This window comes from Haliotis cracherodii, unplaced genomic scaffold (assembly GCF_022045235.1).
Source record: "Haliotis cracherodii isolate W230 unplaced genomic scaffold, xgHalCrac1.p SCAF_6, whole genome shotgun sequence".
In the NCBI taxonomy this organism is placed as follows: domain Eukaryota; kingdom Metazoa; phylum Mollusca; class Gastropoda; order Lepetellida; family Haliotidae; genus Haliotis; species Haliotis cracherodii.
In genome coordinates this window covers 15,111,495-15,366,601 of record NW_027266319.1, presented here as the reverse complement: position 1 = coordinate 15,366,601, position 255,107 = coordinate 15,111,495, and the positions used below count along the sequence as shown (strand labels likewise).

The following is a 255,107-nucleotide window of genomic DNA, read 5'->3' as shown; positions in this document are numbered from 1 at the left end:
GCAAACTTAGTGTGGGTAGCTTGCTATGACCGATTGCGTTCAGGGAGTGAATGAATGAGTGGGTGTTGGGTGTCATGAGTGAATGAGTGAAAGGAATTGATTTTCCAGCGGATCGTCTTTCCCGGGGTCAAGAAACGGAGGAAATATTTTAAAAAATTCAACTTAAAGATCAAAATGTTTCAGTCTTGGAAAGTAATTAAGTTGAATCTTTTTGGAAGTGTTAACAGCTTATCGATACCCGAGGATGAGCGTGTGCGTGGGTGAGTGGAACTCGCTTACATTATTACTCTGCCAATATAACGTCGGTGGACACCAAGAAGGCCACACAGATTGTATCAAGTTTAGGAATCGAACCCAGGTATTCAGTGTGAAGGGCCAAAGTCATAACCTGTCCACAAGTCTACCACATAGCCCTTATCACCAATGATTGGATGTTAATGACTCAGGTATGTTCAGTGGGCATTTACATTAACATACACATATCCGGGTTAGAATAGGTCTTCAGCAACCCACGCTTGTCGCAAAAGGCGACTGTGCTTTTCGTAAGGTGCGACCTACGGGATCGGGTGGTTAGGCTCGCTGACTTGGTTTTAATGCATGTCATCGTATCCCAATTGCGTGGATCGATGCTCATGATGTCACCCACCACGTTAACATCCGTATTTTCTAAATGTATCACGTTTGCCATTTACAACCACTTGTTATTCAGTATGGTGAAACACTTGTGATATTTTGAAACAATTTGGTGTATTCACAGACACATAAAATACCTTATAAAAAGAACTTTCTACAACCACAGTGCATTCTGATTAGTTTGTCGTGTTGTCGCACATACGGAACAGGTGTTTTTTGTAAATAATTCGACATTCCTCTTGTGTCTGGAGCCCAGCACTAGAGTACCGCTGAGCTCAGTCGTGGATACCGGTCACATCGTGGTTGGAATAGGTCTTCGGCAACCCATGCTTGCCGTAAGAAGCGCCTAACGGGATCTGATCGATGCTCATGATGTCAATCACTGGATTGTCTGGTCGAGACTCGATTATTTACAGACCGCCGTCATATAGCTGGAATATTGCCGAGTGCGGCGTTAATCAACAAACAAACCAACATCCAACTAGGCCCCTCTTGCGACAAACACAGGCTATTTAGGGCCAATCCAGTGTTATATTTCCGTATGGGTCCAGGAATCCTCTATTGTATTTATGAGTTCTGTCTGTAGTTCTTTATCCTATGTGTAACTGTATGCTACAACACACGATTACCATTTGTTTAAGGCAGATACCAACTACAGTGGGCTCCGTTCCACAAAGCGTTCGTAGCCCTACGTCATTCGTAAGCCTATGATAAAGTATATAGTTACGATAGGTCGTAACACTACGAACGCTTTGTGGAACGCGACCTGGTCCTGTAGGCGGTTGGCTCAAGGGCGTCTCGTGTTCAGTGAAACAAGTCGACACAAGTTTTGATACTGGCATCCTTTTTTTGCATCACATCCCCAATACAACATACAAACATTGCTTTCTAATTTCGCTTTTCCGAAGTTTTCCTTGTTTACAAATTACGCCAATTGGTTATCGATGTGCCTTTTCTCCCCAAATCGATATTACAGATTCTTATAGTTTCTAGGCTCTGAGCTTCCAGTCGATCTGTTAAACACACCCAACGACTGCACATTGAGATCATATCCCCAGTCAGTAAGTTTTGATCGGTTGACTACTCACCAATATGGTAATACTGTCACTTATGTCATTACTGGAAATTGCAGTCATTTCATCTGTCTGTCTGTGTCTGTCTATACACATAATTTTTTTTATGACACATTATGACACATTATATATATATATATATATATATATATATATATATATATATATATATATATATATATATATATATATATAGGTCTACCAGCTTCGGTACAGCACTGTCAAATCAAGGAGTATACTCAGGGCCAATCTGGGGTTCAAACAAACCCAATATCAGAGGATGTATCTCTCCACGGCCTGGTGCAACTGATCTGAGCCAAGCTGGACCACGCACTAGTTGACATTTGCAGCAATCAATTTGAGGAACGGCTCTCAGGCGTGATAGAGTCATTAATTTGCCGATTTAGCTGCAGATACATTCGAGAATCACAATTATCTCCAAGGCTACAAGATATTGTTCGGAAATGAAGCAAAGATCAGAGAGCAATCGACAGGCCGGTTTCACGTTGGGTGGTTCTAATATAGCGGTGATCACTATAATCACAGCAACATGCAAGTACTACAAGTGAAATGCTCTAAATTAGTAGCAGGTCTAACAAACGACAAGATGTATTTCGTACTGGGATCTCCGCTGTGAACGGCAGTGTATCAAGACCCCAAAACACCATTCTGTCTTAAAAGCAAATGCAACACTACACACACTATCCGTTATTGGCAATTAATAGTGAATTCCGACCGCCCCTTTTACATAATAAAGAAATAGAAGATTTCAGAAGACTTTTGTAACAGTTAAATATATAATACGTTCGCCTGCTGTTTGGAAATAAGATGATCTATACATACAAGTAGTTCCGAGTAGTTTAAAAAAGTGACGGTAAAATAAATTTATTGTGAATAGCGGCAAATATGAATATATACAATTTAATATATATGTTTCTGTTATGTCATGGTATGGTGATTCTGAATCTAAAATATTGCTTGGCATTGTTTGACAAACAGTTGTATGCACTGTCCATCGTGATTCTTCTACTTAAGTATATTAAAAAGGATGTTTGTTTAGTCAATTGACATGCGTTCATTGTAGACAAGGATTAGTGTGACAGGATAACTAAGTTATATATCATGCACTTCTTCGATTAGCATAATTAGAACAGAGTTTGTAATTAGTTATAGCCGGACTCCAGTTAACCAAGACAGTTAGCATCAGTGGAGAGTGTGAGCAACTGGAGGAGAGGCGAGCAACTCAATGTGATTTATGAATTTGTGGAATTTTAATAAATAAACGAACAGCTGTCACAAAAATGCAGTCGAACAGTGAACAGACAGAATCGCAGAATTTTCTATCGTACATTTGAGGGTAAACGTGAACGAAGCCATGCAGGATGCCTTACAGAGATTTGACTTCAGAACACACAGTGAACTAAGGTAAGTATGAGCGCAGACTCTATATGTGTTCGCAATAGAACATTTGGAAGAAATATAATTTACTTACAAGACTAGTACACAACAAAGTCATTAAGTGAATATTAAATACATTGATTCACGACATGACAACATCTAATCTTACATTTGTTTGATGAAACAGGTTTAAGGCAATCCAAATTATACAATCATTATTATAAAATACAGCATGTTTATATATGTGTGTCGCTACCCCTCGCACGTCAAATACATAAATGTATAAAGATGTTTTAATATAATTCAAAATCACTTATTTTTACATTATAACTAAAACTATGGAGCTTAGCATGTCGAGCCAACAAACTATTGTATATATTTTCACCCTTAGAATTTCTGTTTACTGTGTTTGCGGTGGGGTCCAGACAATTCCCCAAATGGACAATTCCAAATAATACTGCGTAAAATATTAATGCCAATTTGGAGAAAATTACCAATTGGATTAAAGCAAGTAACTTTTAATTCAAAGAAAATATAAACTATTCAATTTCAAGTTAAAGTCGTTAGAAGTTATGTACACGCATATATTGTCCATATGTTTGCTCCTATATTTGGAATAATTGTACCAAGAATCAATCCTAGAAAGTTTACACTTAGATTCATTACGGACTATTTGTGGGGCGACAAGGGGGACAAGTAATGAGGAACTTTATAGAGAAACTAACATAGCCAAAAGAAAACACTATTTCACAAGATTGAAAACATCGAACCAATTTACAGGCTACAAGTTCCTGAACAGAATGCCATGCCAAGTCATTCCTTCCTGATACCATTAATAATTGGAATAGTCACCCTGATATAGAGGATTATTAAACTATTAGTATAATTGGACAATGTTACTAATATTCAGTTTTACCAGATTTTGTCACATAATCATTTATCGCCCCTGACTCCATCGGCTTGAAAGACACATCTCAGATAACGCATCATGCATGCTCTTGTGGCTATCCCATATACTGCATTTTTTTCACATGCCCTTACTACAATATTTTAAGAAAAGATTCATCTTTCTATTCTAAAGGTTAGAGTTTGAATTCAGTGCTTTATGAGAAACAAAATCTGTCAATTTAGCTATTTTGAATTTAGTCCATATGTACATCCTACGTTCTTAAGAATTAATTCATATTTTAAGATATGTATTATGTATTAAAGAGTTAAATAGCTTTTCTTAATAATTAAATACCTTTTCATCAACCGCACCAAACTGTTGGCCACTTGTTTGTGTTTTGTTTTAATTTATATATGTATTATGTTTTATGATATGAATGTATATATATATATATATTAACCAACACATATCAATATTACTTGATAATATAATTTTGTCTCTGGAACAGTTTTTAGCAATCCCGATTCATTTACTGAATAAAAAATATGTTAAAAGCATGAACAAATTCCCATTCACAGTAGGACATCTCCCAAAATACCACTTTTTTGTTTTTGTAAGAGTTAATAAGAGGAAGTTTGGTTGGGGACTTTTGGAATGAATGAATACAGGCTGCCATGTTGTCAGAGTAGATCTGTAGACCTTAACCTTCACCGGGTATGACCATGTACATAGGATTTCATTCGTGTTTCTCCATTATATCGCCATTATGTTGACGGTCTGATTGTTAACAACCATGAGTTGCGATATGTTATATGATTGCTTTGGTACTTTCGTTGGTACTGGATTCTTCTCTGCGCAATAACCAGAGTATTATTTGTTTTCAATTTAAGCAAGTTTTGTGCCTTGTGGAATTGTAGATGAAGAAATACAATTCGCATTTATATAATAAAGCAAAATATCAATTAAATCTGAATACGTCATTTCTTGTTCTAAAAAGTACAGGTATTAGTATTCATATTCCACTTGTTAATAATTTGGATTTGTAACATTTTTTTTAATTTTCTTGCATCGGTTGTACAATACATTTACGGTCGTAGTTTGTTGACTGAGCACCCAGAAATATTTTAAACATTGCATTTTTAGCAATTTCGTGCCGTTTGGACAATATTCATACCAACAAATGTAATAAGTCAGTGGCAAAAGTAAAGTCAAATAAACAAAGATGGCGGATGCAGTAAAATTTCGAAGTTAAATCAGTACGTGCAATGTCTGACCTTTTCCAATGTTAAAGCATATTGAGAAATACTTACCTTGTACTTACTTACCTTTTGTAAAAGATAAGACATTAATACAACATATATCCCCGTGTTATGAGTTTTCGGACACTGAATAAATATTCATAGTTTTTCACATGAGCAACTGTAAAACATCTCATTCATTTATAAAAGACAACGTTATCATAAAAAAAATCTATGATCGGAGTATATACAATTTCTGTGTGATGCCACACACCCCTCGTTATAGAGCAAGTATTTGTGATAGAAAACGTATGATGTCCGGAAACTTAAGATCAGACAATAATAGTATTGTGTTGTGAATAATAATAATAATAAAGGCATGATACTGAAAGGACAATCTGCGACGGTTTTTCGGAGTATTTTCTTTGAAATCTTTGATTATCTTTTTACGCGGAATAGGATTGTTCCGAGGACTACTGTTTTAACTTCTTTCAGTGGCATTTAGAAGTTGGTGTGATGAAGTAAGACGAGTTCTATGGATGAACAACTTCTTTATTACAATTAGTGCGACGTTTGATAAAGGTGTTAGGATCTACACCGAAACGTCGCTCTAATTGTAATAAAGAAGTTGTTCATCCATAGAATTCGTCTTACGACTACTGTTTTTCAAAACGCGATTTTCCGCGGAGAAATCACATTATAACAATGTATACCGTACAATTAAACCGTACAAACCAAATTCAACACTTTAAAGTAAAAATGATATAGCTTTCACCCTCTGTGCAATCCACTCAGTTGGCTAATCTGCTATGCGCACGAGAGCATGTTACAAATCACTTCGCGGCATTCCGTACAAACCAATCTGAACTCAGCACAAATCGATTTCGACACTTTCAAGTGATTATAATAAAGAAGTCACCGCCAATGCAATCACCTCCGACTGCTAATCCGCTCTGTGCATTTGACCATAAAGTCTACACACATACTTATTCTCTTTTTTTTTGCAGTGTATCTAATAAACTACACACAGGAATAAGAGACATGTAATATGGCATGATGTTTGTGGTTTTTTTTATTTGTTCGAAATATATTTTATTGTCCATGGAGACAAAGGGGTGGGGCACAAGTGCCATACTTATTGCCACTTCCACGCTATATGCAATTAAACATATCTCGCATCGGAAATGAACACTTTACACTTGAAGTCATTGTGGAAACATAGTGCACAATATATATATATATATATATATATATATATATATATATATATATATATATATATATATGTGTGTGTGTGTGTGTGTGTGTCTATATATATATATATATATATATATACATATACATGTATATATATATATATATATATATATATAGAGAGAGAGAGAGAGAGAGAGAGAGAGAGACACACACACACACACACATATATACACACACACACACAGATACACACACACACACACACACACACACACACACACACACACACACACACACACACATACAGTCATAACAGAAATCGTTTGTCTCTTTTCCTCATTTGCTTGTAAGTATTGTGTTGGAATAAGGATGAATATTTTCCACTGCCTGAAGATACTTGGATACTGAAATAGCATATATTGAGTACATGAGGGGACTGCTACGTCATGCATTTCAAGAACTAATATCCTGAGAACTAAATCTAACAATCTTTGTACACTGTAGCCATTGAAGCTGGGGTTCCAGGCAGTGTATTGTGTAGTAATTCAAGACTGTGAGTTCAGATTGCTTCATAACCTGAGCCTTATCACCATCTCATTAGTAATCTAATATGATCTCTGTTTTTAAGTAGTAAGTAGTTAGCACCTCCTCTCCCCCAATATCACATACAAACGTCGATTAAATGGATAGCGCGTATTTTTGTGCTTAAGTCACTTGGACATTGTTTAGCTTCATAAACTGTTCATAAGAAAGACAACTTTGACATCATTGATGACTTAGTCTTATGAGATGATTAGGGGAAATGAGCTCAAGGAAATACAGAAACAGAGGGTCTAAAATTGTCACAGTGTTAAGCGAGAAAGTCTATTTAGGATTTAAATAGGGATTAAGGAAGTAGAGGGTAGAGAGAGAACAAGATAACAAATCTTACCTGCCAAACAAGTGCTAGTTCGTTAGTATACGTAAGCCTAACAACGGCATGATTCCCAATTAGATTAGAAAGTCACTGTGATGAACGCAGCGGTAACTTCTCAGTCTGCCAACATTTCAATCTGCACTTGTAATTATTGTAGGCAGACTGAGAGTAGTGAAATGTTATCTTACCCGGTGAAAAATGGAATGGGAAGATGTGAACTGTGAACTAAGATGACGATGTGAATTATTGATAGATCTGGGCCCAATTTCTCAACACAAAGTTTTGCTATTAAATAACATTAAATATTACACATTCTTTTTTGTTTGTCTAACAGTCTGGACACTGTTATTATTGAAATAGGGGTGTTCTCATAGTGCCTTCACTTTAATTTACAGTGTAGGCAGATAGAGATGTAGGCAGAATGAGAGTGAACCAACGCAGCGTGTGTTCGATGAAGGAAATACAGCCTCTCAGACCTTTGTTTACTGAAAACAATGACCAATGCTCAGTGATATAACTTATTAAGATATTGAAGCTACATGGCCGCCTATAGTTTCGAGGTATATGGGCAACACTTCATGGTTTCGTGCTCAACAAATATAAAAAAATGTATATGATGCCTCATTTTGATGTACTTTAATAATGCAATTCGACAAAGAAGATGTACAAATGTCTCGACAACATTTTTCACACATGAATGAGTTCAACCTTGGCAGTCCACAAGTACAGGTAAACGTGGCTATTAATGCCCATGTGTGTCAGGTTGCCCTAACCTCGCCGTCACATCTGTACACAAAACAAGTGCATAGTCTAAACAAGGCTACATATGCATTTCTTCAGCAGTTTCAATAATGTAGTGCGCTGTCACATCATGCTGTGTAGGTCTGTACAGCACAATGTATTTTATTAGTCATTGGTCGATCCTTCATAAATCATATGTTTGCCAGTCATTTCACATATGCCTCGGTAGAATTGGGGTAGGGGAAGGACTTCTGGTCAGTTAACAAGGTATTCAGATATCCAGAAACTCGTTTATCCGGACAACATTTTAGAAAAAGCAATTGTCCGGATAAGCGAGGTTCAACTGTATAGCGCGTGATACATGACAAAACAGATGTCTAAGGACGTGATTCTCACTTGCTGAAGGGATACCAATGGACCCTGATCATAATACATTGGTTGCTTATATATATATGTATCCACGTCACACACACAGTTCAGAAAAAAGCCTTCTTCTGATAATTCTCATATTCTCATTAGTACGTTGTATCTAATTACAGTGTCGGCATTATTTACAGGTGATTCTACAATACCTGCTCTCGGTCAATTACGATCTACCACACCACGCGCGAATAAACAGTTATGCAGGTGTTGCTGTGGGCAAATACCTAGCCTGTACATGTATATTTTTGGTGGATACACGTATTACATATTTTCGTTGATATGTGGATATATTAAGCACAAAGACAAAAAAAAAAACGGTTTATGAAAGATGAATTAGTGCCTTGATATATTCAACGAAATGTGTATCATCGTTTAATGGGTCATTCAATAAAAGTATGTTTGGAGGAGATATCAAAGGAGCCGCCCAATATACACAGTGTCGTCCGGTGAACTACCACCCCACCCTGTCCGTAAGAGTTATGTAATCGGTACACAAATATATTTGATGCGGTGTCAGTGTGGAAGGAGTTTGAATTACGTCCGCCACTGGCCACAGAGGTAATCCTCAAATCCTCAATCAACAAGGTCAATGCCGTACTAATTACCTAGTGACGCACTTAACAACGACTGTCAATCTGTCTGCTACAGCTACCATACCATCATCTGTCACAACTGGCATATCAACGGCTTATTCAAAATATTAATTGTAGAAACGTCTTTGAGAGACTAACGTATGTCGTATACAGTCCTCATATTTGATTAAAAAAAGGAAATACGTCAACTGGGAATTCAACTGGATGTTACCGTCCTTATATCAGGTAACAGCTCTGTTTGTGAAAATATGTACTAGACATAAGATTTATAGACTAATAACATCAATTGTAAGACCACATAGACCATAAAACCGAAGTAAATATGTCTTGGTATCATCTCTTGTGTATTAGATGATGGTAATGAGCTGAAATGTTTTAACGTTAGATTAGGAAGGAGAGACATTAAAGTGTTATATAATACTTGGGAACATGAGCAATAAGATGTAGCAACATAAACATGCATGGAATGGAATATGGAAAATGGTGAAAACAAATCGAAATAGATTTTAATAAATAACTTGCAAAAGCGATGCCCAAAATTGTTTAACCGTGTTGGGGCGTTGTAGAGTGACGACTAGCAAGTAATTGTCATGCTGTGCGCATGGTTCCATACACAAATTCAGATATACAACCGGTATAAAACTGAGACCTGAGATGCCAAGCATTACCTGCATTCACACACGGAAGCAATATACTTGTGTGTATGCCCTCTCCCTTGAAAAATGTATCACTAAAGTATTTGTATTGTAATAAATATAGTAATAATAAAACTTGGTTTGATTTTCAGTTATTTTACACCTTTGATTGATACGGATTACATAAATGTAGTCCAGTCACTATCTCTAATGTATCTGCTTGGTTAGAAATTTCAAATGTCCTGATATAGCACTGTTCCTGTTTCCTGCATATTCCTTTTTAAACAAAAAGCCCACATGTATACTGAAATCGGTGTCCACTGTTAAAAGGGTGTTAGTGCAGTCAGCCATGGTAAATGGAGAGACAACAATAAGGTGATTAATTATTGTCTGTTGCAGAATATGCGGTAAAGGTGTTGTCATTTATACATATAAACATTACACATATACAGATGAAATACACGATATGACAGAGTGCAAGAACAAACTAAGATACGGTTTCTATTAAAAATAATTATACTATTATGGGTTTAATTAGCATGTTTAATTTTTCAGGCCAACACGGTTGAGATACAGCATCGGCATACTCAACTGGAGTTGTTTTCTGCCGGTCGTAAGTTCATCGTTTGACTGAGCACACTTGTGTCGAGGTTGCGATATTTTCTTCTCTTTGTTGGCAGTCTGCCACCGGCCTGAATTTTGAGAAAGGTCTCAGCATGGGACTGTTAATATCTTCTTAAAGATGTCAAAAAGCTTAAAACTTGTAGATGTTGGGGCGGTTAGGACCAAACTTTTTTCAGCTCAGCTCTTCCCAGTGTTAGTGGTCCTGGAACCAATAGTGTCAAACAGGTTCTGCACAATACGTCCATCAGATTCAACTGTTCAGCAACATTGTCACTGAATTTCAGGTGAACGAGGGGAAAGGCAGACGCACGTGGATTTACTCTCAGGTTATTATTGTCTGGAGTTCACATTTTGGGGCATTTCATATACTAATTGAACAGAGTTCGCCTGCGCATGTCCACTTGAGTGAGACAGACTGTAACCAAAAATACAATGAGCTGGAGCTCCCAATCCCTTACGTGTAAAGATAAGAGTGTTGTTGACTACGTACTTGCATCCTCTTCATGTCTATCTTTGTTTAGTAGCTTTGAGATGGGTGAGTACTCGCCATTGTACTCTGATGTTCATTGCCCAATCCTTTTAACACTGGCAACTGCATGAAACGATAATGAAAATGAAGATTTATTTACTCAAGATAATGAAAACTACAATCAACCCAATTTACGTACAAAACCGAAGAAGTATGATCAAGATAAAGCTGAGGTATTCTGTAGACACATAGATGCAGATCAAATAGACGCTATAACTAAACTCGCTGAATCAGCACTCACCGGCCATGACGACCCCGTAACTGTCATAAATAGGTCAGCCGATGGGCTAGCGCACGTGCTCGCCAATGCTGCACGAGAAACTTTTGGTATGCGCACTAATCATTCTCGGAAACTGAATTGTAACAGTAATAAGGTAAACAAACCCCGGTTTAATAAAGAATGCAGGTTAATGCGTAGAAACTACTCTAAAACCAGAAAACTCTTCAGGAAATATCCCGGATGTAGATAGATTTTACGAATTTTTTAAGGTCATTAATTCTACAAGATATGATGATGATGATGAGTTAATAGACGATACTGAACCAGTTAATTATGACATTACTGTACTGAATAAAGTTATTTCAACAGAAGAAATAAAAGAGGGAATTAGAACTTTGAAACGAAATAAAGCCTGTGGGTTTGATTTGATAGATAATAGTTATTTGATTGACGCACTTGAGCTGTTACTGCCCCTACTCACATCACTATTCAATCTTGTTTTCACCACGGGTATACTCCCTAATGCATGGTATTATTAAGCCTGTATACAAGAGAAAGGGTGACCCGTTAGACCCTGCTTCTTATCGACCTATCACAATACTGAGTTGTCTTGGTAAGCTATTTACTGGTATTTTAAACACTAGATTAACTAACTATTTAAATGTGAATAATATGTTATCGCGAGCCCAAGCTGGATTTCGTAAGGGATTTTCTACAATTGATAATATTTTTGTTCTGAATATGCTAATGAATATTCAAAAAAATAATAAAGAAAAATTATATTGTGTATTCATTGACTTTTCAAAAGCTTTTGATAATGTCTGGAGGGTGGGTCTCTGGTCAAAATTGTTAAATTCTGGAATTACGGGTAAATTTTTAACATTAGTTAAAAACATGTATAGTGACATTAAGTCATGTGTTCAAATAGGCAAACACACTTCTAACTTCTTCCCAAGTTACACTGGAGTTCGCCAGGGAGAAAATTTATCTCCCCTTCTATTTTCAATATTCCTTAACGACCTCGAACCGTGGTTGATAGAAAACTGTTGTCAAGGTGTCAATTTAACGCTGTCTGAGGAAACATTTACTGTCTGTGTACAGCTCCTGTTACTGCTGTACGCTGATGACATAGTTCTATTTTGTACCGATCCTGGATCTCTGCAAACTTTTTTAAACTCCCTCTTATTATACTGTCGAAAATGGAAACTAACGGTTAACATATCTAAAACTAAAGTTGTTGTGTTTGGTAGTGGTACTACAAAGAAAAAAAAATCGCCCCCTTCATTTTCGACAATAAAGAATTAGAAACGGTAGACTTCTATGATTATTTAGGAATAAAATTCAATAAAAATAGGAAATTTGGATTTGCCATCAAAACTTTAACCGAGAATGCCACAAAATGTATGTACTGTCTTCTGAAGAAAGCCAGAAATATCAATCTCCCACTCGATTGTATTATTAAAGCATTTGATGTTATGGTGTTACCAATCTTACTGTACGGCGCGGAAGTGTGGGGATTTGAATGTTTGGATATGGTTGAAAAAGTTCATTTAAAATTCCTTAAATTAGCGGCTGGTTTGAAAGTACCAACTCCTTCCTTTATTGTCTATGGAGAATTAGGCAGGACCCCCCTTAATATTAGAGTAGCTAAGAGAATTATAGGTTTTTGGCATAGACATATTATACGATCTCAACAAAATAAATTTTCGACTCTAATATATCAATTCATAAGGATGGATGCTGACGTAAACTCCAATATTCACCCTTGGTTATGTAATCTAGAATGTCTATTAACCTCCTGTGGCCTGACCCAAGTTTGTGATATGCCATGTAATTTCAACACCAAGTAGCTAGTCTCTTCTGTGGAAAGGATATTGACCGATCATTTTCTACAATCCTGGAGAAGTTCAATATTGTCGAGTTCAAAAGGTTTCTATTATAAATATCTTAAAGAAATGCCATTATTTGAAAACTATCTCTACCTACCTAAATCTGTTTATTACCCGCTCTTAAAATTTCGCACTAATAACCAAAATTTACCAGTCGAGACTGGCCGTTGGAATAATGTACCCAGAGAACAACGTCTATGTTCACTCTGTAACTCACCAGCAATAGCAGATGAATTACATTATATATTTCGATGTCCAGCTTTTGATAACAAAAGACTTGCACTTATTCCTAGAAGATATTTAACTTGGTCAAATGTGTTTTCATTAAGAAGCCTATTCTCAACGACCAAACTAAACGAGCTAAAACGTCTATCAAAATATGTACTATTTGTATTTAACACTTTGAATGCTAAATCTAAATGCACACAGCCGTCTTGATGTACATATTATATCTGTCTCTGTACTTTATGTATGCTCTTGTACCACCGTCGGTGGTCTATGGAGAATAAAGAATCTGAATCTATAACAACGACAACAACCAGGGTGAGGGCACAGTAAGGTTAAACCGCGTCCACCACACAATCTCAGGTGGCTAACGCCATGTCTCCCATCAAGTCAGCTCTATTTTTCAGCGCATAATTATTTTTTTACATTTTGAATAAAAGGAATTAAACAAATCATCTTTAACAAACCTACACATTACCAAATACAAAACTTTAAAAACCCTTTCTAGACTCTCCCGGAGGTCGTATACGACTTTAAAGTGAATACATCTACAGTGTACAAGTAACTTTTAACTGTTTCATATATGCTCATGATAAGCAATTCATTCCTAATTCGAATGAGTACATTCTGGGGCTAAATCTGCAAAAGGATAGACAAAATATTTCTTTGCACAATGCAAACGATAGAAACGTAGTGGCTGATAAAAGAGACAATGACTTAATAATCTGCAATATATCATTTGTTCTCGTTTAATCTATTGTACATATTGAAGTGATTGTAAAGTTGCAAGGGTGTCTAGCCGGGAGAGCCACATTTCAGAAATGGCTATTGCCGGTAGAGCCACATTTTCAGCTGAGTGCATTTCACCTATTCTAGCAGGTAATAAATTAATCCGATTACCGATACCTTTATATGAGTGTCCCACATTTAAATTACTAAGCGTGGTGTTCTTTAGAGATACCTTTAAATGAGTGTCCCACATTTAAATTACAAAGCGTGGTGCAGAAAGAAGGTCTGGTGATGGACTATAAGGAAGATGAGGAGGTGAAGAAGCTGGTACCAAACTCTTATCGACCGATCTCACTCACCTCAAACATGTGCAAAGCCATGGAAGCCATGGTTACAAAAAGGCTCATGCATCATCTTGAAACTGGCAATCACATAAAACCTGACCAAAGTGGCTTCAGGAAGGGACACTCGTGTCTAGATCATATTCTAAGACTGGAAAATGAAATAAAAAAAGCCCAATTAAACAGACAATACCTTGCCGCAGTATTTCTGGACTTCAGCAAAGCCTTCGATATGGTATGGCATGACGGACTCCTCTCAAAACTATCACAAAATGGAGTTGAAGGGAACATGGCAAACTTCATAGGCAGCTTCCTGCAAGACAGGTCGCTATCAGTTAAAATAGAGAACAATCGATCGGATCCTATGGCACTGGACAATGGCACGCCACAAGGCATCATCATAAGCCCAACCCTGTTTAATATCATGATCAATGATCTTTTTGACCATGTCAACTCTCCTACCCAAACTTCTAAGTTCGCTGATGATGGAGCAATATGGGTAAAGCACAGAGATATCTCACAAATCAGAAAAAAACTCCAGTCAGCCCTGGACGGAGTAGATCAATGGTGCAATAAATGGGGATTCACCCTTTCAAGTGAAAAAACGGTTGGAGTTCGATTCAAACGCCGGGGGGAAAGATGCTATGATACCCCGTGTCTCCATAAAAGGCAAACCTATCAAATTCGAAAAATCTGCAATATTTCTTGGAGTTATCCTTGATCAACACCTCACTTGGCGCAAGCATATAGAATATGTGGAAAACAGATGTCAAAAAGACCTGAACGTATTACAGGCAATTTCAGGCACATCTTGGGGCACATCGAGGGACACTCAGCTGGACCTCTACAAAGCTCTTATCAGATCAAAAATTGACTATGGTTGTGAGGCTTTTCACTCAGCATCAAATACTGTCTTGAGGCGCCTAGACAGAATACAATACAAAGCCCTAATGCTGGCCACAGGCGCAGCGACAGGCACCTCACTAGAAGCTCTACAAGTAGAAACGGGAGAACTCCCATTGAAACTAAGAAGAGAGCAGGCAATATTATAGTTCTGGGGACGAACATCAAACCCTTCCATTAAAAAGATATGGCAAGACAAAAACGCTCGAGATGAAGCCCTAGCTCGAAAAAATCCCTCACTAAAGCCATCTGGGATATTAGTACGTGAACTCATTCGAAGTCACAATTGCGATGACATTCAGCCTCCAGAAAGTCACTACAAAGGGTTACACCCTCCCTGGACTTTACAAACTCCCAAAGTTGACACTGCTTTAACATCAGAAGTCACTAAAAGAGAAAACCCAACCCTACTACGATCAGTAGCTATCACTAAAATTCAAACTACCTGGGACAGCTGGGCCCATATATACACTGATGGATCCAAGAATCCTATCAACAACAGTGCTGGTTACGGGATCCATATCCACAGCTCCAAACCCCAAGCACATTCAGTTCGCTTGCCTGATGGTCAGTCAGTATTCACGGCTGAATTGGAGGCAATTCATCATGCACTCAAACTCATACCGGAACTCCCGGAAGCAAAGGCAGTCGTCCTATCAGACTCGCTAAGTGCACTTCAGGCCATCAGTGGGAGAAACTCAAACTCCAGGCCAAACACAGTCAACAATATTCTATACGAATATACAAAACTATCGGACCAAGGGCAACAGGTGGAGCTGTGTTGGATCCCCTCTCACATAGATATTCATGGAAATGAAAAAGCAGACTCACTGGCGAAGCTAGCTCTAGACAAAACGGATATACAGCCTATTCCATTTAGTAAACTAGAGATAAAAAGCAAAATCAAAGCCTCCATAGCAAAAAGATGGCAAGCCCAATGGGACGCAAGTAAGATCGGCAGATGGCTATACAAAATTCAACCTAAGGTCCAACAAAAGCCAAACTCATACTCAAATGAAAGGAAAATTGAAACTGCTATCTCACGCCTCAGACTTGGTCACAAAAAGCACTTTGACAAGGTTTGTTCATCTTGCAATCAGGCTGAAACCATTGATCACGTGTTACTAGAATGTCAAGACCATGCCCAAGCCCGGGCTAGGTTAAAACAAGAATTGCAGTTAGATCCGCTATCTGTCATAGATCTCCTAAAGCCAAGAGATGCAATAGCGAAGGCCAAACTAACTCTGAGAGATGGACAGCTGCTCAAACGTATATAAACAGAGCAGCCAAGGATAAAAATGAAATCAATATAAGAAAATAGAAATCATATCAATGCAAAAACAGAAATTTTGTGAACACCGAAATCACAATAGATATGTGAACCCTTCTCACACACAGGAGTCCCAAAGAGGGACAGGTCAGCCGAAATTGCCTAGGCAGAAGGCGACCTCTTAAACACCTAATGCAACAACAACAAGAAGCTGGTGAGAAGAGCTGGTGCCCTCCCTCTAGTACCTCGTGACAAAGTGGATGATGTGTGGCTTGATGCCATTGCTGACTCTCCTGCTGGCCCTAAAGTGACTGCCTTCATGGACTACGTAACAACCAGTTGGGTTTAAGGAGGGGCCTTCATGCCAGAGATTTGGAACCATTTCGAAAACCAAGACCACCGTACCAACAATCACCTGGAAGGGTGGCACACCAGTGGTCCGAACCTTCACGAAGAAAGATGTACAAGGCAATCGATGCACATATTGCGTCCCTCAAGACCCAGCTCCTGAGCCAACGCCTGGGTGAGATGGAATATGCTGACCATGTGGGCGACCTCCTTCATCTGCAGTAATGACATTCAATCCATTATGATATTCATATGCTATTCATATTCATCAATGTAAAGTTTTGATGAATATGTTATCCTTGTTGAATAAAAAATGAGAAAACAAGACTTGTTTTGTTATATACGGTAACCTGTTAGAATCACAAAGCATGTTTTGACAGCATAGCCGCGAGAGCCACATTATACAATCACGCAACCATAACCATTTCCGCGAGAGCCACATTATACAATCACGCAACCATAACCATTTCCGCGAGAGCCACATCAATTTGGGCTATCTATTTTCGAAATGTAGCTTTGCCGGCCTGTAACCGTTTCAAGGCGTTCTTAAATGTTGTGGTATTATGAATGAATTTAGAATATCAATAGCGAAAAACGGTCACCATATGGGATGTACATGTATAACTTGTCTTCCAGCACCTAATCATCGGACAGACCAGTCAAGTGTGACCAATGTACATGCCTGGTCTTACCTCCTAATTACTGAGCTGCCCAATACTGTCATACTGTGGGCAGAATAAGCTGCTCCAACTCGTTGAGTGACAGAGATTAACCAGATTATGATTGTGTTTGTAAGTTGCGTTTGATCTGTGTCGGGTTGCAGTTGTTTTATTAGGCAAGACATTGGGTAGTTTTTTCAATGAAACCTTTCAACCGTTTAGTTTGTTTTGCATTCATTTCATTAAATACATTGTTAGGTAGAATAATAACATGTTATATAGATTAAACATCTCCCTAACCTGAGTATAATCTCACATGTACTCTAAGTACCGTACGATATTACTTTGAGGAGACATTGAGTGGGCACTCATCCTCAGAGGAAATAAACGATCTTACCTTGTCAGCCCCAAAAACCAAAAGCTATAGAAAAAAACTCACCCAAAACGTAGCAAGCAAAAATCTAAACAACTTAGTCCTCCTACTAGCTTACGTGTTAAAGCAGTCTAATCCAGAAGCCAGCTCCAAAGCCTTCTTTGGTGTAGCACATAAACTAAAACTCGTCACCACCTCTTTCGACCGTTTCAGCAGCAACCTTAATAACCTACTAAAGTAGTAACCTAAACCAAGCCTAAACCAAACATAAATCCACCCAGTTTCCCAATGGAAGGCCTAAACATTTTTCAATGGAATGCCAATGGCCTCGCCGGCCATGGTTCTGAACTCAAAGCTAAATTCAAAATAGATAAAGGTCCCCATGTAGCTTGTATTCAAGAAACCAAATTCTCACATAAAACTAAATTCAACCTACCAAATTATAACGCAGTGAGAACCGACAGGTCCAAAACCATGGCAGGCAGAACAGGAGGAGGTCTAATCATCTACGTTAGAGAGGATATTAACTACGAGGAAGTTAAAGTAAACACTCCTAATCTAGAAGCTAATGGAATCCAAGTCACCATCAATAACCAAAAAATAAAAATCATTAACATCTATCACTCAACACTAAAACCAATTAAAGATACAGACCTAGATATCCTTTACCAATTAGGAAATAAATCAACCATCTTCCTAGGAGACTTCAATGCCCATCATCCTACCTGGGGCATTGCAGATAAACTAGACAACCATGGAAACTAATATCAGAGTGGATCGAAAAATATGACCTAATACTATTAAACAATAACCAACCAACTAGATACGACAAAACCCACCACACCATGTCGGCTATCGACTTAACAATATGTACGCCAGACTTAGCACAAAGTCTGATGTGGGACGTCCACCCAGTACCTCTAGGCAGCGACCACTTTCCCATAAATATAACCCTAGGAAATATAAAAATACCAAATCAAACCCCTAAACAGGAACCTAAATTTCAGTACAAAAACGCCAACTGGGACCAATTCCAAGAATTATGCAACGAAGCTAATCTAAACGATTTAGAAACAACAGACCCCGAAACATTCTGTCAAAACCTAACTAACTTCATAATCAACGCAGCCAAATCCGCAATCCCCTTCAAATCATCCAACCCAGGAAAACCCACTGTCCCTTGGTGGAATGAGGAAATAGAGCTAACTAGACTAAAACGCAAATCAGCTTTCAACAGAGCTAAACGAGACCCCTCTCATCTCAAAACAGCTCATGAACTTAACCACCAAGTGCAATACCTAGTTAAAACTGCTAAAACCAAAAACTGGAAAAAATTCTGTGAGGAGCTAAACCACCACACCGACGCTAGGAAGGTGTGGCGCAAAATTCACGCCATCCGAGGCATCAAACGGCACAAAAAAAGCCCCAATATAAACAACTCAACTAACCCCACCCAAAAGGCCAACAACCTAGCCAAACACTTCTCTAAAGTTAGCAGCAACAGTAACTTCAGTAAGAAATTCCAAGATAAACTAAATAAAGAAACCAAATTCTCCAAAGAAAACAGACAAGACAACCTAGAAATAAATCAACCTTACACCATAGAAGAACTAAATCACGTACTAAACAATAGAAAAAAAGGAACAGCCCCTGGCCTAGACCTCACCTCTTACCAAATAATCAAACACTTACCTACCAAACTACTCCAAACTTTACTTAAACTATACAACCTAGTCTACCTAAACGGACAGGTCCCATCCTCATGGAAGGAAGCTCTAGTAATCCCAATACCTAAACCAAATAAACCAGCAGATCAGGCAAACTCCTATAGGCCCATCTCCCTAACCTCAAATCTCTGCAAAATAATGGAACTTATGACTAAAAATAGGCTACAACACTACCTAGACCAAAACAACATCATAAATCCTGACCAAAGCGGCTTCACTCCTGGCCGATCAACTCTCGATAACCTTGCCCGACTAGAACAGGATATAAAAACAGGACAGCTAAACAAGCAATACACCATAGGCATATTCATCGACTTCTCTAAAGCTTTCGATATGGTATGGCACCACGGGATAATACAAAAACTAAAAAAATAGGACTAAAAGGTCAAATAATAAACTTCATCCAAGATTTCCTAAACAATCGCAAAATTACCGTGGGTATAGACCATACACTATCGGACCAGTGTCCCCTAGAAAATGGCACTCCCCAGGGCAGCATCCTCAGCCCAACCCTCTTCAATATAATGATAAATGATCTATTCGAGGGCTTATCCCCTAAACTAAACACTTCAAAATTCGCGGATGACGGAGCCCTATGGATCCGCACTAAAAGCATTAAAATGGCAGAAAACTTAATCCCAAAATCTCTAAATAAAATACAACAATGGGCAGACAAATGGGGCTTCTCCCTTAACTCAGATAAAACAACAGGAGTAGTATTCAAACATAAAAACATGAAACCTGCCTACCCAATCCTCCAGCTAAACAACCAAACAATCAAATTCCAAAAACAAACAAAATTCTTAGGACTTATTTTCGATCAACACCTCACCTGGGAGGCTCACGTCCAAAACCTAAAAACTAGATGCAGCAAAGACCTTAACACATTAAGATGTCTCACCGGCTCTAACTGGGGAGCCTCCAAAGATACCCTCCTCTCACTCTATACAACACTAATTAGATCAAAACTAGACTACGGCTGTGCCATATACAATACCCTAAACAACTCTCTTTCTAAAAAACTTGACTCAATACAATATCAGGCTCTCAAACTAATTACACGCACCCAACATGGCACCTCCTACACCTCACTTCAGGCCCTTACAGGAGAAATGCCACTAAATATACGCAGGGAACATCTAAGCCTTAATTTCTGGGCCGCGTCCCAAACAAACCCTCTCATCCAAATCCTAATTAACTAAAACATTAGCCCAAGAAACCAAGCTCTAGCTCGCAAACACCCCTTACTCACCCCAATATCCCAAAGAATAACTAACTACCTCAATGAACACCAAACTCAAAATCTTAAACAAAACTGCAAAAAATCAAATATCTTCACCCCTAAACTCAAAATACCCCAAATAGACACAACGCTAGCTAACCAAATAAATAAACAAACCGACCCAAACATAGCTAAAACCACCACACTTACGAAAATACACGAAAATTGGCCAAATTGGTGTCACATATACACTGACGGATCTTCAGACCCGATCTCCAACCACACAGGCTTCGGAGTCCATACCACACAACCAGTTATATCCACACAATCTTACCGACTCCCTAACAGCCAATCTATATTCACGGCCGAACTTATGGGCATGGCCTCAGCCCTGCATAACCAACAATCTAAAAACAACAAAAATATCCTAATTCTCACTGACTCCCTTAGTGGACTACAAGCCCTCCAAAACAAAAATACCCCAAAACGACCTAAATTAATAAACCAAATACTTAAAAGCTCCATCGACCTAACAAAAGCAGGCAAACAAATAACCTTCTTGTGGATCCCCGCCCACGTAGGAATTTACGGCAACGAAAGCGCCGATAAAGCAGCTAAATTATCTCTCAAAATACCAGAAATAAGCCTAAACCTACCCATCTCAAAATCAGAAATTAAAAGTGTAAACAAACAAAAAATAACCAAAAAATGGCATAATCAATATCAAAACTCAAATAGCCAAATCAAAAAAGTGCTCAGAAAACCACTAGCCAAACCTAAAATCCTACACCACTCTAAAAAAGTTGACAGATTAATTACAAAACTCCAAACAGGACACACTAACCTAAATAACCACCTAAAACAACTTAAAAGACACACCACAGGCAACTGCCCCCACTGCAAACAACCCGAAACCACAGAACACGCACTCATTCACTGCACCCACTATCAAACACACAGAACCACACTACAAACCACCCTCAATCTAAATAAGGTTCCTCCTCTAGATGAAATACTAAACCCTCAAAATAAACTAGAAAACTTCAAGGCCCTAGGCGTACTCCTAATCAAAACAGACCTAATTAAGCGCATCTAAAAATTAATTAATCTACCAATACAAACACCCACCTCACCCGGCTCCCTTAGTTCCCTCCTCCACCCACCTCGGCATTTATTCCAAATTTAAAAATTTCAAAAAATCAATATAAGCAACCCCTAAAAGCCCCCTCTTGGGTTGCACACACCACTTTCACCCTTCTCGGAATACACTAAATGGTCCGGCCAGGCCCGTGTGCGAAATACGCTGCAGTCGGAAAGCGCACGTTAAATCTTCTATATCAGTCAGTCAGTCAGTTGAGTGGGCATTGTATGCTGTCGGAATGACTTTACGCAAATCCCTGCGTCAATGGACCCGTGAAGATCCGGGGTAGAACAGATCTTCAACAACCCATTCATGGCGTAAAAGGGCGACAGCGCTTGTCGTAAGAGCCGCCTTCCGGGATCGGGTGGTCAGGTTCGCTGACCCGGTTGATGAATGTCATCGTATCCCAAATGCGTGGATCGATGCACATGATGTCAATCACTGGATTGTCTGGTCCAGACTCGATTATTTACAGACGCCGTCATATAGCTGAAATTTTGCTAAGTGTGGCGTTAAACAACTAACAAACAAACAAAACTTTGAGGAATTCACAACAATCACTTTGACGAGGTATGCATATCTTGCAATCAACCTGAATCCAGTTACTGGAATGTCAAACCCGGGCTTGGTTAAAACAAGAATTGCAGTTAGATCCGCTACATGTTGTAGATCTCCTGTAGTCAAGAGATGCAATACCGAGGCAGCAATGTCAATTTATGAGGGACAGACAACTACTCCAACATATATAAGCAGAGCAGTTAAAGATAAAAATGAAATTATAATATGTACCAAAATAGAAATCATATAAACACAAAAAGAGAAAGTGTATGAGGTCTAAAACTTGCAATAGATATGTGTACCCTACGTACACACATGAGTCCCATTCGACAGTCTACAACACCCGAATAGCTGTCAAATACGTTTGGGTACCCCTTGTGTTCAGGCAAGTTATTTAATTCAATAATTTTGTATTTAAATCCTTTTCAATTTGTTTTCACCATTTTCCATATTCCATTCCATGCATGTTTATGGTGCTACATCTTATTGCTCATGTTCCCAAGTATTATATAATACTTTAATGTCTCTCCTTCCTAATCTAACGCTAAAACATTTCAGCTCATTACCATCATCTAATACACAAGAGATGATACCAAGACATATTTAATTCGGTTTTATGGTCTATGCGGTCTTACAATTGATTTTATTAGTCTATAAATCTTATGTCTAGTACATATTTTCACAAACAGGGCTGTTACCTGATATAAGGAAGGTAACATCCAGTAGATCGTAATTGACCGAGTGCAAGTATTGTAGAATCACCTGTAAATAATGCCGACACTGTAATGAGATACAACGTACTAATGAGAATATGAGAATTATCAGAAGAAGGCTGTTTTTTCTGAACTGTTTCCATTTTCATACCAAACGTTACAATGCATTTAAAAGTTGCTTTAGTGTCATAATATTCACTCAATCGCCTGTAAACATCGCACCGCATATAATGAAATAATTATTTCGAGATTTCGTTAGAATGTGAGATATTCAGCTAGACGTTATGCAATGAAAGACGAATCGGTTTTTCCCCCATTGAAATACGCGCACGTGCACCTGTACATTGCATATCTATTGTCACTTAATTTCCCAATGTGATGTACTAACGAGACATAAAATGGGAAGTGAAAAAGAAACAAACTAAACTTTAATTTGTTGAAAAATAATGCCAATAAATTGGTGTACACGCTCATGAATTTGTATGATAAACTGTCAAAATGTTTTGAGATATAAGGCCGGGTTCATTAAAGATCGTTGCAATATGTAAAAAAGGTGAAATTTGTAAAACTTCTGCAAAGGAAACATCCAACCAAAGGCCCTTTTTAAATAGTAATGTAATGATATAATACAAAGTGTGTTTCACATGATACAATATACTTTGTAAACAATTAGTTAATTCTTTAAAGAGACTGACGAAAACATGGGCAAAATATTTTAATAACGCCAAATATTAGTTGAATTAAGTTAAAATGAGTTGAATCATGTACCATGCTTATAATCCCTTAATGTATTCGCGAAACTAAAACTGTTGAGCAAAGGAAAATATGCTCACCCATGGGCCAAACCTTTTTCTCGCCCATGGGCGAAATTTTCAATATCACTATAAAATCGTTGAATTAAATCGTTGCAATGAGTTTGTGTCATGAATTTAATCGTGCACTATTGCACATATTTATTTATCTGAAGATCCACTTGTGAAGCATGTCAAGACTGAAAACAAGTCATTCAATGGATTTTCCTAAACGACCCATTGATGCAGTACTGAATATCAATGTTAATGTTTATTTTGTTGATGTTGCTGGACGGTACAGAAATGAGTGTCAATCAAGCGAAGTGCCATATCAAATCGACCCAGAACCAGTTACTTGCCACTCGAAAATGTCAATTTGTGATTTTGCGTCAAAGTTGATGTCCTTCTTGACACAAACACAGAATCTTTGGCATAGTTCGATCCTCTTGTTACCGTAATGTGTAGTTTTGACTCCGAGACCATCAATGGTACGACCCAGAATATGCAGAGGGCGTCATGGGAAATGATAATTACATATAAAATTCTTTGGAATACGCCCACATAAAGAGTCAGACGTATCCAAGCGAACAATCCTGATATGGTCCTTTTGCATAAATCCAATGAAACCATTGTATGACCGATTTATCTGTTTCTTTTGAAACAAATGAGATTCAGGAGAAACAAGGCAAAGACAGTATGAGGACCGTACTAACGAAATGTCAAGCTAGCTTCCCAAGTTACTCGCCATTCATGACAAGAAAAATCCCGGTTCCTGACGTTTAAAATAGTGTTTATATTAATTAAAATGCACACATTTCCAAATATTCGAAATATTCCAGTGTCCACACCGTCATCTATCCTTGAAGGATAATGATAACGTAGACGACAAAAACGACAACGACAACAACGATGTGCTGGATTGACTTTCAGAAAGCATATGATTCTGTCTGTTTGGGAATGTTTGGACATGTTGTAGAAATTTACGTCAGTGTCCACATCGTCCACTATCCTGGAAGGTGTATCTTGCCACAAATGTTAGCGGGTAGAGACACAAAACCAAATAAAGACATGACACATGTGTATGCATACAATTTGGAATGATATGGACAGTTTACAATCCTAGACACATTCCACATTAAGACATGTTAGATCATGTTTTCACTGCTGTTTTATGTATGAGAACACAAGAATTTAAAGTACGTATTTGTCAGTCATTCAAATCTTCGGGTTCAGCAAAAGTTTTCGTATCTATTTTTAGTAAAATTCGTTAGGAGTTTAACGATCAAGTTTGTTAGTTGTCAATTTTAGGTGCTTAAAATGCACTTTAATGAATCCTTGGAGTCTGTAACCTTGAGAAACGTTGTAATGATATTACTAAAAGGCGATATTAGTAAAAGGTAAAGCATATTTTTGTGACCGGAACTAGCATGTTCGAGGTAAAGCGTACGTTTTGTGTACCATCAAAAGCATGACAGTGATGTCTTTTCTTCAAAACATGACAAAATCCCTATCATCCACAACATGAGAGATATTTACCACGAATGTGTGTACCGAACTCTCGAACCTATTCTCCGATCACGACCGCCTCACCATAAAAATACATATAGATTTGGACCTGTGAAGATCAGGGTTAGAACAGATCATCAGCAACCAATGCTTGTATTAAAAGGTGACTATGGTTGTCGTTAGATTGTCACTGGATTGTCAGGTCCAGACTTGATTATTTGCATGACCTCCGTCATATAGCTGGCATATTGCTGAGTGTGGCGTTAAAAAAACAAAACAAAAAAAACCATATAAATTTAACTGCTTAATTCAAATTCGAGATAAAAATACATAGCGCCATCTCGAACTCCCAATCTGACTTTACAATAGAACCTTGTACCATGATATCGAAGTTTGAATTTGCCACTGTGACAGCTTTAAGAAATCTTAATTAGAATATTTTTTTATTTTACTTAACTGTAAACAATTCTCCTCGATACAGGTTGAGGAATCCGTAATGAAGTCAAAGAAAGTGATCATTTGCAACATTGTCAAATTTAGTTTCATCCACAGAAACCACGGACCTTTTTCGCAAAAATTCAACTCAATCCTTCACTTGCATTTCTGTCACAATGTTGATTGATTATTACCTGCGAAATACATTTCAATTAGTCATCGAGATACATTTCAATTAGCAACACCTTACACCTGTTGTATTCTGAATTGATCGTCTATGCAATCGTATTTCTATGGATCTGTAAGACACAGTCTGTCACTCAGTTTTATTTTGCTTATTGACTTTCTACATAGGTGAACAGGGATATTTATTTTACATGCAAACAACATGTTATTCAGGAAAATATAATTACATGATAGGGGTCTGTGAACACACAAATCATTATTTATTCAAACACCTCTTCCTTTAAAAAAGCATATATATTAACACACACAAATGGTTTTTACAAACAATAGTTGATTTTATGCTTCCAAACAAACCACACGCAAGCTATTTCCCTACAGATCAAATCCACCAGCAATTCATTCGATCTGAAAAGGAGGAATCAAACTCACAAAACAATGAAGAACATACTTACTTCATGAAACATAAAACATGGAAAATGTTATCAGTATTTCGCATAAATGTTTCTCCTATGTCAGTAGAAATATAGTCAATTTAAGCTTTTTCCGAAGTATGTTGTAAAATTATTTGAGGTCCTGCCATTTTTTCTTTAGCTGATGCACAGTCCTTACCTCTGTGTGATTGGCGTTGATCCTGTAAACAATAATTATTTCAAAATTATAGGATATGTTTTGCTAGATGTCACAGTGTATGTTTGACAATTTCCTTAACTGTCTGTTATTCTCCACAATTGATTAAGCAGATACAAAAAGTGAGGATAGTGGTAGTATACGCATCTACGCACTTAATGTTTCTTTTGAACTCACAAATATATAAGATCCATAGAAATACAAATAATTCCCACCTTTTCAAATATCGCACTATCAAAGAAGTATACTGTAGTCAGCCTCTTGCAAATTCAAGTACAGTCAACTTGTATCATTATTTATTTACTTCCGCATAACAACACGCGCGGTAACTCTAAATGGCATAGATCTATCACTTACAAGCAAAACAAATTCTTCATAAGACAAATGCGGGTTTAATGCCTGTGAAATGCACTCACTTTGTCAGAATGTCATCCCATATCTTCTTTTTCGGTCCTGTTAATGGTGCAGGACGAAAACGATGAAAACAACACATCTGAATTGCTGCCAGTTTGTTTTGTGAGATTTTCGACTGTTGTTTCCTTTTCTAGATTTCTTTTCACAAATGTCCTCCATTTTACTGCGCTTCGTCGTCTGCTCAGAGCACCTGCCACGGTAGACAACTCTAGTGAAGAATTTTCTACCTCTCAAAGGGAAAGAGCTCAAATCGTATTCATTTAAATGCGTGTAAGGTGGGCGCCGTAACGCCAGTTTTATTGTAGCTGTATCAAACAGTCTTAAAACATGTCGTAAACAAAGCGAAAATATGGCGTGAACTCTACGAGCGTGTAAATTTACGACTGCTAGAATGGGCATTGCTATCTGCGGTGCTGCCACTCGGACAGCAGAGCTGGCGCTATGCGCCCTATTTTAATTAATCAATTTACGACACATGAAATAATGTCATGACAATATAGAAACAGTATGTCCACATTTGTGTAAGGGCTATAAAGAAAAGTAATTTCATGTCTTGATTGTTTATGTAAGGTATACACCCCTTAAGAAAGTATATTTTTGACATGTAATAAAACAGTATCAGTATCACATATCTTCCAATTTTCCAAAGTGATCAATTAAAGTTGTAATTGTAGCAAATTATGGCACATCAACTCCATTTTTTTTGGTATTCGTAAGTGTATTTTGGATTATCACTAGAGTCACTATTATTTTTCTTTTCTTATGTTCATTTCTAAAAAAATATATTTATTCCATTTTAGCCTAAACATAGAGTTTATTCATTGACCCACTATCTTGCTCTTTGACGTGTGTGAGTGGACTAACTTAATGCAGTTACATGTTCATGGTAAGACTAAAATTACTACCCCAAGTAAGTGCAAGTAAAGTTTTTAAAACAACGATGGTTACTTTATCGAGGGTTCAGTTTTCATGATTTGATACACCATGTGTGTGTGTGTGTCTGTGTGTGTGTGTGTGTGTGTGTGTGTGTGTGTATGTGTGTGTGTGTGTGTGTGTGTGTGTATCCAGTTCTGAGTCAAAGCGAAAATGAGCATTTGGGTTTCTCTATCACGAAGGATACACGAATTCACTTCACAGACTTCCTCACATCCATTTTATTTTGCAAGTGCATGCGAAAACATTGTCATGGTGATTAACATGGTGATACGATATGACGTCATCCTCAATGATTAACCTCAACGTGAATTACGTCACGTTGTTTCATTGCTATGCAAACAATGAAGTCAATAGAACAGTACATTCTATTCAGTGTTAATCCAAAATGACAAAAATATATCACAGAAATGTGTTTCCAGATCCCCTTTGAGTAAAGGTGTGCCAATATTGCCCATTGTTGAATTGGGACGTGAGATGTCTGTCGGACTGATGCCGCGGCTGCCACTTCCTGATTACGGTGCTCTTTGCAGACTTACCGGTAGTTGCACATGGGATGAACACTTGAATGAAGGTTTCACGGAAGGATGCACTGAGGGCAATGTAGAAGAAGAAGTTGGTGAAGTAACTGACGAGTTCACAAAAAATTCCAACTCTGGCCACGAGTAAGAAAAGAAAGTGCTGTCTGACATTTATGCCGTAGTCATCGTTGAAGTTACTGATGAAGGCATTGGTGTTGGCAGGAAGTGCGAGAATAACGACGACAACGGTTGACACCATGATGGTTATTGTCGCCTGCATCTCTCTCTTCTGCGCATCTCCCGTGCTCTGATTGGTCTTCATGGATTGTCTCCCCTTGCTGTGACGTCGGATTGATATTACAATCAGGAGGTTGAAGACTAGGCATCCGAAAAGCATGAAATATACAAATATGAACTGGCTAGCCAGGCTGCAATTCGCAAAATGAACTTTATCCTTGACATACATTAACGAAGAGTCTAACCTGTAAGCTGTAGTGTTGTCGGAAGTGGAATAAGATATGACAATATATTTCATTGGGCTGAAAATATGTCCGACGAAACTTGCAACCATTATTAGTGCGCAGACGACACCTGGGTTTTTCACAAGACGCATACTTTTAGCTTGTAGAGGAAACGTCACAGCAATGAATCTCTCAGCTGACACCAAGCAGTTGTAACAAAATCCAACTCTCCTGAGAGCCACAGTTGCGTAGAGGTTGACGTAGAGGCCGTAGATGAGGTAGAAGCGTATACTGACGACTTCTCCGCGGTATATAAATTTCATGGTACTGGCGAAGATGACGGTGGTGAGGTGGAGGAACTCGGAAATGCAGAGGGCCAGTAGGATAGTACTTGTAGGGCTTTTCATCCGTCTCTGACTGAACACGACGACGTTGCAGAAGTTGATGGCAAGGGCGATGACATTGAGGGGAAACTGAATAATCTGTAGCACAGTATTGAAGGAGTTGTAAGTAGCTTCAGTCACACTGCCAGAATGGATCAAAGCGAAAGGGGAGGCTGACTTGGATTGCATTACTTCATTGTTCACAGTATTGTTAAGATTTCCTTTCATACTTTTGATGTTGGCGATGCTGTCACTAACATCCTTGTCGGTCACATTATATATTGTAGCAGTTGTCATATCCGTCCTAGCACGCGCTGATGTTGGAATCATGGTCGACTCCTTTTGCGTTAACGATGATCCGTCTTCAACCGTGAAGTGAGAGTCATCTGTGAGGTCGCGCAATGTTGATGTCACGGTTGACTTCTTTGGCGTTGGCGACGATGTTTCTACAACTACGGACACAGACGCAACTGTGTCTTCATGCAATGTTGATGCTGAAGCCAATTCCTGTTTCGTTGACGTCAATGTGTTAACAGCAAACATGGCATATAACCATTTTAGCTCCATTTTCATAAGATATTAAATTCCCTTCTTCACTAAAATACAAGTTGTACGTCACACTTCCTTCATCGGTAAGTGTTATCAGTAGGATCACCAAATCCTATTTGTACGAATCAGTCCAAAGATACAGTATATATTTAGCCAATCAATGCTCGCAGTTGAGTTGTGATTTCTCTAAATGGACAATTGCATTCACGTGACTCCATCCGTTTATTACGATTGACTCATTAATGATATTGTAATGTGTGTGACGTCGGGGCCCTGGAGAATATATGTATATCACTATGGACGGTATTCCTGTATACTTACGGTGACTGTCACTTTACCCACTCATTATGATTCACTACTAGCAGTATTATCATGCCAGGGTCCTACATATAGATTATATCAATATAAACTGTATTCATGTGTGTTGAACGAGTAAACATCAACCGCATACTTAAAAAGTTAATATCTGAGCAAATATGTTAATCTTGTTATCGTAACGGTTAGGCAAACATATTCAATGGTGTATCACCTGTTCAGATAAGTGTATGGTCCATGTTTAAAACACATCAATAACATGAAACTATATTTTGAATTATAGTTGTGAAATCAAAATGTATCAAATATAATTATAATGTATGCTACATGCTACAGTACATGTCGTTATAAAAAGTTTAACAACATAGTTGCATATTGTATGTGAGGTGAGGTGAAATTGGGTTTAACGTCGCGTCCAAGATTATTGCACTTATATAGCGACGTGCATGCACGTGTGTGTGTGTGTGTGTGTGTGTGTGTGGCTGCTTGTACTAGTCCGGACTAGTCCGCACGAAATTGCATACAGGAAGTGGACCTACTCGTGGTGGTAGTGTGATGATATGGGGTTTAACGTCACGTCCAAGATTATTACACTTATATAGCGACGTGCATGTATGTGTGTGTGTTTGTGTGGCTGCTTTTACTAGTCCGGACTGATGCCGATTTATAGTGCTAGCACACTGAGATACCATGTCGCTGTTTAACATGAATACCCCACTCAGACACAGTATACTGACTCCGAGCTGACCAGTCCTTGTTTTAGCCCCTTAATGCCGAGCGCCAGACAGGGTAACAACAAGTACCATCTTTTAACATCTTTTGGTATGACGTGGCCGGGGATCGAACCCCGGACCTTCCGCTCTCCTGGCGGACGCTCTACCACTAGACCACGGAGGCGGTCGCATATTGTATGTAATATTGCAATATGTATATCATGCATTATTAGAGATGCCATGCTTTTTGGTTATCAATGATTACTCGGGATACATTTCTCCATAGGTGGCAGTGGTCGAGTGTTATTAGTCAGTGGGGTAGATTAAACAGAGTTATGAGAGACGGACGAATTTAGAAAGTTGTCTAGTCATGCAAAATATTGGCTTGGCCCATTTTGGCATCTTCAAGGAATGGGGGGTGGGGTAGCAGCCTAGTGGTCGAAGCTTTGGCTTGTCACGCCGAAGACCCGGGTTCGATTTCCGATATGAGTAGAATGTGTGAAGTCCGTTTTCCGGAGTAAAACCATACTCATTTGCCCATTCTTCCAAGAATGTAGCACCATCTGCTGGTCAAGACTATTCAGACCAACCTATTGGAAAATGTTCAATCTGTCAGAGGATGCAACCTCTCTTTGCCTATATAAGCTTTTCTCATATAACGATGTGCGATTTTTTTTCATTTTGTACATAAGGAGCAACTGAAGTCAACAAAACAACTTTGAAAATGATTATATATACTTTTAGGGGATACCTAATCACACAGGGTTGACCAAATTAAGTTTGAAATAAGGAAATACAGTAAAACGGACGATCAAAACAGGCAAAATCGTCCACAAAACGAAAAGTTACGTCACTGAGGGGGGGTCTTCCCTTAGGAGGTTAAAACAAGTTCTCGGTGTTTGACGCGCTGCGCAATTTCAACGATAAGGCCGGCGCCCATTCTGAGGACCCCGTTTATGCGACCAAAATACGATGTTAATTTTAAAAAGCTCGTTACAGACATTAATTGTTGTTTTAAATATTCACAGTGTCAAGATCAAATGTCGTTTCACAAACTCAGCAATGCTTGCAATGTTACTTTTGTAGGATTAACAGAAATAGCAACATATCCGTATAGCTGCCAAGCATCACAAGCCTTCCATCAGCCATTGAAAGTATCACAATGACAATGACAATGACAAATTGTTTATTTTTTGACAAATTGTTTATTTTTTGACAAATTGTTTATTTTTGTCTCATCGGAGATACAGGTTATAGGCACATACATTATTATAAAAGTACACTATAAAGTATCTCTGCCACCCGCGATGTGGGTTATAAGAGACCATACATAATACATAGTAAAACAAATTGAGTAAAAACATATAAAAAGCAATATAAATATATATGGTGTTATTGGTAGTGAGATTTTCTTCGGACAGCCATTTTGTATCACATACTACCTAGTGTTGAAATAATATTATAATCATTTAAAATATATACAAGCTCAATATAGTTATTTAAGTTGCCATTTGTGGGGTTAAATACTTGTGGAAGGTGGGTAACACGGATATCATCATAAAATGAGCAGTGGAGGAGAAAGTGAGTTTCATCTTCTACACATCCAGGGCAATATTTACAAAAACGTTGGTTAACTGACACAGGAGGATTAGAATAACGTCCCAATTCAACCTCGAGCTTCATTGAACCGCATCTTAAAGATGATAAAACCGACCTTTTATAACGGGGAAGGAGGACATAAGGTTCTGTATAAATAGCTGTTTTAAATGTTCTGTAAGTTCTCATTTTCAGTTTAGTTTCCAATGATTGAAGCCAGGTGTAATTATCATTGGACTTGAATGAAAGTTCTGTCCTAGAGAAAACCCATCTTGCACTCTTTTCATTACATCATAAAATATCTAAAAGTCCATATTTGTCAAAAATTCTTTGAACTCTTTTATCCCATGAATTACCACACTGTAAGGACCATTTGTGTATCTTATATGTAAGACTCTGTACGGGAAGCCTGCACCACAGACGAGCTGTTTCTAAGTAAAGTTTCAACTGTGGGTCAGTCCATCCCATGTCGCCCCGCACAGCGAGATTACATGTATTACGTTGTACTCCAAGAAAAATATGACATGCTCTATGTTGCACACTATATACCTGTGGATATTTACATATCCCCTATATTCCAGAACAATACATCAAGACTGGTTGAACAATGTTGTCGTACAGCTCAGTAAATACGTCATAGTGCATATCTCCGCACGAGAAGTACTTGTGGCTTAAATATCCAAGGGCACGCGACGCAGACTTCACGAGTTCTCTAACAGCATACCGCATATCACAATGCACGTGCAACCAGAGTCCCAGATAACGGTAGCTGTCGGCGTAATCTAGGACATTGTCACCACAATGAAAAATTCCGTTGTGCTGAGACGTATTCCGAGGCCTGAAGTGTAAAACGTTTGTCTTCTTAATATTTACCCGCAGTTTCCACTTCTGCGTCCATCTATGGAGGATATCTAGGAGATTTTGTATACTCTTAGCGTCAGGACTTAAAAGGACGATATCGTCGGCATAGAGCAGTACAGCTACGTTTAAGTCATCTATCTTTATTCCACAGTTACTTTCTTTAAGTTCATTAGCAAGGTCATTGATGTAAATAGCAAAAAGTGTTGGTGATAATACACATCCCTGTTTCACTCCACTCTTCACAGGAAAGGCATTTGATTCATACTGATTAACTTGAACTGTACATGTGACGTCATTATAAAGGGAACGTATAGCTTGCAATATATTTCCTGATATTCCATAGTCCATAAGCTTAAACCACATCAAATCTCTATTAACGGTATCAAACGCCCTTTGAAAGTCAATAAAATATGTAAATGTTTCTTTTTTCTTATTTTTTTTCTGCTGTTTACAATACTAAAGACACTATACACATGATCCAAACAAGAGCGTCCTTTTCTAAACCCATTTTGTTCATCCACTAACATATCACAGTTTTCGAGGTACTTACACAGTCGTTGGTTTAAGACGTCGGCATATATCTTAGATGGTATAGACAATAGTGTGAGAGGTCTGTAGCTCAAAGGGTCACGAGGGTCGGTATCCTTTGATGGTTTTGGTATAGGTTTTATTTTTCCTTTATTCCAGATGCCAGGCACTTTTCCGTTATCAAAACAGTAGGTAATGATTCTGAATATAAGTTCTATGCATACTTCGTTCTTCAATACAGAAGCAGGTTTATTATCTAATCCCATTGCTTTTCCAACTTTAGCACGGTTAACGGCGATAACTCCTTCTTCACGTGTTATCGGAGAGTTCAGTACTGGTACAGGTGAACTTACTTCGGGTGTTGATAATCTGCTGGGTACACTATTTGTAAAAAGTTCTCCCTGAGTCGGGTTGTATAACTGCTTATATTCGCTCTCCCAAGTGTTTACCACAGTCTGCACATCTCTGGCTACTGAACCGTCCTGTTGTACGACTTCCATCGGTATAAACGTTTTTCTTTCATTACCACTTCCTATTTTACCCAGTTCCCTCCAGAAATCTCTATCACTGTCTTCTAACAACTGATTTGGTTTATCATTTCTCTTCTGTTGATAGTTGCGTTTTGCTTTCTTTAGGTTCTTGTCAAAATGTCTGCGGTGAATGCAGAATTCTTCTTTAAGTTTTACTCTCTCCCACTTACTGCCTTTACATTTAAGCTAAAGTTCTTCCTTCACACACACCTGTTGAAATAAAGTCTGAAGATTGTCATTCCAGAATGGTTTATCTCTTTTTTTCTTTCCGTTTCTGTCCACAAGGCCTAAGCTGTATTACTTTATGTTTGAGCTTACTGTCCATTTCATCGTGAACAAGGGAGGTAAGTATATCATACGCTGCCTCAATGTCGTTGTCGTTCGGAGCCGATTCCATTGCACAAATAAACAATTTGTCATTGTCATTGTAAACCGGGTAGTATTGTTCTGTACATTCAAATCAAATCAAGTGAAAGTTGCGAAAGTGGTCGGTGCGTCACGCTCATGTGGACCTTCGTTCTATTGATTGGTAGTCGTACATTGTAAATGGATATAGCTCGATTATATAATGTCTGTAGATGCTCTATGCATAACTTATATATAATGCAAACCGAATTTGATGCGTGTGACGATCTTGTTTGGTTTAAAAAAGTGTTTGTAAATATCTCTCATTCTCATGAATTTCTTCAGTTCTGCCTTGTATTTACAAAATGAATGACGTCTCGCGATTTCTCATGAATGAAAACAGTAGTCCCGATGTGACAGAGGTCACGGTTATCCAATCAAACCGAATAACTCAAGGTCAACTCATTTCCGAGTCTTTCTCTCATACAGATCTCTCGTCGGATTTCGCTGTTGAACCAGGGTTTATCCTTTGGCTTTTACTGGTTGGAGGGCACGCACTCTTTAACATAATGTTTCAGTGCTAATGTTAGGGCGTCACAAGCTTCGCCGACCAAATTGCAGGAGTCAAACGTTTTTTCCCAATCTTTGGAAATAACAAGCCGGTTCATGGCTGATAATCACCTTTGTTGGTAAAGTAAAACAACCCTTACAAAAAACTTTGTAAAGTTTATACAGCTGGATAGAGTGACAAAAAACTCGCTGGGTCATTGCTGTCGACGTTTAAGTCTAGGACGCCGGCTTCTTCCGTTTCGCTGTCCTGGCATATAACAATAGGGTCTTTCAGAGTAGCCAAGGGTTGTGTAATACGTGTGGGCTGTTTCATCAGATGACGTAGATCTTTTCTCACCATCATACAATTGCTAGAGACCCCTTGTTGTCACTGATATCGACGCTTAAGTCTAAACGCCGGCATCTACGGTTTCGTTGTACTTGCTTACAACAATATGGTCATCGGGAGTAACCGAGGTTTGTGCGATACATGTACGTGTGGGCTATTTAATGAGATTGCATAGAACTTTTCTCACCATGATGAGTATGCTGAAGGCGGCGGCAATTGTTATTTGACAAATCTCCGTTACGGTTTCCAACTAGAACAACATTTGATGATTGATGCTATTGTGTATGATTTGTATTATATCTGAGGTGAGAGTGGAATAAATTGTCTGTCTAATTGTCTTTGATGAATTGTCCCCGGCTGTTTCTATTGAGTGGTATAGATAATCCCAATATGATCCAGGGGTTTTTGGGCGGGTGATGAACAACACACAATAACAAACTCTTTTGAGGCAGACATATACTACTCAAAAGAAGTTAAGGATCACCCGATTCTTTCATATTGGTAATGTTAATCTGTCATGGCATGATAGATTAACTATTGTAATATGAAAGAATCAGGTGATCCTTAACTTCTTTTGAGTAGTATATTTGAAACCACATAATTTCATAATTGTGAAATTCTAAATCTAAATCTATGTTTATCACTCAACGAATCACGAAAATAGACCACAAGGCGACCACCAAAACAATCTTTATCCCATCTAACTGGGGAACAGAAACTTTCTATCTTTACAGATGCATCTAAATGTGTTTCAGTGAAACATGGTACAACAAATTCAGTAATATCTTCAGTGATTTTGGTTAATTTATGTCTGAGACTTCTAATGTTTAAATGAAATATTCTAAGTTAATTATTACCTGTACTTGAATGAACTGGATCGGGATTTAGTTCGATCTCTGCTGACACATTGGAGTAGCAATAGTAAGATTACAACCACCTTTGTTGGTTTACACGCTGCTTGAACTACATATACGTATACATATATTCATTACTGAGCAGGTAATAGATAATAGCATCTGTTCATGGAGACTTTGGAGAATATTATTAAGGAGACCATATAGAGGATATTTTTACGTTTTCCTGTTTTGGGGTTAAGTAGGACTGTATTTTGTATGAAACAAGCTTATCGAAGTTCTGTATAACATTATATCGGTCATGATTTGAGTTTGGAAACATCAAAGACATGTTTTAAGAGCGACGATAGGTTTACTGGGTCAGTGGTTTCGCTACATTGAAGAGTGTGTGAGTGAGTTGGGTTTAACGCCGCTTTTAACAGTATTCCAGTTATATCGCGGCGTGTCAGCTTAATGTGGGAGGAAAGCCCGAAGTGATGCAGGTCTCAGACGTTTACCACTTTGGTGAAAACCACAAGCACGGGTATGGTGCTGACAAACCTAGAAACATAATCGTGGCGAACCGGGATTCGAACCCACAATCATAGGTTTCTGGTGTGTCCAAGGGACGCAACTCTGCACAGCGAATCGCGGCGCCTTAGACGACTGGGCCACCCGTGCATTGTAGAACAGACATTTTGTGGTAAGCAGTAGGTACAGCAAGTGTTTCCTCAAGGAGATGCGTGAGGTAATAGGGCAATTGGTTGAATATGAGACCACGATGTATGAGCGAAAAAGGTGTGTACAAGTTGTGAACAAGTAAGCTAACATGCATTTTGAGACAAAATCCTGAGAGCAGTAGATACTATGTACACTGAGACATATTTTGACAATGTGAGGATATATGCTCTCAAAGCACTTTTGTAGCACACACACTACCATCTGGAGTCCAGAATGAATGTATGTTCTTTGCCTCGACGGCTTCTAGTAGTAGTAGTAGTAGTAGTAGTAGTAGTCCGTGGCGATATTTTGTCAGCTCCTCAGTTATGAAAGTTCTATCCGGATTGGATTTCAGCTTTTTTTTCGCGATAGTCACTTTGGTCTTGGTATTGTGAGAGACAAACTTTGTGCTCGCCAATGGTTTGACTCCTGTCAAGATCATACTTGCTGACATACAGTCCAAGAAGGTTTTTGCACATGTCGATGACTTTGTCATCAGTGGGCGCCTTGTTGTCGGGCAATTTAACGTTCATGAACCTAAAAGGGTTTCGTCTCGTATATTGCTCAAGGGATTGATATTCAGTCATGCATTTATCAAGTTTGTTTTGGAATCGTCAATGTTTTCCCTTTGTTCGCGAATAATGGCCGACTGCTGTTTAATAATTTCATTTTGAGATTGGATTTGCATGGTAAGTTCAGATGTTGCATTCTTGACTGCCCTCCCAACAATTTTCAACTTCACAACCATTTCGTTCATTAGATTTGGGATAATGGCAGGTATGCGTTTCTGCAGGGCAGGTATGCGTTTCTTCAGGGCAGTTCCGTTTGCCAAGTTAGCTGTTAGCAGTTACGTGTACCTCAACGGGGGCTTCCTCTTCGAAAAGAGAATCATCATCACCAGGTAATACCCGAGCCTTATGTTCAGGGGTTTGGTTTTCCGCAGGGCCATGCTTAGGTCTTTTGTCCCCGGGGGTGAATGCGTTTTTCGAGCTTGGGGTTGAGTCCGCCATGTTGCCCGTTGATGAAACAGATAGCGAAGGTCAATCAGGATAGTGTGGGGTGTCTCTTGGCAATGATCTTTAAGCAATGTATGTTTGCCTCCCGTCAGATATTACATACATTTTGAGATGTCTTGGTCTCTTTTAGAGTTGAGGTTTCGTTTTAGATTTCAAGGTTGTGAGACTTTTTCTCAGAGCTCCTATCACAGCGACCTCACTCGTCGGCCATATCTAGTGTTCACAGTTGGGACAATGCCTGAGATAGGGCAAACAGGCGCAATAAAACCTATTTACAAACATAAGGGTAATTATTTAGATCCCAACATTTATAGAGTCTATTTAGTATCTGAAATGAAACTTTTTTACTGAAAAAAAAATATCCAAAATTATCTCAATAAAATATAATAAAAGGGAGTCCAAAAACACTCTGCATTTTCACACCTGAAAACTGCAGTAATCTAGACTTGCCCACTTTTATAGAATGCATTGGACATATTTGTTTTAGGGCCTGTATGACAGACTAAATCTATATGCAAGTCATTATTAGTTCCAGTTCAATGCATCGTTTAAAGTTTCAGTTTTAAGATTGAACGAAGAATGGGGTGTTATTATGAATAAAATTAAAATATGAATAGTGAAACACACCCACACGTATCCCTGACCGTGTTTAAACGTGGAAAGAAATAACTAATATGATCCTACACGGTCATACGCCATTTGTCAGAGACCTTAGTTGTGAGATTGAGTAGATATTGTTTTGCAAAACATATGATTTGTTTATTGTTTAACGCCACACTCATAATTCCAGCTCTATGACGACGGTCTGTAAATAATTGAATCTGGACAAGACAATACAGTGATTGACATCATGAGCATCGATACACGTAATTGGGATACGATGACATGCATCAACCAAGTCAGCGAGCCTGACTACCCAATCCCGTTAGTCGCCTCTTACGACAAGCATAAACGCCTATTACGGCAAGCATGGGTTGCTGAAGACCCCTGATCGTCACGGGTCACGTTGTTTGCATTTATTTATTTATTAAATAGTGACAGTGACGCACAGGAACCTTCTTCGGGCTAGTATACCTCAAGGTTCAAATGATCAAAGTCGCCCTCGAAGCCGAGCATTTTAACTCTGAGTTTAGATAATGAAATGTTCAAAACCTTTAATCTTGGCTTTTCCTTGGAACCGGTGAACCAATGTCTTTAAATCATGTTTGTCCGATAACGAAACCTTTAGACAATTACATGTATCTGTGATGGACAGCAGTGGAAATAAAGAACTACACTGTATATCATTTGAACAAATACGTCTTACCATTACACTGACCCGAAAAAGAGACAACGATCATTTATTCTGATAGAGTACATCCGTTAAGAGAAAGAGAAATGGATGCAGGACATTAAATCCTGACAGTTTTCATTTTATGTACAATAATAATACTCTCTGTAACCTTTGCACACACAAAAATATGAATCTGAAACACATACTGTAATGAAAAAACGGAACCGAATGCGTCCTGACAATAACGAAAAGAAACTAACTACAGTGAATGGTCATGGTCTTGGCCGTTGTCCTCAAAATTCCAACACATACAAGTTGACGAGGAAACCCTTGAACTATGAATGCTAAAAAGCTACATAAGCGTATGTCAATAGTAAATATACATAAACAGGTCCATTCAGGAAAATGGAATCAGTGCCTAACAATCTCAAATTTGGAAGAGTGATCCATAATCCCCTGCTTGGTAGAAGATAATCGGTATTGAATAAAGAAGAGAAACGAAATGCCGGTTGATATTGGTAGGTTATCCGCGTCGTCCACGTCGGAGTAGTTACTGAGTAAGAATTGCATCTTTAAGGCCTAGTCTGGGCTTGTGGTCAATAGTCATGTAAATTCAAGTCCCAAAGTTTAGCAAGGGATAATGTATATATGAACAATTCAACTTATAACTGCTTTACAGATATGCTTTAAAATACATTGATCGACAATATGACTGAGCTATTTAAACATGCATAAGAGACAATAAGAAACAACATATCATGAACATCTTATGCTAAACGACTATGAAGGGTCAAAGGTATTCTAAACTGTATAAAAAAATATATAATGTAATATTAATTTATTTCGCAAGAAAAAAATTGAAGAAATTGTAGAGGTCAGAGGAAGTCTATATTATGTATTTTGATATATAAATATATAATATAAACTACCTGACAATAACTAACATGGTCCAATGCCGTTAGGCTCAGACTAATGCCATTATACCATATGTTCATATGTATATAATACAGAGTACCTGAGCCCTGTGCATTTTCTTGACATGTTTCCATGCAAAGTAATCAGAGTTAATCGGAACAGAGGGCAACAGAGGGCCAATTTTATAACCAGGGTGGCAATTATAACCATGGAGGTGAAAACCAGACCTTACTGACATGATACATAAAAGATAAAATACGAAACAAGACACACACATTCAATCCAAGCTGTTCAAACAATACTTCATCATATACGTTGTCAACCCTGGGGTCAAATGTGGACACTTTTGATTCGGATACGTTGAAAAGGGTCTTTGACATAGTCTGCAAAGACCCAGCTGCTAACTTTGCTATTGTGTCAATCAAGTAAAAGCTTTGCTCCCAAACACTGGCTTGTGAAGTAGGTTGTGCCTCAAGACTCCTAAGAAATACCAATTTATTGAACCATATAGAAATGGACGTATGATCGAGGTTTTGCCTCCGATTCACTGATGGTAGAAAATGTTGTTGGCGACGCTAAGCCCCCATGACAAGTGCCCATTTGAGAGCTATTGTGGGATGCTCTCAAGCGGATAGTGTATGTCAGAGACCCAGCACACATCAATGTGGCCCAGCTTGGGGTAGCTCTTCAGGCGGGCGATACCAACGGCAATAATACACAATAGTATGCCAGTAAGGTGTGCATGTATCTCCCAACATGACAGACGCACCAGATATTGATCTGCACGCGAAATTAATTTTCCAAACAATTATCGTCATTACACAATCACTATCATTACATGATTTCCATTGGTTTTGGTCGGTGATATATATAATGAGACAAATGAAATCAAGCGAAATACTTCGGGTCTGAAAACGACCGCTTTGTTCTGAAAACTGTCCTTGTTGGAAAATGTAGATAAAGCCAAATACAGGTTTGGCACATTCTCGTATTCTGATAGACTCATTCGTATATTCGTGAAGTTCATTTACTCACATTAATGAGAATATGCATGGGAGAAGATTATGGAAATGATAATAGATGCATTTTAATGAATTGGTAAATCAACAGAAATGTTCAAAGTTTCGCCAAAATCACGCACAACGACGACCGTATGTATCTACATTTCCGACTAATGGCCATGGTTAAATAACAATACACGGATTGCCAGATTGATTCTGATTACTTGCTTCACTCATTTATGCATAGAACCATTTTTGTCTGTATATTTGGTAGCTTCTCTAAGGTGAAGGTCGGGTGAATAAAAGTACACTCAAGTCTTCTATCCTGCTATTTACAGTTTTAATCATGGTGTAAAATTTATTTATTTTCACATTTATAAATATTATATGCAGGTTTAGGTTAAAAGTTAAATAAAACTTTGATAATCCCCTGTTTGTTTCAACATTTTAGCGTCTATGGTCCATTGCATATTTTTCAGTTGGGACGTGAGATGTCTGTATTTGTGGCTGCCGGGCTACCACTTCCTGTCACGGTACTCTTTGCAGATTTACCGGGGGATGCACATGAAATGAATACCAGAATGATGGCTTCCCGGAAGTGAGTGAGTGAGTACGGTTTTACGCCGCTTTTAGCAATATTCCAGCAATATCACGGCGGGGGACACCAGAAATGGGCTTCACACATTGTACCCATGTCGGGAATCGAACCCGGGTCTTCGGCGTGACGAGCGAACGTTTTAACCACAAGGCTACCCGACCGCCCCGTTTGCCGGAAGGATGCACTGAGGGGAATGTAGAATGAGAAGTTGGTGAACTAACTGACGAGATTACACAAAATTGTAACTCTGGCCTTGAGTAAGAAAAGGAAGTGTTATCTGACATATATGTTGTAGTCTTCCTTGAAGATACTGATGAAGGCACTGGTGTTGGCAGGCAGTGCGAGTATAACGACGACAACGGTTGACGCCATGATGGCTATTGTCGTCTGCATCTCTCTCTTCTCTGCTTCTTCCGGGTTCTGATTGGTCCTCATGGATTATCTCCCTTTGCTGTGACCTCGGAGTCATATTACAATTGACGAGGTTGAAGACAATGCATCCGAAAACCATGTTTGTTTGTTGTCGAGTCTGGACCAGACAATCCAGTGATTGACATCATGAGCATCGATCAACGCAATTGGGATACGATGACATGCATCAACCAAGTCAGCGAGCCTGACCACCCAATCCCGTTAGTCGTCTCTCAAGACAAGCATAGTCGCCTTTTACAGCAAGCATGGGTTGCTGAAGACCTGTTATTTTACAGACAGCCGTCATATAGCTGGAATATTGCTGAGTGCGGCGTTAAACAACAAACAAACAAACAAACATTACCAAGGATGACTTTAATGAATTATCAACATTATTACACCATGGCCACGTGTCTTTATAATTCGACCAAACTGTATGAAGACAACGTATGCAAACTGTGAACATAGAGATGTATCATTTCCTGCATTGTTACGAGGTCATTTGATTTAAGATGTATATTTATTATATCATATAAATAATCCACAGATGTTAATCGAATGTTCAAAATTGGCACACGTCATTATCATTGATCCAGGTTCCATATGGCACATATGGAACAGTAGATTTTCAAAGTAAAGGTCATCTAGTAGTAAGACAAGTTCTATAGATGAACAACTTCTTTATTACAATTAGTGCGACGTTTCGGTGTAGATCCTAACACCTTTATCAAGTGATGTGTGCTTCATTACTCTGTCGAGAAAGCGGCCGTAATTGATGGCGATAAAGAGATAAACGCTAGACTGTTTTGAAAAACTTTCTCAGTTTCCAGTTAGCATCAATCAATAACTGGCTGCGTTCCTCCTACACACATTTTTTTAAGTATCTTGTTTGTTGTTTAAAGCCACACTCAGCAATATTCCAGCTATATGACAGCGGTCTGTAAATAATCGAGTCTGGAACATACAATCCAGTGTTTAATATCATGAGCATCGATACACGCAATTGGGATACGATGACATGCATCAACCAAGTCAGCGAGCCAGACTATCCAGACCCGATTATTTACAGACCGCTGTCATATAGCTGGAATATTGCTGAGTGTGGCTTTAAACAACAAACAAGATACTTTAAAAAATGTGTGTTGTAGGCGGAACTCAGCCAGTTATTTATTTATGCTAACTGAGGAACTGAGAAAGTTTTTCAAAATAGTCTAGCGTTTATCGCTTTATCGCCATCAATTACGGCCACTTTTCGTTTCGTTTTATCGATTCATATCGCGGTAGCAATTGAAGGCAAAAAACGATGTCCCCTCTCGGCCACCATACATTCGTGAGTGCACTGACTTTGCTATTTGGGCCTGATATAGTTGACAGATGCTAGTAATTTGACCCAATGGTATTGCCTTGTTTGATAATGTATTGTAGTAATGGAAGCATCATGACGTTATTAGGGTTCAGAGCATCATTAATATGCAAATAATTATTGTCCAATTATCATCCCAATATTCATTGCCGCGTCAAGTTACGACCTTCAACTTCATGTTGTTACTGAGAGTAGCGCAAGTCGTAAGACATGTCGTCCTCGTGTGAACTGAATCGGATGCAACCTCGTGTCTTGAATCTTAAACAGATGATGTAGTTTAATGGATATACAACCAATTTCATAACATTTTAAGTTTGTGTTAAGTAATGTTTTTGTTAAGTATTTTTTTATTACTCCTCTCGTCCCCAGTGGCACTCGTGAAGAGCAACCTCCCCGTGGTGAGTGCTGGGTAACGCTAATAGCTCTTCCCCCGTGTGGACCCGGGGTAGAATGTGTCCACAGCACCCCGTTGCTGGTCGTATGAGGCGACTAAATTCGGCAACCCGTTTGCCGTGGGTTGCGCCCTTGTGTCGGCGGAGGAAGGGATTCTGGTGGTTGAGGGCACTGGAGCCAGGAATAGCGTTCCTTTTGCCCAACACGCCACTTTGACCCTAGCTTCACCTTGACGGGCGGTAGGTAGTATGGGCCCGGTTCTATCAATCGGCAGGTCATGTCATGCTCTGGCATGGTTACTACTATATAATTTCATACTTTGAAGTTTACACTGTTTCTTTCATGCTGATTGGCTGAAGGGGTAGTCACGTGATCTGATATTTGGAGTTCACACACCTGTGAACGGACAAAAAATGTTCACACGATGTGAACAATTTTTTGTGAAATTGATCGTGTGAACTTTTGCCGGAACTATTTTCGCGGGGTTTTCCCGAATTCTCGATCGGTGTTTACGATCAACTCGTTTTCTTATTTTCTTTTTAATACCTGCATTTATCAGCAATATAATCAATTAAGTATTTTTGCCTGGTCTTGTAACATTTCATCTGACTTATAAATAAATAAATACAAATTTACTATCGTATCGGGGAAAAAATCTAAGATTTTGAGAAACCATAAAACATAAAAAGGTAAGGAAAGAAATTTAAATTAAAAAAAACAAAAATCTTGCCGACCTGTTTTATCGATTGGTCATCGGAGTCGAGAAAAGTCGTAGACGGAATTAGAAATCTACTGTTCCGGTTTCCGAGTTGGCCGACCTTCTCCGTGCATTCTAGGCCGAGAAGCGGTGGCACATGAGGAGTGACGGGGCACAGTAATGAAGCTGGCCTCAGGTCATACAGTAGGTCCATCTCAGGTGACAAGAAACACCAGCTAAGCAAAGTATTACAGCACACGCGACAAATCCCAAACTCCAAATATAACACACCCTGACGTTGAAAATTAAAACAAAACTCACAAATTTCAGAGCACTCGGTTCAACCCCCACCAGTCTATTCTGCATCGTCCGAATAGGTTTGCGATTATCCAAACACAAGCAACACATTCATACATCGGTGATATTCCCGATTTGCTAGTGCCATGAGAGGGTTCACGCTTCGGGATGTTTTCCATAACTGCTCCTTGAACGTCATTTTCAACAGCGCTGCAGTAAGTATAAATTTCATCCTCATGCTCCCTTTCGACTCGAAATGCACCTCTTTACAAACTTATGTGACGTCATGTATAAATACGCGCTTGAAAATTGACCTCGCCTCGGTGCATCGAGGTCATGTTTATATTTTTGTTCAACTTCCTGTAACCTATTTTTAAGATTTGATTTATCCCAAATATTGTTTGTAAATTTGTTCAGAGAATGAAATTATGTTGACATATTTCTAGATTATGTTTTTTTTATATTCAAAGACCTATTTTCCTTTGCGTAACTGAGTATGAGTGGGGAAACGTATGTGACCGAGAGCCGGCAAATACCGATAAAATAACATTGTTGTAATGTTCTTCGGCGAAACCAGAGGACTTCAAATTTAAGCAAACATTGTTACAATATTATTCGGCGAGACCAGTGAACTACAAAGTATGAAATTATAAGAATTGAACGTCAGTTTGGATGGGTTCATTGAAGTGTGAACGATTTAAAAGCGCTGGTTAAACTTTCGTGTGAACCTACTCGCAAGCTCGGAGCGTCACACAGTTTAACCAGCGCTTTTATATCGTTCACACTTCAACGAACCCATCCAAACTGACGTTCAATTCTTAGATATTGTACTACTTTTATTACTAACTTTCTTATTCCTTACAAATGCATGGCAATAACATTGCCTGGAGTCAAATGCCTGAAAGCGGTGGCTCATGGGCCAATCTGGCACAATTGACCTCCAGGTTCTATTTGTCTTGAGATAATTGTCATGGCCGAACCAGCCTGACTATTATTCTGTTTGACATACATAGCTACCCGTGTCCTTCTTGCTGGAGTATAGCATCCCTGTAGACCTGGTGTTTGTAGTCGGCTTCCTCTACAGCATTGTCCTTGTTGACGCTCCATGGTGGGTGGGTGGGGAGCAGGGATGTTGAATCACCTTTCTTTATCATTGCTACCCAACAATACACTGGTTCTCGTTAAACAATTAAGAGAAGACATTTAGACTCTATCTCATCCTCTGATGATGAAAGTACATCACAAACAAATGTTGACTCCTGGCCCCGCTTCCTGGTGGTCGATGGAGTTGATGGAGTGCCACTTAAAAAATCAACCCTTTTGTTGTGTCAAAAGCTCTCGAAGGCATTTGTGGAGACGTCAAGAATGTAACTCGTCTCCGGAACGGATCCCTGCTTGTCGAATGTTCAAAACGACAACAGGCCATTTTGTTTGTTTGTTTGTTTGTTTGTTTGTTGTTTAACGCCGCACTCAGCAATATTCCAGCTATATGACGGCGGTCTGTAAAATAATCGAGTCTGGACCAGACAATCCAGTGATTGACATCATGAGCATCGATCCACGCAATTGGGATCGATGACATGTATCAACCACGTCAGCGAGCCTGACCACCCGATCCCGTTAGTCGCCTTTTACGACAAGCATAGTCGCTTTTTACGGCAAGTATGGGTTGCTAAAGACCTATTCTAACCCGGAATCTTCACGGGTCACAACAAGTCATTAATCTACTTAAGGCTCATCATTTTGGACCCACTGAAGTTGCTGTCTCTGCTCACAAGTCTATGAACTCATGTAGAGGTATAATTCGTGATCGTGCCAGAAGTCTTAGAAGAGGAAATTGCTGTAGAACTTCAATCTCAAGGAGTCACCTGTGTGAAAAGATTCACCAGGAAAGATCATGACACTGTTGTGCACACCAACACCTATCTTCTTACATTAAATTTTGCCCTTCCGAAAGTACCTTCTTCACTAAATGCCGGTTACCTCAACATTGGAGTGGATGTTAATATACCTAATCCACTCTGCTGTTACAAGTGTCAGAAGTTTGGCCATGGCGCCAGGTCTTGTGACAAATCACCTGTGTGCTTCCGTTGCAGTCAACATCATGTCAGCACCGACTGCACAGAGGCCATCAGTTGTGCGAACTGCCACGGTGAGCATTTCTCATCTTCAAGATCCTGTCCAATCTATCAAAAACAATCACAGATTCACAAAATAAAATATACAAATAACATTTCTTTTTCCGATGCCATTAAATTACAGCCAACTCAAACTCATGCAACTCCTTCCTCATTCTCCTCCTCTGCAGCAGTTTCCACGTCTACCCGCAAAGTAGACAGTGCATGTCAGACAAACATCTGCTGGGTTTCAGACAATCAGACACTCTTGCATTCAATTTCTGGTGACAGCAACGAATCTTCCATGTCTGCCTCGCAGACTAAGATTCAGCCTGAGCAGGAGACTGTGCCTCAGACTGCCTAACTGTGAACCTGAACCTTAACCCGAGGCAGTACAGACAGTACACAAATCTAAACATCTGACAAACAGAGAAAGGAAACAATTAAAGAAAAAAGAACTCAGGGTCCTCAAACACATAGAGGTGCCGTCCCCGTAGAGGTTCATAACAGCTTTGAACCTCTAGATATGGAAGTCCTTCCATCTCCGCCAATTCCACGGAGAGGACCAACCCCTCGATCTCGATCTCCAATTGAACTTCCATGAGTTCTACTAACTTACTACAATGGAACTGTAGAGGCCTTCGGAATAATTGTAATGACCTTCATCTATTAATTCAAGATTTAAAACCATCAGCATTTTGTCTCCAAGAAACTTTCCTCAAATCAACGGATAATTTTAATTTAAGACAGTATGACTCCTACCATTAACTTATCTCCTCCGGGTGATATAGCTACTGGAGGATCTTCTGTTATGGTGAGGCAGGGCGTCATTCATAGTCCTGTTCCTCTAAATACTCCTCTTCAGGCTGTTGCAGTCCGTGTGACATAGAATGTTGTATTTACATTGTGTTCTTTATACATCCCACCATCATATTCTCTGCGACAGTCCGATCTTCAGGCACTTTATGACCAGCTCCCTAAACCCCTTGTTCTCATGGGAGATTTGAATGGCCATAACCCACTTTGGGGTGGTACTGACAGCAATACAAAGGGTAAATTACTTGAAGACTTTTTCTTAAATAATGATTTATGCATTTGTAATGATGGTTCTACCACATATCTACACCCCGCAACTGGTACTTACTCTTGTCTGGAATTATCAGTTGTACATTCTAACTTACCAAGTGAATTTGAATGGTCAGTCCACGATGACCTCTGTGTAAGCGACCATTTTCCCACCATTTTAAAATCTGTAACTCCATCTGATGTTCCTCCATCATCACGACGGAATTTTAATAAAGCCAACTGGCCTTAATATGAAATCCTTTGTACAAACGAACTCAAACCTGGTGTTTTTATTGATGTTCCGGACCCTGTCCAACTTTTCTCTGATGAACTAAATGGAATAGCTGATGAATATATTCCGAAGTCCTCCACAAATCCTCACATACGTAAAGCATGGTTTAAAAATGAATGTAAACAAGCTAGGAAAGCACGGGAAAAGGCTGAAAAGTTTTCCGTCGCCATCCAATGGTACATAATCTAAATAAAGTCAAAATTATATATGTTAAAACACGGCGCACTTTCAAACAAAACAAACGTCAATCTTGGCAAAATTATGTATCTAAGATAAATTCACGGACGCCTATGTCCATGGTATGGAATATGATTCAGAAAATCAAAGGTAAGGGTACTAAATCAAGCATACACCATCTTCAAGATGGGGATCAATTGTTAACTGATAAATCAGATATTGCAAATGAACTTGGTAAAACGCTTGCTACGAGTAAGCATTCTTCCTCGGCTAACTATGTTCCTAAATTTCAAAAATACCAAAAGCAGCAGGAAAAGAAAGCTATCAATTTTATTTCAGATAACGGGGAAGATTATAATGAAGTCTTTTCCATTCCGGAGCTCCATACTGCCCTTGGGCAAGCTCATGATACTGCTACAGGGTCTGATAATGTACATTATCAACTCTTGAAATATTTACCGCAATCCTGTTTAGAAATCCTTTTGATAATATTTGATAAAATCTGGACGTCAGGAGAATTTCCTTCTTCATTGCGTGAGGCTATAATTGTTCCCATACCTAAACCTGGACGTGATCATACTGATCCTTCCAATTGTCGACCCATTTCATTAACTAGCTGCGTTTGAAAAACCATGGAACGCAGAGTCAATAATAGATTAACATGGTACTTGGAATCAAATGATTTAATAACAAATACTCAATGTGGTTTCCGTAAAAACCGCAGTACCATTGACCATTTAGTTCGATTGGAATCATTTGTTAAGAATGACGTCATAAACAAACAACATGCAGTGTCTATCTTTTTCGATATGACACTGCATGAAAGCACGGTATTTTAAAAGACTTACATGACTTTGGGTTGCGAGGCCGTTTGCCTCAATTTATATCCAACTTTTTATCAAACAGACAATTTCAAGACCGTGTGGGCTCAACCCTGTCTGATCATTATAATCAGGATCAGGGTGTCCCACGGGGCAGTATTTTATCTGTTACATTGTTCAGCATAAAACTAGTCAGCATAGTCTTTCCAAAGTTTTAAACGATTCAATTGATGGACCCCTTTTTATGGATGATTTTAACATATCATGTCGTGGTAAAAACATGCGCACTATAGAAAGACAATTACAACTGTGTCTAAATAAGAAAATGGTTTTAAATTTTCAAAATCCAAAACAAATTGACCTTCTGAAAGTCGTTTCAAATTCAAAGTGTGGAGGGGATCAGAAAACCCTTCTCCGACTGTACAGAGCATTTATCCGCTCTAAACTGGATTATGGCTCCATCGTCGTTTCCATACAGTTGTAAAAAATTAGGGTAGGATGTACTTTATTCCAGTCACCGAAGAAAGTTAACTTGTATGAATCTGAAGTGGTTTTGAATTTTAACAACACCTTTTAAAAAGTCAGGTGAGTCTTCATTCGGACCATATATGGATACTACGGTCAAGGTTTTATCTGCTATTAGGATCATTTGAATAAAAAAGGTATCTGAAATAGATATGTAATACTGCCCAGTCATGATAATAGCTCTAGTCTGCGGCATTTGTAGCCCGACTTTCCATGATTTGCGAGTTAAATATAGTAGGTGAGGTGAGGGGAAATGGGGTTTAACGTCGCGTCCAAGATTATTGCACTTATATATAGCGACGTGCATGCACGTGTGTGTGTGGCTGCTTGTACTAGTCCGGACTGATGCCGATTTATAGTGCTAGTCCACTGAGATACCATGCCGCAGTTTAACATGAATACCCCACTCAGACACAGTATACTGACTCCGAGCCGACCAGTCCTCATTTTAGCCCCTTAATGCCGAGCGGCCAGACAGGGTAACAACAAGTACCATCTATTAACGTCTTTTGGTATGACTCGGCCGGGGATCGAACCCCGGACCTTCCGCTCTCCGGGCGGACGCTCTACCACTAGACCACAGAGGCGGTCAGTAAATAAAGTAACCCCGTGATATTGACAATGCCTTCGTCTTCGTCTGAACAGTCTGCATGAGTAATAAATACATCCAAGGCATTTTGTAGTCTTTTGATATTCAATATGAAATAAAGAAAAAATGAAAGTGGCTCCCTATGTGACAGATATATCTTTCAAGGAAAGAGGACGTGTTGCAATTGGGATGAAATACACATTTTTCATGGTATTAAGCTTCGCGGGTTGGCCATCCCTTTAGTTGCGGCAAAAACTGATGATCGTGTGTTCGAATGCCAGAATGATTTCATTTCTTGGTCTGCATATACCGTATTCGACGTATTAAGCGCCCAGGGCGCTCTCAAAATTAGAAATAGGGGGCTCTTATTAGAATATTATATTGGTGGGAAAAAAACAGAGTTGAAAGATAAATTTTGTGGTTTATGCTGACAACCTGAAATGTTTATATACGAGAGATACATTTTTCCAGAATTTTATTGCCCATAATTAAGGGTGCATATAACACACGAATGCGTATTATACGCGAATAAATAAGTGTTGTGTACATTGATCAATCGGAAGGGGTGCTAATAGGTATTGTTCACTAGCCAATATATTAGCAAATATCGCCGTGGGCGCTGATAAGAGCGGGGCGCTTATTACGTCGAATACGGTATGTACTTGTTGGTTTCACCAATCTGGTAAACATCTAAGACTTGCATCACTGTGAGCTTTCCACCGGCATTAAGCTGATACGCTGTGTTGTAACTGATTTTACTGTCAAAAGCGGCGTTAAACCCACCTCGCTAACATACTTATTCGAGTGATGAGGGTTCATCCCGAGCCGACTAGTCATCTCACTGAATCTTGCCTCACATAAACAGAATGACCACATTTATTTTTCATGCAACGAATCTTAAAAGGTCTATGTACACCAAGTAAACCACATGAACCATTGATACTCTGTAAATTTCTCCAATGCTTTTGAAAAGGTGAAAAGTCGTCAAAGCACGTCAATACAGTGCAACAGACACAATGTGCCGACAGAAGGTGAGAAACAAGTATTGTTAAGGACACGCACGAGTTGATTTTACCTTACTTCTCATTAGGGTTAATCCGTCGTCATTCATGTTCAGTAAAGCGTTAACGTCTGACTATCTGACACTTTACCAGTCCATCTGGAACTTAACTCGAAGTGTACATTAGTTAGGGATCCTTCTTGGTGAACTGTTTTGAGCTAATGGCACTGTTTCAAAAGATGTGTACAGGCGGCATTTATCCAGTTATTGATTGATTCACACTAAGAAACTCGGAATTCACTCAGGATCACTGAGTAGATGCATCCATTTAACATAGACACGGCGTGAAGCGAAGATGGTCTTCACAGACAAGACTTCTTCTTTCAAAATGTATCTCGGAAACGTGTTCATTTTTGGTATTTTCACATCTGTTATAACTTCCTGTTTAGGTTTTGAGTGTGCTACCAAACTCTCACTGAAGGCGACAATTGAACCAACCCTTTATCCATCATACAGAATGCATGTTAAGAACATGTTCCAATGTGATACTGCCTGTCGTCGAGATCCAAAATGTGTATCTGGAAATTATGATTATGAAAACAAGTTTTGTGATTTGAACACGTTTCAACAAAGTACTACTAATGCACTTCTCAAGGCGAAACATCATCTTCAGGAACAGTGTCAGGTATGTTGAAACAGTGAAATGGTTTACTGTGATACTTTGGGCAAAAGACTGAAAGACAGATTCAGTGCCTCATGATCAATAGATCAATACTTGTCTATGCTCACAGATATGAAAATAAAGTGAGTTCGAGTTCACGCTGCTCTTAACAGGTCTCAAGCGTTTACCACTTTGGTGAAACCCACGAGGGCGGGTATGGTGCTGACAAACTTAGAAACATAAACGGATTGAGGAAGGATACGAACCCACAATCATACGTTTCTGACATGCCCAAGGAACGCAACTCTGCACAGCGAATTGCGGTGCCTTAGACCACTGGGCCACCCGTGTTCCTATATAAATATGGAAGAAATTATGTTGACTTTAGGCAAAGTAGATGGTTTCAAAAACATAATGGTATCAATGCTTTATAGTCGTAGATCCTTACTCGGTTTGTAGATAGTATGTCCTTTATGAATTATATCGCATCCATGATCTTTTAAGTCAGGAGGTATAATTCGTACAGGCTATCCCTAATTTAATAAACTTTACAAAACCGAGGTAGTCTTAAAAAGAAAACGTGACAATTTCTCATAAAAACAAACCCCAGTTTTTTTAAATATGTTTAATTACAAACTAACCAATTTTGCCTTATATTTAGTATTTTCTATTACGCTCAGTAGAGTTTTTTATTCCGTCAACATCGTTGCTTGTGTAAACTTCTTCTCATAGAATCGGGTTTATTTATACTACTCATCAATGTTTATGAACGGGGCTTGTCGTAAGAGGCGACTAACGGGATCGGGTGGTCAGGCTCGCTGACTTGGTTGATGCATGTCATTGGTTTCAATTGCGTGGATCGATGCTCATGATGTCAATCAATGGATTGTCTGGGTTTAACGAGTAATTATCATCCATTAAATATATTTACTGGCATTTATAATATGTGAGATTTTAGTGAAATCTGTAGCATAGATAAAACATAACGGTGTCCACTAGACGTTAGCTTCGACAAAATATTTTAGATCAGTTATCGAATTACATGTATTACAACTTTGCTTCCATGAAGGATACCAAGGATGATACGTGTGCAGATTGTGGACAAGACAGGCGATGCGTGCGCACGGCAGAATGTTTCAAATGTCTCCATGGTGATGTCACAACACCATTAGCTGGTAGTGTAACTTTACATATATTTTTTCTATTATCGCAATTCGCTTGTCGTCAGTTGTCTGATTTATATCATGACAGTCAATCATATCTCCAATGATTTAAGTCTTTATCAAAATATGTTGAAGTTTCAGTTGTAGTTGCAACAATATATTGTTTATATGTTACAGGAAATATGTATAATCAGGGAATATGTTTATTCCCTGAAATTTTCAGGGAATATATTTAATGTCTGATTCACTCAGGGAATATACATAATCCCTAAATGTTTTAGGTATTATACATATTCCCTGATTTAACATCAAGTTTGTTAGACATATTCCCTGAAATTACTTTTGAGGCTCTTATATGGTCAACTATGGTCTTATATGGTCAACAAATCGAGAAGACAAATTTATTTGACATGAAGTGAAGATGACCTTCTGGCAGTGCTTGCCGCAGCTACAACTGAAGAGTCATGTGAGGCAACTGCCATGCCAAGTGAGCCATCTCAAGATTCAAGTGAGACGGCTCCTGAGCCAGCCGAACCACCCCCTGCAATCAGTGTCTCATCTGTTGAGTCAAGTGAAAGTTTCCAGAATCCAGTTCCATAAAGCTACCTTAGCCATTTTGCAGTAGATCCATATCTGGTCCGCATGCTCGACTAACAATGCAATATAAAATCAAATTATTTTGAATTGAGAACTTTAATATGTTTAATGCCGTTCACAACTATTTAAAACCAAGCTGAGCGATCTTATTTTCAGATGTTACGTCCAAAGTGTCAAGCAGCTTTTGTATTTTGTTTTCTATTTTTCTCTTTTAAGTCTTGGCAAATATGTGACTACAATGTTGTGACATGTTTGAGTGATAGTGTCCTCCTTAATCGCCATCTTTCTCTCATAGCCTAACCTTCAGGAAGACTTGCTTTCACATTAATTAATGTTTGTTAAAAGGTGTAACTTGTATCCAAACACTTGTTCTAAAAGGGCCTGTTGCATCCTTTCAGTCGTGGACTGCGGCAATCCTGGTGTTATAATGGACGGTACCTTTAACTACAGCACCACGACTTACAGCTCCCAAGGTCAAATTGTCTGCAACACCGGATACAACTTCTCTCAAGTCAACAACACTATTTCGTGTAGGGCAAACGGTACATGGAACTTAGTATCCGGATCATGTCAGGGTAATTATGAATTATTTTATCATTGTGTCTAGTCAGCGCAGCACGTTGAATTATAATATATATACTGATAAAATAGGCAAAATGTCACGAGGCAGCTAAACAGGTATACCATATTTGTTTGGAATGGAACCAGTTGCTGCGTCATTATGTGCAAAATGTGGCCAGGAATATGCCCCGGATCAGAGAGGTCACGCACGCACGCACGCACGCACGCACGCACTATTGGGGTACACACTCACTATTGGGGTACACACTCACAAATAACACCAGTGACAGAGTGACGTTCTTCTTAACAGGTAATGTTGCTTTTATGTTGTGTTCATGGGTCCTGTGAACATATCAATCCGCGGATTCCCTTTCATGACCATACTGTAATGGTTGTTGAAACGCTACCAAATAATGTTCTCTCCAGATGATATCTTTTCGTCATTATGTGCAAAATGTGGCCAGGAATATGCCCCGGATCAGAGAGGTCACACACACACGCACGCACGCACGCACGCACGCACGCACGCACGCACGCACAGACAATTATTTTTTTTTATATTTTTTTTTTATTTATTTTACACTATTTGTTTCGATTTCAATGCTAATGAGCAATGTTGTGATATTCAATTTATCATTTTTTCATATCATATAATTAAGTTTTATTATATGATGACACCATGTGTCAATTAGAAGCTGTAGCAACGATGAAGACAGGGTTGACACCTTCTCTGTTACTATGATGCGGTACATGCATTTCGGTATCCGTGTGCGAGATACGCATAATATCGGAAAGCGCACGTTCAATCTCCAATAGTAAGTAAGTATGTAATATTTCGGTACGTGTATCAGTGCACCCGTGAAGATCCGGGGCAAAATAGGTCTTCAGCAACCAATGCTTGCTGTAAAAGTCGACTATGCTTGTCATAAGAGGCGACTACCAGGATCGGGTGGTCAGGCTCGCTGACTTGGTTGATGCATGTCATCGTATCCCAGTTGCGTAGATCGACACTCATGATGTCAATCACTTGATTGTCTGGTCCAGACTCGATTATTTACAGATCGCCGTCACATAGCTGGAATATTGCTGAATTCGGCGTTAAACAACAAACAGACAAACAAACACACGTGTACCAGTGTCTTTATCAAGCAAACAAGATGTTAGTTATAGCATCTGTGATGAAACTTCACATTGAAAGAAACAGAAAAAGTTGAAATCCATAACTCAAACGTGTCTTTATTGAAAAATATAAACTCCGACATTGCAGAAAACAAAATGTGTTTCAGCTTTAAACTGTGGCCCACCAATGGATATCCCTAATGGCTTCAGCCGCTACAACAGCACAACGTACGGTTCGCTGTGCCATCTGAGTTGTAACTCAGGCTTTACGGGCGTTAACAACACCATAACCTGTGGCGCTGACGGTAGCTGGGAAACCGTGACTGGCCATGGTTCATGTGATGGTAACGTTTAAAACTTGTAGGCCAACCGTGAAATATAAGTCTTTGAAAATATCATTTTGCCGATAGCTGAAAAGTATTGATGTTTATGATGACAATTTAATGAACATTAAGGTTTACAAGTTAATTAATCTTAAAATACTGGACGAAAAAGCAGTTTTCAGATTGTATAGATCATAGAATGTGTTCTTGTACCAAAGCACATCTGTAGTGTGACCTCTTATTCATGTCCGTGTATGTATTGTGAAGGGTGCATCGCTTAGGATTACGTTAGATAGAGTTGGACTGTGTAGTCAGATACAGTTTGTATGCTGTCTGTAATAACATATAATTGATTTAAGAAAAGTGGTATAATTAATTTGAAGTAGCAAATGTATGGTCTGGAATGAAAGCATTTGTCCAGAGTAACTGTGTACACAACAAAACACCCGTCAAGACACACTTGGTGCCTTTGAACGCGTACTCAGCTAAAAACGAAAGACACACCATTTTTCTTTCTTTTTCAAACTTCTACATATCATTTCACTCACAAGAGTTGTGACGGATAATTCGAAGTTTTTAATTTGTTTTGATTTCAGAAACGTCTTCTTTGGCACAACAATTTGTATCATTAAACCCTTCTTTCAAAATTCGTCAACAAAATTTATCATTCACGTGACAAAAAACATTTGTGTACCTTTTACAGTAGTGAACTGTGGTTCGCCGACACCTCTACCCTTTGGAACATTCAACTACAGCTCTACAACTTATGGTTCCCTGAGCCATCTGCTTTGCAACACGGGCTATAGATTTGCTGGCACCAACAACACTATAGCCTGTAGAGTTGATGGCACCTGGGACCCAATATCCGGGTCATGTGACGGTAATTGCATACGAATCTTATTGAAAGTTTGGTTGAACGCTGCTTTAAACAGTATATCATTTGACTCATGCCGTATCACTTTAGTTCTTTGAGGGAAGTGACACCAGTCGTGAATGTATTCCTGTTTGGTGAAGCCATCGAGTGAGTGAGTGAGTTTGATTTTACGCCGCTTTTAGCAATATTCCAGCAATATCACGGCGGGGGACACCAGAAATGGGCATCACACATTGTACCCATGTCGGGAAACGAACCCGGGTCTTCGACGTGACGACGCTACCCGACCGCCCCTCGGTGAAGCCATCGAGCACGGGCATCGCGCTGATGAAGCTTTGGTCGTGATCAAGCCGAATCTGAGATTCAAATCCACGATCCGCGGATTCTGGCAAGGATAAATGATGCACCTCTGTAGAAATGTCCAACATAAGAGTACATTTTGATTTCGTTTGGATGTGTATGTATATTTGTGTTCCTTATTGTACATTATCGATGAAAATAATAATACATTCATGCGGTATCGGCCCTTCTTACTACGTACACAAATGTGCATCATTAGTCTACTTTACATTTTATCATTAACTCGAACGGACTAAACAATGACAGAAAAAAATATGCAAACACCTTGAATGTAAATTATACAAATGAAAAAAATGTTTTGAGAGTTAGATGGCAGTTGTGTTATAGAAAAGCATCTGCAGTGGTTATTTATAGGGCTGTGATGTTTTAATGACAGGATTAATATCCTGGTTCAAACGAATGTTTTTCTTTCAGTTGTGAACTGTGGTTCCCCTGCGCTGATCCGCAACGGCGCCAACAACTGCAGCAGCAGCGCTACGACGTATGGTGCACTGTGCTATCTGATTTGTAACACCGGCTACACCTTCACTGGCGCTAACGACACTATAATCTGCACTGATGCTGGTGACTGGGAAACATACTCAGGATCATGTGGTAAGGTATCACCATTATGATTTCCCCAAGACTCTTCCTCAGTTCTATTTGTTGGTTGGTTGGTTTGTTGTTTTACGCCGCACTCAGCAATATTCCAGCTGTATGACGGCGGTCTGTAAATAATCGAGTCTGGACCTGACAATCCAGTGATTAATATCATTAGCATCGATCCACGCAACTGAGATCGATGACATGCTTCAACCAAGTCAGCGAGCCTGACCACCCGATCCCGTTAGTCGCATTTTACGACAAGCATAGTCACCTTTTACGGCAAGCATGAGTTGCTGAAGACCTATTCTACCCCGGAATCTTCACGGGTCTCTATTTGTAATTATATACCTAAGATGGTTACTACCCCTTAAGATGTTCACATACAGCATACGCGTAGTCTAACTTCATTAAGTGCTATCTCCCTTGTTTATGTCGCATTCAATGCGTAAAATGGCTGCAACGTTTACTTAGGCCGTTCACAAAACGCCAACATATTCCAGGCAATATAAAAATATTTTTCGATTCATTATATTATGATAACGAATTCCAAGCATTTGACTAAAAATGATTGCATTAAAGTTTGTTTTGTTTGTTATTTAACGCCGCACCCAGCAATATTCCAGCTATGTGACGGTGGTCTTTGAACTTGATTTTGAATTTAAAACAAATGACAACTTCATGTTAGGTTATGCAAAAATGTAAATAAACGAATTAAGCTTAGTTCACAACGAACACCACATGCATCATATCATATTACATGTCTCTTGTTCCTTTGTATATTAGATACACGGCAAAATCCATAACAAGTAATGAGTTTTGTTTGTTTATTGTTTAACACCGCACTCAGCAACATTCCCGCTATGTGACCGCGGTCTGTAAATAATCGAGTCTGGACTAGACAATCCAGTGATTGACGTGATAGGCATCGATTGACGCAATTGGGATACGATGACATGCATCAGACCAAATAGGCGAGCCTGATCACCCGATCCCGTTAGTCGCCTCTTAAATATAGCCGCCTTTAACGACAAGCATGGGTTGCTGAAGACCTATTATGTCCTTAATCTTTATGGGTGATAGCTGTAACAGAAAACGAAAGTCAATAAGTGTATTGTGATGATTTTAAACCTTTTTGAACTTCTTACACATTTTTAGTCAATGATTGTAAAATGATTGTAAAATTTTGGCAATTTACTAATGCCTTAGTGAAGTTCCTTTTATTCTACATATCGACTGTATCATTTATACGCGTAGTCAATGATTATGTTTTATTTTATGTTGATGTAGATCATATGAAAGTGAACACGTACATACATTCTATAATGCCTTATTACTATAAGGGTAATGCTTTGTCTCAGGGCATTATCATTTGCAAAAGCCCGAGGTCTTCCATTTACGGCCCGACGAAGGAGGGCAGTTGAAAAGACCGAGGGCTTCTGCAAAAGATAATGCCCTGAAAAAGAGCGTTACCGTTATTGTAGCTAAAATGGATGGAATTTGCTATCAAATAAAAAGAAACAACAATATCGGTTTTGAAGCATTTACTGCAATCAACACGAATGTCACTGACCCAATTTTGCAAATATGGAAACGTCATAGAACAAACAAGATGGCGTCACTATCCCTACCCTATGACGTCACCTAACAACGGGAGTGATAATGGCCCGTCGTCAAGCAATATGAGGGCATTATCAAGTTAGAGTGGCCCGTCGATTTCTGATAACATGCGGGCGGTTTAATGATAATTCTTTCCATTTTAGCTATAATAATCAGTATTTCTTACTTGGTGGCCTATCGTCACTAACTGAAACATGTGATGTAGTAGTCTATATTCACATTCCTGTATGAGAGAAATACTATAAGGGATACAGCAACAACACATTGATGAACCCAAATAATTTTAAACCTCGGTGGGATTCGATCCTGCAACCTACCACCTGTGCTACGGATCGAAGACTGTTGTAACAAGCGTCAATTTTCCTAGCTTGGTTTATTTGTACATTTTTATGTTGACATTGTCCCAAGTTCGTTATAAGTCATGGCGATATATTTGTTATGCAAGTGCCCCTGTGAATATGATTTGCACACCTAATGCAATATATATTATACATTTCATCCATATTTGAACTTCATCCTGATGATATGCACTTTCCAAAAAATGTTTCAATTCAAAACATGTTTAAAGTTGTTTAAATTCTAAAGATGTTTGTGTGTTGTGTTCAGGTGGTGTTTCGGGGGCACGGGTGGCCCAGTCGTCTAAGGCGCCGCGATTCGCTGTGCAGAGTTGCGTCCCTTGGGCACGCCAGAAACCTATGATTGTGGGTTCGATTGTGGCCCAAATTATGTTTCTAGGTTCGTCAGCACCATACCCGTGCTCGTGGGTTTCACCGAAGTGGTAAACGTCTGAGACCTGCATCACTTCGGGCTTTCCTCCCACATTAAGCTGACACACCGTGACGTAACTGGAATAATGTTAAAAGCGGCGTTAAACACAACTCACTCACTCAGGTGGTGTTTAGGCAATGAGTCGACAGCTCATGCCATGTGTTTAGACCCTGCTCAGATGGACACACCAAGATGTGCACACCGTTTAGGATTGAAACACATTTCTAAACATGCCTTGTATGTGTTTAAGTGTGTCTTAAGTGTGTCTTAGGTGGTGAATTATACTAATTTGATATGTGATATTTACTAATCTTCATTCCCGTGAAGACAACAAACAAAACAAAACAATACTAATCTTCAGCATCTTCGCGCATTCTTTCAGGTAGGATAATAAATTTGCTGTTTACTAACCTTCTGACCGCTGTTATTAATTAAGTTAGCAGAATTCACTTGGATTTGTTCTCAGTGGTATTATTCAATCACAATAACCAGTAACCTATTTCTTTGTTAGATTATGATAGGTAATGTTATGTGTCGTTATTGCATATACAAGTATAAGGACAATACTAATTTTGTCAATAAATGCTTCAAAATGTTTGCGTCCAATAACACATAAATTGCTGAACATGTATAGATGAATATTGTCTTGAAAAAACAAATTTTAAGAATTTGACACTGTGTGAAAACAAAAAAACACAATATGTAAAAATTGATTAAATGTAATTTTGATATACAATTACACATTAAAGTACATTAATCTTGCCAAGCAAAATTGAAACAAATACGATGAACATGTTTAAATAAGGGTAACGACTTACCATCTTTAAAAGGCGATAGCACTTGTTTATGAATCACTATCAAATAGAGTGAGTGAGTATGGTTTTACGCCGCTTTTAGCAATATTCCAGCAATATCACGGCGGGGGACACCAGAAATGGGCTTCACACATCGTACCCATGTTGGGAATCGAACCCGGGTCTTCGGCGTGAAGAGCGAACGCTTTAACCACTAGGCTACCCGACCGCCCCTCAAATAGAGATGATACCAGGTGTTCGCTGAAAGGGGAGCGAAGCTTGCCCCATCACTGACAGTAACGTCGCCGTCAGCAATAACGTATCGTATGTTTCTTTGTTGTTTAACGCCGCACTCAGCAATATTCCAGCTAAAATGACGGCGGTCTGTAAATAATCCAGTCTGGACCGGACAATCCAGCGACTGACATTATGGGCATTGATCCACGCAATTGGGATCAATGACATGCATTTATCAAGTCAGCGAGCCTGACCACCCGATCCCGTCTCTTACAACCAGCATAGTCGCCCTTTACGGTAAAATACATATTCTACACCGGATCTTCACGGGTCTATAACGTATCGTGATCACAAATGTAATCAATCTTTACAGTGGCCGACTGTGGAACACCGACTGTAGAAAACGCCCTCGTGTCATACAACGGCACGATATACGGTTCAAAGGTCAGGATCACCTGCGTCAACGAAACCTTTCTGTATGATGGTAACGCCTCGGTAGAGTGTAATGAACATGGACAATGGGCAACACTTCCTGTTTGCAGAAAAAGTAAGTATCTGCGTGTTATTTGATACAATGAAGTTAAACAAATTTCACTGTTTTTCTTTCCGGAATGACAAAGGAACCTTTTCTTCAAGCTGTAATCATCAGGTGGATATTCCGGGGTAGAACTACCCACCCATATCAATCAGATAGCCAGACTCTGTCCGATCGGGCATGAATCGTCGTTCATGCATTAAGTCAGAAAATCACGCATTGGCGGTTTCGAGTTGGAAGTGACTGGTCCTGAGCAGCAAACAGAAACCCTTCTTTTAAACGTCTCAGGCCAGCCGACATCATCTGCAGGGTTGCTGATCCTCTCAACACACTGGACATAAACTCGATGCAGTGGTCGTTCAGATAGCCTCTCCTTGAAAAACTTAGTCTTGGCCTATTTGATATGGCACTTCGCTTGGTTGACACTCATTTCTGTACCGTGAAATCAAACCACGTGAAAATCCGGAGTAGATTATGTTTTCAGCAACACATGCTTGCCATAAAAGGCGACTATGCTTGTCGTAAGAGGGGACTAAATCCCAATCCCAATCGATGCTCATAATGTCAATCACTAGATTGTCAGGTCCAGACTCGATTATTTACAGACCGCGGTCATATAGCTGGAATACTGCTGAGTGCGGCGTTAAACAACAAACAAAGCAAACAAACAAACCATGCCCTCTCATTATGAGCGATTGAGGGAAGAGGAGGGTGGTTGGATCTATTGTCGGACATGATTCTTAGTGTGAAGGAGTTCATACCCTGAATTTCTTGTTTCGTCCAATTTAACAACACCAGAGGAATATGAAAGGACGGCGAAGCGTGGCCAAGACGGTAATAAAATGATCGAGCCACTGCATTTTGTCGCGTAAGATACTGTGTTTCAGCCAAAGCTGGGCATCCACTTAAAATATGTTGGACAGCCTCATTCAATTCATTGCATAATCTACATTTCATATTTACATTTTGATGCAAAATCACACATTGACGGTGGTGTCGAGTGGGAAGTGTCTTGGAAGAGTCTGGGTCGGGTTTATTTGGCACTTTGCTTGGTTGACACACATATTTGTACCGTCCAGCAGTACAGAACCATCAACATCATTATCTTGATTGTATTATTTGTAGTAAACTATGATAGCCATGGTTTTCTGTGAACACTCTACCTTCGCACTGACAAAAGTGAATCCAGAATATGTCGACAGTAAGATATTTCAAACAAACGCTTTAGTGCTTTTATTTGCTTTATATCGTTCTCATTTGCATATAAAAAAAACATGACCGTATCGGTGGTAGACGTTCAAAGTAGATATGATAAAAAAGTTGACAAGAAGTACAACCTCAGAAAATAACTCATTTCTCTATTGCTCTGATGACCTCATCTTAGACATTGATTTGAAAATGGTTGTTCTTCAAAGCTTATGCATGGTGTTACTTACTGACATATATTTTTCATTTAGATGTTGTGTCCTTTGATGACTGGGTTCTTCTGCTTCGTGCAACAGCCGGCAATGGCGTGTCTGTGTATGACATGTGGAATGACAATACGATCTACAACGATCACCCTGTTGTACCCGAAGACCTCCAACCAGGTTGCGTCTCCCTGGACACGTCGCTGCCATGTGACACACACTTCAAAAGCAAACTCGTTACAGCTTGGGAAACTTTCAACATTCAACAGGTATAATATATCTTCCTGGTGGATCATAACACGATAACCATCACGATCACCGAAAGTGGGGAACTATCACATAGCTTGCAGACCATAAGCCGATACTCATGACAAACAACTAAAATGAGAAACTAGTACATACCTCCCTTTGTATCAAAGGTTGTGTGTGTGTGTGTGAGAGAGAGAGAGAGAGAGAGAGAGAGAGAGAAAGAAAGAGAGTGACAGAGAGGTGAGGTGGTGAAATGGGGTTTAACGTCGCGTCCAAGATTATTGCACTTATATAGCGACGTGCATGTACGTGTGGGTGTTTGTGTGGCTGCTTGTACTAGTACGGACTGATGCCGATTTATAAAGCTAGCTCACTGAAATACCATGCCGCAGTTTAACATCAATACCCCACTCAGACACAGTATACTGACTCCGAGACGACCAGTCCTGGTATTAGCCCCTTAATGCCGAGCGCCAGACAGGGTAACAACAAGTACCATCCTTTAACGTCTTTTGGTGTGACGCGGTCGGGGATCGAACCCCGGACCTTCCGCTCTCCGGGCGGACGCTCTACCACTAGACCACGGATGCGGTCGGTATCAGTAGTAGTAGTAGTAGTAACAGTAGCAGTGGCAGCAGCAGCAGCAGCAGCAGCAGTAGTGTTAGCAGTAGTAGTAGTAGTAGTAACAGTAGCAGTGGCAGCAGCAGCAGTGTTATTAGTAGTAGTTTCAGTAGTAGTAGTAGTAACAGTAGCAGTGGAAACAGCAGCAGCAGTAGTAGTAGTAGTAGTAGTAGTAGTAGTAGCTATGTTAGTACACTATTTCTGTAGTAATTTTAAAAGTAATTTTATATATTTTATGATTTTTTAGATCAAAGTCGTTATTCTTAAAGCGAACGAAGTGAAAGCAGAGATTCTGTTTAACGGCGAGGACACAACACGGACCAGCTGGTTCTCAATAACTCAAATGATCAACTCCACGTGGACAGATCTCAACCATGCAGCGACGTTTAATTACTTCAGTATTCCAGGGTGAGACTTGTATTAACGATTAACTTGTATTCCTGTTCAACATGTCACCTTTTACATATATTTATCATAAAACTGTACACCTATATTAACTAGTAAACATTGTCTGCTTTGCTTTTTTCTTTACCCATTAACGGTACATCCATATTTTCATTGCCACAAATTATATCAGTTTTAGTCTGGTATGGTTTATTTGTCATAACTGTGCTTACTATCTTGTCAGTTAACGGAATGGAGAAATAGGATAATCAGAGATAGTTAGAGACTTTTTTCTTAACATGTGTTTATTGCTTGATTTTGTGTTTTTGTTTCTACCCTGTCAATATTGGTAAGACAAAGGTCTCTTAACAGTTAGCGAACATACTGAAATCGTTTCAGAAAGGTCAATATCGTCCAGTACAATTTATAATAACCATAGTTCTGGTGGTTGACAAACATAAACAGTGAGTGAGTGCGTGAGTGAGTATGGTTTTACGCCGCTTTTAGCAATATTCCAGCAATATCACGGCGGGGGACACCAGAAATGGGCTTCACACATTGTACCCATGTCGGGAATCGAACCCGGGTGTTCGGCGTGACGAGCGAACGCTTTAACCACTAGGCTACCTGACCGCCCCCAAACATAATCAGAAATGTAGGTACATTATTTCCCAAATATGGAAACATTATGTGGTATTATTTCATGATTTATGACATTGAGATAAAAAAAATTGTTTACCTTGTTTAAATTTTGTTGTTGAATTCTGGGGTTAAAATATTTGGTTTTGAAAAAGTAAATGCTTCCGAATGTATAATGTGACTTAGCCTTAAATCAAGGACACATTATGTACAAATCCATGATGACTGCGTGAGATACATAATGTGCTGCTACTGTACAGTTACATAAGGGCAATAACATACTGGATATTGTTGTTTGGACGTTCATTTTATTTCTTTTCATGGCGATGCGTGTCATTTGCTTTTAAACGTATATTCTGTATTCACAGTATTGGAGAGATTCATCGGCGATTTTATATAAACAATCTCTTCAACGGATGTCCAGCAGATATAGGTTGGATGCTGATTAAAGATAAAGCTATCAAAACCCCCTGTGATTGGGAGAAGACGACTACCCCGACTATCTTGTTCAGTAAAGCCTTGACCGCTACATTGTCTACAGGTAAATCTGATTAGAGATCAGGTAGCCGGGTCGTTAAAGTGTTCGCTCGTCACGCCGAAGACCCGGGTTCGATTCCCAACATGGGTACAATCTGGTGTCCCCCGCCGTGATATTGCTGGAATATTGCTAAAAGCGGCGTAAAACCATACTCACTCACTTGAGATCTCATCTATCTACAGGTTGAGTTAATTAAGGCAAGAGTAGGCTGATGTTCTTGATAGTTTGAATTGGGTAAATCAAACAACACTTTCCTTGCCTGCAGACTCTAGATAAGTCTACCAATAAATGCTCGCATAATTACACAGACAAATGTCTTAAATGTTCATCAAGGCACAAACGATAATGTATAGACCTAAAGTGAAAACACAAACCAGACTCTAGGGGCCTAGTCTCCCATAAAGAGTGTTCAGGATTTACAGGGTAATATTAAAGTTCGATTCATTGTTATCTTGTTTAGTACGACTCTTAACTTTTGTTTGTTGTTTAACGCCGCACTGAGCAATATTCCAGCTATATGACGGCTGTCTGAATATTATTGAGTTCGAACCAGACAATCCAGTGATTGACATCATGCGCATCGATCCGCGCAACTGGGATACGATGGCATGCATCAACCAAGTCAACGAGCCTGACCAACCGATTCCGTTAGTCGCCTCATACGACAAGCATGGGTTTTTGAAGACCAGTTCTAACCCGGAATCTTCAAATTAACTACATTACCAAAATGTGGATAAAACGTTAATACTTGAGACATTCTTTAACCAAATGGTTGCAAAAGTATTCATTTAGACAATTCCCTGAACTTCTGAAGTGCAAAAGCTCTTTCCAAAAGTCCACATGTCCATAAGTGGACATTAATGCACTCGTTGTTTGAGGTAATTCACTTGAAGTTTGACGTTAAGTTGTTGTTTATCGGAAACAAAACTTAACATTGTTTGACATTACGAAGGAAAAAAGTAAAATCAACACTAAGAAGGAAAGCTTACGAAAAAATGGAAGGTTCACTTAATTATGCCCAAATAATTCTGACGTGTAACAACACGAAGATGAATTTACGTATGCATGAGAAACCAGCCTACTCTCGCGACCAGGAGATTTTATACCTGCTGTATATATTAGATGTTTCTAAGCTGAAAACCAAAAAACATTAGGGGTTTTTCGGAGACATATTTTTATGAAATCCTGTGCTCTGTCTTCACTACAAGAATATATATATATATATATATATATCCAATAATAACTTTTTTGTGTTCAGAAAATGCAACCTTTGAAGAAAAATGTCATCAAATGTTCCAGATTGGGAATCGGCGGATGTGATGGCAGTACTGGCACAACTAGGATCTCACGAGTAAAGGAAGGATCTCAACATGCCTTTTTCCCGCACCTATCCATCTATGGTGTCATACATCTGGGTGTTGTGGTATCTGGTAAAACTCACAACTCCGTGTCCCAACATCCTTGAAGTTCTATGCCTGTTTTATCTGTATTATTATCCCCCGCCATGAAGTGAAATGGGGTTACAGGAATGGGTGCTGTCCGTCCGGCCCTTCCGTCCGTCGCGTTTCCTTTCCAATCTAACACATGATATTTTTAAAAAATTTGAACTTTACACGATATACGGCTTTCCAATTAGTCGAGAGATCGGTCACATGACCGCCAAATTGACGTTCATTATTCAAGACACAATTTGGCTGACGGACTACTTCTACATTCCTGGGGAAACCCCTGGGAATTACCCTTGAACGATTGCATACAGAGGCGTTCTCTCTGATCATTTAGACCCTTTACTCTTAAACTCAGCGTCTCAGTTTACATTGAGCAACGTCAGTGAGTTTGACTCCATGATCGTTTACGAATATCCTCGTTACGACCGAACCTTAGTGAACAAAACGAAGAAATGCACATCCACACTATCGAAGTATCGACTCGATTCGTGTCTAGCCAGTGACAGTCTACAGCAATCTATGAATTTACCTTAGTGTCTAATTAACACTTCTTTAATCACTTTTCAATGATCGACCAGTTGATCAATGGTGACTAAAACATGTAACCGCCACAGGTTCATTAATAACTTACGAAATCTCTCCTGTCACGTTTATCGTGTCGGCCATTTTGACGTCTTGTGGTAGTACTTGATGTAAATGTATTACGACGCGCTTTCATTGTGACTGACTCACTGAGGTAGTTCTTATAAGACTTTTCTCATCTTATGAGGATATTATTTGAATACATTTGTTGTAAAGAAACTACAAATGTTGTTCATGTCGAGCATGTTGAGCATACATACGTTCATGTCACCTCTCATTTGAGAAACTATTTTATTCCGCGATACAGCTGGTTGTTGTATGGCTATCAGTGTAAACACGAAGTCACACGTACAAAATATTGCGTATAGATCTAGATCCTTTGAGGTACAGAATAGTGATCGTAAGCTCCGGCGTTCATACAGTTTGGTCCTCACTCTCTGACGGTTCATACTCCAATGAACTCACACAAAGTGAAAGTCAATTCTTAATTGAACTGGAGCCTTTCCATGTTTTGGCATAAAAACAAAACTTGCGTGCGTGTTTCCTTGGCAACAAAACTGGACTTAGTCTCAAGTACGTGTAGCATTCGTTTCCGGGCATAACTCGGAAAACATTGTACATTATTTTTTGAAACTTTGCATATGCATCAAACACATACTTGGCTGGTGCCTTTTTATGTTTTAATAATAATATTCATTTATTAAGAAATGTTATTCTTGAAAGGCGATCAGGAACCGATGAGTTCTAAGACGAGATTTGGAAAGAGTGAAAAGCTTGGTGACTCAGTTGTTGGTTGGTTTGTTGTTTTACGCCGCACTCAGCAATATTTCAGCTATATGACGGCGGTCTGTAAATAATCGAGTCTGGACCAGACATTCCAGTGATTGATATCATGAGCATCGATCCACGCAATTTGGATCGATGACATGCATCAACCACGACGACCCTGACCACCCGATCCCGTTACTAGCCTCTTGCGACAAGCAAAGTCGCTTTTTACGGCAAGCATGGGTTGCTGAAGACCTATTCTACCCCGGATCTTTACGGGTCGTCTCAGTTGTAGAAGGAGATTATTACATTCCGTGAAAGAGAAAGACCGATGGGCTTAGTTCACAGTGAATGGAAGAGTCCAAAGGAGTGTAGTTTCAGATATCGGAGATCTGTTTGGATTGTCTGGTCCGCACTCGATCATTTACAGACCGCCGTCATATAGCTGTAATATTGCTCAGTGCGGCGTTAAACACCAAACAACCAGACTATAAGACTGCGGTCTGTAAATAATTACTTCAAATATTTAGCACTCTATGATAAGTGGGGCAGTTCACTCTAGCTATGTATCCGAACACTGTTGAGTAAAATTATCCCCTAAAAAATTGATTATTTTAAGAATATATATATTTTAATTATAAAGAAATTAGTAATCTGTTCTTGCATCGTTAATAGCAGGACTAACAAATGTTCGAGATGAAGTCTCCACCTATCATCGTATAGACAGCAGATGGTGCCGAACTTTGTCTTATGAACGAGTCCCTTTGGTAAGAGTGAATGAGTTGGATTTTAAAGCCACCTTCAACATTATTTCCTTTATATGACGGGCGCAATTCTGCATAGCGAACTGCGACGCCTCCGCCGACTGGCCACCCCAGTAATGCTCTCCGTGACTGCGACCATTCTTCAGTATTTGATGTCAAAGGCCGTGTAAATATTACAATTTGAAACATTGGCATTTCGTAGGGTAACCTGGTTCCTACATGTCTAAAATAAATTAAATCATATCTTCAATGGATTCATGTCGTTAGTATATTACTATTTTGTTGAGTGAGTGAGTATGGTTTTACGCCGCTTTTAGCAATATTCCAGCAATATCACGGCGGGGGACACCAGAAATGGGCTTCACACCTTGTACCCATGTCGGGAATCGAACCCGGGTGTTTGGCGTGACGAGCGAACGCTTCAACCACTAGGCTACCCGACCGCCCCACTATTTTGTTGAACTTGCCTGATATTTTACAAACTAAACGGATATTACCGAGAGTAAGTAAACTATAAGTAACAATCATTCACTTTTCTTAATTTACAAGCTGAACGGTCATGTTTCTGGATAGTAATACCATTGAAAGTCCACTACAAATAGTTATAGGAACATAAGGTAAATAATAGAATTGACATTAAATATGTATAGGCATTACCTGTGGTCTATTACATATGGTAAGACCCCGCATAGTTATAACGTTAGATCAAGAGGGCGACGAACTAACTTCAACCATTTGGGTCCTTATTTGAACATCTTAATCATTTTCAATGAACATTTTGTTTGTGTTTATCAGCATGGGTTTACATTATTGAGTACATTTGTGTATCTTAATGTATGATGACATCTTCGTGAAATTCTATCTAACAAATAAACATAATGAGTTGTTATATCTCTTCTCCCTACGAGAGTCAAGATTCAAGAGTGAGTGAGTATGGTTTTACGCCGCTTTTAACAATATTCCAGCAACATCACGGCGGGGGACACCAGAAATGGGCTTTACATGTTTTACCTATGTCGGGAATCGAACCGGGGTCTTCGGCGTGACGAGCGAACGCTTTAACAACTAGGCTACCCGAATCACGTACTTTGCGTACCCCTCTTACATGTGTTAATTGGGGATAACACTTTCTCGGTAAAGTAAAGTACAGTAAAGTACAGATTCTCGTACTTTTTGGGGTTGAGTCCCGTCCGGGACAGTTGGACAGAAAGTGTTATCCCAAATATAACAGTTGTTACAGAGAGAGTACTGTACTTGATTTGAAACAAATTCATTTCAAACATAATATTGACAGGAAAGAAGACACGGACACATTCATTTATTTCGATAGAATACGTTCAGTTTAAAAGATATATCCATCTTTGCTAGATAATTTATAATCACAGGGCATTAACTACAACTATGAACACTAAAGACAGTCATGAATCCATGAGAAACAACATACACATACTACACACTAACACAACACACTAACGAGAAGAAACTAATTCACTACAGTGAATGAGTATGGTGTGAACATATATATATACATAAATCTTTTAGATAGTGTCTGAGAAAACTTGTTCCCATCACAGGCACCATGCACTTTGTAAAATAACATGGAGCAAAGGCCGTGACTGTGTATGCCATAATTTGTTCCCATTGAAGACTATGCACTTAGTTGAAAAGAACAGAGCAAGGGCCATAACTCTGTAAAGAAAAGTTTACGGCACGAATATCGAACTTAGTCTTGACAAGAATTTCTTAGATATGCATGCAAACGTTCATTCATGTAACTTCAGTAGTTTGGGAGAAAACTTGGCTCCATTTCACGCAGTTTTCACTAAGTTGCAAGGAGCAATGAATTTTCGAACTCATTGAAGATCATGACCAGTAATGTCAGTGTGTAAAATTTCATTTATCTAACATATATACTTTTTGAGAAAATGTGTCCCCTTTGAGAAGCGGACGGACGGACGGACGGATGAACTCCGTTCCTATATGCCCGGGGGACAATAAAGTATGGTTGATTTTTTTGATTTTTTTTGAGTACACACACAATAGGTTCACATACAATAAAGCATATTGTTTCGCCCTGAACTATTATAACGTCAAGGCAAGCGATCGATAATCAATATAAAAAACGTCCCATAAAGTTTCTTTCCAGTCATTTGGGAACGTTGACACTCAGCCAACCAAATCACCTAGCCATTACGTCTCTTATAGCAAGCATAAGCTGCTAAGCGCCAACTCTAACACAGAATCCCGACTGGTATGAGAGTCTGTACATACCTGATCTTACGTCACATCAATAGCTGTATCTGCATGGACAACAAGGAATTATGGGTCCAATAAGTTCGGAGCCAAGGCGGAAATGAAAAACACTTACAATAAAGAGATACGTACTGCAAATAATGTTACATGTGTCCGTTCCTCTATGATTAATATTGTGTTAGGCGAACGTCTGTATGTCTGGTGTCTGAACTGTCACGTTTTGCCACGGCGCTCTTTGCAGACTTACCCGTAGTTGCACATGGGATGAACATTTGAAGGATGGTTTCCCGGAATGCTGCACTGAGGATAATGTAGAAGATGAAGTTGGTGAAGTTGCTGAGCAGTTCACAAACATTTCCAACTCTGCCAACGAGGAAGAACAGGAAGTGCTCTCGGGCGAAGATGCGATAGTCATCATTGAAGTTGTTGATGATCGAGTTGGTGTTGGTAGGCAGAGCGAGGATGACGTAGACAACGGTGGACGCCATGATGGTAGTCGTCGTCTGCATCTCTCTCTTCTGCGCATCTCCAGACTTCTCACTGGTCTCCATGGATTGTCTCCTCTTGGTGTGACGTCGAAGTGATATCACAATCAGAAGGTTGAAGACAAGGCAAGCAAAAAGCATGAAATACACAAAAATGAATTTACTCGCCTTGCTGGAGTTTTCAAATTGAGCTTTATCATTGAGATACATTGACGTATGCTGGAACCTATAGACTGTGGTGTTGTCGGCCGCCATGTAAGATGTGACGATATATTTCATGGGACTGAAAATATGTGCGGCGAAGCCAGCCGCCATTATCAGTGCGCAGACGACACCAGGGTTTTTCACAAGACGCATACTTTTGGCTTGTAGAGGAAACGTTACAGCAATGAATCTCTCAGCTGACACCAAGCACGTGTAACAGAACCCAGCTCTTCTGAGAGCCACAGAGGCGTAGTTGGAGACGTAGAGGCCGTAGATGAGGTAGATGCGTCTTGTCATGGCTTTGTCTCCGTACGCCAAGTCCATGATATTGGCAATGATGACAGTGGTGAGGAAGAGGACCTCGGAAATGCACAGAGCCAGCAGGATGGTGCTTGTCGGGCTTCTCATCCGTTTCTGACAGAACACGACGACGTTGCAGATGTTGGTGGCGAGAGCAATAACAGTCAGGGGGAATTGGATGTATCCCGTCACAGTGAGAAAGGATTTGTAGGTAGCCTCTGTCACACTGCCAGAATGGATCAAAGCCAAAGACGGGGCTGGACTGGATTGATCTACTTCCTCGATTGCAGTGTTGTTACCGTTGTCGTTCATAGTTTTGTTGTTGACGATGCTGTCTCTGACATCCAGGTCGGTCACATTATATCTTGTGTCTGGAGTCATATCTGTGATGTCACGCACTGTTGTCATATCTGTGGTGTCACGCACTGTTGACGTTGATGTTGATGCCGACTCCTTTGCCGTCGATGATACAGTTTTCATAACCATCACAGCATACAACCATTTCAGCTCCATATTCAAAATCCTGTATAACAGTTTGCTATAGACACGTCGTATCCAACACGTCTTGCGTCCACAAATGTTGACAATACGACTATCTTCGAACTACCCTCTTTTAATGAATCTGTCCATAGACCTAGAATTACCATACACCTCTGATCCAGTCTCTTGTGTGTATGGTTGAAGCAAAGGAATATAATAATGTCAGCACGCCCAGCATTTATATGATATGGCCAATCAGTGTTGATGGCTTTGTTTGTTTTGTTATTAAGACGCGGCAAATCGTGGGATTTATCTGAACAGAAAGGGAAACAGTGTTTGCCTTTCGTACCTCATTAATCACCGGTCATGATTGATACCCTGAGGGTTCGGTTGTTGGTGTTGAACCAGAAACCTTCAGGATAATGAATATAATCTGCGTCCTTAATGAGGGCTCACGTGGGTAATAATGGTGATAAATGAATAACAAACAAGAAGGCCGATGTGTAACATGACAATGAGTGAGTGAGTGAGTATGGTTTTACGCCGCTTTTAGCAATATTCCAACAATATCACGGCGGGGGACACCAGAAATGGGCTTCACACATTGTACCCATGTCGGGAATCGAACCCGGGTCTTTGGCGTGACGAGCGAACGCTTTTATCACTAGGCTACCGCCCCAAAATGACAATGAACAGAACATGTTGTATTGAACCATGAAAGTCGAAAGGAGTGTGCGGTAAACAAATGAACATTTTGGATGACTTGATCAATAGTGAATCTGGACCCCACGATTGGTGAAACATTCGTTTATATGGCTAGGCATGGCACGGATCAGTCTACCAATGACAATCTAAGGAAGTCTTGTCCACTCCCTTGGCAGTGACTCAGTTCGGCTAACGTAGTGGGCAGCCATTGACCATCGGCGGGTACGTTTCCCGATCAGGTCCCAGGACACATGACTGACCACATTGTGGTGATGTTTTGCTGATGGTAGTAAGCTACGATACGTGCAGGGTGGACACGAGCGTTATCTTCTTGACAGACAAAAGATGGACCAGCAAATGGCACAACTATTGGCGACGGTATATTGTCTCGGTAGCTCTGTACATTGACCCTTTCATGGACAATGGTAGTCATATTGATGCCCCATGTCATTGCAGACCCATCCCCAAATCCGTCATGTTGCCTCAAGTTGACGTTCGCCTAGCCAGAAAGTCAAGAGTGAATTTGGTCTCATCTGAAACATTACATTCGTCGATTCCTCCAGTTTGTACGCTCTAAACGACATTGGCGTCTGGCTAGAATGTGTCGATTTGTTAACGGTGGTACAACACATGCTCGCCGAGAATGCAGACGATCTTTTATGGTGAGTAACTTAAACTTCCGTGGCGTGGAGCAAGTGAGTGAGTGAGTGAGTTGGATTTAACGCAACACGTCCCATTTTAATTCTGGAAACCCAAAAGTCCAGAAACTCTACGGTCTTTTCCCAGTCTCGGGCAAAGGTATTAACAAAAATAAGCATGCTGTTTTCATGGTAACATACTAAGGAAGAAAAAAAATTTTAAAAAGTTTAAAAACTCAATATTTACACCATCTCGCCCATGGGCAGGCCCATGGGCGAGAATATTTTCCTTTACTCAAAACTCATGTTTTTATTTCGCAAATACTTAACTTGTATTCCATCAAGTATCATGACACAAAATTTAACTCATTTTAACTTAATTCAACGATTTTAAAGCGATATTGAAATATTTCGCCCATGGGCGAGAATATTTTCCTTTACTCAAAACTCATGTTTTTTATTTCGCAAATACATAACTTGTATTCCATCAAGTATCATGACACAAAATTTAACTCATTGCAACGATTTAATTTAACGATTTTATAGTGATATTGAAAATTTCGCCCATGGGCGAGAAAAAGGTTTGGCCTATGGGTGAGCATATTTTCCTTTGCTCAACAGTTTTAGTTTCCCAAATACATTAAGGGATTATAAGCATGGCACATGATTCAACTCATTTTAACTTAATTCAACTAATTTTTGGCCTTATTAAAATATTTCGCCCATGTTTTCGTCAGTCCCTTTAAAGAATTAACTAATTGTTTACAAAGTATATTGTATATTGTGAAACACACTTTTTTATTATATCATTACATTACTATTTTAAAAGGGCCTTTGGTTGGATGTTTCTTTTGCAGAAGTTTTACAAATTTCACCTTTTTTACATATTGCAACGATCTTTAATGAACTCGGCCCTATCTCTCAAAACCTTTTAACAGTTTATCATACAAATTCATGCGCGTGTACACCAATTTATTGGCATTATTTTTCAACAAATTAAAGTTTAGTTTGTTTCTTTTTCACTTCCCATTTTATGTCTCGTTAGTACATCACATTGGGAAATTAAGTGACAATAGATATGCAATGTACAGGTGCACGTGGGGGGAAAACCGATTCGTCTTTCATTGCATAACGTCTAGCTGAATATCTCACATTCTAACGATCTCGAAATAATTATTTCATTATATGCGGTGCGATGTTTACAGGCGATTGAGTGAATATTATGACACTAAAGCAACTTTTAAATGCATTGTCACTTTTGGTATGAAAATGGAAACAGTTCAGAAAAAACAGCCTTCCTCTAATAATTCTCATATTCTCATTAGTACGTTGTATCTAATTACAGTGTCGGCATTATTTACAGGTGATTCTACAATACCTGCTCTCGGTCAATTACGATCTACTGGATGTTACCTTCCTTATATCAGGTAACAGCCCTGTTTGTGAAAATATGTACTGGACATAAGATTTATAGACTAATAAAATCAATTGTAAGACCGCATAGACCATAAAACCGAATTAAATATGTCTTAGTATCATCTCTTGTGTATTAGATGATGGTAATAGCGTTAGATTAGGAAGGAGAGACATTAAAGTGTTTTATAATACTTGGGAACATGAGCAATAAGATGTAGCAACATAAACATGCATTGAATGGAATATGGAAAATGGTGAAAACAAATTGAAAAGGATTTAAATGCAAAATTATTGAATTAAATAACTTGCCTGAACACAAGGGGTACCCAAACGTACATGTATTTGACAGTTATTCGGGTGTTGTAGACTGTCGAATGGGACTCATGTGTGTATGTAGGGTACACATATCTATTGCAAGTTTTAGACCTCATACACTTTCTCTTTTTGTGTTTATATGATTTCTATTTTCGAACATGATATAATTTCATTTTTATCTTTGACTGCTCTGCTTATATATGTTGGAGTAGTTGTCTGTCCCTCATAAATTGACATTGCTGCCTCGGTATTGCATCTCTTGACTACAGGAGATCTACAACATGTAGCGGATCTAACTGCAATTCTTGTTTAAACCAAGCCCAGGTTTGACATTCCAGTAACTGGATTCAGGTTGATTGCAAGATATGCATACCTCGTCAAAGTGATTGTTGTGAATTCCTCAAAGTTTTGTTTGTTTGTTAGTTGTTTAACGCCACACTTAGCAATATTTCAGCTATATGACGGCGGTCTGTAAATAATCGCGTCTGGACCAGACAATCCAGTGATTGACATCATGTGCATCGATCCACGCAATTGGGATACGGTGACATTCATCAACCGGGTCAGCGAACCTGACCACCCGTTCCCGGTAGTCGGCTCTTACGACAAGCGCTGTCGCCCTTTTACGCCATGAATGGGTTGTTGAAGATCTGTTCTACCCCGGATCTTCACGGGTCCATTGAAGCAGGGATTTGCGTAAAGTCATTCCGATAGCATACAATGCCTACTCAATGTCTCCTCAAAGTTATATAGTACGGTACTTAGAGTACATGTGAGATTATACTCAGGTTAGGGAGATGTTTAATCTATATAAAGTGTTATTATTCTACCTAACAATGTATTTAATGAAATGAATGCAAAACAAACTAAACGGTTAAAAGGTTTCATTGAAAAAACTACCCCTGGTCTTGCCTAATAAAACAACTGCAACCCGACACAGATCAAACGCAACTTACAAACACAATCATAATCTGGTTAATCTCTATCACTCAACGAGTTGGAGCAGCTTATTCTGCCCACAGTATGACAGTATTGGGCAGCTCAGTAATTAGGAGGTAAGACCAGGCATGTACACTGGTCACACTTGACTGGTCTGTCCGATGATTAGGTGCTGGAAGACAAGTTATACATGTACATCCCATATGGTGACCGTTTTTCGCTATTGATATTCTAAATTCATTCATAATACCACAACATTTAAGAACGCCTTGAAACTTTACAATCACTTCAATATGTACAATAGATTAAACGAGAACAAATGATATATTGCAGATTATTAAGTCATTGTCTCTTTTATCAGCCGCTACGTTTCTATCGTTTGCATTGTACAAAGAAATATTTTGTCTATCCTTTTGCAGATTTAGCCCCAGAATGTACTCATTCGAATTAGGAATGAATTGCTTATCATGAGCATACATGATACAGTTAAAAGTTACTTGTACACTGTAGATGTATTCACTTTAAAGTCGTATACGACCTCCGCGAGAGAGTTATATGATCCAGGTTAATTGAAACGAAGTCTAGAAAGGGTTTTTAAAGTTTTGTATTTGGTAATGTGTATGTTTGTTAAATATGTTTGTTTAATTACTTTTATTCAAAATGTAAAAAATGGGTAATAATGTGCTGAAAAATAGAGCTGACTTGATGGGAGACATGGCGTTAGCCACCTGAGATTGTGTGGTGGACGCGGTTTAACCTTACTGTGCCCTCACCCTGGTTGTTGTCGTTGTTATAATGGATTGGGAGCTACATCTCATTGTATTTTTGGTTACAGTCTGTCTCACTAAAGTGGACATGCGCAGGCGAACTCTGTTCAATTAGTATATGAAATGCCCCAAAATGTGAACTCCAGACAATAATAACCTGCGAGTAAATCCACGTGCGTCTGCCTTTCCCCTCGTTCACCTGAAATTCAGTGACAATGTTGCTGAACAGTTGAATCTGATGGACGTATTGTGCAGAACCTGTTTGACACTATTGGTTCCAGGACCACTAACACTGGGAAAAGCTGAGCTGAAAAAGGTTTGGTCCAAACCGCCCCAACATCTACAAGTTTTAAGCTTTTTGACATCTTTAAGAAGAAATTAACAGTCCCATGCTGAGACCTTTCTCAAAATTCAGGCCGGTGGCAGACTGCCAACAAAGAGAAAAAAATATCGCAACCTCGACACAAGTGTGCTCAGTCAAACGATGAACTTACGACCGGCAGAAAACAACTCCAGTTGAGTATGCCGATGCTGTATCTCAACCGTGTTGGCCTGCAAAATTAAACATGCTAATTAAATCCATAATCGTATAATTATTTGTAATAGAAACCGTATGTTAGTTTGTTTTTGCACTGTGTCATATCGTGTATTTCATCTGTATATGTGTAATGTGTATATGTATAAATGACAACACCTTTACCGCATATTCTGCAACAGACAATAATTAATCACCTTATTATTGTCTTTCCTTTTACCATGGCTGACTGCACTAATACCCTTTTAACAGTGGACACAGATTTCAGTATACATGTGGGCTTTTTGTTTAAAAAGGAATATGCAGGAAACAGTAACAGTGCTATATCAGGACATTTGAAATTTCTAACAAAGCAGATACATTAGAGACAGTGACTGGACCACATTTACGTAATCCGTATCAATCAAAGGTGTAAAATAACTGAAAATCAAACCAAGTTTTATTATTACTATATTTATTACAATACAAATACTTTAGTGATACATTTTTCAAGGGAGAGGGCATACACACAAGTATATTGCTTCCGTGTTCGAATGCAGGTAATGCTTGGCATCTCAGTTCTCAGTTATATACCGGTTGTATATCTGAATTTGTATATGGAACCGTGCGCACAGCATGACAATTACTTGCTAGTCGTCACTCTACAACGCACACAACACGGTTAAACAATTTTGGGCATCGCTTTTGCAAGTTATTTATTAAAATCTATTTCAATTTGTTTTCACCATTTTCCATATTCCATTCCATGCATGTTTATGTTGCTACATCTTATTGCTCATGTTCCCAAGTATTATAAAACACTTTAATGTCTCTCCTTCCTAATCTAACGTTAACACATGTCAGCTCATTACCATCATCTAACACACAAGAGATGATACCAAGACAAAGTTAATTCGGTTTTATGGTCTATGCGGTCTTACAATTGATTTTATTAGTCTTTAAATCGTATGTCTAGTACATATTTTCACAAACAGGGCTGTTACCTGATATAAGGAAGGTAACATCCAGTTGATTCCCAGTTGACGTATTTACTTTTTTTTTAATCAAATATGAGGACTGTATACGACATACGTTAGTCTCTCAAAGACGTTTCTACAATTAATATTTTGAATAAGCCGTTGATATTGCCAGTTATGACAGGGATGATGGTATGGTAGCTGTAGCAGACAGATTGACAGTCGGTGTTACGTGCGTCACTAGGTAATTAGTTACGGCATTGGTCTTGTTGATTGAGGATTTGAGGATTACCTCTGTGGCCAGTGGCGGACGTAATTCAAACTCCTTCCACACTGACACCGCATCAAATATATTGTGTACCGATTACATAACTCTTACGGACAGGGTGGGGTGGTAGTTCACCGGACGACACTGTGTATATTGAGCGGCTCCTCTGATATCTCCTCCAAACATACTTTTATTGAATGACCCATTAAACGATGATACACATCTCGTTGAATATATCAAGGCACTAGTTCATCTTTCATAAACCGTTTTTTTTGTCTTTGTGCTTAATATATCCACATATCAACGAAAATATGTAATACATGTATCCACCAAAAAATATACATATACAGGCTAGGTATTTGCCCACAGCAACACCTGCATTACTGTTTATTCGCGCGTGGTGTGGTAGATCGTAATTGACGGAGAGCAGGTATTGTAGAATCACCTGTAAATAATGCCGACACTGTAATTAGATACAACGTACTAATGAGAATATGAGAATTATCAGAAGAAGGCTGTTTTTTCTGAACTGTTTCCATTTTCATACCAAAAGTGACAATGCATTTAAAAGTTGCTTTAGTGTCATAATATTCACTCAAACCTTTTTCTCGGACATGGGCGAAATATTTCAATATCACTATAAAATCGTTGAATAAAATCGTTGCAATGAGTTACATTTTGCGTCATGATACTTGATGGAATACAAATTAAGTATTTGCGAAATAAAAAACATGAGTTTTGAGTAAAGGAAAATATTCTCGCCCATGGGCCAAGCATTTTTCTCGCCCATGGGCGAAATATTTCAATATCGCTATAAAATCGTTGAATTAAGTTAAAATGAGTTAAATTTTATGTCATGATACTTGATGGAATACAAGTTAAGTATTTGCGAAATAAAAACATGAGTTTTGAGTAAAGGAAAATATTCTCGCCCATGGGCAGGCCTATGGGCGAGATGGTGTAAATATTGAGTTTTTAAACCTTTTTTTTAAAAAACAATTTCTTCCTTAGTATGTTCCCATGAAAACAGCAAGCTTATTTTTGTAAATACCTTTGCCCGAGACCGTAGAGTTTCTGGACTTTTGGGGTTTCCAAAATTAAAATGGGACGTGTTACACCGTTTTTAACAGTATTCCAGTTATATCGCGTCGTGTCAGCTTAATGTGGGAGGAAAGCCCATAGTGATGCAGGTCTCAGACGTTTACCATTTCGGTGAAACCCACGAGCACTGACATGGTGCTGACAAACCTAGAAACATAATCGGGGCGAACCGGGATTCGAACCCACAATCATAGGTTTCTGGTGTGCCCAAGGGACGCAACTCTGCACAGCGAATCGCGACGCCTTAGACGACTGGACCACTCGTGTCCCCTTGAGCAAGTGAATAGTGATTGGATTGCCTGTTTGCCTGTTTTCTTACAGCCTGGACTTGTGACACTGACCTACGCAGCCCTATGCAAGGCATATCATTTAACATCTTGTGTCTGCAGAAACCTGTTCCAAAGTATGCAAATCACAGACAGGGACACATTGAACATATTGAAGCATACCAATGGCCCCAATGTGTTCATCACCTTGTAGACGACGCAATCTTAATTATATCACGAATACTGCATTAAACCAAGAGCAGAGAGCTTACATGTTACTGTGGCTCATGTTTGTTTGTTGGTTGTTTAACGCCACGTTCAGCAATATTCAAGCTATATGACGACGGCCTGTAAATTATCGAGTCTGGACCAGATAATCCAGTGATTAATATCATGAGCATCGATCCACGCAATTGGGATCGATGACATGCATCAACAAAGTAAGTGAGTCTTACCACCCAATCCCGTTGGTTGCCTCTTACGGCAAATTTGGGCTGCTGAAGACCTATTCTACCCCGGATCTTCAGGGGTCGCTGTCTGGACGCCGTGAGGAGGGGGCAAGGGTCCTGAGCTAATGATGAGACTAACCAGCCTGACTGTGCTAGGATCACCCAAACCTTTTTTGCTGCATTTTTTATTTTAATGTGTAAATAATAATAATAATAATAATAATAATAATTTATTGTGTAAAAACATGGCAAATATACGGACCTCGCTTTCGAAATGTCACGCTTGCATCCCAAGTACCAAGTTGTCCGACTCCCCATTGTTCTCGGTGCCTTAGGTTTGTTGTTTAACGCTGCACTCAACAATATTCCAGCTATATGACGGCGGTCTGTAAATAATCCAGTCTGGACCAGACAATCCAGTGATTAAAGTCATGAGCATCGATCGCAATTGGGATCGATGACATGCATCAACCAAGTCAGCGAGCCGATCCCGTTAGTCACATTTTACGACAAGCATAGTCGCCTTTTACGGCAAGCAAGGGTTGCTGAAGACCTATTCTACCCCGGAATCTTCACGGGTCTAATATAGTCGGAATCATACTATCGACACTATAGTGAATATGGCAAGGGTTTTGTCACTTTTATTTCCTAGTACTATTACCGTGGAACGCTCTTCCGAGAACGTCATTACGAGAATGTAACACTTTAATCAGTGGCCCTGACACGACAAATGAATATACATTAAACTTCGACTGAAGATTTTGTTAAAGTTTGTTTTCTTGCCTCAGGCTGGCTCCAGCGAATTAAATGCTTACACATCTGATCGACATGTATCAGACAGGTCATTTCGAAGATGTTTTACATTTCGTATTTACATGCTGAAACTACACAAACATTAGAAATAATATGTAATTTTACACCCATTGATGTAACCTGAAAACTGTTTTATATGCCAGCTCTTCACTAAGTGACGCAATCAACATGGATATTCTTTGATCGATTGTATTGTCAAAAGTAAACGATTCCAGTTACGTAATGTAGAAGTTAAAATAATATAAATATATTTATGATAAAATATTGAAATTAACAATCTGCATTCCGTTAGCTCTGACACCACCAGCTCTATCTCACGGTTACAGGTTAACTGTATGTATTGTACATATATATTCAACATGAACATTTTTATATAAAGTCACCATCTGTAATCTGTTTGTTTCCCTGGAGCGGTATTTGTATAAATAAAAGCGACAAGACCAGATTTAACCAAACGCAGAGTCGACCGTACGATTCCGACTATATAAGCATTGTTTTGCTTGCATGCCCATCTGGAATGCATTTATGAAATATATCCATGTTAAAGCCGTAAATTACCATGATTACAGCTTGACTGAAAATGATAATGCATTTTTGGTAGTTTTTCTTGCCCCAAACTGCAAGAAATAATCACAAACAGCCAAGGTTTTGTGGGTTTAAGCAAGGCAATAAATGTACGAATCTTGTCCCATAATGACTTCTGTCAGAGAGAACTAACCTGTCAATCATTTCATTGTTATAACATGATTATATATTTTGATACATAAAAATATAGTTTATTTCATCGACATAATCCATCATATAGTAGTATATATAATTAGCTCCGTCGTACCGATAAAACCCATTATTCGACAGTTATTGATATGACCAGACACTACTTCCTGAGACTTTGTCATGAAGTGATGTGCCATGAGGAATGTGGCACGTTTGTTTGCAGTTGATGCCAACATGGACATAGCATCTCCATTAAGAGTCTGTCTCCCAGACCCTAGAGAATAAATTTAAAAGGAGTCCAAACGAAGTCTAGAATGATTTGGCACGTCGAGATTGCCTCAGGGCAGCTGAATTTAAGAATTATTCTGGGTTCCTTTTCGATTTAAGTATTTGGATTTTGTAGGTATATATTTATAAACAAGATAACTCTTTTCTGGGACTAAATGTCAATCTAATCCAGATATTAAGCATATTAAAAACTCAATGAATAAATATCTATGCAAATTACAAAACTGGGCACAAATGAAGTTATTACAATTCAATCTGAGCAAAACCACTGCACGTGAAATCACAGATGAATAGTCTTTAATGAGTGAGTGAGTGAGTGAGTATGGTTTTACGCCGCTTTAAACAATATTCCAGCAATATCACGACGGGGGACACCAGAAATGGGTTTCACACATTGTACCCATGTCGGGAATCGAACCCGGGTCTTCGGCGTGACGAGCGAACGCTTTACCCGACCACTAGGCTACCCGACCACTATCTCAAGACATAATGGTACGATCACACCAATAACATTCTTTCAAGTTGGTTGGTTGGTTTGTTGTTTAACGCCGCTCTCAGCAATATTCAAGCTATATGACGACAGTCTGTAAATGATCGAGTCTGGACCAGACAATCCAGTGATTAACATGAGCATCCATCCACGCAATTGGGATCGATGACATGCATTAACCAGGTCATCGAGCCTGACCAAGTGCTTTATTGTTGCAGTTTAAGGTTTTCTTATTTTATTCTGGTATTTCTTGGATTTAGACGGTTCTAAGTTGGATAAAACACGCCTCCTCGGTTTTGTTTGAAAATGTAAAACCTTGAGAGCGCAGTTTTACCTTTTCAAACCAAACCTCGTGACGTGTTTTATCCTATAATCAAAAGGCAATGGGTCAGTGCGTGTCACAGCTTGAATAGTATATAAGATAATTTCAGTTCGTTGAGGGAGGAAGGTGTGAAGCAATGCAGGCACTAACCTACCTAGAGACTTAGGGCATACATTATTTAAACAATAATTATGATTGTCCGACATACCTTAAATCAAACTCGATTTGTAAATTGTTAACTCGTTATGCAGTGTCTCAACATTACAAATAGATCCGCATGCCGTTTTCAAGCAAGAGTCTTATACAATGGTATAAGTATCTATACCGAAACCTCGCTTTTCACAGTATTAAAGAAGTTGTTATGCATAAAATTGTGTCTACTTTGCCATCCATCAACTTCTAAGTAATGCCTATCAAACAATGCTCAACAAAAAGGGAAAGTTAAAGTTATCACGTCATCCTTCTTGTCAAACAGTCTTGTTGAAAGACTCTGAATTATTATGAATATATCCAAATATGAAACTGACGAGGCGGCTTCACTGGTCTCCTTTTCTAGTTCAGGTGGAAGGCTCAGAGGGAAGGATTTGTCTATTTGACCGTTATTGAACAATATCTCAGCATCGTTATGCCTGAAGCTAAAGTAGTGTTTTTAAAGAAGAAATTTCGATTTCGAAACTTCTTGGCCAAGTTCCCTTGTTTTTTCACATGGACAAAGAAATACGGTGTCGGAGTCCATGAAAGGTCACGCCAATATTGATAAGATTAGTTCCTAGAATAAAAGTGAGAATGTGAAATCTATTTTGCATTGCACACAGTCATTCACACGCAAGCAACATATTCTTGGACAAGGCACGCATTATTTAAAACACAATCACCAAGATTTGTGTAAAAGAAAACACAAAAATTCTAGAACGAATATCAATTTCAAAAGAAGAACAAAACAACCCTTTCCAAAATCGGACCATGCCTGGCTGAAAAGGTCTGAGCCAAACTACGCAGGATATATAGTACCCTGGACAGCTGCATACTCACTGTACATTACTTCCCATGAAGATCATGATAATTTAATAACAGATAAGTCTGATATTGCCAACACATTGGGTGGGAACCGAGCAAATCCTTCTTCATAATCAAATAATAATAATAAATTCCAGGAATACCAAGATCCACAGAAATATTAATTTTAACCGTGATAAGAGGGAAGATTATAATGAAATAGTTTCACTTCATGAATCACAGACCCCCTTTGATCAAGCTCTTTGTCACATTTGTCAGATTCATGCCTGGAAACTTGATGAAAATTGGCCCTCAGGAATTTTCCTCCATTGCAAAATGCCATTTTTAATCCCACTCTAAAACGTGATCGGGACCATAGCGATCCATCTAATTATCGCCCTCTATCACCAACTACCTGTGTTAAAGCATACAACGATAGGTAAACCTCCGAACATCCAGTGCGGTTTCCTAAACAAAAAGATTTGGTTGATTGGTTTGTTGTTAAACGCCGCACTCAGCAATATTCCAGCTATATTTACGGCGGTCTGTAAATAATCGATTCTGGACCAGACAATCCAGTGATTGATATCATGAGCATCGATCCACGCAATTGGGATCAATGACATGCATCAACCAAGTCAGCGAGCCTGACCACCCGATCCCGTTAGTCGCCTTTTACGACAAGCATAGTCACCTTTTGCGGCAAGCATGGGTTGCTGAAGACCTACTCTACCCCGGAATCTTCACCTGCTGGTACCAGCCCGGACTGATGCCGATTTATAGCTCTAGCTCACTGAGATACCATGGCGCAGTTTACTATGAACACCCCACTCAGACACAGTATACTGACTCCGAGCCGACCAGTCCTTGTTTGAGCCCCTTTCTGCCTAGCGCCAGACAGGGTAACAACAAGTAAGATCATTTAACGTGACCACAAGACCACGGAGGCAGATACATTCAGATTCTTGACGTGTCTTAGTTGCCACTGTGACAGACATTTAATCACGTTTACAGTATTACTGCTTGACTTGTAATTTTTCAATATTCCATGTCAGTGAAACATTTTCAGGAGATGAATATATTTAATCTTTGTGATGATCAAATGTAATGCTCATTTAATTTCTTGCGTTTTTGTGCTTCAGTTTTTTGCCGAATTTATTCTACGATGTTTTAATTATTTATTCACAGTTTACGATATGCACAAGTAGTTATGTGTTGACTCAACACTGTTGAGTAATGTGACTTTTGTTTATAAATATTCGAAAAATGCATTCTCTTTTCTTTTTTTGAAAGGTAATGTTGTGTAAATAAAGATGAAATTGAGCCCAGTTTCAACTTGTCAAATGCTGGAGAAAAAACATCTCTTTTCAAAATCTTAAGTATCTTATTCATCTGAGAACAATCTGATTTTTAAGGTCATGTTGGAGATTTTTTTCTCCCATTGTTTTTGTCCAACCAGGTAAATCCCTGCGCTTACTCTAATACTGTGTTATCAACATACATTGACAACAGTATAAGAAGTTATAATCTGGCAGATACTAACAACAGTAGCAGAAGTTATAATTATGATCGGTCACATGTCAATGTAACACATCGCCATTAGTTCTGAACACAACTGTCGCATTTCCTTGACGAACGATGACATCCGATGACACTGACGCATATACTTATAAGTGCCACACTGTTCTCGATTACTATAATGATGGTTTGAATCCTACAATTTCTCTGGATATGTAAGTTAATGAGGTATGTCGAGAGAACGTTAAGTCCACGCAGATGTCACCAGCTTATATATACGCAAATGGACGTTGGGTGAGGTGAAATGGTGTTTAACGTCGCGTTCAAGAATATTGCTCTTGCACAGCGACGTGCATGCACGTGTGTGTGTGTGTGTGGCTGCTTGTACTAGTCCGGACTAATGCCGAATTTATAGTGCTAGCCCACTAAAATATTTGAATAGCACTGATTTTGTTTAGTGTCTGTCTTTGTTGACATAGTGCTAGTTTCCAGTAATTGCTATTTGCACATTTTGGCACCGATATGAAGTTCCATTAAGTTTCTATTTCGTTTGTCCAAAGGCGGTTGGGTAGCCTAGAGGTTAAGGCGTTAGCCGCTGAAACCCGGGTTCGATTCCCAATATGGGTACAATGTGTGAAGCCCACTTCTGGTGTCCTCCGCCGTGATATTGCTAGAATGTTGCTAAAAGCGGCGTAAAACCATACTCACATATTTGTCCACGATAAAGTCCAGTAAGGGCAGATGTGTAGTAGTAAGGTGTTGACATACACATTCCTGATGGCAGTGTACACGTCATGATCCAACATATTCTCAAGTCAGTGATCGGATTTTAGTAACGGGTAGATTTTGATATGAGACAATAGGTGACAGATGTCAAATCCTTAATTTAATATTGGTACATCATTGACAATGTTAGCATAAACATAACAAAAGCAATTTGATTTCAGAATAACATGTTAGGTCAGGTTAACACTTCCGGTATGGATAGAAGTTAGTGTTAACCAGTTCACCTATACAAATAAATAATTTCTTTTATTTTTAAGTCTGAAGCATAATTAATTTTTTTGATAAAATTCCAGACTTTGCCAAAACTTTTCAGTTAACTAGTTAACATTAACACAACTATTAACTATATTGATATACATTGATCCTGGCGGGTCCTGGTTTTGCACCGATAACAGGACCTTTGTAAACCCATCATGCCCAGTGGTTAATCTGTGAGTGAGTGAGTGAGTTGGGTTTAACACCGGTTTTATCAGCATTCCTGTTATATCACGGCGTGTCGGCTTAATGTGGGAGGAAAGCCCGAAGTGATGCAGGTCTTAGACGTTTACCACTTCGGTGAAACCCATGAGCACGGGTATGGTGCTGACAAACCTAAAAACACAGTGGTTAATGAAGTACGATTGCCAATTGATTATTTTTATTTTCTGTTCAGGCAAATCACACCACATTGTCGAGTCTTAATAATAACAGAAACAAAACCGTCGACATTGGCCAAATCATTCGTTTATATAGTACCGCTGATAGTACTGGCATTAGTCTGTCCCTTCACTTTAAGTCTAACAGCTTTTGTCTCTATCAGAGGTGTACGCCATGGGGAGCCAGTTTATGGATTGATTTATCCAACGAGGGGTTTACTTACCATATGGGATGATGGTATTGTCTACATTCCCCGACACAAGACCCGTTGGATACTGCATGTAGTTAAATACAGGAAACTACGGTTATAACGAACACACATATAACGAACTGACGGATATAACGAACTTACTTTTTAGTCCCGACTATTTACTGTAGTTATGCTGTATATATATGCTTATAACGAACTACGTTATAAAGAACCAAAAAAAGTAGTCCCTTTGAGTTCGTTATAACCGTAGTTTACTGTAGGTGTAAAAAATAGTGTAAAATAGGTCTAAAGCAACCTGTCTGAATTTTATAATGTGTCTCACTCCTTGGTTGGGGGCACGGGTGGCCCAGTCGTCTAAGGCGCCGCGATTCGCTGTACAGAGTTGCGTCCCTTGAGCACGCCAGAAACCTATGATTGTGGATTCGAATCCCCGTTCGACCCGATTATGTTTCTAGGTTTGTCAGCACCATACCCATGCTCGTGGGTTTTACCGAAGCGGTAAACGTCTGAGATCTGCATCTTCGGGCTTTCCTCCCAAATTAAGCTGATACGCCGTGATATTACTGGAATTAGTGTTGACTTATTGTCTGTGCACCTGGGGAGCGTTGACTTATTGTCAGTACATCTGGAGCAGAGTTGACTTATTGTCTGTACACCTGGGGCAGAGTTGATTTATTGTCTGTACACCTGGGTGAGTGTTGATTTATTGTCTGCGCACCTGGGGCAGAGTTGACTTATTGTCTGTACACCCGGGGGAGCGTTGACTTATTGTCTGTGCACCTGGGGCAGAATTGACTTATTGTCTGTACACCAGGGGCAGAATTGACTTATTGTCTGTACACCAGGGGTAGAGTTGACTTATTGTCTGTGTACCTGGGGAGAGTTGACTTATTGTCTGTACACCTGGGGGAGTGTTGACCTAGTGTCTGTACACCTGAGTGAGTGTTGACGTATTGTCTGTACACCTGAGTGAGTTTTGACTTATTGTCTGTGCACCTGGATAGATTTCACTTATTGTCTGTACACCTGAGTGAGTTTTGACTTATTGTCTGTACATCTGAGAGATGTTTTGACTGATTGTCTGTACACCTGAGTGAGTGTTGACTTATTGTCTGTACACCTGAGTGAGTGTTGACTTATTGTCTGTGCACCTGAGTCAGTGTTGACTTATTGTCTGTGCACCTGGGGAGAGTTGACTTATTGTCTGTACACCTGGGGTAGTGTTGACCTAGTATCTGTACACCTTGGGGAGCGTTGACCTATTGCCTGTACACCTGGAGGAGAGTTGATTTATTGTGTGTACACCTGGGTGAGTGGTGACTTATTGTCTGTGTACCTGGGTGAGTGTTTACTGATTAGCTGTACATCTGGGTGAGTGTTGACTAATTGTCTGTACACCTGGGTGAGTGTTGACATATTGTCTGTACACCTGGGTGAGTGTTGACTTATTGTCTGTACACCTGGGTGAGTGTTGACTTATTGTCTGTGCACCTGAGTCAGTGTTGACTTATTGTCTGTGCACCTGGGGAGAGTTGACTTATTGTCTGTACACCTGGGGGAGTGTTGACCTAGTATCTGTACACCTTGAGGAGCGTTGACCTATTGCCTGTACACCTGGAGGAGAGTTGATTTATTGTGTGTACACCTGGGTGAGTGGTGACTTATTGTCTGGGTACCTGGGTGAGTGTTTACTGATTAGCTGTACATCTGGGTGAGTGTTGACTAATTGTCTGTACACCTGGGTGAGTGTTGACTTATTGTCTGTACACCTGGGTGAGTGTTGACTTATTGTCTGTACACCTGGGTGAGTGTTGACTTATTGTCTGTGCACCTGAGTCAGTGTTGACTTATTGTCTGTGCACCTGGGGAGAGTTGACTTATTGTCTGTACACCTGGGGGAGTGTTGACCTAGTATCTGTACACCTGGGGGAGCGTTGACCTATTGCCTGTACACCTGGAGGAGAGTTGATTTATTGTGTGTACACCTGGGTGAGTGGTGACTTATTGTCTGTGTACCTGGGTGAGTGTTGACTTATTGTCTGTACACCTGGGTGAGTGTTGACTGATTGTCTGTACACCTGAGTGAGTGTTGACTTATTGTCTGTGCACCTGAGTCAGTGTTGACTTATTGTCTGTGCACCTGGGTGAGTGTTGACTTATTGTCTGTACACCTGGGTGAGTGTTGACTGATTGTCTGTACACCTGAGTGAGTGTTGACTTATTGTCTGTGCACCTGAGTCAGTGTTGACTTATTGTCTGTGCACCTGGGGAGAGTTGACTTATTGTCTGTACACCTGGGGGAGTGTTGACCTAGTATCTGTACACCTGGGGGAGCGTTGACCTATTGCTTGTACACCTGGAGGAGAGTTGATTTATTGTGTGTACACCTGGGTGAGTGGTGACTTATTGTCTGTGCACCTGAGTGAGGGTTGACTTATTGTCTGTGCACCTGGGGAGAGTTGACTTATTGTCTATACACCTGGGTGAGTGTTGACTCGTTGTGTGTACACCTGGGGGAGTGTTGACCTAGTATCTGTACACCTGGGGGAGCGTTGACCTATTGCCTGTACACCTGGAGGAGAGTTGATTTATTGTGTGTACACCTGGGTGAGTGTTGACTTATTGTCTGTGTACCTGGGTGAGTGTTTACTGATTGGCTGTACACCTGGGTGAGTGTTGACTTATTGTCTGTACACCTGAGTGAGTGTTGACGTATTGTATGTACACCTGGGTGAGTGTTGACTTATTGTCTGTACACCTGAGTGAGTGTTGACTTATTGTCTGTACACCTGAGTCAGTGTTGACTTATTGTCTCTACACCTGAGTGAGTGTTGACTTATTGTCTGTACACCTGAGTCAGTGTTGACTTATTGTCTGTACACCTGAGTGAGTGTTGACTTATTGTCTGTACACCTGAGTCAGTGTTGACTTATTGTCTGTGCACCTGAGTCAGTGTTGACTTATTGTCTGTGCACCTGAGTCAGTGTTGACTTATTGTCTGTGTACCTGGGTGAGTGTTGACTTATTGTCTGTACACCTGAGTCAGTGTTGACTTATTGTCTGTACACCTGAGTGAGTGTTGACTTATTGTCTGTACACCTGAGTCAGTGTTGACTTATTGTCTGTGTACCTGAGTGAGTGTTGACTTATTGTCTGTACACCTGAGTGAGTGTTGACTTATTGTCTGTACACCTGAGTCAGTGTTGACTTATTGTCTGTGTACCTGGGTGAGTGTTGACTTATTGTCTGTGTACCTGGGTGAGTGTTGACTTATTGTCTGTACACCTGAGTGAGTGTTGACTTATTGTCTGTACACCTGAGTCAGTGTTGACTTATTGTCTGTGCACCTGAGTCAGTGTTGACTTATTGTCTGTGCACCTGAGTCAGTGTTGACTTATTGTCTGTGTACCTGGGTGAGTGTTGACTTATTGTCTGTACACCTGAGTGAGTGTTGACTTATTGTCTGTGCACCTGAGTGAGTGTTGACTTATTGTCTGTGCACCTGAGTGAGTGTTGACTTATTGTCTGTGCACCTGGGGAGAGTTGACTTATTGTCTGTACACCCGGGGGAGTGTTGACCTAGTATCTGTACACCTTGGGGAGCGTTGACCTATTGCCTGTACACCTGGAGGAGAGTTGATTTATTGTCTGTACACCTGGGTGAGTGGTGTAATTGTCTGTGTACCTGGGTGAGTGTTTACTGATTAGCTGTACACCTGGGTGAGTGTTGACTTATTGTCCTTACACCTGGGTGAGTGTTGACTTATTGTATGTACACCTGGGTGAGTGTTGACTTATTGTCTGTACACCTGAGTGAGTGTTGACTTATTGTCTGTGCACCTGAGTCAGTGTTGACTTATTGTCTGTGCACCTGGGGAGAGTTGACTTATTGTCTGTACCTGGGGGAGTGTTGACCTAGTATCTGTACACCTTGGGGAGCGTTGACCTATTGCCTGTACACCTGGAGGAGAGTTGATTTATTGTCTGTACACCTGGGTGAGTGGTGACTTATTGTCTGTGCACCTGAGTGAGGGTTGACTTATTGTCTGTGCACCTGGGGAGAGTTGACTTATTGTCTGTACACCTGGGTGAGTGTTGACTCGTTGTGTGTACACCTGGGGCAAAGTTGACTTATAGTCTGTACACCTGGGCGAGTGTTGACTCGTTGTGTGTACACCTGGAGCAAAGTTGACTTATGGTCTGTACACCTGGGGGAGAGTTGACATACTGTCTGTACACCTGGGTGACCGTCGACTTATTTTCTGTGCACAGTTAAGCTATCATCTGTTCACATGTTGGAGTGCTACGTCTTGACTAAACAATTGTGTGAGAAACTGAACATGTAAAGGGTAGAACAATATACAACAGCGATGAGGTTGATACAACCCACTCAATTTCTTCGACTATATAAGTTATTTAATATTTGTTTCTCAAACTGTGTAACCCATTCCTTTCCCCGAGGCAATCCCAATGCTCCAAAAATATGCATTTTCAATAGCTGAACAGAATTTGAGGTGATACATAGCAAAAACATAACGATGACGGTGATTTCGCATTAATCAATTGATTATACAAATTTACTCATCATTTGTGAGGCGATTAAAATTACTAAGCACATTATAAACTAACACACGTACCTTGAATATATTCATGGACGGACGTAAGATGCTAAACTAGCGGTACTTGGCGCAATACATGAACCAGATCTCAACCCAATGGAACACCTGTGGGATGAACTCGATCGACGTGTACGTCAACGTCAGAACACGCCGAAGACATTCCCACAACTGGCCAACGCGTTACAAGCAGAGTGGCGCAGAATTCCGCAGGACACAATTTGTACACGTATCCTGTCAGTGCCGAGGAGGTGCAGAGCGGTGATTGCTGTCCGGGGCGGTCACACGAGATACGAGTTCAGCGCAACCTTGTGGCCTTATGTGACATGACAATGAACAGTTTTCAATGCCTTTGTACAACGACAACATGTGACTATCGAGCTCCAAAATTTCAGATTTGTATCTATGATATTAAATTATATCGACTTTATTAGGTACAAAACATTTACTAAAAATCTACCGGTGCGTTTCTTTTTTTGAAGAGTGTATATATACGACATCTAATTATGAAGCAGCGACTGGAACCAGTCTAGCTGATATCAGTGTCAGCCTCGTCATACACTTCATTAAGTGTCCTCAAAAGATATGTCCCCTTGTCCTTCTTCTACTGTGGTTTGATGACACTTGTCAAAAGACACTTGTGCGTCTGGAGATAAGATTGTAGCCATCTTGTCAAGTAACAGTAAGTCCCTTGGTTCGTATCAAGGATGTTTAAATATATACCCGAACTTCCGATAAACCTTGATCATCGGGATGTCACTAAGATTCAAACACTTCTTTTAAATGAAATAAATGCCTTAACGTGTGTGAGGACAAGGGGAACTTTTGGACTGAATTATCTGCCCTTTGATTGAAACTGACCTGTAGAGTGCCAAAGTCAGAATGACCCAGTATGGATCCCATCGTATTAAGAGGTGTGAGAAAATGGTCACATGTCTGATTTTCACCAATCAAATTACGAGAAATTACGTCCCAATATGTCCTTATTCCTTTGAGAGATCTACTTTCACAAGGTAAAATCACTAAAGTAAAGAGGAAGGCGAACTATCTCAGGAAGTAATTTGGTATAAAAATGAGTATTTATACACATGGACCCACAAAAAGTAATGAAAGATAGTTCCATACGTAGCGCCACAAGAGCGGGATGGGTAATTTGAAAAGAATCTATCAGTTTTATATGAATTTATATTGTTACAATTGAGATCGAATGTTTTACTTGGTAGAATATATTTCCAAAATTGAATCAAATCACAATTTATGTCCTAATTTCGGGGAGGTATTATGTGTAAAACTATTTATAGGCACTGTACTGGTTTAATATCTCCAGGCAAAGAGTTCCAAAATTCTACGGTACTAGGTACAATTCATATATAATTCTTGCAATGCTGCTTGCACATAATTATTTTTAGGTCAATGTTGTCATTTATTTTCTAGTCACGACTTTCTAGTATTAATTACATTATGGCTCATTTATTACCTTAGTTCTAGAAAGGACATGATGGTAAAATGTGCTCCTCATTCACCACGCTGCATTACAATGGGTGCCAAATCTCTCAACAGCTAACACACAGAGGTTTTCACACGTTTCTATTCTGTGCTCGAAAACGCTGTTCCCATCTCTCACAAACATTGCAAGCTTTCCTGAAAAGTGCGCATTAATATATATTACGTAAGAAGGTAAGTGACGTGACTGTCGGGCGGTGACAACAGTCAATATAGTTCCATCTGAAACCTGTTTCTTATACAGTAGCGTAACTACATAGGGGGCAAAACACATTTCGCGGCAATCCATCGGTCTGTCCGCTAGAGTAACTGTCTTTTACTCTAACCCTAGTCTATGAGCATCTTCCCGAGGCAAGAGAGTAAACTGACTATAAAAGTCCAGTTTCCACCCTTGCCGAACTAGGCTGGTATCATGGAGTTAAATTTTGGCTGGACTAACGAGTCTATGGATAGTCCAATCAACATCGTGCACCGAAATCGAAATCCGGTTCGTAAACTGTCGTGCAGATTTCGTTCGATTGCAGGATTTCCAAAGCACGTGCACCGCCAACTCGTTGTCAGCAGAAATTTTCCAAATCTTCTCATGTTTTTAATCAAGGTGCTCACGTGATTTGATGCATTTCGCGATGTAAGACCTGTTTTATCGCAATATAGATCTTTACTATCGATCAGATCGTCCTGAGCGGGCGCCTCCATTTAGTGTGAAGCAAACGCAATTGGTACCAGAGGTGGAATCTGATTGGTCCATAGAGGAGGCTTAGAGGGGACATAACTGGTAATAGCCACTGTTGGCGCTGCAATCGAGCCCAGTAATTCCAGCCTAGTTCGGCAAGGGGGGAAACTGGACTTTTAAAGTCAGTTAACTCTCTTGCCTCGGGGAGATGGTCTATGAGACGTCACGTTTATTTAGAGATTGTCACAACGTTACGAAGTGCAGTCAGATGTACACACAGCGACAAAACGAAACAAGGTAACAATTCGTACATACTACTATTTCGGCCAAATCCAACGGTGTTAATTTTGTTGAAAGCTTCCAAGCCGCAGATAAGATATGGGAGATATGGAAACAAAGATATGGAAACTGATCCTGCAACTGGCGCCTGGCATTCCCCTCGCTAAATTGTTTCGCAATTTATATTTCTAAAGTTGCCAAAACTTCTAAAATGCCTTAGCTACGTCACAGTTAACACTGATATTCAGTATATCAGACTATCAGACTATTCTTTTGATAATGATAGCAGTTATCCCAGTAGTTTATACAGATTCCCGATGGTTAATTCTAATTCGATGGCCGAATGACAAGGGCGAAGCCATGTTTGTTTGTAAACACTGAAAGTAGTCCCTACTTGAGACATTCGCATCTTTATCTGCATGACCCCAATGGATATCGGGTTTTTTCGTTTGCTTTGTCCTGCCGAGAAACCTACCCGTTATATGATAACTTCACATACCCACCTAGCTCCCACCCGACACACTCCATCGCCCTTTCAGTTGCAATCTTGTAGTCATATACGACGTCGACAAGTCAACAAAGTCAATCAGCATACATAAACCGCTTATCAGTCCAGTAACCATGTCTCATCTCACGGTTACGGACAAACCTAATTTGAGCACTGTATTCATACCCATGCAAACCTCGGTAATGTTTACAGTCCAGGTGTTATCTGCTTCTGATTGGTCGCTTTCACGTCACGTGGCCAGCGTTACCTCAATGGCGAGGGTTGGCCACCTCAAACTATCTTATCTGCCGTAGTAAACTTATAAAGCCCACGTGAGACGAGCGGTGTAGTGTTACAACCGCTGGGGCTGGAAGCGACCGCTGTTCTCTGCCATGTGTTCTGTTATTAGAAAAGAATTTCGTGTACGCAACGCCTGGCTCAATTTCGAGCGCCCGGATTACTTCGGACGTTCCCAGTTAGCATGCAGTACGAACGTAAGTTTAACTGGGGGCCATATCCGTATATTTATGAGAATATGTTTAGTAAATATTCAGTTTTTATGTGAAACCTTTTCATATTCAACTAACGTCTATTACATATATCATAAATTGTAATCGTAAAGATATCGTTCTATCAATGTCGAAGTAAAGTATAGTACGTTTATAACAAACACGCTTATAACGAACTGACGGATATAACGAACTGATTTTTTGTCACGACTATTTGCTATAGTTATGCTGTATATATGATTATAACGAACTACGGTCATAACAAACTAATGTTACTGGTCTTTTTGAATTCGTTATAACCGTTGTAATTATTGTTTTTACTTTGAGATGTGACATATGGTGTAATGAGATGTGACATATGGTGTAATGGTAAGTTGGCAATGTAAGACGAATAAGAACAAAATAATGGTGTCAACTGTCAGCATAGCAGGTCATATATATGGATTGTAAATTGTTGCTGATTCATCGGATCTGTACGTCCTGTAACTAGGTCAGTAGAATTATATTCTATCAAGCTGCAATTCAGCTGTATAACGATGAATAAAATGCATCTTTTAACAACCGTACACTTTATTGGCCGACACGTGTACAACGCTCCCCTTATCACCAAGAAGACATGGTTGTCTGTTGAAACACTGTTTTATTTCAACTGGTTTTCGGGAAGCGTGATCGGTAATCCCTCTAGATGGAGATTCAGATGGGGATATAGATACAGGGTATAAATATCCCCGCGATTACTGTTATAACACATGAACTGTGAAGAACACACTATCACGAGCGAATGGGTAACGTGATACTGACTCACCTGAACAAGTTCTCGCTAACGCTATATTATCTCACATATTCTCTTACATCTGCTTTGTATTTATGAAGAAAGTATTTTCTTGTAAATGGCCAGCCAATACGTACAGAGAGCTAATACCCTCTTGGGCATTCACGCTTGGGTAACCACTCTCACAGTTTGCCGAGGCTGCTACTGAAATAACGTGAATGATTATATACTAACACACCCCCACACCCCCACCCACCCCCCACACACATTCACCACCACCTCCCCGAACACACCGCCGACGACACACACCTGAATATACCTATTCTACCTTCTCCAAGTACCCCCTCCCTCTCTCTCTCTCTCTCTCTCTCTCTCTCTCTCTCTCTCTCTCTCTCTATCTCTCTCACTCTCTCCTCTCTCTCTCTCTCTCTCTCTCTCTCTCTCTCTCTCTCTCTCTCTCTCATGATACGGTGAACTCAGGAACAGGTGGTCTCGTTTCCCGTTTAGCATTTAAAGCTCAACCTGCAAATTCAGCTCAGGTGCGTCTATGTGGCAAGACTTCGTACAAGCGATGTTTGTTGTTAGGCAACATGCATCTTACATAAGACGCGCTGCCGATACAGGTGATCCAGAGCACATGAGCGCTTTTTTAATACAATCAATATTAAGGAAAGATAAGACAATGGAAATAAGATTATTTCATATAATGCCAGAAATAACATAGTGCAAATATCCCTCCACGCGGACCAGCGTACTGTTTACGTCATCCTAGCAGCATTGTTGATTTTATTCGAATCTTATTGTTACGTAATGACGAAATGACGTCACACTAGTAACAACGTCAAAGCTGAAGATTCTTAACGTCCTTCGACAAATGTGTTTTCTGAAACGGCGATCGTGATTAAGAAATAGAATAGCTAAAATGGATAGAATTATCATTAAACCGCCCGCATGTTATCAGAAATGAGCGGGCTACTGTAACTTGATAATATCCTCATATTGCTTGACGACGGGCCATTATCACGCCCGTTGTTAGGTGACATCATAGGAAAGGGATAGGTGACGTCACGTTCAATAGTGACGTCATCTTGTTTGTTCTATGACTTTTCCATGCTATTTTTTCTGGGCATTATCATTTGCAGAAGCCCTCGGTTTTTTCAATTGTCCTCCTTCATCGGGCAGTTAATGGAAGACCTCGTGCTTCTGCAAATGATAATGCCCTGAACAATAGCGTTACCCTTATAATAGTAATTAGGAAAGTATTACACTCGCGTGTGTCATACTGATTTTATGAAACTCGTGTAAGAATTCATGAATTACCCTGGCTCTCGCTCAGAAATTTCAAGAATTCTGACACTTATTTCGAAAAATCAGTATGAAACACATGTTCGTATCATAATCTCTATATTGGCATATTTCTTTTTAAGAAAATAGACAGACCTTTGAGGGTATCGGTGTCACCCTCAAACAGTCAACTCGATTGAATCTTGAGGAATTATCATAATAATATTCTGGAATACGATGGGTTTTTTGTCACATATTAACATGCGTTTTGTAAATTGCCTAAGTGAAAATTTTAGAAATTTCACACATTTAATTTATCATCCCAAACTGGCTCCCACAGGAGATATCGCTTGGACGAGATCAAGCGATATCTACACAGTAGTTATCGCTGCAATGAAATTACATCACAATGCTTTGCAAACCATTGTGACGTCACTGGTTAACATGACGTCACAATCAAATGACATCACTAATGGCTCTGCTACTGAAGCTCTTTGCAGTACTTTTACACTGAAGACATTGCTAATTACTGTCTACAAATCGAAAAAGTTGAAAGAATGATGTTGGATGATGAATAAAATCTCGCCCTCGTGTCTTTTGATATCAAATATATCAACACTCGTTGATAAAAATGGCAATAATCCTCGACAAGCCTCGGTATTTTTCCACTTTTATCAACTCATGTTGATATATTTGATATCAAAAGACACTCGGGTGAGATTCTCTATATATCTAAGTGATGTTATATATAGAGAGTAATGTAATGATGTATGCGGCTGGTCTCTTCCATTTCGAACTGTCGACGTTGTGCAAACATTCACTTTGTGGGAAGGCAAACATACTTTCATGAAACACGTTTTGTCGCTGTTCGGCGTGTTGATCTAGACGGAGAGGGCATACGTTTTATTATACACTTCAGTGTGAAAGACTGAGTTTTCTGAAGTTTAGAAAGTGATATTTTCATTGCAGTGAACATAACACTTGATATTTCACTGCAGTGAACATAACACCTAATATTTCACTGCAGTGAACATAACACGTTGACGGAACTATGTTGGCCCACACGAGACAGCTCGTACACAAACTGTTGATTTACGTCAGTTCAACGTTGACAAGTCATATAATGACAGATGGTCATTTATGTAGTCAATACCGATTCTTACCGTTTGTTATTTTGTTGAAAATGATTTATATTAAACTGTGAATTTCTCTTCTGATTTGTCAGTCGACACTTTACGTTTCGCAAAGCGCCATTTTGTTACTTGAATTGCGTGTATTCTTTCGCTTCGAACAACCGTCTCATTGATTTGAAATTTATTTTTTGATGAAGTTGAATTTGTATATAATCATATCCAAATGTATACTAAAGAATTTTAGTGACATCAAATATTTTTGGTTACTTTTGTTTATATTTTTTAAGATTAAGCAAAGACGGAACTACATTTTTAGTCGTACTTACAGGGGGTGGAAAACCGTCCATGTGTGTTATGTAGGGAGAATTTACGCCTGAAGGTTTTACATTTGTGGAAATAATTTAATCTTCCTGCAGACAACTACACCAAAAGTATATAATAAATAGGAAATTACATGTGTCGAGTGAAATATCATGTTTCTCTCATCTCGTGAAGGGGGGAAAGGAGATATTTTCACGAGTGGCGTAGCCACGAGTGAAAATATCTCCTTCCCCCCCGTCACTCGGTGAGAGAAACATGATATTTCACTCGACACATGAAATATCCTCTATATACTTTCATTAAAACACGACTTTGTAGTCTCAATTTTATATCTATGATCCGTTGTTTACATTAAAGAAGCTGTGTATTCCGGAGCATATTGATATCGATTCCCGATATAAGAAGAAGAAGAAGAAGAAGAATGATGATGATAATACAAGTCAACTTATTCTACTACTAATACTAAGGCTAATAATAATTCCATTTATACTGCGTCAGATTCAATTCATAACGCTACATTATTAATACCCCGGCCAATGGATCAATGTGCACTCGAATTTCATTCTCAGCTTCCTCGGGAGTATACAACCCAATTTGCATATGAGGCGCTAGAAGGTTAACAGTCCATTACTCTTCCTACGGGTACCCATTCACTGCTTCGTGGAAAGTCACTAGGTTAAGGAGACACCACATTTGGTATGTCTTTCCGGGGGGGGGGGGGGCGGACTGAAGTCTAAGAAACTTTAAGGAGTCAAGCTTGCTGTACACGGTCACCCATCCACCTCGTTAGTCTCGACCCCGCTAGTCTGGATACTCCACTGTCAAGGCGATTCTGTCAGGAACGTCTTTACATAAGAATATACATACATTAATCTGTGACCATGGTTCCTTTATCTTGAAATGTGTTGTCCGGGGGATTTAAGTGGCAATGAGAGTTTACCGTATGCACTGGACTGTATGCTAAGTACGTTCCTCCAGAAAATCATTCTGGTAGTCAGGTAGTGGTGTATAAAGATATATGTAAATTTATGCGATATTGTGCTTTGCAAATAAAGATGAATGTATGAATAAATTTGCTTAAGCCGCTTGGGCAATTTTCTAGCTTTTCGCGGCGAAGATAATAAAAATAATACAGTAATTAACAAATATGATTTAAAAACTGAGGTAACGCCAAAGACCTCTTGGCAACTATAACTATTTTATAAGTTACTTTTGTATTATTGAAAACAGGTTTTTATAAAAAAAAAAAAATTAACTTCTTTATTATTTCAATACAGATACCACAACCTTTCTTGATTAATGACAGTTTCGTATTCATTATGAGAAGTCAACGTTACAGACATGTATAGCCAAAATAGAACGCCTTCATTGTAAACGTTTTCAAGTCACACTTGATAACTGATACTTGGCAATAACATATTTATGATGGAAGTACTTTCCCATACTAAATGTCACAAATATAATTCAGATTGTGGTTACAATTATACTTTGGGAATCTTTATCCGTCTTATACATCTTGAAACGACCATTGGAACAACGACACTGGGGTGGGTCCAAACACTTGTCATTAAACTTCAACATATCATTTAAACGTCATTCATTAAAGAACCATTATTCTGTGGCTGGGGAGACATGTTCGTATAGCGGCCATCACATAACATTCATAGCGCCGTTAAGGACATAGGTAATATAATTGTATGACTAAATTATTAAAGCTTTTGAATAATGGACCTTGTGTGAGACGTGTGTCTACCTATAACAGTCCAGTTACCTATATATGTAGATTGTTATTCAATAAAATTATCTGAAAATATTATTTACTAATTGCAATATAATACTGGTTGGAACGAAGAGTTCTATTCCAAATATGGTTATTATATGTGAATCCCCTGCTTGAAATCCCCTGCAGTGGTATTGCGGGAATATTGTTTAAAGCGGCTTAGAACATCACTCGGTTATTGTGTGTGTGTCTGTTGTTTTACGCAGCACTCAGCAATATTCCAGCTATATGCCTGTAATTAATCGAGTCTTGACCAGAAAATCTATATCATAACGAGCGGTCCTCGCCTTCGAGTTGCGAAGTCATGCACCAATTAAGTCACCGTCCCCGACCCCCTGATCCAAAGATTGCTGGGGTCCTGTATTCATATCCTTAATTTCCAAGGGGTAGATGAGTTACAAATGAAGATGGGTCGAAATGGTTAAATTATGATATTTGAAAATGGTTATATTTTCTACTTCATTTTCAGCTGGGATGGACTCGCCCGGCGTACGTCATCTACCGCTTGCTGATAGCAGCCTATGCCTGCTTTGCCCTTGTTCACATCTTCATCAAATCCGAGGATAACTTCAACGACAATGTCAACTCGAAGTCACACGACGTGACGCAGCCTCGACAGTACCACGCCATTGTGTTTCTGACTGTTTGGACCTACACGGTTCTCACCTGTCATATGGTACTAGCGTTCATCATATCCCTGGTCTATTTCAAACACGCAAAGACGTCATCGACGGAATGTCAACTGAAAAGCGTCACCACTTCCGGTTTTTACGACAACGCAACTTTCACCTCTGATGCCGTCAATGGTTTGGTGAGAGAAAACAACAAAAGCGTTGTCTTCGACAACGAAAATAACGTCAAAATTGTCGACGGTTCCACAACAATTTCGGACTCTTCACAAACACATGTCGATATTGACACAATCCTTCTTCCTTGGTATTCCAAAATATCCTGGCTCCTTTCAAACATAGTGTCGACGTTCGCTATCATTGTGACTGCAATATTTTTCGGGGTGTTGTACACGTCGACAGCCGCCATCTCCCTTGAAGACATGAACGTCCACGCCCTTAACACTGTCTTCATTGTCGTCGACAACTTTGTTAGCGCTCGCCCGATGCGTCTTCTTCACGTCATATACCCCGTAGTGTACGGTCTCTGCTACGTCATCTTCAGCGCCATCTACTGGGCAGTTGACCATCGCAACGTCATCTATCCAATCGTTTTAGACTGGAACAACGTTGGACTGACTCTAGGAGTTACTAGTGGTATAACTGTGTTTACCTGTGTACTTCATGCTGTTCAGTTTGCTTTATATCGTTTGAGACTTTTTGTTTATGAAAAATGTGGTTCAATCTAGCGTTGCCAAATGTATTATGTTATCGAAAATGATTCAACCCATCTTCCCGAGGCAAGAGAGTTAACTGACTATAAAAGTCCAGTTTCCACCATTGCCGAACTAGGCTGGTATTATGGAGTTAAATTTTGGATGGAGTAACGAGTCTTTGCATAGTCCAATCAAAATCGCGCACCGAAATTGAAATCCGGTTCGTAAACTGTCGTGCAGATTTCGGCTGATTGCAGGATTTCCAAAGCATGTGCACCGCCAACTCGTTGTCAGCAGATATTTTCCAAATCCTCTCATGTTTTAATGAAGGTGTTCACGTGATTTGATGCATTTCGCGATGTAAGACCCATTTTATCACAATATAGATCTTGCTTTTCGATCAGATCGTCCTGACCGGGCGCCACCATTTTGTGTGAAGCAAACGCAAGTGATACGGGAGGTGGAATCTGATTGGTCCATTGGCTTAGAAGGGACATAACTGGTAGCCCAGTAATTCCAGCCTAATTCGGCAAGGGTGGAAACTGGACTTTCAAAGTCAGTTAACTCTCTTGCCTCGGGGAGATGGATTCGACCCTGCACCGTGAATCAAAACGAAAATTTGCTTTCCCTTTGTCAACCTTATAATGGTAATATTTATTTTGTTAAATACATGTACCGATACAGAGCATTGATTTGACAGATATGAAAACGTATGTTTAACCTTTATGCATTTCATATTTATGACAATGTCAATTTCATGAGTATACTTTCCCAAAGACAAAAGTAAGTGTGAACTTATTGATAACTGAAAAATAGTAACTTTGATAAAGATAAAGATAATGGTTTTGCAGATTGATCAATCTCTAACTCTGCACACCATAAACCAGTTGTACTTTTAGATCGGGGAATGATGATCGCCCTAATGTGTACTGTAAATATTTAACAAGAAATGAAAATAGATAAATATTTCACCATGTCCCCATGGAAATCAAATTCTCTAGAAAAATTCCATAATGCATATTCAAAATATCTTCAAGTTCCGTGCCTTAAAAAACACAATATGACAGACGATGACATGATTGTAGTTACTTTCACCTTTGAATATATGTGGTGAAAACTGAATCTCGTGTTCTCTCATTCAGGCGTCCTCCATTGTTGCTGGCAACCTGGGCGTGTGTTCATGGTCTTTAAATGTCTGTAATAATTACATCCATCGATTTTCCGTTTCAGATCAGGTTGTTTGTCTAGGATATTTGTTCAAGTGTAAAGCGGTAAATTGTTCTCCAAGGTTGTGACTGTCCTGGTGATTAATGGCTAGGAAGTGTGTCATACCGTCACTTCAGGTCACGCAGATAAGCCTTCTTCAATGTTTGGAGTAGAAATAGCTCGATACCACATTTCTTTTTCAGCTGTTCGATAAGCTCACTGTCCTACTTTTCGAATGACAGTTTTAACATGTATGAATAACACCGTACAGAGTTGCGTCCCTTGGGCACACCAGAAACCTATGATTGTGGGTTTGAATCCCGGTTCGGCCAGATTATGTTTTTAAGTTTGTAAGCACCATACCCGTGCTCATAGGTTTCATAAAAGCAGTAAAGGTCTTAGACCTACATCACTTTTGGCTTTCCTTCCACATCAAGCTGACATACTGTTATATAACTGGAATACTGTTCAAAGCGGCGCTAAACCCAACTCACTCACTCGCCAGAAAGCTCGATACAATTAATTCACTCGTGGACATATAATCCGTAATTGTTTATAGCTCGGTTGTTATGTTCTAAATAGATCCGGGTTTTACCTTGTGGGTATTTCAGTGTTCTAGGAAGTCACAGTTCGTTGTATGGAGTTGCGTCCCTCAGCCTTGCAAGGATACACTGACCATCAGTTCCAGCAGTCGATGACTGTGATGGTCTGTCAGCACTATACCCGTGCTCGTGGGCTTAGTCCAGATGATGAATGTTTTGGACATGTGACATCATTGCCTTTACCCAACATTAAGTTGACACGCGGTGATGTAACTATTATATACTGTTCAAAACGGTGTTAAACTAAACTCACTCACTCACTTTGGTGGAGTGAGTAAGTAAGTTTGGTTTAACGCCGCTCTTGGTTTAACGTGGCGTGTCAGGGATGCCTTAAAGGATGCAAGTCTTAGACGGGTACTCGAGCACGGGTATGGTGATGTTAAACCTGGAAACATAATCAGGGAACATCTGGAATTGGTACATAGGGTCATTGGGTTCTGGTACGCCTAAGGGACGCAACTCTGCACAGCGTTTGGGGTCAGCTTAAACGAATGGGGCACCCGTCCCCATACTATGATGCCATGTAAAACATTTGCTACATCGTAGTTAGTTAGTTAGTTAGTTAGTTAGTGTGTGTGTGTGTGTGAGAGAGAGAGAGAGAGTAGGTTTATATTTATATGATGGCTGTATGTTATATGTATATACAAGTTTGATAAGATGGTTGCACTGACGTTATATCATGTTTTTATCATTTCTATCATACCTTAAGAAAAGTATTCTATTTATCACCTTTTTAAGTATTCAAAAAGATCTCGGGGGCATATAGTTCTCAAAAATATATATTTTATTCACAAATGAAGTAATAGAAAGTATTTGTTTGTGTAAGTGCGGAACGAGAATATGAGTTCAAGGGCCCCGTTCCACAAAGTCGTCTTAGCGCTCAGTTGATCGTAACTCCCATACTCTAACACTGGCTTCCGCTAGTCGTAGTGCTTAGATCGCTTTGTGGAACGATGCCCTCCCATATAAGTATTACATTCTTATGTGCCTTCTTTGTGTTACTGGGGGCACGGGTGGCCCAGTCGTCTAAGGCGCCGCGATTCGCTGTGCAGAGTTGCGTCCCTTGGGCACGCCAGAAACCTATGATTGTGGGTTCGAATCCCGGTTCGCCCCGATTATGTTTCTAGGTTTGTCAGCACCATACCCGTGCTCGTGGGTTTCACCGAAGTGATAAACGTCTGAGACCTGCATCACTTCGGGCTTTCCTCCCACATTAAGCTGACACGCCGCGATATAACTGGAGTACTGTTAAAAGCGACGTTAAACCGAACTCACTCAGTCTTTGTGTTACTCGGTAACATCAATGCCTGAATGTACCTTGAATGTCACAGACACTGTGCACATGATTAGATGTATGTTCATCAGCTGGCCTATGATCACACATAATTTCATTTATGATGATGTTACACTATTTTTATTTTAGGAGTGCTTGACAATATTTAAGATAATCATTATTACCAGTTATTTCAACTGTGTGTTATGAGCAAATATATGTGACCTGCTATTTATGGATTATCCGTTTATCAGGAGTTTCAAGATGATGAGTGTATATTATTATGAGCATAAGCCCTGTGAGCGCTATCCCGGTGTTGATTTATGTTGTTATTGTTTCATCACACAGTGCTAACTGGCAAATACCACTCGTACTGGGCTGAAGAGAAGTTGTGTTTTGTATGAATAAATATTTTCTTGTTGAAAATAGTTTTGTTTATATTCAGTTGCGTGCATCTTCCCGAGGCAAGCGTGTCCACTAGTCTATATCAAAGCCTAGTTTGTGGAAACAAGACTGATTGAAAGGCGAGAGGACGCTCTTGCCTCGGGAAGATGAGTGAGTGAGTGAGTGAGTGAGTGAGTGAGTGAGTGATCAAGGTTTACGACTTGCGACACTATCATCCCACCCCAAATATCACGTCGTGATAAAACTGAAATTAGACTGTGTTGAAACCGAGTACCACTTCCTGCTTATTTGTCCATCGTATGTCAAGTTACGGCAACTTTATCTCAAAGCAAAGTTCTATTGTCATCCTAACATTCATAAATTTAATGTGCTTCTGTCATCACCAGATACATATATTATTACAAATCTAGCAAAATATCTATATTATGCAAATGAAGTAAGAAATGCGAAACTGAAAGCTTAAAACCTGTCTGTACTCACCTTTTGTACTCAAAGGCCTGTGGCCTATATGTATTGGAAATAAAATGAATGAATGATAAAACTGATGATGTACTGTTCACATCAGTTTAAACTACACTCACTCACTCACTCACTCATCGCTCTTAAAAAGCTCTTAAAACACTGCTAAACGTATTCATATCAAATTGACAAAAACTGTCGCTTCAAAATATTTTTGTCATAGATGTAGCGCCCGCACAACTGATGACATATTCTGTGCCAAATGAGTCAAAGCGATACATGGTAAATATAGACAGAACATTGCCTCCAACGTTGTACTTACAGTGTCTAAAATTATATATTTGACGATCGGTCAATTGACCACTGACTCTCTCCGTAAATACAATTACAGCAATAACCTCCATCCAAATATTTATAAAAAGTCTTTCTATCGTCCGATATACCGAACAGATCTGGTAAAAGTCAAGTCGAGCGGTACAGATATTAGCATAATTATTTAAATCTTGTGATAAAAATAACCTCTAAGATACAATGCTTCTGAATGCACGAAACACCAACTTCGACAGACTGGCGCTACGCTCACCCAGCAAAACAAAAACACACCTGAGCGATATCACAGGTAAAGGGGGGAACTCTTTGGAGGTATATGGTCTATTTTCAAAAAGCATAAATGCTTCCTGTTCCTCATCACAAACGGCAGACTCCAAAGTTGTCAAAGATATGGTTAAAATGCCACCGTATCTTATCTAAATGGCGCAGCTTGGAATTGGAATCTCAGCTCTTCCTCATCCTCCCAGTTAACGTATTAACGCTACAACCCCCGGAATAAGTACACGTTGCGCGTTGTGTTAGTAGCCCTAGGCCTCGTCTCATTAGCTGAGCGCGTTCAATTACCGGTGTGGGTTATTTACGCATTCCATGTGTACGTCATCGCAGTGTTGCGTATCACTAATCTCTTCAATAGCAGGAAAAACACATCTATATTAGGTTTGCTTAAAGCAACTGGTCCGAACATTGGCGTTAACGGCATGTTTGGAGTGAGTGAGTGAGTATGTTTTTTACGCCGTTTTTAGCAATATTCCAGCAATATCACGACGGAGGACACTAGAAATGGGCTTCACACATTGTACCCACGTCGGGAATCGAACCCGGGTCTTCGACGTGACGAGCGAACGCTTTAACCACTAGGCTACCCGACCGACACGGCTTGTTTCGAACGTTGAAGACCGGTAATGTTTGAGTGTGGCAATGTTTACACACCTTGAGCCATCGTTTGGAACCGGAAGTGATGTTTTGACTTTGAGAGATACGTAGACAGATGTAAAAGTGATTCATCACTACTGATCATGTAACAGTGGGGGAGAAATATATGTGGAAGAACATAGATCATGGTTTGGAGTTTAAAATACTCTTACATGGTTGGTTTGATATTCTTCGAGAGACTCGGCTATCTGGAGAGCGGAAGGTCCGGGGTTCGATCCCCGGTCGCATCATACCAAAAGACGTTAAAATATGGTACTTGTTGTAACCCTGTTTGACGCTCGTCATTAAGGGGCTAAAACATGGTCAGCTCGGAGTCGGTATACTGTGTCTGAGTGGGGTATCTCAGAACTAGAACTATAAATCGGCGTCAGTCCGGACTAGTACAAGCAGCCACACACACACACACACGCACGCACGCACGCACGCTCGCACACACAAACACACACACACGCGCGCGTCCCTATATAAGTGCAGTAATCTTTGACGCGACGTTAAACCAATTTCATCTCACCTCACCTGATAACAAATTCTCTTCATTTAAGCTATAATAACGGTAACGCTATTTTTCAGGGCATTATCATTTGCAGCTCTCGGTCTTTTCACCTGTCCTCCTTCGTCGGGTCAAGTATGGCCACTACTGCGATGGAGATCCGTTTGGTTTAGTGATGCACTGGGATCAACGACTGCGAGCACGTCAGCAACAACCACAGAACCTCCGACAGTTGGCACAACCACTGCAGGCAGAGTGAGTGAACATTCCCAAGGCCACAATTCCAGATCTGATTGCTTCCGTGGGACGACGATGCCAGTCAGGTTTTGACTTTAAAGGTGGCCATACAAGATATTGAGAACAGATGACCTTCACCTTGAAAATCTTCTGTTCCATGAGTGCAACATGGAACCTGGGCCAATGAGAATGACATGTGCCAATTTTAAACAATCGATTATCGTCTGTTGATTATTGATACGTATGATATATAAAATATACATTTAATTTGTTGCAGAGTATACAAAACGGTACTTATGTTTGATTTTAGACTAACATGTTGTCCCAGAAATAAAGTGATTCCATCTCGAAACATATATCTACATAATTAAAAATAAAATCCAAATGCAGCCCAGAGCAATGCTCTATTGTAGACTTGCCAAATTCGAGTTGAGGCTCGTTTTTTAATTTATTCTCTAGGGTCTGGGACGTGTACAGCGTACATGAAAGTTTATCACGTTCAAGTGCATGTATACTTCACAACCGCTTCTATCTGGTGTTATTGTTAACAGAGTGTCATTCACCTGTTGTCTTCATCATACGCACAGCCGGCTCTGTTATCTTAGTATAAGCAGCTGTTCCAACACAAAAACTGTCGTCGTTGTGAGGTCATCTTGTCAGATATCGGAATGAGAAAACGCCCCCAAAGCCCTCTTGGAGATGTTGCTATGATACCATAAAAGACGTATGAAATCGACTTGCTCTTAGGCTGAGATTCTGCTTGCACAATCGATTCAATAGTTGTAGAGTGAGTGAGTAAGTATGGTTTTACGCCGCTTTTAGCAATATTCCAGCAATATCACGGCGGGGGACACCAGAAATGGGCTTCACACATTGTACCCATGTCAGGAATCGAACCCGGGTCTTCGGCGTGACGAGCGAACGCTTTAACCACAAGGCTACCCGACCGCCCCCAATAGTTGTAGAGATAAGTAGTTGAGTGAGTAAGCAATATTCCTGCAGTATCTCGGCGGGGGACATCAGGCCCCGGGATCGTGAAACTAACTTAAGACCATATTTTGTCTTAACTCATAAGATTTAGACTTAAGACCAAATTTTGTCTTAAATTGGGGATCACGAAGCACAATCTATGAGAATATCTTAAGTCTAAGACAAAATTTGATCTTAAGTCCTAAGACTGCCCCTGAGTAGACTTAAGACAAAATTTGTAGCAAGAAAGACGGCGGGGGTTGTTCGCCTCATGCGTCGCCTAAGGGATAAAAAGGACAAAATAGCAATTCATCGGACATTTCGATACCGACGTGCGACAAAATTCCTGCCTAGCAAAATTTGAGCTAAGACCACTATCGTGATCCCGGGGCCAGAAATGGGCTTCACACCTTGTGCCCATGTAAAGATTCGAATCCGGTCCTTCGACATGATGAGCGTGACTACCTCACCGTCCCCGGAACGTTAAGATCGCTTGCAAATGAACCCTGGTATGAGTGAGTGACTACCTTTAACACTATAGTCTACTTGAGGTCTGGGGAGGAAAACCGCTAAGGTGTGGTATCAGATTGGAACAATGTATAATTATTGATACCACGTCAGTTCCAGATAGGCAATAAGATAACTCCCTCACAGTGTTGAAGAGAATTCACGTATCTTAAATAAAACGCCCTCCGTTCTATGAATTTAACATCCCCTTGAACAATTTATCATGTCCTTAAGAGTTTCCAAACAAAAGTTTCGGCGGGTAATATCAGACTTGTTTAGGGTTCGGTGTTTCGGACATCCGGTGTTCCGCAGTGAGAGATACTTAATTTCCACGTGTGGGTGAACGGCGTATATCCGTGCGGGGCTTACAGGAGATGGGTGGGTGGATACAACACGACAGATGGTCCACTCCCATTGGCGGCCTCATACATCATGCCCCCCTTATCAGTCGTGGCGTTACTTTTTGTACTTGTTGTACTCCTTAGAAGATCACCGTTCACTCCTTTGTTGATGTAACTCTTGTCGTAGAATGAACAATGTTTGCACATAACGTGTTGTCTTTATTTTTTTAAAGATAAGGCGGAAATATGGGTTTTACGTCGCGATCAAAACTATTTCACTTATATTGCGACGTGCGTTGACGTGTGTGGTTGTTGTACAAGGCCGGACTTATGCCGCTTTTACAGCGCTTGATGCAGGTACAGTATACTGACTCCGAGCCGATAAGTCCTTGCTTTAGCCCCTGGATGGCGAGTGCCAGGCAGGGTAACAACAAGTGCCATCTTTTAAATCCTTTAAGCATGACGCGGCCAGGGGATATAACAACCCATGTTCCGCTCTCTGGGAAGATGCTGTGTCAACTAAACCACGGAGGCGGAAGAAGGAAACTACAACAATAACGACGAAACACAGTTTTCTATTCAGTCGCGTTGACGCGATGCGTTGCGTTGCGTTGCATGGCGTTGCGTTGCGTTGCGTTGCGTTGCGTTGCATGGCGTTACATCACGACGCGTTCCGAATCGAGTGCGGTGCAACATAGTGGGGTGCGGTTAATTACCCTGATTGCCCTGATGTGTCACACCCCATGGTTCCATGACATGAGGTAGGGGAAGGGAGTAGGTAGGGGTTCTTTGGAATCCGTTAATCGTGGGTTCGAATCCTACAGGCGCAATGGTTATGATCCTTGGTTTGTCAACGCGATAGGTTTCGTAAGTTTCCCCAAAGTGGTAAACGCCACCATCACATTTTTCTCTCACATAAAGTTCGTCACGATATGTCTGAAACATTGCCGATGTGACGTTAAATTATAACTCACCCACTCTCACATTAAGTTGAAACGGCGTGATATAACAGAAGTACTGTTTTCCTATGCAACTGTCATGTGTTGGCCTTTGCGAAACACGTTGACAACCGTTGCTAAACTTCTTAAAGATAATCTCAACAGGGCACTTCTCGTCGCCTGATGTCAGGTGATCGTCCCGTGGTTGTGAACGAGCGGTCTGGTCAGGCTGCAGATAAAATGTGTCGCAATTCACACACGTGGCACACCACACAGCGTAAGGCAGTAGGCGCGTCTTGCGTCATTGTCCCCACTACCCCTCGACTATCTTCGTTCAGTGTGGGGGCGGTCGGGTAGCCTAGTGGTTAAATCGTTCGCTCGTCACGCCAAAGACCCGGGTTCGATTCCCGACATGGGTACAATGTGTGAAGCCCATTTCTGGTGTCCCCCGCCGTGATATTGCTGGAATATTGCTAAAAGCGGCGTAAAATCATACTCACTCACTCACTCGTTCAGTGTGAAGATTTAATGGGAACTATATAGTCCACGGTCTGGTTCTAATTTCCAGTCTGAAAGAACCTAGACGTTGCAATTAGTTTCTTGTGTCTGTGTAACCAGGGTGATCCTCATTTGTTTATTCTCTAACGCCACACTCTGTAACTTAATATACTCACCGCCAAAAGAAACGCGAATACTATACATGTTGGTTAATATATGATGACTTACTTATATATTTAAGAGATATTAGATTGATGCAATGCACTAACGAACATACGGGTATGTTGTGTGAACCTATGCTCATGAACGCATAGATCCATGACTTGAGATTTGTCTCGCGCAGGATTAGTGTGTAAAGTTTGGAAATCACGTGTAGCATATCGTGATAAGAATAAAGTCACTCTGTGGTAACACTTGACTGATTGGTACACAGTGGAATCTACGTAGATACTTCTCTAGTGAGTATATATATCAGTTTATGTTGTCCAGAAGATGTTGGACTAACGTGGACTTTATTATATTATTATATATCACGTTTAGAAAGACAAGTGCTATGGATGAACAAGGGGTATCAGATTTAGTGCGACGTTTCGATGTAGATCCTGACACCTGTATCAAGCAAGTGAAACACCGAAACGTCGCACTAATTGTAATAAAGAAGTTGTTCATCCATAGAACTTGTCTTTCTTCATAACAACAACTTCTAAATGCCACTGGGGGCACGGGTGGCCCAGTCGTCTAAGGCGCCGCGATTCGCTGTGCAGAGTTGCGTCACTTGGGCACGCCAGAAACCTATGATTTTGGGTTCGAATCCCGGTTCGCCCCGATTATGTTTCTAGGTTTGTCAGTACCATACCCGTGCTCGTGGGTTTCACCGCAGTGGTAAACGTCTGAGACCTGCATCACTTCGGGCTTTCCTCCCACATTAAGCTGACACGCCGTGATATAACTGGAATACTATTAAAAGCGGCGTTAAACCCAACTCACTCACTCACTCACTCACTCCAAATAAAGAAGTTATATTTCATGTACACCGAGTGAACATTCGTTTGCCACGTTTTTGTATAGGTTCGCGTTTATTTAGGTGGTGAGGGCCTGGGGAATGATATCATGCAGCAACGAGGCCACAAAGCCTAACGGGCGGTCGGGTAGCCTAGTGGTTAAAGCGTTCGCTCGTCACGCCGAAGACCCGGGTTCGATTCCCGACGTGGGTACAATGTGTCAAGCCCATTTCTGGTGTCCTCCGTCGTGATATTACTGGAATATTGCTAAAAGCGGCGTAAAACCGTACTCACACACTCACAAAGACCTGACCACCCGATCCACCTAGACGTTTAGTAGGACAACAATAACATGGGTTGTTTCTGAGCTATTGTAACTCGAATCCCCACTGGGATGTCAAGCAATGTTGACGCTGATCAACTGCTCTGAGTGGTGGTAAGGAAGTGACGTCATGTGGCGTCGTGCTTTACTTCGTACGTCGTACGTAAGAGCTAAGGACAAAATCAACATCAAGATTTCATTTTTCATGGTTTATTCCGAAAATATATGTTGACATTAATATCATGTAGAGACGTATAAAAAGCAAGCACCCTATAGTCTAGAACGGCATAGCTTATTATACTGTTTTCAGCTTATCGTTTTGCATTAGTCAATCTTATCATGTGTAACATATTCGCTATATTGTTTAACACATTGTTCCAAGATAAGTTGTTATATTTCATTCGTATTCCTCAAATTTATACACCATTACTACTATAGGTGTTCAATAACTGTTAAAAATGATATTGTTGAAAACTAACTTCTTGTAAATCTATATTCCTTACATTTTGATTGCACCGTGGTCTATATTTGAAGGATAGTCACCAAATATAGACATCATAGTTTACAAATTAATTAGCATTTGTATTCCTTATATTGTCTAAATAAGGCAAACCGTTAGACGTATATTTAAGAAAACACTTCTTTCATTGTTTGATGTATATTTCTATCACAACATAATAAAAAAGGTAAATAAATACATAAATAGTATCAGGTTAACAATGCCGTGCATGCAATTTGATTCCGAATCTTAAGATGCGTTGTTGGCATCAAGGGTGCAGCAAGAGATACCCAATGCTGCATGCGTGAGCCAGTCTGTGCCTTCCAGCCAATCACAGGTTGCCACGTCAAACACCTCGACGTCAGCCAGTGCATGGTTGTCTGATGACGTCACTCCCCCAACAATGTATATTTGGGAGCCTGAAAGTACACAAACGCACACGTTTATAATAATTTCATGTGAGGAAGTATATCTCCATTAACACGACACCAGGACGACGTAAATTAAACGTTGAACAAATAAATAATTGAACCGCAGCGCAATCAGTGACGGAAGAACGTTGAACCATTGAAGTATGATCAGTGTTACTAAATTTGGTAAACATGATCAAACTATACTTTGTTTATTTTCATGCAGGTAATAAAGTGTAATTTCATATTTCGACTGTTTCTTTTGTCTGACGTCTGTCCAACAGTTCCCCGATTAGATTATAAGGGAAAGTAGATTGATAAATATTTTAAATACCAAATTGTTTGCAAGATATATTACTATTTGTTGTCGAAAAGAAATAAAAAAACACACGACGTTTTTCACAACCATTACACGTGGCGTGCGTTTTATTATAAATTTTATGGAGTTGACTGCGTTGCTATCAGTCTGATATGGAGTTGACTGCGTTGCTATCAGTCTGATATGGTGTTGTCTGCGTTGCTATCAGTCTGATACAGTGTTGACTGCGTTGCTATCAGTCCCATATGGAGTTGACTGCGTTGCTATCAGTCTGATATGGAGTTGATGCGTTGCTATCAGTCTGATTTGGAGTTGACTGCGTTGCTAACAGTCTCATATGGAGTTGACAGCGTTGGTATCAGTCTGATATGGAGTTGACTGCGTTGCTATCAGTCAAATATGGAGTTGACTGCGTTGCTGTCAGTCTCATATGGAGTTGACAGCGTTGATATAGAGTCACCGGACCGAGAGGGTGCGTCGTCAGAACATTTGACGTTGTCGTACTGTGCCCACGTGATAAAATTCACTGGGCGCTTGTCTGTTGACAAAGCACTCGCTTCGCTTGCTAACGGCCGCACCAAATAGAGTGACCCGACTTCAGTTTGTAAAAAAAGCCTGATGAATGAGCGTAATTTTAGCAGGAACACTTACACTTTCTATACGACATTCGTGTCCTTCAACCATGAGAGCAAAAGCCGATGTCCCCGTCCGTGGAGACAAGGCATCAGGGGGGGCAGCTTTTAAGGGACCGCCACGTGACTCGATCAAAAAGGTGAATTAAGGCAACTCAGCATGGGCCATTTCCTACAAACTTTGTTAATAAATACTTACAAATTTCACAATAACACAAGACACCTAAGGACCTTGTGCAAGTATAATGAACCAGGTCCCACGACCACGAAACTAACTTAAGACCATATTTTGTCTTAACTTTTAAGATTTAGACTTAAGATCAAATTTTGTCTTAAATCGGGGCTCACGAAGCTCAATCTATGAGAATATCTTAAGTCAAAGACAAAATTTGATCATGATCAGTGGCTTGTAAAAGGCGCAAGATTAAAGCTGCAATTTGTAAAATACCTTTTGTATGTATTCTTTAAAATATAGGACGATAAATCGCACGATGTGACATTTATAAAGCACAACTGTGAGAAGATATTTTCAAAAACAGTCACAATCACGTCATTTGGATCGGCAACATATCAGAATAGATCTTGAATATGGAAAGGGGGCACGGGTAGCCCAGTCGTCTCAGGCGCCGCGATTCGCTGTGCAGAGTTGCGTTCCTTGGACACGCCAGAAACCTATGATTGTGGGTTGAAATCCCGGTTCGCCCCAATAATGTTTCTAGGTTTGTCAGCACCATACCAGTGGTCGTGGGTTTCACCGAAGTGGGAAACGACCTGCATCACTTCAGGCTTTCCTCACACATTAGGCTGACACGCCGTTATATAACTGCAATACTGTTAAAAACGGCGGTAAACCAAACTCACTCACTCACTCCTGAATATGCATCGCAGACATCGGAAACAAGTCTGTCAGATGTTCACCGCACTGGTGACTCACTGGCGTCGCTCACGGTAGATAACAAGATACGGCATTCTGCGGCAAGGTACTCTGCAAGGTGCGACTAGGGACTCTGATACAACACACAATCACAAACACACGTTGTGACCAACCTGATCCATAACTAAACATGACGTGCTTGGGACACCAGCCAACATGGAATCCCTGTCACATAACAGAGAGAGGAAAGGTTTGGTTTGGTTTGGTTTCTTTGTTGTTTTACGCCGCACTCAGCAATATTCCAGCTATATGACTGCGGTCTGTAAATAATCGAGTCTGGACCAGACAATCCAGTGCTTGATATCATGAGCATCGATCCACGCATTTTGGGATCGATGACATGCATCAACCAAGTCAGCGAGCCTGACCACCCGATCCCGTTAGTCGCCTTTTACGACAAGCATAGTCACCTTTTACGGCAAGCATGGGTTGCTGAAGACCTATTCTACCCCGGAATCTTCACGGGTCGAGAGAGGAAAGGCCAACATGAGACGTTTGAGTTGAGAATCATGACAGTACACACATCAACGTACATAAACTGAGGTCCAAAAACGAAAACCCCAGTTTATTTATTATATAATTGAAAATTGAAATAACTGTTGTTAAACTTGACTATGTCTATTTAACCATCACTTTGTCCTGCAACAGGTTGTGAAAGGTAATCTGTGGCTGGGTAATTTTGTAAAATAATACATTGGTTTAATAAAGACTGGAGTAAGAACTGAAATTGCAACCACATGACTCATTCCATGTAAAAAAATATTGATTTTCAAATATAAGGTGTCTAATTTAATTTAATTTTTAATTTTTAAAGTCTTAAATCCAATAATTTTATGAATGCTGACTAAGCGCCAGTGCAGTTCATTATTTGGATATAATATCGCCAACAAAGATCAAACATACAATCTGAGAGGTATAGTTTCTTTTGCGCCCAAGTTTATGATGTCACGAGTAAGTGAGTATGGTTTTACGCCGCTTTTGTCAATATTTAAGCAATGCCCGGAGGGCCGCAGTGAAAAATGGCTTCACACATTATACCCGTGTGAGGAACCGAACTGTGTGATAGACCAGGCACATACCTTGTGGTAACAATTGTTTCGGCCAGTGTACAATGTAACATGACACTGCCATTATCAACATCCGACAAAAAAATTGAAAATAATAGTTTTCGATTTTATAACCCAAACGGGGAGACCGATGGTTATTTGAACCATACATGCACAGTAGGTATTGTCTGGATGGTGTTGTATGGCTTCATATCCATAATGATCCTCACCCAAAGTTCTGAAGTTTGCTGTTGTGACGTCAAAATGTTACCGTCTCGTCGTGCGCTGAAACTTTGTTGCCAAATACTGATTTCGGAATATACTTTTTCAGGAGCAGTTTGTAAACAATTTATTTTTATTAATGAGTAATTATGCTCGTGACTTAAGATGGTATGTAATACCACTAAACGCAGTGTATACGCGGCAACGGCTTTGGAGAGATTCAGATAACGGTATAGATGTAGGTCGCTGCATGTTGTTTCCAGAACTGTTATAACACAGGCGGGCCTTATCTGCAGGTTGTCCTTGGGCAAGTAGTGCAAATGTCCGGACATTAGGCGGGAAGGAGACTTGCAACACGATTGCAACACCCCGTCTTAGGGACCGGACCGACTATTTGCTATTCGGGGGGAGGTGTGTGTGTGTGTGTGTTGGGGGTGGGGGGGAAAGGGTGGGGTGCGTGGGTGTGGGGAGGCTGGCTAGGATTGTGTATGGAGATAAGATTTGGTTTGTTTTTTCAGCTATAGCTGCAAAAGCAGACATTTTTGTCATTAAAGCAGTAAGCCTGAATATGCTTTTTTTTAAAGAAAATCACCTTGCACTAATGCAATTTTTGTGGCATGCATATTTTTTTAAGAATTTTCTGGAACATTTTCTGTTTCCAATGGTGCATAGGTGCAATTGCCGGTCGCTGGTCCGAATTCCAAATATATGAGCATCCCGATTGTGATCCTTAACAGTTAACACCATACCCGTACTCGTGGTTTCACCACGTCCACGTCCACGTCCACGTCCACGTCCACTTCCTGTCTCTTCGAGCTACCTGTCACCCTAAGCTGACACTTTTTGAGATCACTTAAATACTGACCAAAGTGGCGAAAACACGCAAGTCACTCACCCGACATTCGTTATGCTAACTTTGTGAGACCAATTCCATTTATTAAGGTCTCTTCTGACGTACTCTCGTTTGTAGTTGCACACAATCCTCTGAATGAGGGAATATTTATCGCGAATAATCAACAACTGGTCTGGGTTGTGAGGATACCTTTTTGAAAGTGAAACAATTCAGATCTGTGGCTGCGGGGGTGGGAAGGGAAGGAGAGGTGGTACGTGGAGGCGAGATGATGAACCGATTTTGTGATTTGGAAGGAAAGGATGGATAGAGAGAGAGAGAGAGAGAGAGAGAGAGAGAGAGAGAGAGAGTGTGTGTGTGTGTGTGTATGTGTGTGTGTGTGTGTGTGTGTGTGTGTGTGTGTGTGTGTGTGTGTGTGTGTGTGTGCGGTCGTGCGTGCGTGCGGAGGGGGAGGAGGGGTGAGAGGTGTGAGATTAAGCTTTCATTTACCAAAGTAACTTTGGAAACCGCGTAGGAACACAATGCCTGAGTGACTCGCACTTTTTATTATTTAGTGCCAAGTAATTTGCCGTCAGTTTTGTTTGCATAAGCGGTCACACGTTGGGGAACGTGTTTGGGACGTTATGCAATTGTTAGACGTCCAAATAGACAACGCATCCACAACTTGAAACTTACCAAAATTAGTATGACCTCATTTGCATATTTATCGGATCGTGATACAGTGTTTATCGGAATGGTTTATAGCATCAATAAAGCCATCTATTCTATTTTGATACAAATCTATACGAAGCACTTACGTTGTCAGGATCGATGAATTTCACATTTCTCTCTACAGCATTGTTGACGTTATGCAAAGACCCTTGTCTTTGACCAAAAGTAATACAAGGCGGCATTTAAGACGTTACCTTCAGGACATGGAACTGCCTCTGTGGTCTAGTGGATAGAGCGCCTGCCCGGAAAGCCAAGGTCCGGGGTTTGATCCCCGGCCGCGTCATACCAAAAACGTCAAAAGATGGTACTTGTTGTTACCCTGCCTGGCGCCCGGCATTAAGGGGCTAAAACAAGGACTGGTCGGCTCGGAGTCAGTATACTGTGACTGAGACTGGTATTCATTTTAAACTGCGGCATAAAATCTAAATGCGCTAGCACTAGATCGGTACGTCACTACATTAGGAATACATGTTTGACGCGGCGTTAAACAAAATTTCACCTCATCTCAGGACACGGTTTTCAATACAGAAAACACTACGTATTCCCCACAAAGTATTGATAATCATAAGATTATATCCACACGTGTGTGTATACAAATGACTGAACAACACAATGAGTGCGTGTAGATTTGTCTAGCTCTCACTTGGGAAATACATATATGCTCCCTTGTTCCAAGCAACCAATAGTCGACATCCTTTGAGAAAACAGTGAGTGAATATGGTTTTACACCGCTTTTAGCAATATTCCAGCAATATCACAGGGGGGGGGGGGGGGGGGGGGGCAACCAGAAATAGGCTCCACACATTGTACCCATGTTGGGAATCGAACCCGGGCCTTCGGCGTGACGAGCGAACGCTTTACCCACTAGGCTACCTCACCACCTCCCTTCAGATAAAAACCACCATTACCATGATATGTTTTGTTTAGTCAACGTCAACATCTGGTTATACAGGGTTTGTTGGCCTCATTCAAAAGAAGCCTATCGTGAAACCTTGACACAGCCGTATTTTCAAACCAAGATATGTGCAGACATAAATGGGCTGACAGATTACATAACAAAACGTTCACCTATCCTGAAAGCGTCACACGAAATGACCCAAGATATCATGACTGGGACCTAGTGAACCTTAATATCTTTATCAGTCAATGGCTGCAGATATGGCAATACCACGTGATGGATGGTAACGTTATCTTTATATAATCACTAGCATGTTGATACTTGATGAAAAGCGGTGGAATAAAATCCTTACCTATCACCCCCTTCAGTATAAACCGTGTACTAGACTTGACCATTCTTCAATTTATTATGATAATATTAATTATTATTACTTTAACAATAACAAATAATTGAAATGTCCTAAAATTCTTATCGAATTTAGGTGTTTATAAATTCCAGAAATAATTAAACGTAGCGTTTTCCTGACGGAGTCGGTACATTTCACTTAATGGCTTGTCGACCCTTGTTGCAAAGGACGCTGTTGTTAAGGAAAAATAAAGAAAAATGTTTTGGAAAATACCAATTGGGAAAACATGTGATTATCCGGGTAAATACTCCAATGGATGAAACAAAAGCTAACATATTGGTTCGGTTATGAATATAATAATATTTTCGGGCACTAAGTTTTCAGTGGGTTTTCTTCTCTGACGTCAAAATGACTATTATCATTTCATAACGTTACCTTCATACCAAACAGACTGCCTCCGTGATCTAGTGGAGAGAGTTGTATAATCTTGCACGCGACGTGTAACACTACTCTTGAAGATAATTTATTTATTGTGTTCTTAAAGGGGCACTGATCTTACGCAATTCCCTGGGACTGGTTGTTGCCTTTGTTATGGTTTTTCCCCAGTGAGTACCCGGATGTATAGCAGAAATCTAGACTAGTTCGCGACCTCTGCTGCGCCATTCGTAAGCGCATTAGTCACTTTTATTGTTAGTAATAAGGGCGTATGGTCACATTGATCAACAAAATGAAATAGCATCGGTAATGGTGACGAAGTTTTGATTTTGTTTTATACTGTAAACGGGACTGCTTCCAGTCTAGTAGTGCATTCCTGTTCGTTTATCGGCCAAGGTAATGGCAACATAAATATTTACGTCCAGCATCACATGATAACAAGTAAACATCAGTTTATATGGTTTATCAAATTTAGAAAGTCGTCTTGAGATGTCTCAATTCAAACGTTATGCAAATCCGTACACCGCGTTAGTTCGTCTACGCCATCTTTCTGGGCCCCGTTCCACACAAGGTCTAAGGTTAAACTCGTACGACTCAGTGCTGAGGTTGTTTTGTGGAACGTGGCCCTGGACGATTGCCGTTTCGGACGTCTGCATGTAAAGACGCAGATATTACACAAAAAGCATGAATTATTGTTAATCCGGACTGGTATCGGTGGCGTCTAGATTAACGAGGTTACAGAGCATAGGTCGTGTACGTGATAACTGAAATATTTTACGTCAAGGCTATTTCGTCAGTCTTAACGTACGGCTTAAGTCTAGGAAGGTTTAAAAAGGCGTTACTTATACCGTGAAACCCCTTCAATGTGGACCCCTTTATTCCGAAACCATCGATGTCCGGAGGATAACTGTTAACATTGTCTAACAGTAGACAAATAACATTACTCCCTTACCATCCTTCGTTAATCCGGATTCTATCTAATCCGGACGACTTCAGTGGGAAAGATTAATACGGTTTCATTGCCTACGTTAATCATTCCCAAATCGGTTTGGCAATAGAGTCCAATACACATGTCCAATACACGGGTTGATAAAAATCTAGTTTGCACGCAGTAGCGGTACTACTATAAGGTTGCCATTATTGTAATTGCTATGCTTATAATAAAATATTTTCGACATGTTTTGCACAGGATTTGCATTTTCTCGTAAGGAAGGCAAGAGCCCACCAACTGCTGATGTGATCCTAGCCTACGACTATTACATCCCATACAATAATATAAACTGACAAAGAGACTTTACCATTTTAAAAATTAGTAAGTGAGAGAGTTGGGTTTAGCGCAGCTGTTAACAGTATTCCAGTCATATCATGGCGTGTCAGCTTAATGTGGGAGACAAGCCCGAAGTGATGCAGGTGTCAGACGTTTACAAGCTTGGTCAAACCCACGAGCACGGGGTATAGTGCTGACAATCCTAGAAACATAATCGGGGCGAATCGGAATTCGAACCCAAATCATAGGTTTCTGTCACAACGGACACAAACTCTGCACAGCGAATTGCGACTGGCCCACCAGTGCCCCCACTTTAAAAATTAAATTGCAAAAAAAAAATTAAAAACACAAGTTCACACTTAATCAATGCAATACTCAACGTTCAATCACAACAATGGTCTATATGCAGAAAGTGATATATTCGTTTACGGAAATTTGACAACTCAGCGTAACACAGATGACATTCTTCGTCCGATTGTCCTACCATTTCCACAACAACTGCCACGTAGTGCCCCTTTTCGGCATGACAGCGCCAGAACCCAGATGGCCCGAGAACTTCCTTGCAGCCAACAACGTTAACGTGTTGCCGTGGCCTGCACGCTCCCAAGACATGTCCCCCATAGACCACGCTGGGATGTCATGGATCGTCATCAGACGACTGACTTTCTGTGCACCGGAGAGTTTGCGTGTAGCAGGGGGTGGTCATACACGCTATTAATGTGGCGTGTCATTGAACTTGAGCGATTTGAGGTGTGATGTGCCCTTTTTCCGTTACGCTGAAAACGTGTTTTTGCTACCCCACCTCAATTCGAGCAACTGTCATGGCAATATCGGATGCTGTATGACTGTCATGTTAAATGTTGATTTCCTTGAGATTTTGATCTTTTCAATACATTCTACTTCATATATCTATCTTTTGTCGTTTTTAATCTTGAGGGATTTAAAGCTATGGTAAATTTCTTTTGACCGTGAGTTTTATATATTTTATTTAATTCAGATCGCTCTGAATAACTGGGCACCTAGTCAAACCAAGACAATGGTCAACAGGACTTGTCTAAATAGTTGTAACGGACAATGTTTCTCATCGTCCCTCCAGGCAAAGAATCCATAGTGGCTGAGTTCACTTCCATATAATTCATGGTGCACTTCCTCGTTGTGTGTCCGGTGAAGAATGTGAACTCAGTACCCCTAGCATCTTTACAGCCGATGAAGCTCAGGACCCAATTCCTCAGCGCTAGGACGATCGTAGGTCCCACATTTTAAAACTGAATTCCGACAATCGTAGAGCTGAGGTCCCTTTCTGGAACGGGTCCTGGGCGCTTTCCACAAAGCAACCATGGTGAAGGTCTTGGTGTTTGTTTTTAACGCCGCAATTAGCAATATTCCAGCTATATGACGGCGGCCTGTAAATAATCCAGTCTGGACCAGACAATCCAGTGATTGACGTCATGAGCATCGATCCACGCAATTGGGATACGATGACATGCATCAACCAAGTCAGCAAGCCTGACCATCCGATCCTGTTAGTCACCTCTTACGACAAGCATAGACGTCTTTTACGGTAAGCATGGGTTGCTGTAGACCTATTCTAACCAAGATCTTCATCACAGTCTAAGAACTTATGTAACGAACTAGATTTTCAGAGAACTGCTGGTGCTTCCAAATATGACGGCACCCTGATATCATGAGCAACGATCCACGCCGCACTTTCTCTGCTCCTTTTACCAATGAATAAATTATGCAAATGACCAGCTATTATGACCCGTATTACGTCACAGCCATTTTTCCTGTCAAGCGGCATAGAACATGTTTCAATCATGATTCAGCACTCACCGATAGCAGTTACACCGGCGTCGTGTCGAGGCACTCGGAGTGTCTGCACACGGTCCCAGCGGTCGTGGTCGTCGTCAAGACGAAGAATGGCATCGAGGCTGGTGATGGCGTCACTGTCATCGTAGAAGGTTGACCCTCCCACGAGGTACAACGTGTCCTTGACCTCGACGAGACCGGCGTGGCATCGGGGACCCGGAAGAGGGTTTTTGCCCAACCACCTGCAGAGAGGGATCACGTGTGTGCGTTATGAAATAGAACGGAAACTTTATCAGACTGTATATGTTTCTGTTAACAGTACTTTAGTAATATCACGGACACTCGACAGGAAGAGTTACATCTGATGAAGGCCGTTGCAGCTTTCTGAGTTGATGAAACAAAGCATCTTTTCCATGAATCTGTGATACATATACTCTGCTGCTCTTGAAACAAGCAATGAAAAAGCTGAAGAGAAGGCTTAAACAGCGGAGAACAACAACGAGCTAGAAGGATGATTTTACTCATAAGGATAGGACCGCATCTGTGGTCTAGTGGTAGAGCGTCCGCCCAGCGAGCGGAAGGTCCGGGGTTCGATTCCCGGCCGCCTCATACCAAAAGACGTTAAAATATGGTACTTGTTGTTACCCTGTCTGGCGCTCGGCATTAAGGGGCTAAAACAAGGACTGGTCGGCTCAGAGTCAGTATACTGTGTCTGAGTGGGATATTCATGTTAAACAAGCAACCACACAAACACACACACGTACATGCACGTCGCTATATACGTGTAATAATCTTGGACGCGACGTTAAACCCAATTTCACCTCACCCTAAGGATAAAATGTGCATTTAGCGATTGTCAGTGCTGATTGGTCAGTTGAAGATATGTGTCTTCATTGTTGAGAAAAATACAATATGACATCATCTATTGTTTTTATTGACGTCACAGCCACTGATAACATTACATTACATTAACATCTGATACCCATGTACAGGGATTTTCCTCAAGGCGTTCTACGTGATAGTAACTAAGATGAGTGAGTGAGTTGGGTTTAACGCCGCTTTTAATAGTATTCCAGTTACATCACGGCGTGTCAGCTTAATGTGGGAGGAAAGCCCGAAGTGATGCAGGTCTCAGACGTTTACCACTTCGGTGAAACCCACGAGCACGGGTATGGTGCTGACAAACCTGCTGCTCTAAGGCCAAACTGTGCACACACGTACAGGTAATAGCTGTTGAATGCTAAGTTATTTTGTAAAAGTCTATGGGAAAACATTTGGTTGAGTGTAACCTGTGCATGATGGTTTCTGAATACCTACCTATTTTTCATCGGGTCGTAACATTCTACCGTGCCAAGTACAACCTTCTCATCCTCGGTTTCCTGAAAGCCTCCGACGACGTAGACGAGGCCGCGATGTCCAGCCGCCGCCGCTCCTATCTTTGCTTCCGTCATGGCGCAGGTATTGCCCCACGTGTCGGTGTCAGGGTTGTAGAATTCCACAAATGGCAAACTCCTGGGTCAAGGTCAAATGGTTTGGGGTCAAAGGCTAATTAAACAGCAATTGTTAAGGACACTTTAGCCTATCCCGTGTCTCGAATGGCTACGAATGGCATCAATTACATCTCTATAACAGTCTAAACGGCTTTATTGCTCAACTAGAACAATTGTCGAAATAAATATATACCTATTTCCAGAAAGATTGCCGTTTAATAGTTTACAACAAACTAGATTTGCCGAATCCTTAGCCAATCAGGTTACCCCTTATCTCATTAATATGCAAACAACGGAGCAGGTACAAGATAATATACTGAACAGCGTTGAAACGCAACACCATGAAAATGGATGTATTTTTATCCGGGATTATGTCATATGAAAATATATAATTGAATGAGTAATATACGACGTTCTGGACGAAGCATGAGGAAGAACGGTTCGTCAAAACACATTCCTAACTTTTTTGTGAGCGACAACGCCAAAACGCAACAAATTGCGTGCGCATTATGGAAAACGTGTTTTGTTTCACGGGAAGCATGCAGAATAGGGCTATAAAAGACAGACTTTTAAAAGCCACATCACTTGTTGCTGACAGCAGAGGAACGTGAACGTGCCTTGGGCATGCTTCAAGTTGGTACGTCAAGTAGAGTCGTTGCACAACGGTTTCAATGCCATCATTCAACAGTCCTCAGGCTACTGAACAGATACCAGCAGACAGGAACCAGCAGAGATCGACCACGTCCGGGTCAACGTCGTGTAACTACACCACGTCAGGATCGCCATATTGTTCGTCGGCTTCTTCGTGATCGTACACTTCCGGCTACCAGGAGTGCAGCAACCGTACAAGACTGACGGGGTTGATCAGCGCTGACGCCGTACATCGACGTCTCCGCTCAGCTGTGCTACGTGCTCGACGTCCATATGTTGGACCCGTACCCACTGATCGACATCGAAATGAACGTCTGCGTTGGGCCGAAAGGCATCGTCATTGGAGATTGCGGCAGTGGCATGGTGTGCTGTTCTCTGATAACTCCCGTTTTCATTTACGGAATGCTGACGGTCGACTGCGAGTGTGGCGTCGACGTGGAGAACGTTACCACAATGACTGCGTTGTACAGACAGATCGAGGTGGGGGTCATGGTGTGGGGCGGCATCAGTCATAACCATCGAACAGAGCTCCATATTTGTCGTGGAAGAGTTAATGCCCTTTACTACAGGAATAACATATTGGCAAATCACGTCATCCCATTCTTTCATCAGCAGCAGGATATGCACACCTTCCAGCAAGATAATACAAGAGCGCACACAGGACGTGTTTCAACACAGTACCTAGCGAACAATAATGTGCCTCTGCTTTCATGGACACCCGATCTATCGCCAATTGAACATCTATAGGATTACCTGGGTCAACGCCTCTCACGTCGTCCGCAAGTACGGAACCTGAGAGAACTTGAACATACACTACGCCAAGAGTGGAATGATATCCAACAGAACACTATTCGCAGACATATTCGATTAATGAAAAGACGTTGCATGGCCTGTGTTGCTGACAATGGCGGACATACCAGATATTGACTTTTCATTTTAACCCTATGTGTCTTCCTCACACTGATGACGTAAATGTAATTACTGTGTGGTATTCCTGTTTCCTTTGTCGTCTTTCTTAATAATCCGTCTATGTCTGTTCTAATTAAAATCGATCATTGCTCAAGTTGTTTTGTAATATTTCAAGATTTATTGCTGGTGCGTTTTCAATGCTGTTCTGTATATATTGCAAAGTCATGTGTCTAGCATGATCTAATATTGATATTTACCTCAACTTAATCTACCTTAGCTAGTTTACTTAAACAAATTGATATTATTTTCAAAAGATTTTTTATATCAATAGTTTAATTACACCTACTCTCCAAATTCATTCTGACCGCCAATGGCATACAGGACTCCGCCAAGAACGGCAACTCCGTGGTACATCCTATTGTGGTACATAGAAGCCACGCATGTCCAGTAGTTCCCGTATGGGTCATAGCGGTAGCCCGTGTTGGTTGGGTTAGCCAGATCCCCGGGGTCGCTACTTTCAACCAATGACCCACCTGGAAATAAATAACAAATTCAACACTATTGAAATTGAAACTTATGCATGAGCGACATTGGTTCCTAGACTCTATGTACGGTCTATTACATGTGTTTAAAATACCTTGAACGATTGTTTTTACAGGACCAATAGTAGGTACATGCTATAACTGTCCAGGCCCCACTTGCACAAAGCGATCTTAGCGCTAAGATGATCGTAACTCCCATGCTTTAACATAAGCTTACAAAAGTGGGCCCAGCAGTAGAACTCTAGTAATAGAAAATTGCCACATTTTCAAAATCAAACCAGTAGATGAATAATCTTATTAAAATTAGTAAAATGTGAAGATCGTGTGTGTCCAGCAGATTCAATAGAATTATTGTCATATTCCCATATGAAGTATGATAAGTGAATGATTTGTACACCCATATCCAATAAACCATGGCATTGTTACTATATGCCCATTCATTCGTGACAAATACCCCAGATTTCGCTACCATGGCTTCGTTAGGAAATGGTGTCGCCATCCTTATCCGTCTCTCTCTGGGGTATCTCTCGCCCGTTTGACTGAACGGCTAATTTAGGGTAGCGTATTTCAAATCTGCCCAAAACTGTGGTGTCGACCGGGCCTAGGGTATTTATCATAATAAATGTCAATGTGTCGTTGCTTAAATATTTATAGTTACTTTAATATCACGAGTGTCAGATATGCACTATCCTATATGTGTAAAGATAATAAGACGCTCGGGATAGTAATAGATGTAGAAATAATTTAGTAACGACACAAGGGCCTGGGGTTGTACCGTATATAGAAATATTCCAGCTTTATCACGGCAGAGCCATAAAGATTCGGGATAGAATCGGTTTTCAGCAACCCATGCTTGCCGTAAAAGGCGACTAGGCTTGTCGTAAGAGGCGACTAACGGGATCGGGTGGTCAGGCTCGCTGACTTGGTTGATGCATGTCGTCGTATCCCGATTGTGTGGATCGATGCTCATGATGTCAGTCACGGGATTGTCTGGTCTAGACTGGATTATTTACAGACCGCCGTCATATAGATAAAATATTGCTGTGTGTGGCGATAGACAACAAAGAAATAAATATCACAGCAACCTGTAATTGAGACTCTAGTCAAATCAGTGGTTGACAGCATGACCAAAAACTAATGACAAGTAGGCGAACGACCAAACGAGTCATACTTTGCGTCTCTCGTTAGTCGGGTGGTATGGCAAGCATGAGTTACTGGGGACCTTTTCTTGCATGTAATAACAACATGTGTAACTTCCATGAAATTTGGTATATGTCCCCGTACTTCTCATCTTCCCGAGGCAAGAAAGTTAACTGACTATAAAAGTCCAGTTTCCATCCTTGCCGAACTAGGCTGGTATTATGGAGTTACATTTTGGCTGGACTAACGAGTCTATGCATAGTCCAATCAAAATCGTGCACCGAAATCGAAATCAGGTTCGTAAACTGTCGTGCAGATTTCGTTCGATTGCAAAGTATGTGCACCGCCAACTCGTTGTCAGCAGATATTTTCCAAATCTATTCATGTTTTCAATCAAGGTGCTCACGTGATTTGATGCATTTCGCGATGTAAGACCCGTTTTATCACAATATAGATCTTGATTATCGATCACATCGTCCTGGTCGGGCGCCACCATTTTGTGTGAAGCAAACGCAAGTGATACGAGAGGTGGAATCTGATTGGTTCATAGGAGAGGCTTAGAAGGGACATAACTGGTAATAGCCACTGGTGGCGCTACGATTGAGTCCAGTAAATCCAGCCTAATTCGGCAAGGGTGGAAACTGGACTTTTAAAGTCAGTTAACTCTCTTGCCTCGGGAAGATGCGTACTTCTGTACACTGAGCGAGTTAGTGAATGCGTGAGTAACTGTTGGGATCTACGTCGCTTTTTTCAATACACCGGAAATGGGCTCAACGCATTTAACTATCGGCACAACACACACAGCGCCCACTTGCACAGAGCAGTCTTAGTTACCGAAGATCGCGATCGTAAGAATTCACAATAATTGTTTTGTGCAAGTGGGCCCAGATGACCCGTATTCAAGATTCACAGTTGCGTCACCTGGGCCTAGTTGGACAAAGCGATCCTAGCGCTAAGATGATCGTAACCCCAATGCTTTAACATAGGCTTACAAGAGTCGTAGCGCTAAGATCGCTTTGTGCACGTGGGCCCTGTACCAAAGTGACGTCATGTCTCTCTCGACTCACCAATGATATAGATCTGGCCGTCTAAAACCGCCGACCCGTGATGGTGCCTTGCATCCGGCATTCGGGTCAACAAGCCCCAGGTGTTGGAATACGGGTTGAACTCTTCCACTAGCCGACAGGGTGCGTCTCCATCCACGGCCCGAAAGGGGTCGACCCCTCCACTAGCTATCATCAGTGGGGGTCGGGGAGGGAGGGGCACGCTGGCTTTTGTGCTCAATCCTACGAGTGGGGTAGGAATGAAACTGTTTGCCCTGTTGAAGCTTGTCGTGATGAATTTCTGATCTTCTTTCGTGGGGATGGGCTGGAACTAAGAACCCCTAAATCTTAAAAAAAAAACGTATTGTGGTCACGGATAACTACACACTGTCACACTAATTAAATAAGGTTATTGGATTCTTGGATTTGTGTTACCCGATACGGATATAGGTGAGCTCATTTTCAGGATGAGGATTATAATATCGTTTAATTATTCCATTGTTGTTATTGTTTGAGAAGACATCGCGACCAACTCGTGTTATTCCGAGACAAGCCGGATAACGACTCGTGCCCCTCTCGTGGCCATGATTTGGGTTCCGTCTAAGCGCAAACGAGCATACCTAAAGAATTGTCAACTCGTTGCGTAATGATTCCAGATGCTATTTAAAACACATCTGGACTTACGGTATTATACAGCATGTTTGAGCACATTTAACTGTATGGTTGGTATATTATTAGATGCACGACATATATAAATTCAAAAATTATTCCTGAGGTAGTCTTTGCCTGAAGTACTTGCAGTCATATGCGCAGTCTGAATGGTTTGTCGTAGTTTCGCACATAACATTCATCGATAGGAGGACGAGTCTTCTTGCAGGTAACGGAAAGGGGCGAGTGGTGACAAATTTTTTAGAAGAGTGTCTTAGCAACGCCAACTCAAATGACGGCATTGTCGCAAATATTTGAAAATGATTTTATGTGAAGCGCACCAGCAATAGGCGAACGCCACTTGAGACCAGGAATCCCATTTCATCTACATTTTCTCAAAGGGGTATTATAATTCCAGGGAACTCCAGGTTAAGATAGAACTCAAACAATTAATGCTTGTTGTACGAGACGACGTTATGGATTGGTATTAAGTTTCAGTGACTTCGTTGTTTACTGCGAAGTACGTCGCTCATAATATCAACGGTAAGATATAAAGATATTACATGCCCTAGTCATTGCTATTAGGGCTTGAATACTGGCGAATACATAGAGTAGTGTATTGCACAGCATGCATCCATATCTACAATGCACGTTTCCTTTAAAGTAAACACGTTGTTACTGCTGTCAACATCTGTGACCATCGGTGTACAATGACAGCATCAGGAAGGTCACGGTAGCGAGTAGGTATTCCAGCGTGGTCGCCCACCCTACGAGCCATACTGCGCATCCATTGTGGCCAACCGATCTCCATGTTTGACGCCTTTTACCAACGAACTCACTCTGTACCCGAATCCCTAATCCCGTTATATAGCGCTCCTATACAGGAATATAATCTAAAACACGACAGAAACGAGTTCAAGGAATAACGTCGGTTGTATTCTAACAAACGCATTTCACGCAAGTGTTAGGCCAGACTTTTTGTCATGTCTGTTGGCTGAAGACATAAAAACATTTCCATTTCAGATTTGTTTTGATTTTATATTTCTTTAAGAAACCTCATTCCGTTATAGACACGGATATGTCGCGATTCGTCATACTTTGTTGTGTTTTGGTGTTTTTCAACATGTTTTAAAGTAAAACAATTAGCATTCTATATCATTTATTTATATTGATGGCGACATTAAATTATTTTTTTAACATAATACTTATTTTTGGTCGCTGAAGTAAGAAAACGAAGTAATATTAAAAAGAATTCGACTTTTGGGAGTCGACGCGGATTCGTAAACCATGGTTTAAAAAAAAATGTCAGTTCTAATTTCAGGCGTTGAAAAAGTCTGATTGGTTTTGATCATATGACGTTGTGAAAGTATATATAGGACATTTAACACAACACCTTCATAGTATGATGGTTCATTGTATCTGAACCAAATGCCCATCCGCACTGTAAACAGTTTAAACATATTTGCTCTAACTCAATTAAATGTTTCGATCCCTTCTGCACAAAGAAAGCTGAAACGTGACAGTTGGTGTGACTTTACCAGTGACTTGCGTTTGCCGGGAGGGCTGTTGTTGCCCTCGCTGTCTCGGTGTGGGTGATAATGTCGTTCAGGGAGGACGCGCTCTGATGCCGTCAGCTGACTTCCGCTATACCTCAGTGCATGGTATCTGTAAAAAAACATAGTATTTCCAGTATTTCCGACCACTACATTTGTAATACACTGGTGGGACAGACACATGAGGCTACCTTTCCGTACGTCGGATGCCGGGCCCTGTATTCCGGATGCTGCAGTGCAGTCCGTTTGATGCAATAAAATGTTTACCTAGTACGCGAATGTCAACACGTCAATTTTCAAAGTTATCTTGCAAAGAGTGAAAATCAATGAAAGAAATTAAATGCAAGTGGCAATGCATTCTACGTGGTTCGTTGCTCTTAATATCAATCACGGGCCTACTTGGTCCAGAATGGATTATTGATATTGTATATAGTTGCATGGCACATTGTCCGACGTAAAACAACAAAACGTCAAAGGGAAACCACATTGTGATGGTTAAAGCATCTATATACGCCGCGGACCCAGATTTGACTTCCGGGGTTGGTATACAACGTATCAATCCTCGTGGTCCCCAGGCGTGATATGATGCAATAATTCTAAATCAACATTAAATACAACCTGCTTATTGTCGCAGCTACGAGAAATCCAATGTGTTGGTTTCCAAAACGTCTTTTGACCAAAATACGAACACACATTTTTTTCTTTTATACATACAGCCCGTTTTAAAAATCGGTTAGTTCTATAAAGCCTGAGTGAACAGATAACATTTATATATGATATATATACTTGTCGAGACAATACTTGCATAAAATATTATTATCTTATAAAATTATGAACAATTCAATGAAAAACGTCTTTGGGGGGTATATTTTTTTTTGTGACGTAGATATTAAGGGAGTAATTGGCTAGGTCCCTGTTTTATCTGCAGAGACTGGTTTAAGGAAGAGCCCTGGCTGCTATATTTGTTTAGTTGGGAGTTGAATTGTACGCCCTCTTTGAATTTTCACGGTGTTTCATATTAATATCATGTCTAATCTACTAAGGAACCAGATCGGAGATGTAACAAATGTTATATTTGGGATAACACTTTCTTAGAAAAGTACAGATTCTAATACTATTTTGGGTTGAGTCCCGTCCGGGATTCGAACCCACACTGCCAGGATGAGGCATCTAATCGCCAGCACACAAAGTCAGCGATTGTAGATGTCCAACCTTGGTCCCGTTCAACAATGCTATCTTAGCGCTAAGGAGATCTTAATTCCATTCTTCAGCACAGACTGAGGGCGGTCGTAGCTTGAAGATCAATTTGCGGAACGGGACCCTGAATGACTGTTTGTCATCGATGTGTAAAAAATGCTCACACCAGCTTCACCTGGTCCCGTCCACTTAGACGGGCACAAGGCACTCATTCACCAACTATACGAGTGTGTTGGGTTTAAAGCTGCTTCGAAGAGTAATTCTATCAAGGCGTGTCAGCTCGATGTGTAAGGAAATCCCAAAGAGAGTATACAGGTCCTAGAGTGAGTGAGTGAGTTCCGCTTTTAGCAATATTCCAGTAATATCACGGCGGGGGACACCAGAAATGGGCTTCACACATTGTACCCATGTCGGGAATCGAACTCGGGTCTTCGGCGTGACAAGCGAACGCTTTAACCAATAGCCTACCCGACCGCCTACAGGTCCTAGATGTTTACCAAATTGGTGAAACCATGATTTAATTTGTTTGATACGGCCCCAGGTATATAGTGCCTGGGGTGCCTAAGGGCCCTCCACGGCGATAAAAGTCGTCTTGGAAGAGTGAGGGAGGGAGGGAGGGATGGTGGAAATCCCGGTGGGAGGGTGAGTGAACATGTTCAAGTAGGAAGTTAACTCCTTGGTTATAACAAAGAACACCAGCTAGTGGGGTGAAACATGAGAGCTAAATATATACCTGAATACGCCCATCAAGAGGTCTTTGCAATCCTCGGTCGGGATGGCTCTAGGTTCGACGTGAGAGACCATCTCCTCGGGAGTAATGTGGGAAAAGCGAATGCAGCCCAAAATATCTTGAACATACTGTTGCCGATCCTGTCTGTTGTAGTCCAACCATCTGGTGGCGGCAAAAAAGACATCCAGTTCTTTCTGTACACAGAGGTTGTCGTCAGACAGGAGATGACACATGTCGGTGTGGTGTGCACGAAGAAAACTGTCTGTCTTTGCCACTTTGTTGAAATTGAGACAAACATAATCGTAAACGTTCGAAAAGATGTCTAGCAGTTCATGTTTGCGAGAGATTTTCATGACAGTCAGAGCCTCTTGGATAGAGTGATTCAACAGAAAACGCTTGCCTTGTTCCAACACATCCGTGATGCCAAGATATTTGGCACATGAGAGAACAGAGTCTACATTTTGCAGGGTGATGTGGATCTCAGATGTGTAGACGTATCGCATCACCTCCTGCGCAGCTTCAAAGGAACAGTTTGGAACGGGTATTTGGGTCACGTCCGTGGTATTCTTGTTGGCACAAAACTTGCTGGCAAAGCCTTGGCTATGTGCTGCGAGAGCGAGCTTATGGCCTGGAAAGTCGTGGCCATCGACTTTCAGTATTATATCGCACAAGCGTTGAGACTGCCACATGTTGAACAGGCAGCCTGCAACAGTTGATCCATGTCGTTCTTTTGAGCTGGCGGCCGACGGATTAACTTGTTCAACGAGTGCCGAGTTTTGGTTTTCGTTGTTTCTTTCTTCGTTTGAAAAAGAAACAAAAGCAGAGTTCTGATTTTCGTTAAGATCAGCAGTACGTCTTGTTTCGGATAGTATGTTAATTTGATCTAGATCCAAGGTCGGTATATGTTGCCTTGCAAATTTCTTTTTTTCAAAACGCAGACGGTCTGAGAGTTTTGATGTGGCTGAAAGACTCCTTGATTTCTCCCTCACACTTTTCCTTTGTGGCGTGTACTCAAAACCTGTGTCCTTCACGGGTATATCCTGAATGGGAGACACGACAAATGTGTCGTTTTTCCCATATGTCTTATTTAGTCTATCCATTTCGTCAATGGGTAGTTCCGAATCACTATCGGAATAGTTCAGACCAACGGAAGATTGCAATAGACTTGCTAAAAGTCTTTTCTGGATTTTCCAGCACTTGGAGACAGTTCTCTGTTACCACAGCCAACACGCACGAATCAGCTGGCAATTCATTGCTATTTTCACAGTCATATCCATTTGCGTGTGATTTTACTTGAATCTCTGCCCTTTCCACATCACCGCCATGTCTGAAAAAAACGGAACTCATGACGTCATGTAATTAATGACGTCATCCAATTGTGGTTACGTCACAATACTGATGACGCACAATGTATCCATAAACCGTTCCCAAGGCAAAAGTGACTGCATGTGGTCGTAGCATTAATTTATTACACTGGGTGACTTTTTAGAAGCACAAAACTTAAAACTCCACTCTTCGATGATGCAGAGTGTGTTATGTGTAGAAATGGTTTTCTTTTTCTTGTTTTTAAATTCAAATTCTGCCTTTGGAGATGTTATGATGAACTATCTGTTATTTCATACCTCATTAGATATTACATTTAAAATAATTTTTATCACAATTTCTTAATTCAAAGGATGAAGGCCAAGATTTATACACAATCGTATTTAGTATGTGTGACTTCATGTTTACACTGACAGCCATGCACCAACCAGCTGTATCGCGGAATAAAATCGTTCCTCAAAAAGAGAGGTGACATGAGCGTATGGATGCACAACTTGCTATTTTGAAACATCTTACGCAACTCGTGTATTCAAATAATATCACCATTAGATGAAAAAGGTCTGTAAAGAACTACTTTAGTAAGTCATTCACAGTGAGAACGCGTCGTAATACATTTACATCAAGTACAAAACGTCAAAATGGCCGACACGGTAAACGTGACGGGAGAGATTTCGGAAGTTGTTAATGAACCTATGGCGGTTATATGTTTTTGTCGTCATTGATCAATTGGCCGATCATTGAAAGGTGATTAAAGACTCTAAGGTAAACTCATAGATTGCTGTAGACTGTCACTGTCAGCCTAGACACGGATCGAGTCGATACTACGATAGTTTGGATGTGCAATTTTTTGTTTTGTTCACTAGTATAGGTCATAGCGAGGATATTCCTGAACGATCATGCAGTCAAACTCTCTGACGTTTCTCAATGTATACTAAAATGCTGAGTTCAAGATTAAAGGGTCTAAATGATCAGAAAGCAGAACGCTTCTGTCTGTATTCGCGCAAGGGAATTCCCAGGAGTTTCCCCGGGAATGTGGAAGTAGTCCGCCAGTGTTTACGTCTTTTCAAGAACACGGTCTCGTGAAAACGTATGAACGTCAAATTGTGTCGTTCATTCACTTAGGAACGTCAATTTCGGGGTCAGGCGACCGACCTCTCGACCAATTGAAAACCCGTATATCGTGTAAACTTCAAATTAAACAATTATAACAGTTTGAAGGGTAAAGTAAATTTGACGTCTCTGACGTCAATATGCATTAAAAGCGGCATCATACTACTAATATCTTCCCGAGGCAAGGGAGTTAACTGACTATAAAAGTCCAGTTTCCATCCTTGCCGAACAAGGTTAGTATTATGGAGTTACATTTTGGCTGGACTAACGAGTCTATGCATAGTCCAATCAAAATCACGCAACGAAATCGAAATCCGGTCGATTGCAGGATTTACAAAGCATGTGCACCGCAAATTCGTTGTCAGCAGATATTTTCTAAATCTTTTCATATTTTTAATCAAGGCGATCACGTGATTTGATGCACTTCGAGATGTAACCCTCGTTTTATCACAATATAGATCTTGATTATCGATCAGATCGTCCTGACTGGGCGCCGCCATTTTGTTTGAAGCAAATGCAAGTGATACGAGAGTTGGGATCTGATTGGTCCATAAGGAGAGGCATAGAATGGGTCATAACTGGTAATAGCCACGGGGGGGGGGGGGGGGGGGGCGCTACGATTGAGCCCAGGAATTCCAGCCTAGTTCGGCAAGTTTGGAAACCGGACTTAAACTCTCAGTTAACTCTCTTGCCTCGGGAAGTTGTACTTCTAACAACAACACTAATAATGTGTATCTAAAATAATCGCAAAATCCACATCTAAAGCATGCTCAAAACGCTACCTTACTACCTCGGTAAATGAATCAGTGTGCACTCGAATTTCATTCTCATCTCCCGAGATAGAATATTGATAAATTTATGAAAGTATGGTTCTACAAGATAATACTGGGCGATCAATTTGTCCCTGCTGTTTTTGTAACATGGACATAATTAACAGGACATGATATTCATTTTATATTTCTGAAACGTTACATTACCATCACATAATCGCGCTTGCCATAACATCCGTCCGGTCGTTAAGCCAGTATAATCATTGGAAAGTTGTCCCACGCCTTTCTTGAAAACCTCTCACTTCATCTAAATTGTGCAATTATATTGTGTCAGATGCAGTTTGGGGTAGACTGCCAAATCGGTCATAGTGTTGTTGTTTTTCTTTTAAGGAATGAGTTAATCTGATAATTAATTTCTTCCAAATAAGTCTACGTGGAACACGACAGGTTCTTGTTTCGAACTTAGGATGGCGACACCGGGAACGCGTTAGAATTCGTCCAGTCGGGGGCAGATTTATATTTTAATACGCTTCGCGCACTATCAATTACAATTACCTCCCTTCCACTAGTGCAACATTAATTTGATGCTTCGCGATTGAGCAAGTTTTCAGTGCTCCGATAATATTCGTTGTGTATCGAAACCGCCTTTGTCCGTGTTGACACAACTGTGTAGGAATATTCTGTAAAATTTAACAGCATTAGTGACCCGTACGAATGACCCCTCTCAAATCACACGTCTGTGTTTGTTCATGCGGGTGTGTACAAATATTTATATCAACTGATCTAAATCAATTCAGAAATTAATTTTGAAATATCGTTGGGGAAACAAATGCAGCGCAATTAAGAGCATATATATTTTGAAATGAGTGACTCACGAACGCGCAATACTTAACTTATAAAAAACATAGTGTAATCTATTTTAATCAAGCGATTGAATCTACATTTTAATCTGTAAAAGCATATTTTCATGTATAGCTGTATGTATATGACGTGGTATGTGTCAATACTAGCATATCGTTAAATTATATTACATTTTATTATTCCACACATGCACAGACGTCGTCTGTACTCAAATGCGGTATTAAAGTGAAATGGCAACGTGGCTTTATCACTTTGTATTAATTAGTAAGTGTCTGTCAGAGACAATATATAATATCTATTATATGGTCTCTGGTGTCTGTACATGATTATCTTATGGTTTTGTTGAAATATAGAGATATTGGTAATGGGAAAGTTCCGAAAAGCACAGTGTCTTTTGAATCTTTTTTGTTTCACGAAATCTAAAATAAAAAGTAGATCTATGTACTTTGATCTTTTTTCAGTTATACTGTGTTTGAATATACAGTTTACACGCTAAATAGCTAGACCCTACGGATCACCTTTCGCTACACAGTCCGATAATGAACGGAATAAAGTAACAGGATAATCGTATCTATATTGACAAGTATATTTTCTTTCATCACTTGAACATTTATAACATTATATCCGTCCATGGGAATGAGAGCATTGACAAAGGGCACCGGGTGCTCACGTGACCGGAAGTGTAGAAGCTAAGGAAGATGGCGGATCCGGACGAATATATGTGAATGAAATTGATAACACGATAGTGATGTAATTATTGAAGAAATACTGATAATATCCCTCTTGTGAGTACACACCTTGAAACTAAAATCTTTCATAATCCATGTGTTAAAACGAATCCACGATTGAAACGTAATCGGGGTCAGAATTTTTCAATGGTAACGGTAAATTTGGGCTCTCTTCGTTCACATAATCATTTTTATCGGTGAATGTCAGCTATGTATTTTGAAGATCGTGCAGTATTTCAATTGCAGTAGTTCTGTCTGGGCAGTGTATTTCTGGTTTTTCGTTACATCGTGCATATGCAATCCATTTTGATGAAATATTCACGTTAGATTTGGGTCGAATTGAAGGCGAGATGTATAACAGATGGCTTGACATGCAACTGACAACTGACATGTGTCTGTCATATCTTTGTTTATTTCGCTCAAATGTTTTTGAGCACATGTATGTATGAAGGCATGCACTTCGTATTTATGCAATGGAAATATGACTTCATGTCAAGTTCAAACACTGAACATAGTTTCTGAAACAAAAGATATGTTCCTAACATGTCAAGATGCATATGGGAAACACTAAAACATTTATAGTTTGAAGCTGTTTTTAGAAAGTGTACCATGAACAAGATGAATCCTAGCTAAATATTTATATATATCTACTATTATTATTTATTCCAATATCATAACATGTGATAAATATTAGAATACAGCCTCCTCTTAATAATAATATGATTGTAATTTTAAACAGGATTTGTTCCACGTTCAAGGAAATACCTAATATTTGCAACTGTACAGTCATCTCTTTTTCATTTTTTATAATATTTCTGAGGCAATATGATAATTCCATCCATACAACAACTGCAAAATGTATTACTCTCCACATGTTCAGAAGTATGTGATATCTTTGGTTCAATCATGTCAATTAGTATTTGAATCTTAGTCTTTGAAATGTACTGTATTTGCAGTGGTAAGCAATGTGGGTGGTCAGAAAATAGATAGAGGTGTGCTTTTTAAAATATATTTGATGAGAAAAAAACTTAGTTCAAAGTCATTGAAACAAACATGATGTACAATATTTACTATATTCCCTTTAAACACTATTTATTGTGTGTGATACTGATACTGTGTAATAAGGGAACCAGTTATTGCTAGTTTGAACCAGACCATAAAATTTCATGAACAACTTTAAATATCTCTTCCGTCACATTTATCGTGTCCGCCATTTTGTTGTCAAGTATTTGATGTAAATGTATTAATGCGCTGTCACCTTTGACTGACTGAGGTTGTTAGTAAGACCCCTTATCTAATGATGGTATTATTTGAATCTGTTTGTTGTACCAAGGAACAAAAGCTGTTCCTGTAGAACAGGTTGAGCATACAAACGCTCATGTCACCTCCAATTTTGATAAACTGTTTATTCTGTGTTATAGTTGGTTGTTGTATCGCTGTCAGTGTAAACACGAAGTCACACATACAAAATGAGTGAGTGAGTGAGTTAATGCTTTACGTCACATTGGCAATATTTCAGCCATATCGTGACGATCATACAAAATGAAATTGTGTAATACATTACTTAGATTTATACATACCGACTCATACCGACAATACAAAAAGAAGGATATATACAGGTAGAATCTACATATATTTGCCATATACAGGCTATTTCAGAAAACCTTTATGATCGCTCTCAATTTCTGACATTACGCATACACAGTTTTGTTTACTATGCGTGAGCATACATACGTTCATGTCACCTCTAATTTTGATAAACTATTTATTATGTGTTATAGTTGGTTGTTGTATCGCTGTCAGTGTAAACACGAAGTCACACATACAAAATGAAATTGTGTAATACATTACTTAGATTTATACATACCGACTCATACCGACAATACAAAAAGAAGGATATATACAGGTAGAATCTACATATATTTGCCATATACAGGCTATTTCAGAAAACCTTTATGATCGCTCTCAATTTCAGACATTACGCATACGCAGTTTTGTTTACTATGCATGGGCATAAAGTTCCTTTGAAGATTTTGTTTGTAGTTTGATAATAGCCGACATGGCAATGATTGTAAAAAGTAATTGATCAGAACTGTTTGCAATTTACAGCTGTGCAGCATGCCAATCACCTGCCAGTTTTTGTTAATTGGGTAATACACATTACGTAACCAGTGTATCCAGTATTGAGTCTACATGGTTGTCTGTGATCTCTGTGGTGATACAGTCGACATCACACAGTTTATATGGACAGAATGCTAGTTGAAGACAGCACTTAAGGTATTGAAATTACTGGAAGTGACAGCAAACAGTGTTTCAGGGATTTATATGGACCTTTGCAGAGGCAAATATTTAGCCCCAAGTCTGCAGTTAAATGTAGTACAATGTCAAAATATCTCAAATAGCATGATATCATTTTTAACAAAAGGAAAAGGAATATCCCACTTTATTCGGAATCTAGATAACCATCTGGCATTTGTCCATGCCTTTCAACCTTGTTGGAAATGTCTGATTTTTGTTGTTGTTGAGTATGTTGAGCTTTCTAAAACTGAGTGAAATACCTGTGGTCTGTGGATATTTGATAAATGGTGTATTGTGTAGACAATCTGATTCATGAATTGTTACTGTGTTTGGCAGCCAAACTTTGGCTGTTACATGTTTGACAGGGATAGACAGGCTGATGGTCCATGAGACTGAGTCTAGTGAAAATGTAGACAGACTAGTTGTTTTCTCCCCAAATCTAGGTATGTTACATAATGTTATGTACATAATCTACTAGTCCGAAATGATCTATGGACTAGTTAGATATGACCAACGGTGCCTACCCAGGTTTGTTGTGGATACATACATATTGTATTATGATGTTACATTTCTGCACTTTAAGTATAATAAAGGTATAAACAGCTTAACTGACATGAAAGTATTGTCATCGTCTCATGAATTTCCATAGAATCATAATTCATACATGCTCAAATGTACAGATGGAAATCAGCTGGTCCTTAAACTTAGAACTTAAACAGAACAGATTTCAGGAACCCCAAGTATGACACTATAGCTAAAATCCCAAATAGATCTTAATTTCTAAAACTGGTCCGTATTTCAAAGTGTAAACCAATTTCTTGTACAAATATGACATGATTGAGCCATACACAAATGTAAGAGAGTTAATGAAATGATCAGTGTTTGCAATAGGTGGTGGTTCCGGCATCTGTTGGTGGTTCCTGCTGTGGTATGTTTATGTAGGGACATCCTTTAACTGTCAGTGCTACTGTTAATATAGACCATATTTTATTGTCCAAAAAGACAAAGCTTTTGAGCACAAATGCACCACTCATTACCGTTTCCTCGCTATGCTACTGTTGGAAGTCATATGAAACACATTTTCACATTCAGTCACATAATTCAATTAATTCTTTTAATTCAAGAAGATTTACGAATGTTATGTTTGCATTGGTCTTAACCTCTGTATATTGGAAATTGTCTGGTTAATTTGACATAATATATATTATTCTATCAGGAATTCATGTGTGAGGTATTGGTTCATTTGTCCCATGTTTAGGGAAGCCTCAAATGTTTGAAATCACCCACACTGTTTACAGTCCTTATGTGAAATACATCCAGATGCATGGCTAAGAGACCCGTGAAGATTCCGGGGTAGGATAGGTCTTCAGCAACCCATGCTTGCCGTAAAAGACGACTATGCTTGTTGTAAAAGGCGACTAACGGGATCGGGTGGTCAGACTCGCTGACTTGATTGATGCACATCATCTATTCCAATTGCGTGGATCGATGCTCATGATATTAATCACTGGATTGTCTGGTCCAGACTCGATTATTTACAGACCGCCATCATATAGCTGGAACATTGCTGAGTGCGGCGTTAAACAACAAACCAAACCAAAACCAAAGCATGGCTAAGACGTGTGCTAGAAATTCAGCAGGCTAAAGGTAACGACAGAATCAGTGGTTGTTGCGAACCCAGCAGAACACCAGAAATACAGGTTCTGTTACAGGGATAGACTCAGTATTGAGTGGGCAGTTAAGATAGATGCTAAATTGCTCATACAAGCTTTTTCTCTACACATATTGTTTACTGTATCTTTGTTTGATTATTGTTTAATGTCGCACTCAGCAATATTCCAGCTATATGATGGTGGTCTGTAAATAATCCGCTCAATGAGACAACCAAACAACCCAGCGAGCATCGATCCACACAATTGTGATATGATGACATGCATCAACCAAGTCAGAGAGTCTGACCACCCTACCCGATTAGTTGCCTCTTACGACAAACATGGATTGCTGAACCCAGATCTTTAAGTGTCAGTTAGAAGCTGTTGTATCAATAACAATCTCTTTTAAATCAGACCTTAGTTCTCAATACAGATAAACAAAGATCTGAGGACATCCCATTAGGGGTCACGTCAGAACGACCTTCATCCGACCAATCATTGCGTTGCTTACCAGATTATGAAAGTGACAGTGGGAATGTGATTTCAAATCAATGCAATCTTGAAAACTTTAACATGGGGTATTCTGAACGATTATTACGGGTTTAACGACTGAATCCTTACAATCTAGACCATCTATTAGCCATTCCGGAATATTTTTTGTTTAGGTTTTAAATTTGTAATCGAGAATTTGTCAAAATATGTTTCGAAGTATCGACAATTTTAAATCTGTTCTGTGGAGCACGAGAAAGCTGCCTTCTGATTGGTCATTCCATTGGTCGGTCAAAATTCGCGCAAGGTCGGTCTGACGTGGCCCGTAATGGGATGTCCTCAGATCTTTGTTTTGCGGGAAGCAAGAACTAAGATCAGGGTTAGAAATTGGCACTAGTCCTATAGTCCCTGCTAAACTGCCCAATAGTAAAGGTATCCTAAGGACTAGTAGAATTTTGCCCTTTTTAAAGGTTTTGCTATATGCTATCATTATAAGGACTAGTGGACTGAAACTGTTAGTTTCTACTGCTGAAGATCTGATTTTAATGAGATTGTATCAATGGAGACAGGATTCATTTCAATTACGAGAATTAAAAAAAGTCAATCCAGTCTTCATTGTGGCATACATTATACCAGATCTGGTTCACTGGTCATGTTCACCATTGCGATGTGTTTAGAGTTATCCACCCTTGGGCTGTACTCTCCAGAACAAGGAATATATTTGTTGTTTTGAAATTGAGCCTGAAAATGTCTTGAAGTATTTTTGGATGCAGTTAACAGTTGCAGTCTGAGTTTAGAATATTGTGAGCAGCACATTCCACGTCTATATTTCTTATCAGTGTGGAGCCGTTATGCTACAGGGAGTATGGACAGTTTTACTCATGTTAACATTGAATTTGCGAGGACTTCATCATTTTGTAATGAGAAGGTTATTATGGGTAACAGGGAATTATATAGATCTTCTCGGAGGTCAGTATTCGGTCCCAAGTCTGAAGCTAATGTCAGTAAAAAATTCCCTGATTGGAATTAAGAATTTGAGAAGCTATGTTATTATAATGATAAATAATGTTACTGCTTTGCAGTGGTGACTTGCATCTCACTGATAACAGAACCCACAAACTAAAAGAGCTTTTGATATTTAGTTTTGAATTTTTGCATTGAATGAAATATTGAAATACACCTAAATTACAAAAATAAGGATTTTTAGGAAAATTCCAATTTCTAACAAAATTATGGTTCTTTTCTTTTCTTGTGAAGTACAGGACGAGCTAAATTTATCATCATCATCATCATCATCATCATCATCATCATCATCGTCATCATTTTTATTGTTATTATTATTCTGGTTTTTTTACAACTATTAATGATATTTTTACATTGATGTTTCAGCAAAGGAAGAGACCAGTCTAGTCAGGATGATTGTACTGGTCATTGTATCACTTATAGGTAAGACATTACTTCAAGTTTATACACAGTTTAGTAGTGGCACGATCACTTGATAATCGGCACAATATCACTGGCAAGGGATGTGAGCTTTTCATGTCATCATTTGCTCTAGAAATGATGCTACTGTGGAGAATCCAGGTTAGAATAGAAACCCACCCTTGTGGCAACAGATGAGTTACGAGAATTGGGTTGTTATAATATGTGATGGCTGCTTTTGTGTCATTTCACCCTGATGATGTGGAGTGTTGCTCATGCAGTCAACCACTGGTTTACCAGACTGCCGGGATGTACTGGACACTGTGACGGGTACGACTCCTATGGATACCGTAATCCTTCTCAAGCAGTCGCCTTCATTACCATTCTCATCCCCTGTTCCATCTTCCCGAGGCAAGAGAGTTAACTGACTATGAAAGTCCACTTTCCACCCTTGCCGAACTAGGCCATCTTCCCCAGGCAAGAGAGTTAACTGACTATGAAAGTCCATGTTCCTGAGGCAAGAGAGTTAACTGACTATAAAAGTCCATCTTCCCTAGGCAAGAGAGTTAACTGACTATAAAAGTCCAGTTTCCACCCTTGCCGAACTAGGCTGGTATTATGGAGTTACATTTTGGCTGGACTAACGAGACTATGCATAGTCTAATCAAAATCGTGCACCGAAATCGAAATCTGGTTCGTAAACCGTCGTGCAAATTTCATTTGATTGCAGGATTTGCAAAGCATGTTCACCACCAACTCATTGTCAGCAGATATTTTCCAAATCTTTTCATGTTTTAATCAAGGTGCTCACATGATTTGATGCATTTTCGCGATGTAAGACCCATTTAATCAGAATATAAATCTTGATTATCGATCAGATCGTCCTGACCGGGTGCCACCATTTTGTGTGAAGCAAATGCAAGTGATACGAGAGGTGGAATCTGATTGGTCCATAGGAGAGGCTTAGAGGGGACATAGCTGGTAAAAGCCACTGGTGGCGCTACGATTGAGCCCAGTAATTCCAGCCTAATTCAGCAAGGGTGGAAACTGGACTTTTAAAGTCAGTTAACTCTCTTGCCTCGGGAAGATGCCCCTTTTCAGCACAAGCAGTCTTACCCATTATGTTTTCAGGGCCTGAAATAAATGGACATTAAGAGACTTGAGAATACCTTTTAGAATGATTTATATCTATAAACTGGCATATAACTCCAGTATATATATCTGTATACTAAACTTGCTGCACATTTATCAACAGTCAGACGTCACACCGAACGTTTTTTGTATCACTTTGATCACAGGGTGTTCTTGATACACCTTCTCTTCTGGTGTTTCTATAGTATTGGATTATATTTATTTTGGTGTGGTATATTTTCTATAAGGGCAAAATAGAAACAAAATGGTGTCATGCCTGCTTCTTGAAATCAGATGCCTATTCTGCGGAATAGATATGTTCCTGTTATTGTGAGATTGTAAAGGTTGTTTGTGGGTTTGGGAATTCAGGCATGTTAGGAGGGCATATGTGTCAACGTGATGTCACATTTAAGATGAAACGGTTCGTCCCAATTATGTTTCTAGGTTTGTCAGCACCATACCCATGCTCGTGGGTTTCACCGAAGTGGTAAACGTCTGAGACCTGCATCACTTCTGGCTTTCCTCCCACATTAAGCTGACACGCCATGATGTAACTGGAATAATGTTAAAAGCGGCGTTAAAACCCAACTCACTCACTTTAAGATGAAACAGCATATATAGTTCCTGTATAGTTCCTGAGTCTGAATTGTTCCCTGCCCCCTTTTGTTTGAGGTCCATGTAGGAAGTAGAAAGAGTGATGTCACTGTGCATTTGTGCCCACAGTTCAGTAGCATCTACTGATCATGTTTACCGTATTCGAAGTAATAAGCGCCCCCGCTCTTATAAGCGCCTATAGCAATATTTGCTAATATATCGGCTAGTGAACAATCCCAATTAGCACCCTTTCCGATTGATCAATGTACAGAAGACTTATTTATTCGCGTATAATACGCACTCAGGTGTTATATGCACCCTTAATTATGGGCAATTTAATTCTGGAAAAATAAATCTCTCGTACATATGAGAGAGAGAGAGAGAGAGAGAGAGAGAGAGAGAGAGAGAGAGAGAGAGAGAGAGAGAGAGAGAGAGAGCGAGAGAGAGAGAGAGAGAGAGAGAGAGAGAGAGAGAGAGAGTTTACAGTAATCCTAGTTCTTTACATCACATTTTCATAGCAAGAATTACAACCTTCTATAGGATTTGTTTATCATTGACATTAACCATTACTACAGTACAAATACTTAAGATATGCATACTTATATATGCAAACTGTGTTGGAAATTAAAGGGATCGTTAAAGCCTTCTATGATATTTGAACCCCCTGCGCAAGCAAAAATACAATTCTGTGTTCATCTCACCACAGTGCTGTTTTCACCTGGAGTTCATGAAGATTGCTATGACATGTATGAATAGTAATATTGTACTCAGAGTAATAAGTAGTATGTACTGTGTCCTCTGTCACTAAAAATGATCTATTCCAGGTGTACAAGTTGTTGAACAATGTACATGTGATTTGATTTGTACAGGTATGTGATAACAAAAACATTTGAAACCTCCAGTAGGAGTGTAACCATTCACCGAATGTTTAATGAATTGACATACTCTATCATGTCCTTTCTGTGACACGAGTATCGTACTGAGAGGTTCTGCATTGATACAGATCAATACAGGTATATATAAGGTAATTGTCATGTAAAACTATGGAAATTCCTTGTAAAATATTCCTTTCTACCGGCATGTACAGTGAGGTCTGAAGGCACATTCAGATTAATTAATTCAGACATACAGGGCAGTGTTTCTATAAGCATGAAAGTCAAGGTGTCATATCCTTATTGTTAAAAAAGTGAAAGACTAAAGAGTCCAAAGATTCAAATACTATGAGAACAATTCTGAAAGATTCCAGGAGCCACCTTAGTTTGGAGCGATTAGCGATTATGTTTTTACGCCACGTTTAGCAATATTCCAGCAATATGATGGTGCGGGACACCAGAAATTGGCTTCACACAATGTACCCATGTCGGGAATCGAACCCGGGTTTTGGCATGACGAGCAAACGCTTTAACCACTAGGCTACCCAACCGCCCTCTTTAGTTTGGAACACTGCAAGGAGTGTTTGATAATTCTGTTCATTGCCTTGAATGTGTCGTATTCAGCATTAGAAATTGGCACCAGTCCCACTGCCCAATAGTTAAGGTGTCATAAGGACTAGTATAGACTAACATCTAGTCTCTGAAATGAACATCTCTTACAGAAAAAAACAGTTGTTAAATTATCTCAATAAAAATATAATAAAAAGGAGCCCAGACTCTCTTCAATTTCAGACTGTAATCTAGACTTACTAAACATTGTAGACTTGCATGGGCTGTATTTGATATATTTGTTTCAGGGTCTGTAAGACAGACCAGGACTAGTAGACATTTGCCATTTTCAAGGGTTTTGCTATATGTTACCACTATGAGGACCAGTGGACTAAAACTGCTGGTACTGTGTTACGTATCACGACCCTCCTATTGAGATATGTACTTTATTGTGACAAAGTCTATCACTACAACCCTACCCTCCACATCCAGTCCAAGGTTTAACACAGATGCCCATGAAATGGAATACACAAGCTGAAGTGTGCTGTGGCTATGGAACTCCCAGTGGCCTTCAGGCCAGGATGAGTAGACTTTGATAGATATCTTGCCCAGGGACAAATGAAGTTTTTTTGGGTTTTTTCACCACTCCACATTTAATCTCAAGGCCGGATTTATTCCTGTTTGAGCATCTTGAGAGTTTCGCACTGAAAGAATAATCATTGTGAATAGTTCCTTTTGAAAAAAGTCTTTGCATTTTGTTTTGTAATTTCTGAACCATTTTTCTTCACTTCCTAGCTGTAAACCATGAAAGATTATAACCTCTACGGTACACATTTGATGCTAAATTTATCACTCATGCAACTTTTTGTCAGGAAAAGGAAACAGTGGTTTAATAGGCTAAAAGCAGGTATATTCTGATAAGCAGCTTACTGCTTTGAGCAAGGACGTACAGGACTGCATGTTAACTGTGAAGTTTGTAGGTATATTTGTATATGAATATTATATCATGATTGTAAGGCCAGGCGTTTTGTTGTTTATTGATTAACTGACTATTGTAAAAAATGATGCTTGTTAGTTGGAAAAAACCCCAAAACAAGATATTTTAGATTTAATTTGGTTCTTTAAGACACTAACTGAATATGTTGTCATGTTGACATAGTTGTCTTGTCAGACTTGCAATATAAACCTTTATAAGCGGTTTTTTTCTGTGATGAACACATTAATTTGAATACTGTGGAACAAAACAGGTGCTTTTGAGATTAATTTAGTTTTCAACCTTTTTCGATTTTTTTTCAACCAATTAAGATAAATTATGTTCAGTGTATATAAGGAAGCAAATTTATAGATGTCAACGTCTGTATTATGAGGAACACAATGTTTCGGAGTATGTCACTGGATGAAAAAGTAAGTATATCATCCATAAGGTGACATCCATAAGTTCTATTCTTTATGTGTATGACTTCTATCCTTTAAGTTCAGTGTATTGTTTAAGTTGCTTTTACATCAATGCCTATTCCTTATAAAAAGAACTTCCTAAAGAATAAAAACACCTTTGTACATGTCTAAACTGACATCAACTTGGACCAGAATATGCTATTTCACCACACCCAAATGGCATCATGTTTGCACATTCAAAAGAATATTTGTTTGTATTAATTAGTTTTGTTGGATGTATTTGTGTCAGGTGACATAACAGCTTAATATACCCGAGGACAAGCTAAGTCATGGTCTGCTTTATGTGTGAACTGTTTTGAACCAGTGGTGTGGAACAGTGTATTTCAATAGAGAGCCTCATTGACATTTACACATGTTTAATATTCTCAAGGGATTAGGTATTTCAGGATTAATGCTAGTGTTAACTCAGGTCTTGAAACAGTCTGGTGTAGATAGATTATTCATTGTAAAATCAGTTTTTGAAATCAGTCGGGGTCATTGAGGTCTTCCTAAAATCGAACCCTCAAGTTTTAACATTAGGCTTATAACAAGGACCCTTGACTTTCATGTTTATTTTGGAAAACTGGTGAATGATCAGCTGGTTACTCCACATGAATATGTTACATGGTTGCTTAATTAGCAGTGGTCCAATCAAAGAATGGTGAGTGAGTGAGTATGGTTTTACGCCGCTTTTAGCAATATTCCAGCAATATCACGGCGGGGGACACCAGAAATGGGCTTCACATTGTACCGATGTCTGGAATCTAACCTGGGTCTTAGGCGTGACAAGCGAATGCTTTAACCACTGGGCTACCTGACTGCCCCTCAATCAAAGAATGATACCACATTAGAGTTAGTGTAACTGGAGAGTGGTACAGTCTTTGAATACGGTCTTAAATACAGGCATATAACATTCTGTTAAATATAAAGTTATGGAGTTTGTAGATTGAGGTACTAGTTTACTGTCATCCAAGCAATTGACTGTGGAAAGTTGCATCCCTTAGGCATGCCAGGAACCTTGGATCATGAATTCCAGGTTCCCCTGACTTTGTTTCTATGTTTGTAGGACCATTCCCGTGGTTGTGGATTTCATCGTTGTGATTTAAACTTTTCAGACTCACTCACTCACTCACTCACTCACTCACTCAGTCTGTAACTGGGCAATTTTTCTTTTTGGAGGCTTTTTTATCAATATTTTTCAGCCACATATAAGGCCATCATGGATCCATCGGTGCCGGTTTCAATTTGTGTCACTTGGTGACTCACTTTCATTGTGGCCAGCCAACAACTGTCCAAGAGGCTAGCAGCCCACCTTGGTGTCTAGCCTTGAGCAATCTGGATTTGTTTCCTTCATTTCACCCATAGAAACTCAATGTTTTACTCACTAGTTCTTATATGATAACATATAGTAAAACCTTTAAAAAATGGCAAATTTCTACTAGTCCTTATTATACCTTAATTATTGAGCAGTTTGGCAAGGACTACAGGACTAGTGCCAATTTCTAACACTGCATTTGTGCAATGTATTTCTTTTTGTTTCTTCTTTATATTTTTTCAAATACAGAAGAAGAGAGATGAGTGGTAGGATCAAATTGTGACATGACAGATTGACTATAGTCATATGAAAAAATCTGGTATTCTTTAACTTCTTTTCAGTAGTATGCATAAATGAAATGTTTGCCTTTGAATAATATTTGTGTCTCATCTCGTCACCTCTCATTAGACAAGAAAAGATATCTTGTAATCTTAATTTTTCTAGTGTGGTAAATGTTGTTTTTTGTTGCTGTTTCTTTATCCTGAAACTTATCAAGAGTCTAAGATTGTTATCCATACACTGGATATCCCAGAGACAAAGATATAGCCATTATACACATCAGCTGTAATTAGAATTCCTTGTTTCAATCACTCATGCCAGCAATTGGTTACATAGAAAAAAGGAATTAACGTATTCCACGTAATAAGCACCCAGAGTCTAAGATTGTTATCCATACACTGGCTAGCCCAGAATTAGAATTACTTGTTTCAATTACACATGGTAGCAAATGGTTACATAGAAAAAAGGAATTATGTATTGATTCTTTCAAACATTGACTTGTATCCATGAATCACACTAATCAGTGACAAAGTAGCAGTATAATAGCCACGGTGGAATACACGTGCTACCATGTAATAAAGCATCTTTGTTGATGTCTTGGCCTGTGAGGTACTGCTGACTTGATCTGGTCAAATCTTGTCACTCACAAAGTAGAAATTAGCCGTTATAAGTCATCTACCGCGAGCCATAATGACTAATGGTTATGATATCCCGAGGACTTGTTAGTGTTGTTTCAACATGTTTCTGTGGGTATGCGATTGTAGTCAGGGCATTCTGGATAGGTCAATTATCATTCTTCCTTTCAGGCGCCTTGTCATGCTAATGTTTTGAGTAGAGGTGAGTCTAATAATGATGGGCGGTAGGATTCTTAGAAGTTCTTTTGATCAACAGGATCTGTGACAACGTTTGTTATATGAAACCACAGATAAAATTAATTGCCAAACATGCCAAAATGATAAACATGTAAATATGCTTATTGTACAGTATGATTCACATAATAAATTTGGGTATTCAGAAATGAAAAAAGGGTATTTAAAAATCAATCTCAGTGAAAAGGAAGGTAACTTTCACAGTTACAAATGCATATTACCTATCCTTGGTGAAATGACATTGACCGAGTTGAATGACGGATCAAAATTATAACTTTAGTTGGCACACTTTAGTAAATATGAATGCCCTTTAAGCACACTTGAAACAAGATACATTTCCATCCCTGCTTTATCCATTGATGTGTTTGTGACAGAGGTATGACGTGCTAGTGCCGAGAAGTGGTTGCGATCTTTATCATTGATTAAATTGGTTTGTTCCAGGTCTTCTATTAGGATTCCAATGCTAATTTTTTTCAGGATTTTCAAGAAACTCCAGAACCTGATTTTACCGTTACGCTTTAACGTTTTAATCATGTTATTCCAGGAATGATAGTAATTGCTTTTTGGTGAATGTGTAGTTATTTACAGATCAAAGGAATGGTGGAACATTTTGATATAAAATTATACCAAATAGCATTTTCTCCACAATCGATTCTGGCCACTTATAATCAATCATTGCATTGGTACTAGATTGACGATCAATCATCAGTTTTGAAAGATCACGAGAGGGCTGTATAGATGGATTTTTGAACATTGAGAATGCATCATGACGGAAGAGATTTGGGGTAAGAGTGTCAAGATCCAAGCTTGTTGTAACTGACTCAGCCACGAGTGAAAGCTGAAGTACATCGGAAACCAGGCGACAATGAGACAGTACTATCAAATATTGGTTCATGTAAGCCAGACTTGATTATTTACAGGCTGCCATGATAGGACTGTTATATTTCTGGCTGCAGTGTCTATACTCCATTCCTGCAAAAATCCTAAGTATTGGTTTGTAAGAGCCAAAGTTTGTTTGCAATATTCCAGCTACTTGACGGCTATCTGTAATTAATCGAGACAATCCAGAGATTGACATCATGAGCATAGATCCATTGGCATATGATGACGTGCATCAACCAAGTCAGCAAGCCTGAAGACATATTCTTTTAACCCCAGATCTTCACAGGCCACAAGAGCCAAACAGTGAGAAGTCAAAGTGTGTTGTATCTGCCTGGCTCATGCTTACTTTTAACTGGAAACCTGTGACATACTAACTGTGGCATAAATCAACATGCACTCACTCATTGTCTTCCAAGAAGTGTCACACAAGACCATATACCCGTGCCTATGTTACATTTTTCCAACAGGGTTGATACATTATATTATGTATCAAAGTATCTTCTTCACAATGTTTTTTATATCAAAGGGCTATGTGGCAAGTCAAGACTGTCCCCACAATTCTCTGAGTTGCATCCCTTAGGTGTAGGGGCGGTCAGGTAGCCTTGTGGTTGAAGCGGTAGCTCGTCCTGCCATAGCCCTGGGTTTGATTCCCGACATGGGAGCTATGTGTGAAACCCATTTCTGGTGTCCCTCGCCGTGATGTTGCTGGAATATTGCTATCACACTCACCCTTAGGTGTACCAGAAACCTACGATCCCAGATTCGACCTGGGCCACCAAAACTATCGTAACACCTACGCTTTAACGTAGACTTATGACTCATAGCTTTATGAAACAGAGCCCTGATTATGCTGGGTTTGTAACCTTTCCTAGACTGTATATATAAGACCTGCTTACTTTGCCCTTTCTACCACAGTAAGTCGACACTCTGTGATATAACTAAAATACTGTTCAAAGAGATATTTAAAAGCACTAGCTCCTGAACTCACTGTCTATCTATGTTAAACACACTAGAAGCAATGATTATTCTACAGATGGGGTTATTGTTAGTATTCCAGTTCCATCAAAATTTATCAATATACATTTTCAAAGTCCTGTTCAGTTAAATCAGTTACTCTCTCCACATGATAAATATCTAAACAGAATATTTAGTAATAGAATAATTATTATCAGCATATCTAACTAGGGTGTTACGATAATCGAAATATTGATATATTGCTATGGGTAAGCACTTAAAGTCAGTAAATCAAATAAAATCCATCTAAAATGATACACTGAAAACCATCGATATTTATCGAAATGGATGCTTACAATATCAACAGTTATCGCAATAGTTTCTTTCAATATCAATAGTTATCTCAACAGTGATTTCCAGACCCCTATTTCTAACTGTGGAAAGAATCCCTGCGCAGTTGCCTACATATATTTGAACTTACAGTCATTCAATTCATTATATATCAAGTTGTCCATTGCTTGAAATAGAATCCTCCCAATACTATGAAAATAACATTCGCTACTGTTTGCCTTTGATGTTATGAAAAGAGGTCAGGGCATAATGTGTGTTCAGTTGTAGATACTGAAAGGTAAATGTGCCTGTGTATCATGCTCTTGTATATACATGTATAGTGAATTTTTAGAAGCAAATGGCTCAAGGCTCCCCTCATCTTGTTTGAAGACTTTTGGGTCCACTGGCATGAAACGATCTTAGCGTTATGACTATCGTCAGTCTATGTAAGAGTATGGAAGTTACGTTCATTGTAGTGCTAAGATTGCTTTGTGAATGTGTACCCTGGGTCCACTTGCTCAAAGCGATCTTAGCGCTAAGATGATCGTAACTCCCATACTTTTACATAGGCTTTCAATAGTCTTAGCGCTAAGATCACTTTGTGCAAGTGGGCCCTGGTGTTTAAGATTGTTTGACTTGGTGGAAGATAAACTCAGTACATTTTCTAATGATTTCAAATATTCAAATTGAACTTTTTAACTTTGAAAATTTAGATTGAAACTCTTTCTCACAAATATTTGTGTGAAAGTTTTGGCGGATTTCGGGCTATTTTTCCTCCCCAGTAGAGATTTACAGCAGTTGAAAGTGAAATAAACTTGTGATGTGACTTGCTTTTTTTCCCAATACAAATTAAAACAACATCAAACTACACTGGTCGGTCTTGACAAGTGGTTTGTTGTGTTCATAGTTAATTTTATATGATGACAGTTACTTTTGCTTTTGAGTGAACCAAAATGTTTCCTGAGCATTGCCTGATAATGTGATGACTGGAGACCTTGATGGTGACCACCCTTCTACATGTCCTGTGATCAATAGTGGTGGAATGGTTACTCATTGTGGCCGGAGGAATTAAATGGTTCGTTAACGTGCCAGAATGAAAGGTTTTGTGGCTGTAGGCAACACAATCATTGTTCTATGAAGGAAGTACAGCCTTTGGAATTAAATGTGATATCCACTACTGATTTGGTGTGAACTGTGGCTGGTTGGAAGAATTGTTTGAGGGTCATATGTTCTGAAAGCCTGATAAAATAGCTGCATCACGTTTTCAGTGTTCCAAATTAAGCATGGCCCTTTCGGTGTCCTTGTCAGGGTTAGAAACTAACAGTTTTTGTCCACTAGTCCTTATAATGATAACATGTAGCAAAACCCTTAAAATGGGCCAATTTCGACTGGTCCTTATGATACCTTTACTATTGGGCAGTTTGGTAAGGACTATAGGACTAGTGCCAATTTCTAACGCTGCTTGTCATAATCTAGTGTTGGAAATTAAAGATTGAGGGTCCCTGGATTCAAATACCGTTGTAGTAAATCTCGAAGATGGGCCCTTAATATTGAATACTGCATTCCGCATCTTCATAATCAGGCCATCAATCAATGCTTTTTAGCATCAGTTTGGTACTTGGCACAAATGATGAATTGTTAAGGTTGTAGGTGACTTTGATAATTTTTTGATGAAGCAGGGATGCTCTGAAATCTCCATGATGTTAGCACTATTGGTTCCAGGTTTTGTAACATGTTATTAATAAGTGATGCATATTAAGGTATAAGCTGAAGTGATTCTTTTTTTCATGTCTTAGTTTAGATGTTTTGGAGTCTAGGAATGAACACCATTAGTTAAAGTAGTGAGTTATTTGAATGTTGGTTGTTCCTTAGTGGTTATGATTTTGGAAGACATTATTTATTGGCTGTCTTTTGTTGCATGAGATGTGTCTGAACAGTGTATGAAGTGTGGTCCACATTACAGGTGTACTATCTGTTGTGTTTCATGGTTAAGTGCCTGTATAAAAGAATAAATGTGGAGAATAGGCACTCAACCAAGTCAGTCTTTGGAATTCATGCTACTCCAATTCCCTGACGACCTGTAAAGATCCAGGTAGAATAGGTCTTCAGCAACCCATGCTGGCTGTAAAAGGCGACTATGCTCATGATTTTAATCACTGGATTGTCTGGTCCAGATTCGATTATTTTCAGTCCGCTGTCATATAGCTGGAATATTGCTGACTGAGGCATTAAACAACAAACCAACCAACCAACTTCCCTGACATTAACTAAATTGTGATGAAAAGTAAACATCGATGATTACCGGTTGATCTCTGTGTATGGTTTTAAGCAACCCCATTTGTACATTTTTTTGGCATTTAAGGCAGCTACTAGTATTGCAGGAACTGTGGTAAATGTTTTCATTTTTAGGCATTAAACTGGAAAAATCAAGGCATTTGACCTAATAAGGTCACAGTTATCACTGTTATGATTCAATTATTTTTTAAAATATTATTGACTATATTCACAAAAGTCAGAATTAGATTTTCGAAATATCGCTGTTTCAAATTGTGGATGAAAATCTTGAAGTTCTGTTGTTAACATTGATAATTTTACAGAATTCGTAATTTCAAATGCTGTTGCTCAAACCACAAGGACCCAGGCAGGAACCCGTTAGTTTCCAAGACTATGTGTGTATGGGATATATCATACTGTATCCCAGACCCTAGGGAATAATTAAAACATGAATTCAATTCAAGTCTAGAATGATTTGGCAAGTCTAGATTGCCTCAGTCTGAAATAAAGCATTGTTCTGGCACTATTTGGACTGTTTTGGTAAATAGTTTTGTACAAATTGTTAGTCTAGGGATACATGGATACATCTCACAGTGATTTGTGGGTCCATGATTTCGAAGGTAGCTGTGATTCAGGTGTGAAGCAAATGGATAAAACCCATGCTTGAGTTCACACCATGTTATAATGAGTGGAGTGAATGTGATGGTTCTCTGCTCCTCAGGGCCGGTTGGGTAGCCAAGAGGTTAAAGCGTTTGCTTGTCACGCTGCAGACCCGGGTTCGATTCCCGACATGGGTACTATGTGTGAAGCCCATTTCTGATGTCCCCAGTCGTGATATTGCTGGAATATTGCTAAAAGCGGTGTAAAACCATACACACTCACTCACTCTGCTCCTCATCATAAGCTACAACTGATAGACGTTAACCAACCCTGTGATAATGTTACTGGCAGTCACCTGTCCCTCATCCTGACTCCAGCATTCTTCATCTTGGTGTAGCATCATAGACAAATGGTAGAGGTTCACCTACATATTGACTCATCATTGCCATGGCAACAGGGGAAACCCCTTTCACTACTGTCATGACTGCAGTAAATTATTCAGTGAAATAAGGACTAGCGCATCAGCAGCAGACGGCTGCTTGCATCAGATCCCCCATGGCCCCAGATCTAGACAGGGCTTGTTGTTGCAGTCAAACTCTTTGTTATTCGGGGTCTCTGATGAACTCACTGTTATGTATTGTGGGTGTGTTGAGGGAAGCTTGGAGTATTTAGGATGCCCTCCTGGGTTGGACATGGAAATTAGCCCATTATTCCAAGACTGATGAGTGAGTGAGTTGTTTTTCGCCGCTTTTTGCAATATTCCAGCAATATCAAGGCAGGGACACCAGAAATGGGCTTCACACATCGTACCCACGTCGGGATTCGAACCCGGGTCTTCGGCGTGACGAAACAAACGCTTTGGAATCAAACCTGGGCTTTGGTCGTATAGAACAAACGCTTTAACTACTAGGCTAGCCCACTGCCCCTGTTTTGTCAGAAACCATAAGTCAAACATTTCTGTGAACCAATGGTGTCTATCTTTGCCTCGTGGAGTTTCTATGTAGAATGTGTAGGTCTCAGTGCCCCATGCTTTCTGTAAGAGCTGACAAAAACAGGGATTAGATGGTTACAGGTAGACTTGCACAAGTCTCTAAGGCAATAATTATTAGTTTAAATCATAATTTCTAGATTATGTAAATAATAAGAACACGTTGTCCCGATAAGAGACTGGTGTAGTCCACATATCTAGACTTGCCTATGGGGATGATAGAATTACCACACATCCTTGGACTTATCTTTCAGTACAGCCTTGGAGCAAGGCTAGGTTATAGTGTGTGACCTGGCTCTTATATTCTCATGAATTCTAATGGGTGAGGTTATTATTATACAAGGATCAAGCCCAATTCACTCACAAGTTTTCATGAATACCAGAATGTCCTATCCATTTGTCACTTGTCTCCTGCAAATTCACAAGACATTTTTCAAGGCCATAATTGATGAGACGGAACATTGTTTGCACGAGTCTATAACAAACTAGAGGGAACATTGTTTTCGTGGGGCTATGATTAACGCTTTACCTTCTTATCTGTCCTTGATAACCTGCCTGGGCGGGGTCCTGCCCCACCACCCACACACAAGGGCTGAAAGTAGAGTAAGACGGAAGACTTAGTGCAAGCTAAATGTGAGGTATGGCTATGGAACGCCAGCCAGCAGATAAGATGTCCTTCTGCTCTGCAGACGAGCGTGTGGCTACTCTCAATGCAGTGGTCTGTGAAATCTGACAAGTTGCAGGTTGTCAGACTCAATAGCCCTCAGTGCTATTGTGGACTGCTGGGGGTCTCTCCGTGTCCTTCTTGACTCACGCTCACTGCTGTTAATCAGATGAGGCACTTGTGGAGGGGTGGTTGGTTGCAAATAATGCTCGGAAATTTGCAGCATAATTTGCATTAGTGATGGATGTTTTGACAACAGAAATATTGCATGAGGATAAAAGCTTGTTGCCAGTGATGCGATTGACCTTTTAGATTTAATCGCAGACATCTGGCGTTCAACTATCGTTTTTAAGCTGCTAATTTTCCATACAAATATAACATTTCAGGAGTTTAATATGTTTTTAAAAGGAAAAAAAATTAATTAATTTACATTCCTTTGTAGTTAATATGGTTAGTAATAATACGATTTTATTTTTTGTGACCAGGAGTCAGAAATTTATAATTGTTTCATACTGTATTTGTTAGAAAAAGGATCAACTTCATCTCTGTATGACTGATGACTAAAAATGAATTCATCAGAATCGCATCACCAATAATCAGCCTCTTAACTCTAACATCATAAAGGGGATGCAGTGCATATACAACCAGGAATCAGTCTCAATCACAAGGACCTCATATGAGGGCATCACAAATGTCTTGTAATCCTGTGTAAATGTACAAAACAGTATTGCTATGGTTTGTGGTGCATTAAGTTAAGGTGGGTGTTAAGCATTGAAATACAGACTTTCCATTCGTGAAAAACATATACCCATATCAAATATTTTTTCCCTACTGGAATATGAAAAATAATAGGTTATGAAATACAAATACATTTATTGTGTTTTAGCATGTCCAAATGGAACTGTTTTACTTAACATGTCTACAGTTTTTGTCGTTGAATTTGAAGTAGTTTATCTTTCAATATTTCTATACAAAAAAATGTAATTCTTTACAAAAAAATCTTTCATGTTGGCAAATGGAACATAAGCTCTCATGATATGCTAAAACCAGTCTGGGTTTGCCTTGAAGCTATCAGCACTTCAGACTGATAAATGCCTACCACATGGTTCATAAAAACCGCAATCCCTTGATATCGATGCCCCACAATGTATACCGTTAAGACATCCTATATTATCAACATGCACCATGTACACATGCCTGTTCATCTTGAATGTTAGCTCTATGTAATCCATTTCCTAATCTAGACTAGATCAGAATCGGATCTATTTTCTTGTGGGAGGTCTTATATTGTAAACTTGGTCTGTATTTTGTTTTCACAAGAGTTAAGATCAGTTGCACCATTGCCCTTTCTTGGCTAGAAACTCACTTATAATGTGCTATAATGTAGTCACGATTGTAAGACCGCCTCCGTGGTCAAGTGGTAGAGCGTCCGCCCGGAGAAAGGAGGGCCCGGGGCTCGATCCCCAACCGCGTCATACCAAAAGACGTTAAAATATGGTACTTGTTGTTACCCTGTCTGGCGCTCGGCATTAAGGTTCTAAAACAAGGACTGGTCGGCTCGGAGTCAGTATACTATGTCTGAGTTGGGTATTCATGATAAACTGTGGCATGGTATCTCAGTGAGCTAGCACTATAAATCGGCATCAGTTCGGACTAGTACAAGCAGCCGCACAAACACACACACGTACATGCACGTCACTATATAAGTGCAATAATCTTGGACGTGACGTTAAACCCCATCTCACCTCACCTCACGATTGTGAATTTGTCTTGGGGGAAGAACATATTTGCCTGAATGCTATCATAACTGAAACATAAGTCAATAAAAAGTGTAGAGGTTTCGCACTGAGTCAGTGAAATTTATCCAGCCATGATCTGTGTAGCCATTGGGAAATCCTGGTATTGGACTGTCACTTGGTTTGGATAAATCAGGTTATGTTTTGTAATTTCCCTTTATATCCGAACAAGATATGTGACCTCCTATGGCCCGATGTCTCAGAGGCAATAGAGTGTGAATTCCTTGGTTTGTTTATGGTTATTGATTTAGTTTTGTTCTGACTATGTATTACATCTAATTATTTTAAATCCATGTGTCATGGATGAGACTGCCATATCTTTTGGTAAATTATCAAGATCTTTTGTCAAAAATGATAAAAACATTTCAAAAGAATCTGAGGGGTTAAAGTAAGCTTCTAGTCTGCTGCTTTAATATTTTTCCTTAAAATGTCCTTTAAAATGTCCTTTAAAATGTTGTTTCTAAATGGAAAACTATATTAAAACCTCATTTTTTTGACGGATAAAATCAAATATGTGATAAACTGTAAGAAAGAATTTTTGAGTAACTAGACAATTTGAATACCCATGTAAAGATCCGGGCTGGAATTGTTCTTCAGCAACCCATGCTTGCTGTAAAAGGCGACTATGCTTGTCGTAAGAGGCGTGATTGCGTGGTCGCTGAAATGAAATTGCATCACAATGCTTTGCAGACCATTGTCACGTCATTGGCTGCTGACTTGTTGATGCATGTCATCGTATCCAAATTGCGTGGATTGATGCTCATGATGTCAATCACTGGATTGTCTGGTCCAGACAGTTATTTACAGACTGCTGTCATATGTAGCTGGAAAACTTCTGAGTGCAGCGTTAAACAACAAACAAACAAACAAACCAACGAATGAATACCGGGTAGTGCAGTACAGGACTGAGTTGATGCCACAACCTGGTATTAATTTTTGATGCTATGATTCTTGGTATGATGTTGTTGGGTTCCGCCAAGGTGGTAAATGTCTGCGACCAACATCACTTGTGGCTTTCCACCCAGTACATGAAGCTGACATTCTGTGATAAAACTGAAATTCTCATCAAAACATCATTTAGCACGTTAAACCCCAACTTTTCACTTTTTTATGTGTGTTTTTTTTTATCAACATAACACAATAGCATTTTTTGAATGAATAAAATTTGAAATAACGTGAAACAGTTTAACAAAGAGACTATTATTCAAGTTTGGTTCATAAATTTTAACTTTTTGTTATTTTACAATTAAATGAGCTTTGTTGACATTATTTTATCATCACGCTTTCAAATCTGCAAGTTCTGCCTTTATGACAAATAGTTCATCATTGAGTCAATTTCATCGGAGGCTTTTACTGACACAGATCATGTTTTCAGCATCAGTTGTTAAAACTGACTGGTTCATTGCTTTATATTTTTTCATCCATCAGACAAATGTTGATGGCTATAAAACCCCTATCTTGTTCTTAATTAGGTGTGGCATTTTACTAATCATATCTAGCCATGGGTTGGCCAAATCCATTTTTGATAAATTTCTCATTGTTGTGTGGTGCATCAGAATGTGTGAATGATTAGACTAAACTCAAGACGTATTCCATTTGTACATATGAATGCGAAAATGATTACAGAGAAAAAAGCATACCGTATTCGACATAATGAACGCCCAGGGCGCTCTCATAATTAGAAATATTGGGCTCTTATTAGAATATTATTTTGGTTAAAAAACAGAGTTGAAAGATAAATTGCCTGGTTTATGCTGACAGCCTGAAATGTTTATATACGACAGATATATTTTTCCAGAATTGCCCATAATTAAGGGTGCATATAACACACGAATGCGTATTATACGTGAATAAGTAAGTCTTGTGTACATTGATCAATCGGAAGGGGTGTTCACTAGCCAATATATTAGCAAATATCGCCGTTGGCGCTTATTACATCGATTATGGTATCTGCATTTTCTGAGGTTCCCGAATGAATAAATCCTACATCCATAACAAAAAATGCTCAGTCGTTGTAAAGTATACATATGACTTGTAAATATCTCAAAATATCTTGCCAGCATGGTCTGTTAGCAGTTTTCCAATTCAAATAGTCATATCTATGACTTGAACGTGTTACATGAATTTAAAATGACTTTGTGCTACGGGTGAGTGAAGGAGATACTCTCTGTTTGTGGGTGTTTCTTTTAACATGACATTGCTTTCAGTTGGGGGGGGGGGGGGGGGGGACAAAAAATACATTCTCCCACAATATGCTTGAAAAGTGTATTTAAACTTCAGACTGTTGAAAATAAAAGAAATTATCTGCCATGAAAAATATGTTGTTGCAAGATGTGTTTTTATTCACATTCATTTGGGCTGATAGTTGTTTTGTTTTTTTAAATATTTAGATTTACAGGTGTAGCTGAAAGAATAACTAGTCACCCTACAAATCCCAAACTGCCCCCCACACCCACCCGACCCCCAGAATCCCAAGTCCCTACCACCCACAAGAATAATTATTTGAACTACAAATCCACATCTTAAAACATGATTCGGGACAAATTGCTTAAAATGAGCATAATTTTTTATTTGGTCTGTTATGGAAGTGTCGCAGTTGCCTTCTTTTGAAACCTGACAGTTTGTTGAACTATTTCATGAACTTGGAGTGCTAAAAAATTTCTTTTAGAAATTTGCAAAAGTCATAGAGACATCAATCTTTTGGAAACCTTAATACGACTATTCGCTGTAACACTAAGAGAGTAGGAGAGAGAGAGTGACCCGGGCACACTCTATCTATATGAGCTAGCACTTGTAATGTTTGCTCTCCCAACTTAATACTTGACCATGTTGACATTGCCGGTTGATTTTCAACAAAACTCAACATTCTGGGCATTTCTGTCATCACTGAACTCCCACCTCCACAGTTGTATCTCTTTACCCATGTACGATCATGTATTTACAGGTATTCATCAAGAAGGTTTAGTCTGAACACAGTCTATTTGTGTGATGCTTCATCTTAACAGTACATAGTATGATACCAGTGCCTTTGTAATGGAAGAACATGTAGTGTTTCTGATTGCTAGGGGCCATGGATCATTGATCGGTTCAAAACAAATGTCCCTCTACGAGCATAAACTTACCCTGGCCCTATATTCTTCTTAAACCATGCCCTTGATTTTTATTGTATTGAAATCAATTTGAAGCTCTGTATTTCATATTTTCCAGTGAAATGAATATTTAACACTGCAGTAAGCTATGATTCAGTTTTATCATGGCTAGCACATCATTCAAGATACAACTTGCATTTGTTATCCAAAGAGTAGTTAATCAAATGTTATTTTGTTGAAAACGTCGCCAAATGATGCACTCCCCTGCACCACACCTCTTGATCTGCATTTTCACTATCGTATCCTGGGTGAGTCAAGGGAAGCAACTCTGCAAGGAATGGACAATGCTTAAGGTCAAACTCTTATTAGTATTAACCTATATCTTTAGTGACAAGGTCAATAATATCAACACTTGTTAGCATTAACATGATTAACACAAAGATATTTGGGTCAGTCAGGTATTTGCAGAGCTCCAGATAAGCTTTTGGTGTCGTAGGTATTTTACCTATATATTCTAAATTCATTGGCTATCAGTAATTCTACCTGGGTATTCAAATTTCTGTTACCCACTAGTTTTTACACATGTGGGTATTTAAGTTAAATAGTTAAAAACACTATTCATCTAGTCCCTGCAAACTGGTGTGGTGTGGGTTTGAGAGCTTTATAGGACTAAAAAATACCACGATACTTCCACAAGAAAGTGTGATGGCAAATGATCAAGATGTAACTGTCATCGTGGAGTTTGGCAAGGTTGACGGAATGCCCGTTTATAATTTCAAAATAAGTTGCTGATTTGCTAATCGAATACGCAGGGTTACTTCACAATATTTTGATGATACGCACAAGTTTTATTTTTGTTGCGTATCTGTAACGTTCGTTGTTATTTGATATGCTTGGATTTTATTTTACTGCATATTTCTGCATTTCTGATGCTTATTTTACGCAGAAACGCAGCTTATCTGGAGCTCTGTATTTGGAACCTCAACAGTTGGTGCTATAAAAAACTATTGGCAATATTGGGACATTTTCAATCTCCCACCGAGATACCTATAGTTCAGGAAAGTAACTATAACATATCTGTTTCCACTTCCTAAATATGGTTATAACCATGGCAGATCCGTGAAGATCCAGGGTCTTCCGCAACCAATGCTTGATGTAAAAGGCGACTATGCTTGTCAGAAGAGTTGACTAACGGGATCGGGTGGTCAGACTGACTTGGTTGATGCATGTGATTGTATCCCAATTGTGTGGATTGATGCTCATGATATCATTCACTGGATTGATTGGTCCAGACATGATTATTTACAGACCGCCGTCATATAGCTGGAATACTGCTGAGTGCGGCGTTAAACAACAAACAAAATTAATGATAAATGCATGTCACTGTTTGAAATAAGGCATAATTTAATTCAAGAGGTCCTTGTCATCATGGTCATAGGCCTCTGAAGGTTAAACATTTACGGATTCTTAGATTCAAAGACAATTGGAGCAAACCCCAATGACCTATGGACTACCTTAATTTCGAACACTTCATGCTGTTGGTCTGTCGCCTGTGAGGTGTGAGTTGTTACATATGCAGGTCCCAAGGTCTGTAGTGAAATGTGTAGCGGGAGGATTAGCCTGCAGGCTGACAGAGATTGATGGGAGGTGATCCAGGTAGTAACACAATCACATCAATGTCTCCACGATCAATAGGAACACACTGGGGTCATGCCGACCTGCTTGATCGGGGTAATCATTGTGATGTACACATGCTTTCTGAATTCATCAAAGCTCATTTGTTTTGTAGGAGATTGTCCTGGGGATTATCAACTGTTACACTTGCAACTAAGTGTGAGAATTAAGGATGTACTGGAACAAGACACAGCTATTAATCTAAGCACCAGCCATGTTCTCTGAAAATTAAGTTCATTACAATAGCCCTTAGACTGTGATGAAAAAGATATATTTTTGGTGTGCATAATGTTGTTTGGGAAGGTCATTTTATTGGTAAAAATATAGATACTAGTACTGTTAAATGCAGGATTTTAAGAGTTTTTAAGTAACATACGGGTGTGTTACTTCCGAGAAGGCTTTGTTCTCTTTGTTCAAGAGGGTTGCAGTGGCAAGAGGCTACATAAAAAGCATTTGATCAATTATTATGATTATTGTTCAGTTAAGTAATCACAGTGATAGTTACTTTAATTTTGTAGATTTTTGTAGAACTTTGTGTCTTTATCAATGTTTATATCCTTTTCTATTCCATCAATAATGGAGTGGTTGGGCGCCTTCGGTCAGATCCATAAAAATAAATAATGGTAACAACTAATTGTAGTGCCAAACTCATTTTAGTTATCATGGTCAATAATCCCAAGGATTATGCAGAAGGAAAACCTAAACATCATTAATTTTCTGCTTGTCCTGTTAACTCTTATCTGTTATGAATTTTGGTTAAAGAACTATTGCCAGTTTCTGATGCTGATGTGAACTAGTCCAGTACAAGCACCATGTATTAGACTCATGGTTACTGAGACACTAGTTGTGAAACAGGCATCAATTGTGTTATCTGTTTCCCTGTAATCATTACCTTCTTAACTCAATTGGAATGATCAGTGCACTGTGTGATGGCCACAACAACCCCATAAAACAACTTTTGTAGTCATGTGGGCATTATGTATCATTTTGTGGTTACGCTATGCTTGCTGAACTGACTAAGAATTTCACAACCAGGAGTTCAATCAAAGTTATAAAAGAGGTAAATGAAAAATAATTGCCAATCTTCCTTTGACCACATTCCTAAAGCACATCGTAAGAGGATAATAGTAACCATTAGTGAAGCCAAACAAGCCATTCTGTAATCATTTATACAGATGAACTATTTTGTCCCCAACCTATCCCTAAGGTCTGGCTGACTCAAGGCTGACTTCCGTTCTGTATCCCTGGCCCCAGGCCTCAGGACTCGTCAGAATGAAGTCGAGCAATTATTTGAAGGCGAGAGGCATTAAAACAGCCACGATAATGTGCCATGCTGACCTTGCCAATAATGACTGGTGGAATAAGATGAGCTTGATCAGATTTTTGTTGACATTGAGAAGATTAGGGAAAATCGTTTACTCCAATTCTGAGCTCCATCTTGGTGTATTGCTATTTTATGTTGAGCCAGTTGATGCTGAGTGCAAGGAATAGGGTCAGGTCAGGGTTCAAAATAACGCCAGTGCAAGGAATTGGGTCAGGTCAGGGTTCAAAATAACGCCAGTGCAAGGAATTGGGTCAGGTCAGGGTTCAAAATAATGCCAGTGTAAGGAATTGGGTCAGGTCAGGGTTCAAAATAACGCCAGTGCAAGGAATTGGGTCAGGTCAGGGTTCAAAATAACGCCAGTGCAAGGATTTGGGTCAGGTCAGGGTTCTAAATAACGCCAGTGCATGGAATTTGGTCAGTTCAGGGTTCAAAATAACGCCAGTGCAAGGAATTGGGTCAGGTCAGGGTTCAAAATAATGCCAGTGCAAGGAATTGGGTCAGGTCAGGGTTCAAAATAACGCCAGTGCAAGGAATTGGGTCAGGTCAGGGTTCAAAATAATGCCAGTGTAAGGAATTGGGTCAGGTCAGGGTTCAAAATAACGCCAGTGCAAGGAATTGGGTCAGGTCAGGGTTCAAAATAATGCCAGTGCAAGTAATTGGGTCAGGTCAGGGTTAAAAAAAATGCCAGTGTATAGCTGACCAGACTTCACTTGGTGGGGCAGACATGGGTTCAAAATAACTCCCAATATATAGCTGGCCAGATTTCACATGACGGGGCAGACAACATTGGCTTCAAAGTAACTCCAGTGTATAGCTGGCCAGACTTCACTGGGGCAGACATGGCTTCAAAAAAACTCCAATATATAGCTGGCCAGACTTCACTGGGGCAGACATGGCTTCAAAATAACGCCAGTGTATAGCTGGCCAGACTTCACTTCAAAATAACTCCAATATGTAGCTGGCCAGACTTCACATGGTGGGGCAGACATGGCTTCAAAATAACTCCAGTTTATAGCTGGCCCGACTTCACTTCAAAATAACTCTAGTGTATAGCTGGCCAGATTTCACATGGTGGGGCAGACATTGCTTCAAAATAACTCCAATATATAGCTGGCCAGACTTCACTGGGGCAGACATGGCTTCAAAATAACTCCAGTGTATAGCTGGCCAGATTTCACATGGTGGGGCAGACATGGTTCAAAATAACTCCAATATATAGCTGGCCAGACTTCACTGGGGCAGACATGGCTTCAAAATAACTCCAATATGGAGCTCAGCGCCGAGCAGGGTTCAAAACAAGTCCAATATGTAACTAGCTAAACTACATTGAGGTAGACAAGGTTCAAAATAACTGCAGGTTTCTCTTTAATGGAGCCAGCTAACCCTCTGCAATGTAAACTCACACCATGGAACCTGTTAAAGGCTCATCACCTGCAAGCGTTGTACCTGTGATGGGAGACTATCAGGGACAGAATGGTAAATGCTTAATGCTAAACAGAATCAAATTACCACATGCAGTTGCTGTCCTTCAGTGCATCTGTCAAAATTGAATTTCAGTTAACATCAATTCACAAATCATGAAACATCTGCACCAAGTATGGAAACCTAGTTCGATGGGATGGGAGACTAAAAAATTACCGGCCAGCCTAGAATATGCTGGTAACAGGATAACATGAATAATGAGCTCAGTCTCGGTTAGCCCCCATCACAGACACTAGATTGTTGACACTACACAGTATATAGAAAAGATACTGGACATTGCTTGATACTTGATACATATATATGTATGTATATGAGATACTATCAATACTAAGTAACCATTGATGTTGTATTACGAGGGTTGATTATAGGGCTGGGACAAGTCCAAATTTACCACCCGGGAACCCAGCCCCCTATTACCCGACCCTACCTGGGTATCCACTGTAGGTCTCAGGAGATGTCCCAAAATGTCCGATTGGGAACATCGCTGGCAAGAGTGTATCATTGTGGAAGGTGATTATGTTGAAAAATAATCACCCAGGGCGCTCTCAAAATTAGAAATAGGGGATTCTTATTAGAATAAAATTTATGTGAAAAATTTTTAAGTTGAAAGATCCTAAATTTTGAGCCTGAAACGATACAAAAGAAATGTCTGTGCGTATTATACATGACAGATATAATTTTCCGGAATTTAATTGCCCATAATTAAGGGTGCATATAACACACGAGTGAATAAGTCTTGTGTACATTGATCAATCTGAAGGGGTGCTAATTGGGATTGTTCACTAGCCAATATATTAGCAAATATCGCTATGGGCACTTATTAAGTCGAATACGGTTGTATTAAGTCAAGACTTTATGTCAGGCTCAGGACTTATCAACGACACCATGTACTGTATACGACATAATAAGCGCCCAGGGCACTCTCATAATTAGAAAGAGGGGGCTCTTATTAGAATAAATATTTGGTGAGAAAAAAAGAGTTAAAAGGTCGTAAATTTTGTGGTTTATGCTGACAGCCTGAAATGATAAAAAAGAAAAATCTGTGCGTATTAGACACGACAGGGATATTTTCCCAGAATTTAATTGTCCATGATATGGGGTGCATATAACACATGAGTGCGTATCATATAGAATAAATATGTCTTGAGTACATTGATCAATTGGAAGAGGTGCTATATGGGATTGTTCGCTGGCCAATATATTAGCAAATATCGCTGTTGGCACTAAATATTAGAGCGGGGCGCTTATTACATCGAATACGGTAATAGTTACTATCAGGGTATATTGTTCACATGATGAGCAGGCAAGGTGTAGGACATCTTTGGGTCAGGGTCAGAGGTACAGCCTTTACATATCCATGTGGATATTATGTATTTTGACCCTGTTCCAAGAGGTCATCGACAAAATTTTATGGCTCATTGAAGAATGGTTATCCTTGTCTTCCTGGTGTGTCAGTGTAAAATGGATTCATTCAACCTGTCTGCATCCAGTGTAAGGCGTTGCTTTATGTGGTATTATCTCCTTGAGGTTCATCTGCCAAAAAACTGCTCACCATTCATGTAGTAGTAAGAAAAGATCAATATTGTAACGCAGGCGTCGAGGAAGTTGCTAGGAGTATTTCATGGTCGCCCGTTTTCGCAACCAGCATCCGTCCGTTCATCATCAGATATTAGCTCAGCTTGCCAAGTGCAGGAAAAGAACATAATGCAAAATTTACATGAATATTAGATGTTGTCGTCCTGGGAATGGCGTGATTGGCCGAGTAATGTGTGAGGGGTGCATGAAATGTGAGGATGTGTTGCAGAAGACTACATAAAGTGCTGGAATGAAATTCCAGAGGTGTACATTTATGTAATAAATCGCTCAACACATGCAGGCTGTTATACTTAGGGATAGGTGACTGCAGGCTGAAAATCAATATCATAAATGTTGGCATATGCCCGTACTGCACAGGATGTGGGGGAGCAAACTGATGGTGACTTGCTGTTCAATTTTTGCTACATGATGTATTTTAGGAGTGGTCGTTGTCATGGATGGTGTTACCGGTAATACATTGAAATGGAGTGAGTGAGTGAGTCTGTGACTGCATGTTTTGCTTTCAGATTTCATATTTTGGGTGGATTCAGGTTTAACACTGCTTAAATATTCTGGTTTTATCACAGTGTCAGGGATAAAGCCTGAAGTGATGCAGGTCCTAGACATTTACTGCTTGAGTGAAACCCATGAGCATGGATATGGTGCTGACAAACCTAGAAACATGACTAGAACCCATGATCATGAAGTTTTTTCTGGTACGTCTAGGAGAACAACTCTGTACAGTGAATTGCTGAAACTTAGATGACTGTGCCACCCGTGCTCTCCCACATGTTAAGGGTAACATCTACATCTTCAATTTCAAGGAAGTAGGGCGCGGTGGGGTAGCCTAGTTGTTAAGCCTTCCCCACATGGGTAAAATGTGTGAAGCCAATTTCTAGTTTCCACCGGTGTGATATTGCTGAAATGTTGACAAAAGCGTCGTAAAACTATACTCACTCACTCAGTAAAGAAAGTAGGATCAAAATATTTTGGCACAGACTGGTAATAGATCGTTAACCTTGAAGATCCGGGGTAGAACAGGTCTTCAGCAACCCATGCTGATGCCGTAAAAGGCAACTATGCTTGTCGTAAGAGGCGACTAACGAGATCGGGTGGTCAGGGTCGCTGACTTGGTTGATGCATGTCATCAATCTCAGTTGCGTGGATCGATGTTCATGATGTCAATCACTGGATTGTCTGGTTCAGACTCAATTACTTTACAGACCACCCTCATATAGCTGGAATATTGTTGAGTGCAGCATTAAACAAACAAACCAACCAACCAACCCTGGAATTCAGGGGCAGAACTTGTTCCCAGTACCTCATGCTTGTCTGTCGGGTGCTTGTATACAATGTGTGACCTAGCTGATGGTGTGTCAAGTTGTTGCTCTTGCTTTCAAACACTGGTTGCCTGGCCAAGACTTTGGGTTACTGTCCTCCATCATAGGGGCCGGTCGGGTAGCCCAGTGGTTAAAGCGTTCGCTCGTCACGCCGAAGACCCGGGTTCGATTCCCGACATGGGTACAATGTGTGAAGCCCATTTCTAGTGTCCCCCGCCGTGATATTGCTGGAATATTACTAAAAGCGGCATAAAACCATACTCACTCACTCACTCCTCCATCATAGCGCTGTAATATTATAGTCTTATGTATAGTTCCTGAAATAACATTATGTCTGAAATTATGCCGATAATTCTATGAAGGAACCCTCAAGTCTCTTAATTTCAGATAGAAAGGGGGATGAGAGCAGAGAAGAGCATAAAAGTAGAATGGTGGTGAATGTACTTTTATCACATATATATATTCTCTGGGGTCTATGAGAGATACTAGTATTCAGGATAATACTCACTGACGGACACTCACTCTGGAGGTCAAGGTAATCTTTCAGTGTTTGAGGTAAGCAGGTTATCAAGCTTTATATTCCTGAAATTGTTTTCACATATAATCACAGCTGGTTACTGCAAACATTGCTATTCAAATTAATCCAGTGTGGCTTTAGACTGATGATATGAAATGTCTTTCTCCTAGATGAAGGATGTTTTTTATATTGCAGTCTAAATGTCAATAGTATTTTTTTAGATTAGAACAATCACTGCACTTGTAAGGTTGAACATGAGTGAAAAATAAATCCTGTATTTCCAACTACCCCTGCTGGTGTTACTAACATGATATTGTCCATGAAAAGTTTAGATCTTTTATTGCTTTGGAATTAATGATTTGCATGAAGAACTCTTTTCTTTCGTTGGCTGTCAGCGCCAATCATGATCCAAGTCATGCAATGAAAACCCATTTCAACAAGATGACACACAGATAGGCACCTTTAATGTTTCAAATTTCTGCTGATGGTGACATAAAAAAAACCTCATCATCCTGAAATAATCATCTGACTGTTGATGGGAATCAGTTTTCATCACACAAATCAGCTCAGCTTATTATAGTGCCATGCTGTGATAAGTCACAGTCTATCTATTATTCACAGCCAGGGGAGTCCCATGTTTGTTGTGTGTACATAGTGTGTGTGTGGAGGAATGTCCTGGAGGACCAAGGGGGCACGGGTGGCCCAGTCATCTAAGGCGCCGCGATTCGCTGTGCAGAGTTGCGTCCCCTGGACACGCCAGAAACCTATGATTGTGGGTTCGAATCCCGGTTCGCCCCGATTATGTTTCTAGGTTTGTCAGCACCATACCCGTGCTCGTGGGTTTCATCGAAGTGGTAAACATCTGAGACTTGCATCACTTCTGGCTTTCCTCCCACATTAAGCTGACACGCTGTGATATAACTGGAATAATGTTAAAAGCGGCGTTAAACCCAACTCACTCACTCACTCACTCCTGGAGGACCCACATCAATGTGGAATTTTGTCCGTCTTTAGTGGTGAGTGAGTTAGTATGGTTTTAGCAATATTCCTGCAATATCACGGTGAGTGACACCAGAAATGGGCTTCACACATTGTACCCATGTCGGGAATCGAACACAGGTCTTCGGCATGACAAGCAAACACTTTCACCAATAGGCTACCCGACTATCCCTATTCTTAGTAGTAGGCATGGGTAGTTGAATTACATGGATGGAGTTACAAATCTGCTGGTCAGAGAAACCTGTTTTCAAATAATTTGCTGTTAAAAACTTCAGATTCAGGGGGTCCCAAGTTTCATATATTAATGCAGCACTCTACCTAGTCTGTCTTACAGACCCTGATACATTTATATCAAATACAGCCCATGCAAGTCTATAATGTTTGGCAAGTCTAGATTACTGCAGTATCTGAAAATGAAGAGAATCACTGGGCTCCCTTTTTATTAGATTTTTATTTTCTGTATGATATGTTCATTTCAGAGACTATATGTTAGTCTACTCTCTACCTCAAGGATCCCAGAATCATGACCCTTCTTCCTAACTTAACTATAAACATGAATGTGGTAGAGTCATAACAAGTATAATGTGTTGTTTATGAAATAATGAAATTTATTAAGTTATTAGTTTCTCCAACACTTTTTTCACCACCTGTCTGATGTTGCCATAACTAATCTCTGACATTTTCTTTGAAGGTCAGTTATGTATTTAATACTATTTATATAATGATATGAGGAGAGGTGAAATGGGGTTTAACGTTGCGTCCAAGATTATTGCACTTATATAGCGACGTGCATGTACGTGTGTGTGTTTGTGTGGCTGCTTGTACTAGTCCGAACTGATGCCGATTTATAGTGCTAGCACACTGAGATACCATGCCGCAGTTTAACATGAATACCCCACTCAGACACAGTATACTGACTCCCAAGCCGACCAGTCCTTGTTTTATCCCCTTGATGCCGAGCGCCAGACAGGGTAACAACAAGTACTATCTTTTAACGTCTATTGGTATGACGCGGTTGGGGATCGAACCCCGGACCTTCTGCTCTCCGGGCAGACGCTCTACCACTAGACCACGGAGGCGATCTATAATGATATGAATATCGTTATGCAGTTATATTCAAGTAATGTGAAGTTTTGTGATTGAATGTATACTTATTATTACTTATATGTATTGATAATTAATTTATATATTTTTTTTTGGATAATCACTTCTCCTTGACTGGAATATGTATTACTCCACATTCATCCGCAATGACAATCAAATGTGTTTCAAATTGACTGTGGACAAGTTAGTCAAATCTTGCTATTCGGTCAGCCCAGGTCAGGCTTACAACACAAGGAAATATTTGAGTGAATTTGTTGCAAAGACAAAGCCTGACTGATGTGACTGTCTCTCCTGACGAGGAAACCAGGCAGAAGTAATTACATCATGGGAAAGAGTCAACTGACTTGCTCCCTAGCAATCACAGCACTGCCCTTTCATTATCTCCCGCTCATCTCTCCCATGGAGCTGGTGGGGGGAAAGTGTTCGGAGGGAGGGGGGACATGTTATGGGACAAGGAGACCTGTGTTATGGTAGGGGCAGGGGGACTAGTGTTGTAGACAGGGGTCGTCACTGTGTTGGGGGACTGGGGAGAAAGGTGGATGTGTTATGGGACAAGGAGGCCTGTGTTATGGAGGGGGCAGGGGGACTTGTGTTGTAGACAGGGGTCGTCACTGTGTTTGGGGACTGGTTAGAAAGGTGGATGTGTTATTGGACATGGATGCCTGTGTTATGGTAGGGGGCAGGGGGACTTGTGTTGTAGAAAGGGGTCGTCACTGTGTTGGGGGACTGGGGAGAGAGGGGGATGTGTTATGGGACATGGAGACCTGTGTTATGGAGGGGGCAGGGGGACTTGTGTCGTCACTGTGTTAGGGGACTGGGGAGAAAGTTGGATGTGTTATTGGACAAGGAGGCCTGTGTTATGTTAGGGGGCAGGGGGACTTGTGTCATCACTGTGTTAGGGGACTGGGGAGAGAGGTGGATGTGTTATGGGACAAGGAGGCCTGTGTTATAGAGGGGGCAGGAGGACTCGTGTTGTAGGCAGGAGTCGTCACTGTGTTGGGGGACTGGGGAGAGAGGGGGATGAGTTATTGGACATGGAGACCTGTGTTATAGAGGGGGCAGCGGGACTGGTGTTGTAGACAGGGGTCATCACTGTTAGGGGACTGGGGAGAGAGGGGGATGAGTTATGGGACATGGAGACCTGTGTTATGAAGGGGGCAGGAGGACTTTGTCGTCGTGTTGGGGGACTGGGGTGTGTGTGAGGGGAGACAACTTGTAGGGGACACTATTACTTATGCAGCAAAAATAAAGTTTATGGGTGGAAGAGGCTTGGTTTAAGATCACATTACACCCTTCCACATTCGGGAGCTATGTACTTGTGTGTGCCTGTATGTTGTGTGTATGTATGTTGCATTGACCGGCAACACATGTATTTTAGTACATTCATGTGTATTTTCGAGCAGTTGCAGAAGAATGACATTGAGTGGCTTGGTGTAGACAAGGCGTTAGCTACAGGCTGGGAGACACTTAGTCTTATGGAACATCTATAGTTGTAGGGAATCGAGACAGAGCCGAGGGGGATACTTGCCCACCTTAATACAGAAATGGCTCTGAAATTGCTCGACAGGGGATTCCATTCGTAAATATCTTGAACAATGAGTTGTCTACCCTTGTTTTATCTTGCAATATAGCAATACATGTTTTCTATTTCAAGCAGTCCTGTCATTTTTCTGAAGACCAATCAGGCACAATGCTTGCAAGGTCAGATTCATTCAGACAAACACAACGGTTCGGTATTGAACAAGACTGACCCTTTTCCTTGAGCATTAGCTCCCTAAATTCACAAATCCATCTTTATTAGGTACCTCCAATCACCATATGCTATAACCTTGTGAACGCTCCAGCTCGGCCCACTTGACCATCCGTGATTCAATAACCCTATCCCTCTCTCCCATGCCTCGTCAGTGCAGCTGGAAACTCATCCATAATAAAACCAGGCTTTGATCTCTGCCTTGTAACTACCAGTCCAGTTCTATCAGGCAAACACACAGTCCCCAGCCTGGTCTGATTGAAGTGGAGTTTATGTGCTCTATTCCTAGATAATAATGATGACATGACATGCATGCTGGGAACCAGTCCGCTGTTTCAGAGGAGTTTGGGTTTCAGTAGTTGGGGGTGGTGATTTCTCATACAGAGCTCCAGATAAGCTTTTGGTGTAGTGGGTATTTTACCCATGCATTTAAAAATCATTGGGTATCAGTAATTCTATCTGGGTTTTCAAATTTCTGTTACCCACTAGTTTTTACACATGTTGGTATTTAAGTTAAATATTTAAAAACACTATTCATCTAGTCCCTGCAAACTGGTTTTGTGTGGGTTCGAGAGGATTTATAAGACTCAAAAATACCACGATACTTCCACAAGAAAGTGTGATGGCAAATGATCATGATGTAACTGTCATCGTGGAGTTTGGCAAGGTTGACGGAATGCCCGTTTATAATTTCAAAATAAGTTGCTGATTTGCTAATCGAATACGCAGGGTTACTTTACAATATTTTGATGATACGCACAAGTTTTATTTTTGCATCGAATCTGTAATGTTCGTTGTGTATTTGATACGCTTGGATTTTATTTTACTGCATATTTCTGCATTTCTGATGCGTATTTTACGCAGATACGCAACTTATCTGGAGCTCTGCTCATAGATCTCATACTAGTGATAGTCAGTTCAGAATGGGTAGAACCGGGTAGGTCACAGTAACATAGACTTCAAATATGTTTATGTTTATCACGGTGACTCTTGTTATGTGTATACTATTACTAGGGCTGTTACGATTCACTCACGTATTCGGTGAATCGAACCTTATTCATTCATGAATTGAATTCGTTATTTGTGACTACTAGAATGAAATATTTATGAACATGAAGTCATGTGCAGTTATATATTTGTATTCGTTACCCTACATTTGTGATACGAGTCGTATTCGCCTCAAAGTGTATTCGTTGCAGCCCCAGTGTATACCAGTATATTTACTCTGTCTCCTAGGACCTGGGGAGAAGTTGAAGAAGGGAATCAATTCTCTTATGATTTGGCAAGCATTGTTTTGGGTTCCATTTAGAATCGATTTTATATTTTGTTTCTATATATTTTTTAATAAGATATCTTTATTTTTGGGACTAAATGTTAGTCTATGTGTACTCAGTGTTTGAAATTGACCCACGAGGATACAGGGTAGAATGGTCGTCAGCAACCCATGCTTGCCGTAAAAGGCGACAATGCTTGTCGTAAGAGGCGACTCATTAAACGGGATCGGGTGGTCAGGTTTTCTGACTTGGTTAATACATGTCATTGTATCCCAATTGCGTCAACTGATCTTCATGTGGTCAATCACTGGATTGTGTGGTCCAGACTCAATTATTTACAGACCGCCATCATATAGCAGGAATATTGCTGAGTTGCGGTGTTAAACAACAAACAAAGAGTGTTTGAAATTAATCATGAAAGTCATGGGGGTTCTGATGACCCCGGTGTTTAAAGTTTAGTGTTAATAGATTCAAGATGCAAACTTCAAGGGCACTTAGAAGACTAACATGTAGTTCCTGAGATGAAGCTGTTGTCTTCTTAACTCGTACAGTGATGTTATGTCAAGAAGAGGACGAGGGAGGAATGGGGGTGGTGGTTTTTATTAAATATGTGCTGAAGTGTCAATAAGAGAGTCATCACTGAAGGAGCTTTCCATTCAGTCAGTACTTACATGCTCACTATCTCACAGTAGTGTTAACCCGGCCGCGTCATACCAAAAGACATTAAAAGATGGTACTTGTTGTTACCCAGTCTGGCGATGGCATTAAAGGGCTAAAACAAGGACTGGTCCGCTGAGAGTCAGTATACTGTGTCTGAGTGGGGTATTCATGTTAAACTGCGGCATGGTATCTCAGTGAGCTAGCACTATAAATCGGCATCAGTCCTATTAATCAGACTAGTACAAGCAGCCACACACATAGGTGCATGCACGTCGCTACATAAGTGCAATAATCTTGTGACGCAACGTTAAACCAAATTTTACCTCATCTCACAGTAGTTTTACATTATATTAGTGTTCTTTAATGAAGTAATAAAATCATTTTTGAAATGTTTACATAAAAGATAAATATAATTTTACATATGGAAGGTTTAGGAGAGTGTGATAATTTATTTCTTATGTTCCTCCATATCCCCTAGGTGGTGTATAAGGGATACATTTACTGCATTTGTTGCTGGAAGGTGGTTTTCATGGCCTTGGCATTTAAATATTTAGACATATTTGAATTTGAATTTGAACATTCCAAAGACATTTTGGATTATAATAGATAAATATGCTATGAGAAACACGTCCCAAAGCGCAACAATGGAGTAAAACCATCTTGCTATGTAGGTGAATTCAAGTGAGACAGGCAGAATGATAGGAATGTAGACTACCTATTGACTTGAGTAAATCTGCCTAAGTTAAGCCAGTGGGCTGTAGCAAATTACTATCCTTATCGCAAGGTCATACGATGAGGAGGCTCAGGGGTCCATTTTAGTTTCAAGGCTCCTATTATCCTCCACTTACTACACCAACTCCACAACGCCTTGCTTCTTACACCAAATAGTCCTTCCTGTATATTTGAGTGGTATTTAGAAGCTGTAGTGTCAATGATGACAGGTTCCCATGGTTCTGTGTGTGCTGTCCCTATTTTTCTTGTAATTTTACTTCTCTCAGATTAGTGGACAGAGAATGTTCCTACCACCACCTCCCTCCTTCCCTTAGAATGTCTCTACCACCACCTCCCTCCTCCCCACAGAATGTCTTTACCACCACCTCCCTCCTCCCCACAGAATGTCTCCACCACCACCTCCCTCCTCCCCACAGAATGTCTTTACCACCAACTCCCTCCTTCCCTAAGAATGTCTCTACCACCAACTCCCTCCTCCCCACAGAATGTCTCCACCACCACCTCCCTCCTCCCCACAGAATGTCTCTACCACCAACTCCCTCCTCCCCACAGAATGTCTCCACCACCAACTCCCTCCTCCCCACAGAATGTCTCTACCACCACCTCCCTCCTCCCCACAGAACGTCTCCACCACCAACTCCCTCCTCCCCACAGAATGTCTCTACCACCAACTCCCTCCTCCCCACAGAATGTCTCCACCACCACCTCCCTCCTCCCCACAGAATGTCCCTACCACCACCTCCCTCCTCCCCACAGAATGTCTCTACCACCAACTCCCTCCTCCCCACAGAATGTCCCTACCACCACCTCCCTCCTCCCCACAGAATGTCCCTACCACCACCTCCCTCCTCCCCACAGAATGCCTCCACCACCAACTCCCTCCTCCCCACAGAATGTCTCTACCACCACCTCCCTCCTCCCCACAGAATGTCTCTACCACCAACTCCCTCCTCCCCACAGAATGTCTCTACCACCAACTCCCTCCTCCCCACAGAACGTCTCCACCACCAACTCCCTCCTCCCCACAGAATGTCTCTACCATCAACTCCCTCCTCCCCACAGAATGTCTCTACCACCACCTCCCTCCTCCCCACAGAATGTCTCCACCACTAACTCCCTCCTTTCCACCAATGTCAGTGAGACATGGCTACAGTCAGTAGCCAGTCAGGATTTGAGGCTTGTAATTCAATCATGTAATCAATACTTAGTTGTGTACTTGCCAGTGTCTGTCTGGGCCAGGGGTTCAGTTCTATTAGTATTATCACATCTCGCCTAAACGGCCCTCAGTGTAGATAGTAGCACTAAACACTTCCCAGCGTGGTCAGTCCAGCTATTAATTTCCATTTAAATGCATACAGTGGCCATCTTGTTTTGGTGTGGATGCTACTACTGCACCACAGACCGTTACACATGTACTGTCACCAGTGCTACAAATGAGGAGATGCAATTATAGTGAAGCTCTTGATCAGACAGTAACATGATATCAGCAAACTTAAGAAATATTCCATCATCAGTACAAATGGATGCCGCATAGATCCTGCCCTGTTGCAAATGCCACCGGGTGTCTTGGTCTTTTCCTCCATACACTGCTGCAGACAGTACTAGGACAGAGTATCTTGACCTCCACCTCCATACACTGCTGCAGACAGTACTAGGACAGAATGTCTTGACCTCTACCTCCATACACTGCTGCAGACAGTACAAGGACAGAGTGTCTTGACCTCTACCTCCATACACTGCTGCAGACAGTACTAGGACAGAGTATCTTGACCTCTACCTCCATACACTGCTACAGACAGTACTTGGACAGAGTGTCTTGACCTCTACCTCCATTCACTGCTGCAGACAGTACTAGGACAGAGTGTCTTGACCTCTACCTCCATTCACTGCTGCAGACAGTACTAGGACAGAGTGTCTTGACCTCTACCTCCATTCACTGCTGCAGACAGTACTAGGACAGAGTGTCTTGACCTCTACCTCCATTCACTGCTGCAGACAGTACTAGGACAGAGTGTCTTGACCTCTACCTCCATACACTGCTGCAGACAGTACTAGGACAGAGTGTCTTGACCTCCACCTCCATACACTGCTGCAGACAGTACTAGGACAGAGTGTCTTGACCTCCACCTCCATACACTGCTGCAGACAGTACTAGGACAGCGTGACCTTGACCTCTACCTCCATACACTGCTGCAGACAGTACTAGGACAGCGTGATCTCACCAAAACGATCCATTTGGTCGCCTCTTACGATCAGCATAGTTTGCTGGGGCTCCCATGGATTCAAAGACAGAGAACTCCCATGGTTTTGTCGCAAGTGTAGGTGTAGCATAGTTGCTCTCGACCTGTTTCTTTTCCTGGATTTCCCCAGGGGACACATATCATTGTTCAGCCTGTCCCTGCCGACACACTTCGACTTCAACCAGGGAATTAAATCATGAATCATTCAATCACTGTTAACAGATCACAGGCTAAAACCAGGTCATTACAATGGATTTTGTGGGATTTTGTAATAACAGTTGAAAAGTCGTCTGATGAAAATATATGTTGCTGATTGTTCAAATTTGATATATAATGATTGTATTATGAGTATGTAGAAAGCCTGAATCAGCAGAATGGCAGCTTATTGTTGATCCTGAGGTGAATGTTTGACATTATTATGTCATGTTGACCCAATGCGTGTAAACTACTGTCAAACATTAATTGTGCGTTATTCTAACAATAGTCTCAAAAGTTATGAACAATAGTCATGTTATGCACAGTAAGGATGATAATTGCTTTAGAAAAAGGACTGATATATGTACATTTATAGCTGATCCCAACTTTCTGTCGACATTCTAGCCAAGTAAATATGATACATGTCATTTAACACTAGCACTTTGACTTTTTAAGACAGTATCCATGACAACAAGAAGAAACATCTGTTATTGCAACCTCCTCATAATGTTAGGGGACCCGTGAAGATCTGGGAGAGAATAGGTCTTCAGCAACCCATGCTTGCAGTAAAAAACAACTATGCGTGTCATAAGAGGCAACTAATGGGATCAAATGGTCAGACTCGCTAACTTGGTTGATGCATGTCATTGTATCCCAATTGCGTGGGTCGATGCTCATGATATCAATCACTGGATTGTCTGGTCCAGACTTGATTATTTACAGGCCGCTGTCATATAGCTTTAATATTGCTGAGTGTGGCGTGAAACAGCAAACAAACAATGATTTAAAAATCCTATGTTAGGGAATATAGGGTATTTGTGAAGTTACTAGATTTTTGACATGGGTACAATGTGTGAAGCCCATTTCTGGTGAAATTGCTGGAATATTGCTAAAAGCGGCATAAAACCAAACATACTCTTTCACTCACTTATATTCTTTCATGTACAGTCAAGTCTCGTTAATCCGACATCGTTGGTTGCATATGATTGTGTCGGATTAACGAGTATGTCGGATTAACGAAATTATGTGATTTGTGATCGAAAATCGGACGTCTTCACGATAGATAATAACCGTCATTTCTTGTTTACATACCAGTCGACCATGGTGAGTCGACCATATTTTATATACCTGTTCGTATTTTAAACTGGCTTGATGCACATTTATCTGTCTTCAATTTGTAAACTACATTTGTATAGCTTTGTACATACAGGTTTGAATAGATTTTCCTGTTAATTGTTAAGTTAATCTCTGCAGCCAGTGCGTGTCAAAACACGGGGTTGTGTACTCACGGGCTGATGACCACAGAGTACGCTGACCACTGTGTCGGATTAACGAGACTGACTAATGAGTGAATTTGGTAATTCGTTGCAAATTAGGTGTGTCGAAATTGGCGGAGGATATAGAAATTGGTTCCGTCCGTGCGTGTGTGCGTCCCGAAATCGTTTCCGGAGCGTAATTTAGAAACCGTTAAATATTTCTCTACGAAACTTTGCATGTCTATCAGACTTATGCTGAACTGGTGCCTTTTGCTATTTAGGAATTTTATCAATTTTTATTTTTTACGTTTCCATGGCAACAAGTTGGACTTAGGTTCTCTATAAGGGTGCTATTCGTTTCCGGAGCGTAACTCAAAAACCGTTAAATAATTTCTTCCAAAACTTTGCATGTTTACCAGACACATACTGAACTGGTGCCTTTTGCTTTTTTGGACTTTTATAAATTTTTATTTTTTACGTTTCCATGGCAACAAGTTGGAATTAGGTTCTATAAGGGTGGTGTTCGTTTCCGGAGCATAACTCAAAAACTGTTAAATGCTTTCTTACAAACATTTGCATGTCTACTAGGCTCATACTGAACTGGTGCCTTTTGCTATTTAGGAATTTTATCAATTTTTATTTTTTACGTTTCCATGGCAACAAGTTGGACTTAGGTTCTATAGGGTAGAGTTTGTTTCCGGAGCATAACTCAAAACCCATTCAATACTTTCCAACAAAAACATGTTTACCAGACACATACTGAACTGGTGCCTCTTGCTCTTTAGGAATTTTAGAAAATTTTATTCTTCACGTTTCCATGGCAATAAGTTGGACTTAGGTTCTTCAGGGGTGGTGTTAGTTTCCAGAGCGTAACTCAAAAACCGTTAAATACTTTCTTACAAAACCTTGCATGTCTACAAGGCACATACTGAACTGGTGCCTTTTGTTATTTAGAAATTTTAGAAATTTTTATTTTTTATGTTTCCATGGCAACAAGTTGGACTTAGGTTCTACAGGGGTGGTGTTCGTTTCCGGAGCGTAACTAAGAAAATGTTCTTTCTTACAAAACTTTGCATGTCTACAAGGCACATACTGAACTGGTGCCTTTTGATATATAGCACTTTTAAATTTTTTATTGTTTATGTTTCCATGACAACAAGTTGGATTTAAGTTTTAATATAGCATTGGTTTACTTAAGGAGAATAACAAATAAGCTGTTAAATATTTCCTTGCCAAACATTGCATGTCTATATATAAAGCACATACTGAACTAGTGCCATTTGATATTAAGAAGTTTTAGAAATGTTTATTTTAGAATTTTCATTGCAGCTTTTTTGACATGGGCTAAGAGAAATGTTGGGTCAGTTACCTGGTTTGGGACCATAATGTGTTAAAATGGGCGGGGGCTATAGATGACTTTGTCAACTATACGCTTGTTTACTTTAAAAGGTTCTTGCCGATTGATAATGTTATTGTCAAGCTGAACCGGAATGGACCAGTACCATGAGTTACTCACGTTATAACTTGGTCACGTTATATGTTTTGTTACAGTAACTATATGTTGGGAGAAATTAAGACCTAGATTTTCTCTTGTGTGACTACGTGGCAAGAGACCCTGCATAACCATGCCTATTTCAAAAGTTGACAGTTGAGGTATTGTATGAGATGGAGAAATTCTGCAAGTATTTCTCGTCATCAAGACCTGTGAAGATTCCGGGTTAGAATAGGTCTTCAGCAACCTATGCTTACCGTAAAAAGGCGACTATGCTTGTCGTAAAAGGCGACTAACAAGATCTGGTGGTCAGGCTCGATGATTTGGTTTTATGCATGTCATCGATCCCAATTGCGTGGATCGATGCCCATGATGTCAATCACTGGATCGTCTGGTCCAGACTCGATTATTTACAGACCGCCGCCATATAGCTGGAATATTGCTGAGTGCGGCGTTAAACAACAAACCAACAAACCGATCTCGTCATCAAGAGATATCTAACATTTTTATCTGGTTTCAGGTGTGACAGTGGGTGAAGACATTACAGTACATGCGACAACAGACAACAATGTGACGCTGAAATGCACCAAAGTGCGTGGGGACGAGAAGGTCGGAGGGATCCTGTGGTATAAAAATGGCGTCTTCTTTGCATCAAAGGGAAACAGCAAGAAGATCAACTTTGCTGACCCAGCCTACAAGGATAAGACGGACATATTGGAAGACCACAGTTTAGTGTTGTACACGGTCAAGGTCAGGGACACAGCCAATTACACATGTAAAGTGTATGTTGAAGATTCCCAGAATGCATCAATGAAAGAAAGGAACGTCACCCGCAATTTAGTTGTTCAAGGTTTGTTAATAATAAGTATTGTTTTCGTTAAGTTGTTAAAGATTTCCATATTTTTCGGTTAATAAGATTTAAGAAGGGATTATCTTTTTCTGAAGGATTCAAATGGACTTGGCAACATTTAGCCCCAGTTTAAAGTTTTAAAGGGAGACAGCATTCCCCTCTCTGATGTGTGTTTATGGTTATACCGTATTCGACGTAATAAGCGCCCCACTCTAATAAGCGCCCACGGCGATATTTGCTAATATATTGACCAGTGAACAATCCCAATTAGCACCCCTTCCGATTGATCAATGTACACTAGACCTATTTATTCGCGTATAAAATGCGCTTACGCGTAATATGCACACTTAATTATGGGCTATTAAATTCTGGAAAAATATATCTGTCTATACACAAACATTTTAGGCTGTCAGCATAAACCATGAAATTTATCTTTCAACTCTTTTTTTCACTAAAATAATATTCCAATAAGAGCCCCCTATTTCTAATTTTGAGAGCGCCCTGGGCGCTTATTACGTTGAATACGATATGTCTAGACACTGCTGACATTTGACTGTTAGATTGATTTGAGCTGCAGTATTTGGGTCCCAAGTTCAGCGGTTTCAGTAACGATGTGACTGCCTTTGGTAGCTTCTTATATGTATAACTGGACATGCGCAAGTGTTCCTAGATCTGTTAGGATGCATTTTAGAGGGAAATTAAAGAACATTTAAATTGAAACGAATGTTAAAAATGGGGGCTGAGAGTTTTACGATTGAAACTGAACTCGTGTTCGCGTGCATTCATGTTTGTCGTTTTGGTATGTGAGAACAATTGGCGTCATGTACGGTCATGTGGCTTTCCATATAAGGATCTACGACTACTACTCATGTCTAACTGTTGTATTGATGGAGTCAACATGTAGTAACTTTATCAATACCGAAAAATTGGAATATATTTCGTGCGTGACAAGTGAGAACCAAAATTCGCAACTCCAACCAACTATACAAGTGAGTAGTTATTTCTTCCAATTGTTTGATAGGTCACAGCCGGTAGCTGATGATGATAGCTTTCGCATTAAGCGGTGATTCATTTCACAGAATGTGAAGCCCATTTCTGGTGTCCCCAGCTGTGATATTGCTGCAATATTGCTAAAAGCGGCGTAAAACTACTCACTCACACACTCACTCATTTCACAGATGCAAAAAATCTCTGAACACAAACAGCTATAGTCCTGTCATTTTGCCACCTAATGCCATGGAGAGTTTAGAAATATAAACACTTTCAGTTTACATTGAATGTCTATGTTTAAATACAATGTCGAGCAAACTTTCTAACGAGTTTGACATCCATGACCATGGTCCCGGCCAATCAAACTTACCGCAGGGTCCTCTGAGTGATTTTGTCTTGAAAAGGTGGGTTCCACCTCCCCTTGTGCCCCCCTTGTTTTAACTCTTTCTGTTTTTAAAAGGGATTTCGTTACCCCCAGTTGTTATGACAACAAAGGTGCACATCAATTCCCCTCGCTTAGATTGTAAATATTAAAGTGCGCATGCATAAAACGTTTTTTGATTCGTGAACATCCATAAATACGATAAGCGTTCCTTCGGTTTAGGGACCCAAATACTGCAGTCTCCACGAGCTGTTGAGTAAGCAGAATAATGAAGATTTGAACGAAACTTGCCAGGATTGCCATTTTGGCATGGCCTAGTTATTTAAAACCGTGGTTTTCTGGTGTGAAGTAGTGTGATTTAAAGAGGGACTTTGCTCCGTGGCGTAGTCAAGGTTTAGATGTAGCATCATCCTGTCAGTGTGATCGAGGCAATCATAACTACAAGACTGATCTCCATCTTAAAAACTGAGTTAACATGAACATGAACAAAGTAAGTTTTAAACAGTATGAACAGTTTTAGAAAATCAGAGGACTAGTGTTAACCTTGTTTCAGTTGTTCTCAGAGTTTGTTTCTGATCCTGCTTGACGAAGACAAAACTGTTTACATATTCTGTCAGTTTTATTCAGTTCCAGTTTGTTGCAAATTGAAGCACTGAGAACGGTTTCAGAATTATAGCCCTCAAATGCCATGTGTCACAATGAGGACTACCATCATTTAGGGGGCGGTCGGGTAGCCTAGTGGATAAAGTGTTCGCTCGTCACGCAGAAGACCCGGGTTCGATTCCCAACATGGGTACAATGTGTGAAGCCCATTACTGGTGTCCCCCGCCGTGATATTGCTGGAATATTGCTAAAAGCGGCATAAAACCATACTCACTCACTCACTCACTCACTCACTCACTCACTCACTCACTCACTCACTCACTCACTCACTCACTCACTCACTCACTCACTCACTCACTCACTCACCAACCATCATTTAGGGCTTGGATGGGTAATTCCGGGACTCGGGGCAGGTGGGTACTGTGTAGAACCTGGGTACCCACAGGACTCCCCGGACCCGTGGTGAGTCACGTAATATACTGTTTAGTGACAACAATTATCTAAAACTCTATGGTTACACTATAAGTCACTCATGTGCGCATTTCTACGACTATCTACGCATTCGTTCCAACTTTTATATGTTTGAATAAAGATGAAACTTCAGTGAACTTCAGTGTATGCATGACCAGATTGTTCAAAATACATTTTGCCAGGGCTACAGGAAACAATTTCTCAATTGGACATCTCTTGAGACCTATAGCAGGTACCTGGGTAGGGTTGGATAATAGGGGGTGGGTACCCGGGTAGTAAATTTGAACTCATCCCAGCCCTACCATCATTGGTGACTTACTTTACCTCAGCACAACTTGAAGACTAGCGTGAATTTCAAGGCTGTTAGGAGAATCTGTATGAAACTTGCAAGGATTTCTACTTGCCCTGCTCCTAGTCCCTCTTTACCTCAGCACAACTTGAAGACTAGCGTGAATTTCAAAGGCTGTTAGGAGAATCTGTATGAAACTTGCAAGGATTTCTACTTGCGCTGCTCCTAGTGCCTCTTTAACTCATCACAAACGCTCACAGCACAAAAAGTAGAACTGTTTCCAAATCTGAATGCACTGTGAACGCACTGTGAACATGGCGAATGAGCGAGTCAGTGCAAAGACACACTTCATTGAAATAGGGAAAATTTCTGAATTATCTCCAGTGTCTGTATGTCAAAAATTATTTTGAAACTTTATTGTAGCAAGGCATGGTTTTCAGGGTTAGAAATTGGCGCTATTCTTATGGTCCTTGCCAAGGTGCCCAATAGTAAAGGTATCCTAAGGACTAGTAGAATTTTGCCATTTTTAAAGGTTTTGCTATATGCTATCATTATAAGGACTAGTGGACTGAAGCTGTTCGTTTCTACGCTGGTTTTCAAAACACAAAAGACTTGAATATTTTACAGCCGAATTTGTTTTCAAATGAAACAGGTGGGGCTGTACTTGGTGAATAATATAAGAAGAAAAAACTGATAGTTGTGCCAAGTTCTGTCGATCAGGAAATGGTCACTGAAAACTGTGGCAGTATTTTTAAAGTGTGCAAGTTTTAATCCACAACCCTGTAAATGAATGTAATTTATTCCATAATTCTCCTGCGGCTATGTAAACAGAAAAGATGGGTGAGTCTGAGTGTGAAGCATGGCTAATTTCATGTCTGCACTGTTTGTTGTTTAAATTGGAAACAACTTTTCTGACTCTAATTTGAAGATTTGTGTTCCAGCCTATCAATTCTGTACAGTTATTTTGAGAGAGCATGACAAGATTGTTCACAGTCTCCATCACATCATGCACCTTTCCGTCTCCATCTTCTTTCATCATCAACTCCTTGTCGTTTCTCTCAGTCATGAACTTTGTCTTCTTGAAGTAATCCTGTCAGACAATAGAATTAGTTTGTTTGTTTGTTTGTTGTTTAACGCCGCACTCAGCAATATTCCAGCTATATGACAGCGGTCTGTAAATAACCATGTCTGGACCAGACAAACCAGTGATTGACATCATGAGCATCGATCCACGCAATTGGGATCAATGACATGCATCAACCAAGTTAGCGAGCCTGACCACCCGATCCCGTTAGTCGCCTTTTACGACAAGCATAGTTGCCTCTTACGGCAAGCATGGGTTGCTGAAGACCTATTCTAACCCGGATCTTCACGGGTCTAGATTTTAATTCTGCACAGCCTTTAGACTACTCTCTTTACTATTGTAGATAGTTGGTAGCTGATGCCAAAACAACTTTGACCTGTTAGGTTCTAGCAACTCAGTGCATGGCACATTGAAACATGTGATTTGGTGCCCAATGGCTATGTATTAAGATGTGTCAGAGCAGTTAGTTGGGGCAGTGGGTATGGGTTTGTTTGTTACCATCCAGTGTGGGTTTGGTGCCCAACACGGATTAATTTTCAATGATCATTCCTAGGTCTACCTAGCACTCTACTGCCCTGTTCTTAAGTTTTAAAAAATGTATGTATGTCTGATGGTAAGTAAGTAAATTCAGTCTTGCTTGACAACGGTATAAGGATCTATACCGAAACGTCGCTTTTCACAGTATTAAAGAAGTTGTTATCCATAAAAATTGTGTCTATCTTGTCATCCGTCAACTTCTAAGTAATGCCTATCAAACAATTCGGCATTATTCAGTATCTGAAATTTTCAACATTAGTGATATTTTTAAGGTTGAGAACCTCAACTGCATGCAAGATTGTTTTTTTCACATTTATTTTTAATATCAGTGAACTACTGGTGTATAATTTCATGGTCATAGAATATTTCAATTCTAAGGAATTTTCTGATCATCTTTCAAACTGTTGCTCTATCTACATTACAGATTGTAGACTGCCGGTATCATTTCTGCAACGTTCCATCATCATTATATTGTGGGGAACAGTTTCAACTGTTGATTATCCGATGAAAACTTTGGTTCTATGAATTTGTTTACCTTTTCAAAATCTGTCTGTGTTATATTTGCAGTAACTAATTCTGTCATAAGAGAATCAGGTGAAACTACTATTACGTTCATAATTCTTTTATTCTTGAAAAGAAAAGAAAAATGAGATGGAAAATCTTTTTTAAATTCATCAAGAAAACAACCCTCCTTTTCCAACTGCATGTGTATCATACTGTTTGAATATGTGTTCAGCAACCAAAGTTTTCAATATTAGTCAAAGTTACATTGACAGATGCCGTCTAAATGTGCTCATGTTGGCTAATTATGTTTTAGATGTTCCAAGTCCCCCGGGGAAGCCGAGAATCCTTAACATCGAGTCTCGAGAGGTAACGGTCACCTGGGACAAGAGTGCCTCTGATAACAACAGTCCTATATCTGTCTACATCCTCCATGTTAGGTGGGTGACTGGTATTTTAGTGGGTTGTATTCTTAATTCAAACCTCACACTTCTGGAATACAGGAGAATAGTTCCCTGTTGAGGTGAAAAGGGGTTTAACGTCGGGTTCAAGATTATTGCACTTATAGAGCCAGCCGAGCCAACCAGTCCTTGATGAAGCCCCTTAATGCTGAGCGCCAGGCAGGGTAATAACAAGAACAATCTTTTAACGTCTTTTGGTATGACGTGGACGTGGATCAAACCCCGGACCTTCCACTCTCCAGGCAGATGCTCTATCCACTAGACCACAGAGATGGTAGTTCCTGGGTACTTTAGGCCAGGGTTTTTTTTTAAGGGGGGTACCGGGTATGTATTTTTGGCTGGTTGGTGGGTTGAAACTTAAAAAAAAGAAATTTTCAATTTCAAATATCTTTTTTTCATATTCTCTCGCAAGTTTTTAAGATAAATTTTGAACAGATTTTATTGTATTTCAATATATAATTTATATTGAGAGTGACAGAAAATGAATTACTTTTTTTAAAACATTTTGCTTAGGCTAAAAAAAATAATAGTCTTGGTTCTCAGGCACCACCCGCATCATCATAAAGTTCTCCACACGTTTTGTTTTTATTTCCATTTTAAAAACAAAGACCAAAAAATCCTTTAATATTCCATGTCCAACGGTAGTCAAATAATGTATTCCAGTATTTTACTCATCAAGGAATACATTTATGTAGGGAGGCCCTTTCCCGGGTTGATTGTACACCATTGTTTATTGATTACACAACTGTTTATTGGTTACATACTAGTTTGAACAACCCCCCCTCCCCCCAAAAAGACACCGCCCACCCGCACTATATTTTTAAATATCATTGTCTGAGAACAAATTCTTTTATTATTTTAAGCCTTATGGCGGAATAGAAGAAAACAATGCTTTTTTTTCTTCACATTTCAACTTTTTGTAAATGTAAAACCTAGTTTAGAAAAATGTCTGCTCACAAGTGGCATCTGATTAATATATTTGTACATTTTCTTACTACAGACATCAGTATATTAGAGTATCTAATATTACAGTAAACTGGATCCCGTTACATAACTAGTACTGATTGTACCTTGTGGGGTGAGAAAAGCTCCTTGTGTTGTAAGAGGTGACTAAATGTTTTTGGTTGGTCAGGCATAGTTACTTGGTAGATTGATGTCATTTTACATTGAAGATGGGGACATTGCTTATAATATTGACCAAAGGTTTTCCTGTTTAGATCATTTTCAGACCATCATGATATCGCGGGAATATTGCTGACTAGTGTAAAACAACAGACAAATAATTGTGATTGTCCGCTGTCCATGTTTCAGTAAGTGCACGACAACACAAGGCCCGCCTGAGGAGCGGGAGGTGGTGGTCGGTGGGTCAACGCTGGAAATCACCGTCAGGGAGCTCAACCCTCACACCTGCTATCAGGTCAAGGCTCGCGCCAAGAATGGGGTTGGACGCAGTGAAGATAGCAGTTTCAGTGATATTTTTTTTACTTTAGAAGAACGTAAGTACAGAAGTTTAAGGATTCGATTTGTTAATCCAGATAAACACAATTTCTTGAATATGATGACTATTTCAGCATATGCCTTCATGAAGAAAAATAATTCTGCATCTTCTGGTGTTTTAATGAAAAATTGGTGACTTAAAATGTTTCTTTTGAAAACTGATTTTTTGTTGGTCACAGGTGCGCATTTCTGGATGATTTGTGCTTTTTAGTCCTTTTTCGTCTACAATGCTAGAAGAGTTATCTCCCCTTCTAATGATTTCTCAAATACTGTGGTGTCAAGTTTCTTATGAATTTGGTATTTTCATCACAATGTTATTATCATATGGAGATGGCATTCAAAAATCCCTAAATTATGGTCTGAATCCTATCATTGTCATGTGATCTGCAATCAGCCGTGTCTGAAATTAAGCCACAAGTCTGAAACTAGAGGCACTCTTATTTCATTTTCTTTAGTAAGCTTAAATTATGATTCTATTGGAAATGATGCAGAAGGTCAATGTTGCCAGTAGATTCAATAGTTTAGGACACAGTTTTTGAGGCCTTGACGGTCTTCCTTCAGCACCCTCGGAACCCCCGTTCAACGTAAAGGCTAACAGTCCGGACAGCACCGAGGTGCATGTCGAGTGGAACCACATCCCAAAGAACAAGCTGAACGGAGAACTGAAGGGATACGAGTTGTCCTACAAGGCCCAGGACGGACTGCTGGAGAGAGTTCGCCTTGAGGACCCCACCAGACATGTGAGTCACGATAGTATTTTTTTGTTTTGTTTGGTTTGTTGTTTAACTAAAGCCCCACTCAGCAATATTCCAGCTATATGACGGCGGTCTGTAAATAATCGCGCCTGGACCAGATAATCCAGTGATTTATATCATGAGCATCGATCCACGCAATTGGGATCGATGACATGCATCAACCAAGTAAGCGAGCCTGACCACCCGATCCCGTTAGTCGCCTTTTACGACAAGTATAGTTGCCTTTTACGGCAAGCATGGGTTGCTGAAGACCTATTCTACCCCGGAATCTTCACGGGTCGAGTGACGATAGTAGGACAGCAGTCAATATGGAGTGACGATAGTAGGACAGCAGTCAATATGGAGTGACGATAGTAGGACAGCAGTCAATATGGAGTGACGATAGTAGGACAGCAGTCAATATGGAGTGACGATAGTAGGACAGCAGTCAATATGGAGTGACGATAGTAGGACAGCAGTCAATATGGAGTGACGATAGTAGGACAGCAGTCAATATGGAGGGACGATAGTAGGACAGCAGTCAATATGGAGGGACGATAGTAGGACAGCAGTCAATATGGAGGGACGATAGTAGGACAGCAGTCAATATGGAGGGACGATAGTAGGACAGCAGTCAATATGGAGGGACGATAGTAGGACAGCAGTCAATATGGAGTGACGATAGTAGGACAGCAGTCAATATGGAGGGACGATAGTAGGACAGCAGTCAATATGGAGTGACGATAGTAGGACAGCAGTCAATATGGAGGGACGATAGTAGGACAGCAGTCAATATGGAGTGACGATAGTAGGACAGCAGTCAATATGGAGGGACGATAGTAGGACAGCAGTCAATATGGAGGGACGATAGTAGGACAGCAGTCAATATGGTTTCCCGTGTTCACACTACAGAGTCACTGTGTTTTCAGTCATATATTGTGTGTCATCGTACACGGACAGCATGGATTGTTGCTCGCAATATCAATCACTGGATTGTCTTGTCCAGATTCATAGCTGGAATATTGCTGCAATTAGCAACAAACATATTAGATTTGTTGATCTGAATTAATAGTCTCTTTAACATGTTAAATATTTCAGTTTCTTCCATATTTTGAATTTTTGTTTTTTCTGCATTATCTGGTGGTTTAAATGAAAAAGGATGACTTAAGATATATTATTTGAAAGCTATTTAGTCATGTTTCATCTCCACTGCTTGAAGAGTGTGCATGTTGGTTGGTTTGTTGTTTAACGCCGCACTCAGCAATATTCCAGCTATATGACGGTGGTCTGTAAATAATCGAAAGTGGACCAGACAATTCAGTGATTAATATCATGAGCATCGATCCATGCATTTGGGATCGATGACATGTATCAACCATGTCAGCGAGCCAGACCACCTAATCCTGTTAGTCGTCTTTTACGACAAGCATTGTCACCTTTTACGGCAAATATGGGTTGCTGAAGACCTATTTCACCCCGGAATCTTCACGGGTCTGTCATGTATTACAGAACATGGTGCTGTATGGGCTGAAGCCTTTCACCAAGTATGAGATTCAGCTGAAGGCATTCAACAGTGTGGGTTCCGGACCCCCAGCTAATGTGACTGTCCGAACAGCGGAGGGAGGTAAGAATAATAGCTTGTCTATATCTTGTTTTTGTGATCCAATATGACCGTGAAATACATGTTAGTTGTAATTACAACGAGACAATGCTTCCTGGTCTGGTGTAGATTTCCAGCCTAAGTCTAAACATTGTAATGATTGCCCTGTCTGAAATTAAGACATTGTCTAAATTGAACTACTCAGAAACCTATGTCAGCAGATGTACAATGTCTTGTCTGGGATGAAACTATGGCTGCAGTCCTGTCCTGTTTTGATTGTTTTTCTTCCGTCAATGAAGAATTCCACAACAAAGTTGTCATATTCTGCAGTAGTTACAATACACTCCTACTCTGGACTATGACTGCCTTTTCCACACTGCATCTGACCTTATATCCTACAGTTCCAACCAAGCCGAGAATCACACACATCACCAATCGAATGTCCAAGTCCTTCTTTGTTCACTGGGAACCACCAAAGACTCTCAACGGGCGCCTGGAGAAGTATGAGCTGCAGTGGAGCTACAACAGCAGCTCAGCAACCCGCATCATCCAGGGGGACCTCAACAACCCAATGTCTGCCTTCATCAGGGATCTAGGTTAGTATAGGAGTTACAGTATGTGTATCTGTGAACACCGTCTTGACTTCCTACAATGAACAGCGGTCGGGTAGCCTAGTGGTTAAAGTGTTCGCTCGTCACGCCAAAGATCAGGGTTCGATTCCCGACATGGGTACAATGTGTGAAGCCCATTTCTGGTGTCCCCCGCCGTGATATTGCTGTAATATTGCTAAAAGCAGCGTAAAACCATACTCACTCAACTCAACACCTACAATGAACGGCAGTCGGGTAGTCTAGTGGTTAAAGCATTCGCTCGTCACGCCAAAGACCCGGGTTTGATTCCCAACATGGGTACAATGTGTGAAGCCCATTTCTGGTGTTCCCCGCCGTGATATTGCTGGAATATTGCTAAGAGCGGGTCACTCACTCACTCACTCACTCACTCACTCACTCACTCACTCGCTCACTCCTGCAATGAACCGTATGTGGATTCCAGGATAGAGTATTTTTTCAGTACCCCACAACAAAATCTGGACAGATGCAATGTATAATCAGACTGATTTTGTCGTTGTGAATTTTATTTGTGATGTCTACCACTGATTAGCCAGCTGAACAGTTAATTACTTACCAGCCACATTAATTTTGATGTCTTCCTTGATGATTGTATGTATCTTGCAAAGATTCATAACAAAATGACAAAGGGCTTTTTGTTTTACGTCCTTCCTTTTCATTGTAAGCCTGTTAAATCCTTCACATACTTTAAGTATAAATGCATTTGTATCTGTGTGATGAGTGGGGACTACTCATCTATTTCACATCACTATTTAATTATATTCAGAGCCCTATACGGAATACAAGATCCGAGTGGCTGCCTACACTGGGGGTGGCAAGGGCAAGTTCAGTGACGACTTCCCCGGCATCACGGATGTGGAGGGTGAGCTTTCATTCTCAGTGAAGCAGACATTGGGATTTAAACTAATAATTATTGCCTTAGAGACTTGTGCATGTCTACCCTTGTGTGTTTAGGTACTAACTAGCGCCCCGTATATCACCATCTTCACTGTGTACTGACCAATACCCCTTGTGTGTTCAGGTCCTAGTGCCCCGTATATCACCATCTTCACAGTGTACTGACCAATACCCCTTGTGTGTTCAGTGCCCCTGTATATCACCATCTTCACAGTGTACTGACCAATACCCCTTGTGTGTTCAGTGCCCCATATATCACCATCTTCACTGTGTACTGACCAATACCCCTTGTGTGTTCAGTGCCCCGTATATCACCATCTTCACTGTGTACTGACCAATACCCCTTGTGTGTTCAGTGCCCCGTATATAACCATTTTCACTGTGTACTGACCAATACCCCTTGTGTGTTCAGGTCCTAGTGCCCCGTATATCACCATCTTCACTGTGTACTGACCAATACCCCTTGTGTGTTCAGTGCCCCTTATATCACCATCTTCACAGTGTACTGACCAATACCCCTTGTGTGTTCAGTGCCCCTTATATCACCATCTTCACTGTGTACTGACCAATACCCCTTGTGTGTTCAGTGCCCCGTATATCACCATTTTCACTGTGTACTGACCAATACCCCTTGTGTGTTCAGTGCCCCATATATCACCATCTTCACAGTGTACTGACCAATACCCCTTGTGTGTTCAGTGCCCCTTATATCACCATCTTCACTGTGTACTGACCAATACCCCTTGTGTGTTCAGTGCCCCGTATATCACCATTTTCACTGTGTACTGACCAATACCCCTTGTGTGTTCAGTGCCCCATATATCACCATCTTCACTGTGTACTGACCAATACCCCTTGTGTGTTCAGTGCCCCATATATCACCATCTTCACTGTGTACTGACCAATACCCCTTGTGTGTTCAGTGCCCCGTATATCACCATTTTCACTGTGTACTGACCAATACCCCTTGTGTGTTCAGTGCCCCATATATCACCATCTTCACAGTGTACTGACCAATACCCCTTGTGTGTTCAGTGCCCCGTATATCACCATCTTCACTGTGTACTGACCAATACCCCTTGTGTGTTCAGTGCCCCGTATATCACCATCTTCACTGTGTACTGACCAATACCCCTTGTGTGTTCAGTGCCCCATACATCACCATCTTCACTGTGTACTGACCAATACCCCTTGTGTGTTCAGTGCCCCGTATATCACCATCTTCACTGTGTACTGACCAATACCCCTTGTGTGTTCAGTGCCCCGTAAATCACCATCTTCACTGTGTACTGACCAATACCCCTTGTGTGTTCAGTGCCCCATATATCACCATCTTCACTGTGTACTGACCAATACCCCTTGTCTGTTCAGGTCCGAGTGCCCCGTATATCACCATCTTCACTGTGTACTGACCAATACCCCTTGTGTGTTCAGTGCCCCATATATCACCATCTTCACTGTGTACTGACCTATACCCCTTGTGTGTTCAGTGCCCCGTATATCACCATCTTCACTGTGTACTGACCAATACCCCTTGTCTGTTCAGTGCCCCGTACATCACCATCTTCACTGTGTACTGACCAATACCCCTTGTGTGTTCAGTGCCCCGTATATCACCATCTTCACTGAGTACTGACCAATACCCCTTGTGTGTTCAGTGCCCTGTATATCACCATCTTCACTGTGTACTGACCAATACCCCTTGTGTGTTCAGTGCCCCGTATATCACCATCTTCACTGTGTACTGACCAATACCCCTTGTGTGTTCAGTGCCCCATATATCACCATCTTTACTGTGTACTGACCAATACCCCTTGTGTGTTCAGTGCCCCGTACATCACCATCTTCACTGTGTACTGACCAATACCCCTTGTGTGTTCAGTGCCCCGTATATCACCATCTTCACTGTGTACTGACCAATACCCCTTGTGTGTTCAGTGCCCCGTATATCACCATCTTTACTGTGTACTGACCAATACCCCTTGTGTGTTCAGTGCCCCGTACATCACCATCTTCACTGTGTACTGACCAATACCCCTTGTGTGTTCAGTGCCCCGTATATCACCATCTTCACTGTGTACTGACCAATACCCCTTGTGTGTTCAGGTCCTAGTGCCCCGTATATCACCATCTTCACTGTGTACTGACCAATACCCCTTGTGTGTTCAGTGCCCCGTATATCACCATCTTCACTGTGTACTGACCAATACCCCTTGTGTGTTCAGGTCCTAGTGCCCCGTATATCACCATCTTCACAGTGTACTGACCAATACCCCTTGTGTGTTCAGTGCCCCGTATATCACCATCTTCACTGTGTACTGACCAATACCCCTTGTGTGTTCAGGTCCTAGTGCCCGGTATATCACCATCTTCACTGTGTACTGACCAATACCCCTTGTGTGTTCAGGTCCTAGTGCCCCGTACATCACCATCTTCACTGTGTACTGACCAATACCCCTTGTGTGTTCAGGTCCTAGTGCCCCGTATATCACCATCTTCACTGTGTACTGACCAATACCCCTTGTGTGTTCAGTGCCCCGTATATCACCATCTTCACAGTGTACTGACCAATACCCCCTTGTGTGTTCAGTGCCCCGTATATCACCATCTTCACTGTGTACTGACCAATACCCCTTGTGTGTTCAGGTCCTAGTGCCCCGTATATCACCATCTTCACAGTGTACTGACCAATACCCCTTGTGTGTTCAGGTCCGAGTGCCCCGTTCATCACCAACTTCACTGTGTACTGACCAATACCCCTTGTGTGTTCAGTGCCCCGTATATCACCATCTTCACTGTGTACTGACCAATACCCCTTGTGTGTTCAGTGCCCCGTATATCACCATCTTCACTGTGTACTGACCAATACTCCTTGTGTGTTCAGGTCCGAGTGCCCCGTATATCACCATCTTCACTGTGTACTGACCAATACCCCTTGTGTGTTCAGTGCCCCATATATCACCATCTTCACTGTGTACTGACCAATACCCCTTGTGTGTTCAGTGCCTCGTATATCACCATCTTCACTGTGTACTGACCAATACCCCTTGTGTGTTCAGTGCCCCGTATATCACCATCTTCACTGTGTACTGACCAATACCCCTTGTGTGTTCAGTGCCCCGTATATCACCATCTTCACTGAGTACTGACCAATACCCCTTGTGTGTTCAGTGCCCCGTATATCACCATCTTCACTGTGTACTGACCAATACCCCTTGTGTGTTCAGGTCCGAGTGCCCCGTATATCACCATCTTCACTGTGTACTGACCAATACCCCTTGTGTGTTCAGTGCCCCGTATATCACCATCTTCACTGTGTACTGACCAATACCCCTTGTGTGTTCAGTGCCCCGTATATCACCATCTTCACTGTGTACTGACCAATACCCCTTGTGTGTTCAGGTCCGAGTGCCCCGTATATCACCATCTTCACTGTGTACTGACCAATACCCCTTGTGTGTTCAGTGCCCCATATATCACCATCTTCACAGAGTACTGACCAATACCCCTTGTGTGTTCAGGTCCTAGTGCCCCGTATATCACCATCTTCACTGTGTACTGACCAATACCCCTTGTGTGTTCAGTGCCCCATATATCACCATGTTCACAGTGTACTGACCAATACTCCTTGTGTGTTCAGGTCCGAGTGCCCCATATATCACCATGTTCACAGTGTACTGACCAATACCCCTTGTGTGTTCAGGTCCGAGTGCCCCTTTCATCACCAACTTCACTGTGTACTGACCAATACCCCTTGTGTGTTCAGGTCCGAGTGCCCCTTTCATCACCAACTTCACTGTGTACTGACCAATACCACTTGTGTGTTCAGGTCCGAGTGCCCCTTTCATCACCAACTTCACTGTAGTGGGACTGAACAGTGTGTATATACAGTGGGAGCCCCCGGATGTCTTCTACAAGACCATCAACAATTACTTCATCAAGTGGTGGGATGTGGTGGAAGCCTCCTACTATGAGGACAGGCTTATTGATGGAACTGAAACCGAGGTGAGCTGGTCCTAGTGACATTAGTTCTGTACAGACTTCATGCTTGTGAGAGCTGTCTTATGTGGATTGGTTGGTTACAATGTGTGACCTGCTGGACTCTGTCAGTGTACAGGGAATTAATTACCAGTTGATTTCGAGGCAAAGGCCCAAGCAGGTCAAACATGGCCCCCGTCAGGTGACTGTGAGAATGATCAATAGTCAATAGTCAGGCAGCCTCTCTGACAGATCTGGAGTTATCACAAGGGACTTGGTTGATGCAGGGATTACAAAATAAGTGCCTTGGCAAGAAAAATTTGTAATTTTGTTCAAACTGGGGATTTTGTCAAATTTCTTAGTTTTTTAAACTTAGAGGTATTTTAATATTGAATTCAATGGGTCGGGTGGGTACTGAATAGGACGGGTCAGGTAATAGGGCGATGGGTACCCGGGTAGTAAATTTGGACTCGTCCCAGCCCTAATAAATTAACTAACTGTCTTTGCAACAAGTCTGTATTGGTAGGGCTTTAAATATGTTGTCTTCAAGTGTATATTTCTAACATGTTTATTTATATGATGATCTGTGTAGACAACCCTAGAAGACTTACCAATCAATGGCCGTTACCGCTTGAAGATTGCTGGCGTCACACATGGGATCTTCAGCAAGACACACTATGTTGGAGAGTTTACCGATGCCACAGAGTTTGTTCTAGGAGGTATGAAGACACTACTCCCCCAACAACTAATAATGATAATACAGAGCCTGCATATTACAAGCTTGTAAAAAGCTTGACTCTTTATTTGCTGTCTTCAGGATTTTGTTCCAATGAAAGCTTTTAGCTGCTCATGTATAGCGGATTCTGGAATTGTGCATAAAATAATACCATGCATGTGATACTTTCATATCTCCAAATTGAATAACCAGAGTTATTGTAAAGAAAGGCAATGTCATTTTTAGACAGAATATCACGAAACTAATATTGTAGAGGAATATGTACCTATTCTAAAACTGGCATGATCAAACAATTCATTCATTCATTCATTCATTCATTCATTCATTCATTCATTCATTCATTCATTCCATCAAGTGTCCATCTGTCTCACATTCTTTTCAAGCCCTAAAATGCTGTTTCCTGTTACAACAGTTTATTTATAACTATTGCAAGGGTGAAGGTCATGGGTAAAGAAAGTATTTATGTTTCAAAACTGCAAACAAAAGCTGTCAAACAGTTGATGGAAACATGAAATTGGTATTCATTCATTCATTCATTCACTAATTCATTCATTTACTTAGTCATTCATTCATTCCCTTATTCATTATCGTAGTCATTCATTCATTCATTCATTCACTTATTCATTCATTACATTGTCATTCATTCATTCATTCATTCATTCATTCATTCATTCATTCATTCACTCTAATACAAGCATCTTGTGACAACTCATCCTGATTACACTATCTGACTGTCGCAACTGTCCCCTCATTCGCCTGTCTCTCTGCTAATCGATAGTGTGACACTAGTGGTATTTTATGATTTGTAGGGAGTCAGTCTGATATTTCACGCGGTGTCGTGGATACGGAGATAATTCGAGACCATGGTAGGTGGATGTTGTAAGGTATTGTCTGGTCCACACTTTGTGATATGTTGATAGTCACCCTCAGTTTGCTCTGAAGGCTGTCATAGGTGGATGTCGTTCAGCCGTGGATGGTCACAGTTTTTCACTCCAGTCCGCTAACCCCATTGTACAGGTTGTTCATCCTCCTCATCCTCAAAACCATTTGTTCTTGCGATGTTCCTGTATTGTCAAATAGTTACAAGAATTATCCCCTGTGGTGATTCCTGGTTAGAATAGGTCCCCAGCAACCGAAGCTTGTCGTAAAGCAAAATAGATTGGGTGGTCAGGCTCAATGACTTCGTTGTTTAAATATCATCATTATAATTGTTTATGTCCTGTATATAGAGCAAAATCATAATGTCAATATGTTAGTATGCCATGTTGTTCGCAAATCACTAAAAATGTCAATATGTCCCTATATTTTGAATATGCAGTGACATTCCATTAATAATGTGGGCGGTCGGGTAGCCAAGTGGTTTAAGTGTTTGCTTGTCACGCCGAAGACCCGGGTTTGATTCCCGACATGGGTACAATGTGTGAAGCCCATGTGGTATCCCCCGCCGTGATATTGCTGTAATATTGCTAAAAGCGGCGTAAAACCATACTCACTCACTCACCCCATTAATAATGTTATACATTGATTGGATGTGAGGCAGTGAGGTTAAACTACAGTGGCATCATAGTTTAAAGAACGTTGTGATGCTGCTTCCATTCACTGTTGCCGTAAGCAATACCAACCTGTCGTAAATTAGGAATTAATTCGCCATATATTTAACAATTTGACTTTAAGTTTTTAATACTCAGCTTCATCACTTCATATTTGTGATAGATTAACTTAGAATATGTTGTTAACATCAGCTGACTTCTAGCCTGTGCCTTGTTGACTAGCCAAAAGTCGGTCAGCTAAGAGCCCAAAAGTTGATGAGAATGGACATTACGACATACCGTATTCGACGTAATAAGCGCCCAGGGCGCTCTCAAAATTAGAAATAGGGGGCTCTTATTAGAATATTATTTTGGTGGAAAAAACAGAGTTGAAAGATAAATTTCATGGTTTATGCTGATGGCCTGAACTGTTTATATACGACAGATATATTTTTCCAGAATTTAATTGCCCATAAATAAGGGTGCATATAACACACGAGTGCGTATTATACACGAATAAATAAGTCTTGTGTACTTTGATCAATTGGAAGGGGTGCTAATTGGGATTGTTCACTTGCCAATATATTAGCATATATCGCTGTGGGCGCTTATTAGACCGGGGCGGTTATTACGTTGAATACGGTAAGTCATATTGCTTGAATATTGCTTAGAGTACTTGTAGCAGGGCTTGGAGTTATCCCACATATGACATCCTCACCTTGTCAGCTATGTGACGGGCTTAACCTCTTTGGGAGCTTCTTTAGAATTCAGTACCACAACTTCTCGTGAGGATGATCTCTGCCATAGGTCACATGCCTCAAAGACAAGTAACCAGTTTTTGTAGGAATCCATCGGATGCCAATTCACGACCTTCAGATTGTTAGCCTGACAGCTAACCAACTGAGCTACATCCACACGTAAATTTAGTGCAAGTTTGAGATGTTACGGAACTGAACGAAACGGGTGGAGTCATCTCACAGATGACATCCTTACCTTATCAACCTGCTGACAGGGTTAACTTCTTTGGTCGATCGGATCAGAGGGTCTGAATCAATCATGTGAAGCAAAAATCAAACCAAATTATAGAACACCGATCTACTGGCACCCCCTTTTACACTGAGGAATTAACAACATGGTTTTGAGGATGGTTTTCTGTAGCATTTAGACATGGTTCCACTGCCTGTGTTTGGCTAACTCAACATCTTTCATTATTTTATTATGCCGTGGCTTCCTGTGTTTCACATTCAGACACATTTCAGGACAGTAGCCTATCAAGGCCCCGTTCCACAAAGCGATCTTAGCGCTAAGATGATTGTAACTCCCATGATCTTAAGCCTATGTTAAAGTATGGCAGTTATGATCACCTTAGCATTAAGATTGCTTTGCTGAATCAGACCCTGAGCAGTAGCACAAATGATTTGCTGCAAAATGTAAGAATTGTTTAGAGCAAGCTTCTTTTACTGCCGATAATCATTTCGTAACTCAAAACAAACTGTCTGTGAAACATGGCTATGGTGTGACAGTGGGGGAGGAAGAATCTGTACAAGACAACAGTTTGCATGGTGTTTGTCTCATGATGGCACATTTTGTGTACTAGCACCACTAGTCGTAGTTCTTGCCGATGTCTTGCAGTAGACCTGTAGTGTTTCCTTTGAAACAATACCCTGGGTTTTAGATTCCTTTTCCTTGTTTATTAGTAGTGTTGGGCTTGTGTTGGAGATTTATTTCCTTTCTTATCGTGGTAGGATGGTATCTCATCATCTCTCCACATAGTAATGCACATACTTGCTTCTGATTCATTTTATCTCCTAGAAAGGTTTCCACATTTCTTTGAGAAATTATCCCCAATTTTGAGGTATATTATTTCATAAGGTTTGAATTATTACATTGATCGATTCTCTAAATTTTACTGTAGTCCTCATGTATTTGAGATGAGTTGGGTATTTAAATTTCTTTTGAATACTTTTGCTATTTGAGAAACATGGAATTATGAACAAATTATTTCAGATACCTTCATGTGTTAACATTTGATTTTTAGAGCTGGGCAGTAGTAATTTATTATATAGACATTTGGATGTTACTGAAATAATAAGAAAACACATTTCCTGTCTCCTGAACGCTAGTGCACCTGTCAATTGTTTGTTATGGGTAGTGCCTGTTTCTCATCTTATGCTTCAAGCTTACATTTCATTATTTCTCCGATCTATATATCATCATTCATTGTTGTCATGCCTCATGGAAATGTTTGGATTTCTATCATGTATTGCATGTTCAATCCAGGATCTTAGCTCCGAGCTCATCTTTCTGTGGAGGTGTTTTAAGACTCAGGGCCCTGTTTCATTAAGCGATCAGGATGCGGACTGCTACTTCTGCTGTTAGCTTGTCCAAAGCGCTGGCCTAGTTGACTTTCTCCTGTAGCCAGAACTACCATGAAAAAGCAAAATGTTTCTCATCATTATTTTGAAAAGATAGGGGTATAATGCATTTTTCCTTGTGATATGTGGACACTCTTTTCATTCCTGGAACTAATGTTGAAGCCTAATCTGACCCATGAAGATCCGGGATAGAATAGGTCTTCAGCAACCCATGCTTGCCGTAAAAAGCAAGATGCATCTAACAGGATCGGGTGGTCAGGCTTGCTGACTTGGTTGATGCATATCATCGTATCCCAATTGTGTCGATCTATGCTCATGATGTCAATCACTGGATTGTCTGGTCCAGACTCAATTATTTACAGACCGCTGTCATATAGCTGCAATATTGCTGAGTGCGGCATTAAACATCAAACAGACAATAAAACCTAATCTGTTGGCCCCCATTTTATATGGCCAGAATAATGAAGGGAAACATTGACGACTTTTTATGGCCTAAGTTCAGACTACTCATAGACTGCTATTACGTTGATAAAGTGGCTTGATGCTGAGACCGCTTTGTGAAACAAGGCCACTGAATGAATACATTTTTGATTGGGCAGCTCATCATCAATACTTCATGGTTTGCAATTGAGCCCTACACTGTGCATGAACATTGTGCGATTCTACCATTGCATGACATTGGGGCAAGATGGGAATAATAATAATAATAATAATAATAATAATAATGTGCATATTCATAATGTTCCAAATTCCACCCTCTGAAACTTGCTCAAGGTGCTACATTGTTACCCCGTCAATGGATCAGTATGCACTTGATTTTCATTCCCAGCTCCCTGGGGAGTATACAACCCAAGCTGCCTGCGAGGCGCTGGAAGGCTAATAGTCACATAAGTATTGTTGGGTGATAGAGGAACTTAATGTACCAAACCAATGAAAGATTGACGATGTGCAGCTTGACCCTCAAGGTTCCTTTATGAAATGTTTGTCAAACATTAGAAATGAATATCCTGGATTAGACATTGTTGTATGAAGTATTTTACTCAACTGAGAGTAACCTGTCATGTCTTCCTTCTCAAGGCCACTATGCAAGTGAGTATATATCCGTGTTGTCATCACTCACGTGGTAATGGGCTTCCATTGACAATCATTCTGCACATTTCATCAGTAGCTGATACTAGCGGAGGTTGACACCAAGATGAGGGACCAAAAATATTCAAAAGCAATAGTCAATCTCATTATTATCCAATCTTTTACTCCCAAACTATACCTCTCTGCATGAAGATCTGGGGACACCTCCATAGGAAGTCACGACACATAAGCAGCTTCAAGACTTCTAAGTACAAGTAAGCAGCATTGAGAAGTCTAAATGCAAGTAGGCAGCATCAAGACTTTTAAATGCAAGTAGGCAGCATCAAGACTTCTAAATACAAGTAAGCAGCATCGATACTTCTAAATACAAGTAGGCAGCCTCGGGACTTCTAAATACATGTAAGCAGCATCAAGACTTTTAAATGCAAGTAGGCAGCATCAAGACTTCTAAATACAAGTAGGCAGCCTCGGGACTTCTAAATGCAAGTAGGCAGCATCGATACTTCTTAATACATGTAAGCAGTACTGAGACTTCTAAATGCAAGTAGGCAGCATCGATACTTCTAAATACATGTAAGCAGCATTGAGACTTTTAAAATCAAGTAGGCAGCATCAAGACTTCTAAATACAAGTAGGCAGCATCGAGACTTTTAAATGCAAGTAGGCAGCATCGATACTTCTTAATACATGTAAGCAGTACTGAGACTTCCAAATGCAAGTAGGCAGCATCGATACTTCTAAATACATGTAAGCAGCATTGAGACTTCTAAATGCAAGTAAGCAGCATCAAGACTTCTAAATACAAGTAGGCAGCCTCGGGACTTCTAAATACATGTAAGCAGCATCGATACTTCTAAATACAAGTAGGCAGCATCAAGACTTCTAAATACAAGTAGGCAGCCTCGGGACTTCTAAATACATGTAAGCAGCATCGATACTTCTAAATACAAGTAGGCAGCCTCGGGACTTCTAAATACAAGTAAGCAAAGCATATGTGATTTCTGTATGTAAAAAAACCAATTGGGGATTATTCTAAAAAATGAAAACCATGTTATTATATTTTTGTGCATATTTTGTACATTCTACTGTTTCTGAGCTCCATGGCATCTGTACCTCAACATGTTCAGTGGTGGTTTTCTTTAGCTGAGATCAAACTTTTCAACTTGAGGTGGTTTAGAAATGAAGTAGTGTTTTTGAAAGCTGACATCTGTCTCAACAACCCATGCTTCCTTTAGGTTGGGCGGTCAAATTCAACTCATGGTTTCTCCTGACATTCTCTGGGGGTGTTGTCAGATCTTCAAGCAGAGCGGTATCATGTCGGAATTAAAGATATGATTTTGATTTAGATTGAACTTATTGCGATTTATGAGTGAGAGTTAGTTATGATTGTGAAGTAGATGAGATGAGGTGTGTATGGTGCTATAGATTGACCAGTCTTCTGGCTGTATACATAACAGACTTGTGAAGACAGATATGGCTAGATTGATGCCATGTTCTAATAATGGGCTGAAAGGAAAGTCACAGACGAGATCTTCTTTCCCTTCGTTCTGCTGAGCATGTGAATGAAACAAGTCAGACATTGTGTCATGAACAAAAAGCTTGCTTGGCAAAATTTAGGAAAATAGTTATATTTAAATTTTAAGGGTCCATTTTCATCCAAGTTAAAAACAAATGCACCTTACCCGTATAAAACGACTTTGCTAATCACATGGCTTAACGCACGCTATTGCCTGGTGCTAAGATCACTTTGTGCAAGTGGGCCTAGTGAAATATAAGTTTCAATTTAATGTTTCCGACTCCACTTCCCCAAATGGATTCAATGTGTGTAGCCCACTTCTGGTGTCCCCAGAAGCTGACTTTACAGTGTAAAGCCATAATCACTCACTCACTCACTCACTCACTCATGAGATAGGATGTGTGTACAAGTCTGCTTTGTGTCAACCTCCAACAGATCAGGATGTCACCACACAGTATCATTCATTGTTTTCAAGATAGTGGTTTTCAACACCTTTTTTGGATTCACATAATTCAGGATCTTTTCTTATGATAACAAAGTCAACTGATTTTTTCAACAGTAGCATCTGAATAACTCTCTTGTCTTTTATAACATTCTGTAGATGATGGGTGCTAATCAATACCCAAGTAACTTTGCTTCTCTTGGGCAGAGATTACAGGGAAGATGTGCTGTATATGTACTTGTATCAGGTTAATTTAAAATTCTATTAATTACATCAGTGTTTCAGAGATAATTTATCTTTTAAGTTGATTTGATGATTAATTATACATAAGAAAATGTACAACTCTATGGGTAACAACTTCTGGTTTATTGCCTTTAGCGTCATTGCAATACAGATTCTTATACTGTCAAGTTGGAATGGAGTGGAAACACCACTGTTTCAGAGATAATTTTTCTTTCAAATGGATTTGAGGATTAGGATAATGCACAATTTACTCAATTTTTCATCTTATTTTATTTTGAAGTTATGACATGTAGCAGTTTTCTTTATTTCCTAGATGTTAGCAGCTTTAGGTGTACTTTTTTCTTTGAATTTTTAGATTCCTGTTTATCTTTAAAGTTTTTACCATTCTTATATTTCGTGAAATTCAGAACATTTTTTGCTAAATTGACAATTTTAATTATCTACAATAAAATTATTTATGACATGAAATATTCTTCTTTATATTTAAATATATTTTTGGTTAAGATATTTATGAAAAAATTGAAATAAGACATCTTCCAATGCCTAATATTTTGTGTTCAAAGCAGGGTAAAGAAATGCATTTATTGTAGCATCAGACAATTAGATGGTGTTGAAAAATATTATCTGGTAACTTGCATGTGCGTATGCCTATTTTTTCAGCAGATTTGGCATGATCTGAATTATCCTGAAACTGGAGTTGGTTATCATGTGCAGATAGAGTTGTCTGTATGAGTGGTTGTCATGGCAATGTTTTAACAGATCCCGAGATGGAAAGTGCCAAGAATAAGGAGGAGGTCATGTCCGCCGGGGTCATCGCAGGCGTCATCATTGCAGTTCTCATCAGCCTCATCGTTGTTGTCATCTTTGTTGGCTATAGGTCAGAAATACTGATTTGGAATTACAAATGTTAATGTATTAAAAAATACAACTCTTGTCATGACGTGATTAAATTGGTGCCTGACCCGGGAAGATTTCCGGGGCAGTATAGATCTTTAGCAACCCATACTTGCCATAAAAGGCGACTATGCTTGTCGTAAGAGGCGACTAATGGTATTGGGTGGTCAGGCTTGCTGACTTAGTTGATACATGTCATCGATCCGAATTGCGTGGATCGATGTTCATGCTGTCAATCACTGCATTGTCTGGTCCTGACTCGATTATTTACAGACCGCCGTCATATAGCTGGAATATTGCTGAGTGCGGCGTTAAACAACAAACAAACAAACAGTACGTTTCTGTGTTTCAATGTTAGCCTACTGGTTAAGCATTCGCTTGTTACGCCGAAGACCCAGGTTCAATTCCCGACATGGATATGGGTACAATGTGTGAAGCCCATTTCTGGTGTCCCCGCAGTGATATTGCTGGAATATTGCTAAAAGCGGCGTAAAACCGTACTCACTCACTCCAAGTGGGGGGCCAGGTGGCCCAGTTGTCTGAGGCATCACAATTCACTGTGCAGGTTTGCGTCCAATGGTCGTACGTGAAACCTATTATTGTGGGTTTGAATCCCAATTCGCCTCCAATTATGTTTCTAGGTTTGTTTCACCAAAGTGGTAAACATCCGAAACCTGCATCACTTTGGACTTTCCTCTCATATTAACCTGACACGCCGTGATATAACTGGAATATTGTTCAAAGAGGCATTAAAACCCAACTCACTCCCTCGCATTCACGCGACCTATGATTGCTACAGTGTTCAAGTCATGTGCAGGCAGCAATGCTAGCTAGAATATTGTTGACTTCAGCAAAATTTAATTGTTGTATTTGTGAATTTCAGGTCATTTGCATGTAGAAAGTGTTACCAAGCAGCATATTACTACCTGGCTGTTCCCACCAACTCCCAGTCCACACCGCCAACCGTTGTCACTGTCGCCGAGCCCGCAGGTATTGCATTCACAAACTGGCATGATAGCACAATACTGTAGTTGCCATAATAAGCACCTCTGACCAATTTGTACGTAATCATTATAAGTGCCATGCTAAGCTTAAAGATATACATGATAAGCCATATTTGCTTGTGTATGTTGAGGCGTGTCCGGGTAGCCTAGTGGTTACAGCGTTTGATCGTCACACCGAAGACCTGGGTTCGATTCCTGAGATGGGTACAATATGTGAAGCCCATTTCTAGTGTCCCTCGCCGTGATATTGCTGGAATATTGCTAAAAGCGGCGTAAAACCATACTCACTCACTGACTATGCTGCAGAATTTACAGGAAACACGGCATTGTGGAAGGGCTGTATAATTGCCTAGTAACTATTATCAAAATGAGTTTGAACCAAGTTTGTTCTCTAGTGTTCAATCTCTGACAAAACATTTTACTATTAAGCTTGATTTTGATAAACACCTTGAATTTTGAATTATTACTGAGATAATCAAGGGGAGATAACTTTGTAAGGTTATGGTTATCTCCACCTGATTGTGTTTTTATTAATGTATCAGGTCATGTACAATATTTTATGTTAATACCACAAGAGACAATTTGAAGGGGCATGAACTCACACTTGTTTGTGTGTCAAGTGTAAAGGGCAGACATCTTTTCAAATTATATGCCCTTGATTAAATCTAAAATTAGATTCTTGGTTTATTATTTCCAGACATTTCGGAATCATAGTGTTCATTAAGATATGCTTATGTTTCAGATGAGAAAGTTTACCCTGATGTTACAGTGAAGGAGTTTATCCGCCACGTGGAAACTTTGCATGCTGACTCTGATATCGGCTTCTCTCAGGAGTTTGATGTAAGGAGAAATCAGCAACACTTATTGCGCTGAATCACTGTATAGTCATTGTCCCTTTTGGGATTTTGGGTTGGAATTCGTCTGCTGCAACCTATGCTGGTCATACACAGCAGCTTAATGGAGAGGGTGGTCAGGCATCTTGGAGCGGGTGGTCAGGCACCTTGGAGCGGGTGGTCAGGCACCTTGGAGCGGGTGGTCGGGCATCTTGGAAGGGGTGGTCAAGCACCTTGGAGAGGGTGGTCAGGCATCTTGGAGCGGGTGGTCAGGCACCTTGGAGCGGGTGGTCAGGCATCCTGGAGCGGGTGGTCAGGCACCTTGGAGCGGGTGGTCAGGCACCTTGGAGCGGGTGGTCAGGCATCTTGGAGCGGGTGGTCAGGCACCTTGGAGCGGGTGGTCAGGCACCTTGCAGTGGGTGGTCAGGCATCTTGGAGCGGGTGGTCAGGCACCTTGGAGGGGGTGGTCGGGCATCTTGGAGTGGGTGGTCGGGCACCTTGGAGTGGGTGGTCGGGCACCTTGGAGTGGGTGGTCGGGCATCTTGGAGTGGGTGGTCGGGCATCTTGGAGTGGGTGGTCAGGCACCTTGGAGTGGGTGGTCAGGAACCTTGGAGTGGGTGGTGGTCAGACACCTTGGAGCGGGTGGTCAGGCACCTTGGAGTGGGTGGTCAGGCATCTTGGAGTGGGTGGTCAGGCACCTTGGAGGGGGTGGTCGGGCATCTTGGAGTGGGTGGTCAGGCACCTTGGAGTGGGTGGTCGGGCACCTTGGAGTGGGTGGTCGGGCATCTTGGAGTGGGTGGTTGGGCACCTTGGAGTGGGTGGTCAGGCACCTTGGAGTGGGTGGTCAGGCACCTTGGAGTGGGTGGTGGTCAGACACCTTGGAGCGGGTGGTCAGGCATCTTGGAGTGGGTGGTCAGGCACCATGGAGAGGGTGGTCAGGCACCTTGGAGTGGGTGGTCAGGCACCTTGGAGCAGGTGGTCAGACACCTTGGAGTGGGTGGTGGTCAGGCACCTTGGAGTGGGTGGTGGTCAGGCACTTTGGAGTGGGTGGTGGTCAGGCACTTTGGAGTGGGTGGTCAGACACCTTGGAGTGGGTGGTTAGACACCTTGACTTGGGACCCGTGAAGATCCGGGGTAGAATAGGTCTTCAGCAACCCATTCTTGCTGTAAAAACGACTCTGCTTGTCGTAAGAGGCGACTAATGGGATCGGGTGGTCAGGCTCGCTGACTTGGTGGATGCATGTCATTGATCCCAATTGTGTGGATCAAAGCTCATGATGTCAATCACTGGATTGTCTGTTCCAGACTTGATTATTTACAGACCGCTGTCATATAGCTGGAATATTGCTGAGTGCAGCGTTAAACAACAAACAAACAAACCTTGATGCGGTTGTTCGCATGTCGTCATACCCAACAGCGTGGATTGTTGCTCTCAGTATCAATCACTGGATTGTTTGTCCTTTACTTGATGTATTAACAGTTCACTCTCATATTGCTGGAATATCGCTGAGTTAAACAATGTTAAACACTTGTTTCACCAGAGACTACACTGCCAACTTAGACATTCCTTGTAGGGAATCAGGACAGAATAGTTCCTCATTCTTCGTTCTTCTTCTCAGAGTTAACTGGCCCAGACACGAATATCTACAGGTTGCTGTGAAATGGCTGACATTGTCAGCAGTATAAGCATGCACTCACTCACTTTATGAAAATTCTGTTTGGACTTTGATATATAAAATTTGTCTTTTAACCTATATTAGTGGTGGTAGGGAAGATTTTAAGTTCTGAGCAGTTTTTAGCTCTGGCAATTAATCCTAGCTAGATTTAATGTCATATAAATCAAATGGGATTCTTATATTTGTGTCATCACTTTCAGGATATCAACAAGAATACCAATGTGGATTTCCGATGTGAGAGTTCTAGCCTACCAGAGAATCGTGGCAAGAACAGATATATCAACATAGCAGCTTGTAAGTATAACATGGAAAATGGTTCGTTTGATGATTTGATAGTACAAAAGTCACACAAACAATTTGGGCGGTCAGATAGCCTAGCGGTTAAAGCGTTCGCTCGTCACGCCGAAGACCAGGGTTCGATTCCCGACAAAGGTACAAGTGTGAAGCCCATTTCTGGTGATATTACTGGAATATTGCTAAAAACAGTGTAAAACCATACTCACTCACTCACTCAGCAATTCAATGGGACTCACGGCAGAATATCATGCTTGGTGTAAGACTAATTAGGTTCAGGTGGTGACTGTGGTACCATATTATCTTGAGTATAGTGCACTCTTTTTGCAAAGGAAAGACATAATACATGCATACAATGAGTTTTGATGTTTTTTCTCATAAAAGCAAAGACATCACGTAACACCGGAAATACCATGTCAAAAAGTCCATACTGAAGTAATGGATTATGGTATTGCTTTTTCTGGTCATAAAAAAGTGTTCATTGTGTATCACCTACCTCATCCTGAAACAAATATGTCCTATATGGCCAGTGCAAGTCTATAATAGTTGGCAAGTCTAGATTACTGCAGGTTGAGGAAAGGAATACTCTCTGGTCTCCATTACATAATATTTTTTTTTCTGTAAAATATTTTCATTTCAGAGATAAGATGTTAGTCTAGACATGACAGTAGTAAACTGACCTACTGCATTCTCCTATTCCGTTTCAATCTGCTAATTGTGTATGTTTGTTTTCAGTTGACCACTCTCGAGTTGTGTTGAAGACAGAACTGGGGAGACTCCGCCATTCCGATTACATCAATGCAAACTATATCGATGTAAGTAGCTTCTAAGAGGTCAGGAAGTGATTCGCTGACATTAGACCTGTCTCTTTGTGCATCATTTTACACTGAAGGTGTGGATTATTACTCATCCTCACAACCACTGGTACATCTTCCTGAGGCAAGGGAGTTAACTGACCATAAAAGTCCAGTTTCCACCCTTGCCGAACTAGGCTGGTATTATGGAGTTAAATTTTGGCTGGACTAAAGAGTCTATGCATAGTCCAATCAAAATTGCGCACCGAAATCGAATTCCGGTTTGTAAACTGTCGTGCAGATTTCGGTCGATTGCATGATTTGCAAAGCATGTGCACCGCTAACTCGTTGTCAGCAGATATTTTCCAAACCTTATCATGTATTTAATCAAGGTGCTCACGTGATTTGATGCATTTCACAATGTAAGACCCATTTTATCACAATATAGATCTTGATTATCGATCAGATCGTCCTGACTGGGCGCCACCAGTTTGTGTGAAGCAAACGCAAGTGATACGAGAGGTGGAATCTGATTGGTCCATAGGAGACATAACTGGTAATAGCCACTGGTGGCGCTACGATCGAGCCCAGTAATTCCAGCCTAGTTCGGCAAGGGTGGAAACTGGACTTTCAAGTCAGTTAACTCTCTTGCCTCGGGAGGATGCCACTGGTATGGCTGATCCAGACTCTGCCAGGATGTAGCTGTACCAGAGATAGAAATGGGCACTAGTCCTGTATCCCATGCCAAACTGCCCTGTAGTTAAGGTATCCGAAGGACTAGTAGAAATTTGCCATTTCTAAGGGTTTTGCTACACGTTATCATTATTAAGACTAGTGAACAAAATGTTAGTTTCTACTGCTGTGTTATTTTGTTGACTGTGGGATATGGCATAAACGTGTTTATTAACTTACAATGTGTTACTTGTGTCTTCCTTCTCGTATCAATATTTGATGATACATGACTGAAATTTAATCAACTGATCAATCAACCAATCAATTTGTTATTTGAAACCAATAACAAATACCCGGTAATGTGTTGGTCAAATTGGTCATAAGTTTTATGTAAAATCTAATCTAAATGTTTGTTTTGCAATTTGTTTCAGGGTTACCAGAAGCCCAAAGCTTACATCGCCACTCAGGGACCATTGCCGCAGACGTTTGCCGACTTCTGGAGAATGATATGGGAACAAAATTGCAGCGTTATTGTCATGATAACCAACCTCATGGAGAGAGGGAGGGTAGGCAGACTTTCATCCTGGGGTAGGGGGGTTGGGGTGGGGTGCGGGAGGGGTGGAGACAAGGTCCCCAGTAACACATGGGTGTTGTAGAGCTGTAGAGTAGCACAAGAGGCTTACAGTGTGTGACCTGGCTGATGTGTGTCCTGATACCTCATGATAATTGCTCATGCTGTCAACCACTGGTTCCCCCTGGTCCAAACTTGATTAGACTCGTGAAGATCCGGTTAGATGCTCATGCTGTCAATCACTGGATTGTGTGGTCCAGACTCGATTATTTACAGACCACCGTCATATAGCTGGAATATCACTGAGTGCGGGGTTTGCCGTAAAAGGCGACTATGCTTGTCGTAAGAGGCGACTAACGGGATCGGGTGGTCAGGCTAGCTGACTTGGTTGATATATGTCATCAATCCCAATTGCTTGGATTGGGGGTGGACTCATATTCCAACTGCATGGGTCAATACTCGTGATGTCAATCACTGGATTGTGTGGCCCAGACTCGATTATTTACAGACCGCCATCATGTAGCTGAAATAATGACAAACAAACAAACAAACAAACAGTTAATGGTTTACTCCACTGTTGTGGATGGATTTGTTGGTGTCAGTATTCATGTTTTTTACTTGCTCTTACTGATGAAATACAGAATTTCTGAAACTTGTGAAAACAACGTGGCCTACACATGCATGTAATATTCTGTTTTTAATCTCCATATAGCGTTGTATAATATTCTCTATGTAATATTCTCATATAATATTCTCATAGATTCCCGTGTTATATTCTCTGAATATAGTATTCTCATACAATATCCTTATTATTTTTTCTGGGGGGCACGATTCGCTGTGCAGAGTTGCGTCCCTTGGGCACGCTAGAAACCTATGATTGTGGGTTCGAATCCCATTTCGCCCCAGTTATGTTTCTAGGTTTGTCAGCACCATACCCGTGCTCGTGGGTTTCACCGAAGTGGTAAATGTCTGAGACCGGCATCACTTTGAGCTTCCCTCCCACATGAAGCTGAGACGCTGTGATATAACTGGAATACTGTTAAAAGCGACGTTAAATCCAACTCACTGTTTTTTCTCTGATTACAGCGTAAATGTGACCAGTACTGGCCGAGTGACGGACTGGAGATCTACGGCAGCATGTCTGTCAAGCTGCTCAACACAATACAGAGGGCTCACTACACAGTGCGCATATTTTCAGTGCGGAATATGAAGGTAAAAAAGGTATGCATGCCCTGCTCTGTGATGGCTGGCTTCGTGTTGGTTCTATTCCGCCTTTTCTTGAGTTGTCTTCACCTCGGTTCATGTAAGATGCAACAGTTGTGGAGGTTGTCACTTAACAACGTATGTCGCATAGAAAGTCAGTTTGGAAACCTGGAAAATGCAGCATTTGTTTTGCTGTCTTTGATGTGAACAAAAATTTTGGAACAATCTGGAAAATGTATTTATCATCCAAAACTGGAGATATCGCTTGGGTGAGATCAAGCGATATCTACATTGTAGATAATGCTGCAATGAAATTGTGACATCATTGGTTACCATGATGTCACAATCAAATGACATCACTAATGGCCCTACTGTTGAAGCTGTTAACAGTACTTTTTACACTTAAGACACTGCATATTAGTCTACAACTGAAAAAGTTGGAAGAATGATGTTGGATGATAAATAAAATCTCACCCTCATGTCTTGATAGCAAATATATCAACATTCCATAAAAGAGGAAAAACTCCTTGGCAAGCCTCTGAGTTTTTCCACTTTTATCAACGAGTGTTGATATATTTGATATCAAAAGACACAAGGGTGAAATTCTCTTTTTATAATACTTAACAATTTGTGGCATTGATGTTAATATATCTGGTTATTGGGAACGAATTATTGTGTCTGGATGCAAAGTTTGACTCAATATACCTCAATCAACCTTTTATGTTACTGCTGAATATTTGCTACAAACTGTACAAGTTACATTGTGAATTCTTTTCAATATAATTCCAGTTTAAAACATTTAGGTCTTGACTGAGTCCTATATTTGATATAGTCAGTTCATCAATCTCATAAACATGAGACAACATTTGTTTTTAAGTGACACCTCTTACTTAATATTTTTGTCATCACCCAATTTAATAGCATGTTTTTATGTTCTTTGTTGTAATCATGACAGTTAGATTATCAAAACAGGATTATGTTTATAAGAATATAAAAGACTTTAAAAATATATTTCAAGTTAAAATGTCTTTTTGGCGTATTGATGTGTCCTTTTTCATCGAGGACGTGACTATTGTGACTTCTTTCACTGGGAAATTAGTAGATAAAGTAGTGTTGAAAGGTTGTTGAGGAAAATGTGTTTACTGATGCTGGCGCTGACATCTTACAGCTGGACGAGTTGGCATTTCCACACAAGGTATTCTGGCCTGTTTACAAAGCGCCTTGCATTAGGAATGGCATAGCTGTTAGTGTTCTACATCGTCGGGTCACATCCTAGCAAGGGAAACACGTTGAAACATGTCTAGCCTAGGAACACATATAAGAGATTACGTGAAAGTAGAGACGTTATCTTTGTCCCCCTAGCTTAGCCTAGTGGGTCAACATGCCTATCCCATCCAGATTATAAACCACCCAAACTCTCCCCTACCCTTCCAAGCCAGACACTCTTACTTAGACTCGTTACAAGTCATATTTGTTGTAGTTTGACGATTCTATGTCAACATGTAGTTCTCGCGATCATGTGCGCGGGAGGATCGACAGTGACTGGTCAAATTGTTCCATGTGGAAAAAAATAACCTGCAATAGCGATCAGCTGCACCAAAGTGCTACTACGCTTAGGGTTATAATTATTTTAGATATGTTTAGTAAAAGCTGCAACTAACATAAGATGATCTTGGAATATATTATTCCTGATAAAAAAATAGTTTCAGATACAATTTTTCCCGATCCTTGCATCAAAATGCTTTAAGTTGTATCATTGGGTAAGTTTTAACCCAATCACTGGTAGATTCCAAGAAAACATGTGTACAGCTGATTGCTGTTTCTGGCTTAGTTTAGGAGAAAATACACAAGGTAATCTTAATCCCTGCATTGAAAAAACAATGCCTAGCAGAACAAAAAATACAATTTAAATGGTAAATCAACATGTCTGGTAATTTTTTTATCTCAAATTTCAAATTTGTACTGACCGAGTTTCTTATCACCCGTTCGTTTACCGGAATTCACTGAAGGGGTACGCTGTAATCTTTTTCTGTGCATAATATTTGGAATTGTTTTTTAGATTTCCGCCAAATCCTTCACAAACTATTCAAGACATCTGTTTTAATTCACTGTCAATGACGTGATTCATATGACACATGAATGCTTGGTAAGTCTACTTAAAGATTCTATTTGTCAAGTAAAGAAAGAAGGATAACCACATTCCGTATTCTTCATGTTAAGTGCCCTCCAATTAGTGCCCCCTGACCACCTCTAGACAGTCTCCAACTTCATGACAGCGAGGATACAGCTGTTAGTTGAATTTATTACTTGTTCTAGCTCGGAAAATCAAAGCTTGAAAAAATGTGTAATGACTCTCTTAATGTGACTGGTACTTTACAGGAATTTGTTTTCTTCTGAAAACTCTCTTGCTAAGGAAACAAAAATAATATGTTCCCCTTGATGGGATGTGACGTGACGATTGTGATCCTTACTTTTGCCAAACGTTTTGACATGTTCTCAGCTTTTTGACTTGAAAACTAAGTGTCAAGTAAATGGTTTCAGAAACTGTAAAATTAAGATACTGTTTAAAATCTGCCTTAGCTTACAACACAGACTCAACAAGGCTAAGAAAATAAATTGGTTCTCAGGCAATCTGCATATAAAACTGAATGCAAGGGTTGCAATGTTTCTAGCATTCTACCCTGAGTAAATTTTTAACACAAATAATAACGGAAAGTGTTTAATGGCTTGACAACCAAGAATGATATTTTGTTAGCCTGATATTGCATCCTGGACGATGAAACTGGATGTACCGACACGTGTTGTCAGCGTTTTTGATTTACTGTTTGTAACACTGGACCCTCCCGCATGACCGTCCATCTAGGTTGATGTTGCCTTACTTTGTTGTTAGCATCACCTTCATGAGTCCGAGGCCAGGCATGTACATAGACTCCAGGTAGTGTGTTTCGTTCAGTCTGTTCCTTGTATACTGCTGCATCTGCCTGACAGCTAACCAGCCAGCGCCTTGATCAGGCATCTTGTCGTGTAGCTCACAGCTTTTGATTTATTTAGCTGAGAGTGTTTGATCTATTTAGCAGAGAATGTTTGATCTAGTTAGCTGAGAATGTTTGATCTATTCAGCCGAGAATGTTTGATCTATTTAGCTGAGAATGTTTGATCTATTTTGCTGAGAATGTTTGATCTATTTTGCTGAGAATGTTTGATCTATTTAGCTGAGTTTTATCCTTTCTTCGATGTATGATTTTCCTCTTTTTCTATTTCATGTTGTGCAAATTTGTATTTCAAGTCGTATGATTTATTCTAGCATTGCACTTTTGAAAGGTTTGTTATAGTTTTATTTTTTAGGGACATAATGAAACAGTGATTAAACATTCTTTCCTTTTGAAAATTTATAAAAAAGACACATCTCGGAAATATTTATTGTAATATGAATATGTTTTGCACTGCATGAATCATTAATAAGGGAGATATTTTAATGGATATCCGATTTCTTTATTACAATGAATGCAACGTTTTGGTGTAGATACTAACACTGTTATCAAGCAAGTTATGAATTGATAGGCATTAGAAGTTGACGGATGACAAAGTAGACACAAGTTATCGATAACAATAACAGTGATAAAGAAGTTGGTAATTAAAGAAGTTGTTATCCATAAATTGTGTCTACTTTGTAATGGATAATGGTTTGATGTTATCTCACGTTGAGGTAACTGGCTCATCCAGAACATCCAGATTCTGATTTTATGTTATTCTTTCATTATTTCTTCCAAGTAACAAACTAACCAGCACTGCTGCTTGCCTTCAGCACCATCTGATTAATTTAACTTGAGACGAGGGAAACACCGGTACTGTTGTACCATGTGACTGATATAGCAGGGGCATGGGTGGCCCAGTCGTCTAAGGCATAGCAATTCACCGTGCAGAGTTGCGTCCCTTAGGCATGACAGACACCTATGAAACATGCATTTGAATCCCGGTATGCTCTGATTATATTTCTGGGTTTGTCAGCACTGTACCAATGCTCATTTCACCAAAATGGTTAATGTCTGAAAATACGTTGACACTTAGGTATTTCCTCACTCATCAAGCTGACATGGCATAGCTGAAACACTTCAAAGTGGCATTAAGCCAAACTGACTAACTTGCTCACTCACTCACAAGTGATATGGGGGCGTTCGGGTAGCCTAGTGGTTAAATCGTTTGCTCATCATGCCCAAGACCCGGGTTCAAATCCCATCATGGGTAAAATGTGTGATGAAGTTTGAGCACATTAAACACTTTCTATAGGCTTTGTACATCCATTTAAGACACAATTTCAAGCAGTCTGTTCCACGTGGATATCAGGACTTATGATTAATAGCAGTCCATGCAAGTTGATTAATTTATTTATTTATTCAAAGTACACCATGCTTTATGCTGCAAATAATCAACAGGAGGCAATATTTGCTTTGAACATCAGCTTTTGCTGACATTGTCTCTCTCTATACATGGAAATTTTAGTCTGTTTTTAACAAATATTTTACCCTTGCCTTTGATTTCAAAATGTTTGGTGTGAATAGGATGGTTGTTCCATCAGTACCGATTTTTAATCTGGGATATGTAAATTTCCTGAAAAACGTCACTTACTTCTAAAGATGACATATCTGTGATCATAACAAGTGAATTGCCATATACAGATATATTTAATATATATATGTATCAACCAGTGTTATGCCTAGGTAGTGGCCTCACAGGATTCTCTTAATAATTGATTGATTTGTGCAAATATCTATTATGCTCAGTGGGACATCGAATGCATTCATGTTGATATAATTATAGGAGTCGCTGACTGTCTCAATAATATTTTACATCACTCACACAGCTACTTCGACTATTGAATGTAAACGTCCTGATTTTTTTTGCCTTGTGCATCTCGGTTTTACTATCAGCGCCTTTCATTGGCTGAAAGTTACAAATGGTCCAATTAGAATGGAGCTTACACATTTTTGCAGATAATGTAGTAATAGTTCTGATAATGCCCTGCTCCAAATGACCCCGGTATCACAGAATCACCAACCACAAGTTGTGTTAGGGACACACAGAATGTTAATATGGCTAACCCGACAGTGACCAGGTGAAAGATGAAAGGTAGAAACACAGAGAAAGGTAGAAATTTTCAACAAACCTGGCTTCATAACTTCACGTGGTTGCAGCACGACTCAGAAAGAAATACTACAACATGTCAGCTTTTGTGTAGATCATGGCCAGTCTATTTCAATTACAAAGCTAAATTCAAATTTTAGAACGAGTACCTTGAAGAGACATGCTAACAGCAGTGATCACAAACAAGCTGTTGAGGCTCAGTATGTGACATTGGACGCTGTTGCTGCAATACCTTGCATCTGAGAAAGATGTCATGTGAAACGTTTCTTGTGGGCAGTGATTGTGCAGCAGTAACCTATGTAATCTCTCAGAGTTTGGCCCCATAAGTGTTCCCACTTGTTCAGTTTCTTGGCTGAACGGGGGCACGGGTGGCCCAGTCGTCTAAGGCGCGGCGACTCGCTGTGCATAGTTGCGTCCCTTGGGCACACCAGAAACCTATGATTTTGGGTTCGAATCCCGGTTCGCCCCGATTATGTTTCTAGGTTTGTCAGCACCATACTCATGGGTTTCACCGAAGTGGTAAACATCTGAGACCTGCATCACTTCAGGCTTTCCTCCCACATTTAGCTGACACGCCGTGATATGACTGGAATACTGTTAAAAGCGGCGTTAAACCCAACTCATTCATTCTTGGCTGAACACAGCAACAAATATGTCGAAAAGACAATGCTTGGATGAAATTTTTACATTTTGATATGATTTCTTTCAAAATCATTCTGCGATTTCATGAATAACTTTTTCTAAACCTAGAATTATAATGTATAGAATGGTAGAAGGTTGAAGCTGAACAGTTTGAGAAAGTTGACAGGTGATTGGCTCAAGAAGCTATGCATCCTTCATTTTGATTGGGCTTTCAACGTTCAGGGCTCCCTGGCACAACCTGCTATGGAGGATTTGGCAGGTCTTGATGGAGACCAGTGTCATAGTAAGAGAGGATATTTGTGAAACACTCGTCCGTCATCACTGACGTTGTGGATGGTGTGAACATTGCTTCTTACGGTAGATCCTGGTTACCATATGGTCATTATTAGCACTGAGTGGAGCTCTGAGTGGAGGAATGTTGTTTTTCGACACATCAAGATTCTGCTGCTATATTCAAGCTTTACCACAGAGGTCTGTAAATAATCATATTTGAACTAGACAATACTGTGATTGATATTATAGATATGTCCCTACAAGTCCTCTATCTTAGAGCACAGTCAAAGATTTGATTTTCCATGAACTATACTCTGAGGATAGCAGGACCTCCGCCATTCACATCCAAAGCAGATTGCACCGTTTCATAGAAACAGTTCATGCTGTCAAGTTGTTAAGGTACAGGGATGATGGAGGGGAAATTGGTCTTAGGACTGTATCATATTTTGCCGACAACCACCCATTTTTTTTTCATCCTCACGTTTCCCCCCCCCTTACATTTTTTCATGATCCTCTCTCTATCATAAATGTCCAGTCCCTAAATAAGATTTTAGTTTAGAAAAATGGATCTGCGTCATTTTTTCATTTTCCCCACCCTCCTTTATAGTTGTAATAAGTTTTGGCGACTCCCCTCCTTAGCTGTGTCATATAGCAGATGTATAGATGTATAGGTGACTTTTGTGGAAAACTCTGAAGAAGGTAACCAAATCTGTTTCTTTTATTGATGCCATTACTGAAATAAATGACTGATCAATGGATTTGTGATCCCGTGTTGACGTGTTGTGTTTTCGTCTTCAGAAGCACTCCGTGAAGGGTGTGGGAGAGAGGCTGGTGTACCAGTTCCACTACACTGAGTGGCCGGATCATGGCGTCCCTGACTACACGCTGCCCTGTCTCACCTTTGTCCGCAAGTCTGCTGAGATGAACCCAGAAGGGGGAGGACCTATAGTTGTACACTGCAGGTAGGTCGACCTAGGGGATCTATGGTTGTACACTGCAGGTAGGTGGACCTAGGGGATCTATTGTTGTACACTGCAGGTAGGTCGATCTAGGGGATCTATTGTTGTACACTGCAGGTAGTTCGACCTAGGGGATCTAGTTGTACACTGCAGGTAGGTCGACCTAGGGGATCTATAGTTGTACACTGCAGGTAGGTCGACCTAGATGATTTATAGTTGTACCCTGCAGGTAGGTCGATCTAGGGGATCTATAGTTGTACACTGCAGGTAGGTCGATCTAGGGGATCTATAGTTGTACACTGCAGGTAGGTCGACCTAGGGCATCTATTGTTTTACACTGCAGATAGGTCAACCTAGGGGATCTATAGTTGTTCACTGCAGGTAGGTCGACCTAGGGGATCTAGACGTACACTGCAGGTAGGTCAGTCTAGGGGATCTATTGTTGTACACTGAAGGCAGGTCGACCTAGGGGACCTATAGTTGTACACTGCAGGTAGGTCGATCTAGGGGATCTAGTTGTACACTGCAGGTAGGTCGACCTAGGGGATCTATAGTTGTACACTGCAGGTAGGTCGATCTAGGGGATCTAGTTGTACACTGCAGGTAGGTCGATCTAGGGTATCTATAGTTGTACACTGCAGGTAGGTCGACCTAGGGGATCTAGTTGTACACTGCAGGTAGGTCAGTCTAGGGGATCTATTGTTGTACACTGCAGGTAGGCCGACCTAGGGGATCTAGTTGTACACTACAGGTAGGTCAATCTAGGGGATCTATAGTTGTACACTGATGGTAGGTCGACCTAGGGGATCTAGTTGTACACTGCAGTTAGGTCAGTCTAGGGGATCTATAGTTGTACACTGCAGGTAGGTCGACCTAGGGGATCTAGTTGTACACTGCAGGTAGGTCGATCTAGGGGATCTATAGTTGTACACTGCAGGTAGGTCGATCTAGGGGATCTATGCTTGTACACTGCAGGTAGGTCGATCTAGGGGATCTATGCTTGTACACTGAAGGCAGGTCGATCTAGGGGATCTAGTTGTACACTGCAGGTAGGTCGATCTAGGGGATTTCTAGTTGTACACTGCAGGTAGGTTGACCTAGGGGATCTAGTTGTACACTGCATGTAGGTCGACCTAGGGGATCTATTGTTGTACACTGCAGGTAGGTCGATCTAGGGGATCTATTGTTGTACACTGCAGGTAGGTCGATCTAGGGGATCTAGTTGTACACTGCAGGTAGGTCAACCTAGGGGATCTATGCTTGTACACTGATGGCAGGTTGACCTAGGGGATCTATAGTTGTACACTGCAGGTAGGTCGATCTAGGTGAGCTATAGTTGTACACTGCAGGTGGGTCGATCTAGGGGATCTAGTTGTACACTGCAGGTAGGTCGATCTAGGTGAGCTATAGTTGTACACTGCAGGTGGGTCGATCTAGGGGACCTATAGATGTGCTCTGCTGGTAGGTAGAACTGTTATGCTGAACCAGATTGTTTGTCAGTGATCATCATAAAGAATGATAAACACAGGCTTTTGATCATCGCCCTAATGTTAAGTTAAGGCTTAAGTATTTATGGGGTCCCTACATTAAGATGCTAGTTAATACACCTCAATGACCCAAGAGCGACCATTCATTCTAACACGATGGGTACAATCACAGAGGTGTTTCTGTTCCAGTGCTGGTGTTGGGCGTACCGGAACTTACATCTTGATTGACAGCATGATAGCTAAGATGGAGGAAAAGAGTGTCATCAATATCCCGGGGTTCATCCTGCATATCCGGAAACAACGAAACTTCCTTGTGCAAACTGAGGTACTGGATACAAAGATATACCCTGGCAAAAATTTTGTATTGACTGAATTCTTTTCTTGTTGCTTGTCATATGCTTGGACTAGTTCTGTTTATGTATTCCTACTTCTTTTCAAGCCTTAACTGTTCCTTGGGCAGCCAGAAACCTGATTGTAGGTTCGACTCCTGGTTCACCCAGTTATGCTTCTAGGGGGCACGGGTGGCCCAGTCGTCTAAGGCAGTGCCATTTGCTGTGCAGAGTTGCGTCCCTTGGGCATGCAAGAAACCTATGATTGTGGGTTCGAATCCCTGTTCGCCCCGATTATGTTTCTAGGTTTGTCAGCACCATACCCATGCTCATGGGTTTCACCGAAGTGGTAAACGCCTGAGACCTGCATCACTTCGGGCTTTCCTTCCACATTAAGCTGACACGCCGTGATATGACTGGAATACTGTTAATAGCGGCGTTAAACCCAACTCACTCACTCAGTTATGCTTCAAGGTTTGTCAGCAGCATCCTCGGCTTGTGAATTTCACAAAGTGGTAAACGTCTGAGACCTGCATTACTTCGGGCTTGCTCCCACGTTAAGCTGACATGCGTTGATATACATATGTAACTGTAATGCTGTTTAATACTGTAAACCCAACTCACTCACTTTAAACTGAACTCTGGGGTGTTTTAAATTGTTGGCTGCTTGTTGATCTCCTTTTTTCTGTTCTCAGATTTGTGACACATATTAATTAGATAATATGGCATGTTCCAGGACCAGTATATGTTCATCCATGACGTGTTGGTGGAGTATATCCTGGGTGGGGGAGACACAGAGGTGACGGCAGACACTCTCACACCGTACATTGAGAAGCTGACGATGCCTGCCAGAGATGGAGCGGAGACCATCCCAGAGGCCTTGCTAGAGAACCAGTATAAGGTGAGGGGTAGGGAGAGGGTATATCCTGGGTAGGGTGTGTAGGGAGGGGTATATCCTGGGTCGGGTGTTTAGAGTGGGGTATATTCTGGGTGGGGTGTTTAGAGTGGGGTATATCCTGGGTGGGGTGTGTAAGGAGGGGTATATGCTGGGTGGGGGGTGTATGGTGGCGTATATCCTGGGTGGGGTATATCCAGGTGAGGCATGTAGGGTGGGCTATGTTCTTGGTGGGGTGTGTAGGATAGGGTATATCCTGGGTGGGATGTGTAGGGTGGGTATATGCTATGTGAGGTCTTAGGGTGTGATATATCCTGGGTTGGGTGTGTAGGGTGGGGTATATCCTGGGTGGGATGTGTAGGGTGGGTATATCCTGGGTGGGGTGTGTAGGGTGGATATATAGTGGGGTGGGTGTGTAGTGTGGGGTATATCCTGGGTGGGGTGTGTAGGATGGGGTATATCCTGGGTGGGGTGTGTAGGGTGGATATATAGTGGGGTGCTTGTGTAGGGTGGGGTATATCCTGGGTGGGGTGTGTAGGATGGGGTATATCCTGGGTGGGGTGTGTAGGGTGGATATATAGTGGGGTGGGTGTGTAGGGTGGGGTATATCCTGGGTGGGGTGTGTAGGATGGAGTACATGCTGGGTTGGGTGTGTAGGGTGGAGTACATGCTGGGTGAGGTGTAGGATTGGATATAACCTAGATAAAGTACCCTTGATTTGGGTGTAAGGTCGGGTAGACATCCTGGATTAGGACGTGGGATTGAAAATATATCATGGGTTGGGATTAGGGGTTAAGTATAGCATGAGAGGGGGTGCTATGAGGGGGGTAAAGTGGCATGTACCTGTTTGGAGGATGGAGATTGGGTGAGATAGAATATATCCTTGGTTAAGAACTGGTTAGATATCCTTTTGGGTTTGGACAGAGGCAATGAGCACCTTCACAAGAGCAGTGGGGTGTATATAACCTGCATGGGGAAAACACAACTATATGAACTACAGAAATTCAAGAAATTTAAATTATAGTTTGTAATGATGTAGTTCATGTCAATATCATTTTATCAATTCTTTTAATAACAGCTGGTAACAGCCCACAAGAGGAATGATGATGAGATTTCTCAAGCTCTCAAACCAGTCAATGAAGCCAAGAACCGCAACAGCTCCTTTCTGCCTGTCAATCTCAAACGTGTCTTGCTGCCCGTGAAGCCAGGCATGGACGGGTCGGACTACATCAACGCCACCTACATGCAGGTGAGGACAGACGCATACATGTGTCAAAAGTAAAAATATCTGAAAATGAAAAAGCCTCTTTGCTTATTTGAAATACTGGTTGAGTAATATTTGGATATCTGCAAGTATGTTCTGTTTGGCCAAAAGTGTTGATCTTAAAAGGCCAAGGATATACAGTGTATGGTCTATATTCAGTATGGTGGGATTGATATGTGGGAAATGGAAGATTACCACAAGATAAACATTTTATGTGTTAATTCCTCCTCGGTTGCCAGGGTTACAGCAAGTCAAATGAGTTCATCGTAACCCAGCACCCGCTGGAGTCTACTGTAGAAGACTTTTGGAGAATGGTGTGGGACAGGAACAGCCCTGTCATCATCGTCCTCTCCTACGTCAACAATGAGGTGGGTGGAATATAGTAGAAAGGAGTACATTGTGATCTGCATCTCTATGTGCAGAGTTGCTTCCCTTATCAGCACCAGGATACATAGATCTTAAGTTCAAATCCCAAATTCACCCTGATTATGATTATTGATTTGTTAGCCTCATACATGTGCAACATATGCGACTAAATAAATCTGTAACTTCGTTGATGCATGTCATCAAATCCCAGTTTGTGTGGATCGATGCTCATGATGTCATTCACTGGACTGTCTGGTCCAAACTTGACTATTTACAGACCTCCTTCATCTAGCTGAGATATTGCTGAGTGCAATGTCAAATAAAATAAAATTAAAAACGTACCGGTTCCTGTACTGATGGGTTTCACCAACAACACTGCAACCTGTGCCACGCCCTTGATTTTCTTTCACATTTTACCGACCAATCAAACATCAAGATAAGGAAAAAGGAAATGGATAAGGGAGGTAACTCGTATTAACTTGTTGATGTCGCAAAGTCAACATTGAGACATTGGTTTGTAACTCGCATTCTGATTGGTACGTTAGACTAAGCAGCATAGCAAATCAAATCCACAGATGAAAATCAAGGGCGGGTAATTTAGTATCATGAGAACCACGGGAATGGATCAAGGGGTTAGTGTTGAGGCTACTGAAATGAGAGCTCTGGAAATATAGAGGATGTCTTCATGACCAATTTTCATTATTAATGTGAACAAGGCAATTGCAAGGGCAATAAAGACCTCAATACTTTGCAATCCTAGGCCCTGTTCCACAAAGTGATGTTAACACTACGACTATCGTAACTGTGTTAGAGAATGGGAGTTACAAGAGTATTAACACTAAGATTGCTTTAAGGAGCAAGGCCGTAATATTTTTTGGTCAAAGTGGTTGGGAGAGACGTCTCACATGACAGCAAAGCTAGCTGCTGCTGCTACAAGAGATCCTATCATGCCATGGTAGACTGCTACCTCCGAGCTACCAATATCCCTGGCTCATGATTTCATGATGGAGTGAATAATATTTTTCTGACAACAGGATTTCAAAGAATTTTGGCCAAAGAAGGAAGAACCTATGGAGTTTGAGGCTTGTCCCTTCAAGCTGACCACACGGGAAGAAGAGCAGGTGTCCACATGTGTCACCAGAGGGTTCTTGTTGGAGTCAACACAGGTTAGTGACAACACCGAGTTGTGTCCCTTTGCTGTCAGGATCTGCTGACCATACATTGGAATCCCAGAATTGCCCTGATTATGATGCTTGTACACAAGCCCTGACTCTTCAGGCTTTAGGGGTTCCTGTTGGGAGTTTAATCAGTAATGGCACCATTGCCAGGGATTGGATTGGATCTTTGTGTTTCAGTCCCAGGGACCCTCAATAATGGTTTGGGGCTGTTCCATTCTTATAATGGTGATGCCAGGGTAACAACAAATAAAAAATGAAGTATGTTGGAACCTTACGTAAATTATAGATGAGAGTTTTCTTGCTTGAAATAATAGGTAAATTTTTGAAACTAAAGTAAAGAAAATGGAATGTGGATAGTAAAATTGAACTTTTCTTGTTCATAATTAAATAGGACCGCCTCCATGGTCTAGTGGTAGAACATCTGCCTGGAGAGTGGAAGGTCCGGGGTTTGATCCCCGGCCACGTCATACCAAAACACATTAAAAGATGGTACTTGTTTTTACCCTGTCTCCCGCTCGGCATTAAGGGGCTTAAACAAGGACTGGTCGGCTCGGAGTCAGTATACTGTGTCTGAGTGGGGTATTCATGTTAAACTGCGACATGGTATCTCAGTGTGCTAGCACTGTAAATCGGCATCCGTCTGGACTAGTACAAGCAGCCACAATTACACACACGCACACATACACACACATGCATGCCTTTTGCTATTTAAGTGCAATAATCTTGGACGCGACATAAAACCCCATTTCTCCTCACCTCATAATTAAATAGACTTTCATGATATCTTTGCATGCCATGGGACTTGCTGTGTAAATTATTTGTGTCCGCTCTCAATGTTTATGCAAAGTTTAGTGTAGGATACAACCCTGATTGCTAATGTAAGGCCTTGTAGATCTATATCATGTACTTGAATCATTTATTATAACAGTTTGATTGCAATTCATTTGTGTTTTTTTCTGCACTTATTTTATGTCTGAAAACTCGTTACCTCTTTGTTAAAGCTTACGTGTTACTCTGAATATGTCCTCAAAAGTTCCATGAAGTAGTAGGCAATATTCCTGATTCAGGGTTGTATGTAATCTGTCTTTTCCAGTACGACTACACGTTCCAGACGAAGTTGATGACGGTTGACGGATGGCCGGGAGCATGCTCTCCTCTACACACTGTGTTCCAGCTGATAGAGACAGCGCAAAAATGGCAGCTGGAGAATGACATTGGACCTGTCATAGTCGTTGATAGGTTTGTCAAACTGATAGCTGTTATTTCATTGTCTTTTGATTGTAAGGACCTTAAAGGATTTCTGAGGAATTATTTGGCCCCTGCATATCACAAGCTGACTTTCAGGTCATTGTGAATGTATGACACTGGTGGCCATTATATTGCTTAAATAATGCTGAGTGGTGTAACAGAACAAAGTCTCTTAACTCATGACAAAATGAAAGATATTGCAATGAAAGTTGGCCTTTGTTAACAAAATACAATGTAAAAGATTTTTCATTGGCAGTTGGCCTTATTTGACCATAGAAGATGATCTTAGTTGACAAAATAAAAGATTTTTTATTGAAAGTTGGCCTTAGTTGATAAGGTAAAATATTTTTCAATGAAAGTTGGCCTTAGTTGATCAAATAAAAGATTTTTCAATGAAAGTTGGATTTAGTTGACTAAGTAGAAGATTTTTCAATGAATGTTGGCGTTAGTTGACAAAATAGAAGATTTTTCAATGAAAGTTGGCCTTAGTTGACAAAATAAAAGTTTTTTCAATGTAAGGTCGCCTTAGTTTACAAAAGACAAGAATTTTCAATAAAAGTTAGCCTTAGTTTGCACATACTTTCAAGATGCCAGTGGTACAGTACTGAAGAGTCGGGGTATCGAGAGGTAGATATTCCTTTCAATGACTGTGCTATGAAAAACAACTGACCAGCTCACCCTTTACCCAATGACCATTGTCTAAGATGTTGACATGTTTCTCCCGTATCACCAGACATAGTGTGTATTTGTTGGTTTATCCAGCTTCCCATTTGACTCATTAAACACCATGCTCCTTTGTATGCCTCCGATATGATTTTGTAAGTACCGTATTCGACGTAATAAGCGCCAAAGGCGCTCTCCAAATTAGAAATAGGGGGCTCTTATTAGAATATTATTTTGGTGGAAAAAACAGAGTTGAAAGATAAATTTCATGGTTTATGCTGACAGCCTGAAATGTTTATGTACGACAGATATATTTTTCAAGAATTTAATTGCCCATAATTAAGGGTGCATATAACACACGAATGCGCATTATACGCGAATAAATAAGTCTTGTGTACATTGATCAATCGGAAGGGGTGTTAATTGGGATTGTTCACTAGCCAATATATTAGCAATTATCGCCGTGGGTGCTTATTAGATCGGGGCGCTTATTACGTCGAATACGGTATTCTATTTAAATCTGAAATTTGTCCAGGCTGTGTTGCCCAGTTGATATTGGTTTTCTCCCATAAACCACAGTGGTGAACACCTCATCCTTGTCACAGACTCGCGAAGATCCGGGGTAGAATTGGTTTTCAGCAACCCATTGTTGGCCTATTTGACTTTCTCCTGTAGCCTGAAATACCATGAAAAAGCAAAATGTTTCTCATCATTATTTTGAAAAGATAGGGGTATAATGCATGTTTCCTTGTGATATGTGGACACTCTTTTCATTCCTGGAACTAATGTTGAAGCCTAATCTGACCCATGAAGATCCAGGGTAGAATACGTCTTCAGCAACCTATGCTTGCCATAAAAAGCAAGATGCGACTAACAGGATCGGGTGGTCAGGTTCGCTGACTTGGTTGATGCATGTCATCGTATCCCAATTTTGTGGATCGATGCTCGTGATGTCAATCACTGGATTGTCTGGTCCAGACTTGATTATTTACAGACTGATGTCATATAGCTTGAATATTGCTGAGTGCGGCATTAAACAACAAACAAACAATCAGTTGTGCTTTACTCTCACATTGATCTCACTGAAATATTCTTCAAAGCTGCAATAAACCAACTCGCTTAATTTCCTAACTATATATCACGTCAACAATATTGTTATTAAATATAAATGTAACCCCTTGAGGAATCCAGGTTAGAATAGGTCCCCAGCAACCTGTGCTTTTTGTTAGTGGCGATAAAATGGATCCGGTGGTTAGGGTCAGTGATTTGGTAGATTGCGTGTCATCGTACCTGAATGACAATGGATCGTTGTTCACAATTACAATCATTGTCTGGTTCAGCTTCATTATTTATAGACCGCTGGAATATTGCGAGATGTTGTGTTAAACAACAAACAAAGGAAAACATTAATAATTGTATTCATCTCAAAAACCTTTTTTTTTTTGTGTGGGGGGGGGGGGGTCCTGTTTTTGTAGCAGAGACCTGAATATGTATTCACACAGTTTATTGATTGGGATGAGAACTCCCTCACTGTATGTCCTCACCTCATGTGTGACTGCCTCCGCAGGTACGGCGGGGTGGAAGCGGGGAAGCTGTGCGCGCTGTGGACGATGTACAACCAGCTGACACAGGACAAGAATGTGGATCTCTACCAGCTGGCCAAACTCTACCATCTCAAAAGACCTGGCATCATCGGAACAAAGGTAGCGCCCGAGTGAAGGACAGATGATGTCTTTAATTCAGATGGGTGTTTAGTCAGGGAATTTTGTTGTTTGCAAGGAAAGAATATTATTTGTTTATCCTTGAACCACCAGTAAAAGTATTTGATATGATGAAAAGTCAGTGTGTGTGTAAGACTATGTTGTGATGCTTTTAGGGGAACACTATAACCAAACAGAAATTATCTGGTCTATATTGTGCCAGCAACTATTTCATATGTTACCTCCTGCTATCATCAAAATGTTGTTTCTGTCTCTGTTATGACAGGGGTGGTCGGGTAACCTAGTGGTTAAAGCGTTGGCTTGTCACGTCAAAGACCCGGGTTCGATTCCCGACATGGGTACAATGTGTGAAGCCCATTTCTGGTGTCCCCCGCCGTGATATTGCTGGAATATTGCTAAAAGCGGCGTAAAACCATACTCACTCACTCACTCACTCACTCACTCACTCACTCACTCACTCTGTTATGAGAGTTTCAACAAAAGCATCTGAAAAGTATATACTGACTTCTACTTTTGCAAATAGTGCTGAACTAGTGAATATGTTTCTCAGGCATTTTTCTTGTATTTTATGCCTGTCTCATTCGTGTCACGAGATTTGACTAAAATTGTGAACACATGTCCACAATCACCTGCTCCAAAATGTGACCTGGTTGATTGTTTTAACCCTACACAGTCAGTTCAAGGAGATGCTATCATCAATGAGCACTGGTTTGTCCAGACAACTTTACATCCTTAGCACAGCCGACATGTTTTCTGGAGAGGACAACCATTTTGTATTTAAACGTAATGAAAAACGTTTGGTTTCCAAAATGCTGGGATGTTTTTTTATAGAGAGCAGCCAATCTGACCTTAAATGTAATGAGTTTTCACTATATTTTTCACGGTTCTCTTTTTTCATTATGATCTCCCTATCATGCCAATATAAACATCCCGCATCAACCATTTATTCCAATACACTTTATGGCTGCGATTATATGATATAGATTTCCTTGGTCTGTGACACCGTTCTGCCTCATTTACATATAGAACTTTTGAAGATATTAATCTATGAACATGACTAATTGCGTTTGATCCTGGATTGGTTATACCCTGAGACTAAAATATACCAGTGTTTTGAAATACAAAATATTGTGTTTGTATGTTGTGTATTATGTTTTGTCAATGGAAAGGATATGTTGTCCAGGGGACGTTTATACAAAACCTTAGTACTGCAACTGTCGTAAGTCTATGTTAAGGTATGGGAGTTACGATCACCATAGCGCAAAGACAACTCTTTGTACAACGGCACCCAGGTGTTGTTATAATGACTAATGAATTAAAAACCCATACTCCTTCATTTGTTCTTCCTTCCTTCCATTGCAGGACGACTACCTGTTCCTGTACAAGGCCATTGAGAGCTACCACAAGGCAAGTCTAGAGGACGGTGGGGAGTCTGTCAACTCCTCGCCCAAACACCACAACTCTGTTCGCAAAAACGGCACTCTGCCTCACACGATAACCCTGAGTCACAGCAACAGCAAGACGGAGACCAATATATGACAGGGAGTGTAGCCCCTGTATGGCTGAGCAAGTCCAAGATAATACGCTCCTCTCACTTCACAGAACAATAGACTTGTGTTGAAAACAGCATCACCGACTTGCTGGTGCAGAGAATGGACTCTAATTCACAGATCGGAATAGCTTAGATGCAAGCCCTGTGATGAAGTGAAGTGTTCGGGACGACTTGGCTGGGAAGATCAAAGAATATGCTTGATGCTTTAAGGACATCACATTGCTGCCAAACCATTCAATTTCAGATATATCCTACTGAGACAGAGTTTTCATGGGATGGGAAATCACAGATTTGATTTTTATCTGTGACTGAAATTGGGGCAGTTGCGCTGTTACGCCAAGGAATCTCACCATGTCTCTGTGTTGAGGGATTTCAGTAGGAAAGTACTCCTCTAGCATGCTTCAGTAGGACTCTGCAGCTCGGAACGTGGTACAGGAGGGGTGTCGTCACCCATGTGGTCAGTAGGTCAGTTTCAGACTGTTAGCTGCTCGGACAGTCTTATACTGCAAATTGCAGAGACACTGAATCAAAACAGATTTTTGAAAATATATTTCACAAATGGTCCATTTTTTAAGCCAGGAGCCTGTTTCCGCTATTGATCAGTTGTTGACGATGGCATTCATCGATGGAGTTGAAGTTGAAACAGATGTACCTCATCTACCACTGGAACTACACCAGAGAGATGGAACAGGATTGGGGAAACTGATGGTCATTGTGTCATTGAAGGAAGGTTCCGGCGTGGAGAGATGGATCTTATTCCTCATCTATATTTTCAGGAGATTCTCAAGAGCCTGATCTGCTGTGTACCAATGCTGCCATGTTGCACTCTGTTCAACCCATTTACGGGCTTAGCATTTACGGTCTTCTTGTTCGTTGGTTGATGTTAGAGAAATTAACAAAACAAAATTATTCAAATACTAACACATTTATTACTAAGAATTATACCGTTTATTCTACAATGTTGTAACAAATTTCTGCATATTTTATACTAATCTACAGGAAATAATTTGGGCTCAATATTTCATATTTTCATGTAATCGCAATATTTGAGATGTAGAGAAAAATATGTACATTGTACAGATATTGCTATTGAAGTGGAATAATGTGGTGTTCAGAGTAGTTATTTATCAAAATAATTTAAGTGTAATACCGGTAGTGATAGGTAATGGAAAATATTTTTCACATTTTATTAATCGTACACAACATTCTGTGTATAAGATCAAATGTATTATTTTAATAATTACACTGGATTCTTGAATGAACAGTCTGTGGATCAGGTTTCTAATGTGTGGAACAAGTAAGACTAATTTTATCGACAGAGGTGTCAAATATCTCAGCAATGCCATTTTGACTCTGTCATCTGAAGTTTTGACATAACATTTCATAAATTTGGTCTTCCTGTTGATAGTTATTTGGGCAACATCTGATATGCAGCATATTGTGTCAGTGGGTAAGAAGATTACACATCAGTTAGTTTCATCTTTGTACAGTGAGACTTTGTCATGAATGTCTGGAGGAACAAGTATCTTGATGAATGAAGTATGGATCTGGAGTTACTTCCCTTGATATATGACTGTTAACAATCAAACTACCGTATTCGACTTAATAAGCTCTGAGGACGCCCTCAAAATTAGAAATAGGGGGCTCTTATTAGAATATTACTTTGGTGGAAAAAAACAGAGTTGAAAGATAAATTACGTGGTTTATGCTGACAGCCTGAAATGTTTATGTACGACAGATATATTTTTCCAGAATGTAATTGCCCATAATTAAGGGAGCAAATTGCACATGAGTGCATATTATAATATGTCTTATAAGTCTTGTATACATTGATCAGTCGGAAGGGGTGCTAGTTGGGATTGTTCACTAGCCAATATATTAGCAAATATCGCCGTTGGCGCTTATAACGTCGAATACGGTATCTCATTTCCTCCATGGAAAACAGGAAGGTGATTATACTGTGAAGTAGGCTGTAATCAAGGTAGTTGACAGGGCCTTGTTTAGACTTAACATATGATGTGATGTGGTGGTTCTGTCTAGAGACTGACAACACCACTGCTGATTGGCTGATTGTCCGGTTGGTGAAGTGTTTCATGGCAACGTCCCTAGGGTAACTGATTATCCAGAATAATAGGATGTGTTTGGTCATAAATGTTACATTTCTTGTAATCTTCTAAAACCAGATCAGTCAAGATTGATAAGGTCTGAATGTGTTCAGATTAACAAACTCTCGCTGAATCAGAATAAGTATGTACCGTGTGTTATCACAATAGGAACCAGTGGAATCATAATGGACCAATCACTGTACAGCATGAACAGAATCATGGCGCCAAATAATGGTCCAAGATTACACTATAATGGTATGGCAGGTATCTTGATATTGAGGCCCTATCAATCATTGCCCCAGTGGTGAATTAGGAATGATTGACCAATCACTGTACAGCAAAGAAGAATGATGGCACCAGATAATGGTAAGAGATTACCCTGTATGTATATCGATACTACGATCTTGTGAGTCGTTAAACTTCCACTGGCAGGAATCTGATGATGTATAATGGCCTGTTGTGCAAATCAAAACCTTGCTGCAAAGTTATGTAACTTTAGTTAGAAATTGTACATCAACAAGTTGGAACAATCGACGACAGAGATGACATGAAGGACACAAGAGGCAGGAGTTTCCTGTACCACAAGATGATACTGCCACTATTGTGCTTGTTTAAACGGATCTGCTGTTGCCGATAGATTCTAGACTGCTTCTAATGTACAAGTTTTATTTATGACGTGTATTATTTGTGTACTACTTATATCTAGTCACTGTATATAAACATGAGCTGTATTTTACATACCTACTGCATATCAATCAGTTTTCATGTTTTACTAGACTATTGATGCTGTATATGTTTAAGACGTTAGGATCGGTGTATATGTTAAGCCTTCATATAATGAATGTGTACACTTATTCAAACTATTTTGTGTGTGTGATATAAGTGCAGGTGATTTTCTTGTTTTAAGTTTACATTTAATGGAAGACGGTTTATGTACACTAAGTTGTTGAAGGATCAGAATGTTATACTTGAGTATAGAGTGTTGACTAAAGGTTATAGGATCAAGTCCCGAGGTGTTCTGCGGCAGGTATTTGTTTCCTACATGTAAGACTTTGGACATCAACTTCCATCTGTGAACCTGAGGGTTGTCACTGATCTGATGTGGAAGGGAAGATACGAGATATAGACCGATGTACAATTATGCTGTCAGGATTCTGTCGAGATTTACTTCCGTTTTATGAAAGTTTTACTTGAGAATGGGGATACCTATCTCAAAACCAAAAGTATGTACAGGTACTGCAGCGTTGTTGCATCTAGAGTTTGCATAATTCATTTTAATGTTATGAGATTGGTAATATATTACCAACACAATGCTGAAGTAAAGAAATACTCTGAACTGAATATGAAAAGGTGATTATAGCTAACTTTTTTTTTTAAATTTCTTTGAAATGTTAACTTTAGTTGAAACTGAAACTACAATTTGCATTGTAAACAATGTATTATTTAGAAATAGGATGTAGAAATAGAAATTGTAGTTTTTGACCATAAACATGTTCCTCAGCCCTGCTATTTTGTGACAAGGAGCTAACAAGAAATGTACTGGAAGAATTCAATTTTCTCAAACTTTCCATGAAATGTGCATAGTGCATCATCATATGTAGGATTGTCCCAGATCACATGCGATAACTTTATTGTTGTTTTCACATTGTGACAAAACAAAAATAATTGACTAAGTCTCTTGGATAAGTTTCTATATTCTACAAATATTAACAGGTTATGTCAGGCATTGAATCAAAATATCTTCAAGAATGTGAAGAATTTAACCTATTAGGAGACTACTTTAAGAGACTATTTACGAGAAATAGGGATGGCTGCATGGGTTAGACAACAACCCAAATCACATTGTCACTGCCTCAACTGTAAAGAAACTGGGTTATTTCCACAACAAGGTATACCTCATTTGGCTCCACATTCCACAAACAAAGTCTGTATCTCCACACAGTTGTACACAGGAAGTTTATATGCAGGTAACGTAGGAGGCAGGGCAGTGTGAGTGGGACACAAGCAACAGAAGCTTTCACAACTCAGCAGCTCCTCCTCAAGCAAAGGGAGGGAACTCAAGTAAGCTAGGTTGACTACATGTTCATGTAACATTCAAACAAAGATTTCTTTAAAGAATGCTAGTCATTTTTTAAAATGAATAATGGTTTTGAATCATTTAAGTTTGTAGATTTTTAGGAAGATGGTTCAGGTGGTTGATCAGATTAATACAGTGTGATGTTTTTGACTTCCTGAATGGTGTACATTTAATATTGCTTCCTTGATTCACTACCAGGCATAGATCCTCGGAATGGTTTACAGGTTAGGAAGTTGATGTCTTGAATTATGATAATCTGTCCGAGAACCCTTACCATTCTACACAACGATACATTTATAATGGCAGAGGTGTCCAAACTGTATAAACCTGACGTGAAGACTGCATCTATTCATGACAAAGTATCTTTGTATCTGGTGTACCAAGTGCTTAGATGTTGTCAGCTTTCTGCTCTGAGAAGGAATGGTGAGGAAGCACTAGAAACCCCATATGAAGAGCCTAGATTGTTACCTAGACGATGTCCCTTATTTGCCTGAGAAGCCTAGATAGTCCCTTGCTCATGTGTCAAAAGACTGGCATGGTGATCCGACCACGTTCGACTTCCGCACTCCGATACATATCTCTGAGACGCAGTTGCTGTAAATATTTATTTTGGTATACATACATTTCTGCCAACATAACATTTGTACATACACATAACTTCACTTTGTACAATACAGTAGTGGCGGGCCAAGAGTATTGTAGTATCCACAGTGGTTGTTTTCTCAAGTGTAGAATCTCGCATGCCCACAGTTGTCAGTGTTGTGATGTATTAACTGGTGTGTGTATGACAGTATTTCCCTAATATGTTCAGTGTCAAACATGGCTTGCTCTTCTACAGATGAGAATGTAAAAATGAGACGGCTAGATATGATGTCTATATGTTCCTGAAAATATTGATTTTCACAATCAGTAGTTCATTTTGAAATGAGATACCAGTATCCCGAGGAAGACTATTAGTCTCAGTTAGCCATTTTAAAATTGACCTTATTATGCAGGGTGGGAGAATTTATCCTTAAAGATCATTGTGTTGAAAAAGCACTATTTGCATTATTTAATCATGTCCAATGTAGACCATGCTATCATCACTAGTACACTCTGTTGCCTAGATGTATTTTGTCTTTCATGTTCTATTTCAAACTTATTTGAGCCTCAATCATTTTTATGAACTGCTGATTTATTTTAAGAAAAAGAACGACAGTGAAGACATTGTTAGGATATTCAGGGTGTATATATTGTGGCAGCATCTCCGTGATTGAAGAACCTTTCTGAAAATACCAGGGAACAGTGTCTGGAAGCTATTTCCCCAACTCACCAATCTCCAGGTCTGAGGTCACCTGAATAACTGCTCATGTAGATATAGTCTGAGACCAACCTTCTGAATAGGCACTTACCAAGTATATCCCCATGTCATGTTTTCGAGACTTGCCTGTTTTCGAGCCCATAAACAAAACTTGGGCTTGAAATTATGTGAACAAGATGGTGCCTGATTGACTGGTATCACTCGGCAGGCGTTATCACTATTAACAAGACATGGTCATTTAACCATCCAAGTGTTAACAGAAATAAATCTGCTAAAAGGTAAGACTTAATTTTAGTTGCATTGGTATTAGCCACACAATCTGAAATACTTTTTAGGGGCTCGAAAACCCATAACATCAGGGTACTTGTGGCAGGATTCACTGGCTTGATTTGTCCAGCTTACGAGTTTGTCAGCGCATGGGTTTCAGAGGTGGATCCAGAGTTTTTGAAAGTAAGTGATCAAATTTTTTAATTCTTAACGCCAGTACGACCCCTGGACAATCACAGACAGTGAAGGTATTCTTGTGGTTCATGTACTGATGGTGTTTTAAAATGGGAGGTGGGTGGCTGGGAGATTGGATTGGACACCTGCCACCCCAGGTGACTTTGCCTCTAATCCCACATTTAGGTGAAATGACATTGACATGACTGAAATATTGAGTCTCTCTACTCACTCACTCACTCACTCACTCACTCATACTCACTCACTCACTCACTCACTCACTCACTCACTCACTCACCCACCCACCCACCCACCCACTCACTCACTCACTCACTCACCCACCCACCCACCCTCTCACTCACTCATGCTCGTTGCACAATCATGACAACTCATATGGTATAGGATCTGTATGTTTATTAAACTGTCGTGGATACAGGTATTGCCTAAAAGAAAGAAGTTTGATGATAAAAGAATGTCACAGATTGACTCATTCAGATAAAGTCTCAAACTGAATGAAAGGTTTGGTCTCAAATGTATTTATTGTGGGCATAGAATACTTTTCCTGGTCAAGTGGTTAAAGTGTTCACTGGTATTGTCAGACTCACGTTCGAATCCCACATGGGTACAATAGAAGGTCCTTTTTATTTTGACTGCGCTGATATGGCAGGAATATTGCTATTCAGGTTGATTTTGCTTAGTATGGAGGAGTTCTGTAGGATCAAGATGACCGCTTGATGTGGCAACACTGTAAAGAAATAACTGATATTGCCATAATTTTAATTACCTGTCTTGTAGTAGTGGAGACAATTGTTATATGATCTCTCAACAGGTTATAATTTTACAGTGGGAAGTTTTGTGTGCAATTCTCAATGATATTACAAGGTTCAACTGACATAATAAATATTCATATATTGGGAATCTTGAAGCCTTGGAAGTTGTTTTTGTCAGGATGTGCATAGGTTTATGTTCTAACTGTGAATAGCAAGTGGTTGCATTACTCCTATTCAATTTTTCTGCGATTAGATTCTTAAGGAAAGACCTCAGCTTAATACTAAAATAAAAAAATTAATATTTTTTATGCATGCTGAAATCTTGAAAATACATAGTATTGAGTAGAATCAAGTGAAATGTATAATTTGATCATACTTTGGACAATGCTCCACTGTCTTGCGCCCATTTTCAGACGTAGTCGGGGCCATGTGTCAAACTGAGGAGTCGCACAACTAAACGAAGATGATATTATTTGACTTCTCTCACTGGGGTTAGGCTCCATAACCATCTTTTGTGTTCTGTCCTCAACTGTTCTCACACAAACGTGCACAGGAAGCATGTTTCTCTCATGTTTCAGCCCCAAATTTCAGCACTGAAACTGTTCTGACTCTGCAATCTGATCGTCTTGCATGTTGAGGTGTTGTAGGTGGATGTGCTTGTGGCAGTGACAATCTTCTTAAAGGGGGACAATGCTCCACGGGCTCGTGCCCATCTTCATCCTGGGTCCAGACATTATAATTAGTTAGTGCCATGTGGGAAGCATGGATGTCGCATGGGGTATTGACTAACTGCTTTATTAATATATACTGACACGCTGTGAACACGCAGAGTGGAATTTAGGAAATAATTTTAAGCGAACTGACAGAAAACCAAGAAATTGGTATGCGGTACTGAGGTCTGAACGCATGTAACTTTGCAAAAATAAAATTTGAATTCTCGTTCACATTGTCATACCTGGACGTAAGCTTCCAGTCACTTGTTACTTATCATAGTCAAAATTCACTATTACTTTTCGGGGCGGTCAGGTAGCCTAGTGGTTTAAGCATTCGCTTGTCACGCCGAAGACGCGGGTTCGATTCCCGACATGGGTAGAATGTGTGAAGCCCATTTCTGGTGTCCCCCACCGTGATATTGCTGGAATATTGCTAAAAGCGGCGTAAAACAATACTCACTCACTATTACTTTTCAAAGTGTTTCAGTGTACATGATAACAGTTTAAGGTGTAGATGAAGTTGTTTTTGTTTGATTCAAACCAAACTTCCTCGGACTGACAATTGGTTCCAGTGTTGTCCCCTTTTAGGTCTGGTCATACAGCCCTGTTGTTTGCTAAATAGTGACACTGTATTCCTTCATGGTGCTATTACTGTAATGTTCAGGTCAGACCACCACAGGGAAAGTTTGACAGTTCATGGACGAACGTTGGAAAGAAATTATCTGACTAAAATATGTATTTGGAAGCATTCAGTTATCAATGATATGTTTGAACTAAGTGTTTTTTGTTTTCGAGAAAAGTATTCTCTGAGGTGATCTGAACATATTTGAAATTGATTAAATGTATTTCACTGGCGGTCTCATACACTGTGACATCTTTCATGTGTCTGTTATATCAAGTGGGAACTGTGGACACGCGTCCGTTGTCAATAACTTATTGTGAACACATGCATGTGTGTTTGTTATCTTAAACATTAGCTGCAGACAGAAATGTGTTATTTCCACATTAACTGTAACACAAGCATGTGTCCTTTATCTCTAACATTAAGTCTACAGTCATGTGGTGTGATATTGGTGTGTGTTTTTGATAGGGGTAATGTCCTGTTGGTCAACAGTGTCCTTCAATAACAATGAGTAAACTACCCAGAGGAACCAGCGATGGAGTGAAGCAGAGTGTACAATATGTAGTAGATGGGACAGTTCAAAGAATGTCAAGTTACCGTATTCGACGTAATAAACGCCTAGGGCGCTCTCAAAATTAAGAATAGGGGGCTTTTATTAGAATAATATTTTGGTGAAAAAAAACAGAGTTGAAAGATAAATTTCATGGTTTATGCTGACAGCCTAAAATGTTTATGCACTACAGATATATTTTTTCAGAATTAAATTCTCCATAATTAAGGGTGCATATAACACACGAGCGCGTATTATGCGCGACTAAGTAAGTCTTGTATACATTGATCAATTGGAAAGAGTGCTAATTGGGATTGTTCACTAGCCAATATATTAGCAAATATCACCGTTGGCGCTTATTAGAGCGGGGCGCTTATTACGTCGAATACGGTAAGTCTGTCTCTCAGGAATCTTGAGCTATCACATTTTCATTTAGGATTTCACTATGAACATAATAAGTTAAAGACAATATTAAAGTTTTAATTAATTGCATCTTTTTACAGAAAAATGCATTTCCAACACATTTGTATGGTAGTTGCCAGCTTTGTCTCAATGATTATGATGACAAAGAAAAAAAATGTGATTATTAAGGACATTATTGACTCAACGCATTCTATTTTTTTACTTCTTTTATTTTTTATTTTTTCGAGGGGGAGCTTTGATATTCATGGGGGAGGGGTGTATTCTGTAGAAATATATTTTCTGTGTTTCAATAAACTTATGGTAATTAACGTTGATGTTTCAGTTTGCTTAATAACCATTGTGGTGAATATGATTCTCTTTTTCATTCAAATGATGGAGATGACTCCACATCATCAGCCTAATCATGTCCAGAGTCATTCAAAGAACAGGCATTCATTTGTTGGAACTTGACATTTGACTTTGGAGATACATTGATGGCACATTTTGTTTTGCACCTGCATTAGAGTTTTCACAATATTTTATTTTTTTAACTGCTTCATTTTATCATGTTTATAGGTTTTAGTTGATTTATGGTTTGTTAATTATGTTAATCTTGCCAAAGCACTTATGTTGGTATTTTGTTTTAGTGTAATTCATTTTCTGGTTTTGATGAATTTATTAAAACTTGTTGCTTGTGATTAAAACATCCCTCATACATACCTCATGGTTACTGATATTAAAAGGCATTATTAGAATTTACCAGAATTCCATGGGGATGCCATAGTTGATGTGATGAGTTTGATGCAACTCTTTCTAGAACTACAGTACCTCGTGAGACCCCAGCTTACCGTATTTGACATAATAAGCGCACAGGGCGCACTCAAAATTAGAAAAAGGGGGCGCTTATTAGGTTATTATTTTGAGTTGAAAGATTGTAAATTTTGTCGTTTATGCTAAGAGCCTGAAATGTTTACATACGTCATATATATTATTCCCGAATTTAATTGCCCATAATAAGGGTGCATATAACACTAATTGGGATTGTTCACGAGCCAATATATTAGCAAATATTGCCGTGGGTGTTTATTTGAGCAGGGTGCTTATTGTGTCAAATACGGTAATTCTTCCATAAATCAAAACATTTGGTCTCATAGTTGAATCCAAGACTGACTCTGATTGTCACACATCGTCAAATAATAATTAACATCAACAGGCTTCATTGCCAGATGCCTTGTTCCAGTCTAGATCAAGACATGGTAAATATTGACATTATGTGAAACTGAATAACTGGCTTGTTGTTATTAGGGTATTTATCAAACGATTGATCTGCAAAACTGAATTTGAGTTATGGAGAAACTGTGTTTCTTAAACATTGTAAATGAACTTCTCTAGTATTTACAAATTCTTCAGAACAAGGGAGCTAGTTCTATGGATATCCAACTTCTATATTACAATGGCATTAATTGCAATAGCTTGTATAGCCATAGAGCTATCACCCTTGATTCGCTGCGCAGAGTTGTGTCCGTTGGGCACGCAAGAAACCTATGATTGTGGGTTCGAATCCCGGTTCGCCCCGATTATGTTTCTAGGTTTGTCAGCACCATTACCGTGCTCGTGGGTTTCACCGAAGTGGTAAATGTCTGAGACCTGCATCACTTTGGGCTTTCCTCCCACATTAAGCTGACACGCCGTGATATAACTGGAATAATGTTAAAAGCGGTGTTAAACCCAACTCACTCACTCACTCAGAATCTAGTTCCCTTTGATTTATTTGCTGTCTTTATGGAGCAGTATTCCTAGTCTGTGTGTAACCAATGCAACAATGGAACTGTTTGTATTCCTACACAAAGAAAAACACCAGCATGGTACAGGGATCCCTCGCTACAACGCTACCTTCGGGGTCCAAATAATTGATGAGCGTTATAGATGATCAGCGGTTTACGAAGGTCGCGTCGTAGGTGGTAGATGACCAACAAAACAATATAAATGCTCTGCCAACCTAACACGATCTACGCTGCACGTTTCAGAGTTTCAAAAAAGATTAAAATAGAAGTTATTTATGATTCATAGTGTAAAAAAAGATTTATCGAGTATAATATGCGCTTTCAAAAAACAAAACAAATGGTATCCCTTCAGGTGAATAAGTAGGTAGACCTATAACACACTTGGTCAATGAAAGTATGAAATTTGATATAAAACATCACTAGACATGATGATTTTCCATGTAAGATGTATTTCCTGCTCTCAAAGACATTGTTTTATATACTTAAACGGGTTTCGGTAGAGAGAGGAAGCAATGCTGTACACATGGCATGCTAGGTACCTGAGGAAAAGAGACCCTATATTTTGTTGATTATTGCTTAATTTGTGATTTTAACAGTCAGGTTTGAGTTGGTGGGAATATTTTTGTATTTCTTCAAAAAAAATTATACTCAGAAGTATGGTCGACCGAAGGCAAAATTAGAAATGGTGCCCTTTCTATCCAACAAATTGTGATATATGTGATATCTCATTGATAGTATATGGTTTTATCTGGGTTACCTAATATAGATAATAATTTCAAAATTAATCCTTTTTTCTAATCTAGTGGCATTATTAGCTTACATCAAAACAGATTATTGATTTCATGATATGACAACAAATCCAGATAGGATCACAAATATTAAGCATGTTTTGTATGCATATCTGCTAACGAGGCAATTTTTGACTGCTCAAGTATTATAATGAATAGTAGCAGGAGACTACAATGTGCTCACCGTCATAGTCACACCTAGTATTGTGTATACTTTATCAGTCCAGTGTCGTCCAGTGTTAGTGCATGTTATCATCGCTATGTGTATGCCACTGTGGTCTCAAGGACCTCCTTTAAGTGGCTCTATGTCGGCTCTTATGTTTTATACATTGTGTATGTATTGCCATAATTATTGATACACTCTGTAATGTATGTGTTTGTCATGCTTTTTTTAATCATTTTATGATTAAAAACATTCATAAATTAACAATTGTTGTGGTTTTTTTGTAATGTGTACTTGTAGGTACGTGTCTCGGGTGTTATAGGATTTTAACAGAATTTCAACATGTCAGATTGATATGGGAGGAAAGACTGAAGTGACACAGGTCCCTAGGTTTGGGACGAGACATTAAAACTGCTCCCCACTTCCAACTGTGTTGTAAAACACATGTTTCTGAGACTGACTATTCTCTGGCGTTGACATTTTGTTTAGGTGGTTCTTTTTAATGTTGGGGCGGTCGGGTAGCCTAGTGGTAAAAGCGTTCGCTTGTCACGCCGAAGACCCGGGTTCGATTCCCGACATGGGTACAATGTGTGAAGCCCATTTCTGGTGTCCCCCGCCGTGATATTGCTGGAATATTGCTAAAAGTGGCGTAAAACCATACTCACTCACTCACTCACTTTTTACTTCTGAGCAGCAGAATCTCTGCACTTGTAGACAGCAGACATTATTCAAAATTAACATCGGTTTTAGTTTCAACAAAATCAGTAAATGTGTTATTGTGGCCCTGCGTTGTCTGGTCAAGACTTGATAGTTCACAGGCGGCTGTTGTATGGCAGGACTACTGCTGTGCAGTGTTAGGCAACACTTACTATTTTATGCATATTGTTTGAGTGGCTGCTTGTACTAGTCCAGACTGATGCCTATTTATAGTGCTAGCCCACTGAGATACCATGCCGCCGTTTTAACATGAATACCCCACTCAGACACTGTATACTGACTCCGAGCGGACCATTCCTTGTTTTAGCCCCCTAATGCCGATCGCCAGACAGGGTAACAACAAGTACCATCTTTTAACGTCTTTTGGTATGACACAGCCGGGGATCGAACCCCGGACCTTCCGCTCTCCCACTAGACCACGGAGGTGGTCTGCTACAGACAGAGCAGGACATGCTTACCCTTTGTGCAAACACCTGGGGTCATCACTTATTTTCAGTGGTTCATTCATATGCTTTTCTTTACTGTTTTGCCCTTGCGCCCAGGCAGATAAGTGAGACTGGTTGTTTTCTTGCATTGTGTTTACCACTTTGGTGAAACCCATGGGCCCAAGCATGGTGCTGATAAAGCAAATTTCATAATCAGGGTGAATCTTGGATTCAAACTCAGCCACAGGATTATGGCATGCCCAATTCTGCTGAGCAAATTAATTGGTTCACTGTAGTGTTTATAACTAGAATAGTACTTTCAGATCACCTCAAAAAACGTACCACACAGTGAGCATGTCCAAAAAGTTTCCATCTTGAACTTTGAGACAGTATAGGCCTGAAGCCACCTGTCAGAATCTGAACACAGCCTGAAAGCTTATTCCAAGCTCAGCCTACCTCGTTGGCGAAAAAAATTAAAAGACTTGCGTTCTTATCGACGAAGTGAAAATGTCCAAAAATGCATTTGTTTGAAACTTTTGACGACTGTCACGAAAATAGATTAGAGTGACCTCCCTTTGAAACCATGGCAGACGACGTGCTGTCAACAGCCCCCAGTCATCTAAAATCTAAGGTTTGGGCTCAAGTGTGGCTAGTGAGAGGGTCTTTTCAACAGCCGGGGATGTTGTGACTGCTCATAGGGCTTCCCTCAGTAGTGACAATGTGGACATGCCTGTGTTTTTATCCAAAAACATGATCATCCCTGATGACCTGATTGACCTCACAGTCTGAGGTGATGAGTTTGTCCTGTTGGTGCACAGTGTTGCACTGTTCAATAAAAAGGTTAAAGTAAATACATGTTTTGTTACTTATTTAGACTAATGAATCAAATCGAAAATAATCAAATCAAATCAAATGGAAATAATCGAGCATCGAATCGAATCGAAGTATTGGTGAACTGTTGCAGCCCTAGTAAGCATATATTCCAAGCATGGTAAATCTGGGATTCAAACGCAGAACCAGAAAATTCTGGCGTACCCTATTCTGCAGAGCGAATTAATTGGTACACTATGGTGTTTTAACTACAATAGTACTGACAGGTCCCCTCACGAAAGTTACCTAGACAGATGCATGTTTTATTTGGAGATACCATGAGGTACATGGTCCTATGTATGTGTGAAGATCTGTGGAAGAAAAGGTCTTAAGCAACCAATGCTTGCCGTACAAGGCGACTGTGCTTGTGGTAAGAAGCGACTAATGGGATTGGCATTAAACAACATGAAACAAACAAAATCATAGTCCCATGACTAGCAGCATGACAAGGTACCCTACAGGAAGAGAGTCTGACACAACACTGATACTGTGGTCATGTTTGGATGGCTGAGGTTCACATTGTATGTACCAGGCCCGACAAACTTACTGAGACCAGGGTCCACTTACACAAAAAATCTTAAAGCTACCACAAGGGGCTGTCGGGTAGTCTAGCAGTTAAAGCTTTCGCTCGTCATGCCAAAGACCCAGGTTCAAATCCCGACATGGATACAATGTGTGAAGCCCATTTCTGGTGTCCCTCGCCATGATATTGCTGGAATATTGCTAAAAGCGGCATAAAACCAAACTCACTCACTAGAGCTACCACTATCGTAAGTTCTGTTCAACTGGAGGAGTTACAATCACCATTGTGCTGAGATCGCTCTGTGAAAGTGGACCAAGGACAAAACCCTTCTCTCAGCTTGTTGCATCTGATTTACAAAGTGGTGTAAAACAAAAGAATTTCTACATGAGCGAGTGAGTGAGTAGGGTTTTATACCACTTTACACCAGACATGGGCTTAGCACATAAGGGAGAATGGAACCTGGGCCTTCGACATGACGAGTGAACACTTTAACCAATAGGATACACTACTGCTCCTCTAGCCTAAATTAACAAACTGCACGTACTTCAGACACACATTTGAGGTGTACAGTGCTTTATTATCAAAGTAAGACAGCCTGTGTAGACAACTTTAGTGTAGTAAGTCTGCACATATACATGGATAATAGGAGAGGCTTGAATGAAAATGTACATCACATGATGGATGTTGTCAGGATAGGACAACTCCTCTAAGCTGCACAATGCTAACAGAACCTATACATGGATTATATTATCTAAAAGAAGAGGATGTGCTTATATCTGTACATAATGAGAGGCCTTTACATTATTCCAACACACAGAAAAACATTTTGTGAAGTGTAACAGAGTAACATTGATTTTTCATGATCCTTAAAATGTATTGCATCACAATTATCATCACCATTTATTTCGGATCCATGAACTTGGATCAATTTAATGCCTTAGCAAAGTAAGAAATATGTTTAAAAGACAGGCACCTGACAATGACAAACAAATACAAATGACAAAGCACATATATCGTGATAAATGTATGTAAATAATATTTTCTTTAATCACTTTCTTTTGAGATGTATGTCTGTAGATTACATATAAATAAGTCACCCATATCAACCACAGTAAAAGCTTCAGGGACTAGAATGTATCTATTGCTGGGATTAATGGCTTCAAGTTCTCCATCTTGGGACAATATTGCCCTGACTTCAGTTGTCTTATCTGAACTGGGCCTGAAAGGAAAGGTCAGTTTCATGTAAGCTTACTCCAAGCAGGGTATGAATGTTATGTTTGTTTCATGTAAGTTTACTCCAAGCAGGGTATAATGTAATGTTTGTTTCATGTAAGTTTACTCCAAGCAGGGTATAATGTAATGTTTGTTTCATGTAAGCTTATTCCAAGCAGGGTATGAACGTAATGCTCAGTTATATGTAAGCATATTCCAAGCAGGGTATGAATGTTATGTTTGTTGAATGTAAGCATATTCCAAGCAGGGTATGAATGTTATGTTTGTTTCATGTAAGCATATTCCAAGCAGGGTATGGATGTAATGTTTGTTTCATGTAAGCTTACTCCAAGCAGGGTATGGATGTAATATTTGTTTCATGTAAGATTACTCCAAGCAGGGTATGAATGTTATGTTTGTTTCATGTAAGCTTACTCCAAGCAGGGTATGAATGTAATATGTTTGTTTCATATAAGCTTTCTTCAAGCAGGGTATGAATGTTATTCTTGTACATGACGTGTATTCCAAAAATGGCCTGAACAAAATGTTCAGTTGGATGTATAAATACCCCTGAGGACTACAGATGATGGAGGACCTTTTCAAATAGACATTTTTACAGACCAGCGTCAAGAGAAATATGAAGCATTTGATTTAGCTGGATGGTTCAGTCATAACTTCACCATTTAGGAAGACATTTCAGAGACAGTGATTTAGTAACATCAACCTTTAAAACACCAACAAAGTAATAATTTCTATACATATAAGAAATAAATATGAGTCATACTCTACATAATTACCACTCTCACTGCATCCAGCAACTATTAACATATTGCTATCACACTGCTCTAAAATGTTCTACAACTCCATTTTGAGAAAAACAAGGTGTTACCTTACCATAATATTTAAAACCTGAATATAATAATTCATTTTTATGGATATTATAATGTTTCATAGTGCTTATGAATAGTTTGTTTTGCTACTTTGTTTCAGCAATGAGAAAACACACACATATTCTAACTTCATCCAAAACATTAGAAATAGTCGGGAAAATAAGACATGTCAAATCATTGATATTACATCAGATCTGATCTGTCAAAAAACCTGGCAAAGAATTTCAGTCTCCAAAAGAAATAATTTGGTATTTTCAAAAGAAATCAAACACAACAAACAATTGCTACGTTTCTGTCTACGAGATATTGTTTTTGTATGTATGAAAATAGTTAGAGTACAAATAAACATAATCTGTAAAAGCGATCTATAGGGAACATTTGTATGTGAAATAATACATTTCTTACATCGTATACAACGTAGTATAACCAAAGTTGCTCGAGCTCTAATCATGTAGAAGATGGCAGTTATATTGTGTGTTAATTTACAGTCTTCATACAATGCCCTCATCAAGGATTACCGGTATGTAATATTGTCCATAAACCATGTGTATATAATGTTCTAGTTTTTATTACAAGTAAAAATACCAGCATTAAGAACAAAATCATAAAAAAATAATACTGCACATGATAATATTCGATCAGTGTTTGAATGCTCTTACTGTACTGAGAAAACTAAAAACATAAATCGTGTAATAAGGGTTTCTTAACATGAGGGTCAGTTTAAGTCACAATTACAAACACAGGACAAGGGACTCAATGAGTGAGTGAGGGAGTATGGTTTTACACTGCTTTAAACAGTACTTCAATTACATAATGGCTTAAAGATGCCTGAACTTTAAGTAACCATCCAGAATACCAGGTTTGCGGACTTGTTGGGTCAGGACTAATGAGATGTTACTGTATTGGACAATAATTGTTGTCCTCTTCTCGATTAAAAATAGAATGATCAATATTCTGAGGCCATAAAAGTTAATGGGAAACATCTGGACATCAAAAGATGATTTTAAAATAGATAAAAAGTGTCATCACAAACAACAACTCGATAAAAATAAGAGCACATGAAACCTACATATTTCTACAAATAGCCCTTAAAAATATACCCAGTACACAAACATATCATCAAAAATGTTTGAAAAGGTATTTGTTTTTCACAACTCGGAAAAATAATTTACAGACAAGAAGTTATTGACAGAGTTAGGAGAAATATATTTCAAAGGCACAGAGAAGTCACAACGATAACATGTCAAAGTTTCATATGAAAAGATGGAAATTATCATGTACTGTAGATGACATCCCAGTTAGACAACACTCCTCGCTGCACCTAACACTAATCTGTCAAACTAATGGTATGTGATACTTCTTTCATGAAACACAGGGTACCATGAGAAAAGAGCATGATCCACGCAGTTGGGATATGATGACATGCATCAACCATGTCAGCGAGACTGACCACCCAAAACCGTTAGTCGACTTTTAGGGGATTGGGTGGTCAGGCTCGCTGGCTTTGTTGATGCATGATTCACTCATTAAGATGCAGTGAAAGATGAAAAGAACAAGATTCAAAATGACAAGGCAATTATGAGTATACAAGCTCTGTTATAGAGCTGAATGGTTTTGATTGCTGTGTAGAAAGTGCTGATGGTGCATATTCTATATTGCAATTGGATAACATTGTAAATAAAGCTAACAACTCCATAAAGCTGTGAAAACATAATACCATTCTAACAAGCAACAATGAAAGCTTACAGTACATTGGACAGTGGCACGACACTTACAACTCAAGTTCTTATCAACAAGTCAGCAAGATTGGATAATACAATTGACTTTGTTCATGCCTCTGTTCACCCAGCAATGAATGGGTACCCGGTAGGATGACATGGTAATGTGACTGTTAACCTTTTAGTACCTCACACACAGCTTGACTTGTATACTCCCCAGGGAGATGAGAATGAAAATTGAGTGCACAATGACCCAATGACTTGTGTAATAATAATGTAGCGCTATGAGCATCCACTTGGTGGAAGAACCCTTGTTTAAGTGTCTCTGCCCCTGTCTGCACTATATGTACATGTGTATCAGCACTGCCCGACTACATGGCACAACAGATGGACACACAATATACATGGAAGACACACATCCATCACAGTCTACTTGCTGTGGGCAAGACAAAGCTACTCAAGCAGAAGCCTACAGACCAAGGAATGGCTACATCCAAATTATTGCTAAACTCTGATATTCATCCTCATGAATATATTGATCATAATGTTGTATTAAACATCTGTTAGGTTTTAATAGTTTTTGGAAACATGTTCAAAACCCAAAACTATTAGCTGGGATCACAAACTTTCTCCAGATCAATACATATCATGACTAGATGTACACATTTCACAGGATCACAAAATATGATCACAATATGTGATCAAACAGGATGATGACAACACATGATCATACCATATGATCACAATATACGACCACAAAATCAATCAAACCTGTGCTATGTGATCACACCACATGATCATACATGATTATACCATATGATCACACATGATCACATCACATGATCATACTATATGATCACATCACATGATCATACCACATGATGAAAGTATATAATCACATCACATGATCATACCACATGATCACATCACATGATCATACCATATGAATATACCACATAATCACAATATGTGACTACAAAAAAATCAAACCTGGAGGATCACACTTTGTGATCACACCATCATGACCGTCTGATCTCATGATATGATCACTGAAGACTGATATCACTCAGTAAGTTCCCAAGGGTTTCAATCAGTTACAAGACAAAGGTGCTGCCACAAGGATTTGCACACATAACTGAGTATTTCAGAACAAATGTATACATAATTGAAACTATTACCAGTCTTCTCTTGCATGACCAGTTTTGGCCCATGAAATGGATCACATTGAAACAAGTGTCTGACCATCAAGAGTTTGCTGGTGGGGTAAGTGCTTCAGTTTAAGAGCAGCTCAAATATTTGACATTTGGCAAAAATCATACTTCCCTAATTTTGTTAGGGAGTGGGGAAACAGGTTAGCATTTTCCATCTGACTTGTCAATTGATTTTCCCATCCAAGTAAATAAGCTCCAGCTCTAATCGTCAGCAGTAAACATGACATTCTAAAAGCTCTGTCATACCACAAGCCTAATGTTTCATTGTGAAGAAGAATTCACTGAAAAAAAGAATTTCTTTGAGGATGTCAATATTTACATAACTGTGTTGCTGGTACGGGTGGCGATATGTCTCAAAACTTAAGGAATTAAATTTTTATCCTTAATTTTCTTTTGAACTGTGCCCGAATACCTCATGTTGGAGGGAAGCCCAAAGTCAACCACACTGGTGACATGACAAGAGGGATGGGATGCGAGCTGACCCAGATCATAACATGGACCAATCGAGGATTCGATCCAACATCCAGCAGAGCTAAGGGACTTAACTCTGCACACTACTCTGCAGCACCTTAGACGACTTGTCCTCCCATGTTGTAGAATTGGGAGGTCAATCTCACAGATCTCTATGGGAGTGATATTAGGGGTGGAATGCTTACTAGGTTCAACACATTATTCAAAACTTGTCTCCAAGCCTTGTCTACAATTTGTACACTTGTCTGATGATCACAAAAAGAGTATACGGGAATACACATATCACACTAGTGGGTCACAACATGTTTGCCTGTGTTTAATACTGCACGAACACATACAAGTAATCTTTTCGAGAAACTGCACATTAACAGAAACGTAGAAGGATATAACTGTTCAACCTTATACAATATACATCAGTAAATACATATTGTACTACGCTTTCAACACTTTCAAAATAAGCATGGGCTATTCTGTGCAAAGAATCTATAGATAAAACCAACATCTGCCTTAAAACTGTGCTCTGAGATTCTTTTCTCACAAATGAGAAAGAAAATGTTGTTTTTTTTAAACAACAAAAATGATACAAAATGTCAAAAATCATTATACATGACTGCAGGCTAATCAAAGTGTTTGTTCATAGGTCTGACTTCGTTTCGATCACGTTGCAGATATATTTAAGTCATTTCACCAGAGCAAGTTATTGCCATATCTCATTGCAAAAGAAGTATTGCAAGACTCTCAATCCATAGCAATGTTATCACTGTTATCATGCAAGGACATCGTTAAATAAGTAAAACATTTGTATGTACAAAAGCACAACATCCTACCTGCTGCCATACACTGACTACAGTCAAACCTCATTAATCCAGACAACACCATTCCAAGGGATAAACAAGAGTCCGGATAAACGAATCATGAGTATGTCATCTGTTGACGTTTCCAACAGTATTTATCTGGAGGGCAGCTTTCCACAGGGTCTGGATTAATGAGGTCTAACATTATTGGTACAGCTACACATGAGGGGCGGTCGGGTAGCCTAGTGGTTAAAGCGTTCGCTCGTCACGCCCAAGACCCGGGGTTCGATTCCCGACATGGGTACAATGTGTGAAGCCCAATTCTGGTGTCCACCGCCGTGATATTGCTGGAATATTGCTAAAAGCGGCGTAAAACCATACACACACTCACACTACACATGACAAGGAAGGAATTCAGTATAAAGCCATGATATGGAATGCTTGATAGAATGGTCATGAAAAGGATTAATAAGGGGTGTGAGTCAGTTCAAAAGTCCTCATGTCTTCTTCAACTGAGTATATTTATGACATTACTAATACACATCTCTTAAAGGAGGACAACACTCCAGTCACTTCGCCCTCCCAGCTTGATGGATCAAAGTCATTCCAATCACACAGTTTGTCTGCTCATTTTGGTTATGTATATATGGATTGATCTGGCAGTTCATTATTACACACATAGACTATGTCGAACACATCACACTAATTCAGGGATTTATCTACGATTCAAAAATATATAGGCCTTATATATTAGACATTCCAGAATGTTCTTTGTTAAGTTTTCAAAATTTTAATCGAGAACTGTGTCAACATATTTTTCAAGCATAGTTGAAACGAGTGCCGTAAAGCTCAAGAAAATTGTTTCTAATTGGCTGACGTCAACTTCTTGTTAGTCATTTTAGTGGTCAGTTAAAGTTTGCAAAAGGTCTTTCTGATGTGACCTGTAATAGGATGTCCTAAGATCTTTGTTTAGTGGCAGCAAGACCATAGATCTGATTTTAAGGAGATTGAAGAATCACAATGTTAGCGTTAATGAAGTGTCAATATGAGAGTACAAATCTGAAATTTACAAGAACCATTGGAAAGGAGAATGGGATATTGAGAAAGATAAGAGAATATGAATAAAAATACTATGTACATGTACCATAAAACTTACAATGTCCAGACTTACAATGTACATTAAATTGACAGTGAACACTGAAAAAAAGAACAATAGTGAATTAGCCACTGGTTTTAAAAAGAGTTGCTAAGCAACTCATATACAACATGATTGGATCAAACTATTGATCACATGACTCAATGAATGAAGGATTCACTTGAGTATTTCCAGCGAATAATCCTTTACAGGAATTTCAAACATTTGCTGAAAGGAGTGATTCTCCCTGCTGCCTGTGACGTTTTCCAAGTTTCATGCGTAGGATGATAAGCCGGTGGAATCATGGCAAGTTTGGCAGTTTGATGAACACGGCTGAGATAATGATGATATTTGTCAGAGACTTTGGTGTGTGATACAACAACGGTTATTGATAAACAATGACTGTGACACGAAGGCACGTTATCACTGGGCGGGTATAGTGTTCACTAGTCCTTATAGTTTATGTCTTGCTAAACCTGAATGTCCATCGATTCAAACGTGTTAGCTGCTCATGAACCATGATGAAGTGGGGGAAAATATTCCGTGTGCATGAGATAGTAATCTGTAACAGTTCACAATACGTTTTTGCCAGGACAGCTCACATAAATTAGTAATATTAAAATATATATTTAAACAAAATTGCAGTGTTTAGTAGACTAACATATCATACAGAAAAAAAACAGTTGTTAAATTATCTTATTTAAATATCTTAGTTAAATTATCTTAAAATTATAATGAAAAGGAGCCCAGAGACTCTTCATTTTCAGAAATTAATACAGCAGTAATCTAGACTTGCCAAACATTATAGACTTTCATGGGCTGTATTTGATATATTTGAATCAGGATCTGAAAGACAGATTTAGTGTTTGTTTAAAAATGTTTTTGTTGAAATCTGTTAATTCAAGAGAGATTTTAATTAAATAAATCTCAAATCATCCCTATCAATAATTGTGTATATTTTACCTCTTGGTATATTTATTATGAAACTCTGTAAATTAAGAAATAAAGATATCAGACCACAGGTTCCCATGCTTACCTGGACAATATTATACCTAATTTACAGAAGTTAATTAACTTAACCTTGTATGTAGGTTTCAACATTGCATCTTGACATCTCTTTGGTTGAGGTAAATGTCCCCAAGATTTCATCAGATGCACATCTTCTAATGTGTCTGTGCCAAGACTGAGCAGATTATAATTGTCAATGGATGGAGTTTAGATTGAGCTTTGTGAGCAATTGGAGCACTTAGGGTGCCTGTTTAAATTCATTTGAATTATATAAGAACGGCTTCTCTCTAAAAACAGTACACCCCAAGAAAAGTGACGTTCTTCAAAACAAGCTCAGTAGAATCAAGAAATCTATTGCAAATTCTGGAAAAAGGTGAATCTTAAAATTATAAGTAAACATTTAATTAGTTACAAGATAAAAACCAGAACCTAAAAGAAAACCCAAATTCCAATTTTGAACCAGTAACCAGCATGCACAAAACAAACAACGTTATCATTAACACAACAATGAAAATGAGTTGTGATGTTATTCCGTATTTCTCCATTGAATCAAGATTAAAATCAAACTTAACAACACTTTGAACAACGCTGTAATTCTCACCTTTCAATACGATTG

General features: G+C 40.1%; 4 protein-coding genes across 4 annotated transcripts; 2 read left to right on the top strand and 2 right to left on the bottom strand.

The window, feature by feature from the left end:
- Window positions 1-71,775: 71,775 nt before the first annotated feature.
- LOC139446268 (sex peptide receptor-related protein 2-like) lies at window positions 71,776-73,253 on the bottom strand. Its single transcript, XM_071227620.1, has 2 exons — window positions 71,999-73,253; window positions 71,776-71,798 (listed from the first exon to the last, which is right to left on the bottom strand). The coding sequence occupies exons 1-2, from the start codon at window positions 73,251-73,253 to the stop codon at window positions 71,776-71,778; spliced, it is 1,278 nt and encodes a 425-aa protein (XP_071083721.1).
- A 23,038-nt stretch (window positions 73,254-96,291) lies between these two features.
- Window positions 96,292-103,108, top strand: LOC139446219 (uncharacterized). Its single transcript, XM_071227545.1, has 2 exons — window positions 96,292-96,401; window positions 102,176-103,108. The coding sequence occupies exons 1-2, from the start codon at window positions 96,300-96,302 to the stop codon at window positions 103,061-103,063; spliced, it is 990 nt and encodes a 329-aa protein (XP_071083646.1). The 5' UTR covers window positions 96,292-96,299; the 3' UTR covers window positions 103,064-103,108.
- Window positions 103,109-114,289: 11,181 nt separating this feature from the next.
- Window positions 114,290-134,922, bottom strand: LOC139446779 (kelch-like protein 28). Its single transcript, XM_071228103.1, has 7 exons — window positions 133,826-134,922; window positions 131,881-132,007; window positions 129,719-130,025; window positions 127,316-127,502; window positions 125,237-125,431; window positions 123,944-124,161; window positions 114,290-114,459 (listed from the first exon to the last, which is right to left on the bottom strand). The coding sequence occupies exons 1-7, from the start codon at window positions 134,920-134,922 to the stop codon at window positions 114,290-114,292; spliced, it is 2,301 nt and encodes a 766-aa protein (XP_071084204.1).
- A 3,657-nt stretch (window positions 134,923-138,579) lies between these two features.
- On the top strand, window positions 138,580-237,966 carry LOC139446770 (putative receptor-type tyrosine-protein phosphatase mosPTP-1). The gene is made up of 29 exons (XM_071228094.1): window positions 138,580-138,671; window positions 144,443-144,499; window positions 183,230-183,559; window positions 188,733-188,856; window positions 190,189-190,373; window positions 190,936-191,114; window positions 192,618-192,732; window positions 193,110-193,304; window positions 194,104-194,199; window positions 198,064-198,239; window positions 198,805-198,931; window positions 199,758-199,814; window positions 206,902-207,019; window positions 207,920-208,026; window positions 208,783-208,880; window positions 210,750-210,843; window positions 211,579-211,658; window positions 212,741-212,875; window positions 213,967-214,101; window positions 216,974-217,018; window positions 220,939-221,102; window positions 222,776-222,911; window positions 223,652-223,816; window positions 224,889-225,059; window positions 225,314-225,442; window positions 226,475-226,606; window positions 227,712-227,857; window positions 230,097-230,232; window positions 231,613-237,966. The coding sequence occupies exons 2-29, from the start codon at window positions 144,469-144,471 to the stop codon at window positions 231,787-231,789; spliced, it is 3,783 nt and encodes a 1,260-aa protein (XP_071084195.1). The 5' UTR covers window positions 138,580-138,671; window positions 144,443-144,468; the 3' UTR covers window positions 231,790-237,966.
- Window positions 237,967-255,107: the final 17,141 nt, after the last annotated feature.

Bases quoted from the DNA above. Each gene is read 5' to 3' on its own strand.
- LOC139446779 (XM_071228103.1), bottom strand. From the start codon at position 134,922: ATGGATAGACTAAATAAGACATATGGGAAAAACGACACATTTGTCGTG. The intron at 127,503-129,718 runs GTGAGTCGAGAG...ATTTATTTCCAG, and splicing joins CGGCCAGATCTATATCATTG to GTGGGTCATTGGTTGAAAGT. The intron at 125,432-127,315 runs GTAGGTGTAATT...ACCTTGACCCAG, and splicing joins GGTCAGAATGAATTTGGAGA to GAGTTTGCCATTTGTGGAAT.
- LOC139446770 (XM_071228094.1), top strand. From the start codon at position 144,469: ATGATTGTACTGGTCATTGTATCACTTATAG. The intron at 211,659-212,740 runs GTAAGTAGCTTC...AATTTGTTTCAG, and splicing joins TCAATGCAAACTATATCGAT to GGTTACCAGAAGCCCAAAGC. The intron at 214,102-216,973 runs GTATGCATGCCC...CTTTGTTGTTAG, and splicing joins GGAATATGAAGGTAAAAAAG to CATCACCTTCATGAGTCCGA.
- LOC139446268 (XM_071227620.1), bottom strand. From the start codon at position 73,253: ATGGAGCTGAAATGGTTGTATGCTGTGATGGTTATGAAAACTGTATCA. The intron at 71,799-71,998 runs GTAAGTCTGCAA...TTGTCCATGCAG, and splicing joins CATCCCATGTGCAACTACGG to ATACAGCTATTGATGTGACG.
- LOC139446219 (XM_071227545.1), top strand. From the start codon at position 96,300: ATGTGTTCTGTTATTAGAAAAGAATTTCGTGTACGCAACGCCTGGCTC. The intron at 96,402-102,175 runs GTAAGTTTAACT...CTTCATTTTCAG, and splicing joins AGTTAGCATGCAGTACGAAC to CTGGGATGGACTCGCCCGGC.